Here is a 287,603-nt window from a genome sequence, read left to right as displayed (position 1 = left end):
AGCTAGCTGTGTGACTTTGGGTCAGTTATTCTCCTTCTCTGGTCCTTAATTTCTTTATCTGTAAAATGAGAGGATTAGCCTAGTCCAGTAATTCTCAAACCTTTGGGGGTTTTTGGATTTCACTTCCCTGCAGCACACACATCTCACCAGCACTTTCGCTGCCTCTGTCAGCCTGCATTCTCCTCTCCTCTCTTCTCCTCTCAAAATAAAGTGACTTCAAGAGCCACTAATGAAGGGAGACCCACAGTTTGGAAAACTCTGGACTAAGTGACCTCCTGACATTCTGTGAGTCTATAACCAAGGGCCCTGTGCTCAAATCCCCCGGGGCCAGGCTGCTGGGGTCGGGGGAGGGGGAGGGGGTGACCCAGCCGCTGGCACCCACAGCCAAAGGGTCTGCAATCTTCAGATGCTCTTAAACAAGTCCCAAAACACAATTTTTTAAGTGAAATCCCCTAATTTTTCATTGTTAGCAGTAATAACTTTGGTTTTAGACCAAATGTTAGAAGTTTATTATTTTGGTTTGTAAACACTGTGCAAGCAAAAAAGAAAGGAGGAAAAGAAAACAAAAAGTCTGAAGGGCCAGAAGTTTTAATTCTCTGTGTAAGAGATCAATCCTCCTTTTTTTTCGGTTTTGTCCCCCCTCATTTGCTGGCCTGTCCTGAGTCAGATCGATTCAGTGGAATCACACAGAAAGGCCTGGGTGCTAGAACAAGTTGCATGTTTGCTTAATTCACTGCCAGCCCTCCCTCAGCCCCCAGTCTCCTCTGCGACCACCTCTCCCCCGCATCCTTGACTTACTCTGCAACCGTGTACTCACGGGAGGAGTATGTGTGGGAGGGGAGAAGCGTGCCTTAGGCGGGAGCAAGTGGAAAATGCTCCCTGGGGAGACCTCTCCACCCTATCCGTCCCCATACCTATCCTGAGCATCTGTGGGCACCCAAGGTCTGCCTCCAACGGGTACAGAGGGAACTCCTCCCACACAGCCCAGGTGCTAAAGACAGGCTGGGGCACCCAAAGTCTAAGCAAGAGGCAGGAAGAAGCCAGCAACCGTGGCTTCCCTGGAAGGGGCCCTGCATCTGCGCACAGCAACGGCTCCCCTTCCGCCTCCACCCCACCCGCCCCCCGGACCCTCACATTCCCCTCTGCTTCTTCCTCCACCTCCGGTCCTGCCCACCTTACAGCGGCTTTTCTAGAGTGAGGTCCACCTACGCTAAATCTCCCAATAGGTCTTCTGCTCCAAGCTGGCCACTCACCTCAATCTCCCTAACCCTAGGGTTTGGTCTCAGAAAACTAAAGATGGACTGTAAGAGCACACTATAACCTATTTTTTTTAATTATTATGGAACATTTCAACAGGCACACAATCAGAGAATAGTTCAACAGAGCTCCGTGTGCCTATTCCTGTGCTTCAATAGTTGCCAATAGTCTATCAATTTTGTACAATTTTTTAAAATGAGGGGTTCAAATTATACTTATTGATGGGAAAAGATGTTCCTGATTTATGGAAAAAAGCAGTTTAAAAAGAATTAATACCCAGACTTCAGACAATACTACAAAGCTACAGTTATCAAGACGGTATGGTACTGGCACAAAAACAGAAAGATAGATTAATGGAACAGGATAGAAAGCCCAGAGATAAACCCACGCACATATGGTCACCTTATCTTTGACAAAGGAGGCAGAAATGTACAGTGGAGAAAGGACAGCCTATTCAATAAGTGGTGCTGGGAAAACTGGACAGCTACATGTAAAAGTATGAGATTAGATCACTCCCTAACACCATACACAAAAATAAGCTCAAAATGGATTAAAGACCTAAATGTAAGGCCAGAAACTATCAAACTCTTAGAGGAAAACATAGGCAGAACACTCTATGACATAAATCACAGCAAGGTCCTTTTTGACCCACCTCCTAGAGAAATGGAAATAAAAACAAAAGTAAACAAATGGGACCTAATGAAACTTAAAAGCTTTTGCGTAGCAAAGGAAACCATAAAGAAGACCAAAAGACAACCCTCAGAATGGGAGAAAATATTTGCAAATGAAGCAACTGACAAAGGATTAATCTCCAAAATTTATAAGCAGCTCATGCAGCTTAATAACAAAAAGACAAACAACCCAATCCAAAAATGGGCAGAAGACCTAAATAGACATTTCTCCAAAGAAGATATACAGAGTGCCAACAAACACATGAAAGAATGCTCAACATCACTAATCATTAGAGAAATGCAAATCAAAACTACAATGAGATATCATCTCACACCAGTCAGAATGGCCATCATCAAAAAATCTAGAAACAATAAATGCTGGAGAGGGTGTGGAGAAAAGGGAACCCTCTTACACTGTTGGTGGGAATGTAAATTGATACAGCCACTGTGGAGAACAGTATGGAGGTTCCTTAAAAAGCTACAAATAGAACTACCATATGACCCAGAAATCCCACTACTGGGCATATACCCTGAGAAAACCATAATTCAAAAAGAGTCATGTACCAAAATGTTCATTGCAGCTCTATTTACAATAGCCCAGAGATGGAAACAACCTAAGTGTCCATCATCGGATGAATGGATAAAGAAGATGTGGCACATATATACAATGGAATATTACTCAGCCATAAAAAGAAACGAAATTGAGCTATTTGTAATGAGGTGGATAGACCTAGAGTCTGTCATACAGAGTGAAGTAAGTCAGAAAGAGAGAGACAAATACCGTATGCTAACACATATATATGGAATTAAAAAAAAAAAATGTCATGAAAAACCTAGGGGTGAAACAGGAATAAAGACACAGACTTACTAGAGAATGGACTTGAGGCTATGGGGAGGGGGAAGGGTAAACTGTGACAAAGCGATAAAGAGGCATGGACATATATACACTACCAAACGTAAGGTAGTTAGCTAGTGGGAAGCAGCCGCATAGCACAGGGAGATCAGCTCGGTGCTTTGTGACCGCCTGGAGGGGTGGGATAGGGAGGGTGGGAGGGAGGGAGACGCAAGCGGGAAGAGATATGGGAATATATGTGTATATATAACTGATTCATTTTGTTGTGAAGCTGAAACTAACATACCATTGTAAAGCAATTATACTCCAATAAAGATGTTAAAAAAAAAAAAAAAAAAGAATTAATAGTCAAGTGTAGCATGATCCCAAACGTGTTAAAATGCATTTTTTTTTGACGTTTGGAACTACAGATTAGCCACAAGATAAATTTGTCCAACTGACCGCTGCTGAGCCCTTAGTGTCTGTGGCCTGTTCTGGTGGCTTCTTTCAGGAAAGCTTGTCCTGCTTAGAGGGACAGGGTGAAGCAACCTCCTGTCCTGGCCAGAGAGAGATGCACAGCTGTATGTCACACTTTTGCAACCCACTAGTCACCCTCTCAGTGTTGTGTTGCCGGTGCTGAAAAAACATCACAAAGAGAAAAAGCCATGAGGCCTTCAGTAACACTGCAAATGAAATTCATAAATGACAAGCAGTTACTTAAAGTCGTGGTGTCAAAATCTGAGTAAGATGTTTGTGGTATATTCTTGCTAAGTGAAAAAGAAAAAAAAAGGTATAATACTGCCAACAGGGTGATCCTCATTTTGATTTGACAAAAGAACAAATGCCTTAAAAAAAAAAAATGCCTGGGGGACTTCCCTGGTGGTGCAGCAGTTAAGAATCCGCCTGCCAAGGCAGGGGACACAGATTCGAGCCCTGGTCTGGGAAGATCCCACATGCCGTGGAGCAACTAAGCCCATGCGCCACAACTACTGAGCCTGTGCTCTAGAGCCTTCAAGCCACAACTACTGAGCCCACATGCCACAAGTAGAGAAAGCCTGCACGCCTAGAGACCGTGCTCTGCAACAAGAGAAGCCACTGCAATGAGAAGCCCTCGCACCACAACGAAGAGCAGCGCCCGCTCGCCACAACCAGAGAAAGCCCACGCGCAGCAACAAAGACGCAAAGCAGCCAAAAATAAATAAACAAACAAACAAACAAACAAAAATGCCTGGGAAGGTGGCCTGGAAGGCTGCCTACACATCAGTGATGTGTGAAGGATGCTTATGGGGGTGTTTTGGATTCTTCTTGCTTATCTGAGGAGTCCACTTTTTCCCTATGAGATGCATATAGAAAAATAAGCAATTTATTTACAAGCAATTAAACCACTCAAAATAAATACATTTTTACTTTAGTAATCCCAGTATCATTGCATTTGAAAACAAGAAGGTACCACCAAAAAAAAAAAAAAAAAATTGGACTTCCCTGGTGGTCCTGTGGTTAAGACTCCGTGCTTCCACTGCAGGGGGCATGGGTTCGATCCCTCGTTAAAAAAAAAAAAAAAAGTACCACCACCAACTGGGTTCTACACTCAAAGAAAGTTCCGGAGGTGGGAGAACCTGTCTGACAAAGACAGGTTGAGGGAGGGCACTGAAAACTACCTGGTCTCCTCAGGTGTGAATGAGAGTGGCGGTGGGAGATCCAGGTGTGGGTGTTGTATAGAAAAAACAAACAGGACCTGGGGAGACTTTGGACATCCTGTGTGTGTCAGGGTGGGGGCACTTTGGACAAGTAGCCCTGACCCAGTGCAGCAGGGTTGAAATGAGGGCTTGGCTCCTGATAAAATAAGGTTCTCTTCTTCAAGGAGCCTTTAGGGTATTTGTGCGTGAAAAATAAAACGAAGTCCAGAAGTAAAGCCCCGACAGAGCAAAGACAGACGTCTTAGGTAAGGCAAGCAGTGGTCACTGGTAAAAAGAGAACTCATGGCTCTGGGAAGTGTTAGGCACTCCTAGACCAGGAGCCTCTGTGGTGCTTCTATACGGAGCAATCCTGTGTGGGCTAAGATTTAAAGAAAAACTGTCCAACTTTAACTGGCTGCAGCCCATGCAGCAGAAGGAAAGGATGATTTTACAGGAAACCTAGATGAATAACACTAATGCTAACAATGTTCCTACCAACAGTAAGAGCACCTGCCATTTATTTATTGAGCTGTTATTATGCACCAGGCACTCTGCATATATTATCTCACTTAACTCTTGTTACCACTAGGAACCATAAAACCGATTGTGTTATTTAACATCAACAACATAGGGCTGAGGAACACTGTTCTCTGAAAATCCATGTATCATGAGAAATTTTATTATGTGAAATCTTTTCCAGGAGAATGGCATGTCCCATTCTTGCCTGAAGGTTCTGCGCTATGCAGGTCACTATAACACATAGCAACTGTGATTTCCAACCTAGGTACAGAGCTTGGGATAAAGGGTTTGGGGATGCAACATTCCACATGTAGCTTCATTTTGTAGTAAGGAAACCAGGTCCTGTGTTCACTTCCTAGCCCTGGTGGTAGTCAAAGTTTCTAATATGACCTAAAACAATGTTGCTAAGGGGTGGTGGCCAAGGCCACACAACCCCTGTTCCTTTTGAATCATTATTACTTTCTTACCAATGACACCCTTGTTCCTCCACTGAAGGAAGCTTTCTAAAAAAATAGAAAAAAAAAAAGCTAATTCAAAGACTCCTTTCTTGGCAGAGATATTTTAAAAGGAAATAATAAAAATGTTTAAATCTCTGCTGTCCAATATGGTAGCCTCAAGCTCCATGCAGCTGTTGAGCACTTGAATAAACACAACACTGTACATCAACTATACTCCAATAAAAATTAATTAAAAAAAAGATGTGCTGAAGTGTGGAATACACACCAGATTGCCAAGACTTAATATGGCAAAAATTTTAAATATCACATTAATAATTTTTATATTAATTGCATATTGAAATGATAATATTTTGAAGATATTGAGTTAAATGAAATATATTTTTAAAATTAATTTCACCTGTTTCATTTTACCTTTTAAAAAATGTGGCCACTGGAAAATTTAAAATAATATGTGTGGTTTGCTTTTGTGGCTTTCATTATATTTCTATTGAACAGTGTTGGTTTAGATAATCATTGTCATACTGGAGGCAAAAAAGAAGAGCAAAGAAGAGAGGAAGGGAAGGGGAAAGGGAGGAGGGGGTGGGGGAGAGGGAGAGGGAGAAAGGAAGGGAGAAGGAGGGGGAGGGGAGAAGGATTATCAGAAACCTCCTAGGACTGTATAAGTCTGTAGGCTCCTCCTAAGACCATGGTAGGGTGGTGAGGTTCCAGAAAATGTACTACAGCCTGTTAATGTCTATCAGAAAATTGCTCAAGTGTTTTATCAAGAATGCAAAATTCTTCTGAGAAAGAATAGCTATTTATACCAGACCAGAGAGTTCCATTCCGGCTTAGATTTGGGACAGTTTCTTCCTCAACCCCCAGAGAATATGATTCCATGGGTCTAAGGAGGGCCCAGAAATTGCATTGTTAAGCAGACCCACCAATGGGGTGACTGGTGTTTCTCTGAGTTTGAGAGCTGTTGACTTAGAAGGTGGTTGTATAGACTTGGTGACCCCACTGGAAGGGCTAAAGGTGCCACGAGAGGGCCCTGAAATGGGCCTTTGAGAAAAGCCCTGTGCTTCGTAGAGTGTCACCTGAAGGGAAATGGGAGAGAGGCTTCAGGGTGAGGCCCGGTCTCAGACTCTCTGGGGGTGGGGTAATCCCAACACTCACCCTTTTAAATCTAGCCCCCTGTGCTCATGGGTTGAGTTCGGTGGCTCAGGCCCGTGCTCTTCTGATCTTACTGTTCATCTAGCCTTTAAACAAACTTTGCAAAGCTATGTACTTTTCCCCACATTTTTTTTTTTTTTTCTTTCTTTGCGGTACGCGGGCCTCTCACTGCTGTGGCCTCTCCCGTTGCGGAGCACAGGCTCCGGACGAGCAGGCTCAGCGGCCATGGCTCACGGGCCCAGCCGCTCCGCGGCATGTGGGATCTTCCCGGACCGGGGCACGAACCCGTGTCCCCTGCATCGGCAGGTGGACTCTCAACCACTGTGCCACCAGGGAAGCCCTCCCCCACATTTTTAAGTAGACATCTAAAATCTTTCATCATCTAGTTAAATAGTTGCAAAGGATGTAATTTCAGGTGTAATTTCAGTATTGACATTTCACAAAGAAACCATTAGATCACTTTTTAATAAATCCATTGGGAGCTGCATATCATTGCAATTTGATACCCATCATGGTCCATTTTAATACACAGGAACCAGCTCTTCTAATGAGACAAAAATTTATATCATTCCTTCTCTTCTTGAGCTCACTTCCATTCCACTGCCCCCATAGAATTTTACCCCAATGTAATGTGTTTTTATATCTGAAAGTATTTTTAACCACCGCTTCATATTTCTATGCATCAAAATTAAGTGTATAAATAGAAATTTAAAAAATTTAATTACCTGTGATCAAAACAACATAAAATATTACACACATATTACAAGTTTTGATAGTTATTCCATTTCAAAAGTAATTTTACTGGAAATACATCTCTTAATGGGGTGGATAGGGCTATTTTTTCCATATAACCTTGGATGAATAATATTAATTGCAAGAAAGAGACATCTATACATTTAAGTGCTGAAGAACATTCTCTATACAGACAAGTCGATGGGAATGGGTGGAGTTTTGTTGCCGTAATCCCACTCAGTTTGTGAAATTCCTTCTGAGTCATACATAAAAAACCTTTTTATGAATGATCAAAAATGATGCTTAATGAGGTGTTAGCTGGCAACCTGGTTATGTCCCCCTCCAATTATTCTGAAAGCAAAGGATTGGAAACCATTTGACTCACGAAGGATTTGTAATTCTGTTATTAGACACATCGTTTTTTCGATACCTACCCAATAGTATTTCTAATGATCCCTTCGTTTGATGCCTCGGAGGTGCTCCTCTCTCACTGGACAAAAGAAAGTTAACCTCCCACTCATCCGGAATCTTTGTCTAGTGGGAAAGGGGCTAGTGGAAAGGAGATGCCTGAAACAACGGGAAAGTTCACAGTCAGATCAACTTGGGAAAGAGTTCACATCAAATTGGAGGATTGTCACAGACTTTATGTTTGTGTCCCCCAAAATTCATATGTTGCGATCCTAACCCTCAAAGAGGTGGTATTTGGAGGTGGGGCTTTGGGGAGATAATTAGGTAATGGGATCAGTGACATTGTAAAGGAGACCCCAGTGAGCTTCCTCATGCCTTCATCCACGTGAAGACACAGTGGGAAGACGGCCATCTACGAACCAGGATGTGGGCCCCCATCAGACACCTAATCTGCTGGCACCTTGATCTTGGACTTCCCAGCCTCCAGAACTGTGAAAAATAAATATTTGTTGTTTACAAGCGACTCAGACTATAGTACTCTGTTATAGCAGCCCACACTGACTATGACAAGGATCTTGAATGGCAGGTGGACCTCTTAAAATGGAATTTAGTGCCCAGATATCCCTTGGGAAGTCTCGGTGTGTCCCCCAGGGGTTCACATAGCCCAGGCATTCACACACAGGCAAGTTAGGTGCAATAGCTGCTGCAGCTGAGAACTCAACGTAAACATAACCTCGACTCACCGGCAAGGAGGTGGCAGCTGCTCCCTGGTATGTTTTGTGGCCCGTCACACCCAGAGCTGCCTTTCAGTTCAACTGGTTTCCCCTCCATGGGAAAATGGCTTCTTAGCCTCATCCTCTCCTTTATGTGTCATATTCCTTCCTTAAACTTCTCTGGGTAAGTCCTTAAATTTTTCTTCAGCACATATCCAATATTTATTGCTTTGTCATGGTAGTAAAAGTTTGAGACCTCTGAGATAAACAGCTTGAGTTAAAATATTTACTTGTTGGGCTTCCCTGGTGGCGCAGTGGTTGAGAGTCCGCCTGCCGATGCAGGGGACGCGGGTTCGTGCCCCGGTCCGGGAAGATCCCACATGCCGCGGAGCGGCTGGGCCCGTGAGCCATGGCCACTGAGCCTGCGCGTCCAGAGCCTGTGCTCCGCAACGGGAGAGGCCACAACAGTGAGAGGCCCGCGTACCGCAAAAAAAAAAAAAAAAATTTACTTGTTGTGCAACCTTTGGAAGTTACTTTCAATAAGCCTCATTCTTCTCTTACGAAAACTTGTTTTGTTTTGAGGTTTAAGTGATTTAACGTACATGAGGTTCTGAGCACAAAATGCTTTGAGACTCAGAAGAGAAACCACTGAGCAGGTCTCAGGCTCTGTTGTTCCAACACGTTAACTCTGCTCCTCCCTGACCCCGTTTTCCTGGGGAAGGTTGGGTCAGAGAGGCAGAGAGGCAGTGTGTTAAGTTAGGGCTCTGGGAAGTCAGTGTCAGAGCCTCAGAAAGGAAGGGGGCATCTGCAGTGTCTGAGATCCTCAGCCTGAACTCAGTTTCACCTTCATCCTCTGCTTGCCGTAGAAAGAGTTTAGACCGACTTGGGTTTGAATCTCCGGCTGTCACTAATAGTTATTGAACTTGGGAAATAGACCTCTTGGGACATAGCTCCTCTCCCATAAAACAGGCTCAGCAATACACATCTTAGGGTTAACGTGAAGGTCAAAGGAGATAAGTCAATGAAAACCCTGGCACAGTGCTGGGCACATAGTAGGCCCCCAATTATTCCTGAATGCTACTGGTACAGTAGGTAATTATTACGGTATCTTCCTAGTTAGACATAGTGAGGAAAGCAGGCATGACTCAGGCAGACAAGGTGGTGTCACACACCCTCACCCGAGCAGAGCCTGGTGTAGGAAGACAGATAAGCCACTTCGGCTTGCTCTGGTGGAAGGGTGGTGGGTGGTTGTGAGTTAGATCCAGGGCACACTGGGCCATTTTGAAGTTGAGCTGCTTGTTTGTTCAGCATCGGAGGTGTCAGCCTGGTTTACAGCACCCCTCTTAAACTTCATCCTCATCTATGATGTGGGCTCTCTGATGGCCATGCTTGTACCATGGGACATCATTTCCTCTGATTGGACCGGGATACACATCTCGCCCAAACTGGGCTAATCAGATTTTCCTCTCCAGGGAACTTGGAATTGGGACAAAGAGCTTCCACTCTCATGCTGGGATCTGCTTGTGGATGGAGGAGATGTGAAACCTGGGTGATATGATGTGGCCATCTTCTGCCATGTGCATTGAGAGATAGGGAAAGCCAGGCTGCAGGGAGAGAGGAACTGAAGTAAAAACAAAAACAGAAAACAGACAGGACAAAAGAGACTATATTCCTGAGTTCCTGACAGTTCCCACTTCCTGTTTCCAGACTACTTCTCTGAGCTGGGCACATTCTTGCCCTCGGATTTCATGAGACACTTTCTGAGTCCTCAGTGATGAACCTATCTTTTGCTGCTTGCACTGGATAATGTTGCATGTTAAGCTATTTCATGCTCAAGTTACAGAAGTCAACTTGAGCTAGCTGAAACAAAAAGAGGAAATTAGGGCAAGGTGCTGGGACATCTCATGAAATTCAGGAGGTTTCAATCAGTTTCAGAAGGTACCAGCATCAGGGCAGCCCTGGGCATGTCAGCCACAGACTGGGAAGCCGACTTCTTTCCGGCACGCTGCCATTAAGATGCCTCAGTGTGGGGTGTTTCAGCTCAAAACTCCAAATTCCAGGGGTGGAGAGAACCTCATTGATCTGTGATGTGCATGTTAGGGATGCCTGTGGAGTAGCTCCAGGCAGCAGCAATATAACTGCTGAGAGAATTTACTATGAGGACAGGACGTGCTGCTCCCCAAGAACAAGGAGTGGGCACTGACCAGCCAGTGCAAGTGACATCCTGTGCAAGCTGGTTCCTACAATTTACGGCTCATGGGGAATCGTTCTTCTCACTGAGTGGGTTGCGAAGGTTTATAAAACAGTGTCTCTGACATCAAAGAATTTATAAGCTGCCCACAAATAATAATACTCCAAGGCAGCCTGTGATAGCTGCTAGAGATGTACAAAGATGAAGTGCTACAGGAGTTTCGAGACAGGCGAGATGCCTTTGAGCTGTGGGGACTACAGCCCAGACTCCAGGCCATGTCAAGGTTGGCAAATGACTTACTGAATGAAACACTAAAAATACACTTAACGTGCCTTATGGTAACAGCCAGGAACATGTATTTACAAATAAATGTTAAATGCAATAAAACAAGAATGTGTTTTTGATGGACTAATCCAGAGTATGTGAGCCAGGTTGACATATGCAAATGTATAAGGTGAAAAGTAGACACACACCAGCTGGGCCAGGGTCTTGTCTGAATTTGAAGGCAAATTAGTCCTATCCCTATACTTTTGGCCCCAGCCCAGATTGTAAGTTTCTAGTCCGCTAGTCTCCCCAAACCCTCGTCCCCATAGTGTTCATGCTTGGGATCTTATAGGCTGATGGCCTTTTCTCCACTGGCCACTAGAAAGCTCCTTCCAAGACAAACACATTCTTGATCTGCTCACGAAATACTCCCTCCATGTCTTTGCCTCAACAAAAACCTGAGTGTTTTTTTTTAATTTTCCTAGTCATATATATGGGGATTCCTTTCAACTTGATCTTAGAAACTGCTCTGATCCATATCTGTCTCCCATGCTTCAGACCTCTGGGTCCTGCTGCCTGATGGAATCTCTTCCCTGGACGTTGCAACTCAACTGACGTGAGTGCGCGCGCGGGCATTACCCCTTCTTCCTGTATCTTCTACAGCACCCACTCTACAGCCTGGAAGTGAAATTTGATTCTTATCGCCCTTACTCTCCATGCAAATCAATCACCAAGTTGTTATAATTCGCCTCCTCAATATCACTCCCATTTGTCCCCTTCCTTTACCAGTGCCCCATCAATCCCATGATTGACTGAATGCACAGCTCTTGGTTTTGCCTCACCATCTGTGTTATCTGCTGCTATGTGACCAGCTACCCCCAAACTTAATAGTTGGAAACCACAAATATATATTATCTCCCATAGTTTCTGAGGATTAGGAATCTGGGAGAGGCTTAGCTGAGTGGTTCTGAGGGTCATTTCTGAGGCTGCAGTCAAGCTGTCAGCTAGGGCTGCAGTCATCTCAAGGCTGTTGGGCTGGAGGAGCTGCTTCCAGGCTCACTTACGTGGCTATTGGCTGGGGGCTTCAGTCAGACTCTCCATAGGTTGCCTGAGGGTCACAATGTGGCAGCTGCCTTCCTCACAAGGGTGTGTGTGTGTGTGTGTGAGAGAGAGAGAGAGAGAAAGAGAGAGAGAGAGAGAGAGAGGGAGGGAGGGAGGAGTTCTAGATGGAAGCCATAGTCTTTTTAAAAACATAATTAAGTTTTTATTTCTTTTTTTTTAATTGAAGTATAGTTGATTTACAATATTGTATTAGTTTCAGGTATACAGCAAAGTGATTCAGTAATGTATATTTTTTTTCAGATTATTTTCTGTTACGTATAGTTTATTACAAGATATTGAATATTGTTCCCTGTGTTATACAGTAAATCCTTGGGGTGTTTTTAATTTCTAATTAATGATTTTTTTCTTTTTTTTTCCAGCTTTTTGAGGTATAGTTGACATATAGCACCGAATAAGTTTAAGGTGTGCAGCATAATGATTTGACTTACATACATCATGAAATGATTATCATAGTAAGTTTAGTGAATATCCACCATCTCATATAGATACAAAATTAAAGAAATCTATAAAAAGCCATAGTCTTTATTTATTTTAAAGCCATCGTCTTTTAAAACTGAATTTCCAACATTTTCACTTCTGCTATATTCTATTGGTCACATACACCAAACCTGATACATGTGGGAGGCTATGTGTGGATACCAAGATGTGAGGATCCTTGGGGGTTATCTTGGGAGTTGGCTACCACGACATCCTTTTACCCTTTTTGTTGGGTAAAACACTCTCTTGCTTTTCCTTTGGGGAACCACCCCTCCCCCACTGGTAAGCTATAGCTTGAGTGGAGCTGCCCCACCACCATTTCTGGTGAGGGTCCTCATTTGCAGTATGGATCCTGCTTAGCTAAAGTCCATATCAGCATATTTTGCTATGGATTGAATGTTTGTATCCCTCTAAGATTCATATGTTGAAACCCTATCCTCCAACGTGATGGTATTTGGAGGTGAAGACTTGGAGTTGTAATTAGGGTTAGATTAGGTCATGAGGGTGGGGCCCTCATGATGGGATTAGTGTCCTAATAAAAACAAGAAGAGACACAGGGTCTCTCTTTCTCTGTGCTCACACCAAGGAAGGCCCTATGAGGACATAGCAGGAAGAGGGCTCTCACTGAGAACCTGACCATGCTGGCACCCTGTTCTTTGACTTCCAGCCTCCAGAACTGTGAGAAATGAATATTTGTTGTTTAAGCCACCCAATCTGTGGTCTTCTCTTATAGTAGCCTGAACAGACTAAGACCCAGTCACTCTGGCCTTAGTGATAGGGTCAGGGATGAGCAGATGACCCAACTGAAAGGCAGTGAGACATTAGGAAATGTTTGCTAGAGCTTCTGGGAGGATCTGAGTTGCTTCACTGGGAGATCCTGGAAGAGATGCTCTCTCTTCCTCTGACTTTGGAGGTGTGAGGTTGTGAGGCTAGGGCTGCTGGCATCTTGCTAACACAAAACAAACCTGCCTGGGAATGAAATTCATATTCAGAGGAAGTCAAGCAAAGAGACGGATGCCAGAGCTCTGCTTGAGCTCTGGATAAAACCAAGCCTACAGCTGGGCCTATCTGTAAATTGCTCCGTTATACTCGCCAATAAATAAACTCATTTTTTTAGGTGGTTGTACCAGGGATTCCGTTCCTTGTCATATAAAAAGTCTTGATTTTGGCAACTGTCCCCCTTCCAGCCCTCCCCCTCTAAAACATAAATCTAATCATATTTTCTTCTTGCATAAAATCTTGCAACACCTACTCAGTGTCCTCTGGATAAAGTCCCAGCTCATTAACATGGTAGATGAGATCCACCACTATCCTCTCTGTCTCCACCTCCAGCCCCTTTCCTTGCTTCCATTTTATACAATACTCAACTATTTATACCATGTGCCCTGCTGTTCTGAACAGGGTCTGGGAGCACATGAGCCTTAATCAGGATTTAGGGTGGTGGAAACCATCAGAGAAGATTAGAGTCAGCCTCATCAAGATCACCTGGAAGCCCCAAACCTCAACCCAGAAGCTGCACTAGTTCGTATGTGCTGACGCTGGAGGTGCTGGGCCTTTCCTGGTCACTGGCTTTCCACCAGGATCCAAGTTTCTGCTGCTCTGGTTCCTAATAATATCTCACTGTGGATGCAACAAGATCTCCACAGAGATCAACAGGATGGACTAATTGCTTCACCAGCAGGATATCTGACCCCAATTCTCCTTAGGCCAAGGCCATTTGAATTAATACTCAATATCCAAGCTGTTAAATCAGAAGACTGCTTATTTGAGATACAGTGATCAGGAAGAAGCTTCCCATTCCCTTCCACAACCCTTTATCTGAGAGTAAGCCATTTCTTCTGGACTAAACTTGGCCCACTTCTGGGTACTCTGATTTATCAAACAGATGAATGTCAGGTATTCTTCACCAGATTGGTCCTGTGTGCCTTGACTCTAATTATTGTACTAGGGAAGGAATCATTGCCAGGACTGGGGCTGATCAGGGGGAGGGGGTCTCTTTCTGGAGGTATGTGTGAGACAGGCTGGGCCCTGGGACCTGGGACCTGGGACACTTGGCTGCAGTCCTTGCACCTGGACAGACGTCTCCTCAAGCAACAAAATACAGAGAAACTATAAGGGACTAAAAAGAACTGTATGCATGGGCAGCTGGGGCAAATTACGGACAACAAGATACAAAAAGACCAAAAACCCAACTGCCACTTCTGAAGAGCTGGGAGCAAAAGCAGGGTACTGCGCATGCCCCCTGCACACACCACCACCAGAGGGAGGGGCAGACCACCTAAGCCACGCCTTCGGCCCAACCCCTGGACCCGCCCCTACCCTCACCCCGTATAAGGAACCAGCTCGCCCCCCATCAGGGAACGAGTGAGCAAGGGAACCTTTTACTTGTTCTCACTCCCTCCTGCTGCAGCTGGGGCCCCAATAAAGCCTTGCCTGAATTGCTTATCTGGCCTTATATCAATTTCTATTGATTAAGGAGACCAAGAACCTTGGTTGGTAATATGTGTACACCACAATGGCTCTGTTAGGAATCGGTATATGGAGAATTGGTATTCTGAGGCTTCCTTTTTCTTCTTCTTCTACTTCTTTTCTTTTTCTGAGGGATTAAACAACAAATATTTATTTTTTTCACAGTTCTAGAGGCTGGTGCCAGCGTGGTCAGGTTCTGGTGAGAGCACTCCTCCTGGCTTGCTAATGGGGATTTCTTGCTGTGTCCTCACATGGTGGAGAGAGAGCTCTGGTGTCCATTCCTCTCTTATAAATGTACCAGGCCTATTGGATCACAGCTCTGCCCTTACGATGAGGCTTCCCTCTGGATATCAGAGATGGAAAGAGCCTGGTAGCTGGTCAGTCCCCAGTTGCTGACAGCTTGTGGGGTGGAGTAGATGTACAGGACAACCAGCACTGAGGGGTACCTCTGAATGGTTTCACTTTGGAATGTTTGTCTTTTATATTTACCTGCAAAGGATTTGAGGTCATGAAAAAGAAACTTCCGTGTACTTTAAGTCCCAGTCTTGTTGGTTCCCTTTGTTATAGCAGTTTAACCTCCCCTGTGATTTTTGTCCCTTCTGACTCGAGAGATAGGGCTGCCTGGATCACTCATTAGAGTGGAAATGTGTGGAGTGTGCCAGGCACGGGATCAAATACTTTACGTGCATTATCTCACCTAATTCTCATGATAACCCTATGATACCCTAATCATAATTAACTATGATTATTGACCTATTTCTCACATGCGGAAACTGAGGCTGAGAAAGGTCCAGCACCATACTGAAAGTCATGGATTCTCTCCTTCACAAATATGATTGGAGTGCCTGTGATATGCCAGGCCCTATTTTAGTCTCTGGAGCTTCCCATACTAAGTGTTGAGCCTGAAATTCCAACACACGTCTTATTCCAGCTCTGCACGTTTAGCTGATGGGCTCAGCTACTTCCCCTGTGGATGTCACCTGTAACGCAGCCTAGATGCTTCGGTCCTTGCTAGTAAGGGTTGATGCTGAATCCTTTTACACCTTCTAGCCCGCATCTTTGTAACACAGAGACAAAAACATAGCTAAAGTTACTTGCCCATGATGCAAAATTTGCTCTCCTGACTTAAAAAATGCTATAAGGTTTTGACTTCCCCTTTGAGTAAGTCATTTAACTTTGGAAAGAAAATCCTTTAGATCCACAGAGTTAGAAAAGGCACATGGGGTTGAATCAAGGTCCCACCATTTCCAGCTGTGTGACTTTGTGCTTTGGTTTTAACATATTAAAAAAAGAAAAGAGGATATGAACTGACATTGGAGAGTTGTATAAAGGTTGGATTGGCTAATAACTCCAAAGCCCCAAGCACTATGCCTGGCATACAGTAAGGGAAAGATGGGTGGCAGCTTTCATTAAGGAGGATGAAGATTGTAAAGAGGCCACTGGATTCTGCAATTAGGTCAAGGTGAACGTTGAGGGCAGTTCAGTGGAGAGGCGGGGTGGAGGTCCAGCTGTAGGTTAATGAGAGCTGGAGAGAGTGGCACCTCGGAGTGTAAAAACTACCTGCTCTGTAACTAAATGTGTTGGCTTAGGAAAGGTGAGATGGGGCAGCTTTGACAAGCGACATAGGTGGGGTTTTTTTTTTTTTAAGTTTTAAAGAGGGAAACTAAGAAGGTTTGACAATTAAAGATTAAAGAGATAGTGGAGAGGTCGGGACTTAAGATTGAAAAAAAATAATTGATGGAGCAAGGTCTGGAATCTGGTGCATAAAGGACCAAAGTTTGAAATTTAGCTCCTTCTTTCTTTGAGACAGAGAAGGGGAAGATGGGTGAAGATATATGTAATTTGAAGATAGAGGGGAGAGAGAGGCTGTCTCTACTTTCCAGGTGAAGCAGGATGTATTGTGGTAGTTAGCCTCTGAGATGACCCCCAACCATCCCCCGTCCTGGTCCTCACAGCCTGTGTACTTCTCTTCCGCATTGTACCAAGTTTGGCTGTGTGACCAATAGCATATGGCAGAAGCTATGTGTTATAGGTTGAATTGTGTGCCCCCCCCCAAAAGGTATGTTAAAGTTCTAACCCCCAGTACCTCAGATGTGACTTTATCAGGAAGTAGGTCTTTACAAAGGTCATTAAGTTAAAATGAAGACATTAGGGTGGGCCCTAATCCAATGTGATCGGTGTCCTTATAAAAAGGGGAAATTTGGGGAATTCCCTGGCAGTCCAGTGATTAGAACTCCGAGTTTCCTGCAGGGGACAGGGGTTCGATCCCTGGTAGGGGGAAACTAAGATCCCGCATGCTGTACGGCACGGCCAAAACAAACAAGCATACAAAAAACAATAAGAACAAAAAAAGGCAGAAATTTGGACACAAATTCAAAGAAAGACAGACAGGTCCAGAAGGTAGATGGTGTGAAGACACACAGGAAAAGATGGCCATGTGGCTGAAGTGATGCATCTCCAATCCAGGAACACCAAGAATTGCTGGTAAACACCAGAAACTGGGAAGTAGCAAGGAAGGATCCTCCTCTAGAGCCGTCAGAGGGAGCATGGCCTTGCCGACGCCTTGATGTAGGACTTCCAGCCTCCAGAACAGTGACACAATACGTTTCTATTGTTTTAACCCACCCAGGTTTTGGTACGTTGTTATGGCACCTAGCAAACTAAAACACTATGGTATATCATTTCTAAGATCAGGTTATGAAAAGATTGTCGTTTCCATCTTGGATGTACTCTCTCTTTCTCAGGTCATTCCTTCTTAAGATAGCTAGCTGCAGGTTGTGAGGACATTCAGGCAGCTTATGGACAGGCCCACATGGAGAAAAACTGAGGTTTCCAGCCAACAGCCAGCAAGGAACTGAGGTCCATCCATAGTCAGGCAAGTGAGCTTGGAAGGAGATCCCTCTAGTTCAGGTAAGACTGCAGCCCCAATCAACATCAACAGCTTACTGTGGGTTCATTTGAGACTCTAAGCCAGAGCCACACAGTCAAACCAGCCCTGAATTCCTGACTCACAATGACTGTGAGATAGTAAATATTCGCTGTCTTAAGCTGCTAAATTTGGGGTAGTTTGCTACACAATAGTAGATACCCCTGCTAACAACGAAGGAAAAATGGTCACTTGAGAAAAGGAGAGAAAACATGGGATGGCTGCTGAGATAACAGAAAAGGCAGGAGTAAACCAAAAAATGCGGGTCTGGTTAGTGGTTGCAGCTATAGTTGGAAACCACCCGATTAAGGTGCCAGTTAAATATTCAGATTCCTAAGCCTCCGATTCCTGAATCAGGCTCTCTGGGACAATGGCACGGGGAATCTGCGTTTGAAATACAGCAGTGCCTAAATGATTCTTTTCAAGAACCACTGAGTTAGAGGATAATTGAGAGTAGAGGTAAAAGTGGGACAGAAACAGCAACTAAAGATAGAATTTATATTGGGTGTTAATTCATAGCACACACCGATATCAAATAACCACACTGCTATGGACCTATAAAGAATTTCTAATTTTTGTCAATAAATTCTGAATTAGTGGGAATTACTATCTCTGCCTTAAAAAATATTCTCAGGAGGTTTTCAAAAATTCTTTTTTAATTTTTATTTTTTTGGCTGTGCTGGGTCTTCGTTGCTGTCCGTGGGCTTTCTCTAGTTGCAGTGAGCAGGGGCTACTCTTCGTTGCGGTGCACGGGCTTCTCATTGCGGTGGCTTCTCTTGCTGTGGAGCACGGGCTCTAGGCGCGAGGGCTTCAGCACTTGCAGCACCCGGGCTCAGTAGTTGCAGCACGCAGGCCCTAGAGTGCGTGGGCTTCAGTAGTTGTGGCGTGTGGGCTTAGTTCCTCAGCAGCATGTGGGATCTTCCGGGACCAGGGATCGAACCCACGTCCCCTGAATTGGCAGTCGGATTCTTAACCACCGCGCCACCAGGGAAGTCCTTCTCAGGAGCTCTTATGCTAACCTTTGCTCTCTAAAGATACTGCCCTATTTCTCCTTCAGTTCAATCCCTATGCAGAGATACTCTGCCTATTCTAATTTCTACCTCACTCTAAACTTCTCTGGCCTTGGTGGTGAGAACTCTGCAAATTCAGAAGTGTTTCCTGTTTCTGGGATTTCTGGGGCCACCCTACTGCACAGAAAGGTATCCCATGAAGGTCATGCTGCAGCTTTTGTGATCAGGGCTGTGGCAGGAAAATCTGTAAGTGGGATGTTCTGGGCAGAACAGAGCATTAGATTCTCTAAGCCCCAGTTTCCTCCTTTAAACAATGTTATAACACCTACATGGAAGGGCTGGCCTGAGGATTGACTGAGATAATGGGAGTAATGTCCTTATCACCATGCCTGGAACATAATAGTGGCTCAGGAAATGGCAGCTGTCAATATTAAAGGGGATGGTAAGGAGAATATGCTTAGGTGCCCTGAATTTAATCTTGATGTTAAAATGGTTTGTGTCCCAGTCAGGGCTCCAGCCACAACCTGAGTGACATATGAGTATTTGGAGCAGGGAAGATGGTTTTTATAGAGAACAAAAAAGTGAGTTCCTGAACCTAGGTCAGTATTAGAGAATACTCCTGGCTGAGTATTAGAATCACCTGCAGTCCTTACTAACAAACTGGGACTCCTCCCCAGGCCAATTAAAGCAGAATTTTCTGCCAGGAGGACTCAGGCAGCAGAAAGCTTCAAACACGTCCCAGGTGATTTTAATATACAGCTGGCACTAAGAAAGACTCATCTAGGGACTCAGATTAAAGTAATGGGTTCACAGGTATTTTAATTACTGTGCACTATGTTAAACAACAACCACCAAAGCAGGATGTAGCAATAGAAAGAAGTCAGATGAGTATGTAGGGGTGAATCTGAGTCAAAAATCGAACATTTGAAAAAACCATACATTTCCAAGAGAAATTATTTAAGGATACTTATTCTTTAAAAAAAATTGTTAGTATTATTATCTAGAAGCAAGGAAGTCAACACTTTTAGTGTTGGGAGTTTTGGATAGGAATTTTTAAGCATCTGGTGATATTTAGGACATTTTCGGAAAAACAGAATTGTTGGTCAGAATAAATATTTTTCCTTAGGCATATAGTTGTGTCATATTAAGTGGAAAACAGATAAAAATTTGAATATACACTTTTGATCATAAATATATTAAAGAAACATGGGAAAATGCCCATGATTAAGTTTTATGAATAAAACCCCTCATGATACCATTTCTATATATGAGGATGATTCATATTTTGAAAATACAGTTGTGCTTATAGAAAAACACTAAAGGGAAATTATAAAAAAACCTAAATAGTTATCCCTTAGGGTTGGAAATAAGAACGACCTTTTAAATTCTCATATCTATATTTTAAAAAATGATGAGGTATTACTTTTGAATTGGAAAAAAAATTAAACAGTCAGAAAAAAAATCACACACACACGAAAGAAATACAGCAAAATATAAGCAGAGGTTGATTTGATGAGATGAGATTGTGAGCATTGCCTTCTTTCGATTATTCTTCCTGTTGAACATTTTTGTGACAATGCGTATCTATTTTTTTTATAATTGGAACAAAAGAAACTCTATTGAAAAATAAAGATCAAATCCTGTCTCCTTGTTTATGAGTTTACTTTCTGACAAAGGGAGTTGGGGGAAGCATTTACAGAGCTGTTTGAAGTTTAGGAATCACTTAGCTCAGGGGTATGCAAACGTTTTCCGAAAAGGGCCAGGTAGTAATTATTCTAGGTTTTTTGGTCTATATGGTCTCTGTCAAAAGTATTCAGCCCTGCTTTTGTGGCAGGACAACAGATATAGACACTAAGCAAATGAACAGGAGTGGCTGTGTTCCAAAAACACTTTATTGATGGATACTGACCTTTGAATTTTATATAATTTTCATGTGTCATGAAATATTCTTCTTCTTTGGATTCCCCGCCCCCCATTATTAAAAATGTAAAATCATCCTCAGGCCATACAAAAACAGTTGAGAGGCTGGATTAGGCCCAAAGGCCATACTTTGCTGACTCCTGAGTTAGATAAAAATCAGGGATGTGATGAAGGAAACTTCCCACAGTTACGCTGAAAGTCTCCCAAAGAGATGGCTTTGATAAACTCTGTTTATTTTAATCTGTAATTTCTTTGCATCTTTTTTCCTTTACTAAAGATTTGCTACTCATTTGGATGTCTTAGGAAAAAGATGCCAAGTCATTTTGTTGAAACATTAATATAGGAACAGGAACACTTGAAAGAAATGCTAATGCAAACCCAGGTCTACAAATACTGTCTTTTCTGTGCTAGGCATTCCTGGAGACAAAAACATGAATAACACATATCTTTATTATAAGTCAGTGATGAAGGAATTATAGGAGTGTACACAGAATATCGTAGGATCACATAGAAGGGAGAGTAATTCTGCTCATGGAAGATGACCTTGTGTTTATTGGAGAAGTTGGTAAGAAAATCTGGTAGGGAGACAGGCAGTTTTCACTGAAAAAACGAACACTGCAGAAGACAAGTTGTTTAAAATACAGTAGATTAAGTCACTAGGAACTACTAATGAACAATTTGTGGAAGTCACAAACTTTTTAACAGTAAATAAATCAAGAGATTTTATTAAAAAATTAATCCTGAAGAAAATCAGAACACCTCGGGCTGAAAGCAGCTACTTTTTTTTTGGTGTACAGCACCATCGTTCTTCTTTTTCACCGCAGAAAATATTTTCCAGATTACTTTCTTTTATTGCAGCGAAACTAATGTTTAGTGAGTGAAATCACAAGATGTTGCTTCCATATTCAACACAGAATGTAGAAAATAATTGGGAGGCTGATTTTCTTTTAATTATGCAGAAAGCAAACAAATGCAATTAAATAAGTACAGGTTTGGAACAATTTGTGCATGATAAAATGCCTATGTTTATCAGGCTAGCAGCTAAAATTAAGTGTTTTAATTTAACAAATACGTATTTTCTTTTAAATCCATCCTTAATTGGCCACACCATAACTAACTTCACAATTTTGCTCTGTACTCGCAGAGGCGCTTTTTAAAAATAAACATACAGGGCTTCCCTGGTGGCGCAGTGGTTGAAAGTCCACCTGCCGATGCAGGGGACACGGGTTCGTGCCACGGTCTGGGAAGATCCCACGTGCCGCGGAGAGCTAGGCCCGTGAGCCATGGCCGCTGAGCCTGTGCGTCCGGAGCCTGTGCGTCCGGAGCCTGTGCAACGGGAGAGCCCACAACAGTGAGAGGCCCGCATACCGCAAATAAAATAAAATAAAATAAAATAAAATAAACATACAAACGTATGAATGGATGAGTTCATGCCATACAAACTATGCAAGTTCTAATCCAGAGTTCCCAAGGGCCCTGGAGGTCAGAGTAAGGGCTGGTAGCTCTGCTCTTTCTTGAACTACTTTATTTCTGTGTAACTCTAGTTGCAAGCAGCAACCCTAGATTCTGGGCATCTCTCAAAAATGGGGTTAAATTAAAGAAAAGTAACTTTTTCACCATCATTCTCTTTATTGCCTAAGTTTCTAAGCCTGCCAACCTTACTGGGAAAATGCAAAGTTAAGAATGTGAAGGGCTACCGTTTCACACTTACTCTGAAAACACACTTTCTGTTTCTGAAGAATGGTAGACTTTTATGTGTTACATTACGGAAACCGGAACAGGAGTTAACCAAATACCGTTTGGATTTAAAAGTAGCTTGAAACACCTTCTTAGCCAGCACAGTCCTAGAGTGTGGAAAAGCAGAGGTCTGCATTCTGGCCTCAATTTCAGATGGCCTTCTAGCCACAGTCCCAATTTCAGTATTTCATGACCCCCAAACTTTCCATTTAAACAATACTGCAGCTCCTTAGACTTCTTACTATAACTAACCCGTAAGTCCGTGATATGGTGAAAATATTCACTTGAGCATCAGGGAGCGCCCTCCAAAGTGCAACCGTAAATTGCAAGCAGCAAGGGGTCAGAGATGGCCAGATATTTTTGCAAAGCCTGAGTTTCTTTCACCCAGTATGCTTCAGGGTATTAAAAAAAAACTTAAGATAAAGAAGAGGTGTGGGGACTTCCCCGGTGGTCTGTCCAGTGGTTAAGAATCAGGGTTTCCACTGCAGGGGGCACAGGTCTGATCCCTGGTCGGGGAACTAAGATCCTGCATGCCGCAGCACGGCGAAAACAAACAAACAAACAAACAAAAGGTGTCATTTGCCTTAGGGTATTTTTATGGGGGAGATAATTATGAACTGAACTTCACGGCCTAATAGGAACCAGCCAGTTTTCCAGCGGGGCCCCTCCGGCGCCGAGAACCTGACGGCCACGCCCATGCCAGGTCCCTCCCCTCGGCCCCGCCCACCTCGAGGGCGGGTTACTGAGGCCGTCACCATAACAAGGTCCGGCCCCCCGACACCTCTGTCCCCGACCAATGGGGCGGTGCCAGGGGCGGTCCCGGAAGTGACGCAAGGACGCGCCCTCCATTTTGTAGGACGCCAGAACAGCTAAGTGCGTCAGTTGTGGAGAGACGTAGACGAGTTGAGTCCTGGTCTGCGGGGAGGCTGCCGGCTCCGTTGCAGACTACGGACCTCTCTGGGTCTCAGCTGCCAAAGATCCTGTCCGGTAGGTGAGTGGCTCACTTTGAGGGAAAGGCTTCTCGGATCGAGGCTTCTTCATGGCCGCTCAGATCGCGAGTGGTCAGGGCTGCTCTCTGTGCGGAGGACGGCGTCCAATGAGCGCAGTTTATTCGAGGTGGGCGCTGGGGCACGTCTCCCTTTGGGTATTGTTTGAGGGGACCTGACGGGGGAAGGGCGGTCCTGGTTACGGTCGTTTTTACAGCGGGGTCGTGTGCCCCTCCCTGCCTCCTTCACTCTCCGAACCCGGAGAGTAGTGGGCCGAGACCTTTGCTCGGGGTGTGGTCGGGGCTGTCCCAGGGCGGGTACAGTGACCCGGAGCGGTGGGGTCGGGCGGGGGGGAGGGGACAGGGAGTTTGGCACGGGCGGCTGTCCCCACCGCCGGCTCCGAGGCCGCCATTTTGTGACTGCTCCGCGGCCGCCCGCCGCGGTCTGCGCAGGCGAGGCGGTGGCGTCGCGAGATTCCGGCTTCCACCCGCTGTGACTCTCCTGGGAGGCGGCGACGCGCGCGCAGCCCGTCGCCATTGGGCTGGCCTTGCGGAGGGGGGGTCGGCTCCGCCCGCACTTCTCGGCCTTTCCTGACTGCGGCAGACGGGAGGGGGCCAGAAGAGCCGGGGAGAGAGTGCGGCTGCGCAGTTCCAGAGGCGGCAGTGGGCGTTGCGGTTGCTGCGGTCTGGGCCCAGGGAAGGATCGTGTTGGGAGCCGAGTTTTAATTTTGTCTGCAAGGGACCTGGCCTAGTTAAGAGGCACTCTTGGCAGTCTTGTTTATAACATCACCGGGTAAACATTTTATTTTATGCCGTTTATGTTTTTGATCCCTTGACCAGACATTCTTCTGACATTTCACCGGTGTTATCTCAATTGAATTATTTCCTGACAGGAAGTACTAGCGGGACATGAGTGGCTGTCGCGTATTCATCGGGAGGCTAAATCCAGCGGCCCGGGAGAAAGACGTGGAAAGATTCTTCAAGGGGTATGGACGAATACGAGATATTGATTTGAAAAGAGGCTTTGGTTTTGTGGTGAGTATTTAGAACTGGTTGATTTATGTGTTGTTAAGTGCGTAAAGATTGTGGTAAGCAGTGCTTCTGATTTTATTGAGTCCAGGTAGAGTATCTTTAGGAAATGCTTTGCATCATGGAGGCAGTGAATTTTCATAAGGGATAAAAGAGCCTCACTACTGGCTGAGAGAAATCACTGCTGGTCGCTTTTTGATGTGGCTGAGCTGTATGCTGTTGTTATTAAGATACTCTTCCTAGGCTTTCACAGGTATTTACTGGTTTCAGTGGGTTGTAGAATACACTTTTAAAGGTGTATGAAGCATTCGGGTTTTTTCATGTTTGTATTTTAGGAATTTGAGGATCCCAGGGATGCAGATGATGCCGTATATGAACTTGATGGAAAAGAACTCTGCAGTGAAAGGTGAGGATCTTGTTTTTAGTTTTATCACTAGTTAGCACTGCAGAAATAGAGCAGACTAGGTCAGCTGGGTGTTTATTTCTAAATAGTTTCTGACATAGCTTAAGTGGATAATGAAGATGTTTCCTCCCTTTCTGTAGGGTTACAATTGAACATGCTAGGGCTCGATCTCGAGGCGGAAGAGGTAGAGGACGCTACTCAGACCGTTTTAGTAGTCGCAGACCTCGAAATGATAGACGGTATGTGATGGATGGTGGATGGCTGCTTTGAACAAGCGTTACTGCAGGAGGAGTCTTTAATGTTTAAAAACCATTAGCAATAAGCGATTTTGCTGTTTGTGTATAATCAGTTCTGTTACGTCCACTGATCCTGTGTGTGTCATAAAATAATGCAGAAACTGTTGGCGGAAGTCATTTGAATGACTTGTCATATCTGATTGCTTGAACTTGCCCACAACTGAACACAATAAGTGCACGTTGCTTCATTTCTTCCATTGTGAGCGCTCATTTTCTTCCTCAGAAATGCTCCACCTGTAAGAACAGAAAATCGGCTTATAGTTGAGAATTTATCTTCAAGAGTCAGCTGGCAGGTTTGTTGAAATACAGTTTTGAGATATTGTAATGTGGCTTTTTAAATACTAGTGGGTAGCTAATGTTTTTATTAATGTTTTATTAAAAGTAATTTTAATTTTAAATTAATGGACTTAATCGTAATTTTAAAATTTTAATTAAATGTAATTGGGGGATATTTCAAATTTTAATATTAGTGATCAAATGTAAATGTTTTGAGGATATATTTTCTTGTTTTTTAAAATCAATTTTAACCAAATATTAAACCCTTTATTTGCCAGCCTATCTGTGTCGTTGGCCTTATGACGAGGAGTGCCTGTGGGTTATCCTAATCGTTGTCTTGGTCACTCTTGGTTGGGCCTGGTTGACTTTGCCAGTCAGCTCCTACAGTGATCAATTGGCCACCTCTAGATCTGTGTTTGCCGGTCTAGACGTAATCGGTGCACTTCCTTGAAGTGCCAGGTTGCAGCGATCCCAGAGCGTTGATAACGTGATCTGATCCCTAAGTTGAGAGCTGTCTTCCTGTAACGCTTCCGAATAAGAGGTCCTGGTCGAAAAGAGTTGAAAGATACGAAATTAGGTGGTCGTTGGAATCCTGATCGCAGTAAAGTGGTCCTTGGTAACTACACAAGAGTAGAACATGTCTGCATCCGCCAGTAGTCTGCTAATAGGGAGGGCTGTGCGATTAAAGGCTTCCATCGATTGGGTAGTATCCTTCAAGTGGGTGGCGAAGAGCCAGTCGGGCATATGTCATGAAGGTTTCTCCGACCGATTAATGGTTTGCTGCTTGACTAGCCTAGGGAAATAATAATAAAGGTAAAGTAAACTTTTTTAATGACATATGGGGCACAAGATAACTGGTGTCTTGTAAATGTTTTGTTTTTAAATATAAAATTTCTACTTTAGTCTTTACTTTAAAAATATGTATTGTTTCTTTTTGTTTTGTTTTTGTTTTGTTTTGTTTTTTTCCTTTTGTATTGAGCTCAGTATAGACTAATACTACTTTAATGTTAAAATCTGAATTTCCTGGCATTTTGCTTAAAAGCAATATGCTATTTGCTTATTTCGTGCCCTGACATATATTATTTTTAAATTCTGATAGAATACAAGTGTGGTAAATACCATGTTTGTACTTTATCTAACATCTTCTCTTTCAGTAGTCTTGTTTTTATACAATGTGGTTGTTTGTGTGTCATGTTTCCTTTTCTCTGCTTAACACAATCGTCTTGTGTTAAGGATCTCAAAGATTTCATGAGACAAGCTGGGGAAGTAACCTTTGCGGATGCACATCGACCTAAATTAAATGAAGGGTGAGTATGTACTGGAGTATGAGCCTTTTAAAATATTCTGAAAGTTTTACTCTGAATGTTTGAGCTCTCAAAATTTGGGCATGCTGGAATGTAGCAGTTCTCAGTCAGGGTTGAGTTTACTCCTCAGGGTGCATGTGGCAGTTCTGGAGACCTTTTGGTTGTCATGATTGAGGGTGCTGCTGGCATCTTGTGAGAAGAGGTCTGGGATGTTAGTAATCATCCTGTAACGCACAGGAAAGCTGCTCACCCCCAAAGAATCATCTAGCTTAAAATGTCAACGGTTTGGAGGTTGCAAAGTCTTGCTCTCGTGCTGTTTTATCCCTAAAGAGATGACTCAATATAGCGATAGCAAAATGAACATTAAAAAGGTACTTAAACTAGACTGATAACATAGTTTGTGAGACTACAAGAAGTATATAACTTTACAAATGGCATTTTTTTCTTTGTAGGGTAGTTGAGTTTGCCTCTTATGGTGACTTAAAGAATGCTATTGAAAAACTTTCTGGAAAAGAAATAAATGGGAGAAAAATCAAATTAATCGAAGGCAGCAAAAGGCACAGGTATCTCTTTAAATTGTTTTTTAATATAAATTTATTTATTTTATTTTGGCTGTGTTGGGTCTTCGTTGCAGCGCTTGGGCTTTCATAGTTGCGGCGAGCAGGGGCTACTTTTCATTGCGGTGCGCGGGCCTCGCGTTGCGGTGGCTTCTCTTATTGCGGTGCACGGGCTCTAGGTGCTTGGGCGTCAGTAGTTGCAGCACCTGGGCTCACTAGTTGTGGCTCGCGGGCCCTGGAGCGCAGGCTCAGTAGTTGTGGCACACGGGCTTAGTTGCTCCGCGGCGTGTGGGTTCTTCCTGGACCAGGGATCAAACCCGTTTCCCTTGCATTGACAGGAGGATTCTTAATCACTGTGCCACCAGGGGCGTCCTGTTAAATTTTTAGGTCAGAGTTTTATTTAATGGATTGTAGGGCCTGCTACTTAGTGTTTTTTGTTTTCTGTTTTCTTTCTTTCCTAGTAGGTCGCGAAGCAGGTCTCGTTCCCGGACCAGGAGTTCCTCCAGGTCCCGTAGCCGATCTCGTTCCCGGAGTCGCAAGTCTTACAGCCGGTCCAGGAGCCGGAGCCGGAGCCGGAGCAAGTCCCGTTCTGTTAGTAGGTCTCCTGTGCCTGAGAAGAGCCAGAAACGTGGTTCTTCAAGTAGATCTAAGTCTCCAGCATCTGTGGATCGCCAGAGGTCCAGGTCCAGGTCCCGGTCCCGGTCAAGGTCCAGATCAGTTGACAGTGGCAATTAAACTGTAAATAACTTGCCCTGGGGGCCTTTTTTTTTAAAAAAAAAAAATTCCCAAACCATACTTGCTAAAAATTCTGGTAAGTATGTGCTTTTCTGTGGGGGTGGGATTTGGAGGGGGGTTGGGTTGGGTTGGGTTGGGCTGGGTATCTTTGTAGATGTGGACCACCAGGGGTTGTTGAAAACTAATTGTATTAAATGTTTTTGATAAGCCTTCTGCTCACATTTTTGTGAATGTCTGAAGTATATAGTTTGTGTATATTGACAGAGCTCTTTTATAACTAAAGCAAATTAATTTTTTTGTACTAGAAAAAATTTGAACGTTTTAGTTCCTGGTTATTCAAATACGTTAATACAGAATTAGTTTAATGCCTCACTTAAACTAATTAATAGCTTTGGACACTTAAAAGAGCTCTAAATTTGCTTGTACGTAAAGGCTTAATTTGAGTTTTCCTTGTTAGGGTCAAGGGTGTCCGTCCCCCCACCCTTTAACAGCTGCCTGGCAAAGACGTTAAAGCAGCTGTTTGTTATTGATAATAAAAGATTATAAAACTGCTTTTGTCTGTTTGTTTGAAGGAAGTATGGCTACATCCTCCTCCTTCCCCATGCACATTTGACACATTTAAAATCCCTGGTAGAGAAGGCTGTAGTAGTGAGGTATGGTGAGCCTTTTTTTGTTTTTTTTTTAAATTAGTACTGTTGACATTTCTTGGCTAGTCAGAAGATGGGCAAAGAAGTGTGAACTGTTCAAAACAGTGATAACCAACAGTTGTTACGACGGTTTCCCTTGTGCGTGATCCTCCTGTTCTTTAACCACCCAATTTTATTTGGTGTCACGTTATTTAGGCCTTCCATAGCCAAGAGAAGGACAATTTGGGAAGGAAGATTGTAAAATTTAATGTTTCATGCCTAACTTAAAGGTTGTAGTATAATTTTGATGGTCGGAGATCATCACATAAAACTTTTAAAATCACTGCACATGAATGCTTTAAGGGGCTTTCACATGATTTTTCTTGTCCTGAGACATGGATGTAACAGTCTGTAGGGAAAACAGTTGGGTAGTGAAAACTGCCTAAGGTTCTACATCCATCTCTGTTAAGTGTTAGAGCCCTATACCTATAGGAAATTAGTTTTATTGTTTCTTCTAGGAATTTCATAGACTCATTTGAGTGCTAGTCTAGATAAATACTTGTAAGCATAACAGTGAATAACAGTAGCCACTATTAAGTCCCTTGTCTGTATAGTCACTGAATCCTTAATTATTATATGTAGTATATATATAATTCCTGGTATTAGAACCCAGGAAGTCTAGTTCCAGAACCCCCAAACCACTCCACACTCATCTGACCTAACCTTTCAGGGATTTTGAGGAATGCAGAATTAGAAACCCTGGGAAGATTGGGCTTCCCCAAAGGCGGGGATTGGGTAGTGGGAATCTCCATATGTGGAGGCTAGGGTTAAAAGTTCTTGGCATGAAAGCTGCCCCGTGTTCAAGACTGCAGGACTCAGGCCATACAATTGTGAAGCTGATGTTTTTAACGCAAACTCTTCTGGGGAGAGTTTGTGTGGTATACTTGTTTATTCACTTAGATGTGGGGTACTCTGCTTACTAAATGGGAACCTAGGTTTTTTTTCTTTACAGTGTATCTGAAATGGAAAGGCACAATTATTTTCCCCCTTGGGCTTTTTAGATATGGTAGCTCAGGGTGACGTGGTGTAGTTCGACGTTTTACCAGTGACTTTTCACCTCTCTGTCATTGAATAGGTAACATCAGTGGCTTACCACTTTAATAAATAAGATAAAGCCCTTTCTTTGAACAAATGGCAGAGGTGACTAAGTTACTTTGAACTGATAAGTTGGCCTGAATTCCCAGATACAGGACATGAGAAGTAATGAGTGTGGGTATATAATCCTAAGCAAAGTTTTAGGACCAGGTTTTGCAGGGCGTAATGTAACTCGTTTTGTGTTGGGCTGTGCTGCGTGGAGTGTGGAATCTTGGTTCCTGGACCAGGGATCGAACCCGTGCCCCCTCCTTGTAGCTCGTTTTTTATATACAGTTGGCCCTTGAACAGCACAGGTTTGATCTTCATGGGTCCACTTATATATAGACCTTTTTCAACAAATACGAGTTGCTGTGTTACATGATCCATGTTTGGTTGAATCAGTTGACGTGGAATCTTAGATACAGAGGGCTGACTAAAGTATACTCGAATTTTCAGCAACATGGAGGTTGGCTGTTCAGGGGTCAACTTAGTCCTCTAAGGAAAGTTTGAGTGTAATATATCTCAAGTTCAGCCATTCCTTCCTCAAAAAGCTGAACTTAACGTTTGTTTTGCCTCACCCAGTCTACTAGTAGATGATGTCAGCTAGATATGAGAGAAAACAGTTTGAACAGATATGTAAATGTGGGTAAAATATGTAAGGCTGATAAGTGGTAGATCTTCTCACAATTTTTTTTTAAAACAAATTTGCATTTTTAAGACGTTAGTGACCCAAATTATTGGTGTTCTGGTGCTGGGAGTACTGGTAGTTCTGGACATTTGCCAGACCTAAAATTTACTTGTCTTGGTTTCAATCGAACCTAATCACATTAAGTGGTATGAAAATTACAAGAAACTCTAGGCATGGTCAGCTGTTTGCAAGTGTTTCTATTAGTTTGTTAATCTTTCACCTTTTTTTTTCCCCTAGATTTATTTTATTTATTTATTTATGGCTGTATTGGGTCTTCGTTGCTGCGCGCGGGCTTTCTTTAGATGCGGCGAGCAGGGGCTACTCTTCATTGCGGTGCACATGCTTCTCATTGCGGTGGCTTCTCTTGTTGCAGAGCATGGGCTCTAGGCACACGGGCTTCGGCAGTTGTGGCTTGTGGGCTGTAGAGCGCAGGCTCAGTAGTTGTGGCGCACGGGTTTAGTTGCTCCATGGCTTGTCGGTCTTCCTGGACCAGGGCTTGAACCCGTGTACCCTGCATTGGCAGGCGGACTCTTAACCACTGCGCCACCAGGGAAGCCCTTTCACCTGTTTTTTTGTGCCTATGAGCCAGATGGAAAATGTCTGAATTTCATTGGGGAAAATTTGAAACTTAAGGATTTTAGTTACTTTACTTTGACTTAGCAACCGCTAATTTCGGCAATAGCGTACAGTACTCTGAATTTGGAGGGAGCATAATGTGAAAACTACTGATACCTAATGAAGGGATGGGACAGATGATTAGTGAAACTATTCTGTTGGTATTTGTACTTTTTTGGCTTTTCTTTTTTAAAGTTTTCCTTCTCTTCTGGAATTGTGTTCTTCAAAACGTTCTTTCATTTGATTATAGCTGAGGTTTGGAGTTTGTCTTATCCAAGTGTTTTTGCATTTTATTATGTCTGCTTTTGCGTACTTCGTGTCATGTTCTCAGGAGCTTTAATTCCAGTGATGTCAAAAGGGAAGGAATGGGATCTGAATATTTAAGGTTAGAAAGGACTTCTGAAGTCTGTTAATCCTACAGTACTCTGAGCTTGTATTTCCCTTTTGGGTCACAAAACTTGGAACAGAATTTGGGTATTTGATTTTAGAGTAAGAACCCATTTATTGACTAGTTCAGAAATTGCTTTTTTTATGCCTATCAGGCACTGTTTTAGAGATGCAAGGGCAAAAGGCAGTTTTGGTTCCTGCCTTTGTAGGGCTGTCATTGAATAAGTCTTTTATTTTTTAAACAAGTATCAAGTTGTAAGCTGGGAATAGGTGAGGCTTTTTGGGGTAGACTCCCACTTTGTCCTCCACGCAAGGCTTGATGATTCTGATAGTTTATGGTGGAAATGCTAGAGAAAGAGACCCCACTGGTGGTGGTTCATCTTTCTGCTCTCTGTATAGTTTGCCATGTTGGCTTTCTGAATTGCCTTCTGACCAGAATCCAGGTCACTGGGGAAGGCTAGGCTGTGCAAGGGGGGCACGCCTCCCCTCTGTGGGTGCCATTTCCCAGAGCTGTTGGAATGGTTTCTTCAGTTGTGTCAGCTTTGTAGATCATTTTTGTTTTATCTGTAAAGTTGAAGAGGGTCATAGGTTAGGAAGAACAAAAGAATAGTTAAAAAACTTGTTCTATCTGGGAGATAAAAGAATACCAACTTACTCCTAGGGTGTCCTGTGTTTTTGTTTTTTCCCCCATCTCTTTACCACCTCTTCTCCCGTGACAAACGGAGGAAAGATTTGCTTTCCCCTCAACATCCCTGATGGTAATACTAGTAACAAAAGGTCTAATAAAGAGCACTGACTCTTCATCACTCCACCTCTGACTTCTTAGTACACACAGTACAGATGGGGAGTTGAGTTTATGTACGCAAAGGTTGACTATTGCCTTCTGGGAGCCAGTGGGGGCAGGGAGGAAAATACATTAAGTGGGAAGTCTACCAAGGGGTGTTTCCATACCCCTATCATTGTGGTGTCGGGTCTACCCCTTTTTCTGCCTGCATGGCGGTGGCGAGGAGCTATGATTATGGTCCCCCTTTCCTGTTCTCCCATCTCTCTAGAAGGGTACAAGGGTCAAAAGCACAGAAACTTGTGACAGATTCTTTAACTTGAGTGTTGCTGCTTGGGCCCAGACAGTACAAGAGCTCCAAAGAGGTGAGTTATTTGCACTTAGTTTTGCCACAGGGGTCTTGCTAGGTGCATTGGTTTTGAGAGCCATAGACTCAGAATATGGCCTCTTGAGCACATTTCAGGCCTTTCTGGGACTAAAACTGCAAATCTGGGAATCTGCTGCTTTTGTTAAAGAAGGTGGAGTGTTCAATGGGTAACAAATATCTTGAGTTGCTCTCAAGAGATGTATCAGATTAGATTCTTTTCCATAACTCCACTGTAGTATTGAACCAAAGCTTAGTAAAAATGGTTCTGAAGTATGGTTACTTATTTATTGGTTTCTTTTTGGCTACTTGATAACCAATACTACATCTTTTAAGTTAATTGTAAGTCTTCATTTGCTACTATAAGATGATAAATTCTACCAGGGTAAGTTGTATCTTTCTCATAAGGTGTAAATCAGTCTCCAGGGTGTAGAGGTCTCGAAGGCATCCTCAAGTTTGTGGGAAATGAGTCAGTTGAAGGATTTGAGTGGTTGAGATGAATATACTAATGTTTAGAGTTATAAAATACTGAAATATGTTACCAACTGAGATTTGAGTTTTCTGATTTGAAAAAAAAAACGGGGTTTAAAGCCCACTAAGGGACTCGGTGGGCTTTAAATTATATTAAATCTAGACTTTTGATAGTTGTTATTAATTTAATAAGCTTATACCTAAGTTTTGTTTACTGTGTAGCCAGAGTTGGAATCCTCACTTTTCGATTCTGGATTATTGGGCCGCATTGCTTTCATGTTTTCTCATATAGGAGTGCCAGTGGTGCTGGGGCTCTGACCTGGCTCCATGGCTTGAGAACCTACTCTTAACATGGAAACTTAGTGACTTCTTGTGAATAGGACTTTTCACGCAACATCTCACAACTATGTAATGTCCAAGACAGTTCTGTCCTATTTCTATACCCTGAGTCCTACGTGGTCTCCTGAGTCCTGCATGGTCTCCCCAGTTAAAGTAGCCAAAATTGCCTCTGTTCTATGAGGCAAACTCCACAGCTGATTCTCCCAGCAAAAATGAAGTGCCGTTATTATAGTTAGTCATGGCTCTTTGAAATCCCTTCCTGCTTATTGGTGCTGCCTGGTTCCTAATGACTTTATGGGTTACAGCCCTATCCAAAAGGTCCTTGCTAGAGATGGTTGCTGGCAGAATCATGTCCAAAATGGGAGCAGAGCTCAAAGGGGAACAATTCAGTACTTACGCTTGGAAGGCTTGATTTTCTCATAGCACCGAAAGATGGCAATGAGGAGAAGCCCTTCTCCAAGCTGGAAAATCATATAGAGGAGAGGAAAGAAGAAAAGTGGTCCAATGACTTCAGGGGGGAAGGTCACGTTGAGGATGGTGGAGCAGAGTTGAATATTTTGGCATCCAGTCTCCATGCTGACAGTGCGTCTGCACCTGTGTAGGTTAAAAAAACAACCCCATATGCCCTCAGAGAAGGCACGTGAGGGTGCAACTTCACTTGCTCATCTCCTTTCTCCCAAATACTCTAAGAGAAACTGACAGTCCAACACAGATGAAAATGAGCCACGTGTGGAGTGCACGGTTTTGAGAAAAGTCAAGTTGGCCCATCTCTTAAATCACCAATCCAGCCTTGTGGGAGATGGTGACTGTTAGGTTCCTGTTGGGGAGTTTTTATGAGGGAATTTTTGAGTAGCTTGGAAATCTACAATTTGTCACTTGCGGGATTATCAAAGTGAATTTTGGAGAAATGTCTGGCTGGAGGGATAAAAGGAAGATGGGAGCCAGAATCATTCATTGGCAGATGTTGGGCTTACATATAGGACAGTTAGAATTTAAATGTAAAGTAGAAGATTGTCTAAATGGGAACCTTGCCCTGTGGTCCAGTTTCTGGCTTGGACATCTTTAACTCCAAAACACAATGATTAAATAAAAGCTTGGTTCCATTATCTGTCTTTGGAATACATCCTCGGTTTTGCTTTCCATTTTATGGATTAAAGAATGGAATGTTTGTTAACATTTAATACAACATTTTATTCACTGAAGTGCAATTAGTATATTAAAATAGTTCTTTGCTAAAAAAAATCGCCAGCGCTGTCTCAGCACATTTACTATGAAGGAGACTACTGTGGGCACTTGATGCTGTGGCCATTTATCACGACCTGTATCATTCTGTCTTCGTGAAAATTCATGAGTGGTCATTGGCAGCCTTTTGACTGCTCTATCACCATGTGTTGCATCCTACAGTAATTTGTTCTTTATTAAATTAGCCTGGTTTTTGAAATGGATAATTATTTTAAAATTGTATTTTAAAAACAGCTCTTCGGGACGTTGTGGTACGAGGCTGGAGTGCAACTGTTTAGACCCCTGCGTAAACATCTGTCTGCCATGTGGCTGAAAATAGGGAATCTTGAGATGGGGTACCACTCTGTATAGACAGGGTGCCTAGGGTGCCTGATGTGTCCACACCCGGCGCTCAAGCTGACTGTTCCCCTAAAGTAGCAGGTGTGTTTGTGAATTGGATTAGGCTCTAGCAGAGGTCCGCAACTACTTCAGCTCTGAGTGGCACTTAGCAGAGTTGCCACCCAAGGTGTTGTGTCAAGACTAAAACCTAGACAGGGAGGAGAAGTGGGAAAGGGATTGTCAGCGCTTGTCATGACATGGAGCTACTCCACTGCCATTTGCCACCAGGGAGTTGGGCGGGAGGTGGAATCTAGGCTCTGGAGGGAGCACTTTGCCATGAACTGCTGCCCTTTGGATGATTCGATGCCTTTGGTCTTTGTGTTTTGTTTCTGGATCTGTGTTATTCATTCAGTACCTTCCCTCCCCAGTATTTCTCAGTCCAGAGTTCATTGTTCAGTTGAGACATTTGAATATATTGCTTGAAAAATGCCTTCCCGAGATCATGGATCTTACCTTTTTCTGAGAGACAAGAATGAGCATGAGACCCGTGGGACAGTGGGACCTAAAGTAATACCTACCGTCCGTTGAGGCGGAACAGAGCAGAGAGAACGTAGCCTAGCAGGAAGCCGATGAAAGGCATCAGGGAGGAGGTGGCCAGCAAGTGTGGTGTCATGACAAACAAAATGCTCTTGCCCACGTTGAGGACAGAGAGCACTACGACAGCCACACTGCACAAAAGCAGGAGGATCATCCCTCCCTGTGAATAAGGACAAGGAGGAAATGCAATTAGAAGGATACTGGGCATGTGGAAGAGCAGAGAGGGCTGGGGAAACACTGGTGGGTATTGGAGGTGGAAAACACTTTAATAAATGTATTCGAAGTGGGAGGGAATGTGAAAGACCTTTATCTTTCATCCTTTTGGATTTCTCATCCGTAGCTAGGAAGCTTCCTGGAGGTCATAGATCTGATTAACACGTTAGGAAGACTGAGCCAAGCACAGCTTCTGATCGAGATCTCTGGATGGCAGGTTTTCAACGAAGTGCTATGGCTCTGAAGGATGAGACTATTCAGTCCTCTGGCAAAGTGAATATTGTAAATGAAAGTTCTCTTTCAAAGTCTCTGAAGCCCGTCCACATATCCCTACAATACTGCCATTGCTGTGGTCATTTTGGAGCTCAGTAGAAGTTATTCTTAGAACCTGTCATACTGGTCTTGAATACCTCCATTATGGGTAGGGACTTCATCCATCCATTTTACGATGAATTTAACTTCTGGAAATTGCCAAAGTCATTTGAACCAAAGATGGTTAAAGCAGGTAATGAAGTAAGGTAATGTGGTTTTAGATCCTAAATGATGTATAACTGTAAAGGGATGAGCCTACTTTCTTGAGTGACCTGCAGATTGGATGATAAGGAAGTTCCCAAAAGGAGTTTCAAAATGGCTCAGGCAATAATGGCATCATTAGAAGCAGTTCGGGTCCCTGTTGGTGGGAATGTGAATTGATACAGCTGCTGTGGAGAACGGTATGGAGGTTCCTTAAAAAATGAAAAATAGAACTACCATACAACCCAGCAATCTCACTACTGGGCATGTACCCTGAGAAAACCATAATTCAAAAGGACACATGTACCCCAATGTTCATTGCAGCACTATTTACAATAGCCAGGACATGGAAACAACCTAAATGTCCAATGACAGATGAATGGATAAAGAACATGCGGCACATATATACAATGGAATATTACTCAGCCATAAAAGGGAGCGAAATTGGGTCATCTGTAGCGACGTAGATGGACCTAGAGTCTGTCATACAGAGTAAAGTAAGCCGGAAAGAGGAAAATACCGTATAGTAACGCACATATGTGGAATCTAGAAAAATGGTACAGATGAACCTATTTGCAGGGCAGGAATAGAGACGTAGACTAGAGAACGGACATGTGGACTTGGGGGGAAGGGGAGGGTGGGACGAATTGGGAGATTACGATTGACATATATACACTACCATGCGTAAGATAGCTAGCTAGCAGGAACATGCTATAAAGCACAGGAAGCTCAGCTCGGTGCTCTGTGATGACCTAGATGGGTGGGATGGCGGGGGTGGGAGGGAGGTCCAAGAGGGAGGGGATATAGGTATACATATATAGCTGACTCATTTCATTGTACAGCAGAAACTAACACAACATTGCAAAGCAATTATACTCCAATTAAAAAAAAAAAAAGTGCAGGTCCACCCTGCCTCAGGTAAGTGCTGTGAAAGCAACTGTCATCAGGAACAATGGTATGTTTTTATATGTTTTAAAATACATTATTTTATAGTTAACATCTTACCATTTAAAATTTTCAATAGGCAGATTTATGAAATTAGAATGTTAAGATTTTTCAGCATGTAACAAGGATGCAAGCTTTCAAAGTGTGCTTACCTGTCTGTGCATTTTAGAGGATGACACACTAAACTGATGAAATATACACATACACCTAAGCCTCTGTCCCTCTCATCTTCTGAGTAAAAGGATATATAGCAAACTTTTCTTGAACTTACCGTGTTGTTTTGTAATGGTTATATGTTTTGGTTCCGTTTCCAGCTCATTCGCACATGTGGGGTTTTATATTTCCTACTACCATTTTTTAAAATTGTGGTAAAATACATATAACACAAAAGTTGCCATTTTAACCATTTTTGAGTGTATAATTCAGTGGCATTAATTACATTACAGTGTTGTCCTAGCGACATTTTAACATTTATTTATATTGCTCTAATTTCAGCTGTACAGTTCTGCATTTCTGTGTTTTTAAGCCATGTTGCAACTGATAATGATCATATGAAACATCACCTGTACTGATGGTGGTCCTGTCCCAGGAAAGGAAGGAATCTCACCAGTAACAACATGCTTCAGGTTTTATTGAAAGACTGATGAACTGCTTGGTTTGCCCTTGCATTTTGAGTTAATTTCTGCCTTTTGGGTTTGTCGTCTACCTAATGTCCAGTTTTTGCCCCTATCAAAAGAGTGTAATGGATAACATAGGGTGTACTGGGCTACAGGGATTGTGAATGAATCCAGAAGCCCTCTTTCTCTGTGTGAGTATCACTCTCATCCCCTCACTTTCGTTCTCCCAGTCTTGGGGCCTTTGGAGTGGTGAGCACAGACAATGGTGTGACCCAGGTGTGAAAGCCATCCTCAAGACGTGTAAACTGGTGAGTCATGCAACCTCTCTTGAGTGAGGTTGACAGCACAGGACCTGGCATATTAGAACCACTGACTAAATTGTAGCTCCTGTTACTACTCAGGGAAAAGAGAGGAATTTGACATCCCAAAGTTTTTTGTCACTCTCAGTCCTGCTATTTGTGGCGATCTCATGTCCATGACCTGTTGAGAAAAGAGGCCATAGGTGGGTGCTTCTTCATAGGTCACCATGTTTTCTACCACCTGCACTGTCCTGTCATCGCTGATTGAAGCTGTGATGAGTGTCCATTCATGGGTAGCCGACTCAGCTTGCCAGTCAGTGATCCCAGGGATAACCTGGCCCAACTCTTCTTGCATCGGTGACCTAGGCAGGTTGAAGAATGACCTAACTGGTGAGATCCTTCCTCTTGTTTAGGGAGTTTGAAGAGTTACAGAGAGGGAAGCAAGAGCGGAGGCAAGTGTTAAAATTTTGACACAAAGGCCTGGGAGCAGCAGAAGCCACGAGTTGGCAGAAGCTGTGAGATTTAGGAGAGTCAGGTCAGTTCATCCGTAGCAGCAGGTATGGGAAAAGCATAGGTAGAGTGGTTGAGTCAGTGTCAGGGCGGGATCCTTATTGAAGAGTGATGGATGGCTTATGGTAAGAGTGGCTCTTAGACCATATGTCATGCTCAGGTTCACCAACTTTCTAACCATGTAGGCTTGAATAAACCCTTGCATGGGTAAGTTAAAGTATTACTTGAATTGCCTTTCCAAATGGGGCATCCCTGAAATTGTATCTTGGCGTGTTTAAGTGTGACCTCCTCCTAGGGAATGCAACTGGTTGAGCAGAGTTTGAGCAGATAACCCTAACCTTCTGCCAGAGCCAGTTACCAGAAGTTGGATAATTTTGATTTGAAGGTCTCTAGGAGTGTTAGGTGTGCAAAGAGGCTGGGACAATTGTTTGCTCATTTTCCAGCTTGTAACTCACTACATTATGAAACGGGGAGATTAAGGATGAGCACAGTCCTCAAAGAAATGTAACACGAGGAAACTTCAGCGTTTGCATCTTGACCACTTGTTTTTCTCTGCATCCTCACAGGAGTGATTCCTGTTTGGGAGTAATTGATAAACGGAGCTGTTGCCCTTCTGCTTGTCTAACCTTGGAGGTTTGGCCAGCAGCAAAGTGTCCCAAGGTACACCTGCATTTTATGTGATTCTTTGTTACTGGCCTCTGTCTTTCCAGCCCAAGTATATCTCAGCCCTTTGAATGTTCTCCGGGGTCTTTTTTTTTTTTTTTGCGGTACGCGGGCCTCTCACCGCTGTGGCCTCTCCTGTTGTGGAGCACAGGCTCCGGACGCACAGGCTCAGCGGCCATGGCTCACGGGCCCAGCCGCTTTGCGGCATGTGGGATCCTCCCGGACCGGGACATGAACCCGTGTCCCCTGCATCGGCAGGCGGACTCTCAAGCACTGTGCCACCAGGGAAGCCCCTCTGGGGTCATTTTGACTCCATTTTTTGCTGTGGAATTGAGTCATGGATGTGTAACACAAGAGGAACAGGAGTAGAATGAGAATAAGGCAGGAGACTGAACTTCATCTTGAAGGGCTTTCTCACTTTAAGATCTGAGATTTTTTTTGCATCCTCAGAAGAACACTTTTTTAAATTGAAGTGTAGTTGATTTACAATGTTGTGTTAATTTCTGCCATACAGCAAAGTGACTCAGTTATACATGTATATATTTCATATTCTTTTCCATTATGGTTTATCACGGGATATTGAATATAGTTCCCTGTGCTATACAGTAGGACCTTGTTGTCCATCCATTCTATATATAATAGTTTGCATCTGCTAACCCCTAACTTCCACTCCATCCCTTCCCTACCCCCTGCCCCCAGCAACAAGTCTTTTCTTTACATCTGTGAGTCTGTTTCATAGATAAGTTCATTTATGTCATATTTTAGATATCACATATAAGTGATATCATATGGTATTTGTCTTTCTCTTTCTGACTGACTTCAGTAGGATAATCTCTAGGTCCATCCATGTTGTGCAGATGTCATTTCATTCTTTTTTATGGCTGAGTAGTATTCCATCGTATATATGTACCACATATTTGTATTTGTCTTTCTCAGAAGAACACTTTATTCTGAGGTAAGGAGACATGTTCTTATATCAGTTGCACTTGGGGTTCTAGTCTTTGGTTTCACCTATAAAGTGGAGGGGGGCAGAGCTGCTTTAAGTGATATCAGGAGTCACTTCACATTTTTATGTTCTGTAATTTTTTTTTCTTTATTCCTGTATCCCACAAACTATCTTGAGTAAGTGAAATGATAGACAACATGTTTCTGTTTTTTTGTTTGTTTGTTTTTGCTAATGTGTGGGAGAGACAGGACTTGCCCTTTATTCCTTTGTTTATTCTCAGTTATTAGCTGTGCGTGTTGAGAATTCAGTGTTGAGGCACAGCCTTAGGATGTTGCTTCTTGCAGGTGGGTGGGGAATAAGAATGGAGTGGGTATTTATAATACAGTATGATACATGTTGTTGCAGTGGTGTTGCGTGATACGGGAGCAAGTAGGACAAGCATCCTGCCCAGGCTTGTGGGTTAAGGAAAACTTCCTAGAGGAGGTGCTAATTGTGTTGAGACTTGAAGGGTGAGTAGGAGTGAGTCCAGTGGGGCATGTGCAGAGAAGAGAGCTGACACTGGAGAGGTTGGCTGAGACCAAATCAAGAAAGGGCTGAGGGGCCACATGACTCCTGGGGGAGTTTAAAGAACCAGTGAAGGCCTTTAAGCAGTGGAGTGACATGATAGTTTCTTTCCAGACTCAGGTTAAAACTGGGTCAGGGAGCCAGGTTAGAAGGCTGAGTTGTCTAGTGAGAGAGGAGAGTGCCTGAATGAAGACAGTAGACACAGGGATGGAGAGACATGGGTTCAAGCAAAAGAAGGCAGAATTGACGATCCCTGATTCGTGTGAGTGGGGAGGGAGAGGATGTGGAGAATGACTGGCTGGTTTCCGGCTCAGGCAGTGGGGCACGTTGAATGCCATTCATTGAGATGATCACACAGTGGGAGGAGGGGAAGAGCAGGCTTAAGGAGGTGGTTTAAATTTAAGACATACTGAATTTTAAATGCTTGAGGCATATTCAGGTAGAAAGATTTGGCAGTTAATAAATGGATTCAGGAGTCAGGAGAGAGCTGAGAGCTGTTCTGACAGTCATCAGCTTGTAGATGGCTGTTGAGATGGACCAGATCTCGTGGTGGGGAGGTCCTGGGCTTAGGGAAGAAAAGCAAGAAAAGCAGAAAGCTTGGGCTGAATGCAGAGAAGTAACTTTTACCAGAGGAACTCACAAGGGAGTCTGAAAAGCAGTGCCAAAGACGTGGTAGGAAAGCAGGTGCCCTGCCACTGAAGCTGAGGAAGAGTTTTGAGAAGGAGGCAGTGGTCAGCCATACCAACAGCTGCTAAAAGAAGAGTTGAGACATGTCCATTGGATTTGGTGAAGAAAGTGGAGCAGGTGGTCATCAAGATGCTGAGTGAATTGGAGGCCAAGGAGTAGAGACTGTTGAGGCCTGGCCACTGGAGAACTGTCCTGCGGGCCAGTGTGGTGAGAGTGGAAGGTGGGTGGGGGCAACGGGTGACTCCCAGGAGCACGGCTCGGAAGGGGAGGAAAGAGAGGTGTTGGCTGGAGCGGGAAGTAGAGTCCCGTGACTCTACTTAGTAAAAAAAAAAAAAAAAGGAGAGATGTGAACCAGTATCAACGTTGGCTGTGAAGAACTAATATGGAGACGTTCTAGAAATGAGAGCGAGGGGGAGGAGGCTATGGGGGTAGAGGACATGATCAATAAAAGGAGATTTCTGAGAAGTAAGGGTGGAGAGAACGGAAGATGCCATCCAGCAGAGTGGGGTGATGAGCCATTTGGCAGGAGGAGGAATGACTTCACATCTTCAGCAGGTGGGGAGGGGGACTGTGGCCATGGTATTAGGACTACACCGGGACAAGGGCAAAAACTACCCTTGACAATGGTAGTGTGAAAATCAAAAGACCCTGGAAACCTGACCAAACCTCTTTGTTCCAGGCCCAAAGCTGCTGGAAGCCTTGGGCCTCCAAGTAGTACGCCCTGTAGCCCGGCCCAAAGGCATAGATCCAGGGGTGGGGACCACAACAGGCCTTCAGGAGGTGAGTTTTTCCTGAGGACGGGGATGGAGCCTGGGATCCTGGGCTGAGCAGGGAGCCAGAGGAGAGACTGATGGAAACTGAGCTCCAAGGTCACAAGAGTTGGTAGAGGAACCACTCACTCTACAAGTCTGATTTTTCCAAAGGCAGGGCAGTGGCGTGATGCCCTCATAGCACACTCCTACACCTGCTGGGGCCATCTCACTCCACTTTTCTCCTATCCCACTCCTAAAGTGATACAAGTGTGCCTACCACCTCTCCCCCTGGCCTCCTCCCCTCTGGCTTCTCATCCAGTCAGCCATGTTTGCCCGTGGTCTCCCTTGGAACTCCTCTATTCAGGCATCTCCCTAGGCTTACCCAAATCCAACCCTTTCTTCATGGTCTGGCTGAAACCGTGCCCCCTCCTTCCATCCTCTAGGGAAGCCTTTCTTGACCACCTGGCCCTCACTAACCTCACCTCCTTACATTCTGCCAATACCTGATTGTACATTGTGTTGGATCTTGTTTCTCATCTATTATTGACTTTCTGCAAATAAACTTCGAGGACAGTGCTCCTCAGAGAGTGTAGCATAAAACTTAGCAGCTACTAGGTACATGATAAAAGTTTAATTTTATTATTAAAATAATGATTATACCTTATAGTTGTGTGTGGTGTTTTACTGTTTTTCTCCTAACTTCAAAAATATTCTCATGTACATTACAATCCCATGAAGTAGGTTGTACCAATAGCAGCAGACTTCTTTTGTTTTTTTTAAACAAGGAAGGAAACGGACACAGAAAAAGCCCAAATGACTTGCCTCAAGCCATTCACTGCGATGATGGTGGTGTTCTCGCTCCCTGCCCAGGCCCCCAGGTTCTTACCTTGGTGACATAACGTACGTATTGTGGCCGTTTGGATTTGAGGATGATGCCTATGGTGCAAGGAATGAGAATCAGGATCAGTGATATCATGATGTTGCCATAGGGCACCTTGTCCTTCAGGGTCCCATCATAGATGCCCCTGGAGTAAATGTACAGGAGGAGGGGCATCATGCCCAGGGCAAAGAAGGTAGAGCAGGTGGTCATCACGATGCTGGGTGGGAGACATAGGAAGAGTGCAGAGAGAGAGAGAGCCCGTTAATACAGGCACAACCTCATTTTAATTGCGTTTTGCAGCTGTGTTTTTTTTTTTTTTTTACACCAAGTAAGGGTTTGTGGCAACCCTGCATCAAGCAAGTCTATCGGTGCTATTTTTCCAACAGCATTTGCTCACTTCATGTCTCTGTCACATTTTAGTAAGTCTCGCAATATTTCAAACTTTTTCGTTATATTATGGTGATTTTTGATGTTACTATTGTAATTGTTTTGGGGCACTGCGAATCACGCCCATGTAGGACGGTAAACTTAAAGGATATAAATGTTGTATGTGTTCTGACTGCTCCACCAACTGGCTGTTCCCCCTTCTCTCTCTCTCCTGGGGCCTCCCTATTCCCTGAGACACAACAACGTTGAAATTAGACCAGTTACTAACCCTACAATGGTCTCTAAGTGTTCAAGTGAAAGGGAGAGTCACATGTCTCTCATGTTTTTAAATCAAAAGCTAGAAATGATTACACTTGGTGAGGAAGGCCTGTGGAAAGCCCAGATAGACTGAAAGCTAGGCCTCTTTCCCCAAACATTTAGCCAAGTTGTAAATGCACAGGAAAAGTTCTTGAAGGAAATTAAAAGTGCTACCCCAGTGAACACTCGAATGATAAGAAAGCAAAAAAGCCTTAGTGCTGGTATGGAGAAAGTTTGAGTGGTCTGGAGAGAAGATCAAACCAGCCACAACATACACTTAAGCCAAAGACTAATCCAGAGCAAGGCTCGAACTCTCTTCAATTCTAGGAAGGCTGAGAGAGGTGAGGAACCTGCAGAATAAAAGTTTGAAGCTAGCAGAGGTTGGTTCATGAGGTTTAAGGAAAGACATCATCTCCACAACATGAAAGTGCAAGGTGAAGCAGCAAGTGCTGATGTAGAAGCTGCAAGTTATCCAGAAGATCTAGGTAAGATCATCAATGAAGGGGGCTCCACTAAACAACAGATTTTCAGTGTAGATGAGACAGTGTTCTACTGGAAGAAGATGCCATCTAGGACTTTCATAGCAAGAGAGGAGAAGTCAATGCCTGGCTTCAAAGCTTCAAAGGACAGGCTGATTGTCTTGTTAGGGGCTAATGCAACTGGTGACTTTAAGTTGAAGCCAGTGCTTATTCCAAAAATCCTAGAGCCCTTAAGAATTATGCTAAATCTACTCTGTGCTCTATAAATGGAGCAACAAATCCTGGATGACAGCACATCGTTTACAACTTGGTTTACTGAATACTTCAAGTTCACTGTTGAGACCTACCACTCAGAAAAAAGATTCCTTTCAAAATGTTACTGCTTATTGACAATGCACCTGGTCACTCAAGATGTACAAAGAGATTCATGTTGTTTCATGCCTGCTAATACAAAATCCATTCTGCAGCCCATGGATCAAGGAGTAATTTTGGCCTTCAAGTCTTTCCATTTAAGAAATACATTTTGTAAGGCTATAGCTGCCATAGATAGTGATTCCTCTGATGGATCTGTGCAAAGTTTGTTGAAAACCTTCTGGAAAGGATTCACTATTCTAGATGCCATTAAGAACATTTGTGATTCATGGAAAGAGGTCAGAATATCAACATTAACAGGAGTTTAAAAGAAGTTGATTTCAATTCTCAGGGATGACTTTGAGCAGTTCAGTGGAGGAAGTAACTGCAGATGTGGCGAAAATAGCGAGAGAGCTAGAAGTGGCGCTTGAAGATGGGACTGAATTGCTGCCATCTCCTGATAAAACTTGAATGGATGAGGAGTGCTTCTTACGGATGAGCAAAGAAAGTGGTTTCTTGAGAAGGAATCTACTCCTGGTGAAGATGCCGTGAAGATTGTGGAAATGACAAAAAAGCATTTAGAATATTACATAAACTTAGTTGATAAAGTGGTGGCAGGGTTTGAAAGAATTGACTTCAATTTTGAAAGAAGTCCTATTCTGGGTAAAATGCTATCAAATGGCAAAATCATTCATGAAAGGAAGGTTCAGTCTTGTTGTCTTATTTTCAGAAATGGCCACGGCCACCCCAGCCTTCAGCATCCACGACCCTGATCAGTCAGCAGCCATCAGCATGGAGGCAAAACCCTCTACCAGCAAAAACTACAACTTGCTGAAGGCTCAGATGACGGTTAGCATCTTCTAGCAATAAAGTATTTTTAAATTAAGGTATGTAAGTTTTTTTAGACACACTGCTATTGCACACTCAGTAGACCACAATATAGTTTAAACATAACTTTTATATGCCCTGGGAAACCAAAAAATCCATGTGACTCACTTTATTGTGATATTCTGCTTTATTGCAGTGGTCTGGAATTGAACCTGCAGTATCTCCAAGGTATGCCTGTACAGACTACTTTGTGGAGTGCCTGCTTTGTGCCAGGCATTGTGCTAAGAACCTTACATACATTGCTTTATTTCCTTTTCCCAGTAGCTTAGGAGGTAAGCATACTATCTCCTTTTTGCTAATGAGGAAGCTGGGGACTTGAAGAGTTGTGGCTTGCCCAGAATCACACAGATAGGATGGCTGAGGCAGGATTTGAACCCAGGTCTGTCCAACTGCTTCAGTCCCTGTGTGCTTCACTGTGGAAGGAGCCATTCTGATCTCCTCTGTAGTAGAACTCTTTTTGCTCTCTATACTTGACATAGCACAGCCCATTTTGAAGAAAGCTGTGTGAGCCCATCACTCTGGCTATAGCCCATTGGAACGGCGAATAACACCTGACCTACTAAGTTGCTAAGTGCCTGCCTTAGAGCCTAGGGGATGGCTGGACATAGTGATTCTGTCTAACTAAGATAACAAGGATTAAGTACATCAAGAGCACTTTCTCACTTGGGGAGTTTGAATGTGTGCACAGTGATGGAGCACTTGGTTTTGGAGAGGCATGGGAGGCATGTTCAGGCAAAACCCAAAAAACATGCAAAGAAAAAGCAGTAAACAGAGGCCATGATTAGGAGGACTGTAAACAACAGCAGCAAAGCAGTAAAAACAGAATAATGGAAGGACCACAATGGTGGAGCTGTAGAGAATGGTGGAGCAATAGTTACCCATTGTTGAGTAAGTGACAAGATAATCTGGTCGTCAGACCTGTTTTTTATCTTGAATAATATTCTAGTCTCCAACACCAATATTCTCATGTTCTTTACTTTCTGGTTTATCCTTAACATTATTTAAGAGAAATTGAGTGTGAGTCTCAGATCCTGAAAAATAGTATACCCTCCCAGCTCTAATCTGTATTCTAACTGTCCTAAATGTCCTATTACCATCTCCATTTGGAATCTCATACATGTTAATCCCAGGACCCTGTGTAGGAAGAGGCCCTCCAGAAAGACCAACCGAGAGAAGAAGCTGCTAGGGAACCTTCTTGGGTTTGTAGACATTCACCTTACAATATATGCTCTGGCTTCCATTCTAGTGGGAAGGTTGGGGACGAGGGCTTGACAAGACCGCAGGAAAACCACACTAAGTGTGTGTCCCTCCTCCCTATAGCCCTATTCACTATCTACACCTCTTCATTGTTTCCATAGAGGTCAAATATGGCTTAAATGAATATCAACTACATCCTAGTCCAAAGGGTCCAGAGTATAGCCATCAAGAACACAGAGTTATCATATGTCCCAGTGACTCTACTCCTAGGTATATACCCATGAGAATTGACAGCGTATGTTTACACAAATACTTGTATACAAGCCTTCATAGCAGCATTATTTATAATAGCTAAAAAATGGAAAACAAAATATCAATGGATAAGCAAAATATGGTGTATTCATGTAATTCAATATTCTTCAGCCATAAAAAGCAATGAAGTACTGCTATATACTATCACAAAGATGAACCTTGAAAACATTATGGTAAGTGAAAGAATCAGAAACATAAAAGACTAGATATTATATGATTCCATTTACCTGAAATCTATAGAGACAGAAAGTAGATTAGTGGTTGCCAGGGGCTGGAGTGAGAGAGGAATGGGAGTGACTGACTGCTAATGGGTATAGGGTTTCATTTGGGGATGACTAAAATGTTCTGGAATTAGATACTGGTGGTAGTTGTACAACCTTGTGAATATTCTATAAACTACTGACTTATATACTTTAAAAAGGTGAATTTTATGGTATATAAATTATATCTCAAAAAATAATTTTAAAAATCTAGGGAGCAGCTAAATTAATTCTTAGAGGAAAATTTATAGCCTGAAATGTTTATATAGGAAAAGAAAGATTAAAAATTAATGAGCTAAGCATTTCACTCAAGACTTGAAAAGAAAAACAAAGTAAACCTAATGAAAGCAGGACAAAGAAAATATTAAAGACGAGAGAGTAAACTTTAAAAATTATATAAATTAACCGAGAATCAATTAAACCAAGAGCAAATTCTTTGCAAAGTCTAATAAAAATAGACACCGCTGGCGAGACTAACCAAGAAAAAGGAAAGAGGGCACAAATTGATGTTATTATGAATGCAAAAGGAAACATAATTTCAGATACAATAAAGATTTTAGAGAGTCATAGAAGAAATCAAGGACAGTCTTATACTTTCATTTTTCTATTCAGATTGAATGGACAATTTCCTGGGAAATATAATCTGCAAAAACTAACTCAAAATGAAGCTGAAAACCTGAATCAACTTAGAATCACTAAAGACATTTAATCAGTAGTTTGAAACCTGTCATCCAACCCCCACACGATGTACATATGGTTTTACAGTAGAGTTCTACTAAACATTCAAAGTACAGATAGCCTCAGTATTATATAGAGAGCAAAAAAAGTGGAAACATGTCCCAAATTATTATATATGAATAATAAAATTTTACAATCAAAGGTAGAAAATCACGTTATGAGAAAGGAAAATTAGGGTCCAGTCTCATTTATGAACACAGAAGCAAAAGTCATAAATAAAATGTTACCAAATGAATCTAGCCATGCCTTTAAAAAATAATGCAATGAACAAAATGGGTTTATCCCAGCAATATAAAAATGGTTTAACATTAGACAATCTACTGATATATATCACTGTATTATCAGATTAAAGAAAAAATGGTATCATAGATGCAGAAAAGTGCCATTCAACAAAATTCAATGTTCATGCATGATAAAAATTAGCACACTAGCAACAGAATGGAAATTCCTTAGCCTGAAAAGGGTTATCTGTCAAAAATCTACAGGAAATAGTAAACCTAATGGTGAAAAATTAGAGGAATAAAGCAAGGATACCTGTTCCCATCACATCACCTATTGTAAATTATACTATATAGGTCTTTGCTAGCACAGCAAAACAAGAAGTAGAAAAAACATATGGATGGGAAAGGAAGAAACTAAACTTGCATTATATGCCAATGATAGGACTGTCCACAGAGGAAATCCAAGTGAATTTCCATTACAACTAGTAAATAAGAGAATCCATGAAATTTTGATTACATTAGCAATAAAAAAATCAAGTTCTGATATACTACAAAAATAATTAGCAAATGAATTTTTTTAAAAGATACCATTTATAATATTCATAAAAATGATAAAATATTTAGAAATAAATCTAAAAGAGATATGCAAGATCTTTATGAAAGAAGTTATAAAACTTCATAGGTATAAAATAATGATTAATAAAAGAAAATCTGTACCATTTTCATTTTCATGGATGGGAAGATTCAGTATTATAAAGATAGCCTCTAAATTTATCCATAAATTTAAAGCAAATTTAACCGAAATTCCAGAAATAGTTTTTGTAGATGTGAGACTTAATCCCAAAATTCGAGTGAAAGAGTAAAGGGCCAAGAATAGCTAATGTAATTTTCAAGAACAACAAGGTAGGGCAACTTTCAGATATCAAGATTTATTAAAAGGCTGTAATTAAGAAAGTGTGATATTGGCTCAAGGATAGAGACATAGAACAATAGAACAGAAGGGAGATCCCAGACACAAACTTATGCTTATTTGTGAATTTGGTCAACGAGAGAGATGGAATTAAAAGTTGATGGAGAAAAATTCACTCAGTGGTCCTGGGAATTTTCTCTATTCATATGGAAAAGATAAAATTAGATCACAGCATACATAATAATAAATTCTAGGTTGATCAAAGATCTCCATGTGAAAAGCAAAACTGTAAAACTTTTCAAACATCGGTGAATATCTTTATGACCTTCAAGGCAGTAAAGGATTTCTTAAAGAAACCCCCAAAACAAACTGCCAAGGAAAGATATTCGTATAGTTGGTTAAGTTAAAATAAGCATTCTGTTTTATAAGACATCATTATCAAAATGTAAGGATAACCCCCAAACTGTGAGTAGACTGTCGCAACATGTAAAAACAACAAATAACTAAATTAATGAGAAGAAAACACCACAGTCCCATAGAAAAATAGGCAAAGGGCATTATTTTCAGAAGAGGACACCCACATGGTCAACAGTATTTGAAAAGTTGCTAGACCTCCCGTGAAATTAAATTTAAAACCACCGTGACTCATTTCACTCTCACCAGATGACAAAATTTAGAAGTCTGACAATTCCGAATACAGATGAAGACACGGAACAACAGGGATCTTCATACACTGCCCTGGGAAGTGTGAAGTGGAATAACTACTTTGGAGACTTGTTAGTTGCAGATGTGTGAACCTCAAGACCCAGCACTCCTGCGTTCATTATGTATTCTCTCACATGTGAGCACAGGGGGAGCATGCATAGGACTTGCTCATGCAACAAAACATGAAATCCATGTAAATGTCTGACAACAGGAGAATGGATAAATGCAAGCAAACTATACTGCAGTTCAAGTGCATGAAGTAGCTCTTTTATTTATATACCTATTATCTCAAAAAAGCAAGCTGTCAAATGATATGGGCAGTATGATACCATTGATATGAAATTTGAAACCATGTAAATGCAACAGTGTATCTTGTTGATGGATATATACCTATGTAGTAATAGTGTAAAAGGGTCTGTGGAAGTGCTGAAAGGCAAATCCTGGGAAGTGCTCCCTTCAGGGTGGGTAGAGGGGAATGAGATTGGGAAGGGCACACAGGGGGCTACAGTGCTAGCTATTGATTTCTTCTTAGGAGAAAAGCCACACAAAACCTGTGTGCTTGTTCTGATGTCCTTGAACAGAGGAGTCATACTTACTTTGGCTTGGCATGTCGGGAGCTTTGGAATTTGCTCTGAGACTTGGTGAGCCTCAGGCACTGAGGTGTGTGGGAACCATGCTCCCAGACCCCCGAACCTCCTCCGCATGTGTGAGTGCTGGGCACTGGTCCTAACTTTTTGGTATCTGTGACTGTCATGATCCTGTTACCCTGAAGGATAGGGATGGGAGGCAACTTCCTGACTCTAGCTCTGAGATTGGAATCTGTTCCATAGTAACATTGTGGACCCGGATGCTTCTCAGGGGTCCAGGGACCAGGGAGAAAGGAGCACATTTGGTTTTTTCTTTACCCTTCCTGCTTAAGTTCTCAGAGCACTGCATACAACCTGCTTTGGGGCATCGGTACACCCTGCTCGAGGAACAGTTTTTGAACTCCTGTCAATAGAGGCACTGGAGGCGGAAGCTGAGAGAGTTGTGAGGGGACCCATTAGAGACTCTGTGGTGAAGTGGGAAACTTCTGGGAACCCGGGTAGCTTCTGTCTCTTCCTGCTTAGTCTCCCTCTGTCATGGTGGGGAGAGCTGTGGGAATCCTTGGGTTATCCCCTCAGCCATTGGCTCTTGTCTCAGCTGCGAGCTGGCTGGAGGGGAGAGGGGGAGCAGGTGAGCTGGAGGCAGAGGCGGCCATCAAAGGGGCCCAGTTCCCTCTGGCACTCTCTCCTCTGTCCCCGGTGAGAGCACTTTCTCTTCCTCTTGTGGGTCGCCTGCTTTCTTTGGAGCACGTCTAGCAGCATCCTTGAGGAAGGAGCTGCTGGGCCTGGCTGCCTTGAGAGGTCCACCCTGCGGCCCAGCCTCCTTGAATGTGCCCAACGCCCTGGGATGGCCGCTCCCCCAGCCTCACTCCAGCTGTGAGGCAGAATGACTGGGAAGAGAGAGCCCAGGAATGGCTCCAGACACAACTGGCCCACAGATTCTCGGGAAGCCTCTGGAAAGTCTCTGGACTTCCGCTTCCTCACGTGTAAAGTGGAATAGGTGTCCTAACATTCCTTTCTGCCCTAGATGGGAAATCGCGTGGGGTTGTACACAGATCTCAAACCCATAGCTTCTGTGTAACATCTGGGCCTCTGTCATGTCCTGTTTGGCTTGCACAGTGTTTTAAAAACTTGGAGCGAGTTACCAATAATTAAAAATTTGGAGATTTCACGTAAAAAGGGGGACTCCATCTTCTCCTGAAAAGCAGGGAGCTGTGCAGGCACTGAGTCCCCGTTCCCACAACACCCATGGCAGAGATGCATGGCATCTGCCCCGTGTAGGGCGGCCCATGTCTCCGAGGCTGGCGGTCACCCTCCAGCCACTCAGTTCATTTATGTACACACCCGACCCTGAAGATAGCACAGGCTTCGGAGCCTTCAGACCTTGGACAAATGTATTAACCTCTCTAAGTCTCAGTTTCCTCATCTCTAGAATGGGGCTCTTTACAGCACCTCCTCATGGGAAGCTGTAAGAGGATCCCATGTAAAGTGCTTGGCCCAGTGCCTGGCTGTCTTTTATTATCAGCACCATTATCATTATTATAATACATGTAACAAGTTGTCCCAGATGAAGAACTCAATTTGGAATTTGAGGCCTGGCGGCATGTGATGGTGGAGGATGAGATTCATGCTCCTCCAGTGGGGTCAGAAGCCTGGTTTAACATGAGGGGGAGGTTTGTCTGTGGGTAGGGGCGTTATGGTAGAAGGTGGCCATCCCGGCAGAGCATTGTCTCTTGAGGGTCTAGGTGGAAGTGACAGTTCCCAGGTGCCCAGACCAGGAGGCCTGGCCTAGCAGGAGAGCATGAGTCACTGGAGGCTCTGCCGGTGGAGGCCTAGAGCCTCAGAAACACAGGTGTTTCAGAAGAGACCTCATTGGCACCCACTGGCTCAAAAGGCTGGGACATCTGGTCACTCACACTTAGAGGCTCCGCCATAATATTTTACGCTGTCCTATCCAGCGCTGCCGCTTCTACAGAGCCACGAAGCCCTGAGTACCCCTTTCCTGACCTGCAACCCTTCTACAACAGAATTAAGGTGTAGTCCAGGTTTCTCTGTCCAAGACACAGAGGCTGCAGCCGGCCTTGTCCACAGGCTAAATCAAGACCAGGAGCTTGTTTTGCAGCAGTAAGGACTTGGATTAGATAGAGGGAAGAATTTCCTCACAGTGAGGTGGTCGAACATGGATATGTTCCCATGGGAGACAATACAAGCCAAGCTCTCTCTCCATCGACCACCTCAGTAAGGGTCAAATCATATGGGTAGAGAGTCCAGAGCTTCTCAGATGGCAGGTCCAGGGAACCCCCAATGATCACTATCATTTTTTCATCTAATAATCAACCCCAGCATCGCTTGGCATCTCCAGGAGGAGGCTTCCGTACCTGGCTAGTTTCCTTAGTAAAGTTCAGCCAGGGACAGGATACTGACAGGCACAAGCAGATGGACTGTCTGAATTTACTGCCTTGCCCGGCATGGAAGAGTGGATCGAACCAGAAGAGACCGGCTTGAGACGGAGGCTTAGATAACAGCAAGAGCTTTTATGCTGGTGAGTTTTCTTTAGCCAGCAGGGGCTGCTGTTGCAGCGGGAGCAGGCCTGACGTGGCCTCAGCCTGGGAGGCATTCCAGACCCGAGTCCCACCTGTTTGGAAGGACGGGTGTCCAACCAGCCCCTGCAGGAGGGAGCCCTCGCTGATTTCTGCTGTGATGAGCTGGGTGGGGCTGCTGCTGTTCCCCTCCTACCACTTTGGCCGAGGCGAGGCCCATCATGACTTGGGACCCCGACCTGGTCCTGGGAAACTCTAGGATCTACCTGGCTGTGTCTTTGCATCGAAGTGTTCCTGCATCTCATGGGCGGATGGGGGAAGTTCAGAGAAGACAGCCCAGACAGCTGGGGGGAATCTTTGGAAGTTCCTTCTTGCTCTGCAGGAATTGGAGGTGCTCTTTGGTTCCGAGCCACCTTGATCTCCCTGGAGATCTTTGAAACTAATCTGCACTCCCTTTCATATCTCTGGCCTCAAAGCAGACAACTTGCCCCACCTGGCAGACAGGTAAAAGTTCTCCAGAGGTCCCTTTGCTTTAAGTCAGTACAGTACTCCTTCAAGACAATCCTTGTGCCCCATTCGAGACAACTCTGGGAGTAAGGGGGCTCTCCAGGGTGCCCCTGGACCAGCTGGGCCCCTTTGGCTTGGTGCTTAAACCAAGATGTGCCCCAGGTCCTGTCCCCAGCCCAGCATGAGCTCTTGACAATCAACGCCTGCCACCCCCTGCCCTAGCACCCACCCAGCCCCCACTCACTCACGCTTCTGGCTTTAGCCCCCCTCTTCGCCTTGATTGTGATCTCCCATGCAGCTGCTGTCCCCAGATTGCTCCTTCTTCACCCCCCCGTCCTACCTGAGGTTCATGTCCCCTTTCATGGCCAGAGTGAAGACGTTGGAGAGGTTCCCCCCCGGCGAGCAGCCGCAGATCAGGATGGCCAGAGCCTCGACGTTGTTCAGCTGGAAGACCTTGCCCAGTGCAAAGGCAGTGAGGGGCATGATGCCGTACTGCGCCACCAGGGCGATGGCCAGCCCCTTAGGCTTCCAGAAGTGCACCTTGATCTTGCTGAACTCCATGGTGCAGCCCAGCGACAGCATGATGGTTAACAGTATGATCACCAGGATAACGCTCAGCGCCCAGTCGGTGGGCCGCTTGCCGAAGTTGTGAGGCAGGGAGAAGTTGAACTGGGCAGACTCATTGAGGGCCTCCATCCTCCTGGATGGCAGCGGTGGAAAAAAGGCTGAAGACCCAGCACGCCCCTTGCTCGCCTGCTGACTCCCTGCCCTGCCCAGTCCTTGCTGAGTGCCTTCCTCAATCACCTCCCAGGGCAGGGAGCTTCAGGACAAAACGTAGATCTGAGCAAATAGAAGGATTATGCAACTGGCTGTGCTTTCTCTGGCTTTGGCCCCAAAGGAGAGAAAGCCCAGAGCCTTATCTGCAGGGCTGTTCCGGCCTCTCCTGAGCTCCTCAGCCTCTGCTGTCTTCCTGGGTGTCACTCACACCCCTCCCTCACCTCTTGGCTGCTTCTGGGACAAGAGGGCTTATATTTGCCCCCCCCCCCCCCCCCCGCTGAGCACGCCCACAGGCATTCTGTTTCTTGGAACCAATCCAGGTCCAGCCCCTCTCGTTCTCTGCTCAGCCCCTGAGGCCTCAGTTTCTCATTCAGGGGAAGGTGTCTCCCCATGCCCAGGCAGTCACGCGCATCTTCCCCCAAACCCCAGGGAGTGACAAGAGTTGAGTTTTACCTTTCCTTCCTGGAAAGGGGGGTGTGGGACAGGGTAGGGGCAGGTGAGTTGCTGGCTTCCAGGAGAAGTTGTGTCCATGACCCTTGTCCTGGAAGAGGAGAGGTGCCTGTGTCCTTCTCACTTATGCTGGGAAAACTTGGTCCTATCCCCAAACCTGACGGCACGGATCCCGGGGGAGGAACATGCTCCCACACACACCTAACTCCAGGGAAGAGCCTGCTGCGCTGGCTGAGGGGCTCTCGGGAAGACTGGGGGCACGTTCCCCAAAGGGCAGCTCTGAAGGAGCCCTGGCTGGGGAGATTTATTTCTGCCCAGGCTCTTTGGCCAGCAGCCCGAGGAGCCCCATTGCTTGGGAAACTTGCCGAGAAGGAAGCAGGAATGCACAGCCTTTTCTTTCCGATGTCCTGACTGCTCTACCTTGGCTCTGCGCCTGTCTGGGAGCCAGGCTCTGGCTGAGCGGGTGACAGTGGACAGAGGCAGGCACGCCTGGTGTGTGCGGCGTCCCGGGCCTCCCTCCTCCCACCCCAGCCTAGGGATAAGCACCTTCAGAGGCAGGACAGGGAACAGCCTTCAGAAGAATTGCGTCTAGGCGGGGCTGGAACCCAAGAGGCCTGAGTGGGGTCTCATAGTTTCGTATTTGCTGAAACATGAGATTAGGCTTTTTGTGTGGGACTACAGAGGACAGGATGGGGACCAGGGTGCGAACCACTCTGTGGGGGTGGGGAGTGGCTTGGTATGAGGAAGCACCCAAAAATAAGAGCTCTCCAACAATGGCCCCAGGGCCTTTAGAATCCTGCATAGATAAGGGCTGGGATAGGATCCACGCGTTGGGCAGCGTGGCTCAAGAAGGCTGCTCTCTGGGGTCCTGCAGGTCACAGGGCTACATCCTGTGGCCCTCAATGACAAGAACTTGAAGCTCCTTTCCCTCTGAGAGTTCTGATATTAATGATTTCCTGGTGCTTGAATTGATCTGGTCTCAAGGGGAGGGCGAGCCGAGTGGGGTTTACTAGATGCCGATGGGGGTGTGTGGAGCTTGGACTGAGTATGCCTGGAGGGTCAGGGGCAGGCCCAAAAATGCTGGTCAGAAGAGGCCCCCTAACAGAGTTGCTAAGGGAGAATTATTATGTTTTTAAAAATTTATTTATTTATTTTTGGCTGCGTTGGGTCTTCGTTGCTGCGTGCAGGCTTTCTCTAGTTGCAGTGAGAGGGGGCTACTCTTCGTTGCGATACGCGGGCTTCTCATTGCAGTGGCTTCTCTTGTTGCGGAGCATGGGCTCTAGGCGCACAGGCTTCAGTAGTTGTGGCACACGGGCTCTAGAGCGCAGACTCAGTAGTTGTGGCGCACGGGCTTAGTGGCTAGGCGGCAGGTGGGATCTTCCTGGACCAAGGATTGAACCCATGTCCCCTGCATTGGCAGGCAGATTCTTAACCACTGTGCCACCAGGGAAGTCCCAGGGAGAGTTATTGATCATCAACTGAGTGCCAAGCACTTGTGGGAGTATAAAAAATTATGTAATCCGTGTTCCTGCCCTCGGGAACCTTGTGGTCCATATGGTGGTTCACAATGCAAAGCAAAAAATATTTGAGGGTGGAGTCCAGGCAGGACTGCCACGTACAGTTGTGCCAGCTGTGCACTGAACAACGCTAGGGACACCACCCATTCAGACATCCTGTGCAACCAGTTTTTATACATCTGTCTTATGCCCAAGGGGGTGAGGAGTAATCAATCAGTATCTGTTAAAAGATCAGTGGTTTGTGACGTGACTATTGATCGTATCATGCCCATAGAAAGAGCAGAGTGCCCATTAACACACCTGTAACCTGGATACTAAGCCATTTAATCTCCACCAACTCTCCCCCCTTGCCCCTTCTCAGAAACCCAAAGCTCTACCTCCTACTGTGGATGTTTCCTTCAGGAAATCTTCTTGCCCTGGCCTCGCTTCCCTCCCCTCTCTTCCCTTATCCATTCTGTTTGTTCTCAGCAATATGCTTTTACAGATAATAGGAAGATCTCTTCCTGGAAGCTGCTAAACTTCATCCTTTTCTCCATGTCTCCTCTGCCCCTACTCTAATGCCATAAAATTTGGAAGGCAGGAAGATCTTTTGTGTTATATTAACAATAGTTGACCGTTATTGAGCACATGCTATGTGACAATTACATTTCTTATTTAGTCTTCACAATAGCCTCATGAGATAGGTACTATTGCTATCCTTATTTTACAGATTAGGAAAGTAAGGCTCAGAGAGGTTAAGCGATCTGCCCAATTTGCACAGCTGTTGATTGGTAGAATTGGTATTCATACGCAGGTCTGAGAGTCTGGGTATTGACACCCAGCCTGGTTCTATGCCCCTAACTGTGCTGCTTTGTTGTGTTCCTTGTTCTGCCTCATCCTACCTCTCTACTTACCCTGCTTTTTGAGACCAGGAAGCTTCAACTGGAAAAGTCCTGGTAATTACATATTTCTATCCAAATTGGACTGGACTGTTTTTTTCACAGACTGAATACACCAAGCAACACAACAGCCCAACAATAAGGGCTGAGGGAATTTACTTAAGGGACACTGTAGCTTCAGCTCTAGAAAAATGAGCTGTTTTGCCACGTTCTGAAGTGGCATAAAAATCCTTCAATCAGCCATTGCCCTTGACCCCAAAATTCTACTTGTAGAAAATTATCCTACAGAAATGTGTGTTTGAGTGTGAGAAGGTTAGATGTAGAAGGATTTTCACTGCAGCACTGCTTGTAGCACGGAAATGCTGGGAGCAACCTTAACGTCTATTAATAGGTGATTGGTTATGGTGCATTTAAAAGAACGTAGCCATTTAAAAAATATGGTGGTGACATGCTATGGAAGTGGCTGTAGAAATCAGCATTCTCCTCTCTTTTCTTGGAAATCATTCAAAAACAATAAGAAAAGTGGAGGGGAAAACCCACAGGCAATATTTTTTGGTGAAACTCAGGGACAAATATAATTTGCAGACTGTAAAATATGTAAAAAGGCCTGCCAAATTGCCTGATATGAGGCAGAAATCCCAAAAAAGGAAGTGAAGGAAGAGGGATGAAATGTGACATGCAGGAGGGCTCAGAGGACACAGAGGTGAGACAGCTCCAGAAATATCTACACCTCCTAAAGTTGGAGGATGCAGCCTCAAGCAGTTATGGGAACTGGGTGAGCAAAGCTGAAAGCAGAAACCAAATGTCTAGGTTCACACCACCAGTGGAGGTGGGTGTTTCGGTTATCCATTGCTGTGTAATGAACTTAGTGACTTTTTTTTTTTTAACATCTTTATTGGAGTATAATTTCTTTACAGTGGTGTGTTAGTTTCTGCTTTATGACAAAGTGAATCAGTTATACATATGACTTATTTTTGTTTTTTCTTTTTTTCGGCCGCACGGCATGTGGGATCTTAGTTCCCCAACCAGGGATCGAACCCGTGCCCCCTGCATTGGAAGCACATAGTCTTAACCACTGGACTGCCAGAGAAGCCCCCAAACTTAGTGACTTAGTTAGAACAACAAGTTATGATTATCTTTCGCAGTTCTGGGATGTGACAGGCTCAGCTGGTGGCTTTTGCTGGGGTCTCCTCACACGGTTTCTGTCAGATGGTGCCTAAAGATGAGTCATCTGAAGTCTCCTTCACTCACGTGTCTGGTGCCTCGGTTTGTCCGGCCTCTCCCTCCACGCGGCCTCACTATGCAGCCAGCTTGGGTTTCCTCAGAGCATAGTGGTCTCAGGATAGTCAGACTTCTTCTGTGGTAGCCGACTTCCCCCAGAGCAATACCTCCGAGTGGCCTGGGCCAAAGCTGAAAGGCATATTATGAGCTAGTTTGGAAGCTACACAATGTCACTTTCACCACATTCTATTTGTCAAGCAAATTACTAAGACGTCCCAGATTCGAAGGATGGGAGGAATAGATTCCACCCCTGAATGGATCAGCAAAGAATTGTGGCCATCTTTAATCCTACATGTGGGGCTGCACAAAGAATCACATGGATCGGCAGTAGTCATAAAAAGCAGGCCTGTGTCTGTGGCTGATGGAGGTGGGGAAAACCAGCTAGCCTGGAAGGCTACCCTGGCCCCTTCTGCAGGAGCCTCAGGCAAATATCTGGCCCATTCAATGAGTGATACACAGCATCAAACTAAAGTCAAAGAGGAAAAGACTAGCAAGAGTTTCCAACAACTAAAGAATACTCACCAGGAAATGTTGCCACAGAGCAGATGAAAACTGTCCAAACATTATGCCACTGAATTTTTTTTGATTTATTTTAATTAATTAATTTATTTTGGCTGCACTGGGTCTTAGTTTGGGTACGAGAGATCTTCTTTGCGGCATGCGGAATCTCTTAGCAGCAGCATGCGGACTTCTTAGTTGTGGCATGCAAACTCTTAGTTGTGGCATGCATGCGGGATCTAGTTCCCCGACCAGGGATCAAATCCGGGCCCCCTGCATTGGGAGCGCGGAGTCTTACCCACTGGACCACCAGGAAAGTCCCTATGCCATTGAATTTTAAAAAGTGAATGCAGTAATTGCTTGTATGAAGGAGGACTACAAAACAGAAGTACAAGAACACAATTAATTTTTAAAAACTCATCATTTTGGAACCTCTAATGTAATAGTTAATTCAGGTAAGGATCATCAATAGATCCTAAAACCTTTAGGTAAAATGTAATTGGGGAACAGAATATTCATGCAGTGATAAAGTATCACCTTATAGTTTAATTAGTAATTATAGAGGGAAGATACCTACTTTACTTTGGTGAAACCTGGCAGCTAGCCACCTTAACCAAGTGATCAAACTTGGAATTACTAATAGTGAGAAACCCAGACATTATGTGCTTCCTGATGGAATGCAATATCAAATGCACAATATAATTACAGCCAAAACTGTTTAATCTGAATCTAATGTCTTTAGACCTAGCTAGCAGTTTATTGGAAATCCAAGTGTTAGAAACACAAATGAACTATAAAGAACTAATCAGACAAATCTAGAATGTGGGGCATTTTACAAAATAACTGGCATGTATTCGCTCTCTCTCTCTCTTTTTTTTTTAAAGGATGGAAGAGATGGCTTCCGTGGTGGCGCAGCGGTTGAGAATCTGCCTGCTAATGCAGGGGACACGGGTTCGAGCCCTGGTCTGGGAGAATCCCACATGCCGCGGAGCAACTAGGCCCGTGAGCCACAGCTACTGAGCCTGCACATCTGGAGCCTGTGCTTCGCAACAAGAGAGGCCGCAATAGCGAGAGGCCCGCGCACCGCGATGAAGAGTGGCCCCGGCTTGCCACAACTAGAGAAAGCCCTTGCACAGAAACGAAGACCCAACACAGCGAAAATAAATAGGCCAAATAAAAAACGATGGAAGAGCCTGGGGTGGGAAGTAGGCAGTGTTTTTTTTGGCCTTGCTGAGAGGCCTGTGGGACCTTAGTTCCCTGACCAGGGACTGAACCTGTGCCCCCTGCATTGGAAGCATGGAGTCTTTTTTTTTTTTTTTTTTTTTTGTGGTACGTGGGCCTCTCACTGTTGTGGCCTCTCTGGTTGCGGAGCACAGGCTCCGGACGCGCAGGCTCAGAGGCCATGGCTCACGGGCCCAGCCGCTCTGCGGCATGTGGGATCCTCCCGGACCGGGGCATGAACCCATGTTCCCTGCATCGGCAGGCGGACTCTCAACCACTGCGCCACCAGGGAAGCCTGAAGCATGGAGTCTTAACCACTGGACCGTCAGGGAAGTCCAAGGCAGTGCTTCTTATGTGACAGTTCTGCACTGCTTCCACACATAAGTTCAGCTTCCAAACTTCTATTGTTTTTATTGAAAGGCATGTACTCTTTTTTTTTTTTTAGTATTAGTTTTTTTTTTTTTATACTGCAGGTTCTTATTAGTCATCAATTTTATACACATCAGTGTATACATGTCAATCCCAATCGCCCAATTCAGAAAGGCATGTACTAAATGAGTAATTGTTGTAACAGAAGTTGGGGGTCTGTTATACATTAAAAGAGGATAAAGAGGCATAGCAACCAATGCAGTATATGACTGAATACTGGATTTAAAGAATATCTAAAAACACTTTGGGGGTAGTAGAGAAATTTGAATATGGACTATATAATAGATTATATTATGGAATAATTATTAAATTAGTATTGTGGTTATATAGGAGAATGTTCTTGTTTTAGGGGATGTAGGATGATGTTTTTATGGATGAAGTGTCATGATGTATGCAATTCATTTTAAAATGGTTTCTAAAAAGTGCTTGTGTATTGTGTGTATGGAGAGAGCAAAAGCAGATACGGCAAAAATGATAACAACTGGTGAGTCTATGTGAAGGATATATAGACGCTTATTGTATTATTCTTCCAATGTGTTTGTCAGCTTGCAATTTTTCAAAATGAAAAGTTGAAGAGAAAAAGAACACAGGAAAAGAGATGGTGAGATAACTGGAGGAGATGAAGCATGGGCTGACAGAGCTCAGGAAAAACTAAGTATCGGACAGATAAAGATGAAATGGAAGAAATACAAATAATAGGCAATTAAGAAAACCATAATAAGGGACACAGAGGAGAGAAATGAGAACGGCACACAAAATAGAATGGAAATGAAGATTTAAAAAAAGAGTATAGAGGAAATGATAGATATAGAATACAGGAAAAGAAGATTTAATATTATTTATATAATTGGAGTTTCTCTAGAAGAAAACCAAAACAATGGAACATAACAAATAGGAACATGATTTTTGAAAATATAGAAGACTTTAATTTATATCCTGTATCAGGACAAATTAACCCAGAAGAATTAACTTAGAGATAATGTCCTAGTAAAGTTGTTAGACTTCAAAGATGATCAATCAAGCAAAATGATCAAGTCTCTTATAGGGGAGAAAAATCGAGCTTGCCTCAGAGTTCTCTACAGCAACATTCACTGCCAGAAGATGGTGGTGCAATACTTAAAAGATCTTCAAGGACAAAGTGTTACCCAAGGACTTCATATCCAGCCAAATTACCCTTCAACTGTAAAGACTACAGATAGTCTTGAACGTGAAAGAATTCAGCGAATATCAATTTTATGAACGTTTCTTAAGGAAATAACCAGAGGATGAATGTCAGCCAACTAAGAGATAATTGAGGAAATTATGGAAAAAGCAAGTTTGGAATACATTGACTGTGGACTAATGCTAAAATAATTCTACACATTAGGGGGATTGAAAAGGATGTAAAAATGATGTGTCCTGAGAATATATAAACACTGTAATTAGCGAATACTTGCAGAGGAAGTGAGAGAGTAGGTGAAAAGTAGAAAAAGTTTACTGATTGCCACACCTTTAATAACTGGGAGTCAAAAAACATTCCTTAAAGCTGACAAACCAAGTAATAAAATAGCACTTTTAAATACAAAGATAAACTCTGAGAAAGATATTATTGACTAAAACCCACCAGGAGAGGAGAGGAAGGAAAGAAGAGGAAATGTGCTTACTTTGTTTTTAAATTGTTCATAGTAAGGAACTAATAGACATTTGTTAAATAATAGAAAACTAGAGGTATTAAAGTTTTCATTGTAAAAGTAACTTCCTAAAACTTCCAAAATTTGAGAATTACTCACAGCAACAAGGACAAAGACTACATAGTAAAAGATTTTTAAAAACTGTCAAAATACAAAGTATAGTATAATATTCACATGATAGAACTAAGGCTAACATATGTGACTTATCAATAAATGTTTAAATAGGCTTAACTCACCTATTGAAAGAAAAAATAATTCAGACTGTATTCCTAGGCAAAACCGACCTTATGCTGTTATCAAGCAAATGACCCACCTAGGACAAAGTGTTTTCCAAAAGCCTGAAAATAAAAGTATGTATAACGCTGCATGAGGCAAATGCAAAGAAAAGAAAACCCAAGTCCTAACCTCAATATCGCATCAGGTGAAGATGAAGAGAGGCACTTTATAACATTCAAAGATGCAATTCACAATGAGTTATAACAGTTATGAATGCCCGTGTACCAAATAACAAAGCACAATATTCATAAAACTAAAATTACAGGAGATACGGAAGAAACAGACAAGCAAATCAAGAGTGGGAGACTTTAATTCACCTCTCTCAATCAGTGATCTAGATTACCTAGAAAAAATAAATTGGGATGTAGAAGGCCAAAATACCATATCTGAAGAAACACATACAGGTTCACAATTTCTTATCCAAAGCCCTCTGTAATTTTTCAAAGTTTGGAAAGGTGATATAGTACATATATCATACATTATATAACATCCCAACTGGGGTTTGGAGCAGTACCATAATCAAACACATTGATATTTCTGTAGTAAATCATATGATGAGTTAAATAAAGACTATAAATCGCCTCATACCAGTTCATTATAGGGTTTGCTGTCAAAAGAATGAGAAAAAAACGTTCAGATTTCAGAGCATTTTGATTTAGGATGTGCAGAGTTGGGAAAGCGAATCTGTATTTGATTCTGTAACCGAGCGAGGGCTTGTGTGCTTGAGGCTCAGAAAGCCAAACCCTGACAGCAGGTGTTTGCAGCAAAGTAAGGAATTTTTTTTTTTTTTTTTTTTTTTTGCAGGGCACTAAGCAAGGAGTGGGAGACAAGTATCAGACCCGCTCCATCTTGGTCTTTGAGTTAGGGATGTTTTAAAGGGGAAGAACAAAGAAACTGGAACTAATCATCGTCTTGTGACATTTCTGTGATATTTCTTAATCGTGGTTTCGGCAGTCAGGATGTCTTTGGTTTACAATTCTCTGGGCAGCTGGTCCATGGCTTGAGGTGTCTGTGAGCTCATCTTGCCCTGGAGAAACAACCTGAGTTTGTACATTAATGGTGATATCTATAATAGCAATTTTAGTACATTAACGATGTTATCAACCACAGCAATCTCAGTCATCTGACTCTGGTTGATTAGTGTTTAGTTAGCACCGGATTGAGGTCAGAGAGGACAAGAAAGGGATTGAGGCCAGAGGAGACAAGCAAGGAAATAAAGTTTTGGATAGAGAGAGTAATCGTAAACTCAATAAGGTAATCCGGTTTGCGGGGCTCAGTTTCAATTCCATATAGGGGAAACTTTTAACCTGTAGCTGTCTAAAAAAGGAATGAAGTATCTTGAAGTGCCTGTCACGGGGCTGGGGGCAGGTGGGTAGGTGAGGTTCAGGCAGAGATGACCATTTTTCATGAGACTCAAGTATCACGTATCAATCCAAACAGAGACTCTAGGGTTAGACTGGTTGGGGGAGGGGAATATGTTAGAGAAGGGGGATGAACAGAAGGGGTTCATACCATTGTAAGTATCGCCTGTTAGTTATAAGTCTGTTGTGGTTAAAGCAAAATGGTACCTGCTCAGTGTTGTAACATGTGGTTGGGCAATGTGTGTACACTAGGCAAGCACTGTCTTTCAGACACTCTCAGAGGACTGATCTCATTACAGAGTAAATATGAAATGTGCTGAAAGGTACATGTGGGGTGCTGAAAGAACAGCTATCTGGTCCTCGTGTTTCCTGGAGTAGAGATACCACTGGAGAGAGTGATACCACTCCTGGAGTATTTCTGGACACTTTCTAGTCAACAAAACACATCTGTAACTGTCTGAACTGGGGGCTCATAGCTGGGGCCACAGCAAATTTTCAGGTAGTCAAGTGACACTGATAATCAAGGATGTGGCCCACCTCTGTGAGCTCAGAGGTCACGTGGATGCCCTTGAGAGGAGGCAGTGGTGGGTGGAGGGCATTAGGCCTTTGATGGACCGTGATTGGCTGACTTGATGATTATGAGCTAGAACTGGGGGATGAGGAAGACAGCTCCCAGTGTCTTACAACTTTTACCGAAGAAGTTCTTCCATGATCCTCCCAGAATTGCTCAGGCTGTGATTACCGTCACGCTCCGTATGGATCCTACACCACTCAGCCCGGAAAATGGTGAGGTTGGTTGAGTGGAGTTTAGCTTCACCTCCTGAAGCACTCTTACCTACATGTAAATGTAAGCAAATATTCCGTGGCCGGGAGAGAGCAAAGTGCATGGGAGACTAAAGTCCCTGGGGGCAGAGAAACATGGACCCAGAGGGTCAGCAGTTCTTTATAACACTGATTTCTGTTCAGCTTACACAAAATTACACAAGGCGCACAGGTGGATTTTAGAGTAGGCAGAAAGTGACGATAAGCACGGAGAAGAAAATAAAAATCTCACCACCTGCAACGAGCATGGTTAATATTTCAGTCTGGTGGCTTCCAGCTGGGTTCCTGGAGGACCCAGGATTCTGTGGAGGTGCTTTTAAGACTCCATAAATGCTAGTTAGAATTTAATAAAAGACTGAGAAAAATGACCACATAAAAGTTGCAGTAAGCAAACATACAGCAATAACCTCGTGGGGACCACCAACATAGGGATATGTGCATCTCTCTGCTGGCTCTGGGCATTCACTCACACTTTGTCATAGACGTGCCCCTGTCGGCAGGCTGGAGCCTGGTGGGAAGGTGCACCCATGGGAAATCCCACAGGAGCACAGGCAGCTCACGGTGCAGGTCCGGATTAAAGGCCTCCAGGCTCAGGCCCTTCCCTTTCGCATGTGGATGTTCACCTTTCAGGGAAGTCACGGCTTTGCAGCAAAAGGTGAATTTGTAACACATCCTGATGCTGTTGCTGTTGTTGTTGTAAAATGATACGATGGATCATTTTAGCATCGGTCTTTTATGTTTATTATTGAGGCATGGTAAATATCTTTGAACAGAAATAGCTTTTTATAAGTGGCAGGATGATAGTGCTGAATATTAACCTTCCCTATCCCTAAACCCACACAGTCCTGCATCCTGAGGTACTGCCCCTGCCTGGCCTTTAGAGGAGGATTTCAGAAATGCAGAGAGAAAGAAGCAAGGGAATACTCAGCTTTTTATTTGAAACTTAGAGAGGAGTCTTGATCGCTTTCAAGACCAAGGTCTGAACAACAGTCTCAGAGGATCTGGGAGTGGGAGGAAAGAGAATCAGAGAGGAAGCCAGAGAGAAATGAAGCCCCTTGGAAAGGGGTTGCATCTTGTCCCCCCAACCCACTCAGGGTCACGACCCCAGGTTGGGGATGGTCATCTGAATAAATCTGGGGGCTCTGGGGGCAGAGAGGACCTGTGATCTTTCCTGGGCGGGGCCTGGGGGAATCCACTGTGATCTAGGCAGCCCCCTGCCTGCTGTGGGCACAGACCCCAGGTTTAGAAAAGTAATTCTGAATGAAGGCTGCCAAGGGACCCTGTATCCTCATCGGGGTGGCAGGCCAACCCCAAACCCTGCTGGTTCTTGTCTATTTCTAGTGTGATCTGACCCTCCAACCTCCTGTGAAAACCCCTCTTTTCTTCTACCCCGCCCCCATTTTTGTTTAAGACCATCAGAGTTTTTTTTTTTTTTCTGTGGTTTTCAGTCAGGCACTCTGGACCACACAAGATGCAAAACATTGTTATATTGGATTCCCCTTGTTGGGGGTAGGGGATGGTGGGGGGAGAGATACAGCACACAGGGCCTTAGAGGTTATTGTCAGGGTTCTCTTTCTTGATCTGGGGGATGCATACTGAAGTAGATATTTTACTGTTCATTATATACATGCAGTCTGTTCGGTGCAATGCTAGGTCACACTACCAGCCCTGACAGCCATTTGAAATCAGCTGAAATGCTGAACTCAAACAATCATGGCATAGTATTATCATAGATTTATTATCTACATTTTAAATCCTTCAATTTGCCTCTCAGAAAGTTGCCCAATTAGGAATATTGTAAAAGAAAACAGAAGAGGGAAGACATATAGGAAAGTTGGAAACATTTTGTCTACAAAGTCAGAAAGAAGATGCTTAAGCATTTTTGGACGTTGTTTTATACCTGTGTGCTTGTAAATGATCTCTTTCCTTGGTTACGTGTGAATCATTAGAGCTTTACATGAGTACTTGGAGGAGATTTCTCACTTGAGCGTAAGGAATGATACAATTTCTGTTTTTATTAAATAGAGAATCCCTACTCCAACTAAACATATGTTAAAACAGGTTGAGCGGTCGCCAAGTTATCATCAACTGCCAGGAACCCAGATGTCCCCATCTGATTATGGGAAGGAGTGCGGGTGTGTTGGTCACCCTTACATTCCCCGTAACCCCTAGAGCGCTGTTAAATACATGTATGCTGCAACTGCAATCGTATTGCAATGTATAAATGTATCAGCTCAAAATGTTTTACACCTTAAACTTACAGAATGTTCCATGTCAATCATATCTCAATTTTTTAAAAGATGCTTTGTGCGTGCTAGATCTCATTCTGTCATTTTTACCAGAAAAATCAAACGAATACAAAATTTTAGCTGCCCTTACCAATGCTGCCACCAGATGGCAGCAAGTCACCTCTGATGGGATTGCCCTACACCTAGGCCTGCTGGGGCTTGGGGACCAGGGGTGTGTGTAGAGGCCATGAAAGGGGTACGGATGGCATTTTGTTTGTTTTTTTTGTTTTATTTTGTTTTTGTTTTGGGTCATGCCACGTGGCTTGCGGAATCTTTTTAAAATGTTTTAATTTTTACTTTTTATTGACGTAGAGTTGATTTACAATGTTGTGTCAGTTCCTGCTGTACAGCTAAGTGATTCAGTTATACATATATATATGTGTGTGTGTATATATATGTTCTTTTTAATATTCTTTTTATTATGGTTTATCACAGGATATTGAATATAGCTCCCTGTGCTATATAGGAGGACTTTGTTGTTTATCCATTCTAGTTTGCATCTGCTAACCAACCCCAAACTTCCAATCTATCCCTCCCCCGCCCCCTCTCCCCCTTGGCAACCACAAATCTGTTCTCTATGTCTGTGAGTCTGTTTCTGTTTTGTAGATATGTTCATTTGTGTCATATTTCAGATTCCACATACAAGTGATATCATATGGTATTTGTCTTTCTCTTTCTGACTTACTTTACTTAGTATGATAATCTCAAAAGGCATTTTTAAATGCATAAGTTTAATCTGTGACATATCTATAGTTATTGGCTACCAGTTTCTTGAGACCCAGTGGAAACTTCCCAAGCCCTGATGGAGATGGCCAGCCAGGTACCACTGGCTCTGAGCCATGTCTCCAGGTGGCCCCTAATTTCTGCCAGGGGAAAGCTGCATTTGAGGAAAGACCTTGATTTCCTTTAGATCAAGAAAATTTCTGGGCTTCCCTGGTGGCGCAGTGGTTGAGAGTCCGCCTGCCGATTCAGGGGACACGGGTTCGTGCCCCGGTCCGCGAAGATCCCACATGCCGCGGAGTGGCTGGGCCCGTGAGCCATGGCCGCTGAGCCTGCGCGTCCGGAGCCTGTGCTCCGCAGATGGAGAGGCCACAGCAGTGAGAGGCCTGCGTACCACAAAAAAAAGAAAATTTCTGATTGTACGAGGTTATCTCCTGCTTTATGCTTCTGGGCTTATCGCGTCTTGAGGATCTTAGAAGCAAACAGGTGATGCTTGCGGGATCTTAGTTCCCCGACCAGGGGTCGAACCCGGGCCCCAGGCAGTGAGAGTGCTGAGTCCTAACCACTGGACAGCCAGGGAATTCCCAGGATGGTGTTTTGATATAGGAAATTCTTTGTAGAAAAGGCAAAAACCTGTTAGAAGTATAACTCAGCCTTACACAATTCGCAGCGTCTTACAGCACTATGTATAAACAACTTTTTTGTTGATTAGCCTAATTTAAGACTATTTTTCTACACATCCATATTTCCTCTTCATCTTTTATGCACAGTAGTTCTGAAATATCATAAGCTTCTCTTGCTTTCATGGTTTAAATATTCTCTTCCAAATTCCAACACTTTTAATTGATTTGTAAAAAGACCATGAAGAATTCAAAATTGGCTTCCTTTCCCATTTAAGAAGCACCTATAACCTTTGTGGAAGACCTACTTTATGTGAGGCATTTTACATATCAAGTTCCTTTTATTTCTCACAACAGCACTGTGAAATATTTACCATTAACCCCATTACACAAATGAGAAAACTGAGGCACAGGGAGATTTAAAGATTGGTCCCATAACCAGTCAGTGGAAGGGCTGGGGGGCTGAACCCCAAACCTGTCGGCCTCCACACTCATGCTTGTCTCATAAGGTTTTTCCACATCAGCACTGCTAACACTTTGGGCTGGATAATTCTTTGTTGGCAGGGCTAGGGGTGGGGGCAGTGTGGTCGTTATCCTGGTTATGGCAGGATGTTTAACAGCACTGCTGGCCTCTACCCACTAGATGCCAGCAACGCCCCTCTCCCGACTTGTGCCAACCAACAATGTCTGCAACATCGTCAAATGGCCTCCGGGAGGCAAAGCTGTCACCAGTTGAGAACCACTGATGAACTGGAGGCTTTGGCTGGACTTCTGGGTGCTGCCTTAGAGCAGGGAGACAGGGCTCTGCCAGGTGCTGGCTGTTCGAGAGTCCTGCTCTGGCCGCCTTCCAGCTGCTGCCCTCCCCACAGGGTAAGGAGTCCACGGAGCCAAGGAGACATGCCCCCCTGGAGCAACCCCACCCTTCTGGACCATGTTCTATTCTCCAGGGCCCATGAGGACTTACTTCTAGTTCTCCCGGCAGATGGAGTGTGCAAGGCTTCCCTGAGAGGTGGCCCAGCATGTCGGCTGAGTGGGGAGCAAGGCATCCTAGACGTGCCAACTATGTGTTTTGGACACAAACATGCACACAAGGCTCCTCCGATGAAGGATGGTGGTGGAGGTGGGAGGAGAAGGGTGGTGGGCTACGGGCAGGGGCCTCCCCTGGAATCTTGTGCAATCAGCCTGCAGATGTTCGGGTGGCCTCTCCAGACCCCAGCTGCTGGTGTAGCTGGCGGGCGGTGTGGTCGTAGGTCACACATTTTTGACCCATCAGCTTGAAGACCTCAGAATCACCATATTTGCCAACAGAAAAGGGCTCTTAGGCTCCAGGCTTTCTCCTGAATTACATTTTCTGTAGAGAAATTTTCACTATATTTCTTCCTCACTTGGTGGTCACTTCTCACCAAGAAACAGCGTTTTTCTCCTGTAGAAGCAGAAAGGAGTCAAACCAACAAAGACACACAGAGAGGTGGGGTTCAGCTGGGCCGTCTCACCCACAGCAGGCTCCTAGGGGGTACAGCCAGCTCTGCAGAGGAGAGATGATGGCTTGGAATGATGGCCCTGCCCCAGTTCCCCCAAAATGGATCTATCTTGAGGAATTCACACTGAGATGACCTCCAGGTATACTTAGTCACAATTAATACAGGGGTGGGAATGTTTTATCTCATTTGGAATTACTTAAAGTACAAAGCCTACCTATAATCCCCATTAATGGATATTTATAATGTTTTCAGTTAAATTTTTTTATTGAGATATAATTGACATGCATTATATTAGTTTTAGGTGTACAACACGATATTTGTATATATTGTGAAATGATAAGTCTTGTTAACGTCTGTCACCATACCCAGTTACAGAATTTCTTTTTCTTGTGATGAGAATTTTTAAGATTTATTTTCTTAACAAGTTTCAAATATGCAATACAGTGTTATTAACTATGGTCACCATGCTGTACGTTACATCCCCATGACTTATTTTATAACTAGAAGTTTGTACCTTTTGGCCCCTTTCACCCATTTTTCCCACTTCCCACCCCCCAGCTCTGGCAACCACCAGTCTGTTCTCTGTATCTGTGAGCTGTTTTCAGTGTTTTGAACATTATAAATAATACATGTCTGTCAGTGGAGGACTGGTTATTCATTTATAGTATATCCACAGGCTGGAAACCAAGGCAACCATTACAACCAGTGACAAGGTTTAAAAGACCAGCTGAGATTCATTTCTTCATTTACCCATGTAACAGATATATTCTGAGCACACAGTATGTGCTGGTGCTGGGTTAAGCACTAAATAATAAAGAAATACATGTTTTAACTTGCAAAGATGTCCATAATAGAAGAGTAAATTAAAAAACTCCAGCTCACAGTGTATAATAAAATCACATATATGCTATCATGTATTTGTATAACCATAATAGTAACCATTTACTGAATGCTGAGATCCATTATGCCTGAAATACTAGGCTAAGAACTCAGACATGATAATTACATTTAATCCTCATATGTATGAGGACTGTATTATCCTATCCATTTTACAAAAGAGATAGCTGAGGCTTTAGAAGGTTAAGTAGCAGGGCTAAGTTCCTCCGTACAACCTTAAGCTGTAGAGTTGGGATCAGTTCTGACTAAAGAGCCTGAAATCTCTGCCACTGTGCTTTATAGCTTTCTCAGAAATGGACACACACGTAAGATGATCCAGTAAGACCGTCGAAAGAAGTAATCTGTGCTGTTTAGGATCATGGGCAAATTGCAGATTACACTTCCTTTCTATATTTAAATGAATTATATAATAAATTTGTCAAGTTCCAGAAAGAAATTTGGGATTTGGATTAAGATTGCATTTAATTTATATAATACTATGGATAGAATTACCATATATAACAGTCAGAATTCCTATCTAGGATTATGGTGAACTTTCCCATATATATTCAAGTTATTTCTGCCCTACACTTAAATTAGGTGTGATAATTTAAAATGCCTGGACCTCACATCTTTCCTGTTAAGTTTAATCCTAGGTAATTCATGGTTTCTGTTGCTGCTTTAAAATGGACTTTCCCTCCAGTTTCCTTTTCTAACTGGGTATTTCTGTTCTATGTCAAGGTAACTGATTCTTAGGTGTTAATTTTCCATTCAGCCACTGTATCGAACCATCTTATTTTTTAAATTGATGTGAAATTCATATAAAATTAACCATTTTAAAGTGAACAATTCAGTGACATTTAGCACATTTACAGTGTTGTGCAACGCCCACTTCTGTCTAGTTCCAAAACATTTAATCACCCTGAAATCAACCCCCATGCCCATTAAGCTATTATTCCCCATGAACCATATTATTTTTTTGAATTGATTTTTAGGAACTGGGCTGTGAAACCCATGGATGTCCTAGGCTACTTGTCATTGCCTCCTGGTGGAGGTGGTAGTGATGGTGCTGTGACGAGAGAGGCTGTGGATCTCCTTGTCTCCTAAAGTGTGCAAAACCCCACAGATGTGGAATTTTTTCCATTACAGAATCTCACTCGGATTCCAACCTTCCCTCCTTACAGCTGGCCCTCCCCAGTGCCAAGATAAAGCTGAAGCCCTGCTGACCTGCTTCCTGGGCTCTGCACTGCCTCTCCTGTCAGGACTAACTCCTCAAACTCCATGGAAAGCCCTGGACATGTGGTTTGGGATGCGCCAGGTCAGGAAATGAAACGGACCTAACGTTTCTCCAAGTCTTAGACTCAGCTCTAGGCCCATTCTAAGTCTGCTTGAAAATAAATTGTTCAAGAGAGTCACACTGAAATGACCCTCAGACCTCCTTTGGCCAGTCACAAGCCTGGGTCTTGCTGCCAAGGATAATCCGTGCTTCCGCACGGCTGGAGCCGAGCTACGTGCTGCCAGGCTGGCCAAGAAGCCCTGGGGGCTTGGTGAAGGTGGAGGTTTGGGAGTGAGGGCAAATGCCTGGAAAGCCTGTTCGGTTCGTGATTGTCAACACTCAGGGAATATTTGCATGATGTCTCATTTGTATAAACTGAAATTTATTCTTCGTTAAATCTCCCACATTCTTTAAAAAAAATTATGTTTAATGACACAAATAATACATGAAAACCTTCCAATGTTTTTACTGTTATTGTAAGTCTGTTTCCTATTCGACGTTTCATCCATCACTGGGTCCAGGTTGCTGTGTGTGTGTGTGTGTGTGTGTGTGTGTGTGTGTGTGTGTGTGTGTATTGATCTGGGTGCCATGCCCGGTGCTAGGCTGAAGATATTAAGACAATGTTTTTAATGAGCTTCTTTTGGGAGGACTAGATTCCCAACTCCCTTGGCTTCCACCTCCATCCCATGTGACTTCTCTCTCTTTCTTCACATGCAGCCACAGCTGAGGTTGTGGGACTGGATTAATTACATCGAGCAGAGATGAGGTATGAGGTGAAGTAGGCTCACAAATGAAGAATCAGCTCCCAGTGGATCCCAGTAGTGCCGGGAAACTTGTGACTCTTAGTGAGTGTGTGGAGACCCTGCGCTCTCTCAGCCCCTGCCTTGGGGTTTGGTGTCTGTTACAGACTGAATGTCTGTGTCACCCCCAAATTCATATGCTGAAACCCTACCTACCCCCAAAGTGATGATATTAGGAAGAGGGGCCTTTGGGAGGTGATTAGAATTAGATGCGGTCATGAGGATGGAGCCTCATGAATGGGATTAGTGCCCTTTAAGAGTCATTAGAGAGATGGTTTCCTGTCCCTGCTTTCCACCGTGTGAGGATACAAAGAGAAGCTGGCAGTCTGTAAGCCAGGGGAGGACTTTCACCAGAACTCAGCTGTGATCTCACACTTCCAGCCTCCAGAACTGTGAGAAATACATTTCTGCTGTTTATAAGCCGCCCAGTCTACAGTATTTCTGTGTTCATAGCTCAAATGGACTAGGACGGTATCTAATGCTGGTATTCCAGCAGTACCATGGGTTTGCATCTAGGCAGCAGTGGGTGAAGACCCCTTCTGGGTGGGGCAGGAGACTGATCCTAGAAGACCTTCTAGATTACGCCTGGACTGGCTGGTTCAGTTTTCCTTTCCATCCCCTTCCTGGAGTAACCTCAGAGTCTATGCTGATGGCCCCTCTACCTGCTGGTCTCACAATTCCTACCTAACCTCTCCCATCCCCTCACTTGCTCTCTTTTTCAGTTGTGTATTTTCTTCATGGATAATTTAACTTAAATTTTCTGAGAGGTTTAATGTGTTGAGTAAATTAAGCATTCAATAATTTGCCAATGATCTTACTGTATTGAGGGAATAAATATCAATGGTAAAATTTTCGGTCATAGAAAATACAGTGAAACAAGGTTTAAAGTGGAATCAAGCAACAGAGAGCTGCCACGGAGGCAAAATGATCCACAAAGGTGAGCACTGGAACCCAGGACTCAGGTCATGAGATCTCAGTTACACCTGTTACCTCATATGTTATGTCTAGAGTTCTACCTATATGTAAGTCAACAGAAAAATTTTGTGCCGGCCTTTGTAACTACCATGGCCAGTAGAGTATGGTGGAAAAGATGCTATGTGACATCTGAGGCTGGTTCTTGAAAATGCCATGAACTTTTATTGGTATGTTTCTTTATATTTTTCTTGCAAATGTTATAGTTTCTTCCTTATGAATGTGGTTGTTGTATATTAATAACTTTATATCTTCATGGTGAATTATAGGCTTTAGCATCATACAATTCTCCTCTTTGTCCCTTTTAATGTCACTCCTCTTGTTTTTTACATTTATGTATTCCCTGCATACCTTTGTCCATTTAAAAATTGTTAACCCATCTGAATTTCTTTGTTTTAGGTGTGTCCTTTGCACATAGCGTCCGTAGGTTTTCATTTTGCTTTGTTGGCCAATCTAAAAATCTTTTCCTTTTCACATGTGAGTTAAAAGGAAAATGATATGATCAATATGTTTGGCTCATTTCTGTCATATTATTATGACATATGTCATATATCTCTTATCTTTCATATGTTTTGTCATATAACTTTCACTATACGGACTTTTACATTCTTTCTCTCTCTTTTTTTTTTTTTTGCGGTATGCGGGCCTCTCACTGTTGTGGCCTCTCCCGCTGCGGAGCACAGGCTCCGGACGCGCAGGCTCAGCGGCCATGGCTCACGGGCCTAGCCGCTCCTCGGCATGTGGGATCTTCCCGGACCGGGGCACGAACCCGTGTCCCCTGCATCGGCAGGCGGACTCTCAACCACTGCGCCACCAGGGAAGCCTCCAAATAGTACTCATAAGGCAATCAGCATGCTTATTCAACTTTTCATGCCCACTCTCCATTCTTATCCAGTTTATGATAGTTGCATTTTATTTACATTGTCAGAGCATGTAAGCATCACATGCTATCCTGTCTCACTTATGACCATCATTTGGTCTTAATTTTACAGGTAAATATACATTTAGTGCCTACCACCAGTGCTCGTGTGGGTATCTTTTCAGTCTTTTTGTTTGTTTGTTTGTTTTCTAAAACTAATTTTCTAGTAGATTCCTTAGGAAAGGATCATGGAAAAATATTCCTGAGTTCTTGTATGTTATCAAAAGTTTTACCTGTGGCCTTTATACTTGAAGGTCAGTTTGGCTGGATATAAAATCCACAGCTCACACTTTCTTTTCTTGAGTGTCTTAAATATGTTATTCCATTGTATTTTGGTAAAAAGCATCACTGTCAGAAGGTCTGATGACAACCTCATTTTCTTTCCCTTGTAAGTGATTTGGTCTTTTTGCCTGGATGTTCAAACAATCCTCTTTTTTTTTGTGGGGGGCTTGTCATGTGACTTGCAGGATCTTAGTTCCCCAACCAGGGATTGAACTTGTGCCCTTGGCAGTGAAAGCACTGAGTCCTAACCACTGGACCACCAAGGAATTCCCAAACCATCCTTTTCTGTTACTACTATTTTTTTTTTTTAAAGTGAATTGAGTATTTTTGGAGAAAGTGTTGAGTCAAAAGAGTTTTGTAGCTTCTTGATTCTAGAGCTCCTTCTTCTGTTGTTCTTGCAAAGTGATAAAAAATATGGTCTGGCACTTTCTGACGTTTCCTCTACTTCACTCTCCTACTTTTATCTGACTTTATCCTTTGCTCCTATTGTCCAGTCCTGTTCTATTTGGATACTATTTCCAGCACCTCCTCTTCAGTGTGGGGCTTCCTCTGGAAAGAAGTTTTGGCTTGTTAGTTTTGAGAGTTCACAGGGCCCAGCCTGCTCTAGCACCACCAGCCAACACTGCATTGTGGTGCCCTTGTCCTGACCTGTGAATGGGTCCTGCAGAAGACCCTCTAGGTTTCAGCTACTCATCTAAGATCGACTTGCTTCATTTTCCAGTGAACTTTTAGGATTTGGGGGTACTTAGTGGTTTGGGGGGGGTACCTTGTCACTTAATACTGTTGTAGATGTTGTCTGGGGCCTCTGACTTTGCTCTCCTGAAAACTCCATCTGTGTATGGGAGATTAAAAAACTGTGCCCCTCCCACTGTTTTCTCCGAATCCATTCTTACCCCCACTTTTTAATAATAAACTGTATATTTGAAGACAGTTTTAGATTTACAAAAATATTGTAAAGATAGTACAGAGAGCTCCCATATATTCTGCCTCTGGGTTTTTCCTCTTATTAACATCTTACATTAGTATAGTACATTCATTATAATTAATGAACCAATATTGATGCATTATTATTCATTGAAGTCCATATTTTATTCAGATTTCCTCACTTTTTACTAACGTCGTCTCCTGTCCCAGGACCCCATCTAGGACACCACATTACCTTTAGTCGTCACGCCTCTTCACGCTTCCCTTGGCTGTGGCGGTGTCTCAGACTTTCCTTGTTTTTGAGGAGTATCGGTCAGGTATTTTGTAGAATGTCCCTCAAGTGGATTTGTCTGATGTTTTTTTTCATGATTAGACTGAGTTTACGGGTTTGGGGAGGAAGACCCCAGAGGTAACATGCCATTCTCTTCCCATAGTAGCAAGGGTACAGGCTGCCTCAGTTTCCTCGCTCGTTCTGATTCCTCGGCCCAGCTTAGAGGATACAAGATTTATTAAAATTGCATAATATCCCAGAGGTAGAAAGTGGCAGAATCCAGGAATCCAACCCAAACTCAGCCTGCTTTACCTTGGAGCCTGTACCCTTAACCACTCTGCCATGCTGGTTCTAGGAATTAAGTCATTAACTTAGCAAAGCCCTCACACCACCGTCTCCTTTCTAGTTCCTGCACTGTGCCCTCTCCCCAGAGCCCCTCTCATCCAGGGGACATGCCTCCCCTCCTATCCTTGCTTTATTCCACTCTTCCTCCCTACCCAGGGGCCAGGCCATTTCTCCCTTGCCCACCTCCCCCCATCAAGCTGCCAAGAGGCCCAGTGATGAATGGGAAGGGAAAGCGGAAGGGGAGGGAGGGGGGGAGGAGGAAGAGGGGGAGGAGGGGGTGCGGAGCAGGCAGAGTGGGATGGAGCGGGGGCCAGAGTGGCAGAGCCACAAACTCTAATTTAATCACAGGGCCCATGCTCAATTTAACAGACACAAGGGCTCAGAATGGGGTCCCTGTGTGACGGAGGGGCAATCAGCCCGCTGCGGTTCCTGGGAAAGCATTAATTGCGGATGACAATGTGTAAACAGTGGGGATGAATGGAGCGTGCAGGTGTGAGCGGCTGGGGCCAGCGGGGTTGTTTTCACACGAGCTGCAGCCCCTCCACTGCTGACCTGCTCCCCAGAACAGGATTAGTGGCAGCAGTTGGGGACCGTTGAGAGTGCTGGAGTTTGGCACGGAGCAAGTGGCTGAGAGCAGAGGGGAAGCGGGGGAGGGTCTGGGAGGGCAGAGGCCTGGGACGCGCGCGCGCGCGAGCACACACATGCACACACGCCTGACCTACCCCCCAGCCAAGCCACCGGCTCTCTGCAAAGCAAGGCTGACCTTTAAGTAACAGCTGAAGGTGTCAGGGCCCGTCCAGCGGGCCTGGGAAGCTGGAGAGAGGCCCCTGAGGTCTTGAGGCCTGAGGGTCTGAGGGCCCGGAGGTGTCTTGGGGAAGACCAGGCAGTGCTGGGGCCCCGGAGCATCTGGGCCCTCCTGAACCAGCATGAAGACGCCCAGAACATCTGGGTGGGAAAGCAGGTGTGCTGTGTGGAATTGGAGAGTTGCTGAGAAACAAGTCCAGAAAAGCCTTGATATTCAAACATCTTTCATCTCAGGATCCCAGAGCTCCTTTCCAAAGCTGTCTCCACTTGACAAAGGTAAAAAAACGTAAATTCCCAGAGTGTGCAGGATGGGGGTGGGTTCTCTGTCTGGCCACAACTGGCTCCTGGAATCTGCCTGCTCCACGTAGAGCAAGCACCTCAAGATTTTGACTCATAATATCCTATAACAATAATAGCGCTCTTTGTTACTATTACGGATTCTGCTTAGTGAGCTATGCACCAGGCCTTCTGCTAAACACTACTTCTATAAACCTCTGGGTCTGCTTCATGGACAGCTTCCGATGTGTCTCTGGTCTTCCCAGTTCTGTTGTGACTTTCTGGGGACAAAAGCAATGCCCCCCATTTCTCTCGTCTCTCCCACAATTTCTAGAACTCAGCTGGGCTCTCAGGAATCCCAGGAGTGCTTCAGCCTTTACCCGGTAGGCACTGGACGTCCATGGCCTGTTTCGGGTAATTGTCATTGGGTTTCGGATGACCCTGGCCACCATGATGACTGAGAGGATGGAGGAATGACTTGGAGGTAGACAGGATGCAACAATTATTTTGTGAAGAAACTGTGAGCCCAGTTCCACCAGGAGCTTCTGCAGCCTCCACAAGGGTGTCTATCCAGAGAAAACTATAATTCGAAAAGATACACGCACCCCAATGTTCATCGCAGCACTATTTACAACAGCCAAGACATGGAAGCAACCTAAATGCCCATTGACAGTTGAATGGATAAAGAAGATGTGGTGTATATATACAATGGAATATTACTCAGCCATAAAAAGGAACAAAGTTGAGTTATTTGAATGTGATGGATGGACCTAGAGTCTGTCATACAGAGTGAAGTAAGTCAAAAAGAGAAAAACAAATACTGTATGCTAATGCATATACATGGAATCTAAAAAAACAGTACTGATGAACCTAGTGGCAGGGCAGGAATAAAGACACAGACATAGAGAACGGACTTGAGGACACAGGAAGGGAAGTGTAAGCTGGGACGAAGTGAGAGAGTGGCATGGACATATATACACTACCGAATATAAAATAGATAGCTAGTGGGGAGCAGCCACATAGCACAGGGAGATCAGCTCGGTGCTTTGTGACCACCTAGAGGGGTGGGATAGGGAGGGTGGGAGGGAGACGCAAGAGGGAGGAGATATGGGGATATATGTATACATGTAGCTGGTTCACTTTGTTGTACGGCAGAAACTAACACAACATTGTAAAGCAATTATACTCCAATAAAGATGTGGGAAAAAAAAAAACCCAACACAGTGAGATACGACTACCTACCTACTAGAATGGCCAAATTTTTTAAAAAAAGATGATACAAGTAGTGGTGAGACAGTGGAGTAACAGCAACTCTCATACATTGCTGATGGGATAGCACAAGGGCACAAGTCATCTTGAAAAACACTTCAGCAATTTCTTAAAAAGTTAAAGATACACTTATCATTCAGCCCAACAATCCTACTCCCAAGAGAATTTAAAGTATTTACCCAAGAGAATTAAAATATATGTCCAAACAAAAGTCTGTAAGTGAACGTTCAAAGCAGCTTTATTTGTAATAGCCAAAAACTGGACACCCAAATGTCCATCCACCGGTAAATGGATAAACAAATTACAGTACATCCATCCATACAATGGAATGTTCCTTAGCAATATAAAGGAATGAACTCTTGATACATGCAGCAACATGTATGAGTCTCAAAAGCATGATGCTAAGAGAAATAAGGCAAGCTCAAAAGGCTACATATGGCATAATTACAATACATTATATGACATTCTAGAAAAAAGAAGACTGTAAGGGCCGAAATCAGATCAGTAGCTGTCAGGAGATGGGGGTGGGAGAAGGGGCTTGACTACAGAGCAGCACAAGGGAACTTTTTGGAGTGATTAAAATATTCTATATTTTGATGAGGATGGTGGTTACATGACTGTGTGCATTTGTCAAAATTCATCAAACTGCGTCCCTATAAAGAGCAAATTTTACTGTGAATAAATTATTGTACCTCAATAAATCTGCATTTAAAAGAACAAAAAAAGATGTGGTACATATATACAATGTATATAAAAAAGAATGAAGTAATGCCATTTGCAACAACATGGAAGACCCGGAGATTATCACACTAAGTGAAGTGAGCCAGACAGAGACGAATATCATATGACGTCACTTATATGTGGAACACCCTCACTCCACACATGATGTACGTGAACTTATTTACAAAACAGAAATAGACCCATAGACATAGAAACAAACTTACAGTTATCAAAGGGGAAAGGGGGTGAATAAATTAGGAGTTTGGGATTAAGATATACACACTACTATATATAAAATAGATAACCAACAAGGACCTACTGTATACACAGGGAACTATACTCAGTATTTTGTAATAACCTATAAGGGGAAAGAATTTGAAAAAGAATATATATATATATATATATACATGGGAATCACTGTGCTCTGCACCTGAAGCTAACATTTACATTTACGCGACATTGTAAATCAACTACACTTCAGTAAAAACAAAGGAGTTGCAACAAACCAGATGAGGGGTGAGGACAGGTGAGGCAGTGGCATTGTGGAGGAGCAGGCAGCATTGACGGACATGGAGGAAATGAATTCCCAGGACTCCAGAGCTGGTTGACTATGGGGTGTGACAGCCCAGGGCGCTGGTTTGAGTGACTGGCAGGGCATACAGACTGAAGTGTGGGTTCATAGTGCAAGATAATGAGTTGGGTGTAGAATGACTTCCTTTCTGATGATTACTGTGGACTCAAGGTGGGTGAGCATGAACTGAAAGCCAAAAAAGAGTCCCATGGGCATTTCCTGGAGGACAGTCAGCATGCTGGGTCCCCACATCTCCTTTCAGTCGAGAGCCCTGGACCAGGCTGAGTCCCCAGCAGGAAGGTTTCCTGCCTGGGAATGCCAACCTCATTCTGAACACCTGCTGGGTGGCAGCCAGTAACTGGGGAGCCAGAGCAGGGTGAATTGATTATACAAACTGACGACAGGCCAGAAGAGGAAAAGAAAATCAAGCTGGCTCTAAAATATCTCATGTATAACCGAAGGAATAACACATGCAGATGTGAATTGAGTTCAGGACCTTGAACCTGCGCTTTTTTCAGGTAGACTGTGCCCTCCCTCCCCACCTGTTTGTTTTTATTTCCTTTTTTAGAGAAAGAGATGAATTATTTTTTTCCCCTGCAAGGCACCTGAAGTAAAGTGACTTTCCAGCCAAAGGAAGGTCACTGGTAATCCAGGCCTAAAATACTGGGTGTGAGAAGCTGGATACTGAGCCCTATCTGTATTTTGGGGTCATTTTCCTATTTTAGTTTTTAAATAATTGTTTCTGGTATAGTGGTTCTGGAGTCAGAGCTGGGATCAGATCCCAGCTCTATCACTTGCCAGCTGTGTGATTTTGGGCAAGACTTAAGCACTCTCTGCCTTAGTTTCCCCACCTATAAAATAGGAATAGTAATACCTACTGCATGGCCCTACCGTGAGGACCACGGGAGTTCATGCACATACTTGCTGAGGAGCGTGTCTGGCTCATCCTAAGTATCACTAAATATTATTATGACAACGGGGGGTTTCTCAGCTTTTCCTGCTTCAGTCCAAGGAGGGCTCTTCTCGGGGACCCTTCTGGCTTTTCTGCTCCATCGGTCCCTGTACAGATGGTGCATCAGCTTCTGGGGCCCTCAAGATGAAGTCCTAAAAGGAGGTCAGGGCGGTCTAGTAATTCATCATTCCCACTCTCATCTGAGATGGTTTAGCTCCGTGGGTCAGACTTGAACAGTGGTTCCTCCATGTTGAGATTTATTAAATCAGATTTTAAAATAAAAACTGATAGATGGATATAGAGTATTAACTATTTGGGGAAGTGGGAATATTAAAGAAAGAATAATCATCATTTCATGCAGGGACATTTTAGCCCCGAAAATGTTGAAAGGGAACTTTGGACATTGATGAGTTTTGACGACCAAGCATCCATTTACCTGCTTTAGGTAACAGCCCCTATTTTGGTATGTCCATCTCTCCCCAACAATCAGCCCCTGACTCAGAGCTGAAGCCTGGGACAGGTGTAAGCCCATCAGGGCTTCTCTCACCTCGGGCCCCAGCAATGCGGCTCAACCAGATGCAGTGAGGCACAGAGACTGACCAGCATTCTGGGGAAGAAGCAGCTGCTCCTTTCTGCTGAGCTCTGACCTGAGAGTACCCAGCGTGGAGGTGGTGCCGCCATATTGCTAGCTTGGGAGCCTGAGGCCAACAGGCAGGAAGGCAGAGTCAAAAGGTGAGCATGTTATTGGAGCTCCAAGTCCAGCCACACCTGAAGCCTCTGGATTTTTGTTTGAATATAACCTTTTTGATTTTAAAATAGTTTTAGATTTACAGAAGCATTGTGAAAACAGTACAGAGAATTCCCATAGATGCCATACCCAGTTTCTCGTATTATTAACATCTTACATTAGTGTGGCACATTTACCTCCATTAATGAACTGATATTGGTACATTATTATTGAATGAAGTCCATATTTTATTCATGTTTTCTTAGTCTTCCCCTAATGCCCTTTTCTGTTTCAGGGGCCTTACTTAAGGAATGGTTATATTTATTCTTTAAACACGCTTTCAAAAAATCTTAAGGATGCCTCACTTTACAATGGCTGGACACTGTCAAATTATTCTTTTATCGCCCTTTCCATACTGTTCCTTTTGGAAGGAAGTCAGTATGTGCAGCCCATGCTTAAGGAGTGGGGATTTGTGTTGCTTCTTTTTGAGGATGGAATATCTACATAAATTATTGGGAATTCTTCTGTATGGGAGATTTCTCTTCTCCCCTGTTTATGTATTCATCATTTAGTTATATAAGTATGGACTCTTGCATATTCATATTATACTTTGGGATAGAATCCAGTGCTACTTTATTTGTTTTGTTGCTCAGACTACTCCAGCTTTGAGCACTGGGAGGGTCTCTCAGTTGGCTTCCATCATTGTGGTCACCTGGGCTTTTCAGTGACACGAGCTATCAATTTCTATTTAGTCTAAGTCTTTTTAGTCTTTTTATACTTTTTAAGTCAGTTTAAGTGAAGGTTTCTGTCACTTATAACCACAAGATTCTTTTTTTTCCCCCACTCAGAACCTTGATATGTTTATTTAATTAATTTATTTATTTATTGGGGTATAGTTGCTTTACATGCTGTATCAGTTTCTGCTGTACAGCAAAGTGAATCAGCCATACATATGCATATATGCCCTCTCTTTTGGATTTCCTTCCTATTTAGGTCACCACAGAGCACCGAGTAGAGTTCCCTGTGCTATACAGTAGGTTCTCATTAGTTATCTATTTTATACACAGTAGTGTGTATATGCCAATCCCAATCTCAATCTCACAGTTCATCGCCCCCCTTCCCCTTGGTATCCATACGTTTGTTCTCTACGTCTAGCGTCTCTATTTCTGCTTTGCAAATAAGATCATCTATAACCACCAGATTCTTCACAAATCTTAAGAGAGAGTGCTTAGGTTGTATTACTTGTTGAACATTTCACATGTTGCCAGTCTTTCTCTTATGTCAATGTAGCTGAATGACCATTTTACCCTGGAAAGAACCAGTTCTCCCTTGGGCTGTGGCGACCACTTCGCTGAGCACTGTGATAATAGCAGGAGGCTTGGGAGACCGGGGCCACGTGTGGTTCAAGTTTCAGCCTCGTGCTCATAGACAAGTCACGTAACCTCTGAGTTAGAAGAGGGGCACAGAGATGAGAGGGGATTAAGCGACATCACACCGTTGTGGTGTCATCTGGAGGCCAAGACTGTACCCCTCATCTGCTGAACTGGCTGCTGGGGAGTATGAATGAGGCTCCCCCAAACTAGGCTGCCAGATGAAATACAGGACACCCTGCCAGCTGTGAATTTCAGACAAGTAATGAAGAAGTTTTAGTACAAGTATGTCCCCAATATTGCGCAAGTATATTGTGTATAAGCACAATATAGTTATACTAAAAAAAGTATTCACTGTTTATCTGAAATTCAAAGTTAATTGCATGTCCTGGGCCCCTGCCCCAAATGCCCTCCCATGTTTAGACTCCTCAGGGCGTGTACTCCAGGAAGGTAACTCTGCAACTTCAACTTGACCACATGGCTCAAGCTATGTGGTGTCCTGGGAAGTGTAAGACTTTGTCAGACTCTTATGAGTTCAAATCTCACTACCCCCTGCTTTGAGCAAGCTGCTTGACAATTCTGAGCTCAGTTTCCATACTCCATCGTGCAATGGGCTGATACTTCATGGATGCCGTTATAAGACTTTATAGGGTTTCTTTTTCTCTTTATATATATATATTAATTAATTAATTAATTTATTTTTGGTGCGTTGGGTCTTCGTTGTTGCACATGGGCTTTCTCTAGTTGCGGCGAGCAGGGGCTACTCTTCGTTGTGGTGCGCGGGCTTCTCATTGAGGTGGCTTCTCTTGTTGTGGAGCACAGGCTGCAGGCGTGCGGGCTTCAGTAATTGTGGCATGTGGGCTCAGTAGTTGTGGCTTGCGGGCTCTAGAGCACAGGCTCAGTAGTTGCGGCGCACGGGCTTAGTGGCTCCACGGCATGTGAGATCTTCCCGGACCAGGGATTGAACCTGTGTCCTCTGCATTGGCAGGTGGATTCTTAACCACTGCACCACCGGGGAAGTCCCTTTATAGGGTTTCTGTGTGGATTAAATGGTCTGACATTTAGTGGGCACTCAGTCAATGGTGACTGCTATTGATGTTACTCTCATCTGGACAAGAGAACAGAAAGTCCTGAGAAGGCAAGAGAGGAGATTCAAGGTCATGGCAAGTCAGCCTCCTCACTCCTAACCTGTCCCCCTTCTCTGAGCCAGAGGGCATGCCGAATCCCAGAGGCAGAGGCTAGGGGTGCAGATGCGGTGAGGCTGCTCTGTGAGAACTTCTCTGGGGCCTGGGCTCTGTGCTGGAGCTCTGCATCCCATCGGGGTCCAGCTTTCCAAGACATTGGGATCCTCCAGGTGGTGCTGGGCTTGAGGCTGAAGGCAGGAGTCTGTGTTGATAGGGTTTGCAAGGGGCTAGTCCTGGGGGACAAAAGAGGAAACTGCTTCCTGGGGAAAGCTGAACTTTCTTTTCATAAGCAGGGCAGGTACACAATAATGAGGATAGCTAAATTTACTGAGCACTTAGTATGTGCCAGGTACTGTTTTAGGCACTTTTCTTTCCAGTTCTTTTTTTTAATCAGCTTTGAAATTTATTTTTAAAGGTGTTTTGCAGTATGCTGTATTATGATTATTTCCAATTTTTTTGAATTTTATTTTATTTTTTTAATATACCAGGTTATTATTAGCTATCTTTTTTTTTTTTTTAAAGAAGATGTTGGGGGTAGGAGTTTATTAGTTAATTTATTTATTTTTGCTGTGTTGGGTCTTCGTTTCTGTGCAAGGGCTTTCTCTAGTTGTGGCAAGCAGGGGCCACTCTTCATCGCGGTGCACGGGCCTCTCACTATCGCGGCCTCTCTTGTTTCGGAGCACAGGCTCCAGACGCGCAGGCTCAGTAGTTGTGGCTCACGGGACTAGTTGCTCCACGGCATGTGGGACCTTCCCAGACCAAGGCTCGAACCCGTGTCCCCTGCATTAGCAGGCAGATTCTCAACCACTGCGCCACCAGGGAAGCCCTTAGCTATCTATTTTATACATATTAGTGTATATATGTCAATCAGAATCTCCCAATTCATCACCCTCACCCCACTTGCCCCCTTGGTGTCCATACGATTGTTCTCTACATCTGTGTCTCTATTTCTGCCTTGCAAACTGGTTCATCTGTACCATTTTTCTAGATTCCACATGTATGTGTTAATACAGGATATTTGTTCTTCTCTTTCTGACTAACTTCACTCTGTATGACAGTCTCTAGGTCCATCCACATCTCTAAAAATGACCCAGTTTCGTTCCTTTTTATGGCTGAGTAATATTTCATTGTATATATGTACCACATCTTCTTTATCCATTTGTCTGTCGATGGGCATTTAGGTTGCTTCCATGACCTGGCTATTGTAAATAGAGCTGCAGTGAACATTGGGGTGCATGTGTCTGTTTGAATTATGGTTTTCTCAGGGTATATGTTCAGTAGTGGGATTGCTGGGTCATATGGTAATTCTATTTTTAGTTTTTTTAAGGAATCTCCATACGGTTCTCCATAGTGGCTGTATCAATTTACATTCCCACCAACAGTGCAAGAGGGTTCCCTTTTCTCCACACCCTCTCCAGCATTTGTTGTTTGTAGATTTTCTGATGATGGCCATTCTGACCAGTGTGAGGTGATACCTCATTGTAGTTTTGATTTGCATTTCTCTAATAATTAGTGATGTTGAGCAGCTTTTCATGTGTTTCTTGGCCATCTGTATGTCTTCTTTGGTCTATTTAGATCTTCTGCCCATTTTTCAACTGGGTTTTTTTTTTTTTAATATTGAGCTGCACGAGCTGTTTATATATTTTGGAGATTAATCCTTTGTCCATTGATTCGTTTGCAAATATTTTCTCCCATTCTGAGGGTTGTCTTTTTACTTTGTTTATAGTTTCCCTGGCTGTCAAAAGCTTTGAAGTTTCATTAGGTCCCATTTGTTTATTTTTGTTTTTATTTCCATTACTCTAGGAGCTGGGTCAAAAAAGATCTTGCTGTGCTTTATGCCAGGGTGTTCTTTCTATGTTTCCTTCTAAGAGTTTTATAGTGTCTGGCTTTACAGTCTTTAATCCATTTTGAGTTTATTTTTGTGTGTGGTGTTAAGGAGTGCTCTAATTTCATTCTTTTACATGTAGCTGTCCAGTTTTCCCAGTACCACTTATTGAAGAGAGTGTCTTTTCTCTATTGTAAATCCTTGCCTCCTTTGTCATAGATTAGTTGACCATAGGTGTGTGGGTTTATCTCTGGGCTTTCTATGCTGTTCCATTGATCTATATTTCTGTTTTTGTGCCAGTACCATATTGTCTTGATTACTGTAGCTTTGTAGTGTAGTCTGAAGTCAGGAAATCTGATTCCTCCAGTTCTGTTTATTTCCCTTGGCTATTTGTGGTCTTTTGTGTCTCCATACAAATTTTAGGATTTTTTGTTCTAGTTCTGTAAAAAATGCCATTGGTAATTTGATAGGGATTGCGTTGAATCTGTAGATTGCTTTGGGTAGTAGAGTCATTTTCACAATATTGATTCTTCCAATCCAAGAACATGGTATATCTCTCCATCTGTTTGTGTCATCTTTGATTTCTTTCATCAGTGTCTTATAGTTTTCTGCATACAGGTCTTTTGTCTCCCTAGGTAGGTTTATTCCTAGGTATTTTATTCTTTTTGTTGCAATGGTGAATGGGATTGTTTCCTTAATTTCTCTTTCTGATCTTTCATTGTTAGTGTATAGGAATGCAAGAGATTTCTGTGCATTAATTTTGTATCCTGCAACTTTACCAAATTCATTGTTTAGCTCTAGTATTTTTCTGGTAGCATCTTTAGGATTCTCTATGTATAGTATCATGTCATCTGCAAACAGTGACAGTTTTACTTCTTCTTTACCAATTTGTATTCCTTTTATTTCTTTTTCTTCTCTGATTGCCATGGCTAAAACTTCCAAAACCATGTTGAATAATAGTGGTGAGAGTGGACATCCTTGTCTTGTTCCTGATCTTAGAGGAAATGCTTTCAGTTTTTCACCATTGTGAATGATGTTGCTGTGGGTTTGTCATATATCACCTTTATTATGTTGAGGTAGGTTCCCTCTATGCCCACTTTCTAGAGAGTTTTTATCATAAATGATTGGGTGTTGAATTTTGTCAAAAGCTTTTTCTGCATCTATTGAGATGATCATATGGTTTTTATTCTTCAATTTGTTAATATGGTGTATCACATTGATTGATTTGCATATACTGAAGAATCCTTGCATCCCTGGGATAAATCCCACTTGATCATGGTGTATGATCCTTTTGATGTGCTGTTGGATTCTTTTTGCTAGTGTTTTGTTGAGGATTTTTGTATCTATATTCATCAGTGATATTGGTCTGTAATTTTCTTTTTTTGCAGTAACTTTATCTGGTTTTGGTATCAGGGTGATGGTGGCCTCAGAGAATGAGTTTGGGAGTGTTCCTTCCTCTGCAATTTTTTGGAAAAGTTTGAGAAGTATGGGTATTAGCTCTTCTCTAAATGTGTCATAGAATTCACCTGTGAAGCCATCTGGTCCTGGACTTTTGTTTATTAGGAGATTTTTAATCACAGTTTCAATTTCATTACTTATGATTAGTCTGTGCATATTTTCAATTTCTTCCTGGTTCAGTCTTGGAAGGTTATACCTTTAAAGAATTTGTCCATTTCTTCCAGGTTATCCATTTTATTGGCATAGAGTTGCTTGTAGTCAACTCTTAGGATGCTTTATACTTCTGTGGTGTCCGCTGTAACTTCTCCTTTTTCATTTCTAATTTTATTGAGTCCTCTCCCTCTTTTTCTTGATGAGTCTGGCTAAAGTTTTATCAATTTTATTTATCTTCTCAAAGAACCAGTTTTTAGTTTTCTTCATCTTTGCTATTGTTTTCTTTGTTTCTATTTCATTTATTTGTGCTCTGATCTTTATGATTTCTTTCCTTCTACTAACTGTGGGTTTTGTTTGTTCTTTTTTCTCTAGTTCCTTTAGGTGTAAGGTTAGATTGTTTATTTGAGATTTTTCTTGTTTCTTGAGGTAGGATTGTGTTGCTATAAACTTCCCTCTTAGACCTGTTTTTGCTGCATCCCATAGGTTTTGGATGGTCGTGTTTTCATTGTCATTTGTCTCTAATTAGTTTTTGATTTCCTCTTTGATTTCTTCAGTGATCTCTTGGTTATTTAGTAATGTATTATTTAGCCTCCATGTGTTTGTGTTTTTTACATTTTTTTCCCTGTAATTGACTTCTAATCTCATAGTGTTGTGGTCGGAAAAGATGCTTGATATGATTTCAATTTTCTTAAATTTACCAAGTTTGATTTGTGACTCAAGATGTGATCTATCCTGGAGAATGTTCCATGTGCACTTGAGAAGAAAGTGTAATCTGCTGTTTTTGGATGGAATTCCTATAAATATCAATTAAATCTATCTGGTGTATTGTGTCATTTAAAGTTTGTGTTTCCTTATTAATTTTCTGTCTGGATGATCTGTCCATTGGTGTAAGTGAGGAGTTAAAGTCCCCCACTATTACTCTGTTACTGTTGATTTCCTTTTTTATAGCTGTTAGCAGTTGCCTTATGTACTGAGGGGCTCCTATGTTGGGTACATATATATTTATAATTGTTATATCTTCTTCTTGCATTGATCCCTTGATCATTAAGTAGCGTCCTTCCTTGTCTCTTGTAACAGTCTTTATTTTAAAGTCTATTTTATCTGACATGAGTATTGCTACTCCAGCTTTCCTTTGATTTCCATTTGCATGGAAAATCTTTTTCCTTCCCCTCACTTTCAGTCTGTATGTGTCCCTAGGTCTGAAGTGGGTCTCTTGTAGACAGCATATATATGGGTCTTGTTTTTGTATCCATTCAGCAAGCCTGTGTCTTTTGGTTGGAGCATTTAATCCATTCACATTTAAGGTAATTATCGATATGTATGTTCCTATTACCATTTTCTTAATTTTTATGGGTTTGTTTTTGTAGGTCCTTTTCTTCTCTTGTGTTTCCCACTTAGAGAAGTTCCTTTAGCATTTGTTGTAGAGCTGGTTTGGTGGTGCTGAATTCTCTTAGCTTTTGCTTGTCTGTAAAGCTTTTGATTTCTCCATTGAATCTGAATGAGATCCTTACCGGGTAGAGTAATCTTGGCTGTACGTTCTTCCCTTTCATCCCTTTAATATGTCATGCCACTCCCTTCTGGCTTGTAGAGTTTCTGCTGAGAAATCAGCTGTTAACCTTATGGGAGTTCCCTTTTATGTTGTCATTTTTCCTTTGTTGCTTTTAATAATTTTTTTTTGTCTTTAATTTTTGTCAGTTTGATTACTATGTGTCTCAGCGTCTTTCTCCTTGGTTTTATCCTGCCTGGGACTTTCTACGCTTCCTGGACTTGGGTGGCTATTTCCTTTCCCATGTTAGGGAAGTTTTTGACTATAACCTCTTCAAATATTTTCTCAGGTCGTTTTTCTCTCTTTTCTCCTTCTGGAACCTCTATAATGTAAACGGTGTGGTGTTTAATGTTGTCCCAGAGGTCTCTTAGGCTGTCTTCATTTTTTTTCATTCTTTTTTCTTTATTCTCTTCCATGGCAGTGAATTCCACCAGTCTGTCTTCCAGGTCACTTATCTGCCTCATTTATTCCGATATTGATTCCTTCTAGTGTATTTTTCATTTCAGTTATTTTATTGTTCATCTCTGTTTGTTTGTTCTTTAATTCTTCTAGGTGTTTGCTCTTCAATTCTTCTAGGTCTTTGTTAAACATTTCTTGCATCTTCTCGATCTTTGCCTCCATTCTTTTTCTGAGGTCCTGGATCATCTTCACTATTATTATTCTGAATTGTTTTTCTGGAAGGATTCCTATCTCCACTTCATTTAGTTGTTTTTCTGGGGTTTTACCTTGTTCCTTCATCTAGTACATAGTCCTCTGCCTTTTCATTTTGTCTGTCTTTCTGTGAATATGGTTTTCGTTCCACAGACTGCAGGATTGTCGTTCTTCTTGCTGTCTGCCCTCTGGCTGATGAGGCTGTCTAAGAGGCTTGTTTATCTAAGAGGCAAGCTTCCTGATGGGAGGGACTGGTGGTGGGTAGAGCTAAGTGTTGCTCTGGTGGGTAGAGCTCAGTAAAACTTCAATCTGCTTATCTACTGTTGGGTGGGGTTGAGTTCCTTCCCTGTTGGTTGTTTGGCCTGAGGTGACCAAGCACTGGAGGCTACAGGCTCTTTGGTGGGGCTAATGGCGTACTCTGGGAGGGCTCATGCTAAGGAGTACTTCCCAGAACTTCTGCTGCCAGTGTCCTTGTCCCTGTGGTGAGCCACAGCCATCCCCTGCCTCTGCAGGAGACCCTCCAACACTAGCAGGTAGGTCTGGTTCAGTCTACTATGGGGTGACTGCTCCTTCCCCCTGGGTCCTGATGTGCATACTACTTTGTTTGTGCCCTCCAAGAGTGGAGTCTTTGTTTCCTCCAGTGCTGTCGAAGTCCTGCACTGAAATCCCTCTAGGCTTCAAAGTCTGATTCTCTGGGATTTCCCGCTCCCGTTGCGGGACCCCCAGGTTGGGAAGCCTGACGTGGGGCCCAGAACCTTCACTCCAGTGGGTGGACTTCTGGGGTATAATTATTCTCCAGTTGTGAGTCACCCATCCAGCAGTTATGGGATTTGATTTTATTGTGATTGTGCCCCTCCTACTGTCTCACTACAGCTTCTCCTTTGTCTTTGGATGTGGGGTATCTTTTTTGGTGAGTTTCAGTGTCTTCTTGTTGATGACTGTTCAGCAGTTAGTTGTGATTTTGCTGTTCTCACAAGAGGGAGTGAGAGCACATCCTTCTACTCCGCCATCTTGAACCAATCCCAATTTCCCTGTTTTACTGAGATATAATTGACATAATATTGTACTCGTCCAAGCTGTACTACATAATGATTTAATAATTGTATCTATTTCAAAATGAGCACCACAGTAAGTTCAGTTATCATCCATCACCTCCCAGTTACTATTTTTTTTTCTTGTGATGAGAACTTTTGATATTTATTCTCTTAGCAACTTTCAAATCTACAACACAGTGTTGTTAACTAGAGTCACCATGCTGTCCATTACGTCCCCAGAACTTATTCATCTTATAACTGGAGTTTATACCTTTTGATTTGTTTCACCCATTTTACCCACCCCCTACCTCTGGTAACAACCAATTTCTCCTCTTATCTATGAGTCTCTTTGTTTGTTTTTAGATTCCACAAATAAGTGAAATCATATTTGTATTTCTCTGTCTGATTTATTTCAGTTAACATAATGCCCTCAAGGTCCATCCATGTTGTTGAAAATGACAAGATTTCATTCTTTTTTACGGCTGGATAACATTCCATAGTAAAGGTTGTTTTCATGTCTTGGTTATTGTAAATAATGCTGCAATAAACATGGGAGGGCATATAACATTATCCTCATTATCCTGTTCTTATCTTCCTTTGGGTATATACCCAAAAGTGGGATTCTTGGATCACAGGGTAGTTTTAATTTTTTTAAGGAACCGCCATATTGTTTTCCATAGTGCCTGCACCAATTTACATTCCCACAATGGTGTGCAACGGTTTCCTTTTCTCCACACCCTCACTAGAATGTGTTATCGGTTGTCTTTTTGATAGCTATTCTAACAGATGTGAGGTGCTATGTACTTTTTATGTATGACTTCATTTAATCCTCACAACTTCCTATTTTATTGGTGGAGAAACTGAGGCACAAAAGAATTAGGAAACTTGCCTGAGGTTACACACTTAGTAAATGGGACAGCCTGGCAGCTGTGTCCTAGCCACACTCTGTGCCCTGTGAGCCACAGGGTGAAGCTTGCCCTACATTCCCCTGCCAGCCCCACTAGCTTGGTGGGAGCTGGGCCTCAGTTAACAAGGAGGGATGTCTAGGTGCTAGCCATCCGGGAAGCCGGTTGCATATCTTGTTTCATTTAGTTCTCACAACTGCCCTCTGAGGTCAGTAGGATTGTATCTTTATTGTGTAACTGAGGACTCTGTGGTTTATACAACTTTCTTGGGGCCATGACTTCACACGTGAATTTCCAACTTGGAGGTGTCAGGGAGTGGAGGAGGAGGCCAGTGATGACCTTTCCCCTTTGCGCCAGCCCTCAGAAGAGGTGGAAGAACGTTCCTTATGCCTTTGATTTAGAGTGGGGCATGGGGTTTTGTTCCACTGTCAACTTAGGAAGCCACTTGAAGATTCTATTAAAAGAAAATTGCCTTGTAATTTATAATAGTGTGTGTGGGGGGGAAAGAAACCAAAAGACAAACCCCAAGCAAAGAGGAAAACAATTTAAATGATCAACAATGGGGGAACCCCTTCACTCAATTATGGTACAAGCCCTTGATAGTGTATTTTGCAGCCATTTAAAAATATTTTCAAAGACTATTAACATAGGAAAATGCTCCAGATAAAGTAAAAGCAGGAGATAAAAACTTTCTACCACATACCTGAGAAAACGATCATAAAGTTATATGTGACTTATTTTTTTTTCTGATACATTTACTTCTAATCTTTTTTTTTTACATTTTATTTTTTTAATTTATTTTTTTACATCTTTATTAGAGTATAATTGCTTTACAATGGTGTGTTAGTTTCTGCTTTATAACAAAGTGAATCAGTTATACATATACATATGTTCCCATATCTCTTCCCTCTTGCGTCTCCCTCCCACCCTCCCTATCCCACCGCTCCAGGCGGTCACAAAGCACCGAGCTGATCTCCCTGTGCTATGCGGCTGCTTCCCACTAGCTATCTATTTTACGTTTGGTAGTGTAAATATGTCCATGCCTCTTATATGTGACTTATTACACATAGAAAAAGGCCAGGAGAAAAGACTCTGTAATATCGATAGTAGTTCTCTCCCTGCTGTGAAATTAGCAGCAATTAAAAGTCTTTAAATTATACTCTTATGTACTTGCCACATATTTTACAACACAGAGACCACTGGAGTTGAAAGGCATCCAGGTGGCATCCAACCACGGCATTTTAAAGGTGGGGAAACTGAGGCCCGAGCCTGGGAAGGTGGTTCAGGCTGGCGGGGAAGCCAGGCTCCTTGCCCTGAGGCCCTGCCCGGAGGGGGTCAACCTGCACCTCCAACTCGCCGGATGGGGGCGACTGCGTGGGGCGCCCCCTCCAAGGGGGAGGGATGGAGCACAGGGGAGGGGAGGAGGGAGGGGAGAAGGTGGGTGGGGGCCCGCTGGAAGCGAAGATGGGGGACCTTTCAAAAAATGGAAACCAGATGAGCCGTTCAAAGGGGAGCACATTCTCCACGGCGCGCTCCTTTGTTGAGAGCGTGTGAGGCGGTGGCAGCTGCGCGCCTCACCCCCGGCCCACGGCCCAATGGGGCGGACACGGATAACTGCATTAGATGCACTCAGCTCTTTTCAATAAAACGCTCTTGTTGGCGGCACAATAGGGGGAACGAGGCAGCAACCCCAGGCCGGGCCCGGGGTGCCCTGCCCTCCCCGCGGAGAGCCCAGAGAGCTCTCATTTTTCAGGGCTCTGCTAATTGACGTTTGGTCGCTGTGGGTTCAAAAGAAAAGGTCGAACTCAAGTCCACTTCCACCGGAAATGAGGCCGCCCTCCCCGCCCCCCCCTTGGGTCAGTCTCTGGGGGCGCAGCTGGGGGCCACAGTGCAGCTGGCCACAGGCGGCGTGGGAGACGCGCACCCTGCAGAATCCTTTCCCCAGTGTTGCTTTGATCGGAAGATCAGGTGTCCAGAAGGTGTCTCCCCAAGGGCTTGGGCGCCCCGCCTTCTAGTTTCTGTGGGAGAAATACATCTGGAGAAGGGGGCTGGTGACAGCTGCGAGTGTAAAAGACAGTTTCGAGGCTGGAAGACTTCATTAGAGTTCACCAAATGCCACATTCTTTTAGTGATTCTAATAAAGATAGCCCAGAACATTCTTTATAAGTTTAAAAAAAAAAAAACGGAAAGAATGAGTACAATGCTTTATCTAGGAGTGAGGTATTTACCATCCCTGTTTTACAGATGTGGAAACCAAGAGGTTATTGACTTGCTAAAATTGCAATTAGGAAATGGCCGAGCTGGAGTTTGAACCCAGGTCTGTTGACTTTAAGGCAGCGTTTCTCAACCCTGGCACTATTGACATTTCGGCCTTGATAGCTCTTTGTTGGGGGACTGTCCAGTGCACTGCAGGATGTATGGCAGCACCCCTGGCCTCCACCTTCTAGATGCCAGTAGCACCCCTTCCTGGTCATGGCAACCAAAATGTCTCCAGACATTGCCAAATATCACCTAGGGGGCAAATTCACCCCCTGTTGAGGGGCAATGTCTTAAAGCAACCCCTGCGTGCTGCACATCCTGGTATGCTGGTTTACATTGGGCTCAGTATTTCATCTTTTGGGGAAACCGATTGGACCAGCAATGTGGGATTCTCTTCATAAAGATCAGCTGTGTGGTTTGCAGATGGTATGACAGAAGAAGAGTTGGCTGAATCAGACAAAGGCCAAACTGTCTGGACACCAGAACCCAAAGCTATGTTGAGTGCTGGGGGTATTTTGAACTGGGTGTCTGTCTGTCTGTCTGTCTGGAGTGGCCCTCAGACCCTTCAACTGTTCTCTCCATTTTTCTCTGCCAAGACAGTTCCACAGAGGGTGAGCCAACCTCCCGCCTCCATTCACTCTGTCAAAGAGCAAACGTAGCCTTGTCCACTAGAAGGGCTAAAATTTTAGGGAATGCAGTCTGTGAAGGCAGCATGGAGGAAGGTGACATTACCCGTGCAACACAGAGCCTGAGCTTTACTGTGAAATAAGAGGACCTTGTTGTGGGCAGCCAGCTGCTCTGTTGGCTCACGATGATGGGAAGGGGCTTGAATCTGACTTTCGTAAGTAAGTGCTCACATTTCTAGCTGCAACTTACGTGTGACCCTTCCTCCACCTCCTCGTCCTGCTGTGGCCCGCTGCTCCTTTAGCTTACTCAGTGGTTCCACTCCCCAGTCCCCAGAGCTGCTTGGGTCACTCCAAAGCCAAGCCCAGGCTCTAGGGCCATACTGAACTGAGGCCTGTTTCAGTCCAACTGCCTCCTTCTCACTTAAAGTTGATTGATAACTGAGCTCCATCATATTTGTTTTTCCAGTTCTGACCTTCCTACCACCCAAATGGCTGTGTTGACTTTTTACTGGAAATGCCATTTACAAAAGACCCTCTGGGAGGAGTGTCAGGTCCACAGGGAAGTCAGAGACATCAGGGCCTACCAGCCTTTACCCTTGTCCCCAGTACTCTCCCGGGCTGCAGTTCATGGGGGGGCGGGGGTCGGGTGGCTCAGAGACTCGGGGATGGGGTCTTATCTTTTTTGATGGAGCCCTGTCAAGAAAGCATAGAGGATAAGGACTCAGAAGAGTTAAAAAAGAACAGACATCTGGATAGAAAGGAAGTGGAAGATTGGGATAGTAACGAGCAATCAACATTTCAGATAATGAAGGGTTAGTACTTTCAATAATTGAAGTTTGTATCTTGCTCTTCCTCTAACATGCCCATATGCCTTTGGGGCAAGCATAAAAATGTGTAAGCTGTCCCTCAGGATTGGTTCCAGGACACCCCCCCACCACACCAAAATCCACAGATGCTCCAGTCCCCTATAGAAAGTGGTGTACTATTTGCATGCAAACTATTCACATCTTCCCATACACTTTATACTTTAAACCATCTCTAGATTACTTATAATACCTAATACAATGTAAATGCTATGTACATAGTTGCCAGTGCAGCAAATTCAAGTTTTGCTTTTTGGACTTTTCTGGAATTAAAAAAATATATATTTTTGATCTGCAGTTGGTGGACTCTGTGGATACAGAGGGGGCAGACTGTGTGTGCATCTCACACACACATACACACACACACACACACACACACACACACACATCCTTAGTTTAGTTTGGCCCAGGACTCACATCTTTTCTGTTTCCCCTCTTAGCCAATAATACAGATTCGGTGGCCACAATTTCCTTCTAAAAGGACCATGTTGAAGACGGAAGACACGAAAATGAGTGTCTGTGCGCCTCCACCATATGTAACTGCTTTTCTCTGCTCATTCCCCCTCCCCTGGGTGGCTCACACTGGCCGCCCTTTTGCTGAGATAATTTGCACTCACCACCTTCATTAGTTGCAACCCCATCCTGCCTGGGACAAAAAATAGGGCCAAACTGTTCAAAAGAACACATGGAGACCCCATTAATGCGGGCCCTAATTGTGCCAATTCAACCCCCTCAAGAACTCTAATTAAAACCTGTCTTGTGCGGGGCACTGAATGGCTACACAGCTGTTATTTCAGACAATCCCATGACAGAGCTATGAAAAAAAAAGGGCTGTAGATGCAAATTTTGGGTGGTGGTTGTTATGCAAAGGGTCAGTGGAAGAGGATTAAGACAGGGGTGCAGTGGGTCTGGGGACCTTGAAAAAGTCTTCTCTGTCAGGTCACAGTTTGAAATCCAAAAACCTTTAGCTTTTCCCGCTGGCTTCCCCCTCCTTTTTCTCCCCCCGGGGCAGGAACACCTGCACACTGACTAGAAGGGGCCATGACCACCAGACACATGGATACCACAAGTTGACTGAAACATATGAAAGAAAAGGAAAAAAACAAAAAACCAAAAACCCAGCCAACAAAATCGCACACCCAAACCCCAGAAAGAGCTTTTTTCTCTGCTTCCACCCTTGTCTGTTAGGACCCAGCTGCACTTTGCTGGGCACCGTAAATAACTCTGTAATTACATTAATTGGTTGCATATTTGTTGACACTGAAGGAGCAGCCCTTGAGGTTGGGGGAGGCGGGTTCTCACTGCCACTTAACACTCTCCGCCTCTGCCCTCCCTCCAGGTCTGATCTCTAGCCACCCCGGTGGGTTTTTCTGGATGGAGGGAAGCAGTGGCTGCCAGGCCCATTTCTGAACGAGCTTTGACAGCCCCCAGTCACACTTATCTGCTGGCTGTCCCTGGATCTGTTTGTCAATCCACTGGGTTTAGAAGTTACATCCCACTGTGGGAGAACTGAGAGATGGGTTCCTGGCAACACTCGACAGGGTTTAATTCCCTTTGGGGGCAGGGGGTGTGGTGGGCTTATTGTTTGGATCAAATGAGAACTGGCTAGACCTTTGTCTGAATCCCCAAACCCATCTTGGATGCTTCCAACGGCTTGGCCCACACTATGGAGTCTCTTGAATTCCATTCCTTGGGAAGCAACAGAATCTTAGTTACCTCATTCACTCTACCTCAGTCAGTGCGCAAGAGCAGGAGAGTTTGGTTTTGATTTGAAAACCAGCTCTCTGTTATCAGGGAGGATTTCACAGAGTGCGGAGGAGAGCAAGGTACTGAGCCCCAGCTAGCAGTTGAAAGTTGGCTGCGGACCAGAAACTCGGGACTCATTCTCCTTCTGCCAGAACCAGAATGGGAGGAATTCCTCTGGGGTCCTGGCCTGGGGCTGGAGGGTGAGTGAGAGTACATGTGACACCCTGAGGATGTGTGTCTTGGAAGTGGCCCTGCTGAGTGATTGGAGCCATCCTTGGAAGGAGAGACTGTGTCTGTCTTATTCATCACTGTATCCCTACAGTGGCCAGCATGAGCCCAGCACACAGGAGGCTCTCAGCTAACCCTGGACGGATGGATGAAGATCTGAAGTCTGGTTTCCTGGTGCTCTGTGCTCTTAAGAAGGAGGGAATTACATCAGTCTGAAGTCATATGGTTTACTTTTACATGGCATGATGGAAAGCGCATAGGCTTTCGAGCTAGCAGACCATAACTTTAAAATCCCCACTTTTCAGAGACATTGTAAGGATAAATAAGGTCAGGTAAGTAAACACAACAAAAATTACTTCCTTTTCCTCTCTCTGTGAAACCAGCGAGCAGAAGAACTTTCTGAATCAAGGTCTCTGATTTCCTCACTGTAAAATAAGGATAATGTGGTCCTGAAAATTAGCAAAAGGGAAATCAGGCTTGAGAACCTGAAAGGCAGGCCAACCTGGTCTCCAGGCACACTCTCACCATTAGGTCTTTGTATTTGCCGTTCTCTCCCCCCGGAATGCTCTTCCCCCAGATCTCTGCAGGGCTCTGCCCCTCACTCCTTCAGGCCTCTGCTCAAATGTCACCCATTCAGAGTGGTCTCCCTCTAGCACCCTACCCAAAATAGCACCCCTCTTGCCCGTCACTCTCTAGCTCCCTTACTGCTTTATTTTTCCTTGTGGTGCTTATCACCCCTGTCATATTACATATTAGTTGTTTTGTTTGTTTTCAATCTTCTCATTACATTCTTAGTTTTATGAGAATAAGAACTTGTTTTGTTCATTGCTGTATCCATGGTACTTAGAACAGTGCCTGGCACCTAGTAGGTGCTCAGTTAGTCTTTATTGAATGAATGGATGAGGGGATGGTGACAGTCTCTGATCACCTACCAGGAAGAAAATACTTGGCCCTAAATATTTGCTGGGTCAAGTTATTTCATGAGAAATGCATCGTAAGAAGGTGGTGCTTCTCTCTTTGGTTTCCAATCTGGGGTTCCTAGAGCAGTGGTAAGGTCATGGCCTTTGGAGTCAGGTAGCTCTGCATTCAAATCTTGGCTCCAACCCTCAACAGTAATTCGAACCTGGGATATCACCCAGCACCTCTGAGTCTCAGTTTCCTCCTCTGAAGATAGTAATAATAGTCCCATAGGGCTGTGGGGTGAATTGAGATAATGTTTGAAAGTGTTTATGACGATTCTTGGCACAAAGTATGTGTACAACATATGGGGTACCATTGTCGTCATGGTCATCTTCATTATCTTGACGCTGAGATGCTTCATAACTGAGAGTGGGGCTGGTCTAAGGCCTGGCGATACCGTGCGGGGAGTGACGACAGGCAGTGTAGACTGCTATTTCGAAATCCTCTCCCCCACCAGTCACACTTAGGAGGACGCAGCAGGCCGTGTTTTGTTGCCTCTATTCCTCTGTTCTCTTATTTTTAAAACTTGCACTTGGTTGCCAGTCACTCAGTCACGTAGATGCAGAGGGACCATAAATTCCTCCCCGAGTTTGTTCCCTCCAGCTTGGACAGCTGGTGCAGAAGGTCCCAAATGGTATTTGGGCCATTATCACCTTGACAAGAAATTTGATTCCTCTTCAAACAAGAACAGTTTTCTGTCCAAGGCTGGAGTAAATGCCCATCCCTCCAAAGAGGCCAAACAGATGAGTCAGAAGCAGACAAATCTGTTATTTTTCAGTGTCCCTGGGAGGTTATGAGTGGGCATCCCCTCATTCCTTACCGGCCACCAAGAGCTGGTCTCACGTGTGGGCCGAGGAGAGGGTCTGCTCCAGGGGCTGTCAACCTGTCAGTCCGTGTTTGGACCTATGGCTTTTCTGGGACATGTCAGCATTTCCCTACTCAGTTCCTTATGTACCCATTCACTCTGTATTCAACTACACTGCACGAATAGATATGTACGTTTACGTGCACATAAGGAAACACACGTTATACGTGCAAACCCTAGTCACTCCCTTCTTTTGGAGAGCTGGAAACAGTGTGGGTTTTGGAATTATCTAGACCTCAACTTCAAATCCTAGCTTTGCCATATAGTAGATTTGCGACCCAGGTCAAGTCACTTACTCTCCCTAGAAGCGGAACTGGTTGAAAGGTCCTAGATGGAAAACCCAATGCAGCTCCACCCGTGTGAACACTTCATGCATTAAAAGGAGCTCTCCTTATTTCTCCTGGCAGGAGAGGTGGGGCTGCAAAATCTAAGCAAAAACTGGGTTCCTGGGGAGGGGAAGAGGGGAGGGGAAGGGGACAGGTACTGTGGAGAAGGGAGCGGAGAGTGGGGATGAAAGAGCAGCGGAGAATCATTCCCCGGAGCAAGCCTCCGCCCCCACTCCGGCTCACCCTGTGAGGCTGGGGTCGGCGGCCCAGCTGTGCCCAAGGGCACTAAGTGCTGCTCACCCCAGACAGCATGGCCCTTCGTGGTGTGCAGACCCCAGTGCAAGACATGACCTTGGCTCAGCTCTCAAGCAGGGCGCGCTGAGCAGCAGCAAGTGGACTGAGGAGCAGAGAAAGATTCCTATTACGGAGACACTGGAGCATCAAAGAACTTTATTGATAAGGAGATTGCAGTTGTTGCTCAAAGGTGGCCCCAAGACAGTCTTCTGGACAGTCGGAAGAGAAGAGTAGAACTTCTGTTTGTAGTCTTCCTAAAGACAAGAAACCCAAGTCCTTATTAATGTTCAATCACAGAGTGGCTCTTATTCCCTCCATCAGTCCATACATCAGATGCTTTGCGCCATGCCGGCTGTGTGAGTGGAAAGCTATGTATCAGGAGGGAGTGCCCTCATCCTTTTCCATGCTTCCAGCATGCTGTGATATATTATAGTATGCTTGAGCCTGTTAATAATCATTTACGAAGTATAATATTTAGCTTGAACTAATAGCTACCCTCACAAAGTAGACAGGCAGCCTTAAAAGATTCCTGCAAAAGAAAACTATTTTAAAGATAATATTAATAATCTAATATGGTTTTGCAAGCAAAAACAAACAGCGACAATGGCTGAGCTGAGACTTCTCTAGCTTTTCTTATAAATTCCTCTTTTCAGCCATATTACGAGGTAAAAACAATGATCTGGCAAGAAATCAGTGACAAAAAACAAATGGAAATTATCTTAAGTCTACTTGAAAAATGGATTTAAGCAACAGTGAAGAGTCTTGTCCTAAGAAAATATTTTGCCTTGAAATATTAGTGAGTGATAAATTGAAGCCATTATGGTTAATAAAACATAAGAATACCATCGATTTCACATTTATTTTATCGTTTAAAATTCTCTGTATGTTGTGTCTGGAATATATCAGTACAAACAGTACTGTACAACTAGAAATACGTATAGTGGGAATGAATGCTCAAAATGTTTTTACTGAGAGAGGCATACAATAAAAAAAGTTTGGAGCCCACCCATCCAGACTGCCCTTCTGGCTGTAGAGATGAAGTAATTGAGGGGAAAGAAATCAAGCCATGTGTTCAGGCTCTCACTGTAAGCTAGTCCTGGGTACCACGTAGGCACTCGGTCTCTGGTGAGTGCCTGTCTAGAGCTTTTTAGCTGTATGGAATTTTGTTGTTCTTAAGGATATAGCACCTCACAGCTACTTACTATGCAATTGTGGAAAGAGTGTAGGGTGTTTTGTTCTCTCTGCAGTTCAGCTACATCTATAAAAAATGAGGTGGGGCTTCCCTGGTGGCGCAATGGTTGAGAGTCTGCCTGCTAATGCAGGCGACACGGGTTCGAGCCCTGGTCTGGGAGGATCCCACATGCCGCGGAGCGACTAGGCCCGTGAGCCACAACTGCTGAGCCTGCGCGTCTGGAGCCTGTGCTCCGCGACAAGAGAGGCCGCGATAGTGAGAGGTCCGCGCACCGCGATGAAGAGTGGCCCCCGGTTGCCACAACTGGAGAGGGCCCTCGCACAGAAACGAAGACCCAGCACAGCCAAAAAAAATAAATTAAAAAAAAAAAAAAAGAAAGAAAGAAAAAAAAAAATGAGGTGGTGCCACTGACCAGATTGTGTCCAGAAAATGTCACCTCAAGAATAAGGACCTTTAATGGTAACACGTGCACGCTCATAACCAATATACAAGTTATATTTAATTCATATCTATTAAAGACTTTGAGTGCTGTTGTCCTGTAACTCTTGGTAGGTAGTGTATATTCTATTTATTTATTTATTTTTGGCTGCGTTGGGTCTTCATTGCTGCGCGCGGGCTTTCTCTAGTTGCGGCGAGCGGGGGCTGCTCTTCGTTGTGGTGCGCGGGCTTCTCATTGCGGTGCCTTCTGCACGGGCTCTAGGCATGCGGGCTTCCATAGTTGTGGCACGTGGGCTTCCATAGTTGTGGCGCGCGGGCTTAGTTGCTCCGCGGCATGTGGGATCTTCCCAGACCAGCGTTCGAACCCATGTCCCCTGCACTGGCAGGCGGATTCTTAACCACTGAGCCACCAGGGAAGCCCAGGTAGTGTATATTCTAGAATGCAATAAAATCGAATTTCTTTAGACACTTTCCATTCACCAAGTATTTGGAAATATTCCATTCATCAGGGTTTTGAGTGATGGGACTGCTGTTCCTCCTTTGGGGAAGAAAGAGAAAATTATACTGGAGCTCAGAAAAGTGCTGGGCACTGAGAGGAAGAGGCTGCTGCGAGTGAGCTGGACAGAAGGCATGAAAGGGAGGTGTGGGTGGCAGCACAGCATGGAGGGAGAGAGAAGAGTGAGTCTAGGAAGAGAGAGCTAAGCATGGTGGAGGAGCAAGGTGGAGAGGGGCCGGGAAAGGGTGGGGAGGGGGACCCTGGGGAGGGAGGGCCACTGTAGTGGGCTCACTACACTCCCGGCTTCTATTAATCCAATTAAAGTGTTGAAAATCAGATCATATGTGAAGCTTTTAACATGTCATTATGTCATGGGAGGGGGTGTGTGGAGGAGCGAAGTAGGAAGCACCAAAAATCGTCACATGGGGATGGGAAGGCCTCCGGTCCTCTCGAGGACACTCAAGCCTGTGTGACGCTGGGCCTCTGGTCTCCTCCCTCAGGTGCCTCTGCCCTCTCTTTATTTCCTTTAACCTCTGACCGCCCCATTCTGTGGGTAGGGCGCTTGGCAGAAAGGGTATTGGTGTTGCTGATGACGACACTGGGTCCCAAAGGCAAAGGAGAAAGGAGTAAGATACCAATGCCTGCTACCATATATTGAACCCCCAACTGCTTCAGGACTTGGTGTGAGAAAAATAGCTCAGGAACCCCAAGCACGCAGAAATGTCCCTTCTGATCCTGGGAAAACGTCACAGGAAAGAGAAAAGGTTCACTCAGGTGGGAAGGGCAGCTCTCCTTTCCCTCGGTGGCTCCCCTTCCATACTTTATGCAGGCGACTAAAAAACATGTACAGGCCAGACTTGACGCCTGGCACCGTGCTAGCTGCCGGGGCTCCAGCCCTGAGCTTGCAGCATCCTGTTGGGTGAGACAGACCGTGACCAAGTGAGCAGACACGTTCCTTCAGATTGTCCTGCATGGGACGAAGGAAATAACCCAATCACACATCTCACTGGTTTCCGGTCTTGCTTCATGGCCTCCCTAGTTGGAGAGCAGGCAGAGGGCCAAGCTGGGGCAGTGGTCCCAGGTCACCCAGTGAGCTGGTGGAGCCCGGATGAGAACCCAAACTATGCCTCCTTTAGGTTCCCCCTCGGACCCCGGATTTCCCTCCAAATTAAGTTTGTTGTGTGGTAAATAAATCTGGTAAATTAAAAAAAGTCGAGAGGGAAGTCACATCTGGCCACGTTCAGTGTGGTGCCCTGATCTTTCCAGGGGACTGGCCTCTGTGCCCTCCCGGGTCTGATGGAGGGATGGAGCAGGGCCGTGGTGAGGTGAATGAGACCCTGGTCACCGGGTGGGCTCTTCCCCTTGAACTCCCTGCTCCAGGCTCCCTTCCCCTTCTGCGTGAGGGTGGGGCACCCTCCCCGCCGCATGGGGTTTAATCTCTGCCAGGCCTCCGAACGCTGGGCCTGCTGCTGTGTGGTCTTCCACACTGATGTGCCCCTGCAGCTGGAACTAGTGAGGAGGGAGGGGATCGCGAGCTTAAAACCCTGGCGCTTCTCAAAACAAAATGAATGACTCCAGCTTTTAATCAGTTTAGGGCTGAGGCCGGGGAATTGCATTTGGTTTTACATCGACAAAGCCCTTTTTTAGGTCTCTGCTGAAATTTCAGAGGAATCTTCAACTGCCTTTTCTGCAAGTGGCCACAGCAGCCTGGGCAGGAGATGCTGGGGCTGGTTCAAGCTGGCCCTGTGGGGAGGAGGGCAGACCCTGGGGCCCAGGGTGCTGATTTGGCCTTTATCAATGGGGCCCCTCTGTCTGCAGTGCCCTCTGGTATGCGGGATCGCCCCTCCTGATCTCCGAAGCCAGGAGAAGCACAGTTTTTGGGACCGTGGCTGTCACTTTGACAGGTGGGCGCCTTCAAAAGTGGGGCTGTACATTTAAGTTTTTTTGTGTGTGTGTGGTACGCGGGCCTCCCACTGCTGTGGCCTCTCCCGTTGCGGAGCACAGGCTCCGGACACGCAGGCTCAGCGGTCATGGCTCACGGGCCCAGCCGCTCCGCGGCATGTGGGATCTTCCCGGACCGGGGCATGAACCCGTGTCCCCCACATTGGCAGGCGGACTCTCAACCACTGCGCCACCAGGGAAGCCCCTGTACATTTAAGTTTTAAAAACGAATTTCTATGTTAAGACTGTTAGAAGAGCTTGCTATTTATCAGAACTCAGCTGTGAAAGAATGTATTTGTAAAACAAAGAATCCTGTTCCATTCTCTGCTCTCCCACCCGCGGCCCTGTCTAGATTTTTAGATACCAGGATGTTCTAGGATCTGTAATCGTGGTAAACTGACTTAGTGTAAAGTAGTGAAGGATGAGTGGTACCCCTGGCCTAGGGTTGCTACATTTAGCAAATAAAAATACAGGAAGCTCAGTTGAATTTGAATGTCTGATAAACAATGAGTAAATTTTTACTATTAGTATGTCCCTTGCAATAAAACATGGTTATACAGTATTTGGGACATGCTTATTACAAAAAATTATTCGTTGTTTATCTGACGTTCACATTTAACAGGGCAGCTTGTATTTTTCTGGCAGCTCTGGTCTGGTCCTCTTTCACATGAAGCCCTGCAGAGCTTTTTCTCTCCTGATCTCTTCTAGGGCCTCTTCTTTATATCCTGTGGTGCTTCTGGGACTTCGGCCTCCCTGGGGCCCTGTTGTCCCTCTACCTTTTGGTGTGGTTGTAATCCCCTCACGTCTTCGTCTGGGGTTTCTCTACTCATCTTCTCCTTGTTCAGTCCTACTTGTAGGCATTGGGCTGGTCAAGATTCAGTCACTGGTCTTGAGGACTAAAGCCAGTAATGGCAATTTAGTAACCCCGTACTATGTGCCGGCACTGTCAGCTGTTTTACCAATGTTAATCCCTTTAGCCCTCACAATAAAACTACAAGGAAGGCATTCGTGTGTGTGTGCATGTGTGTGTGGTAACAAATATATATAACATAACATTTACCTTTTTAAAGAAATTGAGGTATAATGGGCACACAGCATTGTATTAGTTTCAGGTGTATAACATAATGATTTCATATTTGTATGTGTTGTGAAATGATCACTACAGCAAGTCTAGTTAACATCTGTCACCATACATAGCTATGGAATATTTTCTTCTTGGGATGAGAACTTTTAAGATCTACTCTCTTAGCAACTTTCAAATATACAGTACGGTATTATTAACTATAGTTGCCTTGCTGTACCTTACATCCTCATGACTTATTTATTTTATAAATGGAGGTTTTTATCTTTTGACTCCTTTTACCCATTTACCCACGCCCAACCACCCATCCCTGGCAACCACCCATCTGTTCTCTGTATCTATAAGCTTGACTTTGTTCTTGTTGTTGTTTTAGATTCCACATATAAGTGAGATCATATGGTAAGTCAGTTTTTGCATCTGACTTATTTCACTTAGCATAATGCCCTCAAGGTCCATCCATGTTGTCCCCATATGTCAAGATTTCATTCTTTTTTTATGGCTGCATAGTATTCCACTGTATATAAAATTTACCATTTTGACCATTTTTAGGTATATAGTTCAATGGCATTAAGTATATTCACCTTGTTGTGTACCCATTGCTATCATTTATCTCCCAAACTTTTTCATCTTCTCAAACTGAAACTGTGTACCCACTACACAGTACTTCCCATTTCCCCTTCCTCCAGCCCCTATTTTCTGTCCATGAATTTGACTATTCTAGGTACCTCATATAAGTGGAATCATCCAATATGTGTCCTTTTGTGTCCAACTTATTTCACTTAGCACAATGTCTTTAAGATATACCCATATTGTAGCTTGTGTCAGAATCTCTTACCTTTTTAAAGTAGAATAATCTTCCACTGTATGTACACATACCACACTTTGTTTATCCATTCATTTGTCGATGGACCTTAGGCTATTACACCTTTTGGCTATTGTAAATCAGGCTTCTCTGAACACGGGTGTACAAATATCTGTTCAAGTCCTTGCTTTTGCTTCTTTGGGGTATATGGCCAGAAGTGGAATTGCTGAGTCATATGGTAATTCTATGTTTAATTTTTTGAGGAACCGCCATACTGTTTCACACAGCAGTTGCATCATTGTACATTCCTAGCAGCAATGCACAGGGTCCCAGTTTCTCCACGTCGTTCCCAATGCTTATTTTCTGTCTTTTTTAAAAAAATAATGGCCATCCTGATGGGTGTCAACAAGGAAGGCACTTTTAATTACAATATCACAAATGAGGAAACTGAGGCTCAGAGAGGTAGAATGACTTGTCTGTGGTCAACCAGCAAGTCACAGAGATGGAATTTGAACCAAGGTTTGTCTAACGCCCAAATTGGGACTCTTAACTGTTATATTTCCTGCCTCTAATACATGCTTCCAAATGCAAGTTTTTCTGTCTTTGTGCAGATGTCTAATTGTGCAAGACATCTGGTAAAAGCACAGACGTAGGAATGAAATACGTCCAAGGAGTTTTTGCATGTTCTTATTGAAAATACACCTCTCACTTGGGAAAACGGTAATAGCAAATAATTTCTCCTTAATCTGCATTTCATCCTAGTTAATTTTCAAATAGTTTATTCAATTTGGCCGCCCCATAGCCCTTTACCTCAATGTCATGTGGCCATTTAAATGGCCTAACTAACAGGTGTGACTGAGCATGGACTTTGACTTTGGAGGGGGTAAGGTGGAGAAGCCAGAAAATAGAAGATACGGACTCCAACCTCGAGATGTTTGTGATCTAACTGGCCAGAGAGATGCGGCCACCTGAGAGGCATTATCCAGCAGCACAGACACAGGGCCACAGGAAGTGGTGGGCTGCTGGGAGGATGAAATTCGGGAGGGCTGGGGCTGATTGCAGTGACCTTGTGGACAGTCAGGGAGTGCTCCTGGCCGAGGGCAGGCTGCCTCCTTGGCTGGGTGCAAAGCCTGGGGTGATTCCAGACAGTTCATACTACAGAAGGTGGCTATGGTTGGTGTTGCCCTACTTTTCTAGACCCTTCCTGAGTGTACAGAGGCCATCACTCCCAGATTGCACCATTAGCTTTGAACCTAGGTCCCATGGAGACTACATGGCTCCTGTCTCTGGCGCCAGCCGGGCTGTTCGACTGCCTCATAGGAAAAGCTCCATCTGCTTTTCCAGTTCTTCCAACACAGGCTAGTGGCGATGAGCATGGGCTTTGGGGTCAGACATGTTCAGGTTGAAAACAACTCTGCCACTGTAGCTGTGTAACCACAGGAAAATGTCTCAGCCTCTCTGAGTTTCAGTTCCCTCCTCTGAAACATGGGAATTATATCAGGGATAGTAATGTTGTCATGAAGATGAAATGAGATGTTTGTAAATTGCTTGGTATATCGTAAAAGTCATTAGAATGCATATACATGTAAAGTGGAAAAAACCCACTAGATTTATATTTATTTCTCCCTGTTGTTGGACAGTTTTGTCACTTTAGCTACATCATCACGGCCAACCTCAGTGGGAGGAAGAGGCCAGCTGACTTGTGGAAGAGGAGAGAAGATGGTCTAGGTGAGGATGGAGGCTGACTTCTCTTCTGATCTTGCTGCTGGTGCAGGTGCTGAGACGGGCTGCTGCCTTCTCCCCGCCCCTAGCCACACACAAGCCACTGGGCCTCCCCTAAGACCTGAGCCCTGGGGCCCAGCTCTCTGCCTGTCCTGGTTCTCTCACACAGCCACCCCAGGGTGGGAACAGCTCCAGGAGATTTGTGAGTCAGAAAGGCCCCAGCCCTGTCACTGCCCAGACACAGAACCAGGGTCCCTCTACCTCTCCAGTGGCCAAATTCCTCTAAAGGAGCAAAGCTGCTTATAGCACGAAAAAGGGCTTGCTATTCTCTTTTTCCCAGGACACGATGCCTACTGACCCTTCATTTACATGACTAAAGGGGACTGGAGTGACTCTTTGGAAACAAGGCTATCTATTTTGAGGTGGGTGCCTGCACCCCAAGCTAGCTGGCAAATTACCTTGCTAAAGAAGACGAAAACCACAGAGCATTCTACCACAGTGCACGATTTTATTTATTACTCCCAGCAGCTCTGTGCAGACTTTACGATCCCTCTTTGGTAGAGATGGAAATTGAACTCCGAGGGGCCTGGATTGGAATCCAAGTCCTCCGTCTCCACCCTCAGGACTATTCCACTGCCCTAGGCAGTTTCTTAAATGAGATCAGACTGTCCCTCTGCCACCCCGGGAGCCCATTCCAACTTTCTGTTAAACGGAGAAAGCATTTCTGATGGTTTTAGACAGCTCCTTATTCTAAAGACCTCTAAAAGCATTCTTTCTCCTAAACTGCAGCCTACCATCATTAACTAGTCTCCTCTCTGGCTTGCTGGCATCAGCCCACTCTGCTGTGTTCTGTGCGAGGCCTCCAGGTAGAGCAAGAAGAGCCCTACGATTGATGTCTGGAGCTGCAGCTGCTTTAGCGTGATGCGGTTTCAACTTGTGTTTTGGTTTAGAGTCTCCAAATGGCATATTCTTTTTTGCTTCCCCCCAATGGCAGATTCTAAAACAAGGAATTTCAGTGCAAGTAGTTTATGTGGAGGTGATCCAAGGGAGCTCAGTAAGGCAGTGGGGAAGTACAACAGGGAAAGGAAAAAGGACAGTAAATGGTTCATTAATGAGAGGGCTGCTGCTGTGGGCAACTAGGGCTTAATCCTGTTGGGGGCCCACTGAGAGACCGTGGGACACACCTCAGAAGGACACACCTTGCTGGGGGGGGTGAGGAAGTTGGGGAATTTACCCACTAATTCTGGTTCCGCATTGGTTGAGGGTTGCACCTGGGGGGTGGGTGGGTGGCTATTATCTTCCAGACACTTCCAGCTGCTCTCTACAAAGGATGAGCTGGTACCTATAGCCAAAGGAAACCCTCAGGCAGAAGTCAAGGGGATGTGGGTCGGACATGAATAGTATCTGCTTCAGGTCCTGTCACTGGTGCCACTTCTCCCAAATCTACTGGGTTAGTTATATTACTACCATCCAGGTTCCACTGGATCCAATTTTGTTGATTTTCTTAAAGCACTTGTATCTTTTATAAAGCATTTCTTGTAAGTATCTTTTCTTGACTTTTATTCTTTTAAAGATATCTTCCAAAGCACAAAGATAAAATTAACTTATTTTTAAAAGATAGAATAGGGCTTCCCTGGTGGCGCAGTGGTTGAGACTCCGCCTGCCGATGCAGGGGACACGGGTTCGTGCCCTGATCCGGGAAGATCCCACATGCCGTGGAGCGGCTGGGCCCGTGAGCCATGGCCGCTGAGCCTGCGCGTCCGGAGCCTGTGCTCCGCAATGGGAGAGGCCGCAGCGGTGAGAGGCCTGCGTACCGCAAAAAAAAAAAAAAAAAAAAAAAAAGATAGAATAAAACTCATTCTATCTTGCAATTATGATATGGGTACATGGGAACTCTTTTATAAATGTAAGATACATTATGAGATCTTAGTGATCTTATTTTTTCTTATGTTGTGAAACATTTTGCTATTTTATCATGCTAGGACTTATCTTACCATTACTCATCAGTTATTCCCAACTATGCTGAAAAAGACTAAAAATAATACGAAAACTGAAGAATGATGGAATTACCTAGAAGAATAGTGCAATAGTGTCATAAATCATCAGTATTTTATCATCCTTCAGGTTTCTTAATTCACTGCCTAAAGTATTACGTCATCTTCCAAGAAGATATAAAAGACTGGAGACACCATCTTTGTGGTCTGCACTTACCTTTCATTGGAAACAACTGAAAATTCTGACTTTTCATTTTCTACTTATACAGGCAACAAGAAAAAAATTGATAGAGGAAGAGGCTTCAAAATTATTACATAAATCAAAAGATGAATGCAAAGAGACAGTAGCGTTCTAGAATATAAGCAAATGATAGTGAAATTGATTATGTAAGAGAAATCTTAGCCTCTGAATCTTTAGATGATAATATCCTAGATGATTTTTCTCAAACTCAATTATCAGTGAATTAAGAATATATTTTAAGGACAAAAAGGAAATATGGTACTTTCATCCATTTATTCACTCAATAAGATAGACTTAATTACACAATATTTTATGGCAAGAGCCTGAACCTTCCTATTTTGCAAAAAAGACGTATGATGATATTCATTAATCTTCTAGATTTTTGTGCACCAAGATTTACTTGTAGTGTTTTTTTAAATGGACAAATGTTGAAGGCAGGTGTCTATGCAAAGAATAAACAGATGATGTAGGAATGAAAATATTAATTGGATTGAAGATTTTAAATTATGTTTCTGAACCTGGAAATGAAAATGTTTTGCAGTTATGGAGCAAAGAAGATGGCCATACTCTCTTCAACAAAATTATGAGCCACCAAAACTTTCAAAAGTACTGTTTTGATGATGCAAATGCAGACAGAAGAACCATAAGGAATGATAAGCTAGACCAATTAGAGATACATTTGAAATCTGGAATCAGTATTTACAAGATGAATATGTTCCAGGCTCGTGACATTTGATGGTTTCAGTCAAAATTTGTTGTCTATTTCAGGTATGTTACCTTCAAAACTAGGAATATATGGAATACAATTTTGGGTTTATTATATTTAAATTCTTGTTAACAGTTCTGACAGAGTTGTTTTTCACTATCTGTGGTCATCAGTCTCCAAGACGGCTCCCACTGAGCCCCGCCTCCTGGTATTTACGCCCCTAAAGTCCCTTCCACATTGTACCAGGTTGGCCTGTGTGACCAATAGAATATGGCAGAAGTGATGGTACGGCACTCTGGAGATTAGGTTATCAAAGCCTGTGGCTTCCATCTTGGGCTCTCTCTCTTGCTCTGGGGAGAAGCCAGCTATCTTGTGAGGACCCATGTGGAGAAAAATGGAGGTATCATGCCAATAGCCAGTGAGGAACTGAGGCCTGCTAACAACTGTGGGAGTGAACTTGGAGGTGGGTCTTCCAGCCTTAGATGACTGTAACACTGGCTGCTAGGTTAACTGAAACAAGAACCAGCTACATAATTGATGGGGTCCAGTGTAAAATGAAAATGGGAGTTCCTTGTTAAAAACTTATTATAAATTCAGCAACCACAGAATATTAAGCTAAATGTGGAACCTTTTTTTTTTTGGCCGTACGCGGGCCTCTCACTGCTGTGGCCTCTCCCGCTGCGGAGCACAGGCTCCGGACGCGCAGGCTCAGTGGCCATGGCTCACGGGCCTAGCCGCTCCGCGGCATGTGGGATCCTCCCAGACCGGGGCACGAACCCGTGTCCCCTGCATCGGCAGGCGGACTCTCAACCACTGCGCCACAAGGGAAGCCCTAAATGTGGAACTTTTTATGACTGCACAGCTTGCACGCTTATGACTCTGGCCCTGGCTGTGACCTCAGAGACCCTGAGCCAGAACTACCCAGCTGAGTCCCTCCCACACTCCTGACCCATAGAAACTATGAGATAATGTTTGTTGTTTTAAACTAAGTTTCGGGGGTAAGTTGTTACATAGCAATAGATAGCTAATACACTATCCCTTTATTCCTACCTCTGTAAATTATTTGTAAAATGACTTAAAAATATAAAACGTAAAATGAGTCCATCAGACTCAGATGGTAAGTGGTGGTAACTATCTTTTCTGGGATACTGAGAGTTAAAGGGATAAGAGTGACCTAGTTGAAAATTTACTGCTATGTTTTCTCTTGCCTCCGTGCCTTTGCTCATGCTGTTTGCTATGCCCAGAATGCTCCCCTCCCCCAATCTTTGTACAGCTTAAACCATACATCTTTTAAATCTAAACTTAAACATCACAACCTCAGGAAAGTTGACTCTCCAGACTGAGTTAGGTGCCTTTTTTTTTTTTTTTTTTTTGCGGTACGCGGGCCTCTCACTGTTGTGTCCTTTCCCATTGCGGAGCACAGGCTCCGGATGCGCAGGCTCAGTGGCCATGGCTCACGGGCCCAGCCGCTCCGCGGCATGTGGGATCTTCCCGGACCGGGGCACGAACCCGCGTCCCCTGCATCGGCAGGCGGACTCTCAACCACTGTGCCACCAGGGAAGCCCTAGGATGCCAAAACTTTTGATGTGCAAGCCAAATTTCAAGACTACCCTTGGTAAAGTAATCTACGTGGTTAAGCCTCAGTCCTTCATCTGCACAATGGGACTAATAATACTGACTTCATATGCTGAGCCTGAGGGATGAGATCATGTAGGGAAAGTGCTTAGCAAAAAATTCAGCTCTTGATGGAATAAGGTGGATTGGGCTCAAGTTCCGATTCTGCTATTTGTTTCTGGCTGAGTTATGTAACCTCCCCAAGTTTCCGTTTCTTCATTAACAAAATGGGGGAAATGATGGTACCTACCTTGTAGAGTAAATGCAAGAGTGTGTGTTAAAGTCTTTGTGTTACTGCTGTATTAGTAATTTTGAAACCAGGTCACAGAAAAGTAGCCAGGTGAAAAGAGAGATTTCCCTATAGGTGGATGAGGGAGGGAAAGAAACAGAAACAGAAGAATACAGCCAAGAATATTTTCACAAAGATAACATTATTCCCGATGGTCCTAATTGACTGCTGGTCTCTTCAGGGGGCTTCTTTCTTGCCACCCTGGCACTACGTGGCTTGAGCTTCATCCAAGTATGTTCTCAGATCCTCCCACTTGAAGGTGCCTAAGAGAGGGAAATACCAGAAGTAAATTTTTGTGGCATCAAGAGTCTGCATGTCTGGCCCTAAGGTTATTAATGTTTTGAGCATGAGGGAGCTAGATGTGCAGAGCTAGAGGAAAGCCACAACTAAACACTCTGGACTGCATTGCATTGTCCATGGTTCCTTCGCTTGGCAGCTCAAGATATGTTAATGATGATCATGATGTTGATGATGTTATGTTAACAAGGATGGCCCCTACTGCCAGATGGCCCCAGGATTTTCTCCTTCCTTGGTAACATAAACCCGGATTTTCAGCTGGATACATGTGGCCACCTTGAATTAAGAATACAATTTTTTTTCTTTTTTTGGCGGTACGCGGGCCTCTCACTGTTGTGGCCTCTCCCGTTGCGGAGCACAGGCTCCGGACGCACAGGCCCAGTGGCCACGGCTCACGGGCCCAGCCGCTCCGCGCTATGTGGGATCTTCCCGGACCTGGGCACGAACCTGTGTCCCCTGCATTGGCAGGCGGACCCTCAACCACTGCGCCACCAGGGAAGCCCAAGAATACAATTTTTTTAGCCTTATTTGTAGCTAGATGTGGTCATGTCACTAAGTTCTAACCAATGAGATACAGTGAAATGTGACTGCTGGGAGTTATCCTTAAAGAGAGGGGCATGCTATTCTTTTCCCCTTTTTCCTCCCTGCGGGCCGGAAAACAGATGTGATGGATAGAGCTTGAGCAGCCATCTTGGACTATGAGGGAGAAGCTGCTTATTAAGAATGACAGACTGATACTAGAAGGAGCCTAGGTTAGGGAGCGCTATCCTAGACTTTGAAGGGAGTTTGTGTGCAAAAGAGATAAATAATCTTCTAAATTGTTTGTCATTCTAATTATTTTTGTCATGTATATATATATATATTTTCAGCTTTATTGAGGTATAACTGACAAAATTGTAAGATATTTAAAGTGTACAATATAATATGTATACATTATGAAAGGATTCCCCCCAACGAGTTAATTAACACATCCATCACCTCACATATTTACTTTTGTTTGTGTATCAGTTGTCATGTATATTTAAAGTGTAAGGACTGACCTTGGTAAGATTAACTTCTGTGGGTCAATCTCACCTGCATAATGGGACTAATAATAACTACCTCAGCCCAATGTTGGTGTTACAGCAAGTTGTCCTAAATTCAGAAACAGACCCCAGGATTCTTGATGTCCCAGGCTTCTGAGCTCAGTAGTATACTTGAAAAGAGTCCTGAACTTTAGACATCACTCACCTTTCTCTGTCCGTAGTGGTGTCACAGGTGAAGCAAGTATGAATCAAGGTATGTTTATATTATAGAAGCACTTTTTTCCAAAGCACTATTAAAGACCTACCTTCCTGAAACCTTCCCTGCCCATTAGGTTTATAGTGGGTCCCTGCTCTCTGAGTCCCCAAAACACACTGCAGTCTTTGTTCTTAAATACGGTCTCCAGGTATCTGTTTGCTGTGTCTTAAATTAGATTATAACCTCTCAGAGGGCAGGGTGTACATCCGAAGATCTCATAATAATGAGCATTGTGCTGGGCACAGAAGGAGATTCATCAAAATGCTTGTTAAAATGAATAGAAAGATTCGACTCTGAATATGAGACAAGACTCCTGGAGTGGGGCTTCCCTGGTGGCGCAGTGGCTGAGAGTCCGCCTGCAGATGCAGGGGACACGGGTTCATGCCCCGGTCCAGGAAGATCCCACATGCCGCGGAGCGGCTGGGCCCGTGAGCCATGGCCGCTGAGCCTGCGCGTCCGGAGCCTGTGCTCCGCATCAGGAGAGGCCACAGCAGTGAGAGGCCCGCGTACCGCAAAAAAAAAAAAAAGACTCCTGGACTATACAAAAACATATATTGAAATGGGCGTTCCTAGCTAGTACTAAATATTTGAGGCCCTCAGACCTCAGTATGGGATATAAAGTATTATTTTTCTTCACTGAAATATCCCCTTGCAAACAGAAGTCCCACAGGACAAGGAGCATGGCTGAAACTGGACAGACCAGATGCCAGGAGAGCTAGATTTATTTTTGGACCATAAGCTTGGCCTCCAGGGAAAGAAGGAACTTGTCAATTTCACTTTTTTGCTTGGATCAGACGATTGAGCCTGGCAGAGAGACACTCTTTGGGACTAGTAGTTCTCTGGAATTTCTAACCTTCTCCGGGCTTGGGAGGAGTTGGGAGAAGAAAATGCATCATTTGAATGATGGCCATGGTTACGGCAGGCCTCGCATGCCAACCAGAGGGAAAGAAAATACTTGCTGAGCAAAGTAACTGGAAAGCAGTTACTCATATTTTAAACTAGGCTACATGGTTGAAATCCAGAATAATGTAGACTTTTGGACCAGCGACTACTTGGAAATAAGCTTTCTGGCTGGAGAGCAGCCTCTGGTGTTGTGGATGGAAAGGACTATTGCAGTGTCTTTTCCCTCGGTGCTTTGCGCTGCCAGATGCTGGGGGGGCGGCATCTCAAGCATTTACTTACTCCAATAGATGTCTCAATAATTCCAGCAACAGAAAGGAGTTGACCACTTTGATGGGGGTGCATGTGGCCATGTGGTAGAATCAGGACAAGCCCGTCAGACTGCTGAGCCTGATAGTGACATTTTCATCCCTCCAAGACCCTGGTGGAGGAGCACTTAGGCGGACACAGGGAAATTGATGTAAGTGCTTCACAAGGCACAGGCGAAATGGACAAGTCCAGCTGGGCAAATTCCCAGGATGCCAGATCATAAGGGCTGTTTCCAGGAAGGGCTGACCCTTGCTGGAAGGGCTGACCCTTGCTTTTCCCTGAAGCTCAGTGACGCTAAGAATCTCAGCTCCCTTGCAGGCCACTGAAAAAATTCCCAGTAAGCACACAGGAACTGTTGAACCCTACAGCATTTGCGATTGCAATTATCAGATGATGGAGGAAGAATTAGACTCTGAAAATCTGGGCTTGAATCTTCCCTGTCATTTACCAGCCAAATGAGGCCAGGCAAGTCCCAATCGCATGGAGTATCCGTTTACTTACCTGTCAAGTTGGATCTCTCTGTCTACTTCACAGGATCGTTCTGAGGATAAAATGAGATGAGGCATTTGTCCTGCCCTCTTCATATGCCAGATGGTGATATTTATAACTTAGTCATTCTAATGGCTTTATATACTCCATCTCCTTCAATCCTGAGAACACCTCATAAGGTGGACACTATTTTTATCCCCATTTTACAGACAGGAAAACTGGACCCCAGATTAAGTAAAGTGACTGATGCAAGGTTACACCACTAGGTGGCAGACCCAGGATTTGAACCCATCCTGACTGGCTCCAGAGAGCATGTCAGACTGTTGCACTATTTCCCAGCAGAGGAAGACAGGCGATTCTCTTAGAGCAGTTCTTCATTTTTGTTTGGAGAACAACCAGTACTTTGTTATTGTTTCAGCATCCAGTCAGGGCTTTCTGATCTGAGGGCGCTGGGGAAGGTTGAAGCCTTTGAAGCAGAGTGTGGTGATTCAGGTCTGCTTTTTAGAAGGATGGCTAGCTGCCTGGTGGAGGCTGGATGGCAGACAACGGGAGTGGGCAAAAGTGAGTGCAGGAGTTGGGGGAGAAGCTTGTTTATACAATCCAGGAGAGCAGCAGTAAGGGAAAGGAGTTAACCTTTGTCTGGACCTCTCAAGCCCACGGGGAGAGGAGTTAAATTCTGCCACTGCTTCCAGGCTGGCCGGAGAAAAGTATCCCTCCCCTTGAAGTGAGTGGTCCATAGCAATGAAAATAAACACTAAGGGCTGTATTCCACATAAGAAGGTAAACCATGGTTCTCTTGGGTTGAATGCAGCGGACCACCTGGTTCCGTTGAGAAGCTGGTGTGATGTGTCTGTGACCATTCCCAAGATGAACCCCTGGGGACTGCCCTGGGCAGAGCCTTTCAACATCCTACGGGCACTCAGGAGAGGTCTCCCTCCCTCCTCTGACCCATCTCTGGGGTCTTTGCACCCACAGACTACCCCTCCTACCAATGCTTTTTCCTCTCTCTCCCCCCACCAGCAATCCAGCTCCCCTCTAACCTCTCCTCCCAGGGCTCCTAGGCCACAGAGAGGCTGCCTGTTGGCCCTCCAGTTCCAGGCAGGGAGCCAGGACGCTTGGGTTCTAATCCCAGATCCACCACAGGGCCACGGGTCGGCATCATCCCATACCCACAGCGGCCCTCCCCAGCAAGGAGATGCCCAGCACGTGCTTTCTCTCTCTTCTCGACTCTGCTCCCGGGGCAGCCGCTGTAGGACTTAAGTGTGTCACCCGCTGGAATCTTGTTTGCAAGCAGCGAATGCGCCTAATCCCCACGCCCAACCCCGGTCACAGCCAGCGCTCTGTGCAGATGACCTGGCGACTTCCCAGTTGTTCTTGGTGTTGATGCAGCCAGGAGGCAGATTTCTGAACCCCTTTGCGCCCTAGTACCCTCATCTGAAAAAACGAGGCGAGGAGTGTTTTCCCTGCCTATTTCATCCGGCTGACGAGTCACGTACTCGTGCAGAAAACTGTACATGCTTAAGGTGTTATCATTAGCCGGGCGGGCATTCTGGTAGGTTCAGGCTGCTGGAGCTCTCGGAGGCTTCACCAGACCCAAGGGCCAAGAGGAAGTTCCTCTTTATCCCGCTCTCTCCTGGAGCCCACTTCGGCCAAGCCACCGAGAGTCGTTCCTCAGTGGGGACGACCGCGAGCCGCCCCTCTTTCCTCTTTCCCATTGGCTTTCACCTGCCAGAGGGGCGGCTGCCACGGGCCTCTCTGCCCGTCAGTCAGGGCCGTCGGGCTCCGCCCCACCCCTCCCGGGGGTTTATAACGGGAATTCCCATGGCTCAGCTCTGGCGTCCAACCTGCTGCCGCCGCGGCCCGGCCGAGCGGAGAGCACCACACGCAGAGCACACGCTCGCGCTCAGCTCCCCTCCGGGGCGGTTCATGAGCGCGCGCTCCGACCGCAGCCTCCGCGAGCCCGCGCCGCACCGCCGCGGCCCGCCGTCGCCAGGGCCCCCCCGGGGGAAGGAAGGCAGGAAGGCCGGCGCGGCCGTGCGCCCCGTGGAGCCCGCCACCCCTGTCCGCAGCCGGCTGCCCGGCCCGTCTGGCACCATGCTGCCCGCGCGCTGCGCCCGCCTGCTCGCGCCCCACTTGCTGCTCGTGCTGGTGCAGCTGTCCCCGGCTCGCGGCCACCGCACCACGGGCCCCAGGGTAAGTGAGCCCTCAGCCGCGCGCCCACCTGCGGAAGGAGACCCAGGTCGCTGACCCTCCTCCTGGTGGTGTGGTGGGGGGAGGTGGCGGAGAGGGGGAAGGGAGGCGTCAGACCTCGTCCCCCTCCTCACCTACTACCCAGTCCCCCGTGGGCTTCTCGGCGAAGTTGCTGAAATAAAAATTTCTCCCATTGTTCCCCCCGCCCCCCACCCACCCATTCTTTCTTGCAGCACCGATTCTGCCCGCTCCCTCCTGCCCTCCTCCCCCGCTGTCACTGGTGCGTTCTCTCTCCCAGTCTCTTCTCCCAGGGCCTTTTGCTCCAAGACCCTTAGAGGTGCCTTCCGCCTCCGAGGTGCCTCATGCTGCTCGCGGTCCCGGAGCGCTGGTGCTCTTGGCAGGCGGCGGTGGGGGGCAGCTCTGCCTCCAGGGTTTTAGGTTACCCGAGAGCCACACAAGGACCTTGTGTTGTTGCTGTTTTAAAAAGCGATCGCTGCTCGTAAAACCCGCAGCAGATAATTTTAATGCTCCCTCCCGCTAGGCACAGCGGCGGAGGAGGGGTAGAGGTGGAGGCTGGGGAGAGCTGGTGGAGAGGAGCTGGCAGTGTTCAAGGGTCTCTTCCCCTGCGTTCGGGCGCGGGAGGTTGAACTACTTGTTGAACCTTGGTCTGATTGGAGTTCCTGAACGATGTGAAACGTGCCAATTCTGTGCACAGGACAGGCTGTTCAAGGCATTCTAAAACCTCCCGGAACCGACAGCATTGTGTGCATTGCTGGGCTAGGTTATTGCTCCCATGCGCCCAATCGGTCTAATGAAGGATTCCACTGGCTTGAAGAGTGTCCTCTTAAACCACTTAGGTGTTCATTTGATCAAATTTATCCAGACAATCTCTGGCCGAGGAGTAACGTATGTCAGGGCAGTTGTCTATGGAGATAGCTGCTTGCCTCCGCCAGGCAGTGGGAGAGTCCATGTGGAAGTAGCTGGGATCTTTGTGAACAGGTGGGCTCCTGAACCAACTCACGCTTTCCTGGGTATTGTTCGGCCTAGCCTGTTGCCACCTGTTCTGACTGCAGGTTCTTTATTCATAGCTCTTGCTACCACGAGAGTCATCTTTATAGCTGTCGTGTGTGTGGGAAAAGCCTTGCAAAGCTTCATGAGCCGTAATGACCGCCCAGGTGCTGGCTGATTACATCCGAGCCCGGCTATCACTGTGAGATCAGATTTGCAGCCACTTAGGAAAGAAAAGTGTTTGTCCCTGTGTTGGGCCGGCCCTTGCTTTTATGACCAGATGTGCAACAGCAGCAGTTAAAGTGCGGCCGATTAGATCCAGGGCGTGTCATAAATCCTCGACAGCAGGCGTTCCCGAAGCTGGGGCAAGTCAGGGCTCCAGGAGTGACTTTTATGAATGCAGATGAGCATGCCTTTTAAATGAAGCTGCTTGGTTTGATATTAGGACTCACAGCTCTTAAGCTCTGAGGTCAGGAGAGCCATGGCGTTCCCTTCAATAATTAGGAACAGTCAAGACAAGAGACGCAGACCAGAGCACCCCAACTGAAATCTGGATGCCCGCCCACATGAGAGGCCCGGAGACAAATGGCGGGGGGCTCATTTGCTGCCGGGCGGGTCTAGCGTCTCAAGCCATATGGCTCTCCTTCCTTGCCTCCTGAATCTGGGGGAAGCAGCTCTTAGGGGAAAGCTAGGGACTTCAGGGGAAAATAGAGACATTGGTTCGTTTTCCCTCCAGCTTCTTTAGTTCATTAATTTGACAGAAATGGTGGAACACAAACAGGAACTGTAAATAGGCTTGTGTGTCCCAGCTTGCATTTCCTCTCTCTCTCTCCTTTCCTCTCTCTTTCACACACACACACACACACACACACACACACTTAGAAAGCACCAAGAGGAAGCTACCGTCTTGAGTGTGTGGTTACCTGGATGCATGTATAGGCCCCATTGAAAGCCACCACTTATGAGTTCTTGAGCCGGGCACTTTCCATGATCACTTATGTTTATAAGAACAAGAAGATGGGTCTTTTTAGTGTCATTTTGCAAGTGAGACTTAGGGAGGCTAAAAGCCTTGCTTGAAACACTCATGGTGCAGCCACAGCAGTGGGAGCCAAATCCCAGTTTATACGGATGTGCAGGTCGTGTGCTTTCCATACCACCCAGAAGCTGCGGGGAGTGTTCATCCGACTAGTCATGCCGTTCCTGTTAAATGGGCGTCAGGCGAGTCTGTAAGAAAGCATTACTGATACTTTTGGGTGTCTGTATCACTAAAGGGTGATGTCTTTGAGTTTCAACCTATTCCAGAAGACTGCAGTTCTCTTCTCTGTCTTCTTGGTGGCCTCAGAAATGTGGCCCTGGTTGTGAATGGCAGTGTCACAGGAGGAGCAGAAACATCTGGCTGTTGCAGTATTCCCTTGGGCATCCCTGGGTCTCTTCTGCTAATCTTTTGAGTGACAGAGGCTTAAGGATTGGCATCGTTTCCAGCTGGCTTTCTAGGAAACCGACAGCATGCCCTTTCGGTTTAACTTTATCTGGCTCACTAATTGAGCTCCCCCGAGGCCTAGCCCCCAATCCTTGCCCCTTTATTTGTTTCCTGCCTTCATAAAATGCCTGACATTTGTTTGACTCTGGAAACCAGCAGCTATCAAGTGTCAGATTGGAGGCTATTATGTAGGAAGCACCTGATTTCTTGGCCTCTCAGCTCCGAGCAGCCGCGTGGCTACCTGGGATGCTGGCCAGGAGCCTTTTAATTACGGAGGAGGCAGCCATTTCTTTAATCCTGCACACTTTACTGAAAATCTTTCTGGGGAGGATTGAATGGGGGAGGGGCTCTGCCAGGCTGATGGAGTCTGACTAATGCCTGTCTTTGTCTAAACCTCTGTCTGCCCAGCAGACTGGGAGCTGGGTGAGGGCAGGAATCGTGCCCGTCTTGTCCATCGGTGTATCCCCAGAGCTCAGCACAGGGCCTGGCACTTGTGAAATGAACAAATAAATGCAGATAATGCATGTTTAACAGTGATTCACAGGTTCCACCTTCCTGGTGCAGGACTGGAGGCAGGAAAGCGCGTCCGGAGCCTGTGCTCCGCAACGGGAGAGGCCACAACAGTGAGAGGCCCGCGTACCATAAAAAAAAAAAAAAAAAAAAAAAAAAAAGTTTGAGAAATAAGAGAAAAGGTCAAGAAGTCTAAGAAATTTTATTTCTTAATTGTTTTAGCTGTATTCTTTAACTGTCCTCTCTCCTCTCACATACTTGATTCATCCTTTAAAACCTAGTTCTAGCATCACTCTGTGGGAACTTTCCTGCAAAAAACCATTTTGGTTAGAATCAATCACTCTCACCTTCGTACAACTTCGGTATCTCTTTCACTTGTCTTCCAGCTTTTGCTAATTCTTCTACAGTGAGCATCTTGAGATCAGACCAGCATCTTCATCTTCTCAGCTCTAACTTGCCCCTTCGGCACTCCATGCATAATTCTGTCTTGTTAAGTGAACAAGCTCACAACCTCTTGAGGGCAGAATAGAGATGTTATTTGTCAGTGTGCTGGTCACACTGCAAAGCGTTCTGTAAATATTTATTGAAATGAATTCGACTGTACTGTGATGTCCATGCTGGACTCCCTGCTCTCATTTAAATGTGAAATTGGTTACTTAACAAACTATTATTTTTTTTCCATTTTAGGCTTTTGTTCCTTGTTTAAAAATAAGCATGTGGAGGGGTGGAGGAGGAGAGACTGAGCAAGCGGACTTGGATGGGGGAACAGGCTTTGACTCCACCTAAACCCTTTTTAAAAAATCTTGCGTTTGCCAACTGTGAAGCAGCTTGTAGACAGTTCCCTCCTATTTGACTAACCTGTCTCAGTGTCTGGACCAGGGTGTGTCCTTGTGTCTGCAGAGATGCCTTTCTTATTGTCTGTGTTCAGGACAGAAAGCTTTTTTTTTCCACATGGGGGTTTTAGCTGAGGGGCTACTCAAGGTGTTAGACCAAGAATTTCATTTAAATATTTTGATAGAGCTGACATGTGAAATTTAAAGAAATAAAACTGAGGAAGACAGGAAGAGGAGACAATCATCTTAGAAACTCTAGGAAATTCAATCAAATGGAAAACACTTTGATATTATCTCATTATCTCCTAAAGTTGAACATTCACTTTTTTTTTTTTTGGCCGCCCCTCTTGGCTTGTGGGATCTTAGTTCCCCAACCAGGGGTCGAACCTGAGCTCTTGGCAGAGAAAGCACGGAGTCTTAACCACTGGACCGTCAGGAAATTCCCCGAACATTCACATTTCTTACAGCCCAGGGATTCCACTCCTAGGTGTATATGCCCAAGAGAAACTCATGTCCAGAAGGAGACATATGCAACCGTGTTCACACTATCACAAGCCTGGAAAGAGCTCAAATACCCATCAGTAGGAGGGTAGATAATAAATTGTGATGTATTCACACAATGGAGAATTATAGTCAGTCAAAACAAATGAACAACAGTGACATGCAAAAATATGGACGCATCTGGGTAATATGATATTAAGTAAAAGAAATGCACTGAAAGATGCAGCGTGACATCTTTTATAAATTTATAAATAGCTAAAATTAAATAAAAACACTTTTAGGAATACATATAGCTGCAAGAAAACTATATGAAAAGAAAAACAAGGTACACAGGATCGGGGGAGGTTAGGGTGAAGCAGAGGGTTGGATTGGCCAGGAAAATCATATGGTTAGTGTAAGTTAGTATCAATACTTTATCTTCTTTTTTTGGGGGGGCGTGAGTTTGGAAGTATTTGTCCATTGGTAAAGATCAATAGCTTATTTAATAAAAAATAAGAGTGGCTCCTGCTTAGACCAATGTTGAGTGTGTCACGAGCCAAAGATTATGTTTAATTCCATTCTTTGCACCTGAGGTCAGGCAAACACAAATTCCCTTTGTAGAGACTCCTTTCTTGCCTCCTCTGCTCCCTCCTCCCCCTTTCCAGATGTGCATCTTAGAAAATACCACGTTGGGGAGCGATGATTGGTTTTTCTTTGAATTCTTGGCTGGTTAGACCAGGGGCCCCAACTCCGGGCGGAGGAGGACTGGTAGGGGTCCGTGGCCTGTTAGGAACCTGGCCGCACAGCAGGAGGTGAGCGGCGAGTGAGCGAGTGACGCTTATCTGCCACTCCCCATTGCTCCCCGTCGCTCGCCTTACCGCCTGACCCATCCCCGCCCCCCATCCGTCCGTGGAAAAATTGTCTTCCACGAAACCGGTCCCTGGTCCCAAAAAGCTTGGGGACCGCTGGGTTATACCCAGAGCCGGCCCAGGCTCCGGCGTAAATATCTACATCAGCTGGCCAATGAGCTCATTTGTAAAGCTGAGCCCGCGGTAGGCAGTCTTCTCTCTCCCTTGCTCAGGGTGATCAGCCCTGTACATCTGAGTCCCCAGCCCTGCAGAGTAGAAAAGTTCACCAGCTGACGCTTGGGCCAGAAGCCTTATTTGCCAGCGGGGGTGGGGGAGGCGTGTTTCGGGCTGATCGCTGCCTTCGTTCCAACCTCCTCCCTCGCCTGCCTTGGCAGAGGCTGGGGAGGGGAGCATGGCCCCGCTTAGCAGGTACAGGGCACCCTTTCTCTCCCGACCACATAGAGATCTATTGTTTAAGCAGCCAAGTTCCTGGCATTGCTGGGGGGTGGGTATGTCCATGTGGAGGGCCCCTTCCTCCTGAGCTTGTCACCGCGGAGCAGTTTGGGAGAGGACAAGGGTTAAGCTGCTGATGGGAAATCGATCGGAGCTGCTTGTGAGGCATGCCAAACAGGGTTAGCATTGTACATATGTGCCGTGCAGGAGCCCTGAGTCACTGAGGGGATAGGAGAACTGGATCTCCACCAACGGCCTCACAGAGACGCCAAAGCGACATAGGTCAGTATAGCAATTAATTGGATTTCCTTCTGCACCTGACGTCATTCTAAACTCAATCGCTAGATCACAAATTAAGCTTACCTTTGGCAGACATCTAAGCACGTTAGGTGTGGAGCTCTATGCACTTCCCAGCCGTTGCCTTGATTGATGTCGGCCTCCTTTTTCTGGAGCCAAAGCAGGGCAGCCTCTACAAAGCAGGAAAGGCCACTCAGAAGAGCTGGAGCCTCAGAAGAGCCCCTGCCACCATCACGGAGGACCGGGATGGAGCCAGGTTCTGGGAGATAATGTGTCAGGTGCTTTGAAACCGGACAAATACTCTGCAAATGTGAGCGACTGTGTCCCTTCCCCTAAAAACCATTTCTCACTGCAGCATTGATCTGATTCCGTTAGATAAGGGCCAAATGTTTTGTTTGTTTGTTTTCAAGTATTGGCAGTGGAGAAAAACTGGACCCACTTCCCAGAATGGTTCATTTTTAGGACTAGATAACGCCTCTAAGACAGCGCTGGGAGTTAAAAATATTTTGGGGGCATGTTTATCATGCATCTCTTCTTGAAAATTCTGCAAAGGCCCAGGGGAGAGGACACAAAAGCAGTAACAAGTAAGAGGGTGAGGTGGGCAGTGTTATAAAAGGACATTGAGCCTGCTTTCAGGTGCACAGTGCCCCTGACTGGCTCAAAAACAATGACTTCAACGACTCCCCTTCGTCAGTGGTGCTGTCCGATAGACCTTTTTGCTAGGATGGAAATGTTCTACATCTGCACTGTCCAATATTAGACACATGTGGCTATTGAAGGGTTTTTTGTGGGTTTGTTTGTTTGTTTTTGTGGGGTTTTTTGCTATTGAATTTTAAATGTGGTAAGTAAAACTGAGGAACTGACTTTTGAACTTAATTTGATTTCAATTAAGGGTAAATGTTAATAGCCACGTGTAGCTAGTGGCTGTCATACTGGACAGTGTCGGTCTCTCACTGAGGTGCCCAGCCTCTCACTGTATATCCCCACCCTCATGTGCCCCAGACTTTGGTTGCACTGAACTGCATTGCATTTCCTGACCTCTCCTTCCCTCCTCATCTCTGTCTGTCCGAATCCCGCTCATCATTCAAAAGCCTCCACGCAGTCCTCCCAGCCTCGCCCCAGGAAGGGTTCTCTCACCAACTGTGCTTTGCTTACTTACCCCTAGGGTAGTGCGTGTCCCCATCTGCCCTGTGTTCTAGCTGACCGTAGAGGGAGGGTAGTGGGGCAGCCTCAGCACAGGCTTTGGAGGTAGACAGATCCAAGTTTGAGTCTGTCTCTGCCACTGTGAGCCTGGGCTAATAACTTAACCTGTTGGGTCTTCGGTTCCCTAGTTTGTCCAATGGAAGGCATAGCATCTGTGTTCCAGGGTGGAGGAGGATGAAATGGGAAGTCTTAGCTTCCTATTCCTGTTGTAACACGTAGCACGAACCTAGTGGCTTAAGCAACACAAATTTTTGGAGGTCTGAAGTCTAAGACAGATCTCACTGGGTTAAATAATCAGCAGAGCTGAGTTCCCTTCTGGAGGCTTCAGGGGAGAATCCATTTTCGTGCCTTTTCCAGCTTCTAGAAACTGCCTGCATGCCTTGGCTTGTAGCCCCTGTTCACCTTCAAAGCCAGCAATAGCTGGTCAAGTCTTTCATGCTTCCATCTCTCTGGTTCTGACTCTTCCGCTTCTCTCTTCTCCACTTAAGGACCTTGTGATTTCTGACCCCTGGGCTACGAGGAGAGCCCAGACTGTTCTCCTTATTTTAAGCTCAGCTGATTAGCAACCTTAATTCCTCCTTGCCATATACTGTAGCACTACTAGGATTAGGACATGGATTTCATTCGGGGGGCCATTATTTTGCCTACCACATTCATTAAGGGTCTGATACAGTGCCTGGCTCATAGAGGGTGCTTGATAAGTGGGAGCCATTATTATGACCTTCATCTATGAGTTTCTTTCGTTTTAGCCTGGGAGTCTTGCAATGGTGGTGTTGCTTAATTTTCTTTATAGACTCCATCCTGTTCAAGAACAGGTGCTTAGTAAATATTTATTGAATAACAGAATTTTTGGTAAATGTAGATTATTTCTTTCCTTGTAAAGAAATATTACACAGTAAAAAGAAGTAAAATGCAACCCAAAATACATAATCCCCTTTGTGCAAAAAAAAAAAAGTTGGCTTATGATTTTTTATGGAACTAGACCAAAAAAATCTTAAAATTTGTATGAAGACACAAAAGACCCCGAATAGCCAAAGCAGTCTTGAGGGAAAAAAAATGGAGCTGGAGGAATCAGACTCCTTGACTTCAGACTATACTACAAAGCTACAGTAATCAAGACAATATGGTACTGGCACAGAACCAGAAACATAAATCAATGGAACAAGATAGAAAGCCCAGAGATAAACCCATGCACCTATGGTCAACAAATCTATGACAAAGGCGGCAAGGATATACAATGGAGAAAAGACAGTCTCTTCAATAAGTGGTGCTGGGAAAACTGGACAGCTACATGTAAAAGAATGAAATTAGAACACTCCCTAACAGCATACACAAAAATAAACTCAAAATGGATTAGAGACCTAAATGTAAGACCAGACACTATAAAACTCTTAGAGGAAAACATAGGAAGAACACTCTTCGACATAAATCACAGCAAGATCTTCTTTGATCCACTTCCTAGAGTAATGGTAATAAACACAAAAATAAACAAATGGGACCTAATGAAACTTAAAAGATTTTGCACAGCAAAGGAAACCATAAACAAGACAAAAAGACAACCCTCAGAATGGGAGAAAATATTTGCAAATGAATCAATGGACAAAGGATTAATCTCCAAAATATATAAACAGCTCATGCAGCTCAATATAAAAAAAAAAAAAAAAAACCAGGGCTTCCCTGGTGGCGCAGTGGTTGGGAGTCCGCCTGCCGATGCAGGGGACACGGGTTCGTGCCCCGGTTCGGGAGGATCCCACGTGCCGCGGGGCGGCTGGGCCCGTGAGCCATGGCCGCTGAGCCTGTGCGTCCGGAGCCTGTGCTCCGCAACGGGAGAGGCCACAGCGGTGAGAGGCCCGCGTACCGCAAAAAAAAAACCAAAAAAAAAACAAAAAAAAAAACAACAAAAAAAACCCAACCCAATCGAAAACTGGGCAGAAGACCTAAATAGACATTTCTCCAAAGAAGACATACAGATGGCCAAGAAACACATGAAAAGCTGCTCAACATCACTAATTATTAGAGAAATGCAAATCAAAACTACAATGAGGTATCACCTCACACCAGTTAGAATGGGCATCATCAGAAAATCTACAAACAACAAATGCTGGAGAGGGTGTGGAGAAAAGGGAACCTGCTTGCACTGTTGGTGGGAATGTAAATTGATACAGCCACTGTGGAGAACCGTATGGAGGTTCCTTAAAAAAATAAAAATAGAATTACCATATGATCCAGCAATCCCACTACTGGGCATATACTCAGAGAAAACCATAATTCAAAAAGACACATGCACCCCAATGTTCATTGCAGCACTATTTACAATAGCCAGGTCATGGAAGCAACCTAAATGCCCATCACCAGACGAATGGATAAAGAAGATGTGGTACGTATATACAATGGGATATTAGCCATAAAAAGGAACGAAATTGGGTCATTTGTTGAGACGTGGATGGATCTAGAGACTGTCATACAGAGTGAAGTAAGTCAGAAAGAGGAAAACAAATATTGTATATTAACGCATATATGTGGAACCTAGAAAAATGATACAGATGAACTGGTTTGCAGTGCAGAAATTGAGACACAGATGTAGAGAACAAACGTATGGACACAAAGGCGGGGAAGTGGTGTGGGGTTGAAGGTGGTGGTGTGATGAGTTGGGCGATTGGGATTGACATGTATACACCGATGTGTATAAAATTGATGACTAATAAGAACCTGCTGTATAAAAAAATAAAATTAAATTTAAAAAAAAACTAATACTAAACTTTCTTTGGGTTATTTGTATGGAAATATGTTAATATAAATGTTTCAGACATTACATGAAATTCCTAAAAATCTTATATGTTCTGGTATAATGTTATAAGTCATAATTCTAGTTATTATTTTAAAATGTATATCTCAGAAATAACTAAATTTCTTGTCAATTGCATTATTATGAACTTTCATCAAATCTTTAACCGTGGTCATTTTTAAGTCTTTTGTCATTTACAGACAGTTCTGGGTGTACTCTGATGCTTTTGCAAAAATGTTCCTATAAAAGGGTTTCATCTTCAAGGAACTCATGGAAAAGACTCTGACAAGTACATGTTTCTGGTAACTGACTATACTGCTGAACTGAATGAATAAGCATTTTCAGAACTCTAATGGAAAACTGATGAATTTATAAAAGTGCTAACAAAAGATCAAGATAAAAAAAATTAATTACATGGGACTGAGTGAACTGATGAGGATGATTATAATTTTTGTGACTTTCTGTTTGAATAAAAAAATTGATGACTAATAAGAACCTGCTGTATAAAAAAATAAATAAAATTAAATTAAAAAAAGTTGGCTTATATATAGAAAAATTGTGTGGATTATATGTCATGCTGTTAATGGTGTTCATCGGGGGATATTCCATTTCTATAAGATGCGTCTTAGTAATTAAAATAATTTTGTTTACAATGAGCATATTTTAATCTTAGAGGAAAATAATGAAGATTAAAACATGCATGATTTAAAGAAATCCCCAAAGCTGTCTCAATCCAGCCCAATCCCCATCTACATAAGACACAGCCAGCTCGTGTTCGTGTTGGGTTGATTTTTAGGGTTAGTAACTATTAGTACCAGGCCTCCGACTCAATTTCTGCATGCTTTGAACTCAGTTTGCTTTAAAGGAGAGTTTTCAATTAACCTCAGCAGGATGTAACTGTAAAAAATGCATTTATTGATGCTGGTGGGAATATAAATGAGTCCAATCACTTTGTAGAATTACAGTTGAAGTTGCACACACTCTTTGAGCTTGTAATTCCACTCCAGCATATACCCTAGAGTAACGCACTGACATGTATACTAAGAGACATGTTTAAGGATGTTCACAGCAGCAATTTTTGGTAGTAGCAAACATTGTAAACCAGCTAACTGTCCGTCAACAGGAGATGAGAAATAGAAATTTTGGTATATTCAAATAATGGAATATTACACGGTGCTGAAACTGACTAATATAAAGCACCACTCATTATTATGGATCAATTTCATAATCAAAATGCGGGGTGAAAAAAGGCAAATTGTAGAATACATATGTTATGCTGCTATTTATATGAAGGATGAAAGCATGTGACAACTATACGTATTTTATTTAGGGGTGCAAACATATGTAAAAAATGTATGAAGGGGCTTCCCTGGTGGCGCAGTGGTTGAGAGTCCGCCTGCCGATGCAGGGGACACAGGTTCGTGCCCCGGTCCGGGAAGATCCCACATGCCGCGGAGCGGCTGGGCCCGTGAGCCATGGCCGCTGAGCCTGCGCGTCCGGAGCCTGTGCTCCGCAATGGGAGAGGCCACAAGTAGTGAGACGCCCGCGTACCGCAAAAAAAAAAAAAAAAAAATTCTGAAAATTGAGGGCGATGGTAACTCTGAAGTTCAGGTTATAGTGGTTACCTAGGGTGCGAGGGCAGGAGGGAGAGGAACATCGGTTGGAATGTTTTAGGTTTTTAAAATGGAAGGTGAGTGCACAGATATTTGAATTCCTTTTTGTATGTATTACATAATACATCATAACATTTTCCATAAAAGATAAAAATGCATTTGGATAGATCACAGCAAAGTTTTAAGAGCAACTAATAAAAGTGTTGCTTCTGCACGGGGTCGTCTGCTCCAAGCCTCTGATCATATTTTTTCTTTCCCCTGAAGACAATGCTCAGGGCCATTCACCCAAACTTGTGACCCCATTGCCTCAAGTGCTGGCTACCTCCCTCCTGCCCTCGTGAGGCCCTAAGGTCATGCCTCCTCCCCTGAGCTCCAGGTGGGCCAGGTGGGTGCAGGTGCAGTGTCCTTCTTCCACCCCTGCCTGGTGGGACCTCTGCTCTTTTTGCTGTATTTGCTCTCCCTTGATAATTAAAGCTGAGGTTGATCATTTTCTCAAATTTATTGGCCATTAGTTAGGGTTGCCAGAGTTGGCAGATGAAAAGTAGGATTGCCTAAATTGTAAATTGCGTAAATTGGAATTTAGATAAACAACAAGTAGTGTTTTAGAATAAGTATGGCCCAAATTATTTGTTACTTATCAGAAATTCACATTTAACTGGGTATCCTATATTGTATCTGGCAGTCCTACATTAGTTCCTTTTCTTCCGGGAATCATCTGTCCTGAATTTTTGCTGATTTTTCAAACAGGAGTGGTAGTTTTTTTTTTTTTTCACCTCACAGACTGACTTGGGAAGAGATTTTTTGTTTTTTTAAATACTAGATATTAATCTGTTTTGCTGTCATGTCTGGCAAATGCCTTTCATTATGAAAAGACACTGGTTTCAATCTTCTGAATTTTACATCTTTGCGTAACTAATCTGTCCTTATGGTTTCTGTCTTTGGTGTCAGGATGAGAAAGGTCTCTCCCTGCTAAAGTTATGGAAATTAAGGTGAATAAGTTTATGAAGGCTCAGATTGCACAAGCAGCAACAAATACACTACACAGGTCAAACACTGATTTAATGTTTGATATGAATTTATATAGTATTTTCTGTGAATTAAACTTCTTAATGTAACCCTGTGGGAGGAGTGCTTGTCCTGTGTTTCAGAAATTCTCAATAACATTTGGAAAGAAGATGTGTCAACCAGAAGTATTCTGTCAAGGTAATTACTTGGGGAAATTTATATAGAAAGTGTTACTTTGAGTAAACAGGCTTTCTTGGAAATGACACTAGGACTTTGGCAAAGAGCTTAGACTCTCCTTCATCTTTGGGTCCTTTCCCTTCATTAAAAAAAACATTTCTTTGTTATGAAAACTTCCAAATATATACAAAAAAGCAGAGACTAGCATTAGTGAATTCTTATGGAACCCTCACACAGCTCCAACAACAGCTCGATTCTTCCACCCATCCTCTAGTCCTCTGATCATATTGTTTTGAAGCAAGTTCAGAATTATATCTTATCATCCATAAATATTTTCATATATATCTCTAAAAGAAAAGACATTAAAAAACACCTAACCACAAAACCACATCACAACCAAAGAATATTAACAACCATCCCTTAATATAGGGATTACAATGTAGAATTCAATCAACAGTCAAATCTCCCTGATTATGTCTCAGATCAAGATCCAATTAAGGTCCACGTATTGGCTTCTCTGTATCTTAATCCTCTTTTAATCCACGAGTTTCCTCTCCACCTCCTTTTCACTTTGTAATTTATTTGTTGAATAAACAGGTGTTCTAGGGTTTTCCACACTAGCTTTGGCTGACTACATTTCCATAGAGTTGTGTAACATGTTCCTGTATCCTTTATATTTCCTGGAAAATGATAGTGAGATCCAGAGGCTTGAGCAGATGTAGGTTTTATATTTTTTCGGGCAAGTATGTTTCATGGCAGTTGGTGTGTACTTCCATCAGGAGGCACATAACATTTGTGATATTAGCACCCAGCGATGGTCATTTTGGGACCCATTAATTTGTTAGCTGTTGTCACTGATTTTTTTTTTTTTTTTTTTTTTTTTTGCGGTGCGTGGTACTCTCACTGTTGTGGCCTCTCCCGTTGCGGAGCACAGGCTCCAGACGCGCAGGCTTAGCCGCCATGGCTCACGGGCCCAGCCGCTCCGCGGCATGTGGGATCTTCCCGGACCGGGGCACGAACCTGTGTCCCCTGCATCAGCAGGCGGACTCTCAAGCACTGCGCCACCAGGGAAGCTCTGTCACTGATTTTTAAACAAGTAATAGGTGATACTGAAAAGCACTTCTACCTTTTGTGTGGCATTGCCGTCTTTCGGTCTCTGTGTTGGCATGGAGGGGTACAGAGGAAGGGGGCCTGGGGGCCAATGTTCCCTTCTCAGCATTGGCCTCCCAGTGGGGAGGCTGCACGTGACCCCAGCACTGTGAGGGAAACTCTGCCTGAATTCTTGGTTGGTGGCCTAGGAAGGGAGTCGCCTTGGTTTCTGGTGGAAATAGTTAAGAGCATGAGGGAGCTGGTTTTACTCTCTGGTGCTAATCGGGAGGCCTTTGAAGTGTAACTGTAGATCAGTGTGTGTGTGATCTTTGGTACGTACACGTTAGTTGGGAATTTATCTTGTAAGAAACAGATACCATGTTTTGAACTGGCTTATCCAATGAAGGGGATTCATTGGCTCAAGTAATAGAAGGTACAGATACAAAGTAGGTTTCAAGATTGGTTTGATTTGGTGACTTAACGGTGTTATCAAACACTCAGAGCATTTATGTCTCTTCCCTCCGCCTTTTTGTGGTGTCTGTTTAATCTGAAGCCTAGCTTTTCCTGGTGGCAGAATTGCTGCAGTGGTTCCACGCTTCATAGCTAAACATCACACTTTCTAGGGGAGGGAAGAGAGAATTGGCTTCCAGTCACCCTTTCCTAGATACTCTCAGAAAACTTTGGCTCTTAGCTTATTGATCTAAGTTGAATCAAACGCCCATTTTTAACCAACCCCTTTGGCCAGGAGAGTGCCATGCTGTGAGTGACGTAGGCCTAGATTCCTTAGACTGATCTCTGTGCAGGGTAGGAAAGAAGATACCCATTTCTGGAGCTGGCAGTCAGGTTATTTTTCCTACCTCCTCCTGACCACATGGCTGTATAAGGTGGAAGAGTGGAAAGGATGCTGGGCAACAAGCACAGTATCCATCTGGGGATCTGTCACATTCGTAGCCCAGCAGAGTGGTGGGTGGGACGTGTGGTGAGAAGTGTGCAGACATTCATGGTCAGAGCCCAGAGAGGGAGATCTCCTGTTACTGTGTGACCAGTTCCCTCATCATTACAGGAAGAATAAGTGACCTCCAAGGTGACCACCAGTGCAGACATCCCAAGGTTAGGAGCTGATAAGAAAAAGCGAACGTAGGAAAAGTTTGGATACTTTCAGAGTAGAATTGGCCGAATGAAGATGATTCCAGAGGGCCCCCAACATGAAGAGAACATGACCACATAGTCCCATAATTGGAAGGAATCTCAGGGGTCCTTCATTTTACATTAGGTAAGGACTGTCCTGAGTCCACACAGCTAACTGGTGGCAGAGCCGGAGCCAGAACCCAGGTCTCCACTCTCCATTGCTCTGTCCCTGACTTTTCCATTCAAAGATGTCCTGGAGAACTTGGGAAAGTGGCAAAAATCTGGCCAAGGGGAGGAAATAGCCTGAATTTTAGGAGAAGATTATATTTCTGAGTTGCCTTTGGCCAATTCACCAATGTACAGTGGTTGGAACATGTGGCCAAAAAACTCAGGACATGCAGAATCTTCACCATCCATGTTATTATACCTTCCATTTCGTAGGGTTCTGGTTTCTCAGTCCCTAAAAGACATGGATTCCGGTTTCTGCAAATTCTGAAGGTTTCAGTTAAGAAATGTGCAGCTGAGCAAATAGAACAAGTAACCCGCGATAGATACAGTTTGAAGCGAAGGTAGATCTTGGCGTAAGACTCTCCATGCTTGTCAATAGCAATGCAATCAGTGCAGACGTGCCCAAATTAAATGGCAAGTGGTCTGGAGCACAGGGAATGTGTTTTTTGGTTGGCACAATATTTTCCTGGGAGACCTTTTCAAATCAATACGCAATTTGAGGGTTGAAGTGGAAACCCTTTATGTTTGTTGAAGAGCATCTGAAAATGTCCAGGGCTCTCCTCTGTGGATGGTTTTTCCCTGCCTCTTGGGGCAGATTCACATCTGCACTGGCCCAGGCAGCCTGAAGTCAGGAGCTACACAGAGGACAAGATGCATCATTTCCATCCTTCTCATCTTTTCCTTTGCTTTGAGGATCACGTGCCCTCTCCTAGTGGTGTGTTATTGTACTTTCTTCTCCCGTCAAGAGAGAGGCTTAGAAAAAGACTGGGCCCACATCTGTTGCTGATTCGCAGTTTGTATCTCTTCTTTCATTAAAGCTGCATTTACCTGGAGAATGAAATGCACCTTCCGTCTCACTGTTGGGTGACGGGAGAAGTCTGAGCTGCTACCATTTGAGGCTTTCTTGCCCATCCAGAGTCGGTGCAGAGTAGTGGTTTGGGGGCCAGAGAGACCTAAGATTAAGCTACTTTCTGCTGGCTCTGCTGCTTTCTAGCTGTTGTGTCCTTGGGCAAATTAACTAACCTCTAAGCTTCAGCTTCCTTATCTGTAATTTGAAGATATTATGTACCTCATTGGGTCATTGTGGAGCTTAAATGAAGTAATGGCAGGAGGCTCAGTAAATGCTAACTATTCATAAAAAGAACAGAGGTAACAAGAAAGATGACTCCTATGAGAACCAAACTTTTTTTCCTATAGTTTTCCCCCTTGGAATTAAAGCTCAAAAGCTCATCAATATGTGGAAGATGTCTAATTTGTGGTTCTGTTTCCTTTTGTTTAAAACAAAGCTAGTTTTTTTTTGTGCAATAAATCAAATATCTCCCTCCTCTTATGCCTTTACCATGAGGTCAGGAGGACCCCCTCATGGAAACGTGTGGAGGAAAGATGCTCTTTGGTGAGGTCTTCCTCCATAGGCCATGTGGCCATGTCTTCTCCAGACAACTGTACACTGTCTCCTTCCTGAAGTCTTCTTTCATTTTCTTTCTTTCCTGGCATGGTAGGTTGCTGGTAAGAGGTGACCAGAAGGCCCTCCTCATTATTTCTGAGCTCAGGGTCATAAGGGTCAGGCTGCCCAGTGACTGCCCAGTATGTGCCCAGATCTGGTCCCCAGGCAAATTCCATGGAGCTAGAGGAGCAGCGCCTGGTTTTTCTAGGCCTCCTCCTCCGCTCACTGGATGCCTAGCTTTCCCTTACCTGGAGTTGGAAAGCCAGTCCCATCAGAGCCTGTGGGTGGGCCTGCATCGGATCTCCAGGCTGCTTTTAGAGCATTTCAGAAACAAAAATCCTTGCTATTAGCATGACTTCCTGGAGGGCTATCTCCAGATAAGGCGGCTTGTGCCAACCACACGCACTTTTTTCCATCTAAATACTTTTAATTGCTGTATTTAGACCATTGACATTTAAAGTGATTATTGATATCTTTGAATTCATATCTCCCATATTTGCTACTGTTTTCTATTTGTTGTTCATGTTCTTTGTTCCTATTTTCGTCTTCCACTTTTTTTCTGCTCTTGTGTTTTTAATTGAGCATTTTACATGATTTCATTTTCTCTCCTTTCTTAGAATAACAACTCTCTCTCTCTGTCTGTATATGTATATATATATATATATTTTTTTTTAACTTTTTTTGTACGTGCACTAGAATTTGCAATATACGTTTACAACTAATTCAAGTCCACTTTCAAATAACACCATACTGCTTCATGGGTGGTGCAAATACCTTATGTAATAACAAAGTATTCCTAATTCCTCCCTCCTGTCCCTTGTATCATTGCTGTCATTCATTTCACTTATACATAAGCTATCATCATCGAATACATTGTTGCTATTATTATTTTGAACAAATTGTTATCTGTTAGATCAAACAAGAATAAGAAAAATAAAAATTTTTATTACTTCTTTAATGCTACTCCTTTCTTTATGTAGATCCAAGTTTCTGACTTAAGTAATCTTCTTTCTCTCTGAAGACCTTCTTTTATCATTTCTTATAAGGCAACAAATTCCCTCAGTTTTTGTCTGAGAAAGTCTACTTCTTCTTCATTTTTGAAGGATAATTTTGTAGGATACAGAATTCTAGGTTGATTTTTTTTTTCCTCTCAACACTTTAAATATTTCATTTCACTGTCTTCTCACTTGGATGGTTTCTTAGGAGAACCCCAATGTAATTGTTATCTTCGCTTTTTTATAGGTGAGGTGTTTATTTCTTCTGGCTTTTTAGAAGATTTTTTTCTTTATCTTTGATTTTCTGCACTCTGAATATGAAATGCTTAGGTGTATTTTTTGGGATTTTATCTTGCTTGGTGTCCTCTGAGCTTCCTAGACCTGTGGTTTGGTGTCTGATGTTTATTTGGGGAAAATTCTCAATTTTTGTTTCTTCAAATATTTCTTCTGTTCTGTCTTTTTTCTCCTTCTGATATTCCCATTACATGCATGTTATGCCTTTTGTAGTTGTCCAATAATTCTTGGATATTATGTTCTTTTTTTTTTTTTTAGTCTTTTTTTTCTTTGCTTTTCAGTTTTCTGTTTGAAATTTCTATTGCTATATCCTCAAGCTCAGAGATTCTTTCCTCAGTTGTGTCCGGTCCATTAATAATCCCATCAAAGGTGTTCTTAATTTCTGTTACAGTGTTTATCTCTAGCATTTCTTTGGGATTCTTTCTTAGAAGTTCCATTTCTCTCCTTACATGACCCATCTATTCTTGCATATTGTCTGCTTCTTCCATTAGAGCCCTTAGCATACTAATCATAGTTTTTAAAAAGTTCCTGATCTGATAATTCGAACATCTCTGCCATATCTGAGTCTGGTTCCAGTGGTTGCTCTGTCTCTTCAAATTATGCTTTTTCCGTTTCAGTAAGCCTTGTAATTTTTAATTGAAAGTCAGACCTGATGTACTGGGTAGAAATGATTGTAAATAAATAGACCTTTAGTGGTATGGTGGTGAGGTGCAGGGGCCAGGGAAGTGTTCTACAGTCCTATGATTAGGGCTCAGTCTTTTAGTGAGCTTGGGCCTCTGGACTGTGAACTTCACAAGTGCTTCTCAGTGTGTTCCTCTCCTTAGGTGGGTAGGATGGCTAGAAGGGGCTGGAATTGGGTATTTCTCTTCCCCCAGGTTGGTTAGGCTCTGATAAAAACCCCAATGAGTTAGGCCCTGGTAAAATAGTTTCTCTGGAGGGCCGGCCTCGTTCACAGCATGAACAGAATGCTCTGGCTCTTTCAAAAAGGCTGCTTCTCCTCCTGCCGGAAGCATGAAGGGATTTTTCTCTGATGTTTGTTGTGAGACCCTGGGACATATTCTTGCCTGTCCCCAACACCCAAAGGCTCTCCCCTTGTATTACGTGTGAAAAACCTGATAACCAGGTATTCCCCAGAGCTAAAGCTAGTCGGTTGTGCATCACAGTGTAGATTGCTTGCCCATACCTGTCCTAACCAAGGCTGGTTGGGCTCATGACCATATAACCCCAATAGCTTGGTCCAACTCATGGAGCGTTTAATTTTGCCAGTTCTGAGGAGCTGAGACCCAGCAGATAAGAATCTTGTTACATCCTGTAGATGTGCAGTTCTTAAAGAGTATATTTCCTAAAGTATAGTCTGTAGCTCACCTGAGATGCTGCAGGGTCCAGGAATCTGCATTTCTAAAAAGTACCACAGGTGATTCTCATGCATACTCTAGTTTGAGGCTTCTTTAGGCTAAAATTTTAGAAAGGAATAAATGGACTGGAATCCATGGCCTAGGCAACCTGTGACTTAAAAGAACATAAACAAATGTAAATTCCATTTGCTCTTGCCAGTAGTTACTTACATATATCAAGACAAGCTCCCTGGAAGGAAGGGAGCTTCTTGAAGTCTCTGGCCTCTACACTTCCAAGTGTTATGTTCATGTTTGAGGGTAGAGGAGCATCTTGTTTTGGGGTTTGGAGCCATTCCTGTACTGGCATGAACTTGAGAATCTTATCTGGGCAGCAGTTCTAAAAGGTTAGTGTCCCATTCCGTGGAAGACAAGTCTTAAGGGCCACATGCAACTGCCTTACCACATGATAAAATTTAAAACGAAGATTGCTTTTTCCAGTTCCTTGTCCCGTACTCAGGAGAAGTCCATGAAGATGAGAAGATGAAAGCTCCAGGGTAGATTAGTACAGCAGAGTCCAAGAGCTTCCAGAGAGACAGACTGGTTGGATTTCTCCATGACCATCTTTGCTCCCTGTACCCGAGGGCTTTGGATCTGAGCACAGCTGTAGTTAGGGAGGGGTATTTTGATTCATTCTCTCATTCATTTATTCATTCATGAGTTGGCCCTTGATGGGACCGTGGGAGGCAAAGGGGAGATTGTGTTTGCATCTGATCCAGAAAAACCACTGAATTAAAAGACAAAGCATTCTGCTTCCTACTAGGGAGGGGCATCTTTGGGAGCAATGTGACAAATGCCCAAGAAAGGACATCTTTTGCCAGATGGAAGAATTGTGCAAGTGCATGGCGCCAAAGGCTTTGTCTGACGTCTTTGTTTTTCAGATGTGCAACAAGTCATTCAGTGGTTCACATACTACCCCACTGGGAAACGGGCACTTTTCAGCTGGCCTAGTTGCATGATGCATTGGGAGAGAGCCATTCACTGCATTCTGTGGGGACTCTGCCCTGTGACCTACTGAGAAGCCTATTGTAGTAAACATCTGAGGTTTTGGTCTGCTTAATATCTACTCGCTCTTTCCTGGTAATAGAATCTCTACCTTCTTCTGGGAGAAACCTCTCCCTTACTCTCAGTCCCCATCATCGAAGTGCACTGATCCCCCCTCCCAGTTGCTGGGTGCGGGTGTGACCTGGGCTTGGTCAATGAGTGTGTGCTCTCTCTCGGGTCAGGGATGGTCACGAGACCCAAGCTGGGCCCATGAATTCAATTCTGGGACTTTTTGTTGCAACTGTTGGGGAAGAGAAACTCTTGGTTGGGCTGGGACACTGTGAGGATGTAGGCCTAGAGTGGTTGGTGGTCACTTGGTCCTGACGAATGAACAGCTTGCCGGAGAATAAAGCCAGCACAGAGCAAAACAAACCTGAGAGAGGAAAGAGACAGATTTCTGATAATATGTTGTGAGCATCTGGATACAGCTAGGCTTAAAGCTCCCCTGTTTCTCCCATTTATATGTGCCAATAACTTTCCGTGGTGGCTAAAGCATGGCCACAGATTTTTGGGGCTCCTTCCATTAAGAGGTGGAGCCTATGACCCCACCTCTTGAATCTGGGCTGGCCTGTGTCTTGCCTTGACTCATAGAATGTGTTGAGAGCAACCCTGTGTGAGCTCTGGAGACTGGGCCTCAAGGGACCTTGCAGCTTCTGCCTTCACCCTCTTGGACTTTTGCCCTGAGGCCACCATGTAAGAAAGTCAGTCTTTCTTACATGAGCGGCCATGTGCAGGAGAACAGGAGTGCTCCAGCCAACTGCTGGTACCAATTGCCCACCATGTCAGGAAGGCCAGCTTGGACCTTCCAGCCTAATGGGCATGCCAGCTGAATACAACTGCATGAGTGAAACTAGCAGAGGAAGATTCCAGTCAGCCCACAGAATCATAAATTATTTCAAGCCACTAAATCTTGGAGTGGTTTGTTATACATCAATAAATAGCACATATACTTTTTTGGCTTAAGTCAGTTTGATGTTAGTTGTTGTCATTTTCAACAGAGACTGATTTGCAACAGTTCTGACTGATGTAGTTATGTCATAAACTAAGCTTTACAAGAAATGAACCTTTGTGGAACTTCTTCCCACCTCTGCCGTCGAGGCAGTGAAATCAGCTCTCTCCATCTAGATCTTCACTTGTTGGGTGTGTGCATGAACTCACTTGTTGGTGGAATGCATTTCTTGCTCGTGTCAGGAAACTTATCTGAATGATAAGTGCCACTGTCTCCAAAAGGACAGATTTCTCCAGCACATGCACCTGAGGGGAGACCACTCAACAACTCTTTGAGTCCTTCATGGAACAGAGAAAAACTATTCCCACTGTGCCGTTTCTGGATTCCTGACCCACAGAATCTGTGAGCATGGCAAAATTGTTGCTTTAAGTTACTGAGTTTTAGAGTGTTATGGATTGAATGTTTGTGTTCCCCCCCCCCACATTCATATGTTGAAATCCTAACCCCTCAATGTGATGGTATTAGGAGGCGGGGTGGCCTTTGGGAAGTGATTAGGTCATGAGGGTGGAGCCCTCATGAATGGGATTAGTGCCCTGATAAAAGAGACCCCAGTGAGCTCTCTTGCCCCTTCTGCTATGTGGGAACATAGTGAGAAGATGCCATCTAGGAGGCAGGAGTTGGGTCCTCACCAGACACAGAATCTGCTGGTAAGGACAATGTGCCACTAATTCAGTGACAGTCAGTAAAAATGAGGGTGGATAAGACAGAAACAGAAGAGAAGAGTTAAGAACGAACCTAAATAGAAAGTAGGTAAGTTGTGGCATAGACCTGTGGCACAATCTATAAAAATGGTGCTTTGTTTTTGACATGGATAAGTTCACAATGGATTTAGTGTGGGAAAAAATGGAGGTCCATCCATTGTATATAGTATTGTAGAGTCCCATTTTGTAAATGATAAACATGCACAGAAAAAGAATACACATTAAAATGTTGATAGTTTCCTCTGAGTGGGGGGGTCATGGAGATTTTCGTTTTCCTTGTTTAAAAGGAAGTTGCAGTTCTTGAGTATAAACAGTTAATAGAAATGGAGCCGCCACTGAAGCTGCATGTCTGTTCATTGCCAATGTGAATGTTGACCGATAGGATTGCACAGTTATCTACAGGCAGGAAGGTAAGGGCTGGCTGTCACCTTTCCTGACGTTTTGTCCCCTCGCATGAAGCCATGTTACACCTTCTTGCTGGCTGCTGCTCAGAGGATGGTGGGAACCAGGACAGACTGGCCACAGGACAGGCTGTGTTTAGATGCAGAGAAGGAAAGAACACAGCTAGACCCCTGAGAGTTTGCTAGCCAGACTGGGAGGGCCTGGGCCTCAGCATCCTTTCTGCCCTCTGTCTCATCTGGCCTTTCTCCCGGTTCTTTGAAAAATATGTGTATCTTGGCTGCTTCTCTAACTCTGACGGTGCCTTGGGTTCTGCGGGTGGCACGCTGGCCTTCCAGTGCCCTCCGACATTCTTCCTGTTAGAGTTGGGGGCTGGAAGAGGGGACCATTTTGGTCTATTGCAGTAACCTCCTCAGGTACAGTTAGGACTTGGGGCGGGCTGGGCTTGAAACGGTGCAGGGGAGTGGTTTTTCGGTTTTCTTTCTCTTTCCTTCCCCCTTTCCTCCTGTTCATCTGAGGTATTGGGGTGTGTGTGTGTGTGTGTGTGTGGATTTTGTGGGAGAATTTTATTTGGGAGAATCCAACTCTGCAGACTGTTTCTTTGAAGTGCCCCTCTCTTCTACCTCTCTGTCCCCCAGCACTTTATACACTCACCTCTGCTGAAGCCCTCGATGGTGATGGATTGGTTTGTTTGCTGTAATTTGTCTTTTTGCCTCACTAGACTGTGGGCTCCTTGAGGGCAGGAACCCCATTCCCAACTACATCAAAAGAACTCAGAAGACAAGAGACATGTCTTCAGTTTCTGTATTTCCAGGCTCAACATTGTATCGGGTGCTGAATAACCACCTATTGGTAACGGTACCAACCAGCATTTCATCCTAAGTGTGTGAGTTTCTTGTAAGTCTGAAGCATAGTGCGTGTTTACTCTGTATGCTGCGTAATTTAACTAGTGTGTGAAACATTACCTTATGATCTGAACAGGTAATAAACTCCATCTGATAGCAGGGATTGGGTCATGCCCTTCTCTATTTGTTGGAAACTTCTCTAAGCAAATGCATGTCTCTGTTGGACTTCACATTGATTTTATAGACTGTTACATTGAATTCCAACTTAGGAAATTCCCATTGCTGTGTCTAGGTGGTGGAAAGTGTGCCTGGGGGGAAAGACAGCTTTCATTTCAGAGTGTAGCATTGGGGTAACATGATTTCTGGTGAGGGTTTGTGTAAGTTTTTCAAAATTGTGACTGTATCTTTCATGAATGTTCATTCTCTTATTTTTGTGAAGAGCTATTTTCCATTGGAAAACAATTTTGGGTTTTAAGTTATGCTGTGTAAAAGGTTTCCAGAAAATGTCAGGGCATTTTCCAAGAGTACCCTAGGAGGTAGGAGCAGTTAAAATACATTTAAAAATCTGTGTTCTCATGGACCTTGGCCATTTAATTTGTTTTTCATTGATTCTTGGGCCAAAAAGAATTCCACCTGGGTGTGAATGAGGATGGGGGAATCGAGAGACCAGAGGTTTATTGGTCTAACACTCCCTAGGAAGGGACCCACGTGATTATTAGTCAAGGTGACACATCACTAATTATTAGAGAAATGCAAATCAAAACTACAATGAGGTACCACCTCACGCTGGTAAGGATGGACATCATTAAAAACAAATGCTGGAGAGGGTGTGGAGAAAAGGGAACCCTCCAACACTGTTGGTGGGAATGTAAGTTGGTGCAACCACTGTGGAAAACAGTATGGAGGTGTCTCAGAAAACTAAAAATAGAGTTGCCATATGATCTAGAAATCCCACTCCTGGGCGTATATCCAGACAAAACTATAATTCAAAGAGATACATGCACCCTTATGTTCATAGCAGCATGAGTTACAATAGCCAGGACATGGAGACAACCTAAGTGTCCATCGACAGATGAATGGATAAAGAAGATGTGGTACATATATACAATGGAATACTACTCAACCATAAAAAAGAACGAAATAATGCCATTTGCAGCAACATGGATGCAAATAGAGATTATCATACTAAGTTAAGTAAGTCAGAAAGAGAAAGGCAAATACCATATTATATCACTTATATGTGGAATCTAAAATGAACCTATCTATGAAACAGACACATAATCACGGATGTAGAGAATAGACTTGTGGTTACCAAAGGGGATGGGGGTGGGAGAGGGATGGATTGGGAGTCTGGGCTTAGCAGATGCAAACTGGTATATATAGAATGGATAAACAACAAGGTCCTACTGTATAGCACAGGGAACTATATTCAATATCCTGTGATAAACCATAATGGAAAAGAATATGGAAAAGAATGTATATATATGTATAACTGAGTCACTTTGCTGTACAGTAGTAATTAACACAACATTGTAAGTCAACTATATTTCAATTTAAAAAAAAAGGGGACACAACTGGAGACCAAGTTTCTTTTTCTTCCCTCACATATCAGTTACCCCTTTGAACTGGGTTCCCTGGCTTGGAGCAGATGGTTTCCTCCTGGCCTCTGATCATTTGCCTCTGCTTTCTGTGTTAGCGATGTTTTCAGGTTGACGTGGGTTAATTCCAGATAGAGGCAATTACCTGGGGGAAAGGATTCTTAAGTGTGATGAGCACGTTTTATGAGTCAAGTCTATGTTAGATGTTTTACATAGACTCTCATTTATTTCTGTCAACAGTCCTGCAGAGGGGACCAGTTATCCCCACTGATAAGTGCACAAGCTAAGGTTTGAGAAAAGTGCTCTGGCCCTAGGAAGAGACTGGACTTGAATCCAAGTCTGTCTATTACCAAGTCCTTGTGTTTTCCAACACACGACTCTGCCTTCATAGCACATCAGAGCGGGCTTCAGGTTACCAAGCATAGGTGGGTGGAAAGAAACAGTTGGGAAGAAATCTTTCTGTGAAGGTTTTGACTGTATTTCAAGCATGTAGGGTGGAGTTTATGATGGCCAGGCAGGAGGCCTGAAGCTGGCGAGCTACTCTGGCACTTTTGCCCACAAGACAGGCTCTGTTTATTTCATGCCAGCTAATGTGGAGGGCGCCATAAATGATTTATGTTCGAAGGGTTTTTTTTTTGGGTTGACAAAAGTACCCCTATTGCAATAAGTCTCGGATACTCAATTTTTAGTAAACCAGGCTTAGTAGCTGCATAAGGTTAAGAGAGACACACTGTGTTTATACAGAGGAGGTGTCTAGTCAAGTGTGCCCCTGGTCGGAATCCCTCCTTAGCTGATGGATTTTCCATGGCTTGACTCTCACGGATTAACCCTGGACATTCAGAGTTTTAGGGTATGGTGTCCTCTGGGAGGTCATCAAGGAAAACTGTTAGGAAGCCTGAAGCTGGGGGACTCCAGTGGGAGTGGGTCTGTTGTCTATATTATTACCAGGGGGTTTCCAAGGATTGAGACCGTTATGAGCTATAGATTTAACTGACATATTGAACTGTATCCAGACTCCACGTTACCCTGGGCAGATCCTCAAGTCTTGGCAGTTGGGCAGCTGCAAAGGCCAGTAGCAGGGAGTCACCATGGAACTTGTTGCTAATGTTTATGCAGTGGCTTGTATGGGGCCGCATACAATATGGCTATTGTTCTGAGTTTCAGGGGTGCCAGTTAGTGGCTGGTGTTAAAATGTGTCCAGGATTTGGCAGAGAATCCTCTCTGCCTACCACTGTATTAGATGCGGGGGAGGGGACGTCCAGACGGTGTCTGGGGTGGGGACTGGGGATAGAATAGATTGGGGTGGACGTTGAGGCTGGAGCTAAGGAGAACATCCCAGGAAAGCCATGCCCAGACCTATTTTCCTGAAGGGCATTCATTTAAATTTTTTTAAAATTTATTTTAAAATTTACATAGAGTAAATGAAACGCTTTTTGGTGTACAGTTCTATGACTTTTTGGCAAATGCACAGAGTTGTGTAACCACCACAATACAGATACAGAGCAGTGCTACCAGCCCCCAGAATTCTCTCATGTTGCTCCTTTTAATCGACCCATCCTCCTTTAACCTTTGACAACCGCTGATCTGCTTTCTGTCCCTGTAGTTTTACCTTTTCCAGAATATCCTGTAAATGGAATGATGTGGTTTTTGAGCCTGGCTTCTTTCATGTATTATTATAGTGCATTTGAGATTCATCCATGTTATTGCATGTATCAATAGTTTGTTCCTTTTTGTTGCTGAGTATATATCACGGTTTGTTTATCCACTCACTACTTGAAGGACATTTGGGTTGTTTCCAGTTTTGGGCCATTTTGAACAAAGCTGCTAGAAGCATCCACGTACAGGTTTTTGTATGCACATGAGTTTTCACTTCTAAGAGTGGGATTGCTGGGTCATAGGGTAAGTGTATATCTTACTTTACGAGAAGCTGTCAAACATTTTTCCAGAGTGGCTGCACCATTTCGTATTCCCATCATCAGTGTATGAGGGTTCTAGTTGCTCTGTGTCCTCGTCAGCACTTGGTATTGTCATGATTTTTTATTTATTTGTATTTGTTTTCAGCATTCTAGTAGGTATGTGGCATCTCATTGTGGTTTTAACTTGCATTTCTATTTAAATGTTTTGGATATTGCTTCCAAATGAGGTTACAATTTTCAGGATTGAAAGAGGTAAACAGCACAATTATAGTAAATTGCATTTTATGTGTGGAAAAAGCCCATTCATTTGTCAAGTGTATATATTTAAAATGTAATACAATTTTGGTAACCTTGTTTCAGTATATCTTTATATTTTGATATACCCTGAGCCTCTAGTGTTTAGGAGTGGTGTCTGGCTGCAATTAACAGAGACTCAACTATTGTCAAGGCTTCTTTATATCTGGATTTATTCACTCACATAAAGGAACTCCAGATGTTTGGTGGTTCGACATCATTAGGGACCCAGGTTCTTCTATCTTTCTATACCATCATCCTTACACTGTGGCTTCCTTTCGCAAGGTCACAAGACGGTTTCTAGAGTTCTGGCTATAGCCTTACCTTCTAGGCAGAAGAGTAGGAATGGGAAAAGGCTCTTTCAGCTTTTTCTCCTTGACTTATCCCTTCCCTGTTAAGAGAATTTAAAAAAAAAAGAGTTGTGTGTCTTTTTCTCGAATAACTGTTTTTACATTTGAACCTAAAGTTAGAACAGAAAAGCTCAAGTTTACTACAGAGTCATGAATAAGATCTTCATGAGATGAGCACAGTAGACCAATGTGGACATATTCAGGGTTTTTTCTCAACCAGTGGTTCCCAAAGTGTGGTCCCTGAACCAGCAGCACCAGTATCACCTGGGACCTTGTGAGAAATGTAAACTTGGGCCCCACCCCAGACCTATTGAATCAGATACTCTCAGTGCTGGGCCCAGTAATCTGTTGTTTTTTTTAAAAGATTTAATTATTTATTTATTTTTGGGTGCGTTGGGTCTTCGTTGCTGCACACAGGCTTTCTCTAGTCGTGGCGAGCAGGGGCTACTCTTCATTGCGGTGTGTGGGCTTCTCATTGCAGTGGCTTCTCTTGTTGCGGAGCACGGGCTCTAGGCACACAGCTTCAGTAGTTGTGGCTCACGGGCTTAGTTGCTCTGCGGCATGTGGGATCTTCCGGACCAGGGCTCGAACCTGTGTCCCCTGCCCTGGCAGGTGCATTCTTAACCACTGCGCCACCAGGGAAATCCCCCAGTAATCTGTTTTTAACAAGTCCCAGAAGAGGTTCTGATGCATGGTAAAGTTTGCAAACCATTGCTCTAAATCAGAGGTAGGCAAACTTTTGGGTAAAGGACCAGATAGTAACTATTTTAGGCTTGCGGGCCACAGGGTCTCTGCTACTCAACTCTGCTAATTGTAGTGTGAGAGCAGCTACAGACAATAAGTCAAAGAGTGGGTGTGGCTGTGTTATAAAGTCAATACAGCTTTGCATTCACAAAAACAGGGAGCTGGACCAGATGTGTCCCCCGGAGGAGTTTGCTGACCTCTGCAAAAACTACGACGCCTTCAGGGTAGTCAGCCTTGCTGTCCCTTGCCTCTTCTATGCGTTGACAGATGTGAAATGCTCCTAAACAGGCAGTCAGAAGTGGGAGGCACCAAAGGAAGAAGGAAGAAAAAACAAAACAGGGCTGCCTGGGTCTGGTGAAGTAGCTGCTGTCATAAGACAAGGCTCCCTCTTGAGGGGCCCAGTGACTAGAATGTCTTGGTCCATCTGTAAGTCTTACCCTGTTTCCAACTGGAATGCTCACTGGACACTGATGCTCACTGATGAGACCCTTCTGTTCTCACTGAAATTTGTTCCCATTTATCCCAAGGGCTACCTGGCAGTCCTGTTCTGTGTCTCTAGCCCATTCAATCTCCCTTTGTTCTAGAAGACTAGTCCACACATTCTCCCCTCAGCCTCCAGCACATCCACCTCCCTCCTCATCCTCAGGTCATGGCCTTGCTTCTTCTTTCACTGAGAAAATATAGGCAAGAGAAAAGAACCTCTGCAGTCTGCCATTCCTACATCTCCAGACCTAGAGGCCATGCCCATCCCCAGAGGCTCCATCTGTCCTCCCATCACGGCGGATGAACTGCCCTTGCATCTCTCCCAGGCAGGCCCTCCGCTCTGGCACTAGATCTCATCTCCCTGTACTTATGAGGACAATATTTTAGCGTTTGCCTCCCTGTGTTCTATATCACTATTTCTCCCCCTCTCTACCGGACCATTTCCTCCATGTCCACCCTGCTATAATTTCTCCCATGTGTCCTTCTTGCTACTACCCTGTTTCTCTGCTGCCCTTGACAGCAAAACTCTCTGGAAGGGTTGTCTATTCACACTTTCCCCAAGTCCTTGCCTCTGTCTTCATTTTGAACTCACACCTATCAAGCTTCCCTCTTCACCTCTTCTTTGAGACTTGTCAATGTCACATTGACCTCCAGGCTGGCTAATTCCACGGTCGGTTCAGTCCCCATCTTACTGGGCTTTCAGCAGCACTTGACACACCTGTTCTCTGCCTCCTTCATGATACACTCAGTTCTCATCTTACCTTCCCGGATGTTCCCCATCCGTCTCATCTCCAGCTCTTCCTCATCCCCTGGTTCCGCCTCTGAGTACTGGAGCTCCTCAGGGCTCGGTCCTTGGAACGCCTCTGTATCTGTACTCGTTCCTTTGCCGATCTCATCTAATTGGATAGTTTAAACAGCATCCGTATGCAGAGCGATCTCAAACCTATGTCTCTAGTCTGGATATAGCCATACACCCACGTCCTACTCAACGAATCTCCACGTGGATGTCTAACAGGTATCTGAAACTAATAGTGACCAAAACCAAATTCCAGATTTTTCCCACCACCCCACCAAACAAACCCATTTACCCTGTCCTCTTCCAAACTCAATCAGTGACAAAGCCATCTTCACACTTGTGACAAAACCATTGGAGTCATCCTTGATCTTTCTCTTTCTCTCACCCCCCAATATCCATCAGCAGATTTTATTGACTCTAAAGTGTGTCCAGAATCCACCCACTTCTTACCTCCTCTGCCACTTTACCCCGGTGCACGCCTATTACTCTTAACAGGATGACTGCGATAGCTGCCATGTGGTCTCCTTTCTTCAGCCTTTGCCCCTCTTCACTGTCAACACAGCAGCAGAGTGAACCTTCTGTGACCAGAATCGGCTCAGTCACTGCTCTGCTTCCCATCTTCCCATCTTACAGCGGCTTCCAAAGCCCCGTGGGATTTGCTCTCTGCTGCCTCTCTGATCTGACCTCCTGGTGCTGCCCCTTTGCTCCAGCTGCTACGGCCTCCGTGCTGCTCCCTGAGTACTCCAGGTACACTCCCTCCTCAGGGCCTTTGCACTTGCCATGCCCTCTGTGTGAAATGGTCTCCTCCCAGAAAACCGCAGGGCTCGCTCATTCAGTTTCTTCGGGCCTCTGCTCATGTGTCACCTTCTCAGAGATTCTTCCCTGACCAACCTGTGGCTAAGAACTGACATCCTGTGTCTGGCTTTGTTTTTCTCCCTAGCAACCTCCATACCTGTTAGATTAGAGATTTACTTGTTTATTAGCTATGTCCTTCCACTAGAATGAAAGCCCAATGAGGGCAGGGACCCAGTGCCTAGAACAGTGCCTGAGATCTAGAACATGCTGGCAGCATGTGGAACGAATGGTTTCACTTCTCAGACTTAAACTGCATTATCATAGGGCAGTGACCTTCAAACTTTTAAAAAGCAAGATAATTCTTCTTCCAAAAATTTTGGAAGGAACTTCAATCTGCAGGACAGATATCAGTGATATTTGATTGGTTCGAAGTTATCTGATTTTTATCTTGTTCTTGTTGTCTTTTTGTAAAGTGTTGAGAAGATTTGGATTTACATTGCAGTAGCAGAATGCTTTTGAGTTAAACTGACCCAGAAGTATGAAGGAAGGATAGTAAGATACTTTTTATTTCAAATTACTAGTAGCATTTAACAGCTGTTCATTCTCCCCCCTCCCCCCATACGTCAGCCAGGGAAGAAGTATCCAGGTTTATAATAGAGTCTCAAACTGTCAACAGCGGGCTGTTATTATGACGTGTTAAGTTACACATTCGTGGGTTCTCAAGCAATTGACCCAAACGCTTTGAGGAGAATACTTGCTGAGTACATGTGCCTGCGCATTTGACCTAGTGCACATGTGCTGATGGAGTGACCTTTACTTGTTTCTAGAATTTCATGTGAACAGACATGTGCAGCCTGAATGAAAACAAAACACAGACCCATAGTTTCTTAATCAATGAATGACACATTTAGGAAGCATCTAAATATCGCACAGCAATAACCTGGGAGAAGTTCTGTGACTGAACGTTGTGCAAAAGCCTCGTGTACAGCATGAGACAGCACGCTTGCAGTCTTCTGTGTGTTAACATTTGGACTGCAACACATCAGCCCGTTTAAAGAATGCTTAACACAGCTGTACTCTTCTGACTTACTCTCTTTCTTAACCCTCTTTTTTAAAACGGCAAACACTGTTTTTCTGGTTTCTACATGAACAAAATCCTCTGAGCAAAGTGCAGTAGGCCAGTGAACTTGGATGTCTTTTCCAAAGGGCTTTTAGGGACGATTCCAAAGTCTAAGCACACAGTAGACGCTCAGTTAATGAACGTTAGATGTTGAATGAACACAACGGAAGTCAGAAGGAGAGGCAACATGAAGTGTCCTCTTTAAAGGACAAAACCTTACCTCACCTTCCTTCATGCCTGTAGGATGTGGTTTTGACCATGAACCCTAGCGTCAGACTGGTTGGATTCCATTCCTGGCTCCATCACTTACCAGCTGATGACCTTGGCCAGCGAACAGAACTTCTCTGTGCCTCAGTTTCTTCAACTTTAAGTTCTGTAAAAAAACACGTGTCCCACAGAACTGTTTTGAGAGTTAAATGAATTAACACATTAAATACCTAGAACGATGCCTCGCAATACAAACTGTTTGTTTTTCTTCTTATTACTATTATTATTCTGAGAGGTAACACTTCTCATAGCTGCCCAGCTGGCAAAGACCGTGGGATATTGAGAACAAAGTTTCTCTGTCCCTTCCGACACCTAGCATTTTGTGGTGTTTTGCGTAATTCTCAGGGCACCAAACACACCCAGGCAAATGATACAGGGATGAGGACGCGTCCTCTTTCCATTAACGTGGATATCAAGGGGGTGGTGATTGTGGTGCCTTTGATTCCTGCTTCTCTAGGGTTTAAGCTGTATGTTTTCTTTGCTGCTGCCTCTGGGGGCCACACCCTTGGGGTGGAGCAGTGCCGACTTAGGGCTATTTTTATAGAAGGGGGTAGAATCTTTTTTCTCATGGAGCCGGCTTCCCATTGGGAAACCCTGTTGCTGCCTGGTACAGCCAGGTCAGGCCCATGGGAAGAACTGGACTAAGCAACTCTCTCCCATCCTGGGGCAGAGTGGACGCTCAGAAACCCGTGTGTTCCTACGGGCTGAAGAGTGACACCCAGCCCCCTGGTGTGGCCCTCCCAGCCCCTTCCTCCCATGTTGGACTCTGCCTCCCAGCATTTCACGTCCCTTGTCCAGCTTGTGTTCCAGCCCACGGGGGGAGTCACTGTTCCCCACACATACCCTGAAAGCTTTGCGTTATGTACTTTCAAAAATGATGATGATTATTATTTCAACCACAGCAGTTATTACTGCTAATACTTACGGAGACCTAGAAGGTGCCGGGCACATGCAGTATCCTCACAGACCTATGATGGACATACAGAGGAAACTGGGCTCTTAAACTTGACCTAAACCCAAGAGCACTTGGCTTGTGAATGTGAAACTGGCCTTCAAGCTCTTATGGCAACTTCAGATTTCATGCTCTTAACCCACCGTTGTCAGACTGAAGTTGGGCTCGGATGGACCTAAGACCCACAGGGAGTTCTACTTCATGCCGTCTCCTGGCTTTGAGGAAATCAGTGGAAACCTGCCAGAAGTAGATTTGTCAAAAAGTGTGTTTTTATTATATAATTATTCAACATAAATTTGGAGGATTAGCCAATATAGAATTAACACAACCATCTGGACTCAACTGTCCTATTAAGACAACACACAGACACACACACACAGACACACACACACACACACACACACTCCTGGAGTGGAGGTAAGAAGCAAACATCATACCTTAAGACCAGCGTGGGTGCCTGCCGTACCCACCGTCTCCTGGGCGGTGTGGGTGGGCTTCCTCTCTCCGTAGTGGCTGCCAACGCTGTGGCTGTAGAATGGATTCATTCTGAAGGATCGCATCAGAGCGAGGCCCAGAGCCCTGATATTCTGTTGTGGGAAACTCCTTTCATGACTGGTGTCTCCAGGGCTTTGCTGTGATTGACTCTTTGTGAATGAATGAACCCTAATGTGCTGATGAGATTAGTGCCCAGGCCGGCTCTGTCCTTGACACCCACCTGGCTATAGGTTTTACCAATATGCAAATTAGGCAGGTGCCGATGAGAAGGGGGGTCCTTCCCTGGGAGCCTGCGGCCCCCGTGTTAAACATTGGTTCATTGATTGAACCAATGATTGACAGCTGTTGCCACAACTGGGTCTTAGAGTCGTAACTCAGATGCTCATGCATCATGGCCTCTTCCTGCTGTATCAAACTATTTGCTCCACCCCAAACGCCATTGCTCTGTCCTTCCAACCTTATTCTAACGTTCGTCCAGCACATTCGCTTCTGCTCTGTGCCAGGCTCAGCCCCAGGTGGGGATGCAACGATGATGGCGAAACAGACGTGGCCCTCAGTCGTGGAGTTGCTGTCTAAGTCAGGGATGCAATAGAATAATCACAGAAACAAAATACAACTTGCGTGTGGTGAGAGCTACAGAGGAGAGCTGCTTGGCCCCAGAGCTTTGACCCTATCTGGAGCGTCAGAGGGGCAGGAGGGCTTCCTTGAGGATGCGCTGCTCCAGGTGAGGTCTGGAGCGGGGGGTGGACTTGCTCAGTGAGGCGAGGGGAGGGGAGCGCTCTAGGCCAAGGGCAGGCACGGGGAAAGGTTTGGAGGCTGGAGGTGGCCTGTTGCAATTCCACCCACCCTTTAAACCAGTTCACAGTCACCGTGCAGATGGGGAGCCCTGCTCTGTGCTTTTTAACACTGGGTTCCTTAGGGTGTTCGACACACCCTAGGTCCTTTGAGACAATTCCTAGGGGCTGAGAGCCCACACTTCGTTGCCGGGAATGGGCCCTGAGCTACCCCTTTCACACCAGCTTCCTGCCGCAGGGCTGGCCAGATGCCTCCTGAGCTCTGCTTCCAGCCTGAGTCACAGCTTGGAGAGGCCAGGGGCAGCGGGGGAAGTGAGCTTAACTCTGCGGCCCGCAGCGCCACAGCCTTCTGCCTTGGTCACTCCATCGTGGGTGAGATCTTGCAGGCTTGGGGGGAGAAGGAGTGGCCTGAACAGCCCCTCGCATCTCACGCAGTGTGCCTGGACTTTCCCAGGTCACGAAGCTCACAGCCTGCCCTGTTTTCCATTTCCACTTACTCACCGCAAAATTTAGAGCGATGCGTTCTTCTCTGTTCTGGGCCAAGTTTCCCAGTAGAGCAGAAGGAGACATCAATTCATTCAACAAACATTTATTGCACACCCCTGATGCGTCATGTTCCGGGTCTCTGGGCTCTGGGTCCCAGGGCCTCAGAGGTGAACACGCTCCACCCGCTGTCCTCTTGGGCTCCCATCCTGGTGACAGTGCCAAAACCCTCCCCCTCTCTGGACTTGTCTGCGAGGTGGGTGAATGAAATCCCATGTCTTTGCAGGGCTTTGTATTCTGGGAAGGGAGACGGCTGACATAAATCCCAGGAGAATCTTATTAGTTTTCTGTTTCCAACGAAAGAGCATTCCCAGGGGCTGGGCTGGGGCCCTAACTTGGGTGGTCTCACTGCGTCGTCTAGCTGGAAAGTGAACCAATGCTTCTCATGTGTTTCTTTCCTTTTATAAAACGCTCCGTCAGTCTTGAAGCCTCCAGTACTTTGTGGTGAAAACCAGAAACATCAGGCTAGGCATCAGAATGGGGAAAAACGGGGGCCGAGGGAAGAAGGCCTCCTCTCTACCCCAGGATCCCTGAAGCGCGCCTGGTGAATTGGGCTGGTCGTGGTCATGGGATGCCCCACCAGGCATACTGCTCCTATCTGCCCGACCCCCTCCCTCCCGGGACCCAGTGCTCTGTTGCAGAATCAGGCAGTGCCCAGCGCAGAGCGACTCCATTAGCTCATCAGATGTCAGGACGCAGAGTGCAGGCTTCCGGGTGGGACTCCCTTTGTACCGGCTGTGCTGTCCTGGATGAGTAATTTAACCTCTGCAGCTTTTTCGTTCGTAAGATATAAGTGCAAATACGACAAGCTGTACAAATAGACTGAAAAAGGCACTTCATGTCCTTCGCACGGGCCTGGCATAAAGTCAGCGAACTCGATAGACAGAGGTGGATGTGGCTACCTGCTTCTTCTACTCTTCTTATCATGCTTCAGGCTGTCAAGGTTCTGCACATCACCATGTGCTCAGGCACTGTACGTGCTGTTGCTGGAAATGCTGGAGTAGGGCCCGGGGTTAGCTGAGCCCTGCCTGCTGCAGGAACAGGCTTTTCTGGGGGAAATCATGGCTCAGGTTGACCTCCTGCTGTTGCCTTGGACCCTTGCTGTTGGGTGGAATGTGTTCTCTGCACCCTTGATGCTCAAAGTGTGGTCTCCAGCCAGCATCACTGTCATCCCCTAGAGGCTTATTAGAAATGCAGCATTCTGGGTCCCCTCCAGACCCACTCAATGAGAATCTGCATGTTTATTAGCTCCCAGGTGATACATATCCCTTAAAGGTTGAGAAGCACTGCTCGACATTGTTTCAGGTCATGGGCATAGAGGGCTCACTCTGTTTTTGGTGTGTGGAGGAGAGGGTACCTCTGAGAAGAGGAGGGGAGTGGAATGAGCAGATGAGATAACTGAAAGCCAACAGAACTTGACCCATGACTTTCTGCATCCCCTCAGTTGTCACACTGAACCTCGCTTACCTGCTGGCTCTCTCCTCCCCTAGGTGAGCTCCCGGGGCAGGGTCTGTAGTCTTTTGTTTTGTTTTGTTTTTGCGGTATGCAGACCTCTCACTGTTGTGGCCTCTCCCGTTGCGTAGCACAGGCTCTGGACGCGCAGGCTCAGCGGCCATGGCTCACGGGCCCAGCCGCTCCGCGGCACGTGGGATCCTCGCGGACTGGGGTACGAACCCGCGTCCCATGCATCAGCAGGCAGACTCTCCACCACTGCGCCACCAGGGAAGCCCAGGGTCTGTAGTCTTTACACCCGCCACACTGGCTCACTGCCTGGCTCACTGTGGGATTCAATAAATGTTTGAGTGAACACAGCAATTCTATTTCCACGGAAATGTAGTTTCCTCTCCTTGGTTCTGAAACCTGGGTGCAGATGGTGGGTGTGGTGGAAGCGTATGGGGACTTAGTGTGTACTAGAAGGAGCGAGAGACTTGCTGGCCCTCCTGTGATCTCGCTGGGTTTTCCTTGTCAGTCTCCGTGGCTGCCTCCTCCCACTCTGCCCCTTCTCGGTGTGGGGTTGCCCCAGGCCTTGGTCCTGGACCCTCTGTCTCCAGCTATATTCTTTCCCCCATGATCTCTTCGAAGCCCATGGCTTTACATCTGTGCCCTGATGACTCTCAAGTTTCCATCTCTAGCCCTCACCCCCAGACTCCTATGGGATGTCTTTGTTTAGGCCTTGTCTTAGTTGTGTTCCCTGGTTTCAGACAGAGCCTGAGACAGGGATTCTGGCGCAGGATTTATTGAGAACATGCTCTCTGAGGAAAGGGAGTGAGGGAAGCAGGATAGGGCGGGGAAGAGGCTAAGCAAGGACGTGGTGCCACTCCCTTACACGTGGAATCTGAGAAAGTCAAACTCATAGGAACAGAGAGAAGAGTGGTGGTGGGGTTGGGGGAGGGTGGGGAAGGTGGGGAGATGTTGATCAAAGGGTACAAACTTCCAGTTATAGGAGGAATAAATTCTAGGGATCTACTGTACAGTATGGTGACTATAGTTAATAATAATGTGCTGCATACTTGAAAGCTGTTGGGAGAGTAGATCTTAAGTGTTCTCACCACACAAAAAAGGTAACTACGTGAGGTGATGGATGTGTTAATTACCTTGATTGTAGTAATCATTCCACAATATATATCTTTTCCAAAACATCATGTAGTATACCTTAAATATATACAACTTTTGTCAATAATACTTCAATAAAGCAGGGAAAAACTGATATGGTGCCAGGAGATATCTGGCTTTGGCCTGAACTACTGGATGGGTTTTTTCTTAACCACCCACATCTGGTTCATCAGCAAATCCTGTTGCACTGCATCCCATCTGCAATGACTTCTTGCTCTCTCCACTTACACCATCCTGCTCTGAACTGATATCCCCATCTCTTGGGCCTGGATACCCTCAATAACCTCACTATTTTTTTTTTTTTTTTTTTTGCGGTACGCGGGCCTCTCACTGCTGTGGCCTCTCCCGCTGCGGAGCACAGGCTCCGGACGCGCAGGCTCAGCGGCCATGGCTCACGGGCCCAGCCGCTCCGCGGCATGTGGGATCTTCCCGGACCGGGGCACGAACCTGCGTCCCCTGCATCGGCAGGCGGACTCTCAGCCACTGCACCACCAGGGAAGCCCGATAACCTCGCTATTGATCCCCTTGCTTCTTATCCTTCTTCACATAGCAGCTGGGGTGAATCTTTTTAAAATTTTTTTAAAGACTATTTTTTAGAGCAGTTTTAGATTTTGAGCAAAATTAAAAGGAAGATACCGAGATTTCCCATATACTCCCTGCCCTGACGTATGCACAGCCTCCCCTATTATCAGTTTCCCCCACCAGAGTGAGACATTTATTACAATTGCTGAGTGGACATTTACGCATCATTACTACCCAAGGTCCGTCGTTTATATCAAGGTTCACTCTTGGTGTTGTACTTTGGGTTTGGACAAATGTTTAATGACATGTGTCCATTATCATATTTTGATACGAAGTATTTTCACTGCCCCAAAAATCCTCTGTCCTCTGCCCATTCATCCCTGTCCTGCAACTCCTGGCAACCACTGATCCTTTTTCTGTCTCCATCGTTTTGCCTTTTCCAGAATGTCCTATAGTTGGAATCATACAGTGTGTGGCCTTTTCAGATCGGCTTCTTTTGCTTAGTAACATGCATTTATGTTTCTTCCATGTCTTTTTATGATACCTCATTTCTCTTTAATGGTGAATAATATTCCATTCTCTGGATGTACCACAGTTTATTTATCCATTCACCTACTGTTTCCAAGTTTGGGCAATGATGAATACAGCTGCTACAAACATTCATGTGCAGGTTTTTGTGTGGACATAAGTTTTCATCTCCTGTGGGTAAATACCAAGGATCATGATTGCTGTATTGTATAGTAAGAATATACTTAGTTTTGTTAGAAATCACCAGAGTGTCTTCCAAAGTAACTGTACCATTTTGCATTCTCACCAGCAGCCGGCAAGAGTTCCTGTTGCTCCACATCCTCACCAGCATTTGATGTCAGCGTTCCAAGTTTTGGCCATTCTAATGGCACGTAGTGGTATCTCATTGTCGTTTTAATTTGCATCTTTTCATGTACTTATTTGCCATCTGTATATCTTCTTTGGTGAGATGTCTGTTAAGGTCTTTGGTCTACTTTTTTTTTTTTTTTTGCGGTACGCGGGCCTCTCACTGTTGTGGCCTCTCCCGTTGCGGAGCACAGGCTCCGGACGCGCAGGCTCAGCGGCCATGGCTCACGGGCCCAGCCTCTCCGCGGCATGTGGGATCTTCCCGGACCGGGGCACGAACCCATGTCCCCTGCATCGGCAGGCGGACTCCCAACCACTGTGCCACCAGGGAAGCCCTGGTCTACTTTTTAATTGGATTGCTTTGTTTTCTTATTAGGGGTGAATCTTTTAAAAAAAAGTTTATCAAATCACATCATCTCCTTGTGTAAAACCTTTCAGTGCCTTTCTACGGCACTTGGGATGAAATTCAAACTCCTCAACCTGGGCTGTGTTGAGTCCTACATAATCTGACTGTTGCCCCCCTCTCCCCTCCCCCACCATCTCCCACCTCCTGCATCAGCTAGGATATGGTAAGGTAGGTAAGGTGGGATGTGTCTCTTGTGTTTGTGCATCTTTTCTCCTCTACTAGACTGGGAGGCTCTTGAGGGGAGGAGCCCTGGTCTTCCCCGGATTTTGTGCGGGCAGCACATTCTTGACATGTAAGTCTGTGCTCAAATGTCATCCACCCTCCAGTCTTGCCTTGACCATGTGACCCAGTCACTTGCTGTACCATCAGCTGTTTTATTTTCTGCAGAGAACAAATTCCTGGCTGAAAGAGTATGTCCATTGCTTAGTGTACATGTCTGTCTGTCTCAGCCCCCTAAGATGTGAAGCCCACGAGAGCAGGGGCCTGCTGTGTATTTTGCCCACCACCGTATCCTCAGCACTAACAACAGTGCCGGGCACACACTAGGTTCAAGTATGTGTTGACGGAATGACTGAACACTGGGAGGAGTGAACCAAGAGACATGAGGGCTGCGAGCTCTCTGGGAATCTATCTCCAGGGGCCCATTTAAGGTCAGGCAGCTCTATCCAGAAAGTTCATTGTAGGTTAGAAGTTGTTCTTTTTCCAGCTTTCTTCTTATCAAAATAAGCAGAGAAGGGAACGCAACCCAGTTTCCTGCTTATACCTCAGACCACCAGGAAAGACAGATGGATCTGGAAAGAATCTGAGCACACACAGAAAGGGTGTCCTGGCTCCTCCCAAGTGAAGACACACCTCCCCAGGGATGGCTCAAAGGGGCTTGTCTCAGGGACCCTCTGGCACTGAGGCCTAGGAGGTGGTTAACATCACAGCCTTTTTGAATTTTTTTCCCATCTCCCGACTTGGTATTACCAAAACCCTGACAACGTCTGGAAGTCGCACGTCCAGAGAACAAACACACATGAACTACGTTCTCCAAATGCCAGCTTTGTTTGAAGAGCAAGAAACAGGACTTTTCTGATGGGAGAGCCTTAGGGTCGTAATGAAGCTAAGCCGGCCAGGCCTCTGAATTGTGTTCTGAGGAGAAGTTCCAGAAGAAGAGGCCTCGGTCCTAGGACCAGTCAAGCCCCTGCAGACTAGGTTGGATTTCAGTATTGGATTTTGTGCCAGGGGCTCAGGGAGGACTGAGCCAGCCTCCCTGCTTCGAGCTGCGGGTCAGGCCCTGGGGCAGGAAAGGTCCTTTTTCCTCTGAGAGCATGGGGAAGGGGAAGTGGAAAAAATAGGGCTCCAGTGGCCGGGCAGCGGATGCAGGAGAGATTTGGAGTCCTTCTCTTGCTGTATCTCTCTCTCGTGACCTCCAATCCTAGAGGCTCTGCCGAGGACAGATGGCTTTTTCTTTTGAGGCAGCTGAGCCCCGCTCTGTCCCACAGCCAGCACCTCTGACCAAGCCTGTCCAGCTGCCCCCAAACCAGCTTGCTCTCTTCACACGTTCTGCTCCTCCAGGGGGCGTAGTCGGGGACCACGTTTGCCTTGCTAACTATTGTAGCCCCTTGAGCAGAATGGCGCATAGGCGTCAAGCATTCCTGGATGTTGAATGGTGGGAAATACGTTGGAGGAAGAAGACCTCACTGAAAGCTCTGTTCTAGCCCTTCTTTCCGTGGTGACCTTGAGGAAGTTGCTTGGCCTCTCTGAACCTCCGTTAATCTCTGCCAGGTTGCTGTGAGAGCCTAGAGGTGGTCATGGTGGTGACAAGAACAATGGTGAACGTTTACTGAGAGCTGTCTGACGCCAGGCAGGAGTTTACACGTCTTCACTCGCATTTTATTTCGCTTAAGAAGGATCCTGACGTGGTGGTTCTATTATCACGTGCATTTTACAGATGTGGACTACGGCACAGGTACCTTAAACACCACGTCCAAGGCCACAGACCAGAGCTAGGGATTGAACCCACGCCTGTATTTCACACAGCCAGTTGAGGTAGTACGTGCAGGACGTGCTTTGGCAAGTGCTGGCCAACTTCCGGTTGCTTTGGTATTACATATCCAAGGAGGCCTCGCAGGGTCCAGGCCTTGGGTTTGGTCTTGGAGGTCATTGACAGCTGAGCATGTGCCGTGTGTGTGCTGGGCCTGATAAACGCCAGGCAGGAAGGGCTCTGCAATCACTTGAGAGTGAGAGGGGGCCGGCAGGATAAGGAGCTGGACTCAGTAAGGTGGTAAGCGGAAACCTCTTCCCCGTGCCAGGGAACCTCAGGGGAGGTGCAGGATTGCTCAGGGCCAGGCTGCTTCTACAGCCATGGCCCTGGTTTTCTGGACGGAGGCTGGAAGGGCCTGGTCCTTCTTGCTCGCAGCTGAACCAAGCAGTTGGCAGGACTGCTCAGCCAGCAGGAGCTCCAAGCCACCTCAGCCAGGGGGAGTGGAGCAGAGTTCCTTTCTGTCCTGTAACATGAGGTTAAGAGAGAGCCCTTGATGAAACGAGAAGGGGATTAAACAGAGGCAGGGGTGAGTGTGGGGAAGAGAAGGTGACTGGGAACCGGGCAATGAAGTCAAGGAGGGCTGCCGGGCCTGGTGCAGTGGGATTCCTGCCAGAGAGGAGAGATGCCTTGAGTAAATGCAGGAGGCTTCAGACCCGAGACCCAGATGGGAGAAGAGACTTACCCAGGGCCAGGCCTGGAGGAATGTCTGTGGCTGGCACCCAGGTCGGGAAGCAGGAGGTCAGGTTGACCTCGAATAGGCCTCCTCTCCGGGAAGCAGGCTTTATCGTGCCCGTGTGCAGCGCTGATTCTTTTCGAGATGTTCCTCGTCTGTATCAGAGATGATTTTTCTTGGCAAGCTGCAACTTTTTCAGAAAGCAAGACTGCAGTCTCCTCATAGCCTGGGTCAGGGTAATCCCCTGTTTGTTTCTGCAGGCTCAATGTGTTTGAGGCCAGAGCCAGAGCCAGCCAGGGGTGAGGGTCCAGCCCAGGCCAGACAGCTTTGTAGCTGGATTGACAAACTCCAGGGCGGCTCCAGCTCTGGATCCTTCTGATCTTTGGTGCACGTAGTCTGGCTGGGTCTTGGGTTTTCTATGTGCCCTACTTTGTGGTGCTCCTTGGTGGGCCCTTTTTCTGCTTCCTGGGACCTTTATTTCAGAGTGCAAGTGAAATAAGAACCTGCCTCACGTAACACCTTGGGAGGAAAATCTAGATTAATTCATTTTGCCCAATTCATGTGTGCATCTGGGTAGAGTGATTTACATTACATATATTCAGAGCCCAAATAGTTAAACCACGCATATAGATGCATCCTATGCTTGCATTTATTCTTGTTTTCCACCTTCATCATAAACTCTCCAAGAGCGAGTCAGGAAACATAGCTCTTGAACCAACAAGTGGTAGATGGTGTGAGTGCTGGGATACTTGACGAGGACAGAAGCGTTTCTGGACAGGGAACCATCCTCTGGAAGTCCCTCTACACTGGAGCAACAACTCTCTGGAGGGTCTGGATCTCTCAGGAAGACCTCTTTCAGGGACAGGAGCCTCTTCAGGAGAGACAGGTTCTCAATGATCACAGGAAGAGGCCTTTTTGGGGCCAGCATCCGCCACATCTGAGGTTCCTGGAGGCTCTATGCTGACCCTTAGCAGAGGAAGAGGAAGGAGCCAGCTGGAGCCACCCATGTGCTGCAGTCTTTCTTTTCCATTCCCTACTCCCTATGCCTCCCCGGTCCTGTTTTGGTCTGAGGGCAGTGGGGTGGTCCTAATAGACATAGCTACTGTTTATCAAGTGTCTACAGTGTGCCAGGCATGTGCTGAGTGCTTTATACGCATCATTTCACAGGTCCTTGTGACAAATCCATGGAAGGGTGTTATTCTTATTTTACAGATGAAGCAGCTGAGGATCAGAGAGGTTAAGTGACTGTGCCAAGGTCACACAGCAAGTGAGTGGTGGAGCTGGGTTTTGAAATTCTGCTCTGCCTGATTCTAAAGGCCATGCTCTTAAATATTGTGCTGCACTGGCCACAGAAATGCCTGAGAAACGGAGTGCCTTCTGGGATATTGGGGTGAGTGTTTTAGAGAGATGTTCTGGAAGCCATTTGAGAGTTAAGTCTGGGACACAGGGTACTGAATCTTGGAGGCTTCTTTAGGAACCTGAGCTCCCAGAGAGGGAGGGCTGAGAGAAGTGGTCTCCAGGGGAAACTACAAGCCAATCAAGAGCTTCTTGGGTCTGGATTAAACACAGGTGGGACTTCTTAGTAGTACTAATTGGGAATTTGGCTAGACTCTGTGGGGCTTGTTTCTCAGTGTGGACACGGAAGGTGACAGGCCCAGGGGTGTTGGGCGGGTGAAGGAGGAGAAAAGTCTTTTTACAAGGAAACCTCTTTGAGGTATCTGGACCGAGCTGGACACAGTCTGTCTTTTGGAGGTTCGACCAGGGTCTGGTGCAGAACTTGACAAGGGCCCACTCAGCTCCGCACCCACAGTGATCCTCCTCTAAGGAGGTCGGTGGGCGTGGGGTGGGTGGCCAGGGGATGTCGCAGGCCCTGAGAGAGGACCCCGACTCCCAAGTCCACCTTAGAGACTGGGCTGCGACATCCACACATGCTTCTGCTGCCCTTGCTTCTGGATCGTTCCTGGCTCTGTTCTATCTTCTCCCTCCCACCTCCCTTTGGCCCCTGGCGACCGACACCCCTGGCGGAACCCTTCCCACCTCTGCAAGTCTCCAGTGGGTCCCGAGAGGCAGCTGCTGGGCCGCCTCACTCAAGAAGCGCGTGTCGCACTGGCCTTGTACCGAGGACATTTCTGAGAGCAGACGGATGTGTCCTTGGGGCGAGGGTCAGGGGATACCCAGTCGTCTTTTGTGGGACATTAAATTGCCTGAACCAAACTGCGGCTTTGGGGAAGGTGTCTTTTTCCCTTTGGTGGCCGACAGGGTGCAGAGTAACACCACCCAGCCACTTCCAAAGACTTCAGGGTGGGAGCCAGCAGCTGGGTCCCCGGGCTAGCGTTTGGAGGGCCTGAGGTCTGACGAGGGTCCCCCAGGACACTAGAGAATGAGTCAAGGGCCGGAGTTGCTGGCCTCCGGGGTTGGGCTTTGGAACGGTAACTCTGGAGTTACCGTTCTGCGGTTTGGGGGAGGGGGTTAGGGTTTTTTTTTTTGTTTCTTTTCTTTTTTTTCTTTGCTTTGCGTTAGGATGCTCTGATCTGGCTTATTTTTGTTTTTGTTTTTGTTTTGGGGGTTTTTTTTTGCGATACGCTGGCCTCTCACTGTTGTGGCCTCTCCCGTTGCAGAGCACAGGCTCCGGACGCGCAGGCTCAGCGGCCATGGCTGACGGGCCCAGCCGCTCTGCAGCATGTGGGATCTTCCCGGACCGGGGCATGAACCCGTGTCCCCATCGGCAGGCGGACTCTCAACCACTGCGCCACCAGGGAAGCCCTGATCTGACTTTTTTGATATGAACACAAAGTGCTAGATGCTCTTGTTGACTTCCAGCAAATGGGATGGGGGAAATATAGCAGTTCTTGGTAAATTCCTTTATAATAATAGTTTGATTTTTTTATTTCGAGAGAATCTTCTTTTCCAATGTATGCTTTTTTCCTTTTTGCCCGGGTGGCCCTGGAGGGACCGTTCCAAGAGGAGCCTGGCTGGAGAGAGGGCACTTGTGAAGCTTGCTCCTGACAAGCTTACACATCCTCCAGCGCCTGAAGCAGCTCTTGGCCTGGAGCGGGGAAGGCAGGAGGTGACCCAGTTGCATCGCATTTACTGAAGTGGGCTGGAAGCAGCAGATGGTGATAGCCATTTCCAGAATCTTGCTCTACACCGTCTCCCTAACTGATTCTTTCTTTCCATCCCCCTTGCCACTGGGTAGCCCAGATCCCTGTCAGCACCTCGGGTCTGGTTTTCTGCCAGTGCCTCTTAACGGTCCATTTTGCATTTATTCTCTTTCCCCTTAAGTCTCTTCTACCCACAATGGCCAGAATGGCTAGCTGAAAATACCATTTTTATGAAGTGACTTTCCTGCCCAAGCCTCCCAGGGTTCCTTCCGGCCCGTAGGACCGAGGGAGCCCGCCCCGTCCTCACACAGACATTCTGCTGCAGCCGCTTTGGTGTCTCCTCTGTCCCCTGCACATGCCTGGTCCTTTTGCTCAAGGTGCTCTGCCTTCCTTCTCTCAGCCGTGAGCACAGATCACATCTGCCCTCCAAGGAGGTGCCCACGTCCTCTGCTCTGTGTGCAGAGTCCCCTCAGCTGCCCAGCTTGTACTTCTCCTCACCCTGTAGCCTGCCTGCCATCACTGGTCTTGGCAGTTAGGGGATGAGGCAGGCAGGGTCTGGTGCCTTCCTGTTTGTCCATCTTTTCTCCTCAACCAGAGCACTGGCTTCTGGAAGGGAGGAGCCAGATCAGGTTCTCTTGTAGCCTGGGGTGGCCCTGGGTCAGGCCTCTAAGGGCGTACTCGAGAAATACTTGTTGGATTAATCAATAAGAAATATTAACCAATAAGAAATATTGCAGTTTAAAAAGCTTAAACTGCAGTGTGAGGGATTTATTTATTTATTTTTAATATTTGTTTTTTTAAAATTTATTTATCTATTTGGTCGCGCCAGGTCTTAGGTGCAACCGCAGGCTTCTTAGTTGCAGCATGCGTGCGGAATCTACTTCCCTGACCAGGGATCGAACCCAGGCCCCCCGCGTCAGGAGCACAGCGTCTTAACCACTGCACCACCAAGGGAAGTCCTGTGAGGGATTTAGATTAGACTTCAGGAAGGCTTTCTAGACGGCAGTTAGATGTTTCAGATGTTTCGAAACGATGACTGGGGAAGGCTGTAGCAGTACTAGGTCTTATAACGTTTACGAAAAATAAGAGAAAATTCTCCTGCGAAATGCTGTCAGCGTATGTGGGGGCAGTAGTGGCAGCAACAAAAGGGGATGAAGAAGAACACGGCCATGTCCGGTCGTAAGCCTCCTGTTTACAGAGGCTCTCTGCCTCTTCACTGCCCGCTTCTTGTCATCGGCTCAGGGCTTTCTTGGCTTTTCCCTCTTGTTACCCAGCCTTGGTGTGGCCGTAAGTGAATTGGATTCAAGGGGTGGGGAGAGAAGGGGAGAGGAGGCCGGTGGGGGACAAAACCTGGCCAGGGCCAAAGCCTCAGAGCCATTTGCATGTTCTGGGCGTCCCCAACCAAACAGTGGCTTTGCCATCCTCTCCCCTGAAACGTGAGCTCTTCATCAGCCAGCAGCCAGGTGTGCAGCCGTTGGAAGGTGCTGGCATGCTCAAAGGAATGGAAACACCACTCTTCACCACTATCCCCGCATTTCCCCAAACTCAAGTTGGCCATCAGGGAAGTGGGAGGGCTTTGGTTTGCCAGAGATGTGTGGAACCATGGGTTTAGCTCCTCGACAGTCAGAGCCTCTCAAAGGGCCTATTTGAGGAGTAGGTGTGACGTATTTTGCAGTAGAACGCATGCCTGCCAAGCTAGAACAGGCTGTGCCCCAGGGGTGACCTTCCTCTGCTGTTCGGGCTGCTTTTGGAGCACACTTTCAGACTACTGCCTGCTCCCCCGGTCCCCAACCCCGTGCTCCCCTGTCTCCCCACGGGTGGGCTGGGGGGCACTGAGGGAAGGGAGTGGGAGACGGAGAAACAAAGGAGTCAGGAGGAAAGGGGGAGTGGGAACCAGAGGAGCCTTTCGGTACCCATTTGGGTTATAGTAGCATTGTTCACATGGGTGCAGCCCTTTTTCCCTGCTCGCAACGGCCAGATTAGGTGCGTCCAGTGGGCCTCTGCTGCTCTGTTCATTCAAGGGCCGTTCTGTAGGTCTGGGGACTGACCCTTCTGCTTTGGGAACCCCTGGGCCTGAAGATGAGAGATGCTGGCTGGCAGGGCCATGTCGGTTGTCTCCTGGTGACCGCAGGAGCTGGGGTGGGGAGGATGGAGGGAGGGGGCAAAGGTGCTCTGTCAGGCGGGGCTGAAAGATTTGGGGAGATGGGGATATTGGTTCTCCTACTGTCACCTTCTGTTCACCCCACAAGGCGTTCTGAGCGATTGTGAGATGAGCCACATAAGACCAGACCAGCCTAGGGCAGCAGTTCCGAGACTTCTTGAATACATGGCACACTTACATTAAGTCAAACCATATTTTAGTGTGTATAGGGGGACACACATATTACGATGTACAAAGCGAGACTTTAGAAGTGAGATGCTTCTCTGACATTCATGTTGCCACAAAGCTGTACCCTCTGCGCAAGCAAAAAACGTACAGTTTTGTTGCAACATGAATGTTTAAGTTTTTATCGTACTCTTCAAGCCAGTGACCCTTACTGGAAAGAATGAGGTCTAGATAGAGTGTTTGGAGGAGTAGTATTTACTTATTGTGGGAGTCAGATGGCAATTGTGGGTTTGTAGTAATATTATTCTCCCATTGAAAAATATTCATTGTTGCCCTCTCCATAAAGACATTTTGATTATAGTTAGTAATTGTGGCACTGTTCTTTAACTTGAAACTTTTTGGAACTTAAATATTTTCCACTTCTTTTTGCCGTGGTTCTGGATGATACTGCTGTGAGTTGAAAATCACTGTACTATAAAATTAGAAAGAAATGCACTCACACAAATGGAAAATACAAAGAAAATGGGCAATTTCACAAAATATCCAAAGTTTACCTTTGTTTGCCGAACAGTCCCCAAGGGTCTTTAGTGAGAACATGTGAAACTCAGAATGCAGTTTGAACAACCCTGATTTAGTTGATAATAGAAGTAATAATATAGTAGTAGCTAAGATTTATCAAGAACTTTTAAGATACCAACCTACTTTTTTTTTTTTGCGGTACACAGGCCTCGCACTGTTGTGGCCTCTCCCGTTGCGGAGCACAGGCTCCGGATGCGCAGGCTCAGCGGCCGTGGCTCACGGGCCCAGCCGCTCCACGGCATGTGGGATCTTCCCGGACCGGGGCACGAACCCGTGTCCCCTGCATCGGCAGGCAGACTCTCAACCACTGTGCCACCAGGGAAGCCTACCAACCTACTCTTTTATTCTCAGTTCTACTTTTGATAGAACTGCTACATTTCCAGTCTTAACAGATGAGGAAACTGAGACTCATCGAGTATCTTGACTGAAGTCCACAGTCCAGGGACTGGATCCCGGGACTCAAAGTCTCTGCCTTTAACACCTGCATTTTCTGCCAGGTACAGAGCACTTTCCAAATAGAACCTTCTTTGCTGTGTCCTGTGAAAGGCTCAGATCTGGTTGCTATTACAAATGTCACACCTGCCTGACAGTTGGGGTATTGAGTTAGTTTGTCATCCATCTTCCCCCCGACTCATAAAGAAGGACAACCCCCTTTCCCCACATCAGAAATAGAATGGCATTGACTCTGAACTTTACCCCCGTTATTTTCACCTGACTGTGTCAGAGAGCAGCTCCCCGAGAGAGACAGAGCAGCCCCCAATCCAGCTGGAGGAGCTGGGAAGATGGGGCTGAGCTAGACCACAGGGGTGGGAAGTGTGGGGTACTGGGAAAAGTGCCTCTGGGGACCAGCTGTTGCAGCCTGTGAAGGATCCAGAGTCTTTGTTTAGTCCTACTCTTCCTCACTGCCCTCCTGTCCCATCCTTTTATAAGGGGGTGGGTGGGACGCAGTGAGACTGTGATGACAGGGTATTAGAAGTCTACGTCTTCTTTACTCAGCTTTGTGTGAGGACATAGCCACGTCAGATTGCATTTTTCGGACTGCTGAGCATTTATGTAGACCAAGGTTAGATCAGGTAACTCTTGTGGGTCCTCAAACGGTTCTCTGGTCCTTGCTGGCTGTGATATTATGGAGTCATAGCTGTGGGCTTGGATTCTGACTGTGTAACCTTGAGCAGTTGCTTAACTTCTCCGAGCCTCAGTTTCCTCACCTGCCAAGTAGGATGCGAAGTATTATCTCTTGGGTTGTCAGGGTCACTGAAAATAATTTACGCAAGATGCCTTGCACTGTGCCTCGCACACAGAAGTCAATACAACAAATGAGAACCCCCTCTCTCTTTTTCCCTGCAAGTTATTTCTGTTATGGCCCCATCCCCTCCAACTTTCCCTTAGAGTGCTTTGAAATTTTAGCTGTGCAATTAGGTGTTTTATAGCCTAGGTTAGATAAATATAGTCTTCTTTTTTGGAACTTCCACACTAAAATATAGGGTTTTTAGGCAGTTTTCTGGTGGATACTGAGACCCCAACAGATTTAGATCTGGCATGGAGAATCTATTTAAAGTAAAGATGCTTCGACTTTAAGCATCTTCTTCAGAAATGCTTTTTAAATGCGTTAAGACTTGGGAGGACACACTCTATTCAGGTAAAAAGGGGCAGTTGGGAAATTGTCTTTTTCTGCTTTCCCTACGAAGAACAGTTTCCTCAAGTGCTCCAGCACGTTACCTTAGCCCTGTCTTTTTGGAGGCCAGGCTGGGAGGCAGTGCCCCCTGGATCTTGACACTGTCTGACCCTGAGCAACGTCAGGACTTGGTCTGGGGGCCTCATGAGTCCCTCTAACAGCCAGTTTTCTGGGCTCTCTTTAGGCCCGATCTGTTTCTCTGGATAAGCTCAGGAATGGCACTGTCTTCTGTGTGTGGGATCAGCCGTGTTAGGGTTCAGCCCAAGAAGAGCCTTCCCCGAGGAGTCTGTCACGTATGGGTGGCATGTCCTACTTTGGCTTATTCCGACTCTGAAACCTGTGCCTGGGTCTCGACTCTGTAGGGCTTGGGGGTACCTAGGATCTAGAAGAACATTATCTGTGTGTGAACTGTGAGCAGGAGGGTTGTAGAGACTCAGCACAGCCCTCGAGGGCAGGGACCGTGTCACTGTGGCCCTCACTGCGCCCAGTGCCCAGCACCAAGCCGGGTCCATAGAAAGGTTAGTAAATATTTATCCCATGAATGAATGCGGCAATTTGTGGAGCCAGGATACAGAACTACTTTGCAAGTTTTGATTCACTTTGCAAGGAAGGAAATGCAAGGACATTTTTGTTCTAAAAGGCATCTTGCAGGAATGATGGGAGAGCAGATGGCCCTCCCTTTCCCTCCCATACCTGAAGCCACAGCTGCTTGTCCCCCCAAGGCCTCATTTTTAGCCATGGATTTTCACTCCTCCCCCATCCCCACAGATGACAGCATACTCACCACCCGTCATCACCCTGCAGTGTGATGGTTGATGCCAGCTACATGTGTGCCTTTGGAAGGCTGCTGAAGGCTGCTGGCAAACCCTGTCACTGCATCGCTTTGGACCGGAAGATTAGAGTTCGTGCCGATGGGTGAGATTCAGAGTTCCTTCAGTCGGGAAGGCTGGAGACTGGCTGGGCCACCTGAGCTGAAGCCGGAGATGCCGTGGTGACAAGGCTGTTGCCTGGAGGGATGCTGCTCTGGGATCATCCGGCCCAGCATGACACCCCGTGGAAAGGATGCTGAGTTGTTCTGTGTCTTCTTTACGAGAGCTGTGTGTGTGGCGCAGAACAGGAAATCTGATCAGACGCCAGGAGATAAAGAAGCCCAGAGGAAGGCACCCTGCCCTCCCACTCCCAGCTAGGGCAAGTTTCTCCCAGTGCCTGGCCTGGGTGGACCTCTGGCTCTCAGGCTTTGATGATCCTGAGGTGACACCAGAGCTTGGGCTAGAGTTTTGAAGGCAACTTTGCTTAAGAGGCAGGCCTGGGTCAGTGGAGTTTTGTGTGTGCTTCCCTTTCAAACTCCCTTGAAGCAAGCATATTGTAGGAACCTTGGAAAATAAAGAAAAGTGAAAAGGAAAATACCGATCAAACACATCTATATTCCCAGCATTCGGAGATAGCCACTGTTAACATTTTGGTGTATTTCCTTCTATCTTTTGTCCTCTCTCTTTCTCTCTGTCTCTCTGGAGTGGAAGGAAGATATACCTAAGTACACTTGTGTACATGCATGTATTATGTATATGCATGTATGTATGTATATATACATGCACGTTTATCTGTCTCTCTAGTATTATCTATCTGCACACACACATATATGTTTGATATTCTACTTTGGTTTTATTTCACTTTATATTGTGAGCATTTCCTTGGCCTTGAGACCGCCCTTGGGGCCTGGATTAACAGTCTTTAGTGCGCAGTCTTTGTGGGCACTGTACCTCACAGCACAAAGGAGGAGTCCCATTCCCTGGGAGTGGGCCGGCTTGCTCTGTGGGCCCTGCAGGCTCTGCTGAGTAAATCTAGCCTGCCCCTTGCTGCCTCGTTTCCACAGGATTGCTTACCTGATGGGATCTGCTAAGTGCAAAGGTAGATGTCCTCTCAATCAGGTCACCTCATCCAACGTTTGAGGGAGATCTGAACTTAAGGGTTATAAATGTCTGGACTAAAAGAAAAAGGTCCTCACAAGTCAAATACAAGTTTTTATCCTTAAAAGAAAGACTTTCTCTGTGCCCGAGACCTAAAAGGGTTGGAAAACGGAAGAACCATTCTTTCGGTCTCTCTCTCTCAGGAATGGGCTTGTTCTGGGTTTCCACTCAAGACCATCCCTGCCTGTAGAATTTGACATGGTTTTATTGACTTTTCCTTGGCCCAGTTTGGGCAGGATTTCTCTCCTGCCCAGAACAGCCTCAGACTTGTGTGAAGTAAGATGTGAGGCCGGGCCCTGGACAGCAGTAATTAATCCTTGTCTGAGCTACGCAGTGGGGATTTTCAGCCCGAGACAATGTGACAGCATCAGGTTTAACGTGGCACATGGCAGTCCCACATGGGCCCACCTCTTTCTTCTCTTTTGTCTGTGAGTGACTTTAAAGGCATTGGGTGTGTGTGTCTATGCTTGTGCGTTTGGTGTTTGGTGATCTGGAGGCCAGCATACTGCAGCAGGATCTCAAGATGACAGTGGAAAGAGCAATAAAAGGAAACACACAGTTTAAGCACACACAGCCCCGACATAATTCGATGACATAGCAAGACTGGGATTTCCTCTTCTGTTTGTTTTAGTCTGTACTTGCTCAGCTCTCATCCCCAGGGCTTAGTGCTGTAAGGGAGTGGATTTCCTCAAGTGCTGTGGATAAAACGTTTCTTCCTCTGTTATCTCCCTTGTCAATATAAATTGCTCCACTGTGTAAGTAGAGACGAAGATGCGCCTGTGTGTATATGCCATCGTATCTGGCCCAAGCGAAATGGGCATTAAAATGACATTTTCCTCCGCGATAATCCCGTGACATTGAAAGTATACCAGTTTCTCCATTTAGTTATCGTGGAGCCATGGAATAATTCCCAGGGGCTGGGAGGGTGTAATACTCCTGCCTCTCCTTCCCGTTATGTTTATACTTTGTGTGGAAGCCTTTTATCTTGGGTGGGCTGTGGTGAGGCTCTTTGGGGCCCTTCTGTGGTGATAAGGGGAGCAGTAAGTGGAAAAGGCTGGAGGACTCACTGCAGAATAGGCAAGTGGACAAATATCTTCTAAGGGCAGAAAACTAACAGCAGCAGCATCAAGAATCCCAAGTGGCGGATGGTGAGGGCTAAAGGTGGCCCTCTAGCAAGATGAGGAAGGGAACGCGGCCAAGATGAGGGTCTGTTTTTCAGGTTAAGGGGTTCAGTCCCAAAGGGGGCTTTGGGGCCTCTCCACCACACAGGATGCTGCGGGCTCTCGGTGTGAGGGGTGTGGACAGGAAACATGCTGGTTGGGGATCTCACCTGCACAACTCACCCATTGTCAGGGGGAGGGGACCAGGAGTGTCTGATCGTGACCTCTCTGGGTGCAGGAGTGTCTGATCGTGACCTCTCTGGGTGCTGTGGGGTTCAGTAAACAGTGTCCATTCCCCTCCTATGGGGAACATTTGGTGGTGTTGAAGGACTTACAGCTGACAGCACAGAGCAAATCCACAAGGAGAGGAAAACAAAGACTTCCAGAGTCATTGTTTTTGCACGTAACTTAGCTAGCAGCTTTCTCCCCTAATGTTCTTCACTCTGCACTCTCGAACCAGAGGTGGTAATTGCGCCCCGCAAAAGGGCAGCTGCCCAGCCCTTTCATTTGGGGGACTACCCGACTCCCACCCCTCTGTTCTGGGCTGTGTGTTAGTCGCTTTATTTTAGCCACATAATGAGGTACTGAGGCATTTTGTTGACCAGCCTGGGAGCCTGACAACCATATCCAGTGTTGCCATTTTGGAAACTGGATTTCTGGATGCTCAGCTGGCCTTTGCAAATTCTCCTTAAGTTCAGGCTGCTTGTTTTGACTTCGGCAGCCTGCTAAGTGGGCCTGCACTCCTTCTAGCGTCTTTCTTAGAACTGGTATTTCCAGGTCTCTTCTGTCTGTTGAGGACAAAATGGTGACACGTTGACCTTTCCTCCCAAATTGCAATGACTACAAGACCCTCATCTACTCAAACGGCAATTCCTCTCAGTCCCTTCTTTGGGGTGCTTTACATATTTCCACAAACTAGTCATAATTTTACCCTTTGCCCAGAGGAACCTCATTGCTGGCAGTGCCCATAATGAGAAGGCCCGAGTCTGTGCCAGTGGAACTATCTCCGGCAGCTGCCAGAGCTGTTGGTTCAGTTGCCAGAGCAGGGCTGGGTTTCAGGCAGAGATGGGGAAAGGTCCTGCCTCATTTCTGTGTCTCTTTGTCACCTAGGCCCTGAAATAGCTCTGTGTATTCCTAGAATCTCTCAAGGTGACCTGGAACCTCTTGAACACACCCTTCTCAGATTCTGCATCTCCTACTTTTCCCAGAATCTCACCCAGCCTCCTGTGAAAACAGTTCTGTTTGTGGACCTTGTCCTTCCAGCCAGAGGGTCTCAGTCACTGCCCAGCACCCAGCTGGGTCAGGACCAAGCCCAGTCATCTCTTACCATAGTCATTACCCCCAATCCTGACCAGTCTCCTTACTCATTCCCGTGGTTATAAACCAAATGTCACACATCACAAGGCATAAAATGCTACTAGTGAGGGTGGGACTGAGGATGGTGGGGCAGGGCCAGGATGTGCAGGAGTCGTGTCTGGGCCCCATCGCCACTAGCCAGGATGCTCAGTGATGTGTGAGATAGTTCCGTTCTTACTAATACCCGCTGGAAACTTGAAGCATGTCCCCGGGGCAGAGCCTGTGGGAGTGTCCAAGGATAACCTTGTAAGGAACCACTAGCCTTGGTGGAATAAATTGCTCTTGCCAGGTAGAGAGATAGTGCTAATTTAGCAAACGCTGACTGCCAGACGTGTGTGTCATTGAGATGAATTGGCACTTAGAGCAAAACAGGTACTTAAGAACACCTTCGCTGTCCTCTTTGCTTTGCATACCAAGTCTGAGTTCTCTTGTAATCCACCATCTCTTGGATGTACCCTGAGTACAAGACCACTTTGTTGTTCCTTGTTAATATCATCAATGTAACCTTTATTTTTTTCCGGGGCTAATGGGCTGAGAGAACTGAAAAAAAAAAAAATCTGGGTCCTGGAGAGCACTCTGTTTATTTGATTTGGAGAGCAAGGTGTTTTTATTTACACTGGTGGCAGAGTTTGAGGGATGCGGGGTGGGGGGATGGGCCAGTGACTTTCTCTATGCCCTCGCTTCCTGAGTTCCATTGGCTAGAATTTAGTGACTGGGGTCTTGCAAGCGGGAAACAAAAATAAATGCTTTGTGCCTCTGATCAGAAGGCTTGTCGCCCTGTCGGTGATCGAGGAGGGCTAAAACCTAAACGGTTTTTAAGCTAAGGGATTCCGCTCGTTCAAAGAAATATTTTCATCTCTACCTGTTCGCTGTGTCTCCTTCTTCCTTGCCGACACGCGTGCTTGTGGCATCCCCCTGCCCCGACCTTTCCCTTCCTAGCCTCGCGGAAGTCCCTCCGGGCTGTGATGGAGAACACAGAGCATCTCCACCGGGCCGCAATCCCACTCCCCACAGACAGCTATTTGGTTCTTGGTGCTTTTATCTCACCCAGTTGTCTCACGCAGCCACTTCCTTGGCTCATGTATGCCCCCTCTTCTCGAAATTCCTCCTGCCTTTATGTTCAGCTATAGTAACCCCCTAATCAGTCTCTCTGTTGTCTTTCACATCCCTGCCAGAGGTTTCTAAAGCTCACGTCTGATCTTGTCTTTTACTTTTTTCACTGGCTTCCAATTCTTTAAGGAAACAAAAGGCAAATGGGAGTTTTAAGACCCTCCATGATCTCACCCCAAACCTGGCCCTAAAGCCTTATGTCTTCCATAAATGGTCATTTCAAAACTATCTTTCGAATTTGCTTCTTTACTTTTGTGTACCTGTTGCTGTTGCTTAGAATGCCCTTAACAACCCTTCCTGCTTGTTGAAATCCTTTACCACCCAGTCACGGCCCCTTTTCTGAGAAATCCTCCTGCATCCTTGCAGTCTGCATTAACCTCTTGCTCTGACCCCTCAGAACATGGGGCCAGCTGCTCTGTCCCCAACACTCAGCATAGGTGCTCAGTTATTCTTTGCTGAATGGATGCCTCTTTTTCCTTCCTCTCCTCTCCTCTCCTCTCTCTCTTAAAGAGTTAGCCATCTTACATCTTGGACTTCCTGGCATCCCATTTTCAAATAGTCTATCCTTTTGTCTGTTTGTGACTTAGGCTTTGATTCCTGGTTGCTGGTTTTGAAAATGATGTCCTGATGGAGTTAGCTGTACACATGTCCGTCTTGGCAACCGGATCCACTTTTGGGGGCAGGGCCTTTGTTCTTGTTTATTTTCATAACCCCCAATGCACCTAGCCTGATGCCTGGTCATTGAAGGGGGTGGGAGGAGAAATCTCCAGAAACCTCTTTGTGTACCTATGGGAGGTCTGATGTTTTTCTTTAGTTTTGTGCTTTTCTCTTTTTTGTTTATTGAGATAGGATTTATACGCAGTACACTTCACCTTTTTTTTTTTTTTTTTTTTTTTTTTTGCGGTACGCGGGCCTTTCACTGTTGTGGCCTCTCCCGTTGCGGAGCACAGGCTCCGGAGGCGCAGGCTCAGCGGCCATGGCTCACAGACCCAGCCACTCCACGGCATGTGGGATCTTCCCGGACCGGGGCACGAACCCGTGTCCCCTGCATCGGCAGGTGGACTCTCAACCACTGCGCCACCAGGGAAGCCCCACTTCACCTTTTTAAGGTGTACACTTTGATGGTTTTTAACAAATTTTTGTAGTTCCATCACCACCATCATACTCAAGATAGAGACTACTGCCACCTCTCCCATTCTCTCATACTTCTCCCCCTACCTCCAATCCCCGGCAATCACAGATCTGATTTCTATCCGTATAGTTTTGCCTTTTCCAGATTGTCACGTAAATGGACCCAGACAGTATGTAGCTTTTTGAGTCTGGCTCCTTTCACTTGGAAGAATGCTTCATATTTTGGAAATCTGATGACCTGGGCCCTAACCCACACTTGATCTGTGCCCGCCTTTCTAATAGGCTGGCATGGGGCATGGTATGGGGGTGTGGACAGGGTCTGTGTGAGTTAGAAGCTTTACCTTTGCAGCCTTGTTAGTGCCTCTTTCCATCCAGGGTCCCAGCTGCTATGTCAAACCCACTGACCCTCCCCCACCCCTCCCCCACAACGGCACCTGATGTAAGACAGCCTTGTCCCCTGGGTCCTGCTCCATCATTCCTGTACTGTGGGGGGCGCAGTGGAGGAGGGAAACTGGGTGGACAGGCTGGGGTGACCACGAAATTCCTCCCTTGGGGAGGGGGTGGGGCTGGGGTGACAGGGGTCAGGCCTCTCCTGGCTAAAGCAACAGAAGTGGTTCCAGCTGCCAAACAGCTGGAGGGGGACGTCTGCTTTCCCTCAGCAGCGTGAAAAGCCCTTTAATCGGGCGTGCTGTTGTCAGGCCTCGCTCGTGGAGGTGTGGAGAAGAAGAGCAGACGCCGCTGATACTGCAGACCTCCCCTTCCCTTTGACCTCCCTTATCTCCCCTCCTCCATCTCCGGGAGCCCCACTCTGAGGCCGGCCCTGATCGAGGCCCTCCTTTGCACCTGTGTAAATGCCGTGGCTCTGGGGTCAGGGAAGGGTGAGAGCGAGCTGGCAGAAATGGGGATGTGGATTTTCAGGGCAGATGATGGATTAGATAGAGGGTGGGTGAGTGATGTTCTCATGTGAAACGGCTCCTTGTTCCCAAAGACACGGTCCTTGGAGAAAAAGACCAAAGTCTGGTTGTGAGGATGGTGAATCCGGTGACGGGAGGTGGACAGTGCCTGATTGGAGAGTGAGCGGCCGAGCTGCATGCAGCTAGACGTCTGGAACGTGGTTATCGACTTTTTTTTTTTTTTTTTTTTTGCGGTACGCGGGCCTCTCACTGCTTTGGCCTCTCCCGTCCGGAGCACAGGCTCCGGACGCGCAGGCTCAGTGGCCATGGCTCACGGGCACAGCTGCTCCGTGGCATGTGGGATCTTCCCGGACCGGGGCACGAACCCGTGTCCCCTGCATCAGCAGGCGGACTCTCAACCACTGCACCACCAGGGAAGCCCCTGGTTCTCGACTTTTTGTTCCAGGCACTGCTATTCCCCCTTTCAAGAGCAGACGTACCTCCCAGAAATGCTATTTAGTGCCTGAGGTCTAAAAACTTGAGCTGGACTTGGACTTACAAACATAACGGGGAAAAAAAAATCCCTCCTTGTGGAAAGCTCCCTTTGCTTGCCGAGTCCTCCTCCTCTGCTGTCCACCAGAGGGGCCGCCGCCAAGACCCCAGCCACTGATGCCAGAGCTAACAACAGACAGCCCCCAGCTCCACCCTCCGGGGCTCAGCGCTCGCCGTCCTGCCTTGAAGGAGGCAGTGAGGTGTAGCAGAAAGAATCTGGGCCACTGAGTCAGACTGAGAGGCGTGGTCTACCACTTACTAGCTCAACCTGGCCAAGCCTCAGTTTACTCTTCATTCATTCACTCAATAGATATTTATTGCATCTATTGGGCGAGGCCCCTGCTGGGCACTGGGGATCCAGCAGGGTGACACCCAGCAGATTGTGGTTCCTGCCTGCAGGGAGCTTTCAGCTTAGTGGGGAGGAGGGGCAAGGAACATATAATTAAATAGTTGGTTATTTAATTACAATCGTGACCCAGGCCACAGTGGAAAGTGCAGGGTGTGTGGAGGCTTATCACAGGGTCCTGACTTAGCAGAGAAGTCAAATGCTCTGAGGAAGCGGCATCTGCACTGAGACTGAAGGATGAATAGGAGTTTATGAGGTGGAAGCACAGTCCAGGGAAAAGGGCCCACACGTGCCAAATCCCGAGGCAGGAAGGAACAGCACGAGGGGGCCAAGGATTTCCACCCAGTTCGGGGGGCTGGCACTGGGGGCCTTGACCGTGCCCGTTACCTACTCAGCAGGCACACGGGGTAGGGCTCCTCCTTCTCTTCCTTCCAAGTAGACATTAGCAGATTGGGTTGGGACACTCACCATTATTTATAACATAGAATCACTATGGAAAAAATTAATTCAGGGTGTCAAAAATATGATTAATAAATGAATCTGGCTGTTGTTCTTACTCAAGTACGTGCATATGGTAGCTCAGAAAAACCAGAGTGCTAATCACATTGGCTGTTAAATTGTCAGAGTTTCCTGCCTTAACATAACTCACTTCAGGCTTAGCAACCTTGGGCATCTCAGATGACTGCCAGACTTATGGGTGACATGACTTATCTGCAGGGTGGTGGAAAGCCTTCCAAGGCTTTGTGAGGAAAATTCTCAGGCTAAGGCCAGTTTCACTGGGAATGAATTCTAGGGACAATTACTGATGATATCTTATGATGATACTGTGGGTATATGGATACTGTCTCAGCCACTCAGCTACATTCTCTTCGGTGACTCAGGGATGTTTTTTTTCCTTTCCTTAAATTCAAGGGGAAAATCCAATGGTTAATGTATGGCTTTCTTTATCTGATAGATTTTTCTTAAAAGAAAAAAAAAGGGACCCAACAGCTTCCATTATTCTATGCATTTGAGAGTGTTAAGCTTTTGGTGGTGGTTGGACAAAGAGTATCTCTTTTTATAGTAAGTGATAGAAAAAGGATATCTTTTAGGTAAGGTTTGATATTCACCCATTCATTCTTCAAACATGTATTGAACAACTGCATTGGATCAGGCACTGGGTTAGGCCCTGTGTACATAAAGAAGAATAAGACACAGTCTTTTCTAGACATGTACCTACATAAATGATAATGAAGTATATCAAGGGTTTCGATAGGCATATGAACACAAGGCAGCAGGAGCTCCAAGGAAGTTAACAGTAGTGTTTAAAACATGAAAGCATTTGCTTCTTAGGATGATGACTTCAGTGGCGGTGTGGAATTGGAACTTGGGAGAAAGTTTGGTGGCAAAAAGTCAAACATCTATACATGAGATTTAGGATTGAAAGAAGTCATCATGGATAAAAGAAGAAAACCTGCTGGAGAGAGAGGCCCAGCCAGGCTCCCTGCCACTTCAGGCACTCCAACTAGGCACCAGTGCCTGAAGTCACAGTGTATGCTCCAGGCCCCAGCCATGCTCCCAGATGAATGCAGCCTGGTTGTTATCTCAGCTGAAACCATGTGGATCAGAAGAACCTCCCAGCTGAGCCCAGCCAACCCAGAGAATTGGGAGAAACGATGAATAGTTTGAAGCCACTGAGTATGGGGGTGGTTTTTTTTTCCAGCAATTGATGAGTGAAACAAAAAAGTTAAAAGTGAGTAGCCGAAGCTGTGTTATGAATGAATTTATTTTAAAAAAACCCTCAAATTATTTGAGTTTGGCCTGTGATTTTTAGTCTGATATCATAAAGGGAATGCCACTTGCTCCTCCAACTTGTGGACCTCACACTTCCAAACCATTGCCCTGGTTGTAGAGTACAGTTCCTGCCCCCTCTTCTATACCTGGGAAAAATATAGATATAGGCATGTTTCCAGCAAGATGCCTTTTTAGAATTTTAGATGCTGGTGAAATCAGCATGGTACAGGTGGAAGTTAAGGCTGTGAAACCAACTCCCTATTATAAAGAATTGAACATCTCCTCCCAGATGGAACCTTAGGCTGCCTCTGTTGTTCCCTCTATTGTCATGGAAACTTGGCAGTCTGTCAAACCTAACACAGCTTGTGGTACTGGAGTGGTCTCCCTGAGCAAAAGCTGTGGCAGGGTTTACATTCTGCTCTTCTGGAACCTGAGGGCAAGGATCAACGTGTGCGCATTTCAGACAGAAGGGACTGTAGGTCTAACATTGATTTCATCTACCCCCACCTCTTCTCTGGTGGACACAGCCCCCGTCGGCAGCTCCCTTTTCCGGTAGGAAGGATGGATTGTTTTTATGTATTTCAAGTGCTTGTCCTCCTTTACAGATGCGAGCAGAACACAAAATGCTGTGTGTTTGCTTTGGAATCGCTCACTCCCCAAGGAGAGAGGGAGGGAATAGGAACCGTTTGCAAATGCACAATTGTCCCGGCCCTTTTCGTTTGGTTTCTGTATTACACAATCATACTTAACATAATTATTTTGTTTTTGTTGTCTTTTGGTGAGGAAGAAGGAAGGGAAGGGATGTGAGGATTTTTATGAAAATACTATTTCCTCCCCAGAGGGAAATGGTTTAGCGTCTGCCTCATCGGGGAGACAGCTTGCCTCTGCCCAGCACCAAAACTTTCCACCAACTCTGATTGCTCTTGAGCCCACAACAGACTTCTGTGGCCCGGGGGTTCAGTTCCAGCAGGGTGACTCAGACCCTTCAAGCTTTGTCTGTGGGCCGAGAGAAATGACCCAGTCATGGGAGGTCCTGGGTACTTGCAGCCTGTCCCTCTTGTCTCCAGAAGAGAAGAAAACTGTCTTTGTGACTGCAGGTGGACTGTGTTGAACTCCTGGGATGTTCTGCTGTTGAAACCCATAATAACGAATTCATGATTTCATGTCCAGTTTCCAAATGCAGATATTATCGCAGGATCTGCTTCTTGGTCCAGTCTGTCGTAGCTTGGCTCAACTAGGAGAAACTCCAGTGAGGGTGAGCCATTCTCTCCCCACCCCCCCCGTCCCTCCCCACAATAGCTGTGCTCGTCAATCTGGCAGCCACTAGCCACATATGGCTATGCAAAGTTAAGTTAACTAAATGCAACCAAAGATTTAGTCCTTCAGTTGCATTAGCTACGATTTAGTGCTTCATAGCCACACGTGGCTTGTGGCTTCCACACTGGATGGCACAGATATAGAACATGTCCATCACTGCAGAAAGTTCTTTTGGACTCTGTGGCTTTGTAGCATTGCTGAGTCCCAAGAATGAAATCTTCTCTTGGTCCTGTGGTATCCTGTTCCCTTGCTGCATGATCGATGTCAGGTTGCTTGTTCTCTCCACCCTAGAGTGCAAGCTCGTTGAGGGCAGGACTATGCTGGCTGTGTTCTGCTTCCCATGCCTTGCATGCAGGGGGCATCGTAGTGCTTGCTTGTTAAGTATAAAAGTGGATCAGTGGATGGCTGAACAAGCAGTGTTTGTGGACCCAAGTAATGCCCTAGGGTCCCTGGAGGTTTGGGTGAACGTATTAGGGCATAGTCATTAATGGACAAAGAAGATGTGGTGTATATATATATATATACATATATATACATATATACATATATATAATGGAATACTACTCAGCCATAAAAAAGAATGAGACGTTGCCACTTGCAACAGCATGGATGGACTTGGAGGGTATTACACTTAGTGAAATAAGTCAGTCAGAGAAAGACAAATACTGTATGACATCACTTATATGTGGAATCTAAAAAATACAACAGACTAGTGAATATAACAGAAAAGAAACAGACTCACAGATATAGAGAACAAACTAGTGGTTACCAGTGGGGAGAGGGAAGGGGAGAGGGGTAAGATAGGGGTAAAGGATTAAGAGGTAAAGACAGCTATGTATAAAATGAATAAGCTGCACAATATAGCCTTATAAATAAGGCTATATTGTACAGCACAGGGAATATAGACAATATTTTGTGATAACTATAAATGGAGTATAATCTTGAAAAATTGTGTATCACTGATTGTACACCAGAAGCTTATTCAAAATGGTAAATCAACTATACCTCAATAAAAAAAAACAAACCTCCATTTTATAGAACTCATTGTCTTTTTTGGTTCCTAAAATAGATACAAATTAGTCACCACAGATGATTGGAGATGGTCTTTAGCAACGGTCCTGGACTGTTTCAGAACTTTTTCCCTTGGCCTTGGGGGCCAGTCATTTCTAGATGGACCCTTTTGGGAGCTCTTCTGAAGCTGGAAGGATCTCCATGTGTGGAGACAGGTGGGGCTTCTTCTGAAGCTGCCTTTAACCTGTCTGTCTCCACGCAGTGTTCCCCTAGTTATGAAGCTGGTCTCCGGCAGAGCTGCCATGGCATCTCTGTTGGCCCAGGGCAGACCATTTCCAAACCAAATTTATGGCCTGTTCTTCAACACCACAGGGATGCCTGCAGCTCCCCTCTCCCATGAGCTGTGAAGAGACAACAGGGCAACCTCTTTGAGTTTGAAAAGAAACCGTGTCTTCCACAATTCCTCTTTTTTGAAGGTGAACAAAGCTGTATGAGGAGCTTCTCACAGTAGGTTTAAAGTGCCTGGAGGGCAGGGCTGTCTTATCTGATCTTCAGCAGTTGGTGTCTCACATGGAGTAGGCTCTTGGTAAACAGTTTTTGACTTGGGAATCCAGTTGTTTGTTTGTTTGTTGTTTTTCCATTAGAGTTTATTACAAGATATTGAATATAGTTCCCTGTGCTATACAGTAGGACCTTGTTTTTTTGCTTTTTATATAGTAGTTCGTATCTGCTAATCCCAAACTGAATCCAATTTTGCAATTGGGTCAGAGTTTCTGTTTGCAGTGTTACTCTGTGATAATTCAAGGCAGTTCAGTGTAGTGGTTAGGAGCGTGGCTCTGGAGCCAGGCCCTGGGTGTCAAGTTCAGCACTGACGCACACTTAGCGTACCCTGCCTCCTAGGGCTATTGGGAAGGTTAAATTAGTTAACGTATCGTAAGTGACGTATGATTATCAGCACTTATTATTATCACTCTTCAGACTTAAGGTCTGGCAACCAGATCCCTCTGTGACCAAGGATGAGTTCCTTGATTTTCCCAGGTGTTAGAAGATACGGGTATTTCTCTCCTTGTGTGATCGTGAGAACAAAGGGCATGCTGTTCCCTGGCTCCTGGGGATTGACATGGCAAAATAACTAACAAATAGGTCTTAAAAGCAGGGTCTGACTTCATGTAAGTAGCCCTGACTTCCACGGACCAGGAGAGAGTAGCGTGACAGCAGTGTCTTGATCTGTTCTTGGACAGCTTTGAGGCTACTGGTTGGCCTGCAAGCCAGAGTGTGAGAACACTGATCCCAGCCTCTGGCCGGCGCCTGCTGCTCACCAGGCAGAACTACAGAGCCAGGTCTGGCTGCATTTCTAGGCTGCAGACAGATGAGGAATGAGTTTGAGGGAAGAAGAGAGACTTCTAGTCCAGCTTTGCTGGTTGCAGCCACCTGGGTCCTGTGCGCATCCAGGTGCCCACAGCCCGGGCTTCCAAGCCTGCATCATTCAGCTGGACCTTTGGGTCCCAAGTTTTCCCTGGTGCCCAGTGGGTCGGAGGCTTAGAGGGCTGTAGTGGCAGAGGGGCCTGGGTTGGGGATGGAGAGAGAAGAGACTCACCTCTCAGCCTCGGAGATAACTTACGTTCTGAAGTGGAGCTAGGGCAAGAAGCTGTGGCCCACCTCTGCCCACCATGTAATGTGAGAGGGAGGGGAAAAGCTTAGAAAGGGAGATGGGGGGTGGGGTAGGGGAGTGGCCCAGTGATCCCCGGGGATGGCAGGAGCCTGGGACACCAGGCCTGTCACGTCACACCAGCTGGTTTGGAGGTAAATGCTGTGTGGGAAAGGCTGCTTCAGGGATGCGTTCATCCCACAAATAATCAAGTACTGCAGCATTGTGCTGGATGCTGGAGATGTATTCACGGACAGAAGAGACAGAATCCTTGTCTTCTTGGAGCTCAGAGTGGGGGATTCCATTGCTAATCAAATCACAAAATCAATTCATCATCAAACTATGTTATGAGCCCTGAAGGAAAAGTGTGGGGTGGGTGAGAGGTTATTAGAGGGGGACCTGTCCTCACCTGTGAGAGTCAGGGAGAACCTCCCAGATGAACCCAAATCTGAGCAGGGGTGGGAGGAAAGGGAGAAGGAACAGTGTGTCTAAAGGCCCAGGGGTAGGAGCAAATGTAGCCCATTTGGGAACTGGAAAGTAGGCCAGTGTGCCCGACCAGCAGGGAGCAAGGTGGGGACAGAACAGGAAGAGCTGAGGCCAGAGAAGGGGCCCCAGTGTCAGATCTGCCAGGCCAGGAGACCATGTGAAGGTCCCCAGGGACAGAGGGGCACCACTCAAGGGTTTTAAGCAGGGGCAGCCTGAGGGAAGTTGATCCTGTGCAGGGGTGAGTTGTGGATTGTATTGTCCAGTTATTGTTTTCCAGCTGTATTCTGCAGTTGTTAACAGGGCTTCACTGGGAAAGGGGTTCATGGTCAAATAAGTTTGGGAGATACATAATCACATATGCTCTTGATCTGGTTATCTATTGCTGTGTAACAAACCACTCGAAACTTAATGCCTTGCTGTACGCCTGAAACATTATAAATCAACTGTACTTCAATAGAAAAAAATTTTTTTAACTTAATGGCTTAAAACAACAACTTATTAACTCTCACGGTTCTGGCGAGTTGACTGGGCTCAGCTGGGCGGGTCTTGCTCAGGGTCTCTCAAGCAGTTACTCCTTTTCATCTCTGTTAGTTGCAGTCAGATGATTGCTGAGGTTAGACTCATCTGAAGGCTTCCTCACTCACATGTCTCTGTGCCCGTGTTGGTTGGGCATTTCTCTCTCCACTTGGTTTCGCCTCATGTTAGCTTGGGCTTCCTCCTAGCATGGCAGTCTCAGTGTTGTTGGGCTTCTTACGTGGTGGCTGGTTTCCCCCAGAGTGAGTGTTGCAAGAGGCCCGGGAAGAAACTGCAAGGCTTCATGTAACCTTGCTCAAAAGTCCCAGAACATCACTGCCACAGCATTTTATTGGTCAAGCAAGTTACTGAGGCTGGCGCAGATTCAAAGGAGGGGAATTAGACTCCACAGCTCAACAGGAAGAGTAGCAAATACTTTGCAGTATCTTTGGTATCTTGGTATCTTGATATCTTTGGTATCTTTAATCTGCTCTACCTCTTGGAGATTCATAATGCGTACGAATGTACCAAAGGCGTCTGGGAAGTTCTGCAGTAAAGAAAACTGTTTAACTCCGCATTTCACAATCTGATGATGATGATATATTAAGTCAGGAAATTCCTTTCTCATAGAAAATTGCTTAACTTGTATTCTGCCAGAGAGCAGTGGGCAGAATGGAAAGGTGATAGATCTGGGGGCTCAGTACTACTTTCTAATCAATAAAACTTCCCAGAGATGGAAAGTAGAGATTGCTAGTGAGTTCCTGGTTTGGGGAGGTACCCAAATAGAGCCAAATGCAGAGACCATCAGCATATGGACCAGGAGACCAACTGTCCCAATGGTGAAAGCTTGGGTTTGACCTCTGACCAATCTAGGTTCAAATTCACCACTTAGAGCTGTGTAAAACCCGGCAAGTTACCTCTCCCTAGCCTTCCGTTTCCTTATCTACAAAGTAGGTATTTCCTATTCCATAGGGTTGTGAGGATTAATGAGATCCTGTATGTGAATTACTGAGCACAGGATGCCTTCCTTGGTTAGCGTTTGTGGCTGCTTAGTTTCCTACCACTTCTAGGGCTTAATAACTTTCGGTTTATTCTGGACTTGCTTCCCAAGGGCAAACGAGTATTGTAAGTCATGGACTCATCCTTACTTTTCTTGCAAAAGTAACCTCTGTACCCTTTCACTGTTTTTCCAACCTAGTTTCTCATAAGTGACCGTGACCCTCAGTGCAACCTCCACTGCTCCAGGACTCAACCCAAACCTATCTGTGCCTCTGACGGCAGGTCCTACGAGTCCATGTGTGAGTACCAGCGAGCCAAGTGCCGAGACCCAACCCTGGGTGTGGTACATCGAGGTAGATGCAAAGGTGAGTGTGCACGTGCCCAGCAGAGGAGAGATACCTGAGCACCATGCTCCCTGCATGGGGCACTCCCCATAGGGAGAGCTCAGAATGAGTCTATATTCATTTCACTTGCCAACCTCTCCCCATGTCCTTTCCACCGGGCAATGTGGGAAGGAGGACTGGCCCAGTGAAGGATGAGTACTTTTCTGGCTTTTAAACACCGCCACCAGGGCTTAGAGAGATGTGCTATTTGGCTAGTGCTTTTATTTTTTATTATTATTATTTTTTTTGTAGAGGTGCTTAAAATGGCAAGACATTGTGGCTGGCTCCTAAATAGGGATTCCACATTGTTGGCCAACAGATGTATTTTGTTTGGTCAGCTCACATGTTTAAAAATATTTAAAACATTTGAGACAGCATTTAAAAGTTGGGAAATTCAACCTAAAAGTCTGGATTTTTGTACTTCCCATAAAAAATTGGAAGCTCTGGTGATGTTACTGAGTTCCCTCCTTCAAGGCAAACATGTGGCTGGAGCTGAGTAGTAGCTACGTCCTCCCGTTTTCCAGTTTGCCACAGTCCTCAGCACTCCCTATGGTATTGCCAAGCTGAATGCCGTTCTTCACACGCCCAGCCCCTTCTCTAATTTATATCACTTTCCTACGCCCTGTAGGTATGTGAGTTTGTGACCCCTGGACTGGTCAGAGCTATTATAGGAATTGTGGGAGGCTAAGCCAGCCGCTCTCGAATTCTGATTTCCCAAAGAAAGTGCTTGCAGTTCTTGAACTACAAAACATCTTTGAGACTCCTTGGGCTTGAGTGTTTTTGAATAAACCCAGTGAAAAATAATAGAAGCAGAACATTTTTTTCCCTAGGAGGGCCTGGGGATACTTGGGAGAAAAAGAATAAACAGACCTTCGTATAAATATGACCACCCCCCACCCAACTTTTCTGAGTACCACTAAGAGGAAGGTGAGGCCACGTGGCACTCACCAGCCCCTGCCCTTGTGCCCTTGGAACAGCCAGCTGGCTGTGTGTGGGCCCCCTGCACGGCAGAGTGCTTTTCCCCCAGCATTTCTAGAACCAGCAGCTGCTTTGTCCATGGCTCCTGTGTGGGATCCAAGCGAATCTCAAATGCACTCCTCCCTCTTTTAGACGCTGGCCAGAGCAAGTGTCGCCTGGAGCGGGCTCAGGCCCTCGAGCAAGCCAAGAAGCCCCAGGAGGCGGTGTTTGTCCCGGAGTGCAGCGAGGATGGCTCCTTTACCCAGGTAGGCCTTGGCCACGTCTCTCAGGCCTGGGTCCTGGGCTGAGGCTGGGGGGAAGGGCCTGGGAGCAGGAGGGCCCTGAGAGCCTCGCTTTCTGGAAACAGCTGAGGACTCTCTGACACCCTCCATGTTGCTTTCTGGGGCCGGCCTCCCCCTCCTGGGCCCCATGCCACCCCTTGCCAGCTGGCAGTGGGTCCTGAAAGGCTCATGCAGGTACGAGCCAGGAAACTGGCATTGCTTGGTCCCCATCCTCCCTGCTGGCCGTCTTCATTTTTCTCTTCTGTCAAATGTAGGCTGATTATTTTTTCTTATCCTCGCCAGTTTCCATGGGCAACCCCCGTATTCCCTTCACTGTTTATTACTACCCGTTTTATATGCCCCTCCTTCCCGCCCCCAAACCTCTAACAAAGCTCTGCTCTCTTTGAGTGTAAAGTGTCTGGGGGTTGTGGAGTGTGAGTGCATGTGTGGGTGTGTGGTATCTGTGTGTCTGTGTGTGTGTGTGTGTGTATCTGTGTGTGCGTATGGTGTATGTTGTGTGGTGTGTGATATTGTGTGCATGTGTTGTGTGGTTTCTGCATGTGTGTGAGGGTTGTCTGTGTGTGTGTGTCTGTGTGCGGTGTATGTGTGTGGTATCTGTGCATGTGTGTCTGTGTTGTGTGGTTTCCGTGTGTGGGCGGGGTTGTCTGTGTATGTGAGTGCCTGTGTATGTGTGTGTGGTATATGCGTGTGATGTGTGGTATGTGGTATCTGTGTGTGTGTGTGTGTGGTGTCTGCATGTGCGTGCATGTACACTCGTGTATGCATACACTCAGATTCTAAAATTTCCTTTCAGGCAGTCCTACCTCTGATCCTGTATGATCTGCTGGCTAGAGCTTGTGTAAAAGTAATGCTGGCTATGTTGAAGTTGGCACAGACTGAAACACGGGCAGCATGGGACAAGGGGTGGTAAAGCTTTCAGGCTGCAGGTGGGGACACAGTCTAGGGGCAGAGGTGGCTCTAAGAAAGTGGGGAGGACGACTGGACAAGGGTGGGTCAGCACTTGCTTGGGACGGGCCTGGTGCCCAGACTCCCTCTGTGGAGTGGAGTAGCGTCCGGGGACTACCACCTGAGGGCTGGAAGCAGAGGCCTCAGGACTTACACAGCTTCCCAGTAATCCTGAGTCTTGGGGCAAAGGCCGTAGGCTGGCCTCTGGTCCACTGGGTTTCAGGTTTCATTTCAGTGCTGGGCCCAGGGGATTGCTGATTTCAGACGGAGGGCAGGTGGAAGTGGAAATGGGAGGGGTGGTGAGGTCGGGACTCCGTATTTTTTAAAGTTTCCCCGCTGATTCAAGTGTTCAGCCAGTTAGCCATAAAAAGAAACGAAACTGAGTTATTTGTAGTGAGGTGGATGGACCTAGAGTCTGTCATACAGAGTGAAGTAAGTCAGAAAGAGAAAAACAAATACCGCATGCTAACACATATATATGGAATCTAAAAAAACAGTCATGAAGAACCTAGGGGCAGGATGGGAATAAAGACACAGACCTACTGGAGAATGGACTTGAGGATATGGGGAGGGGGAAGGTGTAAGCTGGCACAAAGTGAGAGAGTGGCATGGACATATATACACTACCAAACGTAAGGTAGATAGCTAGTGGGAAGCAGCCGCATAGCACAGGGAGATCAGCTTGGTGCTTTGTGACCACCTGGAGGGGTGGGAGGGAGGGAGACGCAAGAGGGAAGAGATATGAAAACATATGTATATGTATAACTGATTCACTTTGTTATAAAGCAGAAACTAACACACCATTGTAAAGCAATTATGCTCCACTAAAGATGTTTAAAAATAATAATCCATAAATAAAATTAAAAGACAACCAATAAAGTAGAGTTTTAAAAAAGAAAAAAAAAAAGTGTTCAGCCAGGATCGAGAACCACAGGGTTAAGCTGACCTTGGCTGCCCGCCCTGTGAGAGGTGCTTTTATTCATTTTCTCACTTAAGTCTCACCACAAGCCTGCCAGGTAGGTGTTAGCGTCCTCATTTACAGAAGATGCAATCACAGCGGGTCGCAGAGTGGCCAGGGAGCTGGGAGTCCAACTCAAGCCCTCAATACTCTTGCTGTTCTCTGAACTGGCAGCTTTAAAGGAGGCTCTGAGTGCTCGCTTCGGCAGCACGTGTACTAAAATCGGAACGATACAGAGAAGATGAGCATGGCCAGGGGTGACACGCAAATTCGTGAAGCGTCCCATGTTTTATCGTGACTCCACCCCGTCTCAAAATTCTCCCAGAAATGTGACTCTTTAATGTGTAGCTATCATAATAAATAAAATAAACGTATGGTGCAAAATTTTAGATGAAATGTATAAAAATATTAAAATTCATATCTATATAAAAAACAAATATGTACTAAAATTCCATTCTGAGAGGTTTAATCAAGTTCTCTCCTTTAACTTGAATATTATACTGTTTTGTTTCTTTTCTATAGAAATAAAAATGCCTATTAAAAAAAAAAACAAAGGAGGCTCTGAGGTGGAGACTGGAGGAAGGCAGTGTAGTGCGGTAGTTAGCACACTGCTCCTGGAGCTAGATGGCCTGGGCATGCATGCACGCACCACCTCAGGCGCGTCGCTGAACTTCCCTGGGTCACAGTACCCTTATGTGAAAAATGGAGACTGTGATCTCCATTATCGTCCTATGTGGTAATAATTATTATTATATTATATGTGTTACATGTTACTATTATTATTACTATTATTGAGTATTACTGTAGCTTACCTCATAGGGTTGTGATGAGGATTAAATGAGTTAACACATGTAAAATCTTTGGAACACATAAATGCTATATGAATAGCTCTCATTATCATCATCATTATCCCCATCTCTACTCTGGTTCTACTGCTCAAATCTTCCCAAGATGTTACAGATGATGTCCCCTAAGGAAAAGAAAGTCTTTTGTCGAACCTTCCCCCCCAACAATTCTTTATCATTTTTTCTAGTGAAAAGAGTGCAGGTGATCTTTGTGCTGAGAATTCATGTATGCGGGAGAAAATCAAACCCCTCACAGCTGAGTTTGGGGCTGAGACGGGGGTAATAAGGAGGAGGCGGAATCCTTTCTTCCCCCTTTCTCTAGACCTCTGTAATTCTGAGTGTGTTACTTACGAGAACGGTTGACCCCTGCCCCCTTGGTTCTGAAGTGTTTGCTGCCTCGTGACAGACAGCCGCTGGCCAGCTTTTGTTTCGGTGAGGCCAGGCTGGACCAGGTGGTGTTTGCCGGGGAGGGGAACTTCCAGATTAGTCCAGGCAGAATTGCTAAGTGAGGGGGCCCCTGAAGTGCAGCAAAGGGTGGATAGACAGTCAAGAGCCCCCTCATTTGTTTGACACGCTAAGCACTGCCATGTGTCTGCAGGCTCGAGGCTGGATCACCCCGGTGGGCAGCCAGGAAGCCAGACAGCTGGTCAGTCCCCGTTACAGGGATTGAAATGGATGTGCCTTTCCCCTTGATCAAAGACACTGCAATAACTTCACAAAATGAGTCTGCCTCTTTGAGTGTGCTTCAGTTGTACTGACAGGCTGCCAAAAGGCTAGGAGAAAAAAAATGCTTTTCTCCCTCCTCCAGCCTCCACTGTCTCTTAGCTGGACTTCTTTGTTTTTGTTTCTTTTTTAAGACCAAAACCCAGAGAGCAGATACATTGTTTTAATATTGTTTAGAATATTGACATGCATGCATCCTGGTGTTAATAACGTATTTTAGTCCTGTGAATTATTACTCAGTAACATGCTCTTGAAGTTTATGGAGGGAGTGAGAGGACCCTAATGGGACTGGGTTTGTCTGGCACGGGACACAGCTTGGGACCACATGACTGGGTTGCCTTTAATGGGGTTCATGTGGGATGCAATGGTCTCTGTTCTCTAATTTGTTTCCCCTTGACCGCTTCCCTCGATACCCCCCAGCCCAACTCACACAGCAGAGTGGTAAACATTACATTAGGTTTTTAAAAACCTTGATATCTAGTCCACATCTCAGACCATTAAGTCAAATTCTGGGAGAGGCACCCAGACATGGTTATTATTTCAAGCTCCCAGGTGATGCCAGGGTTCGGTCCAAGTTGTGAATGACCTGCTGTTGTAAGGGCTTCATCACTCCTGTTCTTGGTTGTGTCACTGGAATGTGGAGTTAAGGCTTTTTGCTGACCTGTTGAGTAAGGTTGGGAGCTACTGCTTTTGTCCTTTGGTGTGGTCCTATCTGCTTTCCCTTCTGGGTATCAGGAATGTAACTCCTGACATCTGGTCTACCGAGTCCTCTGCCAAGCTGTTTTCTGCTGCCCAATATGCTGAACTGAAGTCAGAGCCGTAGTAGCGATTTCAGCAGTGAAGGGTATGGGATCACCACCACCAGGATGTTGGCTAGAGCTTGTCAAGCTTATGCAGCACTGAATAATAATGATGGCAACTCTTTATCGAGTGCTATTTGGTACCAGGCACTGAGTTTTACACCCATTAATCTTTACTAGGACCTTTTGAGGTAGTTATTAATACCCTTATTTATACTGGAAAACTGAGTTTCAGAGGGGTTGAATAACATGTTCAAGGTCACTAAGGATTTGTGCCTAATTTCAAGGCCTGTGCTCTTGACTTTTTTATGCTACAGAAGTGTCCTTGATGCATATGTAATTCATTTTCATTACCATTGTTATTCCAGAAGTCCCCTCTCTGATGCTGTTGACCAATCAATCAAGCAGACATTAAAAAAAAAAACTCCTTTTGCTTATGGAAATTTTCAAACATACAAAAAAGTAGAAATAATAGTATAATGAACTCCATGTACCTACCTGTCACCCAGATTCAACAATGATTAACATGTGGCTGATTCTGTTTCATCTTTACCCTATTTTCATCTCCCACCCCACACTGGATTGCTTCAAAGCAGGTCCCAGACACAATATTTTTTCGTCTCAGACATTTTGGAGCTCTGCTACGTTCTGGGTTGTGAGCTAGTTGGCTATGGTGGAGTCAAGAAATGTCACGGTCTGTGCCTTCAAGGAGCTTACATGCAGAAAAGATATGAGAACATGTTGAAGTAGCTAGTTAGTATACAAGACCCTAAATGTACAACGGGGTATATTTCAAATGCCCACTTACAGGTCAGTAATTTGGAATTCTGAGTGATTTTATTGCTGAGAAAATATATACAAATTAAAAATTTCTGAACATAAAAAATGCCTTAAACAAAGCAAAAAGGCAAGTGACGTATTTTAGCCTTAATGACAAAAGGCTAATATTAGACAAAAAACTCTTACAAACCAGGAAGAAAAAGATCCTAGTAGAAAATTGGGCAAGAGATATCAATAAGCAGGTCACACAATAATAACAAATAGACAATAAGTGACTATGAATGATATTTTCCTTAGTAATTAAAGAAATACAAATAAAAATAACGATGTGTCATTTTGCTTACCAAATTGTTCACACTTGGAAAAGAGATAGTAATATTCAGGCCTGGGTGAAGGGAAAAGGCTACCTCCACACTGTACTTGAAAAGGTAAATTGGCACTGACATCTTATGAGATAATTTTGCAATATGGGTCAAAAGTCCTTAATTGTGCCCACATCTTGAGCCTGAAATTTCACTTCTAGGAATATATTCTAAAGAAATAATTAAAGATACGTGCAAATATTTAGCCACAAGGATTTCCATCTAAGTTCTGCTTATAGTTGCAAAAATTTGGAAGCAATCTAAGTATCCACAGTAGAGAAGCGCTTAAACAAGTTACGGCATAGCCATACTTTGCAGCTAGTAGAGTGACGTGTTGTGGATGCTTATTTTACATAGTGTGTGTATATATGTATATTAGAGACTTAATCAAATAATCAAAAGAGAAATATTTTCATTTTTTTCTAAATAGAAAAGCTATATACACTTTGTAAAAAAAATTCCGACAATACAGATGTACGTAGGTAGAAAGGTATAGTCAGTGATTTCATCTCTTTGAAGTAGTAACCATTAAGTCTATAACCCACTAGTTTTTTTTTTCTTTGTGTACTTATCATTATTTAGGACAAAAATGATAAAATGTCATATATCGTTTTCTAATGCTTTCTTATACTAATTATATTGTGGACTTATTTCCAGGTTAATAACATAACTCGACCTCATTTTTTTTAATGGCTGCATTATATTCCATTGTATGAATGTACCATGAATTCTGGAAATTTGGGGATTAAATTTATGGAAGTTGAATAGGGGGTCAAAAGGACATGCACTTTTTAAGGCATTTGATACATACTCCCAAATTGCCTTCTAGTGTTGAGCAATAATGTGGTCGATTAGCGGTTGTTACCAAATACATTCCCAGTCCATTTTAATTTTTTTGTGTAGATGGATTGTAGTTCTAATAATACTGTACAATATAAAACACCATTCATAATGTCACTGCTACATGAAAAAATGTACTATGTTTCCCACTTTGAGCTCCATGTTCCAGAAACAGCCTTTCTTGATATAGCTCTGTTTGGCACCCACGCTTTCCCCATTTTTCCTCATTCTTTTTTTTTTTTTTAAACATCTTTATTGGAGTATAATTGCTTTACAGTGGTATGTTAGTTTCTGCTTTATAACAAAGTGAATCATTTATACATATACATATGTTTCCATATCTCTTCCCTCTTGCGTCTCCCTCCCTCCCACCCTCCCTATCCCACTCCTCCAGGCGGTCACAAAGCACCGAGCTGATTTCCCTGTGCTATGCGGCTGCTTCCCACTAGCTATCTACCTTACGTTTGGTAGTGTATATATGTCCATGCCTCTCTCTCGCTTTGTCACAGCTTACCCTTCCCCCTCCCTGTATCCTCAAGTCCATTCTCTAGTAGGTCTGTGTCTTTATTCCCATCTTACCCCTAGGTTCTTCATGACATTTATTTTTTTCTTTCGATATAGATGTGTTAACATATGGTATTTGTCTTTCTCTTTCTGACTTACTTCACTCTGTATGACAGACTCTAGGTCTAGCCACCTCATTACAAATAGCTCAATTTCATTTCTTTTTATGGCTCAGTAATATTCCATTGTATATATGCGCCACATCTTCTTTATCCATTCATCCGATGATGGACACTTAGGTTCTTTCCATCTCTGGGCTATTATTGTAAATAGAGCTGCAATGAACATCTTGGTACATGACTCTTTTTGAATTATGGTTTTCTCAGGATATATGCCCAGTAGTGGAATTGCTGGGTCATATGGTAGTTCTATTTGTAGTATTTTAAGGAACCTCCATACTGTTCTCCATAGTGGCTGTACCAATTCACATTCCCACCAGCACTGCAAGAGTGTTCCCTTTTCTCCACACCCTCTCCAGCATTTATTGTTTCTAGATTTTTTGACGATGGCCATTCTGACTGGTGTGAGATGATATCTCATTGTAGGTTTGATTTGCATTTCTCTAATGATTAATGATGTTGAGCATTCTTTCATGTGTTTGTTGGCAGTCTGTATATCTTCTTTGGAGAAATGTCTATTTAGGTCTTCTGCCCATTTTTGGATTGGGTTGTTTTTTTGATATTGAGCTGCATGAGCTGCTTATAAATTTTGGAGATTAATCCTTTGTCAGTTGCTTCATTTGCAAATATTTTCTCCCATTCTGAGGGTTGTCTTTTGGTCTTGTTTATGGTTTCCTTTGCTGTGCAAAAGTTTTGAAGTTTCATTAGGTCCATTTGTTTTTTTTTGTTTTTATTTCCATTTCTGTAGGAGGTGGGTCCAAAAGGATCTTGCTGTGATTTATGTCATAGAGTGTTCTGCCTATGTTTTCCTCTAAGAGTTTGATAGTTTCTGGCCTTACATTTAGGTCATTAATCCATTTTGAGCTTATTTTTGTGTATGGTGTTAGGGAGTGATCTAATCTCATACTTTTACATGTAACTGTCCAGTGTTCCCAGCACCACTTACTGAAGAGGCTGTCCTTTCTCCACTGTACATTCCTGCCTCCTTTATCAAAGATAAGGTGACCATGTGTGCGTGGGTTTATCTCTGGGCTTTCTATCCTGTTCCATTGATCTATATTTCTGTTTTTGTGCCAGTACCATACTGTCTTGATTACTGTAGCTTTGTAGTATAGTCTAAAGTCAGGGAGCATGATTCCTCCAGCTCCGTTTTTCATTCTCAAGATTGCTTTGGCTATTCGGGGTCTGATCATCTCAATAGATGCAGAGAAAGCTTTCAACAAAATTCAACACCCATTTATGATAAAAACCCTTCAGAAAGTAGGCATAGAGGGAACTTTCCTCAACATAATAAAAGCCATATATGACAGGCCCACAGCCAACATCGTTCTCAATGGTGAAAAACTGAAACCATTTCCACTAAGATCAGGAACAAGACAAGATTGCCCACTCTCACCAATCTTATTCAACATAGTTTTGGAATTTTTAGCCACAGCAATCAGAGAAGAAAAGGAAATAAAAGGAATCCAAATCGGAAATGAAGAAGTGAAGCTGTCACTGTTTGCAGATGACATGATACCATACATAGAGAATCCTAAAGATGCTACTAGAAAACTACTACAGCTAATCAATGAATTTGGTAAAGTAGCTGGATACAAAATTAATGCACAGAAATCTCTGGCATTCCTATACACTAATGATGAAAAATCTGAAAGTGAAATCAAGAAAACACTCCCATTTACTATTGCAACAAAAAGAATAAAATATCTAGGAATAAACCTACCTAAGGAGACAAAAGACCTGTATGCAGAAAATTATAAGACACTGATGAAAGAAATTAAAGATGATACAAATAGATGGAGAGATATGCCATGTTCTTGGGTTGGAAGAATCAACATTGTGAAAATGACTCTACTACCCGAAGCAATCTACAGATTCAATGCAATCCCTGTCAAACTACCACTGGCATTTTTCACAGAACTAGAACAAAAAATTTCACAATTTGTATGGAAACACAGTTTTCCTCATTCTAATCACTCTTCCCCACACCAACACACGTGTATATATGCTTTTTCTTTTCCCGAGGTCTTTTTTTTTTTTTTTTTGCCATAAGGATCTGGGGAGCTGTATTTTCTTCTTGATGATGCTTTGTTCAGAAGTTGGAAGTGCAAAGAGAAAGTTCTGTGGTTTTTTGGCAAAGACAGTGGGTTCCCCTCGTCAGCATTTTTATAGCTCTTACTGTTGCATTTTCTAAAACCTGGGGAACTGCAGCTTGTTTCCTAAGTACTGGTGCCTGAGCTGTGAAGCAGGTCTTGAGGTTCCTTTTTAGCACCTCCTCTCCCCACCCCCATAGTACAGAATTGCACGTCCTGAAATCACCCCCGCGGGCTGAGTTGTGTGACTAGCTTGCCTTGGAAACACCTGGGTTTATTATCTGGGTCTCCCTCTTCCAGGTTCTCAGCAAGTACTGAAGGTAGGGATGTTTTTCATCGATAGTGAACCTTTGCTGACCTCAGCTGATGAAACGTTGGTAGGCTGGAGCGCTGAGCATCGTCTTAGGGGAAAGGATTTGTCCCATCTTTGATGAGTCCAAGGGCTACGTCTTTTTGTCATGTGGAACTATCTTACCTAGAGCAATAGTGTGGATGTCTCTTCAGACAGTGCAGAGGGCTCTCTAGGTAAAGTACTAAGAGCCTGGCTGCATCCGTAGCTGGAATGTTCTGAGCTTCTCCAGCCATAACCAGTTCCTTTGGATGTCTCCAAACACAGCCAGTTCTATATGTCTTAGTGGACTGTGCCAACTTTTTTTTTTCTTTTTTTCAAAGGAGTCACACTGTTAAATATTTAAGTCCATCCTTTATGTACAGATGGCATAATGGCCAAGAGACCCACTGTTGGGTCAGCTGTTGCTTTTCTTTGTCCTTTTCTGTTAAAGGACAATTTGAACATCTACTGTGCCCAGGGCATCTTACTACTTGTTTTACATGTGTTTTTCATTGAATTGCTTTTGTTCCAAACAACCAGATGTTGCGTATGATAATTTACATGCAAATGCCCATAACACAGCACATACTTGCTGTTCAGCAAGTGTTAGTTTTCTTCCTCTTTGGTCTCATTTTGCTCAACCGTAAAATGGGAGAGCTAGTTGGACTCTTCCAGAGGTCGGCAAACGGTGGCCTGTGGGCTGGCCACCTGGTTTTGTTATTTAAAATAGCAACTCTATTAAGATAGAATTCACGTGCCGTAAAATTTATCCCTTTAAATGTATGATTCAGTGGTTTTTAGTGTATTTACAGAGTTGTGTAACCATCACCACTGTCTAATGACAGAATATTTTCATCACCCAAGAACAAATCCTTGTACCCACAGGGGGTCATATGAAAGTAAATGTTTAATTTTGTAAATGAGGGCAGGGACAGGGCCTGATGCCTCCACGTGCAGGAAGGACTTGTCTCGTAAGTGACTCATCTGATCTCTCACACATGGTGAGAGCCACCACTGTCAACTTTTCAGTGAGAGAACTGGCACCCCCTGGGTCACCCACAGGTGCAGAGGAGGGCAAGATGAGGGTGGATGGAGCTCCAACACTGTATCCATTGTGTTCTGTGGTGACTTGCCTACCCCAACCACTGCTCCAATGGCCTATGGCCACTGAGCATCTTCTCTCAGATTGGCTGGCATCATTTGCTTTGGAGCAAGTTGCAGGGTCTGGGTGCTCCCAGCTGAGCACCGGACCTCTGCATAGCCTCTGGTGAGTCTGTCCCTACAGTCTATTGTGGAAATGAAAGGAGCAAGCTCTGGGTGGTATCTGCAGCTGCTCTTCTGCAGAGGGTTGTACTTGGGAGGGAGGGAGGGAAGGATGAAGACCTGCTTCTCTGGCCTTCCTGCTGCTTATGGAAAAGGGGAGACTCAGTGAAGGATGTTTCAGTCACCCTCTCTGCTGTTCTTTTCTTTTTCAGATAATAACACCACCACCTGTATAGCACTTACTATGTGCAAAGGTGTTTTATAAGTGGCTGACACACATTAACTTATTCCATCCTCACTATGACCTATGAGTAGACACTATTATATTCTTATTTTATAGCTAAGGAATCTGAGCCACAGAGAAGTTGAGTAGCTTGCCCGGGGTCATGCAGCTTGCAAGTGGCAGAGTCAGGATTCAAACCCAAGCAGCCTGGCACCAGGGTTCTTGGTCCTAACCACTACTCTGTACTGCCTCTTAAAGGAGACTGCCATAAAGGAGATTGCCAACTTTCATAATGATATTGCCAAACTGGAGCATATCCAGGAGGATAACTAAGGTGAGAAGGTTAGGAAATTATGTCACATGAGGAATATTCAAAGGAGACAGAGGTTGGTTTCAAGATAAGAAGAACCAAATGGTGAATGGGAAAGGTGACCACAGGGCTGCATGAGAGTTGTTTCAAACTTTGTGGATGACAATAGCTTTTTCTTGAACAGTCCCACAGAGCCAACCCAGGCTCACTGAGTAAAATATTTGATGACTCAGATTCTGACTCAAACTACGAAACTATTTTCAAGAGGAGGAAACCATAGATGGACTATTTTACTCAAACAGAACTTAACTTTCCATCCCAGGAAGAGGGCAGGCAGGACTGAATGGGCATCCAGCAGGGCTGCTGTGGGGCAAGGGGGTTAAACTGATGACCTCTGGAAATAACCTCCACACTTTTTAGAGTTTATGTTATGAGACTAATGTTCAATCCGGTGGTTAGGCACATAGTAGGCCCACAGCAAACACTTATTCAGGAACCTTTTCAGGCAGAGCCATGAATACACACACATTCAGGGCTAGTGCCACTCCGCTATGGATGCATATGACACGCTAGGAGGTGACCCTGCAGGTCAGTCAACTAAACTCTTCTCAAAAATGAACAGGATCAGAATTTTTTTTTTCCCTGTCAAAGTAGGGAAAAGTAAAAGGAACATGGAAGGGAGGTATGAAGGCAGAAAATTTTAACTAAAAGTGAAGTCAGATATGGGAAACAAGAAAGAGCCCCCACTCCTGTAGGCCACTTTTGTCCCACCACTGGCCAGATTGTCACAGTTCTGATGTGAACAAAGCTCCTACACAAGAGGGACTTTTTAATTGGATATATTTTTAAACATCTTTGTTGGAGTATAATTGCTTTACAATGGCGTGTTAGTTTCTGCTGTATAACAAAGTGAATCAGCTATACATATACACGTATCCCCATGTCTCCTCCCTCTTGCGTCTCCCTCCCACCCCCCCATCCCACCCCTCTAGGTGGACACAAAGCACCGAGCTGATCTCCCTGTGCTATGCGGCTGCTTCCCACTAGCTATCTATTTTACGTTTGGTAGTGTATATATGTCCATGCCACTCTCTCACTTTGTCACAGCTTACCCTTCCCCCTCCCCGTATCCTCAAGTCCATTGTCTAGTAGGTCTGTGTCTTTATTCCTGTCTTACCCCTAGGTTCTTCATGACATTTTTTTTCTTAGATTCCATATATATGTATTAGCATATGGTATTTGTGTTTCTCCTTCTGACTTACTTCACTCTGTATGACAGACTCTAGGTCTATTCACCTCACTACAAATAACTCAATTTCATTTCTTTTTATGGCCGAGTAACATTCCATTGTATATATGTGCCACATCTTCTTTATCCATTCATCCGATGATGGACACTTAGGTTCTTTCCATCTCCGGGCTATTGTAAATAGAGCTGCAATGAAGATTTTGGTACATGACTCTTTTTGAATTATGGTTTTCTCAGTGTATATGCCCAGTAGTGGGAATGCTGGGTCGTATGGTAGTTCTATTTGTAGTTTTCTAAGGAAGCTCCATACTGTTCTCCATAGTGGCTGTATCAATTTACATTCCCACCAGCAGTGCAAGAGTGTTCCGTTTTCTCCACATCCTCTCCAGCATTTATTATTTGTAGATTTTTTTGATGATGGCCATTCTGACTGGTGTGAAATGATATCTCATTGTAGGTTTGTTTGCATTTCTCTAATGATTAATGATGTTGAGCATTCTTTCATGTGTTTGTTGGCAATCTGTATATCTTCTTTGGAGAAATGTCTATTTAGGTCTTCTACCCATTTTTGGATTGGGTTGTTTGTTTTTTTGATATTCAGCTGCATGAGCTGCTTATAAATTTTGGAGCCTTATCCTTTGTCAGTTGCTTCGTTTGCAAATATTTTCTCCCATTCTGAGGGTTGTCGTTTCGTCTTGTTTATGGTTTCCTTTGCTGTGCAAAAGCTTTTAAGTGTCATTAGGTCCCATTTGTTTATTTTTATTTCCATTTCTCTAGGAGGTGGGTCAAAAAGGATCTTGCTGTGATTTATATCATAGAGTGTTCTTCCTGTGTTTTCCTCTAAGAGTTTTATGGTGTCTGGCCTTACATTTAGGTCTTTAATCCATTTTGAGTTTATTTTTGTGTATGGTGTTAGGGAGTGTTCTAACTTCATTCTTTTACATGTAGCTGTCCAGCTTTCCCAGCACCACTTATCGAAGAGGCTGTCTTTTCTCCATTGTATATTCTTGCCTCCTTTATCAAAGGTAAGGTGACCATATGTGTGTGGGTTTATATCTGGGCTTTCTATCCTCTTCCATTTATATATATTTCTGTTTTTGTGCCAGTACCATACTGTCTTGATTACTGTAGCTTTGTAATATAATCTGAAGTCAGGGAGCATGATTCCTCCAGCTCCGTTTTTCTTTCTCAAGATTGCTTTGGCTATTCGGGGTCTTTTGTGTTTCCATACAAATTGTGAAATTTTTTGTTCCAGTTCTGTGAAAAATGCCATTGGTAGTTTGATAGGGATTGCCTTGAATCTGTAGTTTGCTTTGGGTAGTATAGTCGTTTTCACAATGTTCATTCTTTCAACCCAAGAACATGGTATATCTCTCCATCTGTTTGTATCATCTTTAATTTCTTTCATCAGTGTCTTATAATTTTCTGCATACAGGTTTTTGTCTCCTTAGGTAGGTTTATTCCTAGGTAATTTATTCTTTTTGTTGCAATGGTAAATGGGAGTGTTTCCTTAATTTCTCTTTCAGATTTTTCATTAGTGTATAGGAATGCAAGAGATTTCTGTGCATTAATTTTGTATCCTGCTACTACTTTACCAAATTCATTCATTAGCTCTAGTAGTTTTCTGGTGGCATCTTTATGTATAGTATCATGTCATCTGCAAACAGTGACAGTTTACCTCTTCTTCTGGTTTGGATTCATTTTATTTCTTTTTCATCTGTAAATGCTGTGGATAAAACTTCCAAAACTGTGTTGAATAATAGTGGTGAGAGTGGGTAACCTTGTCTTGTTCCTGATCTTAGTGGAAATGGTTTCAGTTTTTCACCATTGAGAATGATGTTGGCTGTGGGTTTGTCATATATGGCCTTTATTATGTTGAATTAAGTTCCCTTTATGCCCACTTCTGGAGGGATTTTATCATAAATGGGTGTTGAATTTTGTCAAAAACATTTTTTGCATCTATTGAGATGATCATATGGTTTTTATCGTTCAATTTGTTAATATGGTGTATCACACTGATTGATTTGCATATATTGCAGAATCCCTGCATTCCTGGGATAAACCCCACTCGATCATGGTGTATGATCCTTTTAATGTGCTGTTGGATTCTGTTTGCTAGTATTTTCTTGAGGATTTTGCATTGATGTTCATCAGTGATAATGGCCTGTAGTTCTCTTTTTTTCTGACATCTTTGTCTGCTTTTGGTATCAAGGTGATGGTGGCCTCATAGAATGAATTTGGGAGTGTTAACCCCTCTGCTGTATTTTGGAAGAGTTTGACAAGGATAGGTGTTAGCTCTTCTCTAAATGTTTGATAGAAGTCGCTTGTGAAGCCATCTGGTCCTGGGCTTTTGTTTGTTGGAAGATTTTTAATCATAGTTTCAATTTCAGTGCTTGTGATTGGTGTGTTCATATTTTCTATTTCTTCCTGGTTCAGTCTCAGAAGGTTGTGCTTTTTTAAGAATTTGTCCATCTCCTCCAGGTTGTCCATTTTATTGGCATATAGTTGCTTATAGTATAATCTCTTATGATCCTTTGTATTTCTGCAGTGTCAGTTGTTACTTCTCCTTTTTCATTTCTAATTCTATTGATTTGAGTCTTCTCCCTTTTTTTCTTGATGAGTCTGGCTAATGGTCTATCAATTTTGTTTATCTACTCAAAGAACCAACTTTTAGTTTTATTGATCTTTGCTATCATTTCCTGCATTTCTTTTCCATTTATTTCTGTTTTTTTTTTGTGTGTGTGTGTGTGTGGTACGCGGGCCTCTCACTGCCACGGCCCCTCCCATTGTCGAGCACAGGCTCCGGACGCGCAGGCTCAGCAGCCATAGCCCACTGGCCCAGCCGCTCCGCGGCACGTGGAATCCCCCCAGACCGGGGCACAAAACCACTTCCCCCACATCGGCAGGTGGACTCTCAACCACTGTGCTACCAGGGAAGCCCTCCATTTATTTCTGATCTGATCTTTATGGTTTCTTTCCTTCTGCTACCTTTGGGGTTTTTTTGTTCTTCTTTCTCTAATTGCTTTAGGTGTAAGGTTAGGTTGTTTATTTGAGATGTTTCTTGTTTCATAAGGAAGGATTGTATTGCTATAAACTTACCTCGTAGAACTACTTGTGTTGCATCCCATAGGTTTTGGGTCATCGTCTTTTCATTGTCATTTGTTTCTAGGTATTTTTTGATTTCCTCTTTGATTTCTTCAGTGATCTCTTGGTTATTTAGTAATGTATTATTTAGCCTCCACGTGTTTGTATTTTTTAAAGTTTTATTCCTGTAATTGATATCTAGTCTCATAGAGTTGTAGTTGGAAAAGATACTTGATACGATTTCAATTTTCTTAAATTTATCAAGGCTTGATTTGTGACCCAGGATATGGTATATCCTGAAGAATGTTCCATGAGCACTTAAAAAGAAAGTGTATCCTGTTGTTTTGGGATGGAATGTCCTATAAATATCAGTTAAGTCCATCTTGTTCAATGTATCACCTAAAGCTTGTGTTTCCTTATTTATTTTCATTTTGGAGGATCTGCCCATTGGTGAAAGTGGGGTGTTAAAGTCCCCTACTATGATTGTATTACTGTCGATTTCCCCTTTTATGGCTGTTAGCATTTGCCTTATGTATTGCAGTGCTCCTTTGTTGGGGGCATAATTATTTACAATTGTTATATCTTCTTCTTGGATTGATCCCTTGATAATTATGTAGTGTCCTTCTCTGTCTCTTGTAATAGTCTTTGTTTTAAAGTCCATTTTGTCTGATATGAGAATTGCTACACCAGCATTATTTTGATTTCCATTTGCATGGAATATCTTTTTCCATCCCCTCACTTTCAGTTTGTATGTGTCCCTAGGTCTGAAGTGGATCTCTTGTAGAGAGCATATATATGGGCCTTGTTTTTGTATCCCTTCAGCCAGTCTATGTCTTTTGGCTGGAGCATCTAATCCATTTACATTTAAGGTAGTTATTGATATGTATGTTCCCATTAATACTTTCTTTTCTTTTCCATTTTTTTTTTTTTTTTTTTTTTTTTTGCGGTACGCGGGCCTCTCATTGCTGTGGCCTCTCCCGTTGCGGAGCACAGGCTCCAGATGCGCAGGCTCAGCGGCCATGGCTCACGGGCCCAGCCGCTCCGTGGCATGTGGGATCTTCCTGGTCCAGGGCACGAACCCGTGTCCCCTGCATCGGTAGGCGGACTCTCAACCACTGCGCCACCAGGGAAGCCCTCTTTTTTTTTTTTTAACATCTTTATTGGAGTATAATTGCTTTATAATGGTGTGTTAGTTTCTGCTTTATAGCAAAGTGAATCAGTTTTACATATACATGTATCCCCATATCTCTTCCCTCTTGCATCTCCCTCACTCCAATCCTACCCATCCCACACCTCTAGGTGGTCACAAAGCACAGAGCTGATCTCCCTGTGCTATGCGGTTGCTTCCCACTAGCTATCTATTTTATATTTGGTAGTATATATATATCTATACCACTCTCTGACTTCTTCCCACCTTACTCTTCCCATTCCCCGCGTCCTCAAGTCCATTCTCTAGTAGCTCTGTGTCATTATTCCCATCTTGCTCCTAGGTTCTTCATGACCTTTTTTTTTTTTTTTTAAGATTCCATATATACGTGTTAGCGTACGGTATTTGTTTTTCTCTTTCTGACTTACTTCACTCTGTATGACAGACTCTAGATCCTTCCACCTCACTACAAATAACTCTATTTTGTTTCTTTTTATGGCTGGGTAATATTCCATTGTATATATGTGCCGCGTGTTCTTTATCCATTCATCTGTCGATGGACACTTAGGTTGCTTCCATGTCCTGGCTATTGTAAATAGAGCTGCAATGAGCATTGTGGTACATGACTCTTTTTGAATTATGGTTTTCTCAGGGTGTATGCCCAGTAGTGGGATTCCTGTGTCGTATGGTAGTTCTATTTGTAGTTTTTTAAGGAAGCTCCATACTGTTCTCCATAGTGGCTGTATCAATTTACAATCTCACCAACAGTGGAAGAGGGTTCCCTTTTCTCCACACCCTCTCCAGCATTTATTATTTGTAGATTTTTTGATGTTGACCATTCTGACTTGTGTGAAATGATATCTCACTGTAGGTTTGTTTGCGTTTCTCTAATGATTAATGATGTTGAGCATTCTTTCATGTGTTTGTTGGCAATCTGTATATCTTCTTTGGAGAAATGTCTATTTAGGTCTTCTGCCCATTTTTGGATTGGGTTGTTTGTTTTTGTGATATTGAGCTGCATGAGCTGCTTGTAAATTTTGGAGATTTATCCATTGTCAGTTGCTTCATTTGCAAATATTTTCTCCCATTCTGAAGGCTGTCTTTTCGTCTTGTTTATGGTTTCCTTTGCTGTGCAAAAGCTTTTAAGTTTCATTAGGTCCCATTTGTTTATTTTTGTTTTTATTTCCATTTCTCTACAAGGTTGGTCAAAAAGGATCTTGCTGTGATTTATATCATAGAGTATTCTGCCTATGTTTTCCTCTAAGAGTTTTATGGTGTCTGGCCTTACATTTAGGTCTTTAATCCATTTTGAGTTTATTTTTGTGTATGGTGTTAGGGAGTGTTCTAATTTCATTCTTTTACATGTAGCTGTCCAACTTTCCCAGCACCACTTATTGAAGAGGCTGTCTTTTCTCCATTGTATATTCTTGCCTCCTTTATCAAAGATAAGGTGACTAGATGTGTGTGGGTTTATATCTGGGCGTTCTGTCCTCTTCCATTGATATATATTTCTGTTTTTGTGCCAAGTACCATACTGTCTTGATTACTTTAGCTTTGTAGTATAATCTGAAGTCAGGGAGCATGATTCCTCTAGCTCCGTTTTTCTTTCTCAGTATTGCTTTGGCTATTTGGGGTCTTTTGTGTTTCCATACAAATTGTGAAATTTTTTATTCTAGTTCTGTGAAATATGCCATTGGTAGTTTGATAGGGATTGCATTGAATTTGTAGATTGCTTTGGGTAGTATAGTCATTTTCACAATGTTCATTCTTTCAGCCCAAGAACATGGTATATCTCTCCATCTGTTTGTATCATCTTTAATTTCTTTCATCAGTGTCTTATAATTTTCTGCATACAGGTCTTTTGTCTTCTTAGGTAGGTTTATTCCTAGGTATTTTATTCTTTTTGTTGCAGTGGTAAATGGGAGTGTTTCCTTAATTTCACTTTCAGATTTTTCATAATTAGTGTATAGGAATGCAAGAAATTTCTGTGCATTAATTTTGTATCCTGCTACTTTACCAAATTCATTCATTAGCTGTAGTAGTTGTCTGGTAACATCTTTAGGATTCTCTGTGTATAGTATCATGTCATCTGCAAACAGTGACAGCTTTACTTTTTCTTTTCTGATTTGGATTCGTTTTATTTCTTTTTCTTCTCTGATTGCTGTGGCTAAAACCTCCAACACTATGTTGAATAATAGTAGTGAGAGTGGGCAACCTTGTCTTGTTCCTGATCTTAGTGGAAATGGCTTCAGTTTTTCAGCATTGAGTATGATGTTGGCTGTGGGTTTGCATATATGGCCTTTATTATGTTGAGGTAAGTTCCCTCTATGCCTACTTTCTGGAAGGTTTTTATCATAAATTGGTGTTGAATTTTGTTGAAAGCTTTCTCTGCATCTATTGAGATGATCATATGGTTTTTATCCTTCAATTTGTTAATATGGCGTATCACATTGATTGATTTGCATATATTGCAGAATCCCTGCATTCCTGGGATAAACCCCACTCGATCATGGTGTATGATCCTTTTAATGTGCTGTTGGATTCTGTTTGCTAGTATTTTGTTGAGGATTTTTGCATCTATGTTCACCAGTGATATTGGCCTGTAGTTTTCTTTCTTTGTGACATCTTTGTCTGCTTTTGGCATCAGGGTGATGGTGGCCTCATCGAATGAGTTTGGGGGTGTTCCTCCCTCTGCTCTATTTTGGAAGAGTTTGAGAAGGATAGGTGTTAGCTCTTCTCTAGATGTTTGATAGAATTCACCTGTGAAGCCATCTGGTCCTGGACTTCTGTTTGTTGGAGGGTTTTTAATCACAGTTTCAATTTCAGTGCTTGTGATTGGTGTGTTCATATTTTCTATTTCTTCCTGGTTCAATCTTGGAAGGTTGTGCATTTCTAAGGATTTGTCCATTCCTTCCTGGTTGTCCATTTTATTGGCATATTGTTGCTTGTAGTAATCTCTCATGATCCTTTGTATTTCTGCAGTGTCAGTTGTTACTTCTCCTTTTTCATTTCTAATTCTATTGATTTGAGTCTTCTCCCTTTTTCTCTTGATGAGTCTGGCTAATGGTTTATCAATTTTTTGTATCTTTTCAAAGAGCCAGCTTTTAGTTTTAGTGATCTTTGCTATCGTTTCCTTCACTTGTTTTTCATTTATTTCTGATCTGATCTTTATGATTTCTTTCCTTCTGCTAACTTCGGGGTTTCTTTGTTCTTCTTTCTCTGATTGCTTTAGGTGTAAGGGTAGGTTGTTTATTTGAGATGTTTCTTGTTTCTTAAGGTATGATTGTATTGCTATAAACTTCCCTCTTAGAACTGCTCTTTTTGCATCCCATAAGTTTTGGATCATCGTGTTTTCATTCTCATTTGTTTGTAGGTATTTTTTGATTTCCTCTTTGATTTCTTCAGTGATCTCTTGGTTATTTAGTAGTGTATTGTTTAGTCTCCATGTGTTTGTATTTTTTTACAGATTTTTTCCTGTAATTGATATCTAGTCTCATAGCAATATCTAGTCTCATAGCATTGTGGTCAGAAAAGATACTTGATACGATTTCAATTTTCTTAAATTTACCAAGGCTTGATTTGTGACCCAGGATATGATCTATCCTGGAGAATGTTCCATGAATGAGCACTTGAGAATGTTCCTGGAGAATGTTCCAAGAATGAGCACTTGAGAAGAAAGTGTATTCTGTTGTTTTTGGATGGAATGTCCTATAAATATCAATTAAGTCTATCTTGTTTAATGTATCATTTAAAGCTTGTGTTTCCTTGTTTATTTTCATTTTGGAGGATCTGTCCATTGGTGAAAGTGTGGTGTTAAAGTCCCCTACTATGATTGTGTTACTGTCGATTTCCCCTTTTATGGCTGTTAGTATTTGCCTTATGTATTGAGGTGCTCCTATGTTGGGTGCATTAATATTTACAATTGTTATATCTTCTTCTTGGATTGATCCCTTGATCATTATGTAGTGTTCTTCTTTATCTCTTGTAATAGTCTTTGTTTTAAAGTCCATTTTGTCTGATATGAGAATTGCTACACCAGCATTATTTTGATTTCCATTTGCATGGAATATCTTTTTCCATCCCCTCACTTTCAGTTTGTATGTGTCCTGAGGTGTGAGGTGGGTCTCTTGTAGACAGCATACATACGGGTCTTGTTTTTGTATCCATTCAGCCAGTCTATGTCTTTTGGTTGGAGCATTTAATCCACTTACATTCAAGGTAGTTATCGATATGTATGTTCCTATTACCATTTTGCTAAGTGTTTTGGGATTGTTATTGTAGGTCTTTTCCTTCTCTTGTGTTTCCTGCCTAGAGAAGTTCCTTTAGCATTTGTTGTAAAGCTGGTTTGGTGGTGCTGAATTTTCTTAGCTTTCGCTTGTCTGTAAAGGTTTTAATTTCTCTGTCGAATCTGAATGAGGTTCTTACTGGGTAGTGTAATCTTGGTTGTAGGTTTTTCCCTTTCATCACTTTAAATATGTCCTGTCACTGCCTTTTGGCTTGTAGAGTTTCTGCTGAAAGATCAGCTGTTAACCTTATGGGGATTCCCTTGTGTGTTATTTGTTGTTTTTCCCTTGCTGCTTTTAATATTTTTTCTTTGTATTTAATTTTTGATAGTTTGATTAATATGTGTCTTGGTTTGTTTCTCCTTGGATTTATCCTGTATGGGACTCTCTGCGCTTCCTAGACTTGATTGACCATTTCCTTTCCCATATTAGGCAAGTTTTCAACTATAATCTCTTCAAATATTTTCTCAGTCCCTTTCTCTTTCTCTTCTTCTTCTGGTACCCCTATAATTCGAATGTTGGTGTGTTTAATGCTGTCCTAGAGGTCTCTGAGACTGTCCTCAATTCTTTTCATTCTTTTTTGTTGTTGTTTTTTGCCATTTAATATAATGTGTTTTATTTATTTTATTTTATAATAAAAAGTTTGGTTTTTATTTTTAAACCACCATAAGCAAAGTTAAAAGACAAACTGGGAAAAACAATTTACATCTCGTATTATGAACAGAAAACTAACATCCACCAAATGTAACAATTAGCTCCTAGAAACTGCTAAAATTATCAAGAAGCCAGTAGGAAAATGAATTGCCACAGAGTTCCTGGCCCTTCAACAAATTAGAAGACTCACTCTTGGAAAGATAATGGCAGGTTTTATAAACCTGAATGGTCTCTTGAAAGATTTCCCTTGAAAATCTAGGTCCGATCCTTTTTACTTTCTGGCTTAAAACCTGCCAAGTGCTGCCCATCTACTCAGGTGTGTGTGTGCGTTTTATCGATGAGTTATCATTCTGTCCTGATCTGTTAGCTGTGTATGGTTTTTTCCTCCATCAAAATTACTTGTAAGGATATAGTGAAACTGAAGCACCTACCTCTTGTCCTTCCCTGCCACTAGCTGTGCAATATTTCATCCTTTAATGAAAAACCACAGCTGATTTATGCATCAGGTTGTTACAGTTGTTCAGTGATATGAACTAACCTAACAGGTTTGTGCCTTCCTGACATGAATACGTCCTGAGACAACACAACTCTAGAAGTGGTTTCATGGTAGTGACTTTCAACATTACTCACTTTGCCTCTTCAAACTTCCCCACCTAACAAAGTTGGAAACATGCAGACCAGAGAAGTATTAAGGAGGGAGGAACAGCTGGGGTGGGGGGCAATCTGTGAAGGAAGAAGGCCTGAGATAATGCAGCCACATCAAAGAACAGCTGTGCTCACTGCCTTGCTTCTGTGGTGGCAGGTCAGGGAGCCCCGGGCTCCACTGCTTGAGTTTCTCCTGCAGCCCCTGGAGCTGGCTTCGACCCCAGTCGATGCGGATCTGAAGGCTGGCCATGTCTGCAGCCAGCTGCAGACCCTCCCAGAAGCTGGCTTGAGCTTGCTGTAGACTGTGAGGAGCCAGGATTCTAAACCAGTTCAGAGGGTCCTGGGGAGCTGGGGAGCAGTCTGGCTCTGGGGTCCTCGTGAGGCCCTTGCGCCTGTGCAGAACTGCCTTGTGGGGTCCCACGTCCTCTGGAGTCTGGGTGCCGGCTCTCACATTCAGAACCTCTGGAGTCCATCCTGGGCCTCGCTGGTGCAGACGTGGACCTGGGGCTCCATGTGGGAGGCATACTGCAGAGGCCTTACCGACTTGGCACCCATGGTGCAGCGAGCTTTGGAGAGTGAGAGCCAGCCCTCCACCCGGGCATTCAGTGCCGCCCGCTTTGCCTCCAGTTCCTCCAGGTCCCTGAGCAGCTGCAGGAGAAGCGAGTCCAGCTCGGCTCGCAGATACCGCGCCACCGTGGGCTCTGCACACATTCCTCTTTTCATTCTTTTTTCTTTATTCTGCTCTGTGGTAGTTACTTCCACTATTTTATCTTCCAGGTCACTTATCTGTTCTTCTGCCTCAGTTATTCTTCCATTAATTCCTTCTAGAGAATTTTTAATTTCATTTATTGTGTTGTTCATCATTTTTTGTTTCCTCTTTAGTTCTTCTAGGTCCTTATTAAACGTTTCTTGTTTTTTCTCCATTCTATTTCCAAGATTTTGGATCATCTTGACTATCATTACTCTGAATTCTTTTTCAGGTAGACTGCCTATTTCCCCCTCATTTGTTTGGTCTGATGGGTTTTACCTTGCTCCTTCATCTGCTGTGTGTTTCTGTCTTTGTATTTTGTTTAACTTACTGTGTTTGGGGTCTCCTTTTCACAGGCTGCACGTTCGTGGTTCCCGTTGTTTTTGGTGTCTGTCCCCAGTGGCTAAGGTTGTTTCAGTGGGTTGTGTAGGCTTCCTGGTGGAGGGGACTGCTGCCTGTGTTCTGGTGGATGAGGCTGGATCTTGTCTTTCTGGTGGGCAGGACCGAGTCCAGTGGTGTGTTTTGGGGTGTCTGTGAACTTACTATGATTTTAGGCAGCCTCTCTGCTAATGGGTGGGGTTGTGTTCCTGTCTTGCTAGTTGTTTGGCATAAGGTGTCCAGCACTATAGCCTGCTGGTTGTTGAGTCAAGCTGGGTCTTAGTGTTGAGATGGAGATCTCTGGGAAAGCTTTTGCCATTTGATATTACATGGAGCTGGGAGGTCTCTGGTGGACCAATGTCCTGATCTCGGCTCTCCCACCTCAGAGGCTCAGGCCTGACACCCAGCCGGAGCACCAAGGCCCTGTCAGCCACACGGCTCAGAAGAAAAGGGAGAAAAAGAAAAAGAAAGAAAAAATAAATACATAAATAAAATAGTTATTCAAATAAAAAATTATTATTAAAAATTAAAAAGTAATACAAAAAAAAAGAAAGAAGAAAACAATTAAAACAAAAAACCAGTCCACCAATAATAACAAGCGCTAAAAACTATACTGAAGAAAAAGGAAGCTGCCGTTTCTTGGTGTCTGCAGCAGCAGCCTTAGCATTTCATGCCCGTCTCTGGGGTCTTTGCTGATAGCCACAGCTTGCGCTCGTCTCTGGAGCTTTTTAGGTGGTGCTCTGAATCCCCTCTCCTCGCGCACCGCAAAACAAGGGTCTCTTGCCTCTTAGGCAGTTCCAGACTTTTTCCTGGACTCCCTCCCAGCTAGCTGTGGTGCACTAGCCCCCTTCAGGCTGTGTTCACGCTGCCAACCTCAGTCCTCTCCCTGGGATCCGACCGAAGCCCGAGCCTCAGCTCCCAGCCCCGACCTGTCCCGGCGGCTGAGCAGACAAGCTTCTCGGGCTGGTGAGTGCTGGTCGGCACCGATCCTCTGTGCGTGAATCTCTCCGCTTTGCCCTCCGCACCCCTGTTGCTGTGCTCTCCTCCGCGGCTCCGAGGCTCCCCGCCTTTGCCACCTGCAGTCTCCACCCGCGAAGGGGCTTCCTAGTGTGTGGAAACCTTTCCTCCTTCACAGCTCCCTCCCAGAGGTGCAGGTCCCGTCCCTATTCTTCTGTCTCTGTTTATTCTTTTTTCTTTTGCCCTACACAGGTACGTGGGGGAGTTTCTTGCCTTTTGGGAAGTCTGAGGTCTTCTGCCAGCGTTCAGTAGGTGTTCTGTAGGAGTTGTTCCACGTGTAGATGTATTTCCGATGTATTTGTGAGGAGGAAGGTGATCTTCACATCTTACTCCTCCGCCATCTTGAGGGTACCCCCACTGGATATTTTTAAAAAGTAAAAACGTATTTGATATCTTCCCCCTGAAATGGAAATAGAAGTGAATGAACAAGAGGTGTCATATTCGCTGTTTACAAAACCTGGGCCATTTTAGGCACCAAATCGGAGGGCAGAAGTCAAGAAAGTAAAGTTTTTTGTGTCTCTGAAGCCCTAACACTAAGATTTTAAAAAATACTTTTATGTGTGTGGTGGAGGGGATGGTGTTCGCACTTTTTGGAAAATACAAAAAATGTTTTTCATCATGTATTTGGAAAAATGGTCCTAACACTGACAATTAGGTACCAGTTCATAAATTTCCACCTTACTCTTAACCAGCGAAAGTTCAACTTAGGGCACAGTCGTAAAATCACAGAACTTTTGGGTCACAGGGGACCTCAGATGTATCTGGTTCATCTCCTTCCTCTCCCTGACCCACCACATCCAGGGACAATCTCTCACCAAGCAGTCATCTATCTTCTGCTTGATTGCCACCAAAGACAGGAAACTTATTACCACCAATGACAACATAATGCATTTTGGGACAATTTAGTTGGAAATTCCTTCCATACATTGACTTGAAAGTTGTAATTTCCAACAGCTGACCCCCATTCTAGCTAAGGAACTTACAGATTCCATAGAAATCACACTTCCACAGAAAGATCTGAAGACAGGCACCATTATGTCCTTGTGAAATCCGGTCTTATAGCCAACAAATATTTCTTTTCACCCTGGCAAAGATCTTTAGTTCTATCGCTCATTCCCATATCACAGGGTTTTATGTCTCTCTTTCCTCCTGGCCTCTTTCCTCTTAATTCAGTTTGCTAAGGTGCCCCTTATAGAGTGTCCTTCCCCAAACTGGACACAGTATTTCAGATGTGGTCATAAATAGCTTGGGGGAAGAATGGGATTATCTCTTGTTCTAAACACACTACTGCTTGACTAATATCACGTTGGCAACCACATTACACCATCGACTCATAAAAAACATAGTCAACAAGGACTCCCACATTTAGGAGGATTTGAAATTGAGGGATTATCTTCCTTCCTTGCATCTTCTCCATTAAAATCTGGAGGACGAGGCAAATACTCTAAAAGGAAAATCCCTCATTCCCCAGCAGACAGTCCTCCCTAGACTTGGCATAGAGCAGGAGACAGTGTCTACAGCCAGCAGGAATAGCAGTGCTTTTAAGTTACAACCTACATCCTCTCTGTAAAACGGAAGGGGAAAGGGATGAAATCTGCTTGTGCTGAGTACATACTCTACACATGACACTATTTTAGATGCTTTGTATATCTTGTCTCATTTTGTCTTCTCAGTAACCTTCAAGGTAGGCACCATTAGCCTTATTTCATAAATAGGCTCAGAGAGGTTAAGTGACTTTGCCAAAGTTACACAGAGATGGTATTTAAACCCAGCTAATTTTGACTCCAAAGCCATGTTTTTTTTCTTCTGCATCCTGTTGCTTCTCAGCCAGACCTGACTAAAGATGAGGGGGAAGTTTGTGGGATAACCTCTTCTAAACAGAGGGAGAAACAGCTCATGCTAGCCAGACCAAAAGGATTACACCATCCCTCCTGTCTCCCCTGCTCGTCTCACTGCAATCAAACTTTCTTCCATGTGTGAAATCACCCAGAAGATTTAATGCCACGAATCACTAGACCCATGAATTAAAAGACCACATGTCATCAGAACAACGGGAACAGAAAAACTTTGGAGAGAAGTATTGTCCCAAGGCCCCTTGCTCCCAAATTCCCACCTAGAAAAGTATTTGTTTCTTGAGTAGTTCATGATAAATGCCAGAAAGGATAGAGTGATGAAGTGTCTTTTAAAACACTGGTTCTTGGAGTGTGGTCCCCGAACCAGCAGCAGCATCCCTTGGGGACTTCTTAGAAATGCATGTCACCCAGATGACCCCAGAACTAATGAATCCAGAAATTCTGTGGGTGGGGCCCAGGAATCTGTTTTCATAAGCCCTCCAGGTAAATCTTACTGTGAATGCAATAAACAATGTTCTCCTGCAGCTTCTGATGGAGAGAGAGGTTCTAGGGGGATGAGTGGCAACCTCAGATGGCCCAGGGACTCAGTCATCCAGCCAGGGTACATGGCACCCATGGAAAAACAATTTCTTAGAGGTCCTATAGAGTATGCAGACAAAAGGAAAATGTGCCTGCTAAAAATACTGCCCTGAAACAAAGTTACTGGGTGGATCTACTGCAAGATGCTTAACTATCACTGTGCATTAGCTTAATCCAAAAAACCTACTAACCGATTTGGAGCAACTGAAAGATTATAAAAAAAAAAAAAAAAAAAAAAAAGGTCTCATACTCCCACTGCCAAGGAGAGTTAGAGAAATAGCCACATGCCTTCTGTTTTTAGTTTAACTTTTTCCCACTAGGAGATGTTCCGGTACATGATAGTAGTCATTTCATTACAAGTTTGGTAGTTGCTAGAAGAATGCTGAATCAAGCCTGTCCCTTTGCATATGGTTCACATTTTTCTATTTTACAAAAGAAGTGCAAAGAAAAGGGGTGGGAATGGGGTGATGTAGCCGCAGGGTAGAGGTGCCTTGGAGGGGATCCCAGTTGTCAATGAAGGTCTAAGGCAATTCAGGATGGATTTCTTAATAGATAGGGCATGAGAAAGCATTACAGAAAAGGAGGTGGGGATTTGCCAGAGGAAAATTGTTTCAAAAAAGAGTAAACTAAATGAAAGCCTGATACCTGGATAGTGAGAAAGTATGACTGGGAAAAGCAGAGAAATATAGCAAGGCCCTGCACTTCATTATACTGCTTTTTGTTTTCTTTTTCTTTCTTTTTTTTTTTTTGAAAAAAATCGTGTTTCAGAAAACACTAGTACTACCATGGAATGCTCCCTGTGTTACCAAACCAAACTTGGGTCCATTTGCCCTCACCCATGTGCAGCAAAGCCAATCCACTGACACCAGGTTATGGTGAAGGAAAGTAGAGCATTTATTGCAGGGTGCCAAGGAAAGAGAATGGGCAGCTCACGCTCAAAAGATCTGAACTCCCTGACAGCTTTCAAGGAAGGGTTTTTAAAGGCAACATTTGGGGTGAGGCTTGCGGCTCATGGACTTTCTTCTCATTGGTTGGTGGTGAGGTAACAGGGTGATGTTTCAGGATCTTAATCAGCAACTTTCTGGTTCCAACCAGTCTGGGGTCCACATGCTTCTATTCAGCTTGTAGTCACCATCCTCTGCAGAACAACTCAAAGACTTGTGTCAGATTGTTATGTATATCCCTTGAGGAGGAACTAGGACTCTGTTTTACTATCACTGAAGTATTGTTTAAGCTATCATTACTTTTCTTGCCTGACTGCTTTTCCCTTATTTCTGTACTCTCTCACTTCCCTAATTAGTAACTGCTTGAGTCTGCTCTTTGGAACTCAGGGAAGGCCTAGGAGACTAAAGCCTTTAGTTTAGTGTAGTTTTCTACAAATAAGAAATGGGGCTTTGGTACCTGGAAGGGCCCCACAGGGTCCTGCTTGGTTTCCCCCTTTTCTTTGATACTCCTCAATCCTGAGGGGAACAAGGGTGGGACAAGAAAGGGAATAACGCTTTAGATAGAGAGGTTAAAAATAATAAACTCAGTGTTAGGGGGATTCGGTTTCACCCACACAAAGTTAAGGGAGGGTCCCACAGTTAATTGAGTTATGGATTGCTGCAAATGATATCTTCCTCTCAGAGCTGAATCATGAACTGATTTAAGGCTCTGAGAAGTTCTGCAGTCAAGAAATCTTTTAATTTTATTTGACCCAATATTCCAAAGTTATTTCGGTAGAGAACCCTTTCATCTCCAATAATTCCCAGTCACACCCAATAGGACACCAACTGTATTCATCACTGTATCAAAGTGACAGACATAAAGGTGGAGGAAGAGCAGCTTCACATTCCAGAAGGGAAGGAAGTGGGCACACGCAAGGGAGACCGTTCTCCTAGGGAAGCTGGTAGGAAAACCAGCAAAAGTCCAACAACAAAGAAGCTACTTTAGGATGCAAGATCCGACCCCTGTCTGAGAAGCCCCCCAAGAACAGCCAGAAGAAAGCAGGCTGGCCGGGGGGCACAGCAGAGGCCCGCATGCTATTGTCCGAACTACTCCAGATATGGCCTCTCACTCAAACTGGAGCAAAAGACTCTTGATTTGAATATTTATCTTACCTCCTCTCCCTCTCCCCCAAGAGAGTTCCATCTGCCAGAGAATTACAGGGCACAAAGACAGTTCGCTCAGACGCCAGCACTGGGACCCAGGCCTTTCTTCAGCTCCCTTCCAGGTCTGGGGGGTACTTCTGTCTGCCAGGACTAGGTTCTGGCCATGATGCTACCTCTCTTGTCTCTGGGTCTCAGTTTCCTCATTTGTAAAGCGTTTGGATGAGACTGGTGATCCCTAAGGCTTTTTCCAGCTCTGTCAATTCTGAAATTTTATGAGAGCTTGGAGATCGGTATCTGAATTCCTGTGCTGTTATGAACTAGCTGTAACATTTGAACAAGTAACCTCTGCTCCCTGTACCTCTCCTAGGAAAGATTTGCACACTGGGTGACCTTGAGACCCAAAAGAGATAATGTGTCTATCATGGTGGTGATTGGAAAGTCATTGTAAATGTAGAAGGTGTTGTTTTCCATTTGGGGCGTGGCACCTGAGTGATCCTTGTCTCTGTACATGGTCCATTGTCTCCCTTTTTCCTCCAAAGCCCCATTGGCTTTGCCCTGTGAGCTGGTGTTCGCTCTGTTCTCCTCTGCTCATCAGTCACTCAACTGCACTCACTGGGAGTGCTAGCCTCCCACGTTCTTCCAGGTGTCTACAAGTTGACCTAATGTAACAGGCTTAAAATAATTTCAGATTTGCCTTAATTTGGACAGAAAGGTTGACCTGAAGTACACCGCTGGGCTGTTTTTGCAAAGGGCTTCTTGCCCAAAATATTTAAGTATATGAGTCAGAGATGAAATTTACCTACCTAAGAACACACTGTTTTTAAAGCACCTTTAGGAGTACCAGATATATATGCACAGCGTAGTTACAGTACAACCAGAGAGTAACCTCACTTAGGTTGATGTAAAAACACTTTTTGTCTCTTAAGGAAGACCCATCAATTTACCTTTTAGCCTTCCCAGAATATTCCAGAGTGGGGTAGGCACAAATGCCATGGTTTGTATCTGTACCTTTGTGGCTAGAACACCCCTGAGATTTGAACACTGCACTAGATGCTAGACACTAGAAATAGTCAGTTGCCTTGTCAGCTCCTCTTGGCCCATAGATTAAGTCTGAGAGTTGATTAATTTGAGGCTGGTGTGTGGGCTGCAGGACAGAGATAGAGCAAAGGGGATTACTTACTAATTTAAAAGAATAAATACATTTGCAAGGGAGAAGGTGAAACTAGGTAGGATTTACCTCTTGATCACGTATATATAAACCATCGATTCCATAGAATTTACATCCTGATTGCTTTTCTGCAAGAAACCTGACTTCTCTCATCTGACAGTAACAGAACTATTTCTATATGAAAACAAGCTTCCCCTTCCTTTACTCAAACTTGTTCACACTTTTTGCTGATTTCAGATCACCCCTTCCCTTGGGGCTGGTCAGAATAGAATGTTCTTTAGTTTCTACCAGAGAATCTGTGCTTTTTTTGAGTGTACAGAGAGTTGGCTAAAAAATAACATAATTATAATAAAAATAAATAGCTAAGTTTAACTGGGCACTTACCATGTGAACTGAGTGCTTTATTTACATTATGTAGTTTAATCCTCCCAGCAACTGAGTGAGGGAGGTATTATTATCTCCCCCTTTTTAAATAGTCATGGACAGGCTGAAGCTCGGTTTGACTGCGAACCTTTCCAAAGCTGCAGAGGGCTGGAAAGTTCAGTGGTTCAGTTAAAATGAAGTGGCAGAGCTGGTCAGTTAAGGAAGGTGGGCTGCAGTGTGACTCCGTGACCATTGCTTTCCGTCTCCTTGTAACTTCCTTTTCTTCAAGAAGACATCTTGGAAACTCCCCAAGACAACTTACAAACAACCTCTCAATTGAGAACCATGGGTCCATTCACTCAGCGCTCCTTCAGCAAAGGGAAGTGACCTTGCTGGGCACTCCCAGCACTTCCTGCAGGCAGAGACCCTGCCTGCCTCCTCTGGGTCTTCTTGTGTTCACTGTTGTTCCTTCTCCTGCAGCACACCTGGGGCAGGTGTGCCCATAACAGTGGATTCCAAGCCTCAGAGGAACATGGCAACAATTCCTCATTCAATTCCGGTTATAAAATGCTGAAGGACTTGGAAGCAGCTTTCAGCCTGAGGATTTTGTCATCTGGAGTCTGTTCCTTGCAGCCTGGCCTGAGGAAAATGCCGAGGGCCCTGGGGAGAAAGGGCCCGTGTTTGGGCCTGTCGGCCTGGCTGGGGGCTGGGAGGCAGTGGCCCCGAGCCCATACGGATGCAGTGGGCGCTCTCAGTGAGCATGTGGCCCTTGGGACCTTCTGAGCTGCGAGGTCAGATTAAATCCGCCAAAACAAAGCTTTGGTCTCAGTCTCTTCTGCAGGCATGTGCTTCTGTCCCCAGCAGCCTCGGCTGGGACTCTGCAGGCCCAGGAGGAGGGGCGCTCCGTGCAGCCTCGGAGCTGGACTTGGGTGGGGTACCATCCTCACGGAAAGGGAGGCTGGCCTTGGCCGTGGGAGCCAAGGGGCCCGGGGGTGAGTCGGCGTGGCCACCTGGCCCCAGAGACAGGCTTCCCCAGAGGTGATTATTGGCCAAGGAGGAAGAAGCAGCAAGCCAGGCCCCATTAAAATGCTGCCACTGGCAAGGAGTCCTCCCTCAGAGCCATCCCCTGTGGGCTGGACAGAATCTGAAGGGGCGAACTCCAAGTTTCCAGCAGTACTTCCCACCTGAACCTCTGGGGGTTCCCAGGGGAGCTCTGGCCCGCTAGGAGGCCGGCTTGCCGGGTGTTTCTGACACAGCCGAGAGCAATCATTGCCGTAGCCATCCTGCATCCGGCCACCGGCCCGTGCCAGGCACTGGACTCACACTGTTTTCATTGTCAGAGCCCTTCAGGCTTGGCGCTGTTATCCCCATTTTATAGATGGGGCTCAGAGAGCTAAGTAACATGGCAGCTCGTAACTGGCTGGATCAGGATTCAAACCCAGGTCTGTCTGGGTTTCTTTCCACTCCACCCTTAGGCTTCCTCAGAAGGTAGCACTAACCTGCCTTAGGACATTGACCTTGGGTGAGAATCTGGGGTAGGAACCATGGCCACGGGGTTAGGGATTGTCTCCGCGAGAGGAAGCAGGAGTGAAACATGGTCCTGGGGTAAAGGCATTGACTACAGTTTCCCTGCATGGACAGTAGAGGTAAATAAAAACACTCAGTTTTTACTGGTAGGAACAAGATGCCCTACATCTTGTTCCTATCCTGATTTCTATGGGTAGGTCTCAATGAAGCAACTAGTTTTGGGGGAAGCTGCGATGTTTGGTACCCACACGAGAGCAGAAGCCTTTTCTGTAGCTTTTCTGTCTTGCTGATGACGTCTGGATTTTACCCAGGCTGTCAAATCTCTCCTTTACCCCTGTACCCCTTGTATCCCTCACCACTTGGTTTGTATGCTGTTATTGTCTATCCTCAATTCTAATGTGTCCTTGATCCCAAGAGGCACCTTTTCCGCACAATTTAATGCCTGCACAATTGGCACACATCTTGTAATTGAGGTCTACATTGAATGTGGCAGGGCTGTTTAAATTGTTGTTATATTTTTAGAATGGATGGAGACCAAGAATTTAGGAAATATGGTCATTCATGCATTTATTCAACTCATCAAATGCCTACAATAAACGTCAGGCATTGCGCTGGATGCTTGGAATATAGAAATAGCCAGTGTTCAGTCCCTTGCCTTAGGGAGGTCACAGTCTAATGGGGGAGATAGACTAGACAGATCAGCAGTTAAGCTCATTGTAATAAGGGCTCTGAATTTGGGGAACCAGGGTGTGTGGAGGGTCGGAGGAAGGAGGGAGAGGAGGTGGGGAGGCTGGGGGCACCTCAAGGAGAAGGTGCATCATGAATGGGGTGGGAAGACAGAGGGTTTGGGAGTGTGCTGGGATGGGTTGGGGAATGGTATTCTGGGCAGATTGACCAGTTGGAGCAAACAAAAGTTCAGAATCATGAGACACTAGGATGTGTTTGTGAGCCTCAGAGGCTCATTCCAGCTTGTGGCTGGAATGGTGGGTGTGGAGACCTGGGAGTAGAATGAGGCTGTGGGGATAGGCAGGGGGCAGATCATGGGCGCCCTCAAGCTCGTGCAAATCGGCATCATCTCCATCCTGAGTACAATGGCCAGTCATCGAGGGGTTTTACGCAGGGGGATGATGCCCTGATTTGTGTAGAAAGTGGGTGGGAAAAGGATGGTGGGGTGGGGTGGAGGACGTGGACAGAATGACAGCTATTGAGAGAGAAAGGAGAGTTACTCCGAATGAAGCCACAAGCTTCATTCTTATTTACTGTTCCCAGACAGCGTGGACCTGATCACGGAGACTTGAGGAAGATCACACAGTGGTGCAGCAGGGCATCTAGAACCAGAATCTGCAGGCACAAGTGGCCTTGTTTTCACCTTAACCCCATCACATGTGCCCTTTTCTCAAGAAAGCCATGTGATCAATAGGCAGGCTGACTGTAGGAACAGATGCTGGGAAAAGCTAGAAAAAGAAGAAAAGCTTTTCCCTTGTCTCTGCTTCTTAAAGAAGGGTCATATCAACCTACAGTGGTGACATTCCAACTTGTACTTGCCAAATTAGTTCACCAATCAATTTTTTACAAATGGATGGAATACGCAGCGGACGTATCTGAGTACGGTATAAGAGATTAAGCATTAAATGTCGTAAGGAAACAGTAAATTGCTATGGTTGCTCCTGGGGGGTCACACAGAAAATGTAACCAATGTTGTCTGGCCAGCCTTCTAGGGACACTCGGGGGAGGGATGCTGGGTGAGAGGTAGAAGGAGTTCTCCGCTATGCTGGGGATGCTTTGAAGGAGGTGGGAGGTGATTGTGGATACTGTGACCCAAGACTTACGGTTCTTTTCCCTTTCCCACTTCCCCGAACAGGTGCAGTGCCACACTTACACGGGGTACTGCTGGTGTGTCACCCCAGATGGGAAGCCCATCAGTGGCTCTTCTGTGCAGAATAAAACTCCTGTATGTTCAGGTACCGTAGGGAAGGGCGGGAAGAAAGAAATGGGTGGGAGAGGGACCCCTTGGATGGTCTCCTGAATCTTGTGGGTGCACTTTTGAAAGATTGGTGGTGGTCATGAGCCCTCTTCCAGGTCAGGGAGGAGTCTACCCAAACATGCTTGCTCTGTTGTCAGCTGGGTGATAGGGTCAGTGTATGTCTGTGTGTATGTATTTATTTTGAGTTTAAGTTTCTGGTTCAATGCTCTTTTCTCAAGCATTGGCCATAACCTCTAGAGAGCATGGCATATAAGCTTGTACCTTGTGTGCTCTTGGTTGGTAGTGGCCCTGGGTGCACACTTTATTGAGATAAATTTCAAGACTGTGTTGGAGTTCAACATCAAAGGCTGTGACAACCAATTAGGGATGTCTTTCACGGGTGCAGGAGAGGAGAGTGGTGGTCTACGTTGCCATATGTTTGCAACCCCTGAACAATGTAACGTATGGTGATGGAAAACATTCATAACCGCGGCCCTCAAATCTGGCTGTCATCAGCAGTGCCTAGGGAATTCAAAAAGAACCCAGGTGTGGAGGCTTCTCCTTCTGTGTTCGGATCCAGTGGTCATGGAGACTTGGAGTCCACATGTTTAGGAAGCTTCTCAGGTGGTTCTCATGATGAGACAAGTTAGGGAACCACTGCTTTGTAACAACCCTCTGGGTGAGTCCATAGGAAAAATTAAGTCCTTTTTATTTCCAACTTTATAGGCGTAGAGAAATTTTGTTCTTAGTTTTGTGGGATTGTGCATTACGGATTTAGGCAAGCTTCCCACTTCCCACTTCCATTCAGATGGGAAGGGACTTCAAGACACTCCCTTAATTCACTATGCAGCTCAGCCCACGTTAACAAAAAAAAGCCTATCCCATCCACCAGCTGCTTCCTATTTCTCTGTAATCTGTGTATATGAGATTTTATTTATTTACTTATTTTTAATTTTTAAGTGCAAGCAAAGTATAAAACATTATTCTAAAACCTCTGGGAAATTCCAAAGGCAGTCCTGCTATCCTAACGTTTTCCTTTTTTCCCCAAATTTATTCATTTTTCAACCAGCCCTGCTATATAAGGGGAAAAGTGAGTGGAAAGGGCAGTAAGTGTCTACATTAGGAAACCAAAATGTGCAGGCCAAAAAGGAAAGTTTACTTTATTTGTGGTTTACATGGAAACTGGAAACCTTAATTGAGCTTGGTGTGGGGAGGGGGAGGAACGAGGCCTCCTTGCAAATGACCTGGAAAGTTTCATTTAAAGCAAACAAACGTGCTAGAAACAAGTCATGCAGGGAAATATAATTGAATTGGCACAAAGCTAGTATACGGAGAAGGGGTTGGATACTGATTGCGATGTGTTTCTCCTCTTTTGTCGCGGGGACTTCCACAGATGCCCTGGCGTGCCTCGGCTGGCTGTGCCCTGCATGTGCGGGGTTGGGTGTCATGGGAAAGGCAGGTGCAACAGGGTCAGGACCGTCGGATGGCGGCACAGGGCATCCGAGCACGTGCAGGGCAAAGCGTTTGGCCAACCCCCCAGACTGCCCCCTCCTTGAGGAACACGCTGCATCTAGAAAATTGCTTCCATGCCTCAGACTATTTTGGCCCATTCATTACAATTGGGCCAACAATTTTCTACTTAATGCAGATGGAAAATCGCCGATTTCCTGCCCTAACCAGCAAGGGATGTCAGTCATTGCATTTGCAGCGAGAGGGGTTTTCTTTGCAGTTGGCCCCCCTGGCTGGATAGGGCTCAGAACATGGAGTTGGTGGGAAGTGGAGGTGAGGGGCAGTCCGTGGAATGTTCAACAAAGGAGTTATGTGGTTGTGGAATTTTGTAAAAATCTGGTCAAGACTATTGCCAGGGAGCCTGGAAATAATTGTTCATCTCAACAGTGCTGTGATATCGGTGACACTGATGTTAAACAAACGCCAGTCGCATGTGTGTATGTACTCACTTTGTATATAATGTTCCTAGATGTGTATACAATATATATATATACATAACCACATGCTCATAACATCAGGCTTTACCAACTCTTTGAAAGAAACCAATCGCGACGCATTCTGAATGTCTGTGTTTTTGTTTCCCCTCTCACCCAAGGTTCAGTCACCGATAAGCCCGTGAGCCAGGGTAACTCAGGAAGGAAAGGTGAGTGGAGTTTCACGCTTTATCTGAATGTTTGCTTCTAAAGCCAGTCCAAGCAGGCATTCTTAGACAAGATGGAAGGAGCCTGGGGTGAAAGCTAAAAGTGCCCTGCAGAAAATTCCCATTCTTATTCTGTGTTTCCTCCCAGAAGCCCGGAGGTAAGTAAGGCTCGTACGGCGGTGGGGACCAAGCTCCCAGAATTTCTGAGAGAGGTGAGCAAGTGCAGTGCACAGAGCTGGCAGGGACCCTGAGACTCTTGGTTCCCGGGAAGTTCAGTCAATAAGCTACCAGTGTAGCCAGCATTAAACAGAAAAGCACAACGAAGGCAGGGATGCCCAAGTCTGCCCTGACTCTTTTATTTTGGAAACCCATCTGAACATTTTCTCCTCCTTGATTTTCCTTGATAATTGTCCCAGCACATCCAGATTCTTTGCACTAAGACTAGATGCTTCATGGGCAGGTGACTTATGCAGCTGTTATCTTGAAACTCTTAATTATTTTCCTTTGAACTTGGGTTTTGTAAGTATAGTCCAGTGGGACAAAGAAGTGTGTGTGTGAGCAGAAGAGACACGTGTACTATGCCTACCTGCTGCAGCCTCATTGGCAGAGGGCTCTTGTGATGCAGGCTACAGGGCTTCCATAGTACGCTTAGAATTTTCATTTTTCATTACCTAGAACAATGCTAAATAGCAAATTAAGAAACATCGTGACAAGTCAGGAGAGAGACTGTGGAAGAGAGGATAAGACTTGATATCTTAGTGTCTTTTGTGGCACCTTTTTCCCTGCTTTTTGAACAAAAGGCTTTGCATTTTCACTTGGCACTGGGCCCTACAAATTGTGCAGCTGGCCCGACTAGGGCATCTGTCTGAGCGCTGTTTAGTGGACCAGCCGACATGAGGAATAGGTCCTTGGGATGTGCTGACCATACTTTCCAGTGTGCTGACACTAGGCTTCACCGCTTCTTACTTCTAGGACAGCATACACACTGGTAGTTGCATGGAAAACAGGCAAGCACTTCAGAAGCCCCATTTTGTGTCCTCGGGTGAAACTCAGACCGGAGGTGTCGACTGAGTTTGAGCCCTCCCACCTGAATCTGGGCCTTGGGCACTTCAGGCTCGTAAGAACCCATGTGGAGAGTTGGGCACGCAAGGATCAGTGTGGGATGTACAGGCTTATCCTCCACCGCGGTCACAGGGAGACCAAGGCCAAGCCTTGGACCTTGCCCCAAGTGCTTATTCCTTGGGGACCAGAACAGGAGGCAGAGTCCCACTGCCTGAACGCAGGAGCCGAGAGTCTGGAGAACATGCTGTCGCTGCATGCTGTCCCTCCAAGAAGACATGGAAGTGGAGCTTGGTGATACCACCACCCACTAGAAACCACGGACCAAGCGACCCTACGGGCTGCTCCCCTTCCAGCGAGCAGGAACGAGTAAGTGGGTGAAAGAAGGGAGCAAGCACCTTTCCAGGTCCTTCCAAGCACAGGGGGAGACAGCCTCAAGTGTTGGTAGTTCCCTCCTAGGAGGGAAAGGAGGAGAGGGGATGAACGTTTCTTTCTGCAAAGATCTGAAATCATCAACACTGTGAGTGGCGTGTCTGCCTGTAATGTATTGGGGTTGGAAAAGGGAGCTGCCTTCAGTTTTGCTTGTTGCAACTGAAGTCTTCAGGAGCATAGCCTTTATTCCTGGGCATGAGGTCCTGGTGGTAGGGAAAAAAAAGAGCAATCATGCAAAACGGACCACCCAGACTTTCCCCACCAAAGGGAACGGAGTGCACGATGCTGAATGAGGCACCTGCAGCAAGAAGGGCCAACCAGAGGGTTTTGGTTCTTCAACTGCACAGAGAAGTACTTCCCCGCTTGTCCTTTCCAGTTGGTTGTGGCTTTGTACCCTGTGGATAACAGTAAGAACCAGACCTGTGGTCACGGCGGGCTCTTGCTGATCCAGTTGGCAGAAGGCGGGGGAATCCAATTCCTCCAAGGATGATGCAGGGAACAGGGGGGTAGAGTCTGAAGCCGCGTGTCAGGGGGATAAGTTTCCAGCAGTTTCTAGCTCTTTGCTCCCTTACCCCGGGGGGTTCCTCCCTCCTAGATGGTTGTGTGGAGGCTTCGTTTTTGGTGCAAAGGGCTGGCAGAGGGGTGGGGGAGATGCTAGGGCTGACTCGCCCCTGGACACTTGACTTCCGCCCAGTGGCCTCTCTTTCCTTCTACTTCAGAGGGTCCACAGAGGTGTTGAATCTCTTCTGTTTGTCTGCCATGGGCAGTGCAGTGAAAAGCAGGTTCGGGCCACCTGTAGGAAGGGCCACCTGAAGCCACACCTGTCCAGGAAGCTGGGGTTTGATGGGACCAGGGTGCGAGAGGGCATTTATAATATCCTGTGTCGGCCCCGCTGAGGTCCCTTTTTCAGCTGCCGCTTAAGAATGGAATGTGCTCCGGAGGGCAGCAGGTGGGAGGACACAAAGGGCCGTTGTCTGAGCTCATGCCCACATGTGGGGTCTCCTAGAAGGCATCTCCCTGGAGCCGGAGCTTGCAGCCCAAGACCTGCCCAGAAGGATGCTAGGCCCGGAGGATGGCCAGAACAGGGGTGAGGCCGGGGGTCTGGGTGTGTGTGTTGGGGGGTTGGTGGGGGGGGGGGGAGGAACGGACCCAGCTCCTTCTTTCCCCACCCTCTTGCCTTTTGAACATGCTCCACGGATGGGGCTTGGAGGGATCAGTTCTCTCCACCGGGTTGGAATGAAAAGGCGTATTGTGCGATGGAGGGTCTGGTTGCCAGCCAGGAATCAGTCCTCCAAAGGAGAGGAGGAGAAAAAGGAGAAAGGCAGAGCGGGAGGAGGCTGGGGGAAGAGGCCCAGGGAGATAGCGGGAGGCAGGGGAGAGGGAGAGAGGCCAGGCGGTAGCAGGTCACAGCCGTCTGGCTCGCAAGGAGGTCTGGGTCGCTCCTGATCCTGGGTCCACAGGTGTGGGCCTGAGGGGAGAAGTGGGGGACGGAGGGAGGGAGGTCCGGTTATCTTACCCAGATGCATGTGCTCCGGGAGGGGAGGAGGGTCAGAACTTCAGACTATTTACTTAATCCCTTGGAATGTCCTTGCCTCGCTCTGTTCTTTGGGCCCCTTGTGTTTCACAGACTCCTTTATGGGCACATGTGTGGTAATTAACACATGCAGGGTAGGTCCCGGGCCATGTGTTTGAGTTTCAAATATCCATTGATCTGGGGCACTCCCATCCTGCTGCCCCTCCCTTCTCCGTCGATCCTCGCCCTTGGAGAGAGATGGAAGGAGTATGTGTGTGTTTTGGGGGGTGGAGGGCACACGTGCATCCACATGTGTTTTATTGATGCTACAGAGGAATATCAGAAGAGAGGAAAGGACCCCCAGCAGCCCCTTGAGCTCTGACGATCTGCTGCTAAAACAGTCGAAAGCTGCAGAAGTTGAGAGACAGAAAGGAATTTTGGGTTTCCATTGAAGCAGGAAAGTGGATGGGAAGCAAAATATGTTTAGAGATGGTGGTTTTACCCTGAGAAGCTTTTCCTGGCCCCCCAAGGCTTGTGGATTTTCCTGAGGTGCCTCTTTTAGGGGTCTTGATGCTAACAAGTGTGGGTGAGTTGGGGGGTTTCCAGGATAACCAAATACAAAGTCAGGGGCTGGTCCTGAGCTTCATTACTTATGAGGTGTGGAAGGGAAGTTCTCAGCCTCCAGTGGGGTGTCGGTGGGGCGGGTGAAGAATGATTAAATGGGAGAATAGCGGGAGAGCGCTTGGGCAATGATTTCTGGCAGCTCTCTGGGAACTTTTTCTCCCGAGCGCCCAGGACCTTATAGATCCCAGGGTGATGCTTCGATAGGTGGCAAATGAAAATTTAGGGTTATTGGGAGTTTTCTGCAATTTTCTCTTTTCCTGCTTCTTAGAGGTCTGGGAGTGAGCAGTGTAAGGAAAATGAGTGAAGAATAAAAACAATAGCAAACTGCTTACACTTTCTGCATGGGCTTCTGTGTTTGTCAAACCAATCTTGGAGAGAAGCGAAACTTCCAAAATCCAGCCTACCTTTAATTTGCTGAAACTTCTTTTAGTCCCCCACTGGCTACTCCGTAGTCTGTGTTCCGAGTCAAGAGTGAGTCACAGTTATTTCTCCAAGGTCCCTCTCTGGGTCTCAGTTTTTAGAATCTCTCCTGACGTCTGGTCTACAGGTTGGTGCCAACTTGGAGACCTTTGTCACTCAAGGGACGGAGCTAGCGGCACTCTCACTCAGGGCTGAGGGAGGTGCTTAGGGCAGGGATGGTGGATGGCGGGTCTCCCAGATGAAGGGGACCAAGCAGCCTCTAGCCTCCACCCTCATGGTGGTTAAGCACACCTGCAGGAGGTTTACCTCATTGCCTCAAGCCTGGCTGAGGTGTGCAAGCCTGGCAATCTCAGAGCATTCTACACGTGGAGCGTCACCCCTGTTCACGTGAATTTACCCTCTTCCCAGCTACCTCTTTTTTCTCTTCCCCCAGCACAGAGGGGGAGGCTGGATCCGTAACTGATCTGTCAGCCTTGCCATCAGATAGCTCAAGTCCATTACCTACCAGCCTGGGCTGGATTTATTTTCTTTCTTTTTTTTAAATATATATATATATATATATATATATATATATATATATATATATATATATATATATATATATATATATTTGACATCTTTATTGGATATAATTGCTTTACAATGGTGCGTTGGTTTCTGCTGTATAACAAAGTGAATCAGCTATACATATACATAGATCCCCATATCTCTTCCCTCTTGCGTCTCCCTCCCTCCCACCCTCCCTATCCCACCCCTCTAGGTGGTCACAAAGCACCGAGCTGATCTCCCTGTGCTATGCGGCTGCTTCTGGGCTGGATTTGAATGGAGCTGGGCAGCTAATGACCTCTGTGGGTTGGCCTCGGCTCACATGGGAATTCCCTGTGGAGAAGCATTCATTCTGCTACGTGCCTACTACAAACTGTGCCTAAGCAGCTCCAGGCCCACGAGAGGTGGCTCTTTTCCTCTCTGCATGCACGTTACTGCTGCTTTCTGGCGTCTGAGCCACCCTGGACCAAGCCTGGCTTATCACGATATCAGCTTTGAAGAGATGGGTTGTAGAAGGAGTGTGCGCGAGGGTGCTTGAGTGTTCATGTATGTACCATATCTCCCTCTACCCACGCTTAATTACTGCCCCAGCAGGGCTCCGTCTACGCATCCCCCGCCCTCCATCTCAGCCCCTATTCTGTGGTCTCCAAAAGAAAGTTTATGCATGGAGGATGCTAAACGAAGAGTGTGGATCCTTGCCGTATCCTGATTTCCAAGGACTAGAGAGGAGATGGGGTTTAGTGATCTGGAAAAGCCTTCTAGCCATGGATTCTAATGAGTCCCTGGCGTTGTTAGTAACCATTAGTGTTTTCGTACTTGGCTCTTTTATTCTTTCATTCAACACATTTTCATTGAGACCTTACTAAGTGCCAGCTTTCGTAGTTACTGAGGATCCAGTGACAAGTGAAACGATAAGAGCCCTCGCCCCGTGGAGCTCACATTCTAATGGTTCTTAGCCTCTTCTTGTAGAGGGTGTCTTCGGGTGGAGGTGAAGCCTCCCAGAGGGGCACAGACCTCTAGATGCTGGGATGCTTGGAAGCAGGGGAGGGAAGGCAGGTGGCGCCTGCAAACGCCCTGGTCGGCAGCTCCCACGGCCAGAGCCTCTAAGGAAAGACCCTTGAGGAGACTGCCTGGGATGAGCATGGCCCACCGGCAAGTTCTTGATTCCTATGCCTGGTACCTTTGTGGTGCCCCCAAAGTCCAGGTGAGACAGCCCAGAGCTTGGCAGGCCACTGAGAGTATGTCCATTTGCTCACTGTTCCTTGGATGAATGAGTTCACTTCCAGCTGTGGCCCAGCAAGCTGGAGGGAGCCAGCGATTGCAGCCTGTGGGTGGACAGGCCTCACGGCCACATCCGAACTACTTCTCCAGCTCTAAGCGCCACGTAGCTCCTGTGGTCAAGGCCGAGGAATTGTCACTCTTCGGTCCTGTTGCACCCGTTGAAAGAAAGCCATGAGTTTCAAGGGCTGTTTATTCTAAAATTGATGTGGAAAGGCAATGGAACTAGAGGAGCTAAAACAATTTTCAAAAAGAAAAAGAAAGTGGGAGGAATCACTCTATGTGATTTTTTTTAAACCAAGAGATCTTTAGTGTTTTATTCCCTTCATGACCCTTTATGAATTTTCAATCCATGCTTCCGTTTGATCATCTGAACAGATGTGGTGACTCCACAGCTTTTTCAGTGTTTATTTTATTTCTTTTTGTTTTTTAATGACTTAGTTTTAAATTTAAGAAGAAGGTACAGAAATTTTCCATATACCCCCTGCTGCCACACATGTGCAGCCTCCCTCACCATCAATATCCGCCCCCAGAGTGAGTACATTTGTTACAACTGATCAACTAAATTGACACATCATTATAACCCAAAGTTCACAGTTTATATTAGGATTCACTCTGGGTGTTGTACACTCTGTGGGAACGGACACATGTGTAGTGATATCCACCATTATAGTATCATACAGAGTATTTTCACTGTCCTATTGACCTAGAGATCAACGGAACAGAAAAGAGAACCCAGAAGTAGGCCTACACAAGCATGGCAAACAGATTTTTGACAAAGGTGCAAAAGAAATTCAGCGGAGGAAGGCTAGTCCTTTCAACAAATGGTGCTGTAGCAATTGGGCTTCCACAGACAAAAACAAAAACAACTCCCCGAGACCTTCCCTAAATCCCACACCTTATACACAAACCAACTCAAAGTGGATCTTGGACTTAAATGTAAAATCTAAAGCTATTAAAACTTTTAGAAGAAAACATAGGAGAAAATCTTCAGAACCTACAGCTAGGTGAACCTTGAGCTTTGGTGTCTGAAAACATCAAACACGTGATCCAAAAATTTTAAAAATTGATAAATTGGACTTAATCAAAATTAAAAACTTGCTCTTGAAAAGATCTTGCTAAGAGAATTAAAAAACTACAGACTGGGAGAAAATAGTTACAAACCACCTCTCCGACATAGGACGTGTGTAGAAGATACAGAGAATGCTAAAAAACTTAACAATTGAAAGTTGAAAAACAATTTAATTTAAACATGGGCAAAATAAATGAATAGGCATCTCACCAAAGCACATATGCAGAGGGCAAATAAATACACAAAAAGGTGTTCAACATCATTAGCTATAAGAAAGTGCAAATTAACCAACAAGGGCCTACTATATAGCACAGGGAACTCTACCCAATATGATATAATAACCTATAAGGGAAAAGAATCTGAGAAAGAATATATATATATATATATATATATATATATACACACACATATATACATATATAAAAAACTTAATTGTGCTGTACACCTGAAACTTACATGATATTGTAAATCACTATACTTCAACAAAAAAATTTTTTAAGTGCAAATTAAGACCATGATAAGATATCACTACACACCTATTAGAAGAGCTAAAATAAAAATAATGACAATACCAAATGTTAATGAGGCTGCAGACGAACTGGATCTTTCATACATTGTTGGTAAGAATGTAATTTGATACAGCCACTCTGAAAAATACTTTGGAAGTTTCTTAGAAAACTAAACAACAAAACATATGCTTACCATATACTCTAGCAATTGCACTCCTGAGCATTTATTCCAGAGAAATGAAAACTTATGTCCACACAAAAACCTGTACACAGATAGTCACAGCAGCTTTATCTGTAATGGCCAAGGGTGGAAACAACCCAAATGTCCTTCAATGGGTGACACAAACTGAGGTGCGTCCATACCATGGAATACTACTCAGTAATGAAAAGGAACACACCATTGACACATGCAGCAACAACTGGGTGGATTTCAAGGGCATTATGCAAAGTGAAAAAGTCCGACCTCCAAAGGTTGTATACTGCATGATTCCATTTATATAACATTGCAGAAATGACAAAATTATAGAGATGGAGAAAGGATTAGTGGTTGCCAGGGGTGAAAGACGGGGTGGAGGAGAGGAAGTGTGATTATAAAAGGGTAACACTTGGGAGATCTTTGTAGTGATGGGCTAGTTCTATATTTTGATGGTGGTGGTGGTTGCACGAATCTGCACATGGATAGAATTGCATAGAACGACACACCACCCACCCACCCACCCACGGACAAATAAGTACATGCAAAAACTGGTGGAATGTGCATAAGGTCCCTGGATTATACCAATATCAATTTCCTGATTCTGATATTATACTATTATGATGTTATCCGTATCACTGGGGGACACTGGGTGAAGGGTACATGGGGCCTCTTTGTTTGCAACTACCTGTTGCAAAATCATTTGTATAATCATTTCAAAATAAAGAGTTTTTAAAAAATTAGCCCCGTCTCTGGGTGAACCCAGCCCTGAACCAAGTCTGCTGCTGCCAGTGCCACCTCTCCCCTACTTCTCCGCTTTGTCACCACGCCCCCTTCTTCCATCTCTGGTCTACCTTTTTCACCAGCCTCTTGTTTCCATTCTTACACAAGAAAATGTGGAGCTTGACGGTGTGGGCAACTGCTTGCAAAAAGACAGCTTTAAGCTTTTTTCGGGAAGGAGTGTGCAAGTGGGTAGATGGAATGTAAAAGATTCATCTCTTGCTCTGGAAAGGACCCGAAGTACCCAGATAACTTGTGTTCTCCAAGGTCAGGATCAAGACAGCTCACAGTATATTTCTGAGCCTCGCTGGTCATGGGACATGCATCTCAGGAAAGGTTGAGGTTAACTAACATTCCATCCTCCTCCTGGTATGATTCAGGCCAGGTTCTTAAGGGACATTTTTGCAAACAGGCACCACTGTCTCCCTGGGAGGCCCAGAATAAGTCATCTTGACTTTCACACTGGGTCCCTGAGTCGCATACTGAGGGGGATGTGGCTCTGGCATAAATGTGGTCCCTTCAAAAGCAAGAACCTTCCAGCACTTCTACCAGGCTGAAGCGTATCTCCATGTCTTGGTAAAAGACGGCCAATGGCAGCCTAAATGAATACCAGAGGGAGGGTGGCCGGTGATGGACATGGTTTGGGCAGAGCCCAAGAATTAAAGGGGACTTGGGATCATTGAGAGACCTTCTGAGTCTCAGGACGGGGGTGGTGGTTTCTTTTTCTGTCATTCTCCAATGTTCCTCAGTCTCAGAGACCCCAAGAGATGCCATTAATACAGATTCCTCCTCTGGCCCCTTTGACACATTTGCTTTTGAAGGACCTGGAAGAGAAAGCTCTTTGTATGTGGTCAGAATAAACTCATTGTACACCCAAACAATTAACTCCTCAATGGACTTGCCAGCCCCTTGAAAGGCCCGGCCCTGCTTCCTTGGACCTCTTGGGCTCTATTCAGTCCCATAAGCACACCAATGTTTTGGGGGTTTTGTTTTGTTTTGTTTGTTATTCTGAAAAGTCTTTCCCTGAGAATAGTCAGAGCCGGTCAACATTGTCCTCAGCCCCGCATTTATCTCCACTCGCCAGCGAATGTCAATCAGGAATCAAAAAGCCAAACAGAGGAGGCTTTGAACGGTGTCATCAGGGGTCGAAGTGACTTCCAGCTGTCTGTGCGTGGGCCAGGCCTTCTCGCAGGGCAAAGAATTGTGCTGTCACACAAACCCACTGTCTGGATAGGCTCGAAGAGCCCGTGCGGGGGCTGCGGCTTTCTGGGGCTGCACCTGCAAGGAGAGGCGTGGTTGGGGGCTGGGGGATCTCGTGCGGCCAGATGCCCCGCTCTGGGCCTGGGTGGTTTCCAGCGCCGCTTGCTCACTGCCTCTGGAGCCTTGAGCAAATCACTTTCTTGCGCTGAAACTCAATCTCTTTTTATCTGCCTGGTGACTTCCTCTGCCCTGGCCGGTGGTGAGAATAGATGAAGAAAGCCACCTGCCAGAAACTCTGAGTGTTGCAAAATGTGGTAACACTTATTATTGTTGATCTTGACATCATCCTTGAGAAATTCTCTCAGATTTGCCTTTTTTTTTTTAATGTTTCCTAATTTACTTTTTTCTCCCTGTAAAAGAAATGGTCATCTTTGAATCGGGTTTTTTCAGTATTCTATGTTCTTCTCGGTCTGAAAGAGTATTATGGTATCAAAGAGAAAGAAAGTCTTACTATTTGAGGTCTAAAAGAATCACCAAGATTAAATATACACACACATGAAATCATCATATGCACTCATGTAAATTGAGATTCAGATATAGTTTTCTTTAAGATATACAGGAGAGTCTCCCCCCAAATTAAAGATTGCTCAGATAATCTAGCTACTGCCACCTGACGATTTACCTGTGATGACTTTGGTACTCCATCCCCGCTTTGTTTTAAAAACTTTATTAAGGTATAATCACATACCATAAAATTTACCCATTGTAAATGTACAAGTTAATGAATTTGGTACCGTTATATAGACGTGCGGTCATTACCAGAGAACGTTTCCATCACCCCCAAAGAAACCTTGTACCCATTTATAGTTATACCCCACTCCCTCCTCCAGGCAACCATGTTATCTGCTTTCTTTCTCTATAGATTTATCTTTACTAGGCATTTCATATGAATGGAATCAAACAATATGTAGTATTTGCACATGGCTTCTTTCATTTAGTAAAATGTTTTTGAAGTTCAGCTATATTATTACGCATATCAGTAATTCATTCCTTTTAATTGCTAAGTAATATTCCATTGTATGGGTATATCACAATTTGGTTATCTCTTCACCAGTAGACGAACATTTGGATTATTTCCAGTTCAAGGGTATTACGAATCATGCTGCTATCAGTATTTGTATACATGTCTTTGGGTGGATATGTCTTTATTTTTCTTAGATAGAGTCCCAGGAGTGGAATTTCTGGATTGAATGGTAAGTTTATGTTTAACTTTTTAAAGAATTTGCCAGACTCTTTTCCATCATGGCTACCCAGTTTTACATTCCCATCAGCAAGGAATGAGGGTTTGAGTTTCTCCACATCCTTGTCTCCTGATAGTGTCTATTTAAAAAATTTTAGCCATTCTAGTAGGTATGTGGTGGTATCTCACTGTGGTTTTAATTTGTGGTTTCCTAACAACTAATGATATTGAGCATCTTTTCATGTATTTATTAGCTGTCCGTGCGTCTTTGAAATGTCTATTAAAATATTTTACCCGTTTTAAAATCAGGCTGTTTGTCTTCTTATTGAGCTGTAAGGTTTACTTTACTTTTTATTTTTAAAACTTCATAGAATTTTAATTCTACAAATCCAGTTTTAAAAGCAAGCAGTTGGATAAGATGGTTTAACACTCGATGATTTAATGCCTTCTTTAAGAGGCCTTTGGAGTCTTTTACAGCTGCCCAGTGTCCTGAGGCTAGGAGTGCAGCCATCCTTCACTTTTAGAAGAGGATATCACTGCCCAGAGAAGAAAAGTGAGAGGTTCAGGTTACCCAACTTAGTTGGTTGCAAAGCCGGTATCTGCACTGTGACCCCACTGGAGACCGGGAGGCCAGGGGCACATGCGGAAGCTTTTCTCTCTCCCCCGGGCCCAGTGTAGGTCCTGGTGTTGCCCCAGGGCTTGCCAGGAAGCAGGCCTGGTGTGGACCTTGGACCCAGGCCTTGGACCTGTGTTTGGTAGAAGGATGCGCTTGTTTGCTGGGTTGGATGCCAGGCGCCCAGGTGCTCGGAGATGATGGTCAGAGGGTCCTATTGGCTTTGGCTTGGCTGCCCATCCTTGGGGCTTGCTGGATTTCACAGGTGGCTCTCCTGGCAGCAGGGCACTTTGTCTCTTCTCACTTCATAAAGATTTCCAGCTAGGGCCTCCATGGCGGCAGTGCAGCTGTATGTCTTCACCCTCGGTGACCCTACCCTGCAGGAAGATTCACTCCCTGCACGTGGCTTCATGCTATGTGGGCTTCTGGGCCTGCATCTGGGCAATTGTGGAGGTCCTCGACTTCCCCGGGGAGACTGGAAACCCTCCTTCCTCTCCTTGAGCAGCAGATTTCTTTACTGATTGCTGGACCAGATGGGCAGTCCCAGACTCTCGTGTGGATGATGGGAGAAGTAAACGGAGTATTTTCTGTCGTCCTGCTCCAGAGGGAGATACAGCTCTTGGAGTACGGGGGGATCTTAATTGAATATTAAAATATCTCATAAGCCATTTTTCACTTGGCTTGTCATCGCTGTCCCTCTGAGAATGTTTGATTTCTCACTTTCCCTTTGTTCCCTTTAAGACTCCTGACATGAAGCCACCCTGTGTGGAGGGGCTGAGCACACTGTGCAGGTCTATTTAGACTGTGAACTCTGCATCCGGCAGCAGCAACCAAATGTGCATTGCAGCTGCCAAAAAACTTCATTCAGTGGTTCACTGAATTCAATGGAAAGAGGTGTTAATAGAGTCAGGGAAGTGATGCCATTTTTAAAAATGACACTGTGTGGCTCTGCTCTGTGTTTCTTCTCCCTCAATGACTTCCAGATCAAACGTACACAGTTTGGCATCAAAAGATGGCTCTTCTGGATCCCAGTTTGAGGCAAATAAGATATTCAGCCTCATTACTCCTCTCCTCCTGCCACGTCTCACGTCTGCGGGTGATTGTCGGATAGGTCAGGATCACCCTGGCCGCTGCGGGAGTTGGGTCTTACATTGGCACATGAGAATTATAGCAGGGTCAGGTGTCACACAACTGCCAGGTTGCTGGCCTCAGCCTCAAGCGAGGGTTAGGGTCTCCATAGCTATTGAATCTTAAGATCCCAGAGGTGGGGTGTTGGCGTAAGAAAGGGATCAGGACTCTGTTCTTTCTCTCTCCCATGATAAGATGCAGGGAACTCTGCCGAGAGTTCTGGGAGCTCCAAATGGTGAAGGCTGTCATTATCGATGATCTGACTGGCGTTGCAGGCTATATGAGAACTTGCATTCTCCATAGTTAATGCTTGGAGAATAGAGCGTTCAGTCCTAAAAGATCTCTGGGGGTCTTGGGAAGAAGGGATTGTGGAACCACGGTGTCCGAGACCACGGTGCTCTTCTTCCCTCCCCCTCCCAAGGGAGAAAACAGAAAAATCTCGGAAGTATGCGTTCTCAACACAGGTAAAGATGCCTGCTCCCAGCTTTCACCAAGGAGGTGGAAATTGGTTCTTAGGGCACAAGAGAGCACTTGCTCTTTTTCCATATAAAGCACAGATATACATACAGTACACAAACAGGTATGCAATGTATCTTCGTTATTAACATTTCACTAGGAAATTAATTAGGAGAAAAAGTCTAAAAATACTCTTTAGATGGGCAATAAAAAAAAAAAGTTGAGAAACACTGTTCAAAATTAAGCTTTTGGGATCTTGATGAACATAATTCAGAGTCCTGAAAGGTAAATAAAGTCTGAACTTACTCTGATCAGTAGAGGTTTTTGGTCTACAGAGAGAGCTGCCAACACTACTAGGACCGTAAGTATTAGAACTTTGTTACTGAGAACTCCCTGCTCCTATCATCTGTGTTAGAAATTTCAAAGCAAACCCAGGGTGCAATTACTCATGTTTTCTCCCATTTTGTTTGCCCCCACCTCTGCTTGGGAATTGGGGTGCATGCTGTTTCAAGAGTTCAAAGTGTTCTAAGGATTCCCCATTCTTTGTAGTTCAGCATTCTGGAGAGAGAAATGTCCTTCTTACCTTCACTTTGCTTTTAGATGAGGATGGAGAAATAGCTGGGACTTTGGGAGGAAATGGCGCCATGTTGTCTTGTTTTCCTTAAGCTCTTCAGTGAAGGCCACTAAAAAGGTACCGGCTAGTACCTTTCGCAAGAGGGCAGGAAGGAGCTGGGGATATCAGAATTTGATGCCACAAGTGTGCCAACATCTCCTAACACTTCTGGCCAAAACTCAGGGCTGCTGGTGAAGATAGCCCTCCCAGCTCTCCCGAGGAAAGAGCAAGGGCTGACGGAGTCACGCTGGTACAGAGTTATGAGAAGGGGCCCTCCAGAGCCATGACAACTTGGGTCCCTTCCCTGGAATGGCAAGCACACACCTGGATTGTCTTACTGTTGGTGTCTGTCTGTGATTCTCTTTTCCTTCTTGTTCTTTTCTTCTTTCTTTTCCTTCTCTTTGGTCTGTTCACTGGGACTTGGCCGGGCCATGTGCAAACCCCAACCATTCAATAGTGCTGGAGAGTAGATAGTATTTACCTCAATAATGGTAGTCTCTTTTCGATTCTTTTTAACCCTCAATTCAGATGACGGGTCTAAGCCGACACCCACGATGGAGACCCAGCCGGTGTTCGATGGAGACGGTAAGCTCTTGTATTACTTCAGATTCGAATTCTCCCACCCGTTTTCGGATTTGGGGAGGTCTTTCCTTCGGTTGTTTGTTTAAGCTTTACTATTATTGTTTTTTTCTTTTTTAATTTGAATTTTTCCCAGTTTAAGCCAGGTTGTTTTAACCTTTAAAAAAAATGCAAACCCTCCCAGGAACTAGTACACCCTCCACTTCTGGAAAGGCCCTCTCTTCTTGCCAGGCTTCCTGCCTGGCTCTAACGTCCAATAATAACAGAGCCTGGATGGACCCTGCGGACTGCCAAGACCAAGGAGCCGGGGCTGAGAAAGACAGGCCGGCAGCATCCCTTTTCTAAATGAATCAGCACTTAACAAGTTCCTGTAGTGCTCTGTGCCCAGCATTGTGGGAGGCCTCTGGGGGACAAAGGAGAAGTAGACGAGATGGAAGCCCTTGCTCTCAAGAGATCGGCAACTATAGGAGAACTTTCTGTATGGAACTCTATGGTCTCAGTTGTTTGTTTGTTTTCTGTGATAGACACGTATGGAAGAAAGAGATCACAGTGGTATGGGAAAAGATTCTGTGAAGAGAGGGAACGTGAGCTGGATTTTGAAAACGTGGGAGAGGAATCAGGGTGTTCCAGGCAGGGGCACTGGCGTGGGCAAAGCAGAGAATATGGTGGAGATGGGATATAGTGAGGAAAGTAGCAGGAAAGAGACTGGTGTCTGGAGCTGGTCTGGCTGAGTTGTAGGGACCTTGAGAGTTGAGTCGAGACATTTGGGAGAGGAGAAATTCTAGGTCAAGAGAAATAGTGGTGGTTGGTGGCAAAATAGAGGTTGGGTATCTCTGGAGGTATGAGGAACGGACAGGAGGAGCTTGGGTGCAGAAGACTGGCTTTGATTTGAGTTTGAGCTGCTCAGGGCCTACATTCTTCAGAGTACTTTGCTAAGTACTCCAGGCTCCCATGAGGAGGGGCAGGAAACTCGGCAGAGTGCTGTTTCTAGAAAGTCTGACAATGAGATGTGGAGCTCAGTGCAATATATGGCAACCTTTCAGCAGCTTTCAGCCGAATATATCCAGGCTTGGATTCTAAGACTGGACAGTGGAATAAAAAGAAATGATGCCACTGGTTGGTTCTGTGGCTAAGGATGTCTCTAGCCCAGGCTCAGCTTTAGATAGAAACGTGAAATATCCTTTGCAACTGGTCATGGAGTGGAACATATGTGTGTGTTCATGCCTAGAAGTTAAAATGTTTCTGTGATCCACAAATGTCCTAGATCATTGGTAAGTCTGGGACCCTGGAGGATTGACTGGGGAGGGGGGAGTGGAATGGAGACCATGTCAGCTTGGAAGACCTTCCCAACACACTCATGGAAGATGTTGTCACTCTACAGTGTGTTCAGGGTCATCCTCAGACTTCCATGGCACCTGTCCACTGGGTGACCCCACCCCTGGAGAGCCTGGAGGCACGCTGGAACTCTCTGGATGGAGGAATTCAGCCTCTGTTCGATGAGAAACTATTAGAAAGGGGATTGAAGCACACATTAGACCCATTACTTTCTTCCCCATGTGAAGCAGAATCTCAGCAAGTTAAAACCTGCTGCGGCTCAGCTGTTTCCTCTAAAATGGTCTCTGTGGTTTCTTTGGCATTCGTTTGTTGATTTACCCCCTTTAAATCTTCTTCCAGGGAAGCAGCTGAGAAAGGCTTGGCTTGGCGCGTGTTCCTCACCTCCTAGGATAATATTTTTATTCCTGGATGGAGTGGCTCAGTGCCTCTGGACTCTGACCACTCGGCTTCCCAGCACAGGAGGCCCTGGTTGGCTCCTATGAGTTGATGGGGAGATGATCTTCCATAGAAAGGAAGCAAGAGGGTGTTGGGACAAAGTGGATATGGGATGAGGGAGATGGCTCCAGCCTTGATGCCTCAGGCTTTTAGAAAAGCTGTTAAAAAGTCTGGGGGTTACACTCCAAGTTACATACTCTCTTTGCCCAGACATTATTTTCTCTCTCCTTCTTTTTTCAGAAATCACAGCTCCCACTCTCTGGATTAAGCACTTGGTAATCAAGGACTCCAAACTGAACAATACCAATGTAAGAAATTCAGGTAAATAATCTGCCTTGGATTATGTATTGATATGTACTTGATCTGTCCACAGGTGCTGTATGGTTGCTTCGTGACTATCACTGTGTGGGCTTGGGCAAGTCATTTAACAAGTTTGGCCTTCAGTTTTTTCCACAGCTGTAAAATGCGGAGATGAGATGGGATTATTCCCTTCCAACTTTGTCTTCAATTAATAGTTTAGGGATCGTCTTTCATGAGTAGCTGATCCTTTTAGCTAAAAAAAAGTTTGATGGTATGTTTTAATATTTTAATTGACTTTCTATATGCCATGCAGAAGAATTTGAAAGAAGAATGGCTGGGCATAGAGAAGTTGGACTTCAAACCTTAAGAGCCTTGGATCTATGTGTTTTTAAGGCTCTAAATAGCTGCCTCCAATCTTACCTTTCCTGGTTTGATCTTTTGAGGGTCTTGTGAGTGTTCAGGTTTTGGTACTGGGTGAACCCTTGTAGAAAGGTGGTAATTTCTGAAGAGTGGTCAGATTAGAGTTCATTTACCATCAGTGAAGACCAAAGTTGATAAAGTTCATTTACCATCAAAAAAGACCAGATGTCCATCGACAGGAAAATGTATTAACAGATCCAATCTGTATCTCTGTCCGGGGTGGGGATCATCCTTCTTTCAGCCTCAGACTTCGTTGTGAGAAACGCTACTTGGCATATTTACGCCTGGTTGTTGAATTTAGCCATATCATCGTTTCCTGATAGACAGCAAGGACTGTAAACTAAAGATACATCCCTTTCCCCTGGCAGGCAGGGTGTTGCATGACCATTAATGAACGAGTGTGCTGTCCTTGCCCCCCTTTTGGTTTATCTATATAGTATGCCAGCTTTGTCCTAAAGGTCATGGGGACTGGAGTGCACGGAAAGGTTTAGACCATGAGGTGAAGTCACATAGCCCTGGGTGATTTTTTCTGCTGAGTACCTCGGCATGTGTCTGGTTCCCTGCTTGATAGAAGCTGGAGGAGGTGTGGGATGCTGGGGTGGGAAGGAGCCCATGTGACGTCCCGTGGGCCAGAGTCTTTGACAGAACAGTGCCATGGTTAAAACACAGGCTTTGGAATCAGCAAACAGGGGTTCTCGTTCTGGCTCCAACACTTGGTAAGTGACCCAGTCAACTTAAATGCCTGCCCCACCCCTGCCCCGGCCACGCCCACAGAGCCTCAGTTCTCAGCCAGGATCATAATCTCTCCCTTAAAGGACGGTGAGTAAAGATTAACTGAGTTAGTCTGTATGGTACTTAACCAGTGTCTGGCTAAGTGGTAAATAGTATGTGCATGATAAATTGTAGGTACAATTGTATTTATTATCATCATCATCATTGGTAGGGAAAATGGGACTACTAACGATACTTCTTCTAGTGAGAATTCTTCAATCGAAAAAGCATTTGCGATTGTTACCTTAAGCAAAAACATCTATTGGGAAGCTTCTTAGATCCTTCCTCCACTCCCCCTTCACTGTTAGGCAAATATGATAAGTCAAAGAGAAGTGGTTTTGGTGCCTGTGGTATCTGGAAGTGGTATCTGCAAAAGGTCCCCGCATTCCCTGAGCCCCCAGCAGGTCTGCAGAGCCCCAGTAGGAGGCTCAATTCTCATACGGTGACCAAGGGGTAGAGAAGAGGGAGAGCTCTCTCTGAAATTACACAGCACCTTTTGCCTGAAGCATTCGTTTGACGTTTAGCAACTGCTTCCATGATCTTTTTCCACCTACCAGTGGTTAATTTCTCTACCCAAGTTATACTCTGTGAAGGCAAGGGCTTTACTGCCTGTCTGTTATATCTATTAGCGAATCTAGCTCAACGTGTTTGCTTTGGAGAAGGATGAGGAGAAAAGATCATCATCAGTAAAGTCAGAATCATCAGTGTCATCATAGCTAGTCCGTATCAGTTATGTGTTGTCTCATTTGAGTGTCACCATAACCCTATAAGTATTGTTATTATCCCCATGTTACAGATGAAGAGTCAAAGGATGAGAGAGAGGAAGTAACTTGTCCTGGGTCACAGCTAGTAAGTGGTGGGGCTGGAGAAAATGATTTATCTTTGGGAATAGAGCACCTATCTTCTTGGGCTGCATTCTCTGTGTATAGTAAAGAGGCAGTGTCAAGTTTGGTGATGTTTCTTCCGCTCAAGTCCTTCCCCTTCCCACTCATTCTTCCCCTGTGTAGTTTCCAATTGCATGAGTATGGGATCATATTGAAAAATGGTTTCCAGGCAGGTACAATCCCCTTCCTTTTGTGAGAGGCACCCAGCCACCTTTATTTTTTCCTGGTTTGCCCCAGTTATGTCTGTAAGTTTAGCATATAGGACAGGATAGTTGGAGGAGAGCTAAAGGTTCCCTGGGAGTAACTGAGACCAGCAATCATTATCAGAGGTCGATACCATAGGCATTTTCTAATAAACTAGGGACACTCTCCATCATGATCAGGTGGTAAAACTGACTGAGTGCCTGTCAACCTTTTTGATGTAATTAGGTGTGAGGGACACTGTGTCACATAGGCATGTGACAGAGGTTGGCAAATGGCGGCTTGCCTGATTTTGCAAACAAAGTTGTCTTGGAACACAGCCATGTCCATTTCTTTACCTACTGTCTATGGCTGTTTCCGTGCTGCGACCATCGAGTTGAAGAGTTGTGACAGAGACCGTCTGGCCTGCAAAGCCTAAAATATGATCTGATCCTTTACAGAAAAAAAGTTTGCTGGCCCCGTTATATAAGATTGAAGTAGAAGCATTTGGATGGGAGCGTGTGTAGGGGGGTGTGTCTTTCTCAGGTTTTGGGGCCCTTTTCCTAGAAGTAGGGACTGTGCCTCCTGAGATGTTTCCTGACATGCCTGGGGAAGCCTGCATCAGCGCAAAACTCTTTAGGCAGCTCACGTTGCACTTTCTGCTCTCACGTGAGCTTTAACATCCTGTCCTGTGTGTGCTCTCACAAGTGGGTTGCCCAGGAAGCATCCTGAGGCTTGGCCTTCATAGGTGGGGGGTAGGGAATCTTTTGTACGTAGATGAGATCAACCACATAATGGTAGAAGCCTGGGCTTTGGTATCAGGCAAACCTATAGACCTGGCTTCTGATGCTTGCTCCACACTGAGAGGCTGGGTTACCTTGAGAAAGTTAATTAACTACCCTGAGCTTTGATTTCCTTACTTATTAGTTAAAATCATTAATGCCTTGCAGAATTTTTCTGAGAATTTAATGTATCTAAAATGCCTGGCACATAGTAGGTGTACGTGAATTATTGAAAACAAACTCAATGGAATATCCTGATGTATTGTGCTAGCCACTTTTCACATGATCTCACTTGGTCTGATGAGAAGTCAGTAGACTTGTATGTTAACTTGGGTCCGGGCGGCTGGTTCTGGTATGGACTAGAGCCTCTGAGTCAGGCCCCTGGGACACTTTCCCATTAGAGTTTAATGAAAGATTCTGGGTCCAGGAGAGCTTCTGCCCTTGCCTCTGGGGAGGTTGGAGTGGGACTCTGAGAGCCAACTGAGTGAGAGCTCTTCTTCTCAGCTTTCTCTCTCTCAGAGGCAAAAAGGCATCCCAGTTTCTTTTACACCCCAAACATCCTTCTTTCACACTCAGACCCTGTGACGCCAGGTTTGTCTTCTGGCCTGGGGACTGTTGATGTTGGAAAGGTTCCACTGGGCAGCTGAAGTGTTGCAATAACATGACACACATGCCTGCAGACTTATCCTGTCTCCTTCCCTCCTCCTGGAGGTTTTGGCCCTCGTTTTTAAGGCTTTGTCATGTGTTCATCATGGTCAGTGTCTCCTTCTGAGTATGTGGCAGGGTCAGCGGCAGCAGGTTTGCCTGTTGGACTTCTGTTTGATTCTCGCCTCCATTGTACCAGGACTTCTTCTTGCAACCTGGCAGACAGCACACCTGGCGGCGAACATCCTAGAATTTGAGAGACAGCATCTTCTCCTATGCAAGCTGGCCAGAGACTCTGTTCTGCTTTTATAAGAAAACAGGAACTCTTGCTGAGTTTTTGGTATCAGGGGCTAGTGACGACGGCATTTCTCAATACAACTAGAATTTCAAAACATTGTAATCATCTATAATACATCTTAGAGAAGAGAGTAAAGAGATTAAGGAAATGACAATAATTAGGCTTCATCTCATCCTTCATCCGTATCTTACTGCTTTGGATTTTACTGCATGCCGGCACCTTCCCACAGCTGTGATTGATAGAAGTCTTGTTTTTTCTCTCTTTCTGTATGACAAAACTCTGTGCTTTCTCCTCTGGGAAAAGGCCATCTCCCAGGAAATGTGGTCGCCTGAGCCTTCACTCTTTTCTTATCGCAAACCATGCCCTCAAGGCATGTACGAAGGCCCCTTGCCTCTGTCTCCGCCTGGTTCCCTCCTGTGGCCACCCTGAGGTCACTGGACTTCCCTTCTTCCCCCCCATTTCTTTCTTTCCTTTCTCTCCATCTTTTCTAGTTCACTTCCTTCACAATCTGATCTGGGACTCCAAGAAGCCCTAGAACCTGGCCCTGCGGGTTAAATCCAAAAGGACCACGGCTTTCCTTCCTTACCTCCTTGCCCAGCAGACCCTCCTTCTGTAGATCTGTGAATGCAGCGGCTGGTGGTAACTCTGCTCCCTGCAAACAAGCCATCAGCGGGGACACAAGGTGGAAATGCATTTCTTATAAGTTCTGCCATGACAGTGACCCCTGTACCCCTGGTAAGTGAGAGTGTTTGCCTCTCTCACCATCTACATCACAAGGAAGCTGTTTACAGGTTCCTGTCCTGACCTGCCAGGCTCGGATCGGTGCTCTTCTAGGCCTGCTTTCTGGGCCCATTGGTCACATTTTGTATGCTCCTCCCTCACCTGGAAGCTCCTGCTGGATTGGCTGCTGCTAGGACTGGGATTTGGGGTCACAGAGGCAACAGCACCTCCTGGCTGGATCCCCCACCCCCCAAACCAGTGCTCTTGGCCTGCCCAGAAACCGCGGGGTGATGTAATAACCTTAGGCCTGGAAAAATAAACAGTTCTCAGGGAAACCAGCGGTAGCTGTTGTAAGCAAATACCTCACAGCCACCTGGAACCTCACACACAACGTGGCTGGAAGGAAGAACGAGTCATCCACGAACGTTAGCCGCCGCGGATGGGGCTGGGCTCGTGTGCATTTAAAATACCTGTATAAAAACAGATCCTTGGTGTTTATGTCTATCACTGGCCTTCTGGACGTCTGCCCATCTATCTTATGCAGGTGTCTTGGTCCACCAGGGCCAGTAGAATAGAGTCGGGGACAGGCATGGGTGGCCATCCCTATGGCTTTCTCCCTGGCAACAAAGGCCTTTCTCAAGTTCTCCCTTTGCCAGGAGGAGCTGAAACACGTCTGGAGGCCTCAGAGAGCCTGGCTCCACAGTCCATCTTAACCTGGTTTTAAAATTAGTTTTCCCTGTGGCCTTGCTCCTGCACCCCATGTTGTCTGCTTGGAACACAGAGGTGCAGTGGTGGCTGGGGGGGTCTGGAACTTGCTCCACCAGCAAAGATTTTATTGAGTATGTATGCTTTGTGGCGTTAAGGGCAAACCCACCACATCCCAATGTTCTCCTTTGGCCTCTGCTGCTAAAAAGACCTAACTGAAGGCCCTGCCGAGGTATTGTAATCGGCTTCTGCCACTTTGCTAGAAGGCAACTACTATCGCTGCTTTGGTCCGAGGGTCCTCATTCTGTGTTTATTTGTAAAATGGCTTTGGAAGTAAACAGGGTATATATCTTACTAACACACTCACATGTGCAACATTATTGTTTGGGGGATGAAGTGTGAAGTTATGATACTTTATTTGACACATTAAAATATATCTCTTCCATCTCCCCGCCTTGGCCCGTGACCCCTCCTTCCTTCTCGCCTGAATTTTTATTTGCTAGCTCTTGTCCTTAAAGGACAGAGCTTATCAGGTCAAGGTCAACAAAGTTACTGAGAAAAACTAGAAAGACGCCAGCTTGCCACTTCTCAGTACTTGTCCCTGCGAAACCACTCTGAAGCGTTTCGTATTCTTTTTGGTGGAAGGGTCATATGAGCTCACTTAATGGCATGAGTCAGTAGAGGTGGAGCCTTTTCTAAAATTTGAGTGGATGTGAGTCAGTGATGCTTTGGGGGAAAAGTTTGAAAAAAAATGCCTATATACTATATTGGGACAATCCATCCTAGAAGAAATATCTTGTTTTCCTCCACTTCTCCGTTTCTGTCTGTGTGGGAAGGACGAGGTCACTGCTTCAGACAACAGTGAACAGTGCATGGCCATTTTAGGTGCCCCAGGGAGAAATTATTTAGACAGGCTGGTTGGTTTGTAATTGTCCCTTACACCCCCTCACCCACTACACTTCATCCCAACACTGTGCCCTATTTACAGAGCCCCCTGCAAACGTTCCTGTGGGTGGGTGCTTCGGGGACGTGGGGCAGGCGTTGTTAGTTTTCTTCTGGGGGGAGCCTCTGAGCCACAGATGGCTGGACACAGTATGACCGTGGAGAGGGGTGCCAGGCATGGGGGCGAATCTGAAGGCCCCCAGCAGCCTTGCGCCTCACTCAGCCACTTGCTGGTGCTTGGGCTCCCCTGGGGTGGGGGAGGCTGAGCTGGATCCCCCTCTGAGCCGTGGGGAAGCTCTGGGCTATGGGAACCGTAGCCTCTAGTACCACCGCTTCATTTTATTTTTTATTTTTTACATCTTATTTTTACATTTTATTTTTTACATCTTTATTGGAGTGTAATTGCTTTACAATGGTGTGTTAGTTTCTGCTGCATAACAAAGTGAATCAGCTATACGTATACATATATCCCCATATCCCCTCCCTCTTGCGTCTCCCTCCTACCCTCCCTATCCCACCCCTCTAATTGGCCACAAAGCACCGAGCTGATCTCTCTGTGCTATGCGGCTGCTTCCCACTAGCTATCTGTTTTATATGTCCACGCCACTCTCTCGCTTCGTCCCAGCTTACCCTTCCCCCTCCCCGTGTCCTCAAGTCCATTCTCTACGTCTGCGTCTTTATTCCTGTCCTGCCCCTAGGTTCGTCAGAACCATTTTTTCTTTTTTTTTAGATTCCATATATATGTGTTAGCATACGGTATTTGTTTTTCTCTTTCTGACTTACTTCACTCTCTATGACTGACTCTAGGTCCATCCACATCACTACAAATAACTCAATTTCGTTTCCTTTTATGGCTGAGTAATATTCCATTGTATATATGTGCCCCATCTTCTTTATCCATTCATCTGTCGATGGACACTTAGGTTGCTTCCATGTCCTGGCTATTGTAAATAGTGCTGCAATGAACATTGTGGTACATGACTCTTTTTGAATTATGGTTTTCTCAGGGTATATGCCCAGTAGTGGGATTGCTGGGTCATATGGTAGTTCTATTTTTAGTTTTTTTAAGGAACCGCCATACTGTTCTCCATAGTGGCTGTATCAATTTACATTGCCATCAACAGTGCAAGAGGGTTCCCTTTTCTCCACACCCTCTCCAGCATTTATTGTTTGTAGATTTTTTGATGCTGGCCATTCTGACCGGTGTGAGGTGATAGCTCATTGTAGTTTTGATTTGCATTTCTCTAATGATTAGTGATGTTGAGCATCCTTTCATGTGTTTGTTGGCAATCTGTATATCTTCTTTGGAGAAATGTCTATTTAGATCTTCTGCCCATTTTTGGATTGGGTTGTCTGTTTTTTTAATATTGAGCTGCATGAGCTGCTTGTATATTTTGGAGATTAATCCTTTGTCTGTTGATTCATTTGCAAATATTTTCTCCCATTCTGAGGGTTGTCTTTTCGTCTAGTTTATGCTTTCCTTTGCTGTGCAGAAGCTTTTAAGTTTCATTAGGTCCCATTTGTTTATTTTTGTTTTTATTTCCATTTCTCTACAAGGTGGGTCAAAAAGGATCTTGCTGTGATTTATGTCATAGAGTGTTCTTCCTATGTTTTCCTCTAAGAGTTTTATGGTGTCTGACCTTACATTTAGGTCTTTAATCCATTTTGAGTTTATTTTTGTGTATGGTGTTAGGAATTGTTCTAATTTCATTCTTTTACATGTAGCTGTCCAGTTTTCCCAGCACTACTTATTGAAGAGGCTGTCTTTTCTCCATCGTATATTCTTGCGTCCTTTGTCAAAGGTGAGGTGACCATATGTGCCACCACTTCATTTTAAATGAGGAAAAGGAGCCTGGACTAGCAAGGACCTTGCCCAGGGCCACAGGCCCATCAATAGCTCTCGTGTGCCAAGGCCTCTACTTGGTGCTAAGGGGGCCAAGGAAAGAAACAGAAGGAGCATCTAAGGAAGGAGCTGACCATCAGGCAGTGGTGTGTCAAAGACAGGGGCGGAGGCGCGGTCCACCCCAGAGGGGAGGGATGTTCTCTCACAGACATTGTTTTGAGTTGCTGACATAGTGATCTTTGAAAGTAGACTGGTTCTTAGTTATGTTATTATTTTTTTAGGTAAACTAAAGACAGTGTGCCCCTCATTGCCTGTACCTAGAGCAGGTCATCCCTGCAGTCCACCTGAGAGACTGGTCATTCACGGGGATGGGTCAGGAAGGCCGGGTTTGCTGTACATTGACTGAGGACACTGCTACCCTAGACCAGCTAATAACCTACCACTTATCAACTACCTGTGGCCCTGGGTTCAATGCTTTACATATACTATTGTGTTTCATCCTCACAATGGCCCTGTGAGGCCTGTGCTGTGGTTACCCTACCTTTACAGGGACTTGAGAGCTAAAGTAAACAGAGCTAACAAGTGGTGGAGGCTGATCCATCTGGCCCCAAGCCCGCGCTCTTGATCACCGAGCTCTTCTGCCTCTATTCTGATCGTTGTTGACTTCCGTGAGCAGTGACAGAAACTCCCACGTGCCAGGCCTGGGCTGGAGTGTGCAGGGGCAGGAGTGCTAGGCGCTTACTCTTGTTCTCAGCCTTGGCGAGGAAGCCCAGGTATCCCCATCTCACCCTGACTCCTGTTCCTAGAAGCTCTTCCCTCTGACCGCTGGAGTTCCCCCTGGTGTTTGGGAACAGCCATCTGACTGAGCTTTCACACCATCCTCATTTCTCCCATGACCAGAGCTGAACAGCATCTCTTCACTTGGCCAGTGAGTTCATCAGAAGGGGTGCCCTTCTCCAGACATGTGGTCCAAGGTCCCTTTGTAGGTTAAGATTGGGTGATGATGTTATCTTTTTCACATCATTTGCCTGCCTACTCTATGGGGAAAAGGGCCTTCAGATTAAATTAAATGGAGAAACCCATTCCGGTGGAAGAGGTGACATTGTAAATTTGTGCATATTCTGTTTCTGTTCTCACTCCCTCCGCCCCTACTTGATGCACACCTGAGCACAAGTTCAAGGACTGACTTTGTTCTGTTTATCAGGGAGTCTGCCTCTTCCCTGCCCTGACAGGACCTCTGTTTTCTTGACCATTGTCTGTTCCAAAGGGAGCCCTGAGGAATGGTTCTTTGAGGTCCCCTCCTCTTCAGGGTTTTCTCAGAGTCCCTGGAGGACTCTGAGACTTGGGGATTGGTGATGGCCAAGTGGCCGCTTGGTGCCAGACATGACGGGAGGGCAGAAAAGCAGTGTTCCAGGGGATGGGTGCTGAACCCCGTGTGGCCAAATGAACAGAAAGGGCTGTTCAGTGATGTCCTGTGAATCACTCCCCAAGATCATGCACTCTGCAGCATCTCCTCCTTGGAGACCACGTGTCCAGTCCCTGGGCCAAGCCCTCAAAAAGAGGGGAGTCAGTGCCTTCAGGCTGGGTCCCCCTGGTCCCTCCTTTTGCTCCTGCAGTCTCCTCTTCGGCCAGATTCTCTGCAACTGTCCCGACAGCGCACGCCGCTCACGCCGACCCAGAGGCTCCCGAGGCAGGAGCCGTGTGATTTCTTACGCCTCTGGAATTTCATGTTGTGATTCAGGAAAAGTTGTTTTTAACAGAAGCCTTGTTATTTTGGGTTATCCTTCAGCATTTCATTCATTTTTGATAAGAGGCTAAGTGGGTGTGAGGTATTTGAAGGGGCTTCAGGGTAACTGTAGCCGACACAACGCTAGTGTTTCCCTTAATATTCTTGGCCCAGTGGGATGATTCCTTTTGCAACGAAACACAGATAAGCTCCTCTTGTTTTTCAGGCGGGTAACTGTGTATTGATTTTTCCCTTAAGAAAATCTAGTGCCGGATGGTCTGAGGATTGAATGTGGCATTTCCCAGGATGAGTCAAAGGGACACATTTTCTTTTTCTGGCCTCTGTGGTCTCATCCCCCATGACTTGGCCTTGACTCAGAGGTGGGTGGTCCCACCCTGAAGTGTCAGAGGCTAGAACAGAATCCTGTGGCTCGAGATGGAACAGCAGAGATTCAGCAATAGAGGGGTTCTTGGGCTAAATACTCTGTGGATCCTTTATACCCAAGACCCTGTGGTTCTCCTATGAGTGAGGCGCCGCAGGTCAGGGATGGGTGTGGGGAAGGATCAGGAAGTACGCGATAGCTTGCAGTCTTGTTAAGTCCTGGTGCTAAGGGTGAGGGGTCCAGGAGGGGAACAGACTCAGCAGAGAGAGGCTTTGCTCTAGGGGGGACCCCCCCAGGGAAAGCTTTGGGGATGGAGGAGGCCCGGAATGAGGGTAAGTTAAGATCTTGTGGTTAGTTCTTTCTTCTTGCTACGTCTGACAAAACTTTTCTGACCTCTCCAGAGCCTGCCATGGTACCAGTGTACACCCAGTACCAGCCTGTGTGAGAGCCTGGGGCCAGGAAGGCCCCTGACCCCCTCTGCATCCTCTCTATTGGCCTTATCTCCTCTGTTACTCAGGATCCCACGTTAGATCTGAGACGCCAGGAGTACCATCCTCTCTCAGGACATTGCCCTCAGCCCTGTCAGCATCCCACTTCCCTTGTCTGTAGTATAGGCAATGCTTAGTCAGGGCAGCCCGAGAAGCTGCCCTTAATTAGCAACTGAGCCGCCACTCAGAGAAGAGCCTCTGGTTCTTTCTCTGGGAAGATGGCATCATTCATCAAGGCATCTTCCCAATTCATGTCTCTATGACCTATGACTCTTCTCAGCTTCTCTGTGTATGGTTTTCTGTAAGATTGGGCTTTTTTCTTGGTCTCATTTTTCATAGGGACCTAGTGATGGTTAATTTTAGGGGCCAACTTGGCTGGGCCACAGTAGCCAGTTTGGTCAAACACTAGTGTAGACGTTGCTGCAAAGGTATTATTTTAGATGTGATTAACATTTATAATCAATTGACTTGAAGTAAAGCAGATGACCCTCTGTGATGTGGGTGGGCCACATCCAATCAGCTGAAGGCCTTAAGAGCAAAACCTGAGATTTCTTGAAGAAGGAATTCTGCCTCCAGACTGTAACATAGAAATCCTGCCTGAGTTTCTAGCCTGCTGGCTTGACCTGTTGATTTTGGACTTGAGACTGCCCCATCACTCTTACCTGAATTTCCAGCTTGCCAGCCTGGAGCCAATTCCTTAAAATAAATCTCTCGCTCTCTCTCTCTTTTTTTTTTTTTGCTCTACGCGGGCCTCTCACTGTTGTGGCCTCTCCCGTTGCGGAGCACAGGCTCCGGACGCTCAGGCTCAGCAGCCACGGCTCACGGGCCCAGCCACTCCGCAGCTGGATCTTCCCGGACAGGGGCACGAACCCGTGTCCCCTGCATCGGCAGGCGGACTCTCAACCACTGCGCCACCAGGGAAGCCCTCTCTCTCTCTCCATATACATCCATACCCATATATATATTTTTTAAATCTATCTACCATCTATCTATCTATCTATCATCTATCTATCTATCTATCATCTATCTATTTTTTTCTGTTGGTTCAGTTTCTCTGGAGAACCCTGACTGCTAGTGATCCTCTCTGACTACTGCCTTTTCTCTCCTCCCGTCTCCCCTGGCCTCCATCACCATAAGGTTCCGCTGCTCTTTCTCCCAAGAGTTCAAGATATGACTGGCTTACCAGGACCTGCTCACTCAGGTGTTGGGTTACCCAGCATCCCAGCTTTTTTGTCTGCTCCTTCCTGCAGCAGCTCCTCCTCTGGAAGGCCGCAGCCAGAAAGAAAGACCAGTCCAAGGACCTGAAACTCAAATCTTTTAATGTTTATGTTTGTTGGACATTTTTTTTTCTTAAGTGAAGAAGAAAAAAGAAACAGATGATAAAGTAGAAAAAGTTCCAGAAACAAAGGATAAACTGTGGGCTAAAATCAAAATTGGGGATTAGCTGAGGGTTGAGGTTGTCCACGCTCTCCTTTGCTCCTAATTACCACAGGTCACTGAGGGCACAGAGGCAGGGGCTGGCCGTAGCAGACGGGGCTGTCCTCCACACTCCTCCTGTCTTGGCTGGACACCTGAGAACCCGGGCCCTGGGCCTGCACACAGGGTTTGTGTTGTCTGGCTCAGCCCGGTCTCCCTCTCCCCGGTCCCCCTCCCTGCCCACTCCCACCCAGACTTAGCCCTGCTTTGCTCGGCTGCCGTGTGATTGTTGGGATAGAGGGCTGTGTGCTTTCCGGTGGCAAGGGCTGGACCACGTTCTCATTCCTTCCACAGGCTACTTTTCTGTTGTGTTTCTTCTCTCGGGCAGTCAGAGATTGGTGAGTGAGATTTAAACCATCCACTGCCAGGTGGGGAGTGAACCGGCTCTCACTGGTTCTGGGAACAGGATTAGAGGGGCTGGGTGTGCATGGGTGTGTAAGAATGTGTGGCTAGGTATTCCTGTGTCGCCCTGGGCAGCCCTGATATTTCCCTGTCCCCCCGCTGTGTATGTCTTCCAAGTATTTACAGATGGTCCCGGGCCATTCTCATAGTTATCAGGCCAGACCTTCTAATCTTGTCATCTTCCCCTGAACTTCCCTGAGCAGAGGCTGAATGTTTTAGAACAGTGAGTATCCACTTCTGAGGAGCTTCCTCTCTGAACCAGTGGTCATGAAGAGGCCCTTGAAATAGATCCCCTGGCTTGCATTCTGGAAGGTGCCTTCTTGGTATCTGGAAAATCTGATAGTTGTGAATTTTAAGATTCATTTGGGAGGTGACTGAGAAGGGCAGAGGGTGACAGTGGCCCTAAGGATGGGGCTGGCTTCTGGGTCCTCAGATACAGAATAAGCTTATGCCCCCTGGTATGTACCGATTAGTATTCGCATGAGGTCTGGAGAAGCACTGAAGGAATAATTGGTCGATTGATTGATTGATTGGCTGAAGGGTCTGAGAGGGCTGCAGAAATACTTACGGGGTAAATTGATAAAGAGTTGAGCAAGTCTAAGTGTCTCGGTTATCTATTGCTGCGTAACAGACCACCCAGAAATATAGTGGCTCACAACAAGAATAATTTATTCTTTCTAATGTGTCTGTGGATTGGCTGGGTGGTTCCTTGACTGATTCTACCTGCACTGACTCCTGGACTTGTCCAGCTGGAGGGTCAGCTGGGCTGGGGTGTCCAAGGTGACTTCACGCACACGCCCGGAAGTTGGTGCTGGCAGTGGGCTGAGCCGCTCTGGTTTTCTTCCATGTGGCCTTTCATCCTCCTGGAGGCTGGACTGACTTTCTTATGTGGTGGTCTCAGGGTGGATTCCAAGAAAGGGAAAGTGGAAGCTATAAGGCCTCTTCAGGCCGAGGTCTGGAAACCACACACTGTCACCCCCGTCCTTTCCATTGGTCAAAGCAAATCAGAGTCAGCAGGGAGGGGTTTACCCTGAATACAGGGAGGTGCAATTCACTGGTACCATTTTGTAACGATCTACCACACCAAGTAAAAGAAAAACATAGGTTAGATTAAAAATCAGGTTAGCACATGGCAGTGAGAGCTGATATTAAAGAGAGGTAAAGACCATGGCCTGGGAGCAGACTGCCTGGGCTGGAATCCAGGCTCTGCCACTTCCTAGTTGTTGACCTTGAGGAAATCACACAGCCAGTCTGCTCAGTGAGGATAATAATAACACTTTTCTTAGAGGCCTGTGATGAGTTTGAAGTGAGCTAGTGGAAGTGCCCAGTACAGAGCTGGGCACACCATAAATGCTCAGGTAGCTGTTAGCCATTATTATTCATGTGACTGTCTGTAAATGGTGGGTGAGTTACAAACCTGGCCTTAGGTGTTGCAGTTCCGAGGCAAAGAGGGAAAAATACGAGGGTACAAGGTTTGGAGTGTGCTTAGGCTGAGAAAGTCGTTGGTTCAGAAGAAGCAGTGCTGTTTCACATGGATAAGTACATGTTTTTACACATCTGCTTTCAAATGCAGCAGATCTGGGGCGTCTACAAAGCGACTGGCCTGGCGGATCTTCACGCCATAAAAATAAATGTATTTTTCCCCGAAAGCAAATAATTAGAGACAGTAACCTCTGTCTAGAGTTCAGCAAGACAGGCTTGACCGTCAGAAGCCCTTGACTGGGGCCCCAGCCCTCCTGTCTCCGGGGTGAGTGAACTTGGGAAAATTCATGAATCCCTCCACGACTCAGCTTCCTTGTCTACAAAATGGGCATAATAACGGTGCCTACTTCACACGGACAAAGAGATTCGGCAAGTAAAGCCCCTAGTCTGTCGCCTGCCTGGCTCCTGCTCCTCCATGAATATTTGCTTTGACTATTAGTAGCATAAAGAGGCTCTTAGGGGAGATTTTTGTCTCTGTCGGAAGACAAACTCTCTGTGTTTTCTTCACAAACAGTTGGCGCTGTGATTATAAACCTTTCCTGTCTCTCTCTTAGAGGAGCACTTGAACTTGCAGGGATCGTCATAAAGTAATAAGCAAGCAGATAAAGACAAGAAACCCTGGATTTCACCTTCTCTCGAATTCCACGCTAACCCCCAGTCTTTCCAAATTATCGAGCGTCACCGTTTGTATGGTTTGTAGTATCCTCCGTGGAACTCCGTGCAACCTCTATGGAAGCGGGCTACAAACCTTTCAGAACAGCCTTCAAGGACTTCCAGAAATCTGTCGACAGTCCCCAAACCACAGGTTCCCACCTCTCCTCGGCTGGCTGGTCTCCACATGCCCGCAGTTTCAGGATCCCCAATGCTGTGAAGTCAGGTCCATCATTTGCTCTGTCCCTGGGGAAGCTTTCTCCACCTCTGTTCGCATCTCGCTTTCTATCTGATTTATGGCTTTAGAATGTTGGCCTGGAAGATCTTAATTTAAAGCCTCTGTCAGACGTTGTTACACGAACGCGGTGCCGGTAAAAAGCTGTTCTCCTTTGGTTTTTCTCCTCTGTCACTTTTTCTGTGGCATGAACTATGAGGTAGGAAAAGAAAGTTACCAACTTGGGGTTGGGAGAGCTATTGAAAAACTCTTGCGTAATCCCCTGGAAGGTGCCAGGCTCCATTCCAGCCAGGGGCCGAACTCAAAATTCTGGGTCTTCAGGCCAGGTCTCCCCATGGACCCCCCTCTTCCAATCAGTTTATGTCTCTTTCCTAAGCTGCCTCTTAGGGGCAGTTCTGGTGGTAGTTATAATTGGGCTCAGAATCTCGAGTCTAGTGCCTGTCAACTGTTTTAAACTGCTGTTCCTCTAGCTAAGGAGATTCTGTTTAGTTTCACTGTGTTTGCGTTATGAAAACAATAGTTCTTTTCTTTTTTCATTTTCCAGATCAGTATTATATTTTAATAGCAAATGTACTATTCATACCTGTCCCCTGACTCTCAGATATTTTTATGCGCTTAAGGGAATATTCCCTCACCCTGCAATGAGAATTTTTTCAGCATTTTTCCTCAGAGTGAGACAAAAAGCATTTCCCATCATCTGACTTCCCTCTAAGACAGCATGGAGCTGCCGTGCGTCTCTGTGTGCACCTACAGTCTGCTTCAACATCTGTCCGGTTCATATGTGTATCATTACCAGAGTCATTATTTCAAAGGGTTTGGCTCCTTCAGAGTTGAGCTTCTGTATTTTCATCATTTGTGCTGTTGTTCAGTGAGGAGGATGAATCTCCACATTGCTGATACCAAATTCCTGGCTCTCGGAATGGTATTTTTGTAAAACACTGTGAAAATATCATGGGATACCCAAGACGATTCCTGTCATCTTCTTCAAGGGGAAAGTTGCGGAATATTGTTCATGAAAGAAATAAAGTGATAATAAAGTAAATAAATAAAGAGATAAATAAGTAGATCAAAAAAGTGATAGTACAGGTATATGATGTGGTCCCTTTTATTGTTAAAAAACCCCCAGTGGGCTTCCCTGATGGCGCAGTGGTTGAGAGTCCGCCTGCCGATGCAGGGGATGCGGGTTTGTGCCCCGGTCTGGGAAGATCCCACGTGCCATGGAGCGGCTGGGCCCGTGAGCCACGGCCGCTGAGCCTGCGCGTCCGGAGCCTGTGCTCCGCAACAGGAGAGGCCGCAACAGTGAGAGGCCCGCGTGCCGAAAAAAAAAAAAACAAAAAACAAAAAACAGTAGATGTGTGCATATGTATTTATGTATGTGTACATGGAAAAGAAGAGGTCCAGGGCAAGTAGTGTTTAACTTTGGTGGGATTAGGGTTTTTTCAAATTTTTCTTTATAAGAAGAAAAGGAACCTAATGCTATTTATTTATTTATTTATTTTAATGCTATTTATTTTTAATAGCTAAAAAGAAAAAAGAAAAAAAAATCCCCACAGAATCAACAAAAAAACAAGAAAGGGAAGTCAGGCAGGTTGACTGGTCAGGAGTCGTGTGGGTCTGAGGCCCCCAGGCCTGGCACAGGACACCGTGCACTGCCTCAGCCTGGGCCTGACTCTGGAGAAACCAGGTTTGGCTGTTCAGAGACGTTGACATAGTTCGTGAGGCCGCTGAGTACAGACACCTTCCCGCGGGCCTGTTTCTCTCTCGCACTGGATGGAAGCAGTGTTGTGTAATCAGCTCAGCTCCGTTCAGCCCTGTTGGAGGCCTGGAAAGGAGTGGGTTTGGGCCTTGTTTCTGCTCCCCTTGGGTGCCGAGCACCAGAGCATCTCCCTGCCCTGAGGACAGTGGCCTGGCCCTGTCCTGCTGCGTCTGGGCTTGGGAGAGTGTCCACACACACGGGCGTTCCTGCATCAGCTGTCAGCTAGCAGGGCAGCCAGCTCCTGCCCCCGCCTCTAGGGGGCCGCAGGGAGGTTCTGGGCCTCCAGCCCCTCACTAAGGGCTGATGTGGGAGACACAGCTCCCCTTGGTGATTCACCAGCCAGGATCAGTTCCCTAGGGCCAGGCCAGGTCCTGGCAGGGAAGGCACAGGAGTGGGAATCACCACAGGCTGTGTCTTCTCTTGCAGAGAAAGTTCACTCTTGTGACCAGGAGAGACAGAGCGCCCTGGAAGAGGCCCGGCAGAATCCCCGCGAGGGCATTGTCATCCCCGAGTGTGCCCCCGGGGGGCTCTATAAGCCAGTGCAGTGCCACCAATCCACTGGCTACTGCTGGTGTGTGCTGGTGGACACGGGGCGTCCGCTGCCTGGGACCTCCACACGGTAAGTCCCCCAGAGCCCGTCCTGCCCCTCACCCCTCAGGTGAAGCCTGGGGTAGGAGAGCCAGCTTCCTGTTACGCTGTCACCTCACATCTCCTGGCTTTATTGTCCTGTCCTGGTGGGCGTCGAGGCACTAGGGGAGCAGCATCTCTGCTTGTGGGCAGATGAGGTCCCAATATCCTGGATTCTGGTCACAGGTCTGGCCTTTCCTAGCTGGGCAACCTTGGGAAAGTAGGTAACCTCTCTGAACCTCAGTTCACCAGTGAGAAGGTGATTGCCCTGCCTGAGTCACTAGGTTCTATGGATCAAAAAGATCCTGTGTGCAGACATAAGGTAACAGCGCTCTACTAGACTGACTAAGATGACATGCCTGAACATGTCTCTGTGGGAACACTGACGCTGGGATTGCCTTGTAGCTGCTGGACAGTCCAGGAGATATTCTGCTGCCAGCTCTGGGAGATCTAGGCTTCGAGACCACACAGATCATTGCTGGGAGTAGGAGCTGAAATCAGCTCAGTTTCCAGCCCCTCCTCACCCCCTGCATCTCTCTCTTCTTAGCTACGTGATGCCCAGTTGTGAGAGCGACGCCAGGGCCAAGAGTGCGGAGGTGGACGACCCCTTCAAGGACAGGGAGCTGCCAGGTAGGAGACGACACTACCCCTTGCTGGTGCCTTCACCTCTTCCTGTTCCTCCAGCCCCTCATCATGCAGAAGCAGCGCCCTCCTCTGGGTCTGCTTCCCCATCCGTAAGGTGGAGCGGGGACACTGGGCAGGGGCGTCGCAGGAGCCATGGGATCTGCATCCAGTCTGGGATGTGTTCCTAATTAGTCCTGTGCTCTTGAGCACACTGTTTCTCCTCCTTGCTTTTACCTTTTTATCTTTAAAATGTAGTCACTGGGTTAAAATCGTACCCTTAAAAGCTCTACAGTTCTTTCTCTAAGGGTGACTGGGAAAATGATCTGGGGGCTGTGGACCCTTTTCCCCAGGGCTGCAAAGAGAAGACAGCTCACAGGGAAAGGCTGTCCTGAGGGGCAATGATTCCTGGTGGCCCAGAACTGTCACTGGGGTATGACACAAGGCTCACAGGCAGGGCTCACCTCTAAATGGCTGCTGGGCTGGGTTTGTCTTATTTATAGTGTTCTCTGCCAGTGAGTTACAGTAAAAGTACTAAATATTGATGGCCCAGAACACTGTAGTCTTAATCAGCACAGATGCAGGTCAGTGCTGGTGGGAGCTGGGCCTACTATTCCCCATCAGGACTCCGAAGGAGGACTGAAAACAGAGGCTCCTGAAAGTCTAGGGGTTCCCAAGTGAGGTTTGTAGGTCACTCTGTCATGAGAATGGAGTTGTAGAGACCAGGGTCCCTCCTTCTAGCCATCTCTTCAACAAATGTCCCTTGAGATTCCCCTATGTGCCAGGCGCTGGGTTCGTCTAATGATCAAAACCGAAGTGAAGCTTGTCTAGTGGGGGAGACAGTATACAAATAAATGAATCCAAACAGAGATAAAAGGTGGTGACAGGTACTCTGAAGGGAAAGAGCGAGGTGCTGGGAGAAGGACAGGAAGAATCTGTGGTTTCTCTGAGAAGGTAGCATTTAACCGGAGACCTAGGGGATTTGCAGAGAGCAGAGAATGAAATACTTGCTGCGGAGAGGAGGATCGTAGGCAGTGTTGAGGGCCCATTTGGGGCTGGTAGTCATGAATTTGCAGGAAAACCGTCTCTCCAGTTGCGTGGTGGTGTTTGCGCTAGCACTATTCAGCTATGGGGGTGTAGACTTGGAGAAGGCATATCGATGAGAAGGTTCATCCACGCTTGGGATTTTGCTGGAATCACACAGTGCGGAATAGAGAGACAAAGGGTTTGAGAGTACTTATAAGGGAGGGTTGATAATTATAATCTAAGCTGGTTGAGGAGAGATGTGAGAAAAGGAGGAGGTTCTTGGATAGGTAAACAGGTAGATCTACTTGAGGCAACTTTGACCTTGGAGTTCTCTGCATTCCTTGTGCCCCTTCAGCACCTGGTCCTTGCTGCTAGAGTCGCTCCGTCCTCCTGTACCAGAACTAGCTTGAGTTCCCCAGTAGACTATGAACTTTACGAGGGGAAGAACCGTGTGTATAATATCCCTAACATTTAGCATAGTGCCTGAGTTGATACTCAGCAAAAGATTTGAGGAATGGAAGAACATGGAGAGCATTATTATCTGTTTGGTCGATTGGTCCCTTGCGGGCTGTGGGTAGAGGAACTATGGAGGTTTACGAGAATCATCTGAGCTGTGGACAATTCCCAAAGTGGATTTAGCTGGACAGGAAGGACTTGGAGAGGTTGAGGAAACAGTGGTAGTTGAGGAAGCTGTTTACTTGATCATTTACCTGGCATCTGCCTTCAAGTCTCACTTTGTCTTTCAGGCTGTCCAGAAGGGAAGAAAATGGAATTTATCACCAGCCTACTGGATGCTCTCACCACTGATATGGTGCAGGCCATTAACTCAGCAGCACCCACTGGAGGTGGGAGGTGAGAATGCGAGCGGGACTCAGGCCCAGTGGGACCACGGGGCCCCTGACTTTTCAGATGCTGCGGGTCCCTGGGAGAGTGGGGAGGGGTGGGTAGAACAAGAGCTGGAAGTTGATCCTCTTCCTGAAACCGCGTAGCTGTGACTTTGTCTCACCTTCCACCCAAAATCTCGCCGCCCCTCTCCCCTTTCTAGTCTTTGGGAGTTGCTTTTCTCTAGCTTGTAGTTACCTGATTATAGGCAAGTCCGGGAGTGTCTGGAGACTTCCAGCGCTTCAGTCTCAGAAATGGATGCATTGGAGTGAGTCCAGAATGGCAGGAAGGGGGATGGGCATACGATGGGAACAGGGATGGCAGGGAGGGAGTCCAGAGCATTTGGTGGTTTTCTTCTTTTCTGAGAAGGCAGGAGCCGCGTGCCAGTTTGGCTTCCTGAGAATCCCAAGGGACTCTGGGCAGTGGGATTGGACACTGCCAGAGCCAAGTCCAGCTTAGTTCAGGAGCTGATATGCTGACCGAGGCAGTCCTGACCCGAGGCCGAAAGGTACACGCTCCCCAGCGACCAGCATCGCCGGCGCTCACTAATTTGGACCCATTGGGTCAGTTGATCGGAGCACGCATGCATTCATCTGTCCTCTGCTCAGAACTATTGAACGTGCATGGCACGCCAAGCACTGGGCTAAGGATTGGGAATCCAAGGATGCGAGGCATGTCTCTGCCTTCAAAGAATGCAGCCTAATGGGGATACTAGGCTGTAGAAAGATACAAACTGTGTGGTAAGAGCTAGAACCGAGGTGAAAGAGCAGAGAAGCGTTTGCTAATTTAGTCTGGAGGAGTCAGAGAAGGCTTCCCGGAGGAGGTGATACTGAGTTTTGAAGGATAGGTAGGACTCAGCTAGTAAAAGAAGGGAAACCATTCCAGGAAAAAGGAAAGAACATTGTGACCCCAGGAAAGTGCACGTCCGAAGTTCAGTATGGTTGAGCTGGGGTGGATGGAGGAGGGGGTGGAGGAGATGACAGTGGTGGTAGATGACACAGAGGATGCAGGTCCCAAAGGGCCTGTGAGATGTGCTTCCCATTATGAAGCCAGAGCGGGAGGCACGGCTGGCGTAGGGAGAGTTCTGGCTCCTTAGCAACGGGAAGTACCATGTGCTTGGCAGGGATGGGCAGCCTGACTCTCAGCTTACGTGGCTCACCAAGGAGGGAGCGCTAGTCCCTCCGCATCTCCCCAGAGGGCAAGGAGTGCCACCACGAGACAGGCCCAGGCCCCCAGGCTGGTGGAAGGGCCCCAGCGTGACTGCATCAGCACAACAGCAGGGCGTGTATCTGGGGTGGGCACCAGGACTCCCAACACAGCTGTCAGTGGTTCTGTGTCCCAAGGCAGACAAGGGCAGCAATCTTGAAAACCCACTTTTATGTCACATCACAGTGAGTGCAGTGGCCGCCTTGTGGGTTGCCACTCTAGGAAACTGCTTGTCCAGGGAGCTTGCTCTCAGCAACCCCCATGGTCCTGTGAGCTCTGAGGCTGGTTTCTGGCCCTGCTCTGTTTTGCTCACCCTGTGGAAGGGTCCAGGCCTCCCCTGGGAGGAGCACAGCAATAAGTCTGAAAAGATGGAGACAGGGTCTGACAGGTCGGCAGATGAGAACTGCCCAGAGGCAGCCCATGGTGCTCAGCAACTGGAAGTCTAAAATTGAGAGGGCTGTGTCCGAACCTCCAGGAAGAGGGAGAGGAAATTATGAAAAGGCATATTCAGTATTATATGCCTTTTTGTTATTTATGCTTGGAATGTGAAAACATACCTGTTGTTTCATGCAGAAATGGGTATGAGCTATTTATGGTTTTTAGAAGAGAGGGAAAAAAAAAAACGAGAAAGGGGCATGGCCTTAACAATTTCAAGTCTGGGTGCTTTCCACCCACAAATCCCCAGGGCTGCTGGCTCTGACCCACTGCTCAGGGAGCCTGCCTGGTGCTTCTACTTGGGTTCTAAGGAGACAGGACTTCTCCCTCCATCCCATTTGCTTCTGCGGGAGCGCAGCCCTTGAGCCCGGCCTGGCCTCGGATCCAGGCAGCCTTCAGTGCCAGGGAAAGGACCAAACCCAGCTAGGTCCTGGGCCGGGAGGCCAAAATCACAGGTGGGCCCGCTGCCAGGGCAAGTTCGGATGGACACTTGACCCTCAGATAGCAGGCTGAAGGCATTTTTACAGAAAATAAAAACTAAGAAGTTCGTAAATGCTTTTAATCCCAGTGTGTCATTAGGGAAGGGAGTTTTTGTGGCTGTGGTTTCCAAAAACCTCTTTTAGGTATGATATAATGTTGGGAGAAATTTAAAAAAAAATTCTTTCCTAAACATGTTTTTCATTTCAAGCTCATGTGAGCCTGACCATGTTTGGTTTTGATGAGAATGAAAGGTTTGAACTGCATTTGGTAATTGTGTTACCTGGAGGGTAGACTTGTAATCAAAAGACAGACAAGATGTATCAAGAAATAGTTTAGAAATCAAGGAAGTGGGAGTGGGCCTGCAGAGAGAAGGAGAAAGAATCAGTTATGCAGGGAGGTGGCTGGCCAGGGTTACCGGTTTTACTGAGTTTAAATCCCTCTCAGGTCTCCCTAATATATTTTGAAAAAGCAAAAAGCCCGAACTCTGACCATGAACTGGCCGTGCAGGATGGTCTTGCTGGCGCTCACCCTTCTCTCATATGCTGCTCCCTCCTGTCATTATGTCCCAGCCACTGGTCCTTCTCAGGTCCTCAAACAGGCCAAGCTCTTGCCTGCCCCAGGGCCTCCATGCCAGGTGCTCCTTCAGCCTGGAATGTGAGTCTCCCATCCTCCCGTGACTGGCCCCACTGCTCCATTTAAATATCATCTTCTCAATGACCATCCAAACTAAAGGAGCAGCCCTGTCACCCTCTATCACAACACCACTTTTTTTTTTTTTTTGCGGTACGCAGGCCTCTCACTGCTGTGGCCTCTCCCGTTGCGGAGCACAGGCTCCGGATGCGCAGGCTCAGCGGCCATGGCTCACGGGCCCAGCCGCTCTGCGGCATGTGGGATCTTCCCAGACCGGGGCACGAACCCGTGTCCCCTGCATCGGCAGGCGGACTCTCAACCACTGCGCCACCAGGGAAGCCCACAACACCGCTTTTTAATTCTCAGCCTAGTGCTTATCCCTATCTGATGTTTTGCTGGTTTGTTTATTTGTATCTGTCTCCGCTACCCAATGAAAATTGAACTCAACGAGGGAAGGAGCGTTTTCTGCCTTCTTCCCTGCTGTATTCCTAGAACTCAGGATAGTGCCTGGCACACAGTAGGTGCTCAGTAAATATTTGTTAAATGAATAAATAGCCAGAAGGATGGGTGGATAGATGGATGGATCCCTGTTAGATACAGAGAGGGATGTCTCAATAAGGCCTCTTTTTCTTGGCACACGTCAGAGGCTCCAGCAACGACTTCAAGACTAATTATGAGGCCAGATCTAGCCCTGAAGTTCACTGTAATGCTTCTTTGTCACCAGGGCCTTACGGCGCCCTGGCTGGGACCAAGGGACTTGGGCACCCTGTGGACAGCCCCTGGTCAGGCAGCCTTCTACAGTGGGAGAGCCAAGGCACAGGGCAGCACATCTGGAGCAGGGCTGGCGAAGAGAATTATGGAATCCAGGGTCCCTGGGTTTGGGCCTTGGCTGTGAATTCAGGTAGAATTGAGGTTGCAAGCGCAAGGTCAAAGAAGCCACAGCTGATCCCTCCTGCGTCCTCTCAGGGTGTGGCAGTTAAAGCTGGACACCAGCTGGGGCCAGCGGGAAACAGTCCTATTTGGGGACAGTGAGAAGAAGGGACCGGGAGGATGTTTGGGCTGAGCAGAAAAGAGGGTGTCTTCCCCCCAAACCACCACCTGTCAGGCTTGGAGATTTTAGCTTTGTACACACTCTTACATCTTACCCGTGGCGTAAGCTCTGTGCTGGGTTCTGGGGACATACAGGGATGAGGGCATGGTTCCGGGCTGGAGGAGCTCCTGGGAGAAAAGCTATGTAATCACGTGAGTGCGCTGTAAAGCCAATGTGACAACAGAGGCAGATGAAGTCCTGCAGGGACTCAGGGGAGGGAGGACGTGTGAGAGAAGGCTTTCCACAGGAGGTGACATTTAAGCCACATCTTCACTTACGAGTGAGAAAATGCCACGACCTAGATGGACCAGGAATAAGGGTATCCCAGCAGAGGGACCCTAGGGGTAGCGAGGTACGAACGAGGTAGGGTCTGTGGAAGGAATTGTGAGGAGTAAGGTTTAAGCTTGGGAGGCAGGCTGTGGACAGGTGGGAGATGAGGCTGTAGGGCTGGGCAGAGCCCAGATCATCCTGGGTCTTGTGATTTGCGCCAGAGAGGGCCACAGGGAGGCATGTGACTAGATGGGCATTCCTACAGAAGCCAGACGGGGGGAGGGGAGCTAAATGGGGCAGGAAGGTTACAGCCCACACCAGAGGGAACGGTGGTGAGAATGTGGACTAAAGCTGTGGCAGATGGGATGATTTACTGAAGCTTTAGTAATGAAATCAATAGGATTTGAAGACTTGCTGGATGTAGGGAGTGGAAGAGGGAGATATCTACTTCCTTTTCTGGTCTTCTAGCCTGATTTAGGGGGAAAGCAGTGCTACCCAAATCTAAAAATAGGCAAAGTAGAATGGGGTATCCATGGAAACATCTGTGGCTAGTGCCTGGGAGGGGGTGGCCTGCAGGTATCATTAGATGAGAGCTGTTCTCAGTGAAGGTTGCTAGATCATTGAATTATGCTCTTTTTTTTTTTTTGCGGTACGTGGGCCTCTCACTGCTGTGGCCTCTCCCGTTGCGGAGCACAGGCTCCGGACGCGCAGGCCCAGCGGCCATGGCTCAGGGGCCCAGCCGCTCTGCAGCACGTGGGATCCTCCTGGACCGGGGTACGAACCCGCGTCCCCTGCATCGGCAGGCGGACCCTCAACCACTGCGCCACCAGGGAAGCCCTGAATTATGCTCTTCATCCTTCCCGCTCCAGAAGGCAGAGTTCCGCCCCCGGCCCCTCACCCCACTGGCTACGTCAGCCTCCCCATCAGCATTTATCAGTCCCAAAGGGGGAGTTCTGAGATCCTAGCTGGCAGAGCCTTCTAGCGCAGGGGAACCCTCTCCTTTCTCCACTCCACCCTAGGAAAAGTCAACGTTGAGAGGAGCTGGGCGGGGCCGCGTGAGCCTCGCTGCCCCTCCCGTGGCCCTGCAAGAAGAGACCGTGGGTCTGAGGCTTCCTCCTTCCTGCCCAGTGCGGTGACTTGTTGATGTTCTCACAAGGAGGAGGCTGGAATGCAGCTGACTTGGCGTTTCCCAACTCTCCCCACCCGCACAGCTGGCAGGGCCCGGACCCCGCTCCAGATGGCACTCCGTTGGCCTGCTTGGCTTGGCCCGTGCCTCCAGGCCAGCCCACCTCACCTTGTTTAAAACTGCTTGGGACAGCGGAATTGGGCCCGAGATCTTGGCCAGCGCCAGTTTCCTTGTGGTAAAAGGGGCTGACTCTCCAGCTGTGCGTTGCAGCCGAGGCCCGGCGGGCTGAGGCTGCAGGAGCGACACCGAGAGGGCTGCGGGGGAAGGGTGGCACCTGCCGCCTCTTAATTTGGGAGAAGACTCGGCGGGGCCCGGCCAGTCCAGGGAGGGACCTGGCTCTAGTGGTTTTCCTCATCGCTGGAGACGGGAGGCAACAGGACGGCCACCAAAACAGCCCAGAGGCGGGGCTGACGCCAGCCTTGCACTGCGTCTCTCCACACCATATCCGAGGAAACCTGGATCCTCTACTCACCCAATAAGCCCTTTTAATGGGAGTGGAATTGTGTCTGTAGGCAGGCCCGTAGCAAGGACCTGGGCATCGCCGTTAAGTGATCTTAAAGAACCGTCACACTCTCTAACATAGGGTCCCCAGCCCTGGCCTGATGAGCAGCTCTGAATTCCAGCGGTTCTGATCCCAGTTCTGTGAGCCTATGTGAGAGAGAGGCCGGGAGTCTGATGCCCGTGTAACCCTAGAACTGGGAGTGCAAGTTGCCAGTGTTTTTAAAGGATCCTGCTAGAAAGCTGTCAGAGCTGGAGGGCTCGGTGGGCTGTGGCTTTGAGGTCAGGGGTGAATTGTGAGGAGTCCAGCTGTGATGGAAAGGACTCCACCAGCACAGACTGCTTGAGAGGTTCCTGGAGACTCAGGGAGGCTCTCTTGCGCCACCCCATCCAGCACGCCCCTGGGAAAACCTTAGCTTCTCCTTAGTTAACAGAGGCTTCTCGTGTCTTCTTTCACACGTGCTCACCACTGGTTTGGCTAAATCAGGACTCCTGATAGATGTCAGGCGTAACTAGTTCTTGCGTGAAGCATGGTAGTTTGGGGACTTGAGGCCGCTGTGAAGCCAAAACCTCATTTTCAGCGTTTTGGGCCAGATGCCTTCAGTAGTTTTCTTTTTTCTCGTATGCTTTGCTGGAAGCATGAAAACTACCCCCAAGCCCCTCCCAGTTACTGTGTTTTGTCTCACCCGATCTTCTTCCAGAAGGTTCAGACTTATTCTTCTGGGATCATGGCTGGAGTCTCCTTCCCTCTAGATGAGGGTTCTTAACTTGAGTCCGTGACCTTGGATGAGGTTTAGGGAGTCCATTAAACCCCTAAAATCTGCAGAGTTCTGGGTGCATGTGCATCTTAGAGAGAGGGGCTATGGCTTTGTTTACGTTTTCTGAGGGTCCATGATCCCACCCCACTGCCCCGCACCCTCGCTAAGAAATTCTTGCCTTAAATGTACTTGGCGCTTGGCCTAGACAAAGCCTTGGCTTCCAAAATAGGACCCTAGCACTGCCTAGCTACACATGTGGAGCCTGGCTCTGATGTTTGGGGAGGGGGTAGCATGGGATTCTGGAAGTCAAAGGATTTCAGAAGCAGAGTGCCTCATGCCAGCTGGGGACGGGGGCGGGGAGAGGCAGGCCCACAGGGCAGGCTGCCGGTTGGGGAAGTGCTACAGGGAGGCAGAGGCACTGCTTGCAGGGCCCTCGGGGGATGTCTCCTGGGACGTGTCCTCGGCTGCGGGGTATGGGGGACATACGGGGGGTAGCGGGCAGAAAGCATGGGCGCTCTGGGCTGGGGAGCTCCTGCTGGGAGTGAGGACGGCAGGAACACGGTTCTCCAGACAAGGAGGCAGGGAAGGGAGGAAAAACGGAGCAGCCCCCAAATGACAGTCACTCTCTGGCATAAGAGGAAACGCTTAGAGGCTGTAGCGCGGGAGAAGAGCTGCTTCTTGCTGCAGCCTAGCCCAAAGGAAGGTGCGGGGAGCTCCAGCGACAGAGTCGCTGAGAACTGGGCAGGCGGGCGGGAGCCCAGGAACACGTGTTGGAGGCAGCAGGCCTCTCCTGGCTGGGCGTCTAGGCGGGATGACCTCATCCCTTCCCGTCTCAGCAAGTGAGGTTTTATTATTCCAGCCTCTAGGTAGACATTACGCTATGCTGAGCCTAAAGGTTAAAGGAGGAGCTGCCTTCGCGGGGGCGTTCTCGTGGCCCCCTCACGGGAGGGGCCGAGGGGGAAGGCCCTCCCCTGGCCGCCTTAGAAAGCCTGGGTGGGAATAGCTGGAGTGTCTCCCCTGGGTCCCTCCCGGCTCTCCTCCCGCAGCTGGGTCCTCCCTCGCGTGTAGGAGAAGGCGAGGGCAGGCAGGGTGCCCTGCGAGGGAGCTGGCCACCCTCCCTGCTGCTCCACGAGCATCCTGATAGAGAATGTTCTGGGGCCTGCCTGGTATACCCTGCAGGCTCGAGAGTGAATGTTGCAGTGAAAGTAGAGGAAGCTTAAAACCACCAAAGAACCATGTACTGGCAGAGACAACAGTCTGAGCCATGCCTGTTTGAAAGCCCTTCCAAGCCTGGTTTCTATGACAGACCTAGCAGATTCCCCAAGGGCCAGAAGCAGACGGTCCCTCACACCTTCCCCAGGTGCTCCCTGCGCCAGACCTGTCAAGATGAGGTCCTGCTGGCAGATCCACTAATTGTGCTCTCTTGGAATTGGTCCAGGGTGCCCAGGGGGACCTGCTCAAGACTGCAATCCACTTAACTAGGAGTGGGCATTCAACAGGGATGCTTGGCGTTTTTTTGGTAATGAAACATCTTTTTCCCTAAATGGTGAGGCCACTTGGGGGTTGGGGTAGCGGAGGGAGTTTGCTGGCTCATTCATAGCGAAGGTGTCAGGGATGGTCCCTTCCCTCCCGGAAAACTCGGCAAGCCCTAGAGAAGAACCCCAAGGCACTGGGAAGTGCCTTGAATATTTTTCTTGCCGGGTACAGCTTCAGAGTGTGCTGGCAGGCACTGAATCCCTGGTGTAGGATCCCTGTGTGACAGCGAGCCCCTCTGCCCATGCCTCTCACCCGTGGTCGTCACGTAGTCTGTCCCAGTGCCCTGCAGACTAAGTATTTGAATGTGTGGACCTCCCAACCTCAGCCTTAGTCCCCCAACCAAGGGAAAGTTACCCAGGGCTTTAAACAAAAGGGCCTTGACCACATTCACTCCGTGCCAAGCCCCGGCAGCAGGAACCATGGGACTCGTGTGACTCTGTTCTCCTGGCCAGAGACCCCAGTCACCCCCTCTAGAAGAGACGCATCATGAGTAAATGAAATTGATGGGTGGGCCTTGTGTACATTACACGTGTAGGCATTGCTCTTGTCACGTTTCGGTCGCCACGCATACGTGGGCTGTGTTAGATGCGGTCACCGCTGTGCATCTCGACACCGGGAAGCTTTCTTGGTTACTGTAGCCCAGTGCTTCTTAGCAGAATCCCCTGGGGGTTGTAGTTAACATGTGGCTTCCTGGGTCCACCCTGGGCCTCCTGTCTTAAAACCTCTATGTGGACAGACTCACGCTTAGTAGGTCTGGACTTGCCAGCTGTAGAACCTCTGTTTGCGTCCATCTCAATTGCCTTCTTTCCTCAATTCTTACCGCACTCGATACCTGATAGGGACGGCCCACGGGAACTTCACACTGACCCGTTGCTGCTCGGTTTCACTTTTTTGGCTCTGTTTCGCGAAGACAGCAGTTTGAAGCCAGGGGCTCTGCCTCCTGCTTTGGAAGCCCTCCCAGGACCTGGACTGGCACTGGGTGGGTGGTGCAGGCTCTGAGCACCCTTTCCCATAGTCACGTCCATTTGGATGCCAAGTTCATGTGTAACGGGCAGCTTGTGTGGCAGCAACACCAGGCTGGGAGAAGGACAGTTTGGATCCCTGTGGTTTCTCAGGTGAATTATATCCAGCCGATATGTCTTGAGCATCCGTCTTGTATGAGAACGTTGCTGCTGTGGCGGAGGGGGTGGCGGGCTCACCTACTTGGGGACCCCCGAAGAATGAAGTGTCCAGTCTTGCGGCTCAAAGTTGGAAAGGATGGCTTGATTCGGCTGCAGGCTCATGGGGGCTGGGAGGGCTTGGGCTCGGATAAGCCGTTTCTGCCCGGCTGCCGGCAGCCCTGGCATCTGAGCACGTGGGAGGGAACTGAGGCTGGGCTGGTGGCTCCTGCAGGATCCTGAGCGGTGTGCTTGGGGATGGGGGTGTCTGCCCGTGGCCCAGGTTCTCAGAGCCAGACCCCAGCCACACCCTGGAGGAGCGAGTGGTGCACTGGTACTTCAGCCAGCTGGACAGCAACAGCAGCGACGACATTAACAAGAGGGAAATGAAGCCCTTCAAGCGCTACGTGAAGAAGAAAGCCAAGCCCAAGAAATGCGCCCGGCGTTTCACTGACTACTGTGACCTGAACAAGGACAAGGTCATCTCACTTGCCGAGCTGAAGGGCTGCCTGGGTGTCAGCAAAGAAGGTGAGTGCTCGCCTATGCTCCTGGCCCACTAGGACTTGCCCCGCCCGGGCCCGGGGGCCGAGGGCTCCCCCAGTAGATGAGGTCCCAGGTGCGTGTTTATTCAGCTACTTACTGGGAGTGTGTTATGCTTCACGCTAGACGCCTGATATAGTGAGGAATGGATGGATAAGGTCCCTGTCCTTCCACAGTCTATGGAGGAGACACATACTGAAGTACTTACATACCTTGTGGTAAGTGCTATGAGGGTGTATGAGGAGAGGCCAGGCTGCAGTGACAAGTACAGCCACACATGTAATGGCTCAGCTCAGCACAGTGAGTATTAGTTCATCTTGCCCGTATAGTAGTTCACCACGATTCCAGGTCCTAGGGGTGTGTGTGTGTGTGTATGGTGTATGCAGGGGAAGGAATAGGAGTGGGGATTGCTTCGTGTGCAGTCACTGAGATTCAGGCTGAGAATGACTCTGCCATCTTTATTATGTGGCATCCAGGGTCACCCTGGGGGTCTTCTCCCTTCCCAGCCAGCCAGATGGCGTAAAGCCTGGAGCAGTGCCTGTGGTGGGGGGTTGACGGGCCAGTCCTGGAAGTGACACACATCACCTCTCCTATTTCACTGGCTTGAACTCAGTCACTAGACCACACCCCACAGTAAGGAAGGCTGGGAACCCAAGAAGAGGAGGAGAGCGTGAATTCTGGTGGACACCTAATGATCTCTGTCACAGTGGAGCAAGTGCAGAGTATTGTAGGAACGTACGTAAGGCACCCCCATCCGCTCAGGGGCAGACGGGCTTGGAAAACTTTGGGAAGGAGGTGATGTCTAGACCAAGGGTCAGCCAACTGTGGCCCATGGGCCCAATCTAGTCCACGGCCTGTTTCTGTACAGCCTGTGAGCTGAGTGGTTTTTCTATTTTTAAAGGGATGTAATTTTCAAAAATGAAGAATATACAACTGAGACTATTGTATATTGTACATGACCACCAAAGCTAACATACTTACTAGCTAGTCCTTTACAGATAAGTTTTCTGCCCCTGCTCTACAGCAATCCCTGAGCAATGAGTAAGAGGTGGCCAAGCAGAAAGATCAGGGGAGGGAAGAGTGTTCTGAGCCAAGGCAAATGAAGAGTGAAGCTGCAGAGGTGAGGGAGGAGAGTTCTAGAGGAGCTGAAGGAGGTCAGTGTGACTGAGATGCGTGTTTGAAGATGGAAGGGGAGGGGAAGGGGTAGGAGGCAAGGTGAGAGAGTTTCAGCTCTACAAGGGCGGTGGGGAAGCTGTTGAAGGGATTCAGTCAGAGACACAAGAGCGTCAGTTTTGCTTAAAAATTATTCTGGTGCAGTGTGGGAAATGGATTGGGGATAAGCAAGGCAGAGCCCCCAGTAGGAGGCTGTGGCTGTCCAGACAGGAGGTGATGGAGGCCTGAGTTATGAAGAACCCCGTAGGGGATGCAGAGTAGTGGGTAGAGGTGACTAGGTAGACCTGCAGGCCCTGGTGACTGAGTGCATAGAGGGATGAAGGTTGGTTTGGGCAACTGGACAGTGGGTCCATTCACTGAGCTGGGCAACGTGGGAGGAAGAGCCGAGCGGGTGCAGGGGGACAGGGAAGGTGACGAGGATGGCTTGGACGTGTCAAGTTGGATGCACCCAAAGAATTAGAGGGTCTGTAGTACCAGTGAAAGGTCTGGGCTGAAGATACCAATTCGGGTGGTGCTGACTTATTTGAAATGGAAGCTTGGGAAATGCTGAGATTGCCTTGGAGGAAACATGAGGGCTTTTCCTCGTTCTAACCCTCGTTTGACAGTGTAAACCCAAAAGGTAGCTGGGGAAGTGGCTGAGTTACCATGAGGTACCCAGTCTCGGGACCTGCCCGCTCCATCACTGGGTTCTGGCCTTTGTTCTGGGGCGTGTGGCCCTGGGTGAGTGACCTCATCGCTCTGGGCACCCCTGTCTGATGAGGATGCCTCTCTGTGTTCCCACGACTCTGAGTCCCCAGGACCCTGCCTCGGCCACAGACTCGTTCTTTCACCCAAGTACAAACTACTCAGCCATCCCGGGTTTCAGTGTTTTCATCGGGAAGATGGAAATAATCATAATATCCACCTCATAGGGCTGTTGTGCTGATTCACTGGGACAGTGAGTCAAAGCAGTTGTCATAGTGCCTGAGACATTGAAGGAACTCCGCGGAAGTTCAATATTACTATCCTCCTCCGTAAGATTATTGCCGCTGTCAGAAGCCTTATCACACTGCATTTGCAGTTCACGTTCCTGATTCTCCCCTGCAGCTCCCCTGTAGCTGTGGGTGTGCCTTCTCAATTTCTAACCTCAGGCAGAGTGCACAGTGCACGGTGCACGGCGCCCAGTAACAGTGCATTAGATCCTTGTCAAATGATGAAGGGATAGGAGAGGGATTGTCCTGTATGGTGACATTACGCTTTGGCATTTGGAATCTGTGCCCATTTCTCAGAGCACAGCCTGAGGGCCAGTATTGGAAAGAGACTACCCAGTGTTAGTATAGACCCCAGGCCCACCCAGGAGCACTTCTGGGCTCAGTGGGGTTGGAATCACAGAGCTCTGTAGCCCCTCTGCCCTCAGCCCCCTTCCTGTGCTGGTAGTTCAGGTCCGTGCAGCACACAGCGGCCGAGGGGAGGCTGAGTGTGGTGACCTCGGGTCCACCGAGCTCAAGGAGGCCTCCCGGCTGTCCTCTGAAGCTTTGTGGGGCACCAGGTGCACAGAACCCAGAGGAAGCATCCAGGCCTGACACTTACTAGCTCTGTAATCTTTAGCAAGCTACCCAAACTCTCTGAGCCTCAATTTCCTCATCTGCAAAATGGAGATGATAGCATCTGCCTCACAGATTCGGTGTGGTTTAACAAGCTGGTGCCTGTGAAGGACTTAGCTCAGTACGTGGTTAGTGGTGAATGCACAAAAGAAATTAGGAGTAGTAGAGTAACGCACCCCCAGGCTGCCGGCAGCTTCGCAGGGTCCCTCTCCTCTGCGGAGCAGCAGAAAAGCCACTTGGGTAGATGGTATGTAGGGAATGGAGCAGATGTTGGTCATCTGGTGTTGTGCAGCGCCCTCTGGTGGGATGAAAGGGGCTTGCACACCAAGTTGGGGGCAGAAGTCGGGTGTGGGGAGGACAGAGTTTGGGGGTGAATGTAGCTTTGGGTGTGAGGGACTGAATTTTCGGGAAATGCCCCATGAACACAGGCATTTTTACCAACCGGATTCCTCACTGGGGAGCTAAATTCTCAGGGCTGGTCTTTCTTAACTGGCCCTTCCCAGCATATAAAGCACCATCATTAGGATTACTGTCACTACCCTCTGAAGCAGGCAGGCTGGAGCCGAGTTCTTCCATTGAAAAAAGTTGCCAGCTCTCCCGATGAATTGCCCAAGGATGGACCTGCTCCGGGCTCGGACCTTTTCTCTCCCCTGCCTTCCTTGGTAGTTAAGAGCATGATTCTGGAAGCAGACAGGTCTGAGTTTGCTTCACCACGTAAAAGCTACGCCATCTCCAAGCCTCAGTTTCATCCTCAAAAAATGGGGATAATTTGATTGTTTTATTAGAACCATATACAGTTGCTCTGAGGATGAAGCGATATTTTGGTGAAGGGATTAGTGCGGTAAGCCTTCAGGGTGAGAGCTGGTTACCGCTGGCTGTATGTTTTCTCTCCTGAGTCTCAGCCTGGTGGGCGGGACTATCTGAGGTCCTCTGTACGTGTAGATCCTGTCAGCCCTGAGAGAAGCAGCTGCTGGCTGGAGCAGATGAAAGATGGGATTCAGGGCCTGGCAACCTGGCTCACCTCCCACCCGCCTGCCTTCGGCTTGTCCCGCTATCTTTCCAAGTTTGTTTTCTCATCCGTGACATTGGATATACCGGTATCTACCCCTCACCCTACCCCACCCTGTGTTCTGTCTTTTTTCTCAGGTCTTAAGGAATGTTAGTGTCAGTTGGGGGCGGTTGAGCTGAGGGTGGGCGTGTATCCCCACAGCACGTTACACTCCTCCAAGCCCTTTCTCCGTGGATTCAGTTGATCCTCCCTGTGAGAGGCACAGCAGAAGCAGCGCAGCTGTGGTCCTAATTCCTGCTCCACAGTCTGACCCAGAGGGGTTAAGGGCTGTGCACAAAATCACACAGCCTCCAGGGCCCACGTGGAGCTGGCCCAGCTCTTGGTGTGCCTGCCTTGCAGCTCCCCGCTCCTCCCTTAGGAGACCTAGGCCCTGCAGAGCCTCCAAAACCGATCAGCACCCCATGGGGTGGAGTGGGTGTTCGGCAGAACAAGCCTTGGACCTCCGATAAGCTCCTCAGCTGCTCTGAGCATCAGTTTCTGGATTTGTTAAGTGAAGGGGCTGGACCAGATGATGGCTAAGATTCCTTCCACCTGACCTTCTGCGACTGGGAGAGCCAGGACCCAAGAAGGTTATGCAAATGTCCATCAGCACTAAAGCCCCTCTCTGCTAATGAGGGGGCCCTGGCCTTAGGGAAGAAGGACTGTGTTTAAAGGTGTTGGCTAACAAGGGGTATACCCGGGTAGAACAGGAAGCCTGGCCACACAATCTCTGGCTCTTCCCCAAGTGCCCTCTTCATTCTGGGCACTAGAGGGGCCAGGGGCCCAGGTATAGAAGAAGCCCTACCAGTTCTCTGGGTCAAGGCCACTCAAGCATCCTAAGTTCCTGTTTTGGCATCTTCCCCCAGGGAAAATGATCAGGCAAAAACCCATTCAGTAAGTTGCCTTCTTTCTGGGGTCCTTTCTATGGGCCCCCTGATGCAGCTTCGGTAGTGCAGCGGAGTGTGGGGATTGGCCAAGTTACTTGGACTCCCATGTTCGATTTGTTTGCTGAGGACACAAGAGAAAGATTAGTTAGTGCTACAAGGATCCTACCATTCCCACCTATAAACGAGCACCTACCACTTCCGCCCCAGCCCCAGGTTGAAAGGCTGGCATCTGGGAGTAGGATGGTTTGTACAGAGTGCACGCCCCCCAACTGTGTTTACTGGGCAAAACCTAGTTCTCTGGAATGGCAGCCTCATTTTGTTGCCACTGTGATGCCTCGTGGTGGCAAAGATGGGCTGGTGAAACATGGGCTTGTCTGCAAGTCCAGGTTACCTGTGTCCCACCCAGCCCCGTGTTTAACAGCAGGTAGAAAAGCCTGCTCCGGTGAGGAAATGGACATGTGTAGCTGGATTGCTCGTAAACCCAACCCTAACTTCTCACTTATACCTCCCTTCTCAGTAGGACGCCTCATCTAAGGAGCAGAAAACCAAAGGGCAGGTGGAGAGACCAGGGAGGCAGGATGGATCACCAGACACCTGACCTTGGACGCTGCCCACAGCCCAGCCACATCCCATGTAACATGAGTGGTGCCCACCGTGTTTGCACTTTTAATAACTCCTACTTGTGTGTTTTCTTTTTGGTTTCATTTTTAAACACCAATATCTAATACCACGGTGGGAAAAGGAAAGGGAAGAAAGACTGTTTGTTCTCTTTTATTGTTAAGGTTTTGGATCTGCTACTGACAACGTTTAGGGTTCTGAGGGGGTGAGGGTCTTGTTGGGACTGAGAAGAAAGAGATTTATAGACTGTATATAAACATATATGTAAATTGTATAGTTCTTTTGTACAGCCATTGGCACTGCTGTCTGTTTATTCCCCTCCCTGTTCCTGCTCTGGGCTGTGAGGGCTCTGGACCCACGGGCCAGCTTTCTGGAACCCAGAACTCCATCCCCAGCCCGCTTGGATTCTGTTTGGAGAACAACCCCTGTGGTTAGAGCGCAGACTCCATTAGTTCTTTTCTAGTGGGAGGAGGGCACCGCCTCTTGCTGTGTCTGTCAGAGCTGGCAAGTCACTTGGCGGTTGACCCTCTCAAGGGAGGCTGGGTGTGGGACAATGTGAGGGGCCCCTGAAGGGAGGGCTCCCGTGCCCATGTGTTCCTGCCATCCGGATCCCCAGGTGGCCCTGACCCCGTGGGTGCACAGTGTCCTGGTGGCCCACTGAGCAAATTGTCCTCCAAGGATTTGCGTTAGGGTCAGTTGAAACATTTCCACCCATGTTTAGCATCTCCTCCACGTAAAGCATGAGAAGGGAGCCAAAGAAGGAAAAGACACACAGAGGGGCCTTTTATTTAGTAGCTGTTTCGTATCTGAGCAGTGGAGGGAAGAGGACAGAAGGCCTGCCCTGGTGAGTGCAGTCCCCACAGGAGGCTTCTCACCTCCTGCAAACCCACGAGTGAGGCTTCCCGAGACGGCTCCCAGGGCCAAGGTCAGACTAGGCTTTTACTTCCACTCTCCTCTATCTCCCCTTGCCATCCTCTGGTCATCATAAGCCTGAGGGAAGAGTTGTGTTGGTCACCTTGTTGGAAACTCAGCCTTTTTTTCCCAAAACTCAGTACTGAGGTTCTTCCTGTTCCCTTAAATGCTCTTAAAGGCTTCCACGCTTGAGGCCAATTCCAGAGCAGAGCTCATCTCGGGCCTCCCACTTCTGCCCTCGCCTAGAAGTGCAGAGATAATAACCCAGCTACGGGGAAATCCAGGCCTAGCTTTCCACAGACATTTTACTGTGTGGAATCCAATGTGCTGGGCAGCCTTCGGGCCAGATGCCAGCTTCTTCTGCCCGGGTGACCATGCCTATGACAGTCATCAAAGAGCAACACGTGGCACTTAGCACCCCTTCCATGAGCAGGCGTGGCAGCAGTGAGGGAGGCTGGGTAGTAGCCCAGGACTTGTGCCCCTATGGATTGCTTTTGGAAATCTGGCCACATCTCCTGCATCTCGTACCCCATCCCGGTATCCCATCCTCTGACTGGAGAAGGTTCTTGCTGTCTGGGTGAAAGTCCCAGAGGTTGTGTTAGGGCGATTGGAGGCCCCATCCCAGCACGGTAAGGTGGAAGGGGAGCCCTAGCCCATTAGTTTGGACCAGAAAGCTCAGCGTGCTGGAACCGGATGGACTTTCCAGGAGACCCCAGTCCCCTACTCTGGCCAGGAGGAAGCACCTCCTTGTAGAACATCAGACTCTCCCCTGGGCATCTTCTCTCTCACACATATGTGGAGGCTGTGTTCTGTGGTTTTCCTTTGTGAGGAGGGAGGGAGACTATTTGTAGCTTGTTTTATAAAAAATAAAAATGAGTCAATCTTGGTGGCTGTTGCCTCTTTCTTTGGGTGGCTTCCTCTGATGGAAAGGTTTCATTTCCTTAAAAGGCTAGTTGTTTTCTGTGGCCCAGGTGCCCTCCACTCTGACCTTGGGAAGTCTGAGGTGCTAGATGGGAAAGGAACCCCAAAGTGGCCGATAGGTGGCGCCACACTTTGCGGTTAGGACGTCGATGCCCTGGGCCCTGACCTGCAGTGTTGGTGCCCTCTTTGTAATTCTCCCTCTTGCCCTCACAAGGAAGGTAGGCGATGTTGGTGGTGGTGCTTTTGGGGCAGGGCTGGGGGTAGCCCATTCTGTGGCTTCAGGCTGGTGGGAGTGGGCGTTGTGGCCATCATCCTATCACAAGACCCCAGGCTGGAAAGCAGCCGTAGACAGGGAGCAGGCCCCCAATGAGGGTCACACCGTCCGTGCCCCACTTTTGTGGGACGCATGTTCAGGTCACGTATTCAGGTCGAGGCTGCTGGCCTGCCTGGCATTGCTGGAGGCCTTCAGCGTGGACATCGCAGCAGAGATGAGGCTCTAGATTGTGTCTGGTGTTATGGGGCGTCTTTTCCCTTTGTATCCCACCCCTGCCCACACGCAGCTGTCCCCGGATGTGGCTTCCTCACCAGTCTCTTTTTGTCACCTCTGTTCCCTTGTCCTTTGCAGGTGAACAGAAGATAACGCCCCTGAGAAATTCTCCCCTAGCCTCCTTCAGCTTTTTCCCGGGAAAGGATGTCAGCCTTTGAATGGGGTCATATAGGTCCCCCTTCTCTAGTGCTGACACTGAGCTGCTCTGTCCACGGGCCCTGAAATACTTAATACTCACCCCAGCCCAGTGCTACTGGCGTCATCAATCCCATTTCACAGGTGTGGATGCAGACTTGGGAGCTCGGTGACTTGCTGGGTTACACCCAGCTGGGAAAGGCAGAGCTGGATGTCACCCTAAGATCTTCCTCTCCAGGCCTAGAGCTCTGCCCACTGCCCAGATGCCTTCCTGGAGGGGCTAGAACAACAGCCTTCTCCCTCCTTAACCCCGGGTGGCTGCATTCAGCTGTGAGTACACTTTTTTCTCTGCATAGTTTAGAGTCTTACTAAAAACCACTAATTTGTAGAGGTCTCTCATGGGCTTCAGGGATTTGGGGAAGAGAAATAAGGGAGGTATTTGCCCATGCAGCACCTCATTGGGAGACTTGGGGTTGACCTAGCCTCTGCAGAGAGATCCAGGCTGATGTGGGAAGGGGGCAGAGCCAGCCTGCAGCCCCGCTCAGCCTTCCTCTGCTTTCTCCAGAGACAGGAGGGCCATTCCCAGCAGCGGTCAAGGAGAAGTGAACGGTAGGTCCATCCTGTTTCTTCCTTCACCAAAAGTCTCCTGAGGCATGCTTGGCCTCTGTGGGGAGGGGAAGACTGGGGACGTTGTCAAGAGATGACTTGGGACTTCCCTGGCGGTCCAGTGGTTAAGACTCTGCAGTTCCAATGCAGGAGGCGCAGGTTTGACCCCTGGTCAGGGAACTAAGATCCCAAATGCCGCACAGCACGACCAGAAAGAAAGAAAAAAAAAAAAAAGAGAGAGGTGACTGCTGCTGGGGCCAGGCATCTTGCCAGGGCCCCTCAGATGCCATGAGAGGAGGGGCTTCCAGGCTGGTACTCACCCCTGGTTCCCCAGGGGATCTGGGTGGGATGGGAAGCTGGCAGCACCAGAGCCCTTGTAGAAAAAACCCAGAGAGAGAGCCAGCCTGCTCATCCGGCCATTTACTCCCAAGTTCCTGAATGACCCACAGGGCCACAGGTGTGCCCACGAAGGAGGCTGAGGAGCTTCCTGGCAACCTGATCTTCTGGTCTGTGGCATTTGACTTTTTTTTTTTTTACTTGTACAAGGGGTGACAGGTGAAACTTCACCTTTTTCATGCAGTACCACCAACTCAAGCCCTCATTCCTATGGCCTGGATCACGACTCTCCTTTCTGTGACTTTCCTGAATTAATACAGGGAAGGGTCATGACCTTGGTTATATGCCTGCCAATGAATGCCTGTGCTAGGTGTGTGACACAGGTCTGGCTCATCCCTTATACTCTTCTATGTCACCCCAGCCAACACCTCATCGGTGTAGCCTCATCCCTCCCACTGTCTGCATTGCTTCCCTTCTTCCCTCAGCTGCTCTGTGAAGGTCCTCTTGCCTGGGGTCTTCGTAGCAAAGCTTTGTACTACAGCTAATGGTGCACCATCCTGTGTGTGACACACCCAACCAGGGCAACCTTGCTCATCCACACGCTTGGTGGCGGAGGGGCACTGAATACTTGGATGTGGTGTTTTCACTGGATGATGGGCACATTGGTGAATTACCCATAAGAATCAGGAGAGACCAGGATGAGATGCAGTAACATACATCCCCCGCACCCTTAAATCACAAAGCTATTCTTCTCCCTCCTGGAACATATCCATCATACGTCAGCAGGGGGGCGCTGCTCTTCATCAGGGACCCAGGTTGAGGGCGGCTCCATTCTCCATGCTCTCGGAGGCAAAAAAAAAAAAAAAAAAAAAGCGGGAGGGGGCGGGGGAACATGCTAAATTGTACCCTTGTTCTTAAAGCTTCCATCTGGAAGTGACGTCACTTTGTTCACATCTCAATGACTACAGCAAGTCGCATGGTCCCATCTAGCTCAAAGGCAGTTGGTGAGTGGCCAGAAGGAGAATTAGAAATATTTGGTGAACAGCCCTGGTGACTATCACAGTGTAGATTATCTTTGTGTTTTCCATATTGAAAAAATCTGCAATTTTTACGTTGTCCAAGAATAAAAAGACTTGCTTTTCACAGTTTACATGGTGCATTGTACGTCTATTATTTCTGACAGATCTGTCCCATTTACGGTAATTACCGTTCTCCCCGTCGTTGGTAAAGCAGAGGGTGAGTGCACCTTCCTTCCTGTGAGCTCCCCCCACCCCACCTGGGAGCTAAGTCTCAGGTAACTGAGGCCCTGGAGTAACTAGCCATGCCCCCAGTGCTTGAGAAGTTGGTGGGGCGTCAAGCAACGCTGGGTGAAAGCAGTTGGGGAATAGCAGTACCCTGGGGTACAGATGTGAAACTTTCCCTCTGCAGTCATCGCTTTCACTGTGCTCCTCTGCATATCCTCCTTCCTCCGTGTAGGGGATCCCTTAGGACAACTTGGGCAGTTCCCATAACTTCCTGGTTACTTCAGGTATTTACAAGCTCAGTTCCAGCCAATGACAAAGCTTCAATCTCCAGCTTGATTTAGATACTCCTCCCCTCCTTGCCCTGGCACAGTCGTTAACTGGCTTGGAGGAGAGAGCAGTGGGACTTTGGTCAGGCTCTGAGACAATGCGTCCTCCACTTTATCCTGATGCAGCTCTCCTGAGATGATGGGGTAGGGAAGAGGGAAAGGAACACCGTGGCGGCCTCCTAACAGACAACAGTTGTGGTCCTCTCCATTCATTGTAGCAGCTTCTCAGGTTAGCGCTACTTGCCCTCTCTGTAGCAGATGCTCAAATACTGGTCCTCGTATGGAGCCCACGCCGGGTCTGGGTAGGGCCCCCCGCTGCACAGGGCCTTTATGTGGGAAGTCCAGCTCTGGCTTGACCTTTTCCACACTTCCCTACAGCAATATACCCCGTGTCCACTTTGCTCCGAGGACCCTGCCTTGGGTTTTGTACCTGAATTATGGCTCGCACCTGGCTCCCTTCTGGGGTGTCCATTCACCCGTGGGAGACTTACACATCCTTCCTGTACCAGTTGATGGGGTGCAGGTCGACCCTCAATGGCTCCTCTCTCGGCTCTGTATCTCTCCCTCTTCTCCCCTCCCTGCTTCACTAGGTAGAGGGGACTGATCAGCAAATCTGCTGCATCACAGATGCCCAGTTGGGAAAGGAGATGTCAGGCCAGCAGCCAGCTTAAATCCCCACGGACAATTCTCTCAGAGCCTCCCTGATTTTTCAGCTTCAAGGAGGGGAGGAAGCCACCCAGAGTTTCTTGTCTATCTCCTTCCGCTCTCTCCCCCCAACCTTCTTTTATAGAATGGGATGGGGAAGGGTGGTTAGTTACAAAGCTATTTCAAGTATCATGCCCTCTTTGGGGAGGGTATCAGTCCCTAGCTGTTGTTCTTTATGATATGGGATACTTTGCATCTCTTTTTTCTTCATTTTGGGTCCTTATCACCAATTCCGGGAAAGTAGAAAATGTTCTCCCCTCAAAGTCCTATTATGGTGGGTTTAGTGATAGATTCAAGGGAAGATGATCCCAGAGAGAATCTCCCAGTAGCTCCAACTCCAGGCCCAGGGACCTTCCGGCTCCCACCATCTCAGAGCCCTAATGGGCCTGCTGTCCTAGACAACTTTGCCCTCGGGGCGTCGACCCCAGGACCAGGTAAGACTCCAGGTGACCCACTCACCTCCACTCCTCCCACAGACCTCTGTGCTGTATAAATACATCTCCTAAATTCCCATGAGCGGCCCATTTCTGTTATTCTTTAACCCCCTGTGATACTGGCCCAGAGGAAGGAGTTGGAGCTTTTTAAGGGGAGTACTTTTAGACATGTGCTATGTAGCTGCAAACAGAAACCCCAGGTTTTTCAGTCCCCCATCCTTTCCACCGCCCAGTGTTTAGCAACTCTCTTCTCTAAGCATCCCTCCTCCCCATTAAAGACGCGAACTCTGATTTCTGAGGGGTCACCCTTGAGACCCAGGTCGAGCCATGCGGGGCAGAGCTGACTCCAGAGTATTTAATTTGACCCCATTGAACCTAGGTCCCTTTAAAATCCTTGACCGGGTGTGGAATGGCCTGGTGGAGACCAGGACCCAGCAGAGCTCAGTGACCAGAGGAGGTCTACTGACTTGAGGCAGGAGGTTTGGGAAAGCTTTGCAGCATTCTCCTTAGGGAGGGTAGTGGGGAGTCAGCGGGAGATGGTAGGGAGGACCCCTGGGAGGCAGCAGGAGCCCAGCTGAGGTGAGATGTCAGGGTCTGTGTAGACCCTAGTGCACCTGGTGTTGTAAATTTCCCAGGGCCCTGGACTTAGAGTCAGAAGGTCAGCTTTTCATCCTGGTTCAGCCATTGGGCTACCTTTGGCTTCAGGTAACTCCCTTCACTTTTCACAGACAGATCCTTTCTGTCTGGGCTCTTTGCTCTTCTGTGCACAGCTAAACAGGTCCTGCACTACAGGAGGTTTGTGCGTTCCAGGGGATGAGGAAGCACACCAAATGGGAAGACACGCTGAGGGTCCAGAGCGTGAAGCGGGGCTGGTGCAGAATGGGGAGATGAAACAAATGCACCTTTAGGGAGTGGGACAGGAGTTAGAAAGCCTCCTTGAAGGGGATCCACATTATGGGGCTGTGATTGGCAGCAAAGGAAGAAAAACTATGAGAAGATGTGTATGCTTTAGAGAGGAAAGAAAATGCAGACAGACCAAGAGGTAAAGCGATGTGCAGGGGGAGGGGGAAGAGAGGCAAGAAGGAAATCAGGAGCGGCTGAGAGAGCCGTGGGGAAAGGTCAAGGCTCATAAACAGCCTCTTCAATAAGTGGTGCTGGGGACACTGGACAGCTACATGTAAGAGTATGAGATTAGAGCACTCCCTAACACCACACACAAAAATAAGCTCAAAATGGATTAGAGACCTAAATGTAAGGCCAGACACTATCAAACTCTTAGAGGAAAACATAGGCAGGACACTCTATGACATAAATCACAGCAAGATCCTTTTCGACCCACCTCCTAGAGAAATGGAAATAAAAACAAAAATAAACAAATGGGACCTAATGAAACTTCAAAGCTTTTGCACAGCAAAGGAAACCATAAACAAGACCAAAAGACAACCCTCAGAATGGGAGAAAATATTTGCAAATGAAGCAACTGACAAAGGATTAATCTCCAAAATTTATAAGCAGCTCATGCAGCTCAATAACAAAAGAACAAACAACCCAATCCAAAAATGGGCAGAAGACCTAAATAGACATTTCTCCAAGAAGATATACAGACTGCCAACAAACACATGAAAGAATGCTCAACATCATTAATCATTAGAGAAATGCAAATCAAAACTACAATGAGATATCATCTCACACCAGTCAGAATGGCCATCATCAAAAAATCTACAAACAATAAATGCTGGAGAAGGTGTGGAGAAAAGGGAACACTCTTGCACTGCTGGTGGGAATGTGAATTGGTACAGCCACTATGCAGAACAGTACGGAGGTTCCTTAAAAAACTAAAAATAGAACTACCATATGACCCAGCAACCCCACTACTGGGCATATACCCTGAGAAAACCATAATTCAAAAAGAGTCATGTACCAAAATGTTCATTGCAGCTCTATTTACAATAGCCCAGAGATGGAAACAACCTAAGTGTCCATAATTGGATGAATGGATAAAGAAGATGTGGCACATATATACAATGGAATATTACTCAGCCATAAAAAGAAATGAAATTGAGCTATTTGTAATGAGGTGGCTAGACCTAGAGTCTGTCATACAGAGTGAAGTAAGTCAGAAAGAGAAAGACACATACTGTATACTAACAAATATATATGGAATTTAAGAAAAAAAATGTCATGAAGAACCTAGGGGTAAGACAGGAATAAAGACACAGACCTACTAGAGAATGGACTTGAGGATATGGGGAGGGGGAAGGGTAAGCTGTGACAAAGCGAGAGGGAGGCATGGACATATATACACTACCAAACGTAAGGTAGATAGCTAGTGGGAAGCAGCCGCATAGCACAGGGAGATCAGCTCGGTGCTTTGTGACCACCTAGAGGGGTGGGATAGGGAGGGTGGGAGGGAGGGAGACGCAAGAGGGAAGAGATATGGGAACATATGTATGTGTATAACTGATTCACTTTGTTATAAAGCAGAAACTAACACACCATTGTAAAGCAATTATACTCCAATAAAGATGTTAAAAAGAAAAAAAAGAGCCAAGATAGGCTGAGTTCGGAGGGGGGGAGGGAAAAACTATGGTCGGGGAGGGGACGTGTGAGAGGAATGAAAGGCCTGGGGGAGGGGTGGAGGAAGACGGGTTGGGAAGAATGAGACACCTCAAACTGGAAAAACAAACTAGAAGTTGTCTGAGGTGTCTCTGCTGGGTTGCTGGTGTTTGAGGTTTTCACACTGGTGACTAAGGAGGGCTGCAGGGCAGCGTGTGGCTATTTTAAGTAATTTCAGAATAGACTCTCAGGAGAATGGCAACTGCTCTGGAAATCTGCTAGAGAGATTGTTCCAGACTCAGCTCAGGTCTCTGCTGAATCCAGGCTCCTGGACACTTCCACTTGGGTGTCCCACAAGCCCCGAAAACTCAATATAACTAAAACTGGGCACGCCATCTCCACCCACCTCTCCTCAGTGCCAGGCACACCAGCCAGCCACTCCCCCAAGCCTGGGGCCCCAGAGCCCTGCTTGCTTCCTCCCTACAATGTCCTCCCTTCCTTGTCCATCCAGTCCGTTGCCGTGTCCTGTGAACTCCCCCTCTTAATTCTCTCTCCCCTGGGACCTCCTTTCCAACCCCCCCCCCCCCCCCCGCCCCACTGCCACCATTCCATCTGCTTCCTTCAGTGGTCGATAGTTGTAAATGGTCTCTGGTCTCCCCTCCATCCACTCCCCACCTCAACCATCCTCCACAACGCAGACAGCTCAGACTGAGCTAATGAAAAGGCAAATCAGATCATCTTACCCTCCTGCTCAAAGTCCCTCAGTGGGGGGATACTGAATTGTGTCTCATCCACTAATTCATACGTTGAAGCCCTAACTTCCAATGTGACTATATTTGGAGATGGGCCCTTTAAGGAGGTAATCAAGGTTAGAAGAGGTCATAAGGGTGAGGCCCTGATCCAATAGGACTGGTGTCCTCATAAGAAGAGGAAGAGATACCGGAGATCTCTCTCTGTGCCCAGAGAAAAGGTCATTTGAAGACACAGTGAGAAGGTGACCATCTGCAAGTCAGGAAGAGACACCGCCCCAGAAACCAACCCTGTCAGCACCTTGATCATGGACTTCTAACTTCCAGAACTGTGAGAAAATAAATTTCTGTTGTTTAAGCCACCCAGTCTGTGTTATTTTGTTATGGCAGCCTGAGCAGACTAATACAATAGATTTGGAGATGAATATAGTTGCCTTAGTTTAGCCCACAAAGCTAAATTTCTTGATCTGGTTGTGATCTTCAACCACTCCTCCCACACACACTCTCCTGAAAATTGTGCACATCTCATTGTTGTGATGCTGGCACGACACACTGGTGTACGTCCAGTTAAGCCCTGCTGCTTTCACATTCAGTCCACTCTTCAATCGTGTACATTACACCACTCCGTGCCCCACGCTGTTCAGTGCCTTCACTTCTCATGCCTTCTCCTGGGGCAACGATATCAATAATAACATAAATAATGAGAAATCTACTAGGCAGTGAGATGCATAAATTATATCAGTTATATATTTTAATCCCCCAAACTCTAGAGGAGGTAAAGTTACCTTAATTATGTAATGGACTGAAAAACATGAGACTTCAGCACCTTAGATGACATAGCCAGGGTCACTCTGCTGGTGATATGACAGCAGAACTTGAACCCAGGTCTCCACAAATAAGCCACCGTCTTCTCTCCATCACTTCTCCATACAGCGTTGCCAAACTGCCCGGGATGTGTGTCCTCACCTGTCTTCCTTGTATAGCTAATTATGTCTTGTCCTAAACTTGGCTCACCCAGTCTGACTCTTGGTGCTTCCTCCTGAATTCTCCTAAACCACCCTGATCATACCCTAGCTATGCCCCGAGCTTTCAGGAGGAATACAGTGAAAATTGCAGTCACTATTTTAGCATCTTTTCTTAATTTGTCACTGGGGAGTGGTCAATGAAAATCCTTGAGTTGGTGAAAAGATTTTGCTTGTTTGATATTTTAAAATTACGATGAGGTATTACCTCACATTGATCAGAATGGCCATCATCAAAAAGTCTATGAATAATAAATGCTGGAGAGGGTGTGGAGAAAAGGGAAACCTCCTACCCTGTTAGTGGGAATTAAATTGGTGCAGCCACTATGGAGAACAGTATGGCGGTTCCTTAAAAAACTGAAGATAGAGTTATCGTATGATCCAGCGATCCCACTCCTGGGCATATGTCTGGACAAAACTATAATTTGAAAAGACACACGAACCCCTATGTTCATAGCAGCACTATTTACAATAGCCAAGACATGGAAGCAACCTAAGTATCCATTGACAGATGAATGGGTAGAGATGATGTGGTATGTATACACAATGGAATATTACTCAGCCATAAAAAAGAATGAAATAATGCCATTTGTAGCAACGTGGATGGACCTAGAGATTATCCTACTTAGTGCAGTAAGTCAGACAAAGACAAATATCATACGCTATCACTTATATGTGGAATCTTAAAAAATGATACAAATGAACTTATTTACAAAACAGAAATAGACTCACAGACATAGAAAACAAGCTTAAGGGATTTGGCCATAGTGTTTCTGCTAACATCTTTCACGGACTCAGAGTGCCTTATCTATTGCCATGATATCTTTTTAACACAGCCTTTCATCAGAGGCACTGGTCTTAGCACATTTCTTATCACTCAAATGTGGCTGTCTTGACATAATATTGGAATGACCTCTTGCAGGCTCAATTGTAGCACCAGTTAGGAGATAATACCTTGTGAGGTTGGGATGCTATCCCACCGAATGCAGCGTATGCTTTAAATTGGGGGCCAGTATACAGTGCTGACTTCTTCTAGACAGGATGCATAGGTCTGAGGATCAAGGAGTAGAGGTGGGGTGACCCCTCTCATCATTATGCCCAATAATCTTCTTGAAGAATTTTACTTTTTGCCCCTACAACCTTGGGCTCAGTAGGTCTGGAGGTCGTAATGCCTGATGGAGAAATGCCTCCACCAGGGAACACAGTTATGGTTCTGATGATTTAGAAGCTGAACATACTCTCTAGCCATTTCGGATTATTTATGCCAAGAAGCTAACAGGCAGAAGAGATCACTGAGCTGGGTGGGGTGATTATCCCAGTTACTTAGGGGGGAACTGGGCTGCTACACAATGAGAGTAAGAAGGACTATGTTTGGAACCTCGGGATTCATTGGGGGTGCCTTTTCATACTCCATTTCCTGAGGGTACTGATCAATGAAAAACTGGAGCAATACACCAAGAATTCAAATTCTGTGGGATGAAGTTTTGAGTTTTCACACCAGCTATTCACACCACTTCATCCAGCTGAAGTGCTAGCTGAGAGTAATGGGACGTGGAATGTTTGGGAAAAGATGACAGCATGACATAGTAGAAGGTGTGTGTGCAGCGACTACCATTTACTAGTAGTAGCAATTCTGTACTAAGTCTTACTCTGTAAGACAGTTGTAATATTTTTTGGTAACCAACCATCCCTATTTCCCAGGACTGAGGGGTTTCCTAAAATATGTGAATTCCAGTACTAAACCCAGGAAAGTCCTGGAGAAACCAAGACAAGTCATCCTATTTATGCTCCTAACTTTCTTCTTCAACACTATGAAAGTAAACAATGCTGGTCTTACACACCCAACAGGTGCATATTCAGTTAATAAGCAGTGACTTTGAAATCTGGTGGACCTATGTAGTTAAGTCCTGCTCTGCCACTCACTTGCAGGATAACCTTGGCCAGACTACGTGGCTTCTCCCAAGGCTTCACCTCCTTCTGCAAGCCCTCAGGTATTTCTGTCCACCGTGACCCACTTTACTATTAGCATGAAAGACTCTATATGGGCTGTTGTCCCTTTCTTTGTCACTCTTTCTTTGATGCCAGACGTATCTGCCCCACTTCTCCAATGTTCCAAGGGGCTTGCTTGACCTGGGGGTCTTGGTGCCCCTTGGCCATCCCTCTAAATCTTAACCTCTGTGCCCCATGCAGTCTGAGGAGCTAGAGACCTGCTCCTGCTACAGAAGCAAGACCATGGAGAGCTTCTCTCCACTTCCGTGGAGCCTGCCTGGACCAACATATAGAGGGACGGTATGTTGGATGAAGTGGCCTGAGGCCATCCATCACCACCACCCCACCCCGAACACTGACAGTCCCCTGGAACATGTCAGACCCTGATAGCACCAGCTGTAAGGGATTTTACCACAAACCATTAATGTGAGATGAAAGGAATATTTCCAGAGTACATGCTAGGTATAGGGCACTATGATAACTGCTTTGAAAAATCGTTCATTTAACCTTTGCAACAGCCGTATGTCTGGATTGGAGAAACTGAGGCTAAGGGAGGTTAAAGTACTTGTTTAAAAATCCCACGAAAGGTAAAAGTGGTATAACTGGGATTCAAACCTCACAGAATACTGGAGGTTAGCACCAAACATGTGGAAGGCCAAAATGCAAAACCCAGACCTTGACCCCATAGCAGGTGTCACATGCATAAATGGCTCCAGGGACCAGGAGGTCCTGTGAATGAAAGTGGCAGGCTGGGTAGGGACTCTGGTGAATCGAGAACATAAAGCCTGTCTACATGGGGTGACCACTGATCAGCTCCATTGGAGTGTTGCCATGAGGGAAAGCCCACGCAGTGTGGCCAGAGAAGCCCAAATCCAGAATTTTACACACAATGTTTGTTTTAAAACACTGACAAGCCTGCTGCCTCGTGTAGAAGAAAGCCACCTGCTGACTGGACCATTCTCACTGGATTATTACGTGAGAAATGCACTTTTCGTTTTGCTCAGCCCTGACATACTGGGGTTTCTTTATTATAGCAGCTAACATTGCTCTAAGTAATAAATGAATCAAGGGGATGGGAATGCTGCAGCTATGCCAGGAAAAAAATGCTGAACATGACATGTGCACCACGGCTGGCCGTGTCTTTTTCACACCAATCGACAGGCCGTGGAGCCAATGGATTGCAAATGGACATCTGCTGTGCTCTGTCTGATGAGGTTGACGGGCAGTTTGATCACACACACACACACACACACACACACACACACCCTGCTCTTGTATATATATTCTAGAATCTCAGTGTTAAAGGTAGAAGTAATGGGCTTCAGAGGCCATCTATTAAAACCTTATTTGTAGTTCAGGAAGCTGAGAGGAGGTGGCCTGGCTCAAGTCCACAGAACGAGTCAGGGGTGGCATCTCGACTAGTACCAGGTCCTCAGATTCCTCTTCCTCATTCTCTGTGGTTCATCCCAGCTTCTCTCTTGACAAAGCCTAACATCTGGATAACCCAGAAATGACCCACAAAAGGGGAAAGATGGGGAGGAATTGATTTCTTGATTCTGCGTCTACCGTTTCATCGGCTGAAGGGCGTTTTTCATGATCAACTTTGTGGCTGGCAAAAAATTGAGTCTTCCAGCCAAGTCCTTCTCCCGGACTGCTTTTTTGGTGTTGTTTTGTGTCCTTTGGGACGCTATCCTCTAGCCGTGACGACTCTTGTTAACCCATGACCCCACCAGTCCCTGATTCACCCCTGTGCCTTTGAGCATGCCGTTTCTTCTCGAATGTTCTTCACCACCAAGCCCCCTCAACAAGTTAAATCACTACTTCTTCTCCCTTCAAGATCCTGCCTAACTGTTCCATTCTCTGTGAAGCCTTCTTCAGTTCTTGCAGGCTGAGTCAGTGTTTCTTTCTGTCATGTCCCTGTGATGCCCTGTCTATGCCATTCCTTGACCGCTCATGGCACAGAACTGTAATTTTTCTTCACACCTTGATGGCTCATGTGCTTCATAGGTTTCTTCCCGTCACTTAGCTTTCGGAAAGGGTGACAGTACATACAACGTGGTCGCCACCCTCCTCTCCTTACCTGAGTTGTTCGGACCAGGAGTGGACACAGGACACAAAGTAATCAGGCCGCGGCACCCCAACCCCTTTGACACGGCCTTCTACAAGGGTTCTGCCTTTGGGGACTGGCCCTTTGGGGATGGAAAATTGGCCACATTTTCTCCACTGAACCCGCACTCAGATTTAAAAAGGGACGCTCTAGTTCGTTGTGGGGAACAGAGCTGTAAGGTCATGGCAGAGTGTAAGGGCTGGTGGCAGTGCCGGCCACGTGCAAGACAAACAAAGCAAGAGCACGTTGGGAGGGGGAGGACGTGGACAGGCCTGACAGGCAGAAGGAGGAAAGACGGG

General features: G+C 45.9%; 3 protein-coding genes, 1 long non-coding RNA gene and 2 pseudogenes across 11 annotated transcripts; 4 read left to right on the top strand and 2 right to left on the bottom strand.

Moving 5' to 3' along the window:
* The first annotated feature begins 23,359 nt into the window (after positions 1–23,359).
* Positions 23,360–28,667, top strand: SRSF5 (serine and arginine rich splicing factor 5). Of its 6 annotated transcripts, none has more exons than XM_067732112.1 (9): positions 23,378–23,647; positions 24,256–24,309; positions 24,410–24,551; positions 24,881–24,951; positions 25,089–25,187; positions 25,468–25,537; positions 26,754–26,827; positions 27,277–27,387; positions 27,843–28,667. In XM_067732112.1, exons 3-9 carry the CDS (start codon positions 24,426–24,428, stop codon positions 28,114–28,116), a joined length of 825 nt encoding a protein of 274 aa, XP_067588213.1. In that variant the 5' UTR covers positions 23,378–23,647; positions 24,256–24,309; positions 24,410–24,425; the 3' UTR covers positions 28,117–28,667. The 6 variants fall into 6 exon arrangements, with proteins under 6 accessions (XP_067588219.1, XP_067588237.1, XP_067588191.1 ...); XM_067732127.1 differs by having other exon boundaries at positions 23,386–23,522; XM_067732118.1 differs by lacking the exon at positions 24,256–24,309 and having other exon boundaries at positions 23,360–23,518.
* Positions 28,668–31,656: 2,989 nt separating this feature from the next.
* Positions 31,657–54,483, bottom strand: SLC10A1 (solute carrier family 10 member 1). The gene is made up of 5 exons (XM_067732080.1): positions 53,984–54,483; positions 43,274–43,484; positions 35,660–35,838; positions 33,919–34,115; positions 31,657–32,130 (listed from the first exon to the last, which is right to left on the bottom strand). Exons 1-5 carry the CDS (start codon positions 54,337–54,339, stop codon positions 32,024–32,026), a joined length of 1,050 nt encoding a protein of 349 aa, XP_067588181.1. The 5' UTR covers positions 54,340–54,483; the 3' UTR covers positions 31,657–32,023.
* LOC137221831 (uncharacterized) lies at positions 39,624–50,387 on the top strand. The gene is made up of 3 exons (XR_010942165.1): positions 39,624–45,668; positions 45,806–45,837; positions 49,971–50,387. It is a non-coding gene; the product is annotated as an uncharacterized lncRNA (long non-coding RNA).
* Positions 54,484–117,831: 63,348 nt separating the features above from the next.
* Positions 117,832–274,513, top strand: SMOC1 (SPARC related modular calcium binding 1). Of its 3 annotated transcripts, none has more exons than XM_067732057.1 (12): positions 117,832–118,194; positions 183,856–184,021; positions 185,150–185,262; positions 219,101–219,200; positions 221,307–221,354; positions 235,523–235,612; positions 237,617–237,697; positions 254,891–255,083; positions 255,639–255,721; positions 257,485–257,590; positions 267,150–267,394; positions 272,618–274,513. In XM_067732057.1, exons 1-12 carry the CDS (start codon positions 117,928–117,930, stop codon positions 272,629–272,631), a joined length of 1,506 nt encoding a protein of 501 aa, XP_067588158.1. In that variant the 5' UTR covers positions 117,832–117,927; the 3' UTR covers positions 272,632–274,513. The 3 variants fall into 3 exon arrangements, with proteins under 3 accessions (XP_067588158.1, XP_067588149.1, XP_067588167.1); XM_067732048.1 differs by having other exon boundaries at positions 117,833–118,194; positions 272,615–274,513; XM_067732066.1 differs by having other exon boundaries at positions 117,835–118,194; positions 235,556–235,612; positions 272,615–274,513.
* On the top strand, positions 187,394–187,493 carry LOC137207291 (U6 spliceosomal RNA; annotated as a pseudogene).
* On the bottom strand, positions 207,423–208,227 carry LOC137206825 (coiled-coil domain-containing protein 115 pseudogene; annotated as a pseudogene).
* Positions 274,514–287,603: the final 13,090 nt, after the last annotated feature.

Source organism: Pseudorca crassidens, chromosome 1 (genome assembly GCF_039906515.1).
Source record: "Pseudorca crassidens isolate mPseCra1 chromosome 1, mPseCra1.hap1, whole genome shotgun sequence".
Lineage (NCBI taxonomy): Eukaryota > Metazoa > Chordata > Mammalia > Artiodactyla > Delphinidae > Pseudorca > Pseudorca crassidens.
The sequence above is the reverse complement of the archived record's forward strand: the minus strand, read 5'-3'. Positions and strand labels throughout refer to the sequence as shown.

Excerpts from the sequence above, each read along its gene's own strand:
- SMOC1 (XM_067732048.1), top strand. The coding sequence starts at position 117,928 with ATGAGCGCGCGCTCCGACCGCAGCCTCCGCGAGCCCGCGCCGCACCGC. Across the intron at positions 185,263-219,100 it reads AGGATGGCTCCTTTACCCAG|GTGCAGTGCCACACTTACAC; the intron begins GTAGGCCTTGGC and ends TTCCCCGAACAG. Across the intron at positions 219,201-221,306 it reads TAAAACTCCTGTATGTTCAG|GTTCAGTCACCGATAAGCCC; the intron begins GTACCGTAGGGA and ends CTCTCACCCAAG.
- SRSF5 (XM_067732118.1), top strand. The coding sequence starts at position 24,426 with ATGAGTGGCTGTCGCGTATTCATCGGGAGGCTAAATCCAGCGGCCCGG. Across the intron at positions 24,952-25,088 it reads AAAGAACTCTGCAGTGAAAG|GGTTACAATTGAACATGCTA; the intron begins GTGAGGATCTTG and ends CCCTTTCTGTAG. Across the intron at positions 25,188-25,467 it reads AGACCTCGAAATGATAGACG|AAATGCTCCACCTGTAAGAA; the intron begins GTATGTGATGGA and ends TTTCTTCCTCAG.
- SLC10A1 (XM_067732080.1), bottom strand. The coding sequence starts at position 54,339 with ATGGAGGCCCTCAATGAGTCTGCCCAGTTCAACTTCTCCCTGCCTCAC. Across the intron at positions 35,839-43,273 it reads ACGTACGTTATGTCACCAAG|GGAGGGATGATCCTCCTGCT; the intron begins GTAAGAACCTGG and ends CCTTATTCACAG. Across the intron at positions 32,131-33,918 it reads GAAAATCAAGCCTTCCAAGC|ATAAAACAAAAATGATCTAC; the intron begins GTAAGTACTGAA and ends TCAACTTTACAG.